Genomic DNA, 288,358 nt, shown 5'->3' with positions numbered 1-288,358 from the left:
TGTGAGGGGGCCAGCGCTGTCACTGTGTGAGGGGAAAGCGCTGTCACTGTGTGAGGGGAAAGCGCTGTCACTGTGTGAGGGGAAAGCGCTGTGACTGTGTGAGGGGGGCCAGCGCTGATACTGTGTGAGGGGAGAGTGCTGTCACTGTGTGAGGGGAAAGCGCTGTCACTGTGTGAGGGGAAAGCGCTGTCACTGTGTGAGGGGAAAGCGCTGTCACTGTGTGAGGGGAAAGCGCTGTCACTGTGTGAGGGGCCAGCGCTGTCACTGTGTGAGGGGAAAGCGCTGTCACTGTGTGAGGGGGCCAGCGCTGTCACTGTGTGAGGGGAAAGCGCTGTCACTGTGTGAGGGGAAAGCGCTGTCACTGTGTGAGGGGAAAGCGCTGTCACTGTGTGACGGGAAAGCGCTGTCACTGTGTGAGGGGAGAGCGCTGTCACTCTGTGAGGGGGCCAGCGCTGTCACTGTGTGAGGGGAGAGCGCTGTCACTCTGTGAGGGGGTCCAGCGCTGTCACTGTGTGAGGGGAAAGCGCTGTCACTGTGTGAGGGGAGAGCGCTGTCACTGTGTGAGGTGAAATCGCTGTCACTCTGTGAGCGGGCCAGCGCTGTCACTGTGTGAGGGGAGAGCGCTGTCACTGTGTGAGGGGGGCCAGCGCTGTCACTGTGTGAGGGGAAAGCGCTGTCACTGTGTGAGGGGGGCCAGCGCTGTCACTGTGTGAGGGGAGAGCGCTGTCACTGTGTGAGGGGGGCCAGCGCTGTCACTGTGTGAGGGGAAAGCGCTGTCACTTTGTGAAGGGAGAGCGCTGTCACTGTGTGAGGGGAAAGCGCTGTCACTGTGTGATGGGAAAGCGCTGTCACTGTGTGAGGGGAAAGCGTTGTCACTGTGTGAGGCGAGAGCGCTGTCACTCTGTGAGGGGAAAGCGCTGTCACTGTGTGAGGGGGCCAGCGCTGTCACTGTGTGAGGGGAAAGCGCTGTCACTGTGTGAGGGGAAAGCGCTGTCACTGTGTGAGGGGAAAGCGCTGCCACTGTGTGAGGGGAGAGCGCTGTCACTCTGTGAGGGGGCCAGCGCTGTCACTGTGTGAGGGGAGAGCGCTGTCACTCTGTGAGGGGGCCCAGCGCTGTCACTGTGTGAGGGGGCCAGCGCTGTCACTGTGTGAGGGGCCCAGCGCTGTCACTGTGTGAGGGGGGCCAGCGCTGTCACTGTGTGAGGGGAGAGCGCTGTCACTGTGTGAGGGGAGAGCGCTGTCACTGTGTGAGTGGAAAGCGCTGTCACTGTGTGAGGGGAGAGCGCTGTCACTGTGTGAGGGGAGAGCGCTGTCACTGTGTGAGGGGTGAGCGCTGTCACTCTGTGAGGGCAGAGCGCTGTCACTGTGTGAGGGGAGAGCGCTGTCACTCTGTGAGGGGGGCCAGTGCTGTCACTCTGTGAGGGGGGCCAGCGCTGTCACTGTGTGAGGGGGGCCAGCGCTGTCACTGTGTGAGGGGGCCAGCGCTGTCACTGTGTGAGGGGGCCAGCGCTGTCACTGTGTGAGGGGGCCAGCGCTGTCACTGTGTGAGGGGGCCAGCGCTGTCACTGTGTGAGTGGAGAGCGCTGTCACTGTGTGAGGGGAAAGCGCTGTCACTGTGTGAGCTGAAAGCGCTGTCACTGTGTGAGGGGAAAGCGCTGTCACTATGTGAGGAGAGAGTGCTGTCACTGTGTGAGGGGAGAGTGCTGTCACTCTCTGAGGGGGGCCAGCGCTGTCACTGTGTGAGGGGGCCAGCGCTGTCACTGTGTGAGGGGGGCCAGCGCTGTCACTGTGTAAGGGGAGAGCGCTGTCACTGTGTGAGGGGAGAGCGCTGTCACTGTGTGAGGGGAGAGCGCTGTCACTCTGTTAGGGGGGCCAGCGCTGTCACTGTGTGAGGGGGCCAGCGCTGTCACTGTGTGAGGGGGCCAGCGCTGTCACTGTGTGAGGGGGCCAGCGCTGTCACTGTGTGTGGGGGGCCAGCGCTGTGACTGTGTGAGGGGGCCAGCGCTGTGACTGTGTGAGGGGGGCCAGCGCTGTCACTGTGTGAGGGGGCCAGCGCTGTCACTGTGTGAGGGGTCCAGCGCTGGTCTCTGTGCGAGGGGAGAGCGCTGTCACTGTGTGAGGGGAAAGCGCTGTCACTGTGTGAGGGGAGAGCGCTGTCACTGTGTGAGGGGAGAGTGCTGTCACTGTGTGATGGGAGAGTGCTGTCACTCTGTGAGGGGGGGCGAGCGCTGTCACTGTGTGAGGGGGGCCAGCACTGTCACTGTGTGAGGGGAGAGCGCTGTCACTGTGTGAGGGGGCCAGCGCTGTCACTGTGTGAGGGGAGAGCGCTGTCACTGTGTGAGGGGCCAAGCGCTGTCACTGTGTGAGGGGGCCAGTGCTGTCACTGTGTGAGGGGGCCAGTGCTGTCATTGTGTGAGGGGACAGCGCTGTCACTGTGTGAGGGGCCCAGCGCTGTCACTGTGTGAGGGGCCAGCGCTGTCACTGTGTGAGGGGGCCAGCGCTGTCACTGTGTGAGGGGAGAGCGCTGTCACTGTCTGAGGGGCCCAGCGCTGTCACTGTCTGAGGGGCCCAACGCTGTCACTGTGTGACGGGAGAGCGCTGTCACTGTGTGAGGGGGACCAGCGCTGTCACTGTGTGAGTTGGCCAGCGCTGTCACTGTGTGAGTTGCCCAGCGCTGTCACTGTGTGAGGGGGCCAGCGCTGTCACTGTGTGAGGGGGCCAGCGTTGTCACTGTGTGAGGGGGCCAGCGTTGTCACTGTGTGAGTGGAGAGCGCTGTCACTGTGTGAGGGGAGAGCGCTGTCACTGTGTGAGGGGAGAGCGCTGTCACTGTGTGAGGGGAGAGCGCTGTCACTGTGTGAGGGGAGAGCGCTGTCACTGTGTGAGGGGAGAGCGCTGTCACTGTGTGAGGGGAGAGCGCTGTCACTGTGTGAGGGGAGAGCGCTGTCACTCTGTGAGGGGGGCCAGTGCTGTCACTGTGTGAGGGGAGAGCGCTGTCACTCTGTGAGGGGGGCCAGCGCTGTCACTGTGTGAGGGGGCCAGCGCTGTCACTGTGTGAGGGGGCCAGCGCTGTCACTGTGTGAGGGGGTCCAGCGTTGTCACTGTGTGTGGCGTCCAGCGCTGTCACTGTGTGAGGGGGCCATCACTGTCACTGTTAGAGGGGGCCAGCACTGTCACTGTGTGAGGGGTCCAGCGCTGTCACTGTGTGAGGGGAAAGCGCTGTCACTGTGTGAGGGTGCCAGTGCTGTCACTGTGTGAGGGGGTCCAGCGCTGTCACTGTGTGAGGGGAAAGCGCTGTCACTGTGTGAGGGTGCCAGTGCTGTCACTGTGTGAGGGGAAACGCTGTCACTGTGTGAGGGGAAAGCGCTGTCACTGTGTGAGGGGAGAGCGCTGTCACTGTGTGAGGGGGCCAGGGCTGTCACTGTGTGAGGGGAAAGCGCTGTCACTGTGTGAGGGGCCCAGCGCTGTCACATGTGTGAGGGGAAAGCGCTGTCACTGTGTGAGGAGAGAGTGCTGTCACTGTGTGAAGGGAGAGCGCTGTCACTCTGTGAGGGGGGCCAGCGCTGTCACTGTGTGAGGGGGCCAGCGCTGTCACTGTGTGAGGGGGGCCAGCGCTGTCACTGTGTGAGGGGGCCAGCGCTGTCACTCTGTGAGGGGAAAGCGCTGTCACTGTGTGAGGGGAAAGCGCTGTCACTGTGTGAGGGGAGAGCGCTGTCACTGTGTGAGGGGAGAGCGCTGTCACTGTGTGGGGGGGCCCAGCACTGTCACTGTGTGAGGGGGCCAGCACTGTCACTGTGTGAGGGGCCCAGCACTGTCACTGTGTGAGGGGGCCAGCACTGTCACTGTGTGAGGGGGCCAGCACTGTCACTGTGTGAGGGGGTCCAGCGCTGTCACTGTGTGAGGCGGCCAGTGCTGTCACTGTCTTTGGGGAGAGCGCTGTCACTGTGTGAGGGGGACCAGCGCTGTCACTGTGTGAGGGGGCCAGCGCTGTCACTGTGTGAGGGGGCCAGCGCTGTCACTGTGTGAGGGGGGCCAGCGCTGTCACTGTGTGAGGGGGCCCAGCGCTGTCACTGTGTGAGGGGGCCAGCGCTGTCACTGTGTGAGGGGGCCAGCGCTGTCACTGTGTGAGGGGGCCAGCGCTGTCACTGTGTGAGGGGGCCAGCGCTGTCACTGTGTGAGGGGAGAGCGCTGTCACTGTGTGAGGGGGGCCAGCGCTGTCACTGTGTGAGGGGGCCAGCGCTGTCACTGTGTGAGGGGAAAGCGCTGTCCCTGTGTGAGGGGAGAGCGCTGTCACTGTGTGAGGTGCCCAGCGCTGTCACTGTGTGAGGGGGCCAGTGATGTCACTGTGTGAGGGGAGAGCGCTGTCACTGTGTGAGGGGAAAGCGCTGTCACTGTGTGAGGGGAGAGCGCTGTCACTGTGTGAGGGGAGAGCGCTGTCACTGTGTGAGGGGAGAGCGCTGTCACTGTGTGAGGGGAGAGCGCTGTCACTGTGTGAGGGGAGAGCGCTATCACTGTGTGAGGGGAGAGCGCTTTCACTGTGTGAGGGGAGAGCGCTGTCACTGTGTGAGGGGAGAGCGCTGTCACTGTGTGAGGGGAGAGCGCTGTCACTGTGTGAGGGGAGAGCGCTGTCACTGTGTGAGGCGGCCAGCGCTTTCACTGTGTGAGGGGAGAGCGCTGTCACTGTGTGAGGGGGCCAGCGCTGTCACTGTGTGAGGGGAGAGTGTTGTCACTGTGTGAGGGGGCCAGAGATGTCATTGTGTGAGGGGAGCGCGCTGTCACTGTGTGAGGGGAGAGCGCTGTCACTCTGTGAGGGGGGCCAGCGCTGTCAATGTGAGAGGGGGCCAGCGCTGTCACTGTGTGAGGGGGGCCAGCGCTGTCACTGTGTGAGGGGAGAGCACTGTCACTGTGTGAGGGGAGAGCGCTGTCACTGTGTGAGCGGGGCCAGCGCTGTCACTGTGTGAGGGGGCCAGCGCTGTCACTGTGTGAGGGGGCCAGCGCTGTCACTGTGTGAGGGGAAAGCGCTGTCACTGTGTGAGGGGAGAGCGCTGTCACTGTGTGAGGGGAGAGCGCTGTCACTGTGTGAGGGGAGAGCGCTGTCACTGTGTGAGGGGAGAGCGCTGTCACTGTGTGAGGGGAGAGCGCTGTCACTGTGTGAGGGGAAAGCGCTGTCACTGTGTGAGGGGAGAGCGCTGTCACTGTGTGAGGGGAGAGCGCTGTCACTGTGTGAGGGGAGAGCGCTGTCACTGTGTGAGGGGAAAGCGCTGTCACTGTGTGAGGGGAGAGCGCTGTCACTCTGTGAGGGGAAAGCGCTGTCACTGTGTCAGGGGGCCAGCGCTGTCACTGTGTGAGGGGAAAGCGCTGTCGCTGTGTGAGGGGAAAGCGCTGTCGCTGTGTGAGGGGAAAGCGCTGTCGCTGTGTGAGGGGAAAGCGCTGTCACTGTGAGGGGGGCCAGCGCTGTCACTGTGTGAGGGGAGAGCGCTGTCACTGTGTGAGGGGAAAGCGCTGTCACTGTGTGAGGGGAAAGCGCTGTCACTGTGTGAGGGGAAAGCGCTGTCACTGTGTGAGGGGAGAGCGCTGTCACTCTGTGAGGGGAAAGCGCTGTCACTGTGTGAGGGGAGAGCGCTGTCACTGTGTGAGGGGAATGCGCTGTCACTGTGTGAGGGGAAAGCGCTGTCACTGTGTGAGGGGAGAGCGCTGTCACTCTGTGAGGGGGCCAGCGCTGTCACTGTGTGAGGGTAGAGTGCTGTCACTGTGTGAGGGGGGCCAGCGCTGTCACTGTGTGAGGGGAAAGCGCTGTCACTGTGTGAGGGGAAAGCGCTGTCACTGTGTGAGGGGAGAGCGCTGTCACTGTGTGAGGGGAATTCGCTGTCACTGTGTGAGGGGAAAGCGCTGTCACTGTGTGAGGGGAGAGCGCTGTCACTGTGTGAGGGGAATGCGCTGTCACTGTGTGAGGGGCCAGCGCTGTCACTGTGTGAGGGGCCCAGCGCTTTCACTGTGTGAGGGGAGAGCGCTGTCACTGTGTGAGGGGGGCCAGCGCTGTCACTGTGTGAGGGGGCCAGCGCTGTCACTGTGTGAGGGGCCCAGCGCTTTCACTGTGTGAGGGGAGAGCGCTGTCACTGTGTGAGGGGCCCAGCACTGTCACTGTGTGAGCGGTGAGGCTGTCACTGTGTGAGGGGGCCAGTGCTGTCACTGTGTGATGGGAGAGCGCTGTCACTGTGTGAGGGGCCCAGCGCTGTCACTGTGTGAGGGGGCCAGCGCTGTCACTGTGTGAGGGGAGAGAGCTGTCACTGTGTGAGGGGAAAGCGCTGTCACTGTGTGAGGGCAAAGCGCTGTCACTGTGTGAGGGGAAAGCGCGGTCACTGTGTGAGGGGAGAGCCCTGTCACTGTGTGAGGGGAAAGCGCTGTCACTGTGTGAGGGGAGAGCGCTGTCACTCTGTGAGGGGAAAGCGCTGTCACTGTGTGAGGGGGCCAGCGCTGTCACTGTGTGAGGGGAAAGCGCTGTCACTGTGTGAGGGGAAAGCGCTGTCACTGTGTGAGGGGAAAGCGCTGTCACTGTGTGAGGGGAAAGTGCTGTCACTGTGTGAGGGGAAAGCGCTGTCACTGTGAGGGGGGCCAGCGCTGTCACGGTGTGAGGGGAGAGCGCTGTCACTGTGTGAGGGGAAAGCGCTGTCACTGTGTGAGGGGAAAGCGCTGTCACTGTGTGAAGGGAAAGCGCTGTCACTATGTGAGGGGAGAGAGCTGTCACTGTGTGAGGGGAAAGCGCTGTTACTGTGTGAAGGGGCCAGCGCTGTTACTGTGTGAGGGGAAAGCGCTGTCACTGTGTGAGGGGAAAGCGCTGTCACTGTGTGAGGGGAAAGCGCTGTCACTGTGTGAGGGGAGAGCGCTGTCACTCTGTGAGGGGGCCAGCGCTGTCACTGTGTGAGGGGAGAGCGCTGTCACACTGTGAGGGGGGCCAGCGCTGTCACTGTGTGAGGGGAAAGCGCTGTCACTGTGTGAGGGGAAAGCGCTGTCACTGTGTGAGGGGAGAGCGCTGTCACTGTGTGAGGGGAAAGCGATGTCACTGTGTGAGGGGGGCCAGCGCTGTCACTGTGTGAGGGGAAAGCGCTGTAAACGTGTGAGGGGAGAGCGCTGTACCTGTGTGAGGGGAAAGCGCTGTGACTGTGTGAGGGGAAAGCGCTGTCACTGTGTGAGGGGAAAGCGCTGTCACTGTGTGAGGGGAGAGCGCTGTCACTCTGTGAGGGGAAAGCGCTGTCACTGTGTGAGGGGGCCAGCGCTGTTACTGTGTGAGGGGAAAGCGCTGTCACTGTGTGAGGGGAAAGCGCTGTCACTGTGTGAGGGGAAAGCGCTGTCACTGTGTGAGGGGAGAGCGCTGTCACTGTGTGAGGGGAGAGCGCTGTCACTGTGTGAGGGGAGAGCGCTGTCACTGTGTGAGGGGAGAGCGCTGTCACTCCGTGAGGGTGGCCAATGCTGTCACTGTGTGAGGGGAGAGCGCTGTCACTCTGTGAGGGGGGCCAGCGCTGTCACTGTGTGAGGGGGCCAGCGCTGTCACTGTGTGAGGGGGCCAGCGCTGTCACTGTGTGAGGGGGCCAGCGCTGTCACTGTGTGAGGGGGCCAGCGCTGTCACTGTGTGAGGGGGCCAGCGCTGTCACTGTGTGAGGGGGGCCAGCGCTGTCACTGTGTGAGGGGAGAGCGCTGTCACTGTGTGAGGGGAAAGCGCTGTCAGTGTGTGAGGGGAAAGCGCTGTCAGTGTGTGAGGGGAAAGCGCTGTCACTGTGTGAGGGGAAAGCGCTGTCACTGTGTGAGGGGAAAGCGCTGTCGCTGTGTGAGGGGAAAGCGCTGTCACTGTGTGAGGGGAAAGCGCTGTCACTGTGTGAGGAGAGAGTGCTGTCACTGTGTGAGGGGAGAGCGCTGTCACTCTGTGAGGGGGGCCAGCGCTGTCACTGTGAGAGGGGGCCAGCGCTCTCACTGTGTGAGGGGGGCCAGCGCTGTCACTGTGTGAGGGGGCCAGCGCTGTCACTGTGTGAGGGGGCCAGCGCTGTCACTGTGTGAGGGGGGCCTGCGCTGTCACTGTGTGAGGGGGCCAGCGCTGTCACTGTGTGAGGGGGGCCAGCGCTGTCACTGTGTGAGGGGAAAGCGCTGTCACTGTGTGAGGGGAAAGCGCTGTCACTGTGTGAGGGGGCCAGCCTTTTCACTGTGTGAGGCGGCCAGTGATGTCACTGTGTGAGGGTCCCAGCGCTGTCACTGTGTGAGGGGAGAGCGCTGTCACTGTGTGAGGGGGCCACTTCTGTCACTGTGTGAGGGGAGAGCGTTTTCACTGTGTGAGGGGCGAGCGCTTCACTGTGTGAGGGGAAAGCGCTGTTACTGTGTGAGGCGGCCAGTGCTGACACAGTGTGAGGGGAAAGCATTTTCACTGTGTGAAGGGGAAAGCGCTGTCATTGTGTGAGGCGGCCAGTGCTGTCACAGTGTGAGGGGTGAGCGCTGTCACAGTGTGAGGGGGCCAGTGCTGTCACTGTGTGAGGGGAAAGCGCTGTCACTGTGTGGGGGGGAAAGCGCTGTCATTGTGTGAGGCGGCCAGTGCTGTCACTGTGTGAGGGGAGAGCGCTGTCACTGTGTGAGGTGTCCAGTGCTGTCACTGTGTGAGGGGAGAGCGCTGTCACTGTGTGAGGCGGCCAGTGCTGTCACTTTGTGAGGGGAAAGCGCTGTCACTGTGTGAGGCGGCCTGTGCTGTCACAGTGTGAGGGGAGAGCGCTTTCACTGTGTGAGGGGAGAGCGCTGTCACTGTGTGATGGGGGAGCGCTGTCACTGTGTGAGTGGAGAGCGCTGTCACTGTGTGAGGGGAAAGCGCTGTCACTATGTGAGGGGGCCAGCGCTATCACTGTGTGAGGGGATAGCGTTGTCACTGTATGAGGGGAGAGCGCTGTCACTGAATAAGGGGGCTAGTGCTGCCACTGTGTGAGGGGCGCCAGCACTGTCACTGTGTGAGGGGATAGCGCTGTCACTGTATGAGGGGGCCAGTGCTGTCAATGTGTTTGGGGAGAGCACTGTCACTGTGTGAGGGGGGCCAGTGCTGTCACTGTGTTTGGGGAGAGCACTGTCACTGTCTGAGGGGGCCAGCGCTGTCACTGTGTGAGGGGGCCAGCGCTGTCACTGTGTGAGGGGGCCAGCGCTGTCACTGTGTGAGGGGTCCAGCGCTGTCACTGTGTGAGTGGACAGCGCTGTCACTCTGTGAGTGGCCCAGCGCTGTCACTGTGTGAGGGGGTCCAGCGCTGTCACTGTGTGAGGGGGTCCAGCGCTGTCACTGTGTGAGGGGAGAGCGCTGTCACTGTGTGAGGGGAGAGCACTGTCACTGTATGAGGGGGTCCAGCGCTGTGTGCGGTGGCCAGTGCTGTCATTTTGTGAAGGGAGAACGCTGTCACTGTGTGAGGGGGTCCAGCGTTGTCACTGTGTGAGGCGTCCAGCGCTGTCACTGTGTGAGGGGAGAGCGCTGTCACTGTGTGAGGAGAGAGTGCTGTCACTGTGTGAAGGGAGAGCGCTGTCACTCTGTGAGGGGGGCCAGCGCTGTCACTGTGTGAGGGGGCCAGCGCTGTCACTGTGTGAGGGGGGCCAGCGCTGTCACTGTGTGAGGGGGCCAGCGCTGTCACTCTGTGAGGGGAAAGCGCTGTCACTGTGTGAGGGGGCCAGCACTGTCACTGTGTGAGGGGCCCAGCACTGTCACTGTGTGAGGGGGCCAGCACTGTCACTGTGTGAGGGGGCCAGCACTGTCACTGTGTGAGGAGGTCCAGCGCTGTCACTGTGTGAGGCGGCCAGTGCTGTCACTGTCTTTGGGGAGAGCGCTGTCACTGTGTGCGGGGGACCAGCGCTGTCACTGTGTGAGGGGGCCAGCACTGTCACTGTGTGAGGGGGCCAGCGCTGTCACTGTGTGAGGGGGCCAGCGCTGTCACTGTGTGAGGGGGGCCAGCGCTGTCACTGTGTGAGGGGGCCAGCGCTGTCACTGTGTGAGGGGGCCAGCGCTGTCACTGTGTGAGGGGGCCAGCGCTGTCACTGTGTGAGGGGAGAGCGCTGTCACTGTGTGAGGCGGCCAGCGCTGTCACTGTGTGAGGGGAGAGCGCTGTCACTGTGTGAGGCGGCCAGCGCTTTCACTGTGTGAGGGGAGAGCGCTGTCACTGTGTGAGGGGGCCAGCGCTGTCACTGTGTGAGGGGAGAGTGTTGTCACTGTGTGAGGGGGCCAGAGATGTCATTGTGTGAGGGGAGCGCGCTGTCACTGTGTGAGGGGAGAGCGCTGTCACTGTGTGAGGGGAGAGCGCTGTCACTGTGTGGGGGGGCCAGCGCTGTCACTGTGTGAGGGGAAAGCGCTGTCACTGTGTGAGGGGAGAGCGCTGTCACTCTGTGAGGGGAAAGCGCTGTCACTGTGTCAGGGGGCCAGCGCTGTCACTGTGTGAGGGGAAAGCGCTGTCACTGTGTGAGGGGAAAGCGCTGTCGCTGTGTGAGGGGAAAGCGCTGTCGCTGTATGAGGGGAAAGCGCTGTCACTGTGTGAGGGGAGAGCGCTGTCACTGTGTGAGGGGAGAGCGCTGTCACTGTGTGAGGGGAAAGCGCTGTCACTGTGTGAGGGGAAAGCGCTGTCACTGTGTGAGGGGAAAGCGCTGTCACTGTGTGAGGGGAGAGCGCTGTCACTCTGTGAGGGGAAAGCGCTGTCACTGTGTGAGGGGAGAGCGCTGTCACTGTGTGAGGGGAATGCGCTGTCACTGTGTGAGGGGAAAGCGCTGTCACTGTGTGAGGGGAGAGCACTGTCACTCTGTGAGGGGGCCAGCGCTGTCACTGTGTGAGGGGAGAGTGCTGTCACTCTGTGAGGGGGGCCAGCGCTGTCACTGTGTGAGGGGAAAGCGCTGTCACTGTGTGAGGGGAAAGCGCTGTCACTGTGTGAGGGGAGAGCGCTGTCACTGTGTGAGGGGAAAGCGCTGTCACTGTGTGAGGGGAAAGCGCTGTCACTGTGTGAGGGGAAAGCGCTGTCACTGTGTGAGGGGAGAGTGCTGTCACTCTGTGAGGGGGGCCAGCGCTGTCACTGTGTGAGGGGAAAGCGCTGTCACTGTGTGAGGGGAAAGCGCTGTCACTGTGTGAGGGGAGAGCGATGTCACTGTGTGAGGGGAAAGCGCTGTCACTGTGTGAGGGGAAAGCGCTGTCACTGTGTGAGGGGAAAGCGCTGTAACTGTATGAGGGGAGAGCGCTGTCACTCTGTGAGGGGAGAGCACCGTCACTGTGTGAGGGGAGAGCACCGTCACTGTGTGAGGGGAGAGCGCTGTCACTCTGTGAGGGGAGAGCACTGTCACTGTGTGAGGGGGCCAGCGCTGTCACTGTGTGAGGGGGCCAGCGCTGTCACTGTGTGAGGGGGCCAGCGCTGTCACTGTGTGAGGGGAGCCAGCGCTGTCACTGTGTGAGGGGAGAGCGCTATCACTGTGTGAGGGGAAAGCGCTGTCACTGTGTGAGGGGAAAGCGCTGTCACTGTGTGAGGGGAAAGCGCTGTCACTGTGTGAGGGGAAAGCGCTGTCACTGTCTGAGGAGAGAGTGCTGTCACTGTGTGAGGGGAGAGCGCTGTCACTCTGTGAGGGGGGCCAGTGCTGTCACTGTGTGAGGGGGGAGCGCTGTCACTCTGTGAGGGGGGTCAGCGCTGTCACTGTGTGAGGGGGCCAGCGCTGTCACTGTGTGAGGGGGCCAGCGCTGTCACTGTGTGAGGGGGCCAGCGCTGTCACTGTGTGAGGGGGGCCAGCGCTGTCACTGTGTGAGGGGAGAGCGCTGTCACTGTGTGAGGGGAAAGCGCTGTCAGTGTGTGAGGGGAAAGCGCTGTCACTGTGTGAGGGGAAAGCGCTGTCACTGTGTGAGGGGAAAGCGCTGTCACTGTGTGAGGGGAAAGCGCTGTCACTGTGTGAGGAGAGAGTGCTGTCACTGTGTGAGGGGAGAGCGCTGTCACTCTGTGAGGGGGGCCAGCGCTGTCAATGTGAGAGGGGGCCAGCGCTGTCACTGTGTGAGGGGGGCCAGCGCTGTCACTGTGTGAGGGGAGAGCACTGTCACTGTGTGAGGGGAGAGCGCTGTCACTGTGTGAGGGGAGAGCACTGTCACTCTGTGAGGGGGGCCAGCGCTGTCACTGTGTGAGGGGGCCAGCGTTGTCACTGTGTGAGGGGGCCAGCGCTGTCACTGTGTGAGGGGGCCAGCGCTGTCACTGTGTGAGGGGGCCAGCGCTGTCACTGTGTGAGGGGGGCCAGCGCTGTCACTGTGTGAGGGGGCCAGCGCTGTCACTGTGTGAGGGGGGCCAGCGCTGTCACTGTGTGAGGGGAAAGCGCTGTCACTGTGTGAGGGGAAAGCGCTGTCACTGTGTGAGGGGGCCAGCCTTTTCACTGTGTGAGGCGGCCAGTGATGTCGCTGTGTGAGGGTCCCAGCGATGTCACTGTGTGAGGCGGCCAGTGATGTCACTGTGTGATGGGAGAGCGCTGTCACTGTGTGAGGGGAAAGCGCTGTCACTGTGTGAGGGGAAAGCACTGTCACTGTGTGACGGGAAAGCGCTGTCTCTGTGTGAGGGGAGAGTGCTGTCACTATGTGAGGGGAGAGCGCTGTCACTCTGTGAGGGGGGCCAGCGCTGTCACTGTGTGAGGGGTCCAGCGCTGTCACTGTGTGGGGGAGCCAGCGCTGTCACTGTGTGAGGGGAGAGCGCTGTCACTGTGTGAGGGGAGAGCGCTGTCACTGTGTGAGGGGAGAGCGCTGTCACTGTGTGAGGGGAGAGCGCTGTCACTGTGTGAGGGGAGATCGCTGTCACTGTGTGAGGGGAGATCGTTGTCACTCTGTGAGGGGGGCCAGCGCTGTCACTCTGTGAGGGGGGCCAGCGCTGTCACTGTGTGAGGGGGCCAGCGCTGTCACTGTGTGAGGGGGCCAGCGATGTCACTGTGTGAAGGGGCCAGCGATGTCACTGTGTGAGGGGGCCAGCGCTGTCACTGTGTGAGGGGGGCCAGCGCTGTCACTGTGTGAGGGGAGAGCGCTGTCACTGTGTGAGGGGAGAGCGCTGTCACTGTGTGAGGGGAGAGCGCTGTCACTGTGTGAGGGGAGAGCGCTGTCACTGTGTGAGGGGAGAGCGCTGTCACTGTGTGAGGGGCCCAGCGCTGTCACTGTGTGAGGGGCCCAGCGCTGTCACTGTGTGAGGGGAGAGCGCTTTCACTGTGTGAGGGGAGAGCGGTGTCACTGTGTGAGGGGAGAGCGCTGTCACTGTGTGAGGGGAGAGCGCTGTCACTGCATCAGGGGCCCAGCGCTGTCACTGTGTGAGGGGAGAGCGCTGTCACTGTGTAAGGGGAGAGCGCTGTCACTGTGTGAGGGGGCCAGCGCTGTCACTGTGTGAGGGGGCCAGCGCTGTCACTGTGTGAGGGGGCCAGCGCTGTCACTGTGTGAGTGGGCCAGCGCTGTCACTGTGTGAGGGGGCCAGCGCTGTCACTGTGTGAGGGGGCCAGCACTGTCACTGTGTGAGGGGAGAGCGCTGTCACTGTGTGAGGGGGGGCCAGCGCTGTCACTGTGTGAGGGGGACAGCGCTGTCACTGTATGAGGGGAGAGCGCTGTCACTGTGTGAGGGGGCCAGCGCTGTCACTGTGTGAGGGGGCCAGCGCTGTCACTGTGTGAGGGGTCCAGCGCTGCCACTGTGTGAGGGGGCCAGCACTGTCACTGTGTGAGGGGGCCAGCACTGTCACTGTGTGAGGGGCCCAGCACTGTCACTGTGCGAGGGGGCCAGCGATGTCACTGTGTGAGGGGAAAGCGCTGTCCCTGTGTGAGGGGAGAGCGCTGTCACTGTGTGAGGTGCCCAGCGCTGTCACTGTGTGAGGGGGCCAGTGATGTCACTGTGTGAGGGGAGAGCGCTGTCACTGTGTGAGGGGAGAGCGCTTTCACTGTGTGAGGGGAGAGCGCTTTCACTGTGTGAGGGGAGAGCGCTGTCACTGTGTGAGGGGAGAGAGCTGTCACTGTGTGAGGCGGCCAGCGCTTTCACTGTGTGAGGGGAGAGCGCTGTCACTGTGTGAGGGGGCCAGCGCTGTCACTGTGTGAGGGGAGAGCGTTGTCACTGTGTGAGGGGGCCAGTGATCTCATTGTGTGAGGGGAGAGCGCTGTCACTGTGTGAGGGGAGAGCGCTGTCACTGTGTGAGGGGAGAGCGCTGTCACTGTGTGAGGGGGCCAGCGCTGTCACTGTGTGAGGGGGCCAGCACTGTCACTGTGTGAGTGGCCCAGCACTGTCACTGTGTCAGGGGGCCAGCACTGTCACTGTGTGAGGGGGCCAGCACTGTCACTGTGTGAGAGGGTCCAGCGCTGTCACTGTGTGAGGCGGCCAGTGCTGTCACTGTCATTGGGGAGAGCGCTGTCACTGTGTGAGGGGGTCCAGCGCTGTCACTGTGTGAGGCGGCCAGTGCTGTCACTGCATGAAGGGAAAGCCCTGTCACTGTGTGAGGGTGCCAGGGCTGTCACTGTGTGAGGGGAAAGCGCTGTCACTGTGTGAGGGTGCCAGTGCTGTCACTGTGTGAGGGGAAAGCGCTGTCACTGTGTGAGGGGGAAAGCGCTGTCACTGTGTGAGGGGGCCAGCGCTGTCACTGTGTGAGGGGGCCAGTGCTGTCACTGTGTGAGGGGAGACCGCTGTCACTGTGTGAGGGGCCCAGCGCTGTCACTGTGTGAGCGGTGAGGCTGTCACTGTGTGAGGGGGCCAGTGCTGTCACTGTGTGATGGGAGAGCGCTGTCACTGTGTGAGGGGCCCAGCGCTGTCACTGTGTGAGGGGGCCAGCGCTGTCACTGTGTGAGGGGAGAGCGCTGTCACCGTGTGAGGGTCCCAGCGCGGTCACTGTGTGAGGGGCCCAGCACTGTCACTGTATGAGGGGAGAGCGCTGTCACTGTGTGAGGGGGGCCAGCGCTGTCACTGTGTGAGGGGGGCCAGCGCTGTCACTGTGTGAGGGGGCCAGCGCTGTCACTGTGTGAGGGGCCCAGCGCTTTCACTGTGTGAGGGGAGAGCGCTGTCACTGTGTGAGGGGCCCAGCGCTGTCACTGTGTGAGCGGTGAGGCTGTCACTGTGTGAGGGGGCCAGTGCTGTCACTGTGTGATGGAAGAGCGCTGTCACTGTGTGAGGGGCCCAGCGCTGTCACTGTGTGAGGGGCCCAGCGCTGTCACTGTGTGAGGGGGCCAGCGCTGTCACTGTGTGAGGGGAGAGAGCTGTCACTGTGTGAGGGGAAAGCGCTGTCACTGTGTGAGGGGAAAGTGCTGTCACTGTGTGAGGGGAAAGCGCTGTCACTGTGTGAGGGGAGAGCGCTGTCACTGTGTGAGGGGAAAGCGCTGTCACTGTGTGAGGGGAGAGCGCTGTCACTGTGTGAGGGGAAAGCGCTGTCACTGTGTGAGGGGAGAGCGCTGTCACTGTGTGAGGGGAAAGCGCTGTCACTGTGTGAGGGGAAAGCGCTGTCACTGTGTGAGGGGAAAGCGCTGTCACTGTGTGAGGGGAAAGCGCTGTCACTGTGTGAGGGGAAAGCGCTGTCACTGTGTGAGGGGAAAGCGCTGTCACTGTGTGAGGGGAAAGCGCTGTCACTGTGAGGGGGGCCAGCGCTGTCACGGTGTGAGGGGAGAGCGCTGTCACTGTGTGAGGGGAAAGCGCTGTCACTGTGTGAGGGGAAAGCGCTGTCACTGTGTGAGGGGAAAGCGCTGTCACTGTGAGGGGGGCCAGCGCTGTCACGGTGTGAGGGGAGAGCGCTGTCACTGTGTGAGGGGAAAGCGCTGTCACTGTGTGAGGGGAAAGCGCTGTCACTGTGTGAGGGGAAAGCGCTGTCACTATGTGAGGGGAGAGAGCTGTCACTGTGTGAGGGGAAAGCGCTGTCACAGTGTGAGGGGGCCAGCGCTGTTACTGTGTGAGGGGAAAGCGCTGTCACTGTGTGAGGGGAAAGCGCTGTCACTGTGTGAGGGGAGAGCGCTGTCACTGTGTGAGGGGAAAGCGCTGTCACTGTGTGAGGGGAGAGCGCTGTCACTGTGTGAGGGGAAAGCGCTGTCACTGTGTGAGGGGGGCCAGCGCTGTCACTGTGTGAGGGGAAAGCGCTGTCAACGTGTGAGGGGAGAGCGCTGTACCTGTGTGAGGGGAAAGCTCTGTGACTGTGTGAGGGGAAAGCGCTGTCACTGTGTGAGGTGAAAGCGCAGTCACTGTGTGAGGGGAGAGCGCTGTCACTCTGTGAGGGGAAAGCGCTGTCACTGTGTGAGGGGAAATCGCTGTCACTGTGTGAGGGGAAAGCGCTGTCACTGTGTGAGGGGAGAGCGCTGTCACTGTGTGAGGGGAGAGCGCTGTCACTGTGTGAGGGGAGAGCGCTGTCACTGTGTGAGGGGGCCAGCGCTGTCACTGTGTGAGGGGAAAGCGCTGTCACTGTGTGAGGGGAAAGCGCTGTCACTGTGTGATGGGAAAGCGCTGTCACTGTGTGAGGGGAGAGCGCTGTCACTGTGTGAGGGGAGAGCGCTGTCACTGTGTGAGGGGAGAGCGCTGTCACTGTGTGAGGGGAGAGCGCTGTCACTCCGTGAGGGTGGCCAGTGCTGTCACTGTGTGAGGGGAGAGCGCTGTCACTCTGTGAGGGGGGCCAGCACTGTCACTGTGTGAGGGGGTCAGCGCTGTCACTGTGTGAGGGGGCCAGCGCTGTCACTGTGTGAGGGGCCAGCACTGTCACTGTGTGAGGGGGGCCAGCGCTGTCACTGTGTGAGGGGAGAGCGCTGTCACTGTGTGAGGGGAAAGCGCTGTCACTGTGTGAGGGGAAAGCGCTGTCAGTGTGTGAGGGGAAAGCGCTGTCACTGTGTGAGGGGAAAGCGCTGTCACTGTGTGAGGGGAAAGCGCTGTCACTGTGTGAGGTGAAAGCGCTGTCACTGTGTGAGGTGAAAGCGCTGTCACTGTGTGAGGAGAGAGTGCTGTCACTGTGTGAGGGGAGAGCGCTGTCACTCTGTGAGGGGGGCCAGCGCTGTCACTGTTTGAGGTGCCCAGCGCTGTCACTGTGTGAGGGAGCCAGCGCTGTCACTGTGTGAGGGGGCCAGTGCTGTCACTGTGTGAGGGGAAAGCGCTGTCACTGTGTGAGGGGAAAGCGCTGTCACTATGTGAGGGGAGAGAGCTGTCACTGTGTGAGGGGAAAGCGCTGTTACTGTGTGAGGGGGCCAGCGCTGTTACTGTGTGAGGGGAAAGCGCTGTCACTGTGTGAGGGGAAAGCGCTGTCACTGTGTGAGGGGAAAGCGCTGTCACTGTGTGAGGGGAGAGCGCTGTCACTCTGTGAGGGGGCCAGCGCTGTCACTGTGTGAGGGGAGAGCGCTGTCACTCTGTGAGGGGGGCCAGCGCTGTCACTGTGTGAGGGGAAAGCGCTGTCACTGTGTGAGGGGAAAGCGCTGTCACTGTGTGAGGGGAGAGCGCTGTCACTGTGTGAGGGGAAAGCGATGTCACTGTGTGAGGGGGGCCAGCGCTGTCACTGTGTGAGGGGAAAGCGCTGTAAACGTGTGAGGGGAGAGCGCTGTCACTGTGTGAGGGGAAAGCGCTGTCACTGTGTGAGGGGAAAGCGCTGTCACTGTGTGAGGGGAAAGCGCTGTCACTATGTGAGGGGAGAGAGCTGTCACTGTGTGAGGAGAAAGCGCTGTCACAGTGTGAGGGGGCCAGCGCTGTTACTTTGTGAGGGGAAAGCGCTGTCACTGTGTGAGGGGAAAGCGCTGTCACTGTGTGAGGGGAGAGCGCTGTCACTGTGTGAGGGGAAAGCGCTGTCACTGTGTGAGGGGAGAGCGCTGTCACTGTGTGAGGGGAAAGCGCTGTCACTGTGTGAGGGGGGCCAGCGCTGTCACTGTGTGAGGGGAAAGCGCTGTCAACGTGTGAGGGGAGAGCGCTGTACCTGTGTGAGGGGAAAGCGCTGTGACTGTGTGAGGGGAAAGCGCTGTCACTGTGTGAGGTGAAAGCGCAGTCACTGTGTGAGGGGAGAGCGCTGTCACTCTGTGAGGGGAAAGCGCTGTCACTGTGTGAGGGGAAATCGCTGTCACTGTGTGAGGGGAAAGCGCTGTCACTGTGTGAGGGGAGAGCGCTGTCACTGTGTGAGGGGAGAGCGCTGTCACTGTGTGAGGGGAGAGCGCTGTCACTGTGTGAGGGGGCCAGCGCTGTCACTGTGTGAGGGGAAAGCGCTGTCACTGTGTGAGGGGAAAGCGCTGTCACTGTGTGATGGGAAAGCGCTGTCACTGTGTGAGGGGAGAGCGCTGTCACTGTGTGAGGGGAGAGCGCTGTCACTGTGTGAGGGGAGAGCGCTGTCACTGTGTGAGGGGAGAGCGCTGTCACTCCGTGAGGGTGGCCAGTGCTGTCACTGTGTGAGGGGAGAGCGCTGTCACTCTGTGAGGGGGGCCAGCACTGTCACTGTGTGAGGGGGCCAGCGCTGTCACTGTGTGAGGGGGCCAGCGCTGTCACTGTGTGAGGGGCCAGCACTGTCACTGTGTGAGGGGGGCCAGCGCTGTCACTGTGTGAGGGGAGAGCGCTGTCACTGTGTGAGGGGAAAGCGCTGTCACTGTGTGAGGGGAAAGCGCTGTCAGTGTGTGAGGGGAAAGCGCTGTCACTGTGTGAGGGGAAAGCGCTGTCACTGTGTGAGGGGAAAGCGCTGTCACTGTGTGAGGTGAAAGCGCTGTCACTGTGTGAGGTGAAAGCGCTGTCACTGTGTGAGGAGAGAGTGCTGTCACTGTGTGAGGGGAGAGCGCTGTCACTCTGTGAGGGGGGCCAGCGCTGTCACTGTTTGAGGTGCCCAGCGCTGTCACTGTGTGAGGGAGCCAGCGCTGTCACTGTGTGAGGGGGCCAGTGCTGTCACTGTGTGAGGGGAAAGCGCTGTCACTGTGTGAGGGGAAAGCGCTGTCACTATGTGAGGGGAGAGAGCTGTCACTGTGTGAGGGGAAAGCGCTGTTACTGTGTGAGGGGGCCAGCGCTGTTACTGTGTGAGGGGAAAGCGCTGTCACTGTGTGAGGGGAAAGCGCTGTCACTGTGTGAGGGGAAAGCGCTGTCACTGTGTGAGGGGAGAGCGCTGTCACTCTGTGAGGGGGCCAGCGCTGTCACTGTGTGAGGGGAGAGCGCTGTCACTCTGTGAGGGGGGCCAGCGCTGTCACTGTGTGAGGGGAAAGCGCTGTCACTGTGTGAGGGGAAAGCGCTGTCACTGTGTGAGGGGAGAGCGCTGTCACTGTGTGAGGGGAAAGCGATGTCACTGTGTGAGGGGGGCCAGCGCTGTCACTGTGTGAGGGGAAAGCGCTGTAAACGTGTGAGGGGAGAGCGCTGTACCTGTGTGAGGGGAAAGCGCTGTGACTGTGTGAGGGGAAAGCACTGTCACTGTGTGAGGGGAAAGCGCTGTCACTGTGTGAGGGGAGAGCGCTGTCACTCTGTGAGGGGAAAGCGCTGTCACTGTGTGAGGGGGCCAGCGCTGTTACTGTGTGAGGGGAAAGCGCTGTCACTTTGTGAGGGGAAAGCGCTGTCACTGTGTGAGGGGAAAGCGCTGTCACTGTGTGAGGGGAGAGCGCTGTCACTGTGTGAGGGGAGAGCGCTGTCACTGTGTGAGGGGAGAGCGCTGTCACTGTGTGAGGGGAGAGCGCTGTCACTCCGTGAGGGTGGCCAGTGCTGTCACTGTGTGAGGGGAGAGCGCTGTCACTCTGTGAGGGGGGCCAGCGCTGTCACTGTGTGAGGTGGCCAGCGCTGTCACTGTGTGAGGGGGCCAGCGCTGTCACTGTATGAGGGGGCCAGCGCTGTCACTGTGTGAGGGGGCCAGCGCTGTCACTGTGTGAGGGAGGCCAGCGCTGTCACTGTGTGAGGGGAGAGCGCTGTCACTGTGTGAGGGGAAAACGCTGTCAGTGTGTGAGGGGAAAGCGCTGTCAGTGTGTGAGGGGAAAGCGCTGTCACTGTGTGAGGGGAAAGCGCTGTCACTGTGTGAGGGGAAAGCGCTGTCACTGTGTGAGGGGAAAGCGCTGTCACTGTGTGAGGAGAGAGTGCTGTCACTGTGTGAGGGGAGAGCGCTGTCACTCTGTGAGGGGGGCCAGCGCTGTCACTGTGAGAGGGGGCCAGCGCTGTCACTGTGTGAGGGGGGCCAGCGCTGTCACTGTGTGAGGGGGCCAGCGCTGTCACTGTGTGAGGGGGCCAGCGCTGTCACTGTGTGAGGGGGGCCTGCGCTGTCACTGTGTGAGGGGATCAGCGCTGTCACTGTGTGAGGGGGGCCAGCGCTGTCACTGTGTGAGGGGAAAGCGCTGTCACTGTGTGAGGGGAAAGCGCTGTCACTGTGTGAGGGGGCCAGCCTTTTCACTGTGTGAGGCGGCCAGTGATGTCACTGTGTGAGGGTCCCAGCGCTGTCACTGTGTGAGGGGGACAGTGCTGTCACTGTGTGAGGGGGCCAGCGCTGTCACTGTGCGAGGGGTCCAGCGCAGTCACTGTGTGAGGGGAGAGCGCTGTCACTGTGTGAGGGGAAAGCGCTGTCACTGTGTGAGGCGGCCAGTGATGTCACTGTGTGATGGGAGAGCGCTGTCACTGTGTGAGGGGAAAGCGCTGTCACTGTGTGAGGGGCCCAGCACTGTCACTGTGCGAGGGGGCCAGTGATGTCACTGTGTGAGGGGAAAGCGCTGTCCCTGTGTGAGGGGAGAGCGCTGTCACTGTGTGAGGTGCCCAGCGCTGTCACTGTGTGAGGGGGCCAGTGATGTCACTGTGTGAGGGGAGAGCGCTGTCACTGTGTGAGGGGAGAGTGCTTTCACTGTGTGAGGGGAGAGTGCTTTCACTGTGTGAGGGGAGAGCGCTTTCACTGTGTGAGGGGAGAGCGCTGTCACTGTGTGAGGGGAGAGCGCTGTCACTGTGTGAGGGGAGAGCGCTGTCACTGTGTGAGGGGAAAGTGCTGTCACTGTGTGAGGGGAAAGCGCTGTCACTGTGTGAGGGGAAAGCGCTGTCACTGTGTGAGGGGAAAGCGCTGTCACTGTGTGAGGAGAGTGTGCTGTCACTGTGTGAGGGGAGAGCGCTGTCACTCTGTGAGGGGGGCCAGCGCTGTCACTGTGTGAGGGGGCCAGCGCTGTAACTGTGTGAGGGGGCCAGTGATGTCACTGTGTGAGGGGAGAGCGCTGTCACTGTGTGAGGGGAGAGTGCTTTCACTGTGTGAGGGGAGAGTGCTTTCACTGTGTGAGGGGAGAGCGCTTTCACTGTGTGAGGGGAGAGCGCTGTCACTGTGTGAGGGGAGAGCGCTGTCACTGTGTGAGGGGAGAGCGCTGTCACTGTGTGAGGGGAAAGTGCTGTCACTGTGTGAGGGGAAAGCGCTGTCACTGTGTGAGGGGAAAGCGCTGTCACTGTGTGAGGGGCCAGCGCTGTGACTGTGTGAGGGGAAAGCGCTGTCACTGTGTGAGGGGGCCAGCGCTGTCACTGTGTGAGGGGAAAGCGCTGTCACTGTGTGAGGGGAAAGCGCTGTCACTGTGTGAGGGGAAAGCGCTGTCACTGTGTGAGGGGAAAGCGCTGTCACTGTGTGACGGGAAAGCGCTGTCACTGTGTGAGGGGAGAGCGCTGTCACTCTGTGAGGGGGCCAGCGCTGTCACTGTGTGAGGGGAGAGCGCTGTCACTCTGTGAGGGGGTCCAGCGCTGTCACTGTGTGAGGGGAAAGCGCTGTCACTGTGTGAGGGGAGAGCGCTGTCACTGTGTGAGGTGAAATCGCTGTCACTCTGTGAGCGGGCCAGCGCTGTCACTGTGTGAGGGGAGAGCGCTGTCACTGTGTGAGGGGGGCCAGCGCTGTCACTGTGTGAGGGGAAAGCGCTGTCACTGTGTGAGGGGGGCCAGCGCTGTCACTGTGTGAGGGGAGAGCGCTGTCACTGTGTGAGGGGGGCCAGCGCTGTCACTGTGTGAGGGGAAAGCGCTGTCACTTTGTGAAGGGAGAGCGCTGTCACTGTGTGAGGGGAAAGCGCTGTCACTGTGTGATGGGAAAGCGCTGTCACTGTGTGAGGGGAAAGCGTTGTCACTGTGTGAGGCGAGAGCGCTGTCACTCTGTGAGGGGAAAGCGCTGTCACTGTGTGAGGGGGCCAGCGCTGTCACTGTGTGAGGGGAAAGCGCTGTCACTGTGTGAGGGGAAAGCGCTGTCACTGTGTGAGGGGAAAGCGCTGCCACTGTGTGAGGGGAGAGCGCTGTCACTCTGTGAGGGGGCCAGCGCTGTCACTGTGTGAGGGGAGAGCGCTGTCACTCTGTGAGGGGGCCCAGCGCTGTCACTGTGTGAGGGGGCCAGCGCTGTCACTGTGTGAGGGGCCCAGCGCTGTCACTGTGTGAGGGGGGCCAGCGCTGTCACTGTGTGAGGGGAGAGCGCTGTCACTGTGTGAGGGGAGAGCGCTGTCACTGTGTGAGTGGAAAGCGCTGTCACTGTGTGAGTGGAAAGCGCTGTCACTGTGTGAGGGGAGAGCGCTGTCACTGTGTGAGGGGAGAGCGCTGTCACTGTGTGAGGGGAGAGCGCTGTCACTGTCTGAGGGCAGAGCGCTGTCACTGTGTGAGGGGAGAGCGCTGTCACTCTGTGAGGGGGTCCAGTGCTGTCACTCTGTGAGGGGGGCCAGCGCTGTCACTGTGTGAGGGGGGCCAGCGCTGTCACTGTGTGAGGGGGCCAGCGCTGTCACTGTGTGAGGGGGCCAGCGCTGTCACTGTGTGAGGGGGCCAGCGCTGTCACTGTGTGAGGGGGCCAGCGCTGTCACTGTGTGAGTGGAGAGCGCTGTCACTGTGTGAGGGGAAAGCGCTGTCACTGTGTGAGGGGACAGCGCTGTCACTGTGTGAGCTGAAAGCGCTGTCACTGTGTGAGGGGAAAGCGCTGTCACTATGTGAGGAGAGAGTGCTGTCACTGTGTGAGGGGAGAGTGCTGTCACTCTCTGAGGGGGGCCAGCGCTGTCACTGTGTGAGGGGGCCAGCGCTGTCACTGTGTGAGGGGGGCCAGCGCTGTCACTGTGTAAGGGGAGAGCGCTGTCACTGTGTGAGGGGAGAGCGCTGTCACTGTGTGAGGGGAGAGCGCTGTCACTCTGTTAGGGGGGCCAGCGCTGTCACTGTGTGAGGGGGGCCAGCGCTGTCACTGTGTGAGGGGAGAGCGCTGTCACTGTGTGAGGGGAAAGCGCTGTCAGTGTGTGAGGGGAAAGCGCTGTCAGTGTGTGAGGGGAAAGCGCTGTCACTGTGTGAGGGGAAAGCGCTGTCACTGTGTGAGGGGAAAGCGCTGTCGCTGTGTGAGGGGAATGCGCTGTCACTGTGTGAGGAGAGAGTGCTGTCACTGTGTGAGGGGAGAGCGCTGTCACTCTGTGAGGGGGGCCAGCGCTGTCACTGTGAGAGGGGGCCAGCGCTGTCACTGTGTGAGGGGGGCCAGCGCTGTCACTGTGTGAGGGGGCCAGCGCTGTCACTGTGTGAGGGGGCCAGCGCTGTCACTGTGTGAGGGGGGCCTGCGCTGTCACTGTGTGAGGGGATCAGCGCTGTCACTGTGTGAGGGGGGCCAGCGCTGTCACTGTGTGAGGGGAAAGCGCTGTCACTGTGTGAGGGGAAAGCGCTGTCACTGTGTGAGGGGGCCAGCCTTTTCACTGTGTGAGGCGGCCAGTGATGTCACTGTGTGAGGGTCCCAGCGCTGTCACTGTGTGAGGGGGACAGTGCTGTCACTGTGTGAGGGGGCCAGCGCTGTCACTGTGCGAGGGGTCCAGCGCAGTCACTGTGTGAGGGGAGAGCGCTGTCACTGTGTGAGGGGAAAGCGCTGTCACTGTGTGAGGCGGCCAGTGATGTCACTGTGTGATGGGAGAGCGCTGTCACTGTGTGAGGGGAAAGCGCTGTCACTGTGTGAGGGGCCCAGCACTGTCACTGTGCGAGGGGGCCAGTGATGTCACTGTGTGAGGGGAAAGCGCTGTCCCTGTGTGAGGGGAGAGCGCTGTCACTGTGTGAGGTGCCCAGCGCTGTCACTGTGTGAGGGGGCCAGTGATGTCACTGTGTGAGGGGAGAGCGCTGTCACTGTGTGAGGGGAGAGTGCTTTCACTGTGTGAGGGGAGAGTGCTTTCACTGTGTGAGGGGAGAGCGCTTTCACTGTGTGAGGGGAGAGCGCTGTCACTGTGTGAGGGGAGAGCGCTGTCACTGTGTGAGGGGAGAGCGCTGTCACTGTGTGAGGGGAAAGTGCTGTCACTGTGTGAGGGGAAAGCGCTGTCACTGTGTGAGGGGAAAGCGCTGTCACTGTGTGAGGGGAAAGCGCTGTCACTGTGTGAGGAGAGTGTGCTGTCACTGTGTGAGGGGAGAGCGCTGTCACTCTGTGAGGGGGGCCAGCGCTCTCACTGTGTGAGGGGGCCAGCGCTGTAACTGTGTGAGGGGAAAGCGCTGTCACTGTGTGAGGGGAAAGCGCTGTCACTGTGTGAGGGGAGAGCGCTGTCACTCTGTGAGGGGAAAGCGCTGTCACTGTGTGAGGGGAGAGAGCTGTCACTCTGTGAGGGGAATGCGCTGTCACTGTGTGAGGGGGCCAGCGCTGTCACTGTGTGAGGGGAAAGCGCTGTCACTGTGTGAGGGGAAAGCGCTGTCACTGTGTGAGGGGAAAGCGCTGTGACTGTGTGAGGGGGGCCAGCGCTGATACTGTGTGAGGGGAGAGTGCTGTCACTGTGTGAGGGGAAAGCGCTGTCACTGTGTGAGGGGAAAGCGCTGTCACTGTGTGAGGGGAAAGCGCTGTCACTGTGTGAGGGGAAAGCGCTGTCACTGTGTGAGGGGCCAGCGCTGTCACTGTGTGAGGGGAAAGCGCTGTCACTGTGTGAGGGGGCCAGCGCTGTCACTGTGTGAGGGGAAAGCGCTGTCACTGTGTGAGGGGAAAGCGCTGTCACTGTGTGAGGGGAAAGCGCTGTCACTGTGTGACGGGAAAGCGCTGTCACTGTGTGAGGGGAGAGCGCTGTCACTCTGTGAGGGGGCCAGCGCTGTCACTGTGTGAGGGGAGAGCGCTGTCACTCTGTGAGGGGGTCCAGCGCTGTCACTGTGTGAGGGGAAAGCGCTGTCACTGTGTGAGGGGAGAGCGCTGTCACTGTGTGAGGTGAAATCGCTGTCACACTGTGAGCGGGCCAGCGCTGTCACTGTGTGAGGGGAGAGCGCTGTCACTGTGTGAGGGGGGCCAGCGCTGTCACTGTGTGAGGGGAAAGCGCTGTCACTGTGTGAGGGGGGCCAGCGCTGTCACTGTGTGAGGGGAGAGCGCTGTCACTGTGTGAGGGGGGCCAGCGCTGTCACTGTGTGAGGGGAAAGCGCTGTCACTTTGTGAAGGGAGAGCGCTGTCACTGTGTGAGGGGAAAGCGCTGTCACTGTGTGATGGGAAAGCGCTGTCACTGTGTGAGGGGAAAGCGTTGTCACTGTGTGAGGCGAGAGCGCTGTCACTCTGTGAGGGGAAAGCGCTGTCACTGTGTGAGGGGGCCAGCGCTGTCACTGTGTGAGGGGAAAGCGCTGTCACTGTGTGAGGGGAAAGCGCTGTCACTGTGTGAGGGGAAAGCGCTGCCACTGTGTGAGGGGAGAGCGCTGTCACTCTGTGAGGGGGCCAGCGCTGTCACTGTGTGAGGGGAGAGCGCTGTCACTCTGTGAGGGGGCCCAGCGCTGTCACTGTGTGAGGGGGCCAGCGCTGTCACTGTGTGAGGGGCCCAGCGCTGTCACTGTGTGAGGGGGGCCAGCGCTGTCACTGTGTGAGGGGAGAGCGCTGTCACTGTGTGAGGGGAGAGCGCTGTCACTGTGTGAGTGGAAAGCGCTGTCACTGTGTGAGGGGAGAGCGCTGTCACTGTGTGAGGGGAGAGCGCTGTCACTGTGTGAGGGGAGAGCGCTGTCACTGTCTGAGGGCAGAGCGCTGTCACTGTGTGAGGGGAGAGCGCTGTCACTCTGTGAGGGGGGCCAGTGCTGTCACTCTGTGAGGGGGGCCAGCGCTGTCACTGTGTGAGGGGGGCCAGCGCTGTCACTGTGTGAGGGGGCCAGCGCTGTCACTGTGTGAGGGGGCCAGCGCTGTCACTGTGTGAGGGGGCCAGCGCTGTCACTGTGTGAGGGGGCCAGCGCTGTCACTGTGTGAGTGGAGAGCGCTGTCACTGTGTGAGGGGAAAGCGCTGTCACTGTGTGAGGGGACAGCGCTGTCACTGTGTGAGCTGAAAGCGCTGTCACTGTGTGAGGGGAAAGCGCTGTCACTATGTGAGGAGAGAGTGCTGTCACTGTGTGAGGGGAGAGTGCTGTCACTCTCTGAGGGGGGCCAGCGCTGTCACTGTGTGAGGGGGCCAGCGCTGTCACTGTGTGAGGGGGGCCAGCGCTGTCACTGTGTAAGGGGAGAGCGCTGTCACTGTGTGAGGGGAGAGCGCTGTCACTGTGTGAGGGGAGAGCGCTGTCACTCTGTTAGGGGGGCCAGCGCTGTCACTGTGTGAGGGGGCCAGCGCTGTCACTGTGTGAGGGGGCCAGCGCTGTCACTGTGTGAGGGGGCCAGCGCTGTCACTGTGTGAGGGGGCCAGCGCTGTCACTGTGTGAGGGGAGCCAGCGCTGTCACTGTGTGAGGGGAGAGCGCTATCACTGTGTGAGGGGAAAGCGCTGTCACTGTGTGAGGGGGCCAGCGCTGTTACTGTGTGAGGGGAAAGCGCTGTCACTTTGTGAGGGGAAAGCGCTGTCACTGTGTGAGGGGAAAGCGCTGTCACTGTGTGAGGGGAGAGCGCTGTCACTGTGTGAGGGGAGAGCGCTGTCACTGTGTGAGGGGAGAGCGCTGTCACTGTGTGAGGGGAGAGCGCTGTCACTCCGTGAGGGTGGCCAGTGCTGTCACTGTGTGAGGGGAGAGCGCTGTCACTCTGTGAGGGGGGCCAGCACTGTCACTGTGTGAGGTGGCCAGCGCTGTCACTGTGTGAGGGGGCCAGCGCTGTCACTGTGTGAGGGGGCCAGCGCTGTCACTGTGTGAGGGGGCCAGCGCTGTCACTGTGTGAGGGGGGCCAGCGCTGTCACTGTGTGAGGGGAGAGCGCTGTCACTGTGTGAGGGGAAAGCGCTGTCAGTGTGTGAGGGGAAAGCGCTGTCAGTGTGTGAGGGGAAAGCGCTGTCAGTGTGTGAGGGGAAAGCGCTGTCACTGTGTGAGGGGAAAGCGCTGTCACTGTGTGAGGGGAAAGCGCTGTCGCTGTGTGAGGGGAAAGCGCTGTCACTGTGTGAGGAGAGAGTGCTGTCACTGTGTGAGGGGAGAGCGCTGTCACTCTGTGAGGGGGGCCAGCGCTGTCACTGTGAGAGGGGGCCAGCGCTGTCACTGTGTGAGGGGGGCCAGCGCTGTCACTGTGTGAGGGGGCCAGCGCTGTCACTGTGTGAGGGGGCCAGCGCTGTCACTGTGTGAGGGGGGCCTGCGCTGTCACTGTGTGAGGGGATCAGCGCTGTCACTGTGTGAGGGGGGCCAGCGCTGTCACTGTGTGAGGGGAAAGCGCTGTCACTGTGTGAGGGGAAAGCGCTGTCACTGTGTGAGGGGGCCAGCCTTTTCACTGTGTGAGGCGGCCAGTGATGTCACTGTGTGAGGGTCCCAGCGCTGTCACTGTGTGAGGGGGACAGTGCTGTCACTGTGTGAGGGGGCCAGCGCTGTCACTGTGCGAGGGGTCCAGCGCAGTCACTGTGTGAGGGGAGAGCGCTGTCACTGTGTGAGGGGAAAGCGCTGTCACTGTGTGAGGCGGCCAGTGATGTCACTGTGTGATGGGAGAGCGCTGTCACTGTGTGAGGGGAAAGCGCTGTCACTGTGTGAGGGGCCCAGCACTGTCACTGTGCGAGGGGGCCAGTGATGTCACTGTGTGAGGGGAAAGCGCTGTCCCTGTGTGAGGGGAGAGCGCTGTCACTGTGTGAGGTGCCCAGCGCTGTCACTGTGTGAGGGGGCCAGTGATGTCACTGTGTGAGGGGAGAGCGCTGTCACTGTGTGAGGGGAGAGTGCTTTCACTGTGTGAGGGGAGAGTGCTTTCACTGTGTGAGGGGAGAGCGCTTTCACTGTGTGAGGGGAGAGCGCTGTCACTGTGTGAGGGGAGAGCGCTGTCACTGTGTGAGGGGAGAGCGCTGTCACTGTGTGAGGGGAAAGTGCTGTCACTGTGTGAGGGGAAAGCGCTGTCACTGTGTGAGGGGAAAGCGCTGTCACTGTGTGAGGGGAAAGCGCTGTCACTGTGTGAGGAGAGTGTGCTGTCACTGTGTGAGGGGAGAGCGCTGTCACTCTGTGAGGGGGGCCAGCGCTCTCACTGTGTGAGGGGGCCAGCGCTGTAACTGTGTGAGGGGAAAGCGCTGTCACTGTGTGAGGGGAAAGCGCTGTCACTGTGTGAGGGGAGAGCGCTGTCACTCTGTGAGGGGAAAGCGCTGTCACTGTGTGAGGGGAGAGAGCTGTCACTCTGTGAGGGGAAAGCGCTGTCACTGTGTGAGGGGGCCAGCGCTGTCACTGTGTGAGGGGAAAGCGCTGTCACTGTGTGAGGGGAAAGCGCTGTCACTGTGTGAGGGGAAAGCGCTGTCACTGTGTGAGGGGGGCCAGCGCTGATACTGTGTGAGGGGAGAGTGCTGTCACTGTGTGAGGGGAAAGCGCTGTCACTGTGTGAGGGGAAAGCGCTGTCACTGTGTGAGGGGAAAGCGCTGTCACTGTGTGAGGGGAAAGCGCTGTCACTGTGTGAGGGGCCAGCGCTGTCACTGTGTGAGGGGAAAGCGCTGTCACTGTGTGAGGGGGCCAGCGCTGTCACTGTGTGAGGGGAAAGCGCTGTCACTGTGTGAGGGGAAAGCGCTGTCACTGTGTGAGGGGAAAGCGCTGTCACTGTGTGACGGGAAAGCGCTGTCACTGTGTGAGGGGAGAGCGCTGTCACTCTGTGAGGGGGCCAGCGCTGTCACTGTGTGAGGGGAGAGCGCTGTCACTCTGTGAGGGGGGCCAGCGCTGTCACTGTGTGAGGGGAAAGCGCTGTCACTGTGTGAGGGGAGAGCGCTGTCACTGTGTGAGGTGAAATCGCTGTCACTCTGTGAGCGGGCCAGCGCTGTCACTGTGTGAGGGGAGAGCGCTGTCACTGTGTGAGGGGGGCCAGCACTGTCACTGTGTGAGGGGAAAGCGCTGTCACTGTGTGAGGGGGGCCAGCGCTGTCACTGTGTGAGGGGAGAGCGCTGTCACTGTGTGAGGGGGGCCAGCGCTGTCACTGTGTGAGGGGAAAGCGCTGTCACTTTGTGAAGGGAGAGCGCTGTCACTGTGTGAGGGGAAAGCGCTGTCACTGTGTGATGGGAAAGCGCTGTCACTGTGTGAGGGGAAAGCGTTGTCACTGTGTGAGGCGAGAGCGCTGTCACTCTGTGAGGGGAAAGTGCTGTCACTGTGTGAGGGGGCCAGCGCTGTCACTGTGTGAGGGGAAAGCGCTGTCACTGTGTGAGGGGAAAGCGCTGTCACTGTGTGAGGGGAAAGCGCTGCCACTGTGTGAGGCGAGAGCGCTGTCACTCTGTGAGGGGGCCAGCGCTGTCACTGTGTGAGGGGAGAGCGCTGTCACTCTGTGAGGGGGCCCAGCGCTGTCACTGTGTGAGGGGGCCAGCGCTGTCACTGTGTGAGGGGCCCAGCGCTGTCACTGTGTGAGGGGGGCCAGCGCTGTCACTGTGTGAGGGGATAGCGCTGTCACTGTGTGAGGGGAGAGCGCTGTCACTGTGTGAGTGGAAAGCGCTGTCACTGTGTGAGGGGAGAGCGCTGTCACTGTGTGAGGGGAGAGCGCTGTCACTGTGTGAGGGGAGAGCGCTGTCACTGTCTGAGGGCAGAGCGCTGTCACTGTGTGAGGGGAGAGCGCTGTCACTCTGTGAGGGGGGCCAGTGCTGTCACTCTGTGAGGGGGGCCAGCGCTGTCACTGTGTGAGGGGGGCCAGCGCTGTCACTGTGTGAGGGGGCCAGCGCTGTCACTGTGTGAGGGGGCCAGCGCTGTCACTGTGTGAGGGGGCCAGCGCTGTCACTGTGTGAGGGGGCCAGCGCTGTCACTGTGTGAGTGGAGAGCGCTGTCACTGTGTGAGGGGAAAGCGCTGTCACTGTGTGAGGGGACAGCGCTGTCACTGTGTGAGCTGAAAGCGCTGTCACTGTGTGAGGAGAAAGCGCTGTCACTATGTGAGGAGAGAGTGCTGTCACTGTGTGAGGGGAGAGTGCTGTCACTCTCTGAGGGGGGCCAGCGCTGTCACTGTGTGAGGGGGCCAGCGCTGTCACTGTGTGAGGGGGGCCAGCGCTGTCACTGTGTAAGGGGAGAGCGCTGTCACTGTGTGAGGGGAGAGCGCTGTCACTGTGTGAGGGGAGAGCGCTGTCACTCTGTTAGGGGGGCCAGCGCTGTCACTGTGTGAGGGGGCCAGCGCTGTCACTGTGTGAGGGGGCCAGCGCTGTCACTGTGTGAGGGGGCCAGCGCTGTCACTGTGTGTGGGGGGCCAGCGCTGTGACTGTGTGAGGGGGCCAGCGCTATCACTGTGTGAGGGGGGCCAGCGCTGTCACTGTGTGAGGGGGCCAGCGCTGTCACTGTGTGAGGGGTCCAGCGCTGGTCTCTGTGCGAGGGGAGAGCGCTGTCACTGTGTGAGGGGAAAGCGCTGTCACTGTGTGAGGGGAGAGCGCTGTCACTGTGTGAGGGGAGAGTGCTGTCACTGTGTGATGGGAGAGTGCTGTCACTCTGTGAGGGGGGCGAGCGCTGTCACTGTGTGAGGGGGGCCAGCACTGTCACTGTGTGAGGGGAGAGCGCTGTCACTGTGTGAGGGGGCCAGCGCTGTCACTGTGTGAGGGGAGAGCGCTGTCACTGTGTGAGGGGCCAAGCGCTGTCACTGTGTGAGGGGGCCAGTGCTGTCACTGTGTGAGGGGGCCAGTGCTGTCATTGTGTGAGGGGACAGCGCTGTCACTGTGTGAGGGGCCCAGCGCTGTCACTGTGTGAGGGGCCAGCGCTGTCACTGTGTGAGGGGGCCAGCGCTGTCACTGTGTGAGGGGAGAGCGCTGTCACTGTCTGAGGGGCCCAGCGCTGTCACTGTCTGAGGGGCCCAACGCTGTCACTGTGTGACGGGAGAGCGCTGTCACTGTGTGAGGGGGACCAGCGCTGTCACTGTGTGAGTTGGCCAGCGCTGTCACTGTGTGAGGTGCCCAGCGCTGTCACTGTGTGAGGGGGCCAGCGCTGTCACTGTGTGAGGGGGCCAGCGTTGTCACTGTGTGAGTGGAGAGCGCTGTCACTGTGTGAGGGGAGAGCGCTGTCACTGTGTGAGGGGAGAGCGCTGTCACTGTGTGAGGGGAGAGCGCTGTCACTGTGTGAGGGGAGAGCGCTGTCACTGTGTGAGGGGAGAGCGCTGTCACTCTGTGAGGGGGGCCAGTGCTGTCACTGTGTGAGGGGAGAGCGCTGTCACTCTGTGAGGGGGGCCAGCGCTGTCACTGTGTGAGGGGGCCAGCGCTGTCACTGTGTGAGGGGGCCAGCGCTGTCACTGTGTGAGGGGGTCCAGCGTTGTCACTGTGTGTGGCGTCCAGCGCTGTCACTGTGTGAGGGGGTCCAGCGCTGTCACTGTGTGAGGGGAAAGCGCTGTCACTGTGTGAGGGTGCCAGTGCTGTCACTGTGTGAGGGGAAACGCTGTCACTGTGTGAGGGGAAAGCGCTGTCACTGTGTGAGGGGAGAGCGCTGTCACTGTGTGAGGGGGCCAGGGCTGTCACTGTGTGAGGGGAAAGCGCTGTCACTGTGTGAGGGGCCCAGCGCTGTCACATGTGTGAGGGGAAAGCGCTGTCACTGTGTGAGGAGAGAGTGCTGTCACTGTGTGAAGGGAGAGCGCTGTCACTCTGTGAGGGGGGCCAGCGCTGTCACTGTGTGAGGGGGCCAGCGCTGTCACTGTGTGAGGGGGGCCAGCGCTGTCACTGTGTGAGGGGGCCAGCGCTGTCACTCTGTGAGGGGAAAGCGCTGTCACTGTGTGAGGGGAAAGCGCTGTCACTGTGTGAGGGGAGAGCGCTGTCACTGTGTGAGGGGAGAGGCTGTCACTGTGTGGGGGGGCCAGCGCTGTCACTGTGTGAGGGGGCCAGCACTGTCACTGTGTGAGGGGCCCAGCACTGTCACTGTGTGAGGGGGCCAGCACTGTCACTGTGTGAGGGGGCCAGCACTGTCACTGTGTGAGGGGGTCCAGCGCTGTCACTGTGTGAGGCGGCCAGTGCTGTCACTGTCTTTGGGGAGAGCGCTGTCACTCTGTGAGGGGGACCAGCGCTGTCACTGTGTGAGGGGGCCAGCGCTGTCACTGTGTGAGGGGGCCAGCGCTGTCACTGTGTGAGGGGGCCAGCGCTGTCACTGTGTGATGGGAGAGCGCTGTCACTGTGTGAGGGGGCCAGTGCTGTCACTGAGTGAGGGGAGACCGCTGTCACTGTGTGAGCGGCCCAGCGCTGTCACTGTGTGAGCGGTGAGCGCTGTCACTGTGTGAGGGGGCCAGTGCTGTCACTGTGTGAGGGGAGAGCGCTATCACTGTGTGAGGGGCCCAGCGCTGTCACTGTTTGAGGGGGCCAGCGCTGTCACTATGTGAGGGGGCCAGCGCTGTCACTGTGTGAGGGGAGAGCGCTGTCACCGTGTGAGGGTCCCAGCGCGGTCACTGTGTGAGGTGCCCAGCACTGTCACTGTGTGAGGGGAGAGCGCTGTCACTGTGTGAGGGGGGCCAGGGCTGTCACTGTGTGAGGGGGCCAGCGCTGTCACTGTGTGAGGGGCCCAGCGCTTTCACTGTGTGAGGGGAGAGCGCTGTCACTGTGTGAGGGGCCCAGCGCTGTCACTGTCTGAGGGGCCCAGCGCTGTCACTGTGTGAGGGGAGAGCGCTGTCAATGTGTGAGGGGAGCCAGCGCTGTCACGGTGTGAGGGGGGACAGCGCTGTCACTGTGTGAGGGGGCCAGCGTTGTCACTGTGTGAGGGGAGAGCGCTGTCACTGTGTGAGGGGGGACAGCGCTGTCACTGTGTGAGGGGCGACAGCGCTGTCACTGTGTGAGGGGGCCAGCGCTGTCACTGTGTGACGGGAGAGCGCTGTCACTGTGTGAGGGGGACCAGCGCTGTCACTGTGTGAGTTGGCCAGCGCTGTCACTGTGTGAGGTGCCCAGCGCTGTCACTGTGTGAGGGGGCCAGCGCTGTCACTGTGTGAGGGGGCCAGCGCTGTCACTGTGTGAGGGGCCCAGCGCTGTCGCTGTTTGAGGGGCCCAGCGCTGTCACTGTGTGAAGGGAGAGCGCTGTCACTGTGTGAGGGGAGAGCGCTGTCACTGTGTGAGGGGAGAGCGCTGTCAATGTGTGAGGGGAGAGCGCTGTCACTGTGTGAGGGGAGAGCGCTGTCACTGTGTGAGGGGGCCAGCGCCGTCTCTGTGTGAGGTGGGCCAGCGCCGTCACTGTGTGAGGGGGCCAGCGCCGTCACTGTGTGAGGGGGCCAGCGCTGTCACTGTGTGAGGGGAGAGCGCTGTCACTGTGTGAGGGGGCCACTTCTGTCATTGTGTGAGGGGAGAGCGCTGTCACTGTGTGAGGGGGGCCAGCGCTGTCACTGTGAGGGGAAAGCGTTTTCACTGTGTGAGGGGCGAACTCTGTCACTGTGTGAGGGGAAAGCGCTGTTACTGTGTGAGGCGGCCAGTGCTGACACAGTGTGAGGGGAAAGCATTTTCACTGTGTGAGGGGGAAAGCGCTGTCATTGTGTGAGGCAGCCAGTGCTGTCACAGTGTGAGGGGAGAGCGCTGTCACAGTGTGAGGGGGCCAGTGCTGTCACTGTGTGAGGGGAAAGCGCTGTCACTGTGTGAGGGGGAAAGCGCAGTCATTGTATGAGGCGACCAGTGCTGTCACTGTGTGAGGGGAGAGCGCCTTCACTGTGTGAGGTGTCCAGTGCTGTCACTGTGTGAGGGGAGAGCGCTTTCACTGTGTGATGCGGCCAGTGCTGTCACTGTGTGAGGGGAGAGCGTTGTCACTGTGTGAGGGGGGCCAGCGCTGTCACTGTGTGAGGGGAGAGCGCTGTCACAGTGTGAGGGGGCCAGTGCTGTCACTGTGTGAGGGGAAAGTGCTGTCACTGTATGAGGGGGGCCAGCGCTGTCACTGTGTGAGGTGGCCAGCGCTGTCACTGTGTGAGGGGGCCAGCGCTGTCACTGTGTGAGGGGGCCAGCGCTGTCACTGTGTGAGGGGCCCAGCGCTGTCACTGTGTGAGGGGAGAGCGCTGTCACTGTGTGAGGGGCCAAGCGCTGTCACTGTGTGAGGGGGCCAGTGCTGTCACTGTGTGAGGGGGCCAGTGCTGTCATTGTGTGAGGGGAGAGCGTTGTCAGTGTGTGAGAGGCCCAGCGCTGTCACTGTGTGAGGGGGCCAGCGCTGTCACTGTGTGAGGGGAGAGCGCTGTCACTGTCTGAGGGGCCCAGCGCTGTCACTGTGTGACGGGAGAGCGCTGTCACTGTGTGAGGGGGACCAGCGCTGTCACTGTGTGAGTTGGCCAGCGCTGTCACTGTGTGAGGGGAGAGCGCTGTCACTGTGTGAGGGGCCAAGCGCTGTCACTGTGTGAGGGGGCCAGTGCTGTCACTGTGTGAGGGGGCTAACGCTGTCACTGTGTGAGGGGGCCAGCGCTGTCACTGTGTGAGGGGCCCAGCGCTGTCGCTGTGTGAGGGGCCCAGCGCTGTCACTGTGTGAAGGGAGAGCGCTGTCACTGTGTGAGGGGAGAGCGCTGTCACTGTGTGAGGGGAGAGCGCTGTCACTGTGTGAGGGGAGAGCGCTGTCACTGTGTGAGGGGAGAGCGCTGTCACTGTGTGAGGGGAGAGCGCTGTCACTGTGTGAGGGGAGAGCGCTGTCACTGTGTGAGGGGATAGCGCTGTCACTGTGAGAGGGGGCCAGCGCCGTCTCTGTGTGAGGTGGGCCAGCGCCGTCACTGTGTGAGGGGAGAGCGCTGTCACTCTGTGAGGGGGCCAGCGCTGTCACTGTGTGAGGGGAGAGCGCTGTCACTCTGTGAGGGGGGCCAGCGCTGTCACTGTGTGAGGGGGCCAGCGCTGTCACTGTGTGAGGGGGCCAGCGCTGTCACTGTGTGAGGGGCCCAGCGCTGTCACTGTGTGAGGGGCCCAGCGCTGTCACTGTGTGAGGGGGGCCAGCGCTGTCACTGTGTGAGGGGAGAGCGCTGTCACTGTGTGAGGGGAGAGCGCTGTCACTGTGTGAGGGGAGAGCGCTGTCACTGTGTGAGGGGAGAGCGCTGTCACTGTGGGAGGGGAGAGCGCTGTCACTGTGTGAGGGGAGAGCGCTGTCACTCTGTGAGGGGGGCCAGTGCTGTCACTGTGTGAGGGGAGAGCGCTGTCACTGTGTAAGGGGAGAGCACTGTCACTGTGTGAGGGGGCCAGCGCTGTCACTGTGTGAGGGGGCCAGCGCTGTCACTGTGTGAGGGGGCCAGCGCTGTCACTGTGTGAGGGGGCCAGCGCTGTCACTGTGTGAGGGGGCCAGCGCTGTCACTGTGTGAGGGGAGAGCGCTGTCACTGTGTGAGGGGGGCCAGCGCTGTCACTGTGTGAGGGGAGAGCGCTGTCACTGTGTGAGGGGAGAGCGCTGTCACTGTGTGAGGGGAAAGCGCTGTCACTGTGTGAGGGGAGAGCGCTGTCACTGTGTGAGGGGAGAGCGCTGTCACTGTGTGAGGGGAGAGCGCTGTCACTGTGTGAGGGGAGAGCGCTGTCACTGTGTGAGGGGAGAGCGCTGTCACTCTGTGAGGGGGGCCAGTGCTGTCACTGTGTGAGGGGAGAGCGCTGTCACTGTGTAAGGGGAGAGCGCTGTCACTGTGTGAGGGGGCCAGCGCTGTCACTGTGTGAGGGGGCCAGCGCTGTCACTGTGTGAGGGGGCCAGCGCTGTCACTGTGTGAGGGGGCCAGCGCTGTCACTGTGTGAGGGGGCCAGCGCTGTCACTGTGTGAGGGGGCCAGCGCTGTCACTGTGTGAGGGGGCCAGCGCTGTCACTGTGTGAGGGGAGAGCGCTGTCACTGTGTGAGGGGGGCCAGCGCTGTCACTGTGTGAGGGGAGAGCGCTGTCACTGTGTGAGGGGAGAGCGCTGTCACTGTGTGAGGGGAAAGCGCTGTCACTGTGTGAGGGGAGAGCGCTGTCACTGTGTGAGGGGAGAGCGCTTTCACTGTGTGAGGGGAGAGCGCTGTCACTGTGTGAGGGGAGAGCGCTGTCACTGTGTGAGGGGAGAGCGCTGTCACTCTGTGAGGGGGGCCAGTGCTGTCACTGTGTGAGGGGAGAGCGCTGTCACTGTGTAAGGGGAGAGCGCTGTCACTGTGTGAGGGGGCCAGCGCTGTCACTGTGTGAGGGGGCCAGCGCTGTCACTGTGTGAGGGGGCCAGCGCTGTCACTGTGTGAGGGGGCCAGCGCTGTCACTGTGTGAGGGGGCCAGCGCTGTCACTGTGTGAGGGGAGAGCGCTGTCACTGTGTGAGGGGGCCAGCGCTGTCACTGTGTGAGTGGAAAGCGCTGTCCCTGTGTGAGGGGAGAGCGCTGTCACTGTGTGAGGTGCCCAGCGCTGTCACTGTGTGAGGGGGCCAGTGATGTCACTGTGTGAGGGGAGAGCGCTGTCACTGTGTGAGGGGAGAGCGCTTTCACTGTGTGAGGGGAGAGCGCTGTCACTGTGTGAGGGGAGAGCGCTGTCACTGTGTGAGGGGAGAGCACTGTCACTGTGTGAGGCGGCCAGCGCTTTCACTGTGTGAGGGGAGAGCGCTGTCACTGTGTGAGGGGGCCAGCGCTGTCACTGTGTGAGGGGAGAGTGTTGTCACTGTGTGAGGTGGCCAGAGATGTCACTGTGTGAGGGGAGCGCGCTGTCACTGTGTGAGGGGAGAGCGCTGTCACTGTGTGAGGGGAGAGCGCTGTCACTGTGTGGGGGGGCCAGCGCTGTCACTGTGTGAGGGGGCCAGCACTGTCACTGTGTGAGGGGCCCAGCACTGTCACTGTGTGAGGGGGCCAGCACTGTCACTGTGTGAGGGGGCCAGCACTGTCACTGTGTGAGGGGGCCAGCACTGTCACTGTGTGAGGGGGCCAGCACTGTCACTGTGTGAGGGGGCCAGCACTGTCACTGTGTGAGGGGGTCCAGCGCTGTCACTGTGTGAGGCGGCCAGTGCTGTCACTGTCTTTGGGGAGAGCGCTGTCACTGTGTGAGGCGGCCAGTGCTGTCACTGCATGAGGGGAAAGCGCTGTCACTGCGTGAGGGTGCCAGTGCTGTCACTGTGTGAGGGGAAAGCGCTGTCACTGTGTGAGGGTGCCAGTGCTGTCACTGTGTGAGGGGAAAGCGCTGTCACTGTGTGAGGGGGCCAGCGCTGTCACTGTGTGAGGGGAGAGCGCTGTCACTGTGTGAGGTGGCCAGTGCTGTCACTGTGTGAGGGGAGACCGCTGTCACTGTGTGAGCGGCCCAGCGCTGTCACTGTGTGAGCGGTGAGCGCTGTCACTGTGTGAGGGGGCCAGTGCTGTCACTGTGTGAGGGGAGAGCACTGTCACTGTGTGAGGGGCCCAGCGCTGTCACTGTTTGAGGGGGCCAGCGCTGTCACTGTGTGAGGGGGCCAGCGCTGTCACTGTGTGAGGGGGCCAGCGCTGTCACTGTGTGAGGGGAAAGCGCTGTCACTGTGTGAGGGGGCCAGCGCTGTCACTGTGTGAGGGGAGAGCGCTGTCACTGTGTGAGGTGGCCAGTGCTGTCACTGTGTGAGGGGAGACCGCTGTCACTGTGTGAGCGGCCCAGCGCTGTCACTGTGTGAGCGGTGAGCGCTGTCACTGTGTGAGGGGGCCAGTGCTGTCACTGTGTGAGGGGAGAGCACTGTCACTGTGTGAGGGGCCCAGCGCTGTCACTGTTTGAGGGGGCCAGCGCTGTCACTGTGTGAGGGGGCCAGCGCTGTCACTGTGTGAGGGGAGAGCGCTGTCACCGTGTGAGGGTCCCAGCGCGGTCACTGTGTGAGGGGCCCAGCACTGTCACTGTGTGAGGGGAGAGCGCTGTCACTGTGTGAGGGGGGCCAGCGCTGTCACTGTGTGAGGGGGCCAGCACTGTCACTGTGTGAGGGGCCCAGCGCTTTCACTGTGTGAGGGGAGAGCGCTGTCACTGTGTGAGGGGCCCAGCGCTGTCACTGTCTGAGGGGCCCAGCGCTGTCACTGTGTGAGGGGAGAGCGCTGTCACGGTGTGAGGGCGGACAGCGCTGTCACTGTGTGAGGGGGCCAGCGCTGTCACTGTGTGAGGGGAGAGCGCTGTCACTGTGTGAGGGGGGACAGCGCTGTCACAGTGTGAGGGGCGACAGCGCTGTCACTGTGTGAGGGGGGCCAACGCTGTCACTGTGTGAGGTGAGAGCGCTGTCACTGTGTGAGTGGGCAAGCGCTGTCAATGTGTGAGGGGCGACAGTGCTGTCACTGTGTGAGGGGGGCCAGCGCTGTCACTGTGTGAGGGGCCAGCGCTGTCACTGTGTGAGGGGGGCCAGTGCTGTCACTGTGTGAGGAGGCCAGCGCTGTCACTGTGTGAGGGGGGCCAGCGCTGTCACTGTGTGAGGGGGCCAGCGCTGTCACTGTGTGAGGGGAGAGCGCTGTCACTGTGTGAGGCAGCCAGCGCTGTCACTGTGTGAGGGGAGAGCGCTGTCACTGTGTGAGGCGGCCAGTGCTGTCACTGTATGAGGGGAAAGCGCTGTCACTGTGTGAGGGGCCCAGTGCTGTCACTATGTGAAGGGAAAGCGCTGTCACTGTGTGAGGGGGCCAGTGCTGTCACTGTGTGAGAGGAAAGCGCTGTCACTGTGTGAGGGAGCCAGTGCTGTCACTGTGTGAGGGGAGAGCGCTGTCACTGTGTGAGGCAGCCAGTGCTGTCACTGTGTGAGGGGAGAGCACTGTCACTGTGTGAGGCGGCCAGCGCTGTCACTGTGTGAGGGGAGAGCGCTGTCACTGTGTGAGGGGAGAGCGCTGTCACTGTGTGAGGGGGTCCAGCACTGTCACTGTGTGAGGGGAGAGCACTGTCACTGTGTGAGGCGGCCAGCGCTGTCACTGTGTGAGGGGAGAGCGCTGTCACTGTGTGAGGGGAGAGCGCTGTCACTGTGTGAGGGGGTCCAGCGCTGTCACTGTGTGAGGGGAGAGCGCTGTCACTGTGTGAGGGGGTCCAGCGCTGTCACTGGGTGAGGGGAGAGTGCTGTCACTGTGTGAGGGGTGCCAGCTCTGTCACTGTGTGAGGGGAGAGCGCTGTCACTGTGTGAGGGGGTGCAGCGCTGTCACTGTGTGAGGGAAGAGCGCTGTCACTGTGTGAGGCGGCCAGTGCTGTCACAGTCTTTGGGGAGAGCACTGTCACTGTGTGAGGGGGGCCAGCGCTGTCACTGTGTGAGGGGAGAACGCTGTCACTGTGTGAGGGGAAACGCTGTCACTGTGTGAGGCGGCCAGTGCTGTCACTGTGTGAGGGGAGAGCGCTATCACTGTGTAAGGGGCCAGCGCTGTCACTGTGTGAGGGGCCCAGCGCTGTCACTGTGTGAGGGGAAAGCGCTTTCACTGTGTGATGGGCGAGCGCTTTCACTGTGTGAGGGGCCCAGCACTGTCACTGTGTGAGGGGAAAGCGCTTTCACTGTGTGAGGGGAGAGCGCTGTCACTGTGTGAGGTGGCCAACACTGTCACTGTGTGAGGGGGGCCAGCTCCTTCACTGTGTGAGGGGAGAGCGCTGTTACTGTCTTTGGGGAGAGTGCTGTCACTGTGTGAGGCGGCCAGTGCTGTCACTGTGTGAGGGGAGACCGCTGTCACTGTGTGAGCGGCCCAGCGCTGTCACTGTGTGAGCGGTGAGCGCTGTCACTGTGTGAGGGGGCCAGTGCTGTCACTGTGTGAGGGGAGAGCACTGTCACTGTGTGAGGGGCCCAGCGCTGTCACTGTTTGAGGGGGCCAGCGCTGTCACTGTGTGAGGGGGCCAGCGCTGTCACTGTGTGAGGGGAGAGCGCTGTCACCGTGTGAGGGTCCCAGCGCGGTCACTGTGTGAGGGGCCCAGCACTGTCACTGTGTGAGGGGAGAGCGCTGTCACTGTGTGAGGGGGGCCAGCGCTGTCACTGTGTGAGGGGGCCAGCACTGTCACTGTGTGAGGGGCCCAGCGCTTTCACTGTGTGAGGGGAGAGCGCTGTCACTGTGTGAGGGGAGAGCGCTGTCACTGTGTGAGGGGCCCAGCGCTGTCACTGTCTGAGGGGCCCAGCGCTGTCACTGTGTGAGGGGAGAGCGCTGTCACGGTGTGAGGGCGGACAGCGCTGTCACTGTGTGAGGGGGCCAGCGCTGTCACTGTGTGAGGGGAGAGCGCTGTCACTGTGTGAGGGGGGACAGCGCTGTCACAGTGTGAGGGGCGACAGCGCTGTCACTGTGTGAGGGGGGCCAACGCTGTCACTGTGTGAGGTGAGAGCGCTGTCACTGTGTGAGTGGGCAAGCGCTGTCAATGTGTGAGGGGCGACAGTGCTGTCACTGTGTGAGGGGGGCCAGCGCTGTCACTGTGTGAGGGGCCAGCGCTGTCACTGTGTGAGGGGGGCCAGTGCTGTCACTGTGTGAGGAGGCCAGCGCTGTCACTGTGTGAGGGGGGCCAGCGCTGTCACTGTGTGAGGGGGCCAGCGCTGTCACTGTGTGAGGGGAGAGCGCTGTCACTGTGTGAGGCAGCCAGCGCTGTCACTGTGTGAGGGGAGAGCGCTGTCACTGTGTGAGGCGGCCAGTGCTGTCACTGTATGAGGGGAAAGCGCTGTCACTGTGTGAGGGGCCCAGTGCTGTCACTATGTGAAGGGAAAGCGCTGTCACTGTGTGAGGGGGCCAGTGCTGTCACTGTGTGAGAGGAAAGCGCTGTCACTGTGTGAGGGAGCCAGTGCTGTCACTGTGTGAGGGGAGAGCGCTGTCACTGTGTGAGGCAGCCAGTGCTGTCACTGTGTGAGGGGAGAGCACTGTCACTGTGTGAGGCGGCCAGCGCTGTCACTGTGTGAGGGGAGAGCGCTGTCACTGTGTGAGGGGAGAGCGCTGTCACTGTGTGAGGGGGTCCAGCACTGTCACTGTGTGAGGGGAGAGCACTGTCACTGTGTGAGGCGGCCAGCGCTGTCACTGTGTGAGGGGAGAGCGCTGTCACTGTGTGAGGGGAGAGCGCTGTCACTGTGTGAGGGGGTCCAGCGCTGTCACTGTGTGAGGGGAGAGCGCTGTCACTGTGTGAGGGGGTCCAGCGCTGTCACTGGGTGAGGGGAGAGTGCTGTCACTGTGTGAGGGGTGCCAGCTCTGTCACTGTGTGAGGGGAGAGCGCTGTCACTGTGTGAGGGGGTGCAGCGCTGTCACTGTGTGAGGGAAGAGCGCTGTCACTGTGTGAGGCGGCCAGTGCTGTCACAGTCTTTGGGGAGAGCACTGTCACTGTGTGAGGGGGGCCAGCGCTGTCACTGTGTGAGGGGAGAACGCTGTCACTGTGTGAGGGGAAACGCTGTCACTGTGTGAGGCGGCCAGTGCTGTCACTGTGTGAGGGGAGAGCGCTATCACTGTGTAAGGGGCCAGCGCTGTCACTGTGTGAGGGGCCCAGCGCTGTCACTGTGTGAGGGGAAAGCGCTTTCACTGTGTGATGGGCGAGCGCTTTCACTGTGTGAGGGGCCCAGCACTGTCACTGTGTGAGGGGAAAGCGCTTTCACTGTGTGAGGGGAGAGCGCTGTCACTGTGTGAGGTGGCCAACACTGTCACTGTGTGAGGGGGGCCAGCTCCTTCACTGTGTGAGGGGAGAGCGCTGTTACTGTCTTTGGGGAGAGTGCTGTCACTGTGTGAGGCGGCCAGCGCTGTCACTGTGTGAGGGGAGAGCGCTGTCATTGTGTGAGGCGGCCAGCGCTGTCACTGTATGAGGGGAAAGCGATGTCACTGTGTGAGGGGAGAGCACTGTCACTGTGTGAGGGGAGAGCGCTGTCACTGTGTGAGGCAGCCAGCACTGTCACTGTGTGAGGTGGCCAGCGCTGTCACTGTGTGAGGGGGCCAGTGCTGTCACTGTGTAAGGGGAAAGCGATGTCGCTGTGTGAGGGGAGAGCACTGTCACTGTGTGAGGGGAGAGCGCTGTCACTGTGTGAGGGGAGAGCGCTGTCACTGTGTGAGGGGAAAGCGCTGTCACTGTGTGAGCGTGCCAGTGCTGTCACTGTGTGAGGGGAAAGCGCTTTCACTGTGTGAGGGGAGAACGCTGTCACTGTGTGAGGGGAAACGCTGTCACTGTGTGAGGCGGCCAGTGCTGTCACTGTGTGAGGGGAGAGCGCTGTCACTGTGTAAGGGGCCAGCGCTGTCACTGTGTGAGGGGCCCAGCGCTGTCACTGTGTGAGGGGAAAGCGCTTTCACTGTGTGATGGGCGAGCGCTTTCACTGTGTGAGGGGCCCAGCGCTGTCACTGTGTGAGGGGAAAGCGCTTTCACTGTGTGAGGGGAAAGCGCTTTCACTGTGTGAGGGGAGAACGCTGTCACTGTGTGAGGGGAAAGCGCTTTCACTGTGTGAGGGGCGAGCGCTTTCACTGTGTGAGGCGGCCAGCACTGTCACTGTGTGAGGCGGCCAGCACTGTCACTGTGTGAGGGGGCCAGTGCTGTCACTATGTAAGGGGAAAGCGATGTCACTGTGTGAGGGGAGAGCACTGTCACTGTGTGAGGGGAGAGCGCTGTCACTGTGTGAGGGGAGCCAGCTCTGTCACTGTGTGAGGGGCCCAGCGCTGTCACTGTGTGAGGGGAAAGCGCTTTCACTGTGTGATGGGCGAGCGCTGTCACTGTGTGAGGGGCCCAGCGCTGTCACTGTGTGAGGGGAATGCGCTTTCACTGTGTGAGGGGAGAACGCTGTCACTGTGTGAGGGGAGAACGCTGTCACTGTGTAAGGGGAGAGCGCTGTCACTGTGTGAGGGGGCCAGCGCTGTCACTGTGTGAGGGGGCCAGCGCTGTCACTGTGTGAGGGGGCCAGCGCTGTCACTGTGTGAGGGGGCCAGCGCTGTCACTGTGTGAGGGGGCCAGCGCTGTCACTGTGTGAGGGGAGAGCGCTGTCACTGTGTGAGGGGGCCAGCGCTGTCACTGTGTGAGTGGAAAGCGCTGTCCCTGTGTGAGGGGAGAGCGCTGTCACTGTGTGAGGTGCCCAGCGCTGTCACTGTGTGAGGGGGCCAGTGATGTCACTGTGTGAGGGGAGAGCGCTGTCACTGTGTGAGGGGAGAGCGCTTTCACTGTGTGAGGGGAGAGCGCTGTCACTGTGTGAGGGGAGAGCGCTGTCACTGTGTGAGGGGAGAGCACTGTCACTGTGTGAGGCGGCCAGCGCTTTCACTGTGTGAGGGGAGAGCGCTGTCACTGTGTGAGGGGGCCAGCGCTGTCACTGTGTGAGGGGAGAGTGTTGTCACTGTGTGAGGTGGCCAGAGATGTCACTGTGTGAGGGGAGCGCGCTGTCACTGTGTGAGGGGAGAGCGCTGTCACTGTGTGAGGGGAGAGCGCTGTCACTGTGTGGGGGGGCCAGCGCTGTCACTGTGTGAGGGGGCCAGCACTGTCACTGTGTGAGGGGCCCAGCACTGTCACTGTGTGAGGGGGCCAGCACTGTCACTGTGTGAGGGGGCCAGCACTGTCACTGTGTGAGGGGGCCAGCACTGTCACTGTGTGAGGGGGCCAGCACTGTCACTGTGTGAGGGGGTCCAGCGCTGTCACTGTGTGAGGCGGCCAGTGCTGTCACTGTCTTTGGGGAGAGCGCTGTCACTGTGTGAGGCGGCCAGTGCTGTCACTGCATGAGGGGAAAGCGCTGTCACTGCGTGAGGGTGCCAGTGCTGTCACTGTGTGAGGGGAAAGCGCTGTCACTGTGTGAGGGTGCCAGTGCTGTCACTGTGTGAGGGGAAAGCGCTGTCACTGTGTGAGGGGGCCAGCGCTGTCACTGTGTGAGGGGAGAGCGCTGTCACTGTGTGAGGTGGCCAGTGCTGTCACTGTGTGAGGGGAGACCGCTGTCACTGTGTGAGCGGCCCAGCGCTGTCACTGTGTGAGCGGTGAGCGCTGTCACTGTGTGAGGGGGCCAGTGCTGTCACTGTGTGAGGGGAGAGCACTGTCACTGTGTGAGGGGCCCAGCGCTGTCACTGTTTGAGGGGGCCAGCGCTGTCACTGTGTGAGGGGGCCAGCGCTGTCACTGTGTGAGGGGGCCAGCGCTGTCACTGTGTGAGGGGAAAGCGCTGTCACTGTGTGAGGGGGCCAGCGCTGTCACTGTGTGAGGGGAGAGCGCTGTCACTGTGTGAGGTGGCCAGTGCTGTCACTGTGTGAGGGGAGACCGCTGTCACTGTGTGAGCGGCCCAGCGCTGTCACTGTGTGAGCGGTGAGCGCTGTCACTGTGTGAGGGGGCCAGTGCTGTCACTGTGTGAGGGGAGAGCACTGTCACTGTGTGAGGGGCCCAGCGCTGTCACTGTTTGAGGGGGCCAGCGCTGTCACTGTGTGAGGGGGCCAGCGCTGTCACTGTGTGAGGGGAGAGCGCTGTCACCGTGTGAGGGTCCCAGCGCGGTCACTGTGTGAGGGGCCCAGCACTGTCACTGTGTGAGGGGAGAGCGCTGTCACTGTGTGAGGGGGGCCAGCGCTGTCACTGTGTGAGGGGGCCAGCACTGTCACTGTGTGAGGGGCCCAGCGCTTTCACTGTGTGAGGGGAGAGCGCTGTCACTGTGTGAGGGGCCCAGCGCTGTCACTGTCTGAGGGGCCCAGCGCTGTCACTGTGTGAGGGGAGAGCGCTGTCACGGTGTGAGGGCGGACAGCGCTGTCACTGTGTGAGGGGGCCAGCGCTGTCACTGTGTGAGGGGAGAGCGCTGTCACTGTGTGAGGGGGGACAGCGCTGTCACAGTGTGAGGGGCGACAGCGCTGTCACTGTGTGAGGGGGGCCAACGCTGTCACTGTGTGAGGTGAGAGCGCTGTCACTGTGTGAGTGGGCAAGCGCTGTCAATGTGTGAGGGGCGACAGTGCTGTCACTGTGTGAGGGGGGCCAGCGCTGTCACTGTGTGAGGGGCCAGCGCTGTCACTGTGTGAGGGGGGCCAGTGCTGTCACTGTGTGAGGAGGCCAGCGCTGTCACTGTGTGAGGGGGGCCAGCGCTGTCACTGTGTGAGGGGGCCAGCGCTGTCACTGTGTGAGGGGAGAGCGCTGTCACTGTGTGAGGCAGCCAGCGCTGTCACTGTGTGAGGGGAGAGCGCTGTCACTGTGTGAGGCGGCCAGTGCTGTCACTGTATGAGGGGAAAGCGCTGTCACTGTGTGAGGGGCCCAGTGCTGTCACTATGTGAAGGGAAAGCGCTGTCACTGTGTGAGGGGGCCAGTGCTGTCACTGTGTGAGAGGAAAGCGCTGTCACTGTGTGAGGGAGCCAGTGCTGTCACTGTGTGAGGGGAGAGCGCTGTCACTGTGTGAGGCAGCCAGTGCTGTCACTGTGTGAGGGGAGAGCACTGTCACTGTGTGAGGCGGCCAGCGCTGTCACTGTGTGAGGGGAGAGCGCTGTCACTGTGTGAGGGGAGAGCGCTGTCACTGTGTGAGGGGGTCCAGCACTGTCACTGTGTGAGGGGAGAGCACTGTCACTGTGTGAGGCGGCCAGCGCTGTCACTGTGTGAGGGGAGAGCGCTGTCACTGTGTGAGGGGAGAGCGCTGTCACTGTGTGAGGGGGTCCAGCGCTGTCACTGTGTGAGGGGAGAGCGCTGTCACTGTGTGAGGGGGTCCAGCGCTGTCACTGGGTGAGGGGAGAGTGCTGTCACTGTGTGAGGGGTGCCAGCTCTGTCACTGTGTGAGGGGAGAGCGCTGTCACTGTGTGAGGGGGTGCAGCGCTGTCACTGTGTGAGGGAAGAGCGCTGTCACTGTGTGAGGCGGCCAGTGCTGTCACAGTCTTTGGGGAGAGCACTGTCACTGTGTGAGGGGGGCCAGCGCTGTCACTGTGTGAGGGGAGAACGCTGTCACTGTGTGAGGGGAAACGCTGTCACTGTGTGAGGCGGCCAGTGCTGTCACTGTGTGAGGGGAGAGCGCTATCACTGTGTAAGGGGCCAGCGCTGTCACTGTGTGAGGGGCCCAGCGCTGTCACTGTGTGAGGGGAAAGCGCTTTCACTGTGTGATGGGCGAGCGCTTTCACTGTGTGAGGGGCCCAGCACTGTCACTGTGTGAGGGGAAAGCGCTTTCACTGTGTGAGGGGAGAGCGCTGTCACTGTGTGAGGTGGCCAACACTGTCACTGTGTGAGGGGGGCCAGCTCCTTCACTGTGTGAGGGGAGAGCGCTGTTACTGTCTTTGGGGAGAGTGCTGTCACTGTGTGAGGCGGCCAGCGCTGTCACTGTGTGAGGGGAGAGCGCTGTCATTGTGTGAGGCGGCCAGCGCTGTCACTGTATGAGGGGAAAGCGATGTCACTGTGTGAGGGGAGAGCACTGTCACTGTGTGAGGGGAGAGCGCTGTCACTGTGTGAGGCAGCCAGCACTGTCACTGTGTGAGGTGGCCAGCGCTGTCACTGTGTGAGGGGGCCAGTGCTGTCACTGTGTAAGGGGAAAGAGATGTCGCTGTGTGAGGGGAGAGCACTGTCACTGTGTGAGGGGAGAGCGCTGTCACTGTGTGAGGGGAGAGCGCTGTCACTGTGTGAGGGGAAAGCGCTGTCACTGTGTGAGCGTGCCAGTGCTGTCACTGTGTGAGGGGAAAGCGCTTTCACTGTGTGAGGGGAGAACGCTGTCACTGTGTGAGGGGAAACGCTGTCACTGTGTGAGGCGGCCAGTGCTGTCACTGTGTGAGGGGAGAGCGCTGTCACTGTGTAAGGGGCCAGCGCTGTCACTGTGTGAGGGGCCCAGCGCTGTCACTGTGTGAGGGGAAAGCGCTTTCACTGTGTGATGGGCGAGCGCTTTCACTGTGTGAGGGGCCCAGCGCTGTCACTGTGTGAGGGGAAAGCGCTTTCACTGTGTGAGGGGAAAGCGCTTTCACTGTGTGAGGGGAGAACGCTGTCACTGTGTGAGGGGAAAGCGCTTTCACTGTGTGAGGGGCGAGCGCTTTCACTGTGTGAGGCGGCCAGCACTGTCACTGTGTGAGGCGGCCAGCACTGTCACTGTGTGAGGGGGCCAGTGCTGTCACTATGTAAGGGGAAAGCGATGTCACTGTGTGAGGGGAGAGCACTGTCACTGTGTGAGGGGAGAGCGCTGTCACTGTGTGAGGGGAGCCAGCTCTGTCACTGTGTGAGGGGCCCAGCGCTGTCACTGTGTGAGGGGAAAGCGCTTTCACTGTGTGATGGGCGAGCGCTGTCACTGTGTGAGGGGCCCAGCGCTGTCACTGTGTGAGGGGAATGCGCTTTCACTGTGTGAGGGGAGAACGCTGTCACTGTGTGAGGGGAGAACGCTGTCACTGTGTGAGGGGAAACGCTGTCATTGTGTGAGGTGGCCAGTGCTGTCACAGTGTGAGGGGAGAGCGCTGTCACTGTGTGAGGGGCTCCAGCGCTGTCACTGTGTGAGGGGAGTGTGCTGTCACTGTGTGAGGGGGGCCAGCTCTGAAACTGTGTGATGGCTTAGCGCTGTCACTTGAGAGTTGGTCCAGTGCTGTCACTGTATGAGGGGCCCGCGCTGTCACTGTGTGAGGGGAGAGCGCTGTCACTGTGTGAGGGGGCCAGCGCTGTCACTGTGTGAGGGGAGAGTGCTGTCAATGTATGAGGGCAGAGCGCTGTCACTGTATAAGGGTGCTAGTGCTGCCACTGTGTGAGGGGCGCCAGTGCTGTCACTGTGTGGGGGGATACCGCTGTCACTGTATGAGGAGTGCCAGCGCAGTGACTGTGTTTGGGGAGAGCACTGTCGCTGCGTGAGGGGCCCAGCGCTGTCACTGTGTGAGGGGGCCAGCGCTCTCACTGTGTGAGGAGGCCAGCGCTCTCACTGTGTGAGGGGGCCAGCGCTCTCACTGTGTGAGGGGGCCAGCGGTCTCACTGTGTGAGGGGGCCAGCGCTCTCACTGTATGAGAGTTCCAGCACTGTCATTGTGTGAGGAGGCCCGCGCTGTCACTGTGCAAGGGGAGAGTGCTGTCACTGTGTGAGTCGGCCAGTGCTGTCACTGTATGAGGGGGCCCAGTGCTGTCACTGTGTGAGGGGGCCAGCGCTGTCACTGTGTGAGGGGAGAGCGCTGTCACTGTCTGAGGTGGCCAGTGCTGTCACTGTGTGAGGGGAGACCGCTGTCACTGTGTGAGGGGAGACCGCTGTCACTGTGTAAGGGTGCCCAGCGCTGTCACTGTGTGAGGCGCCAGTGCTGTCACTGTGTGAGGGGGCCAGGGCTCATAGAGTGACAGCGCTCTCCCCTCACACAGTGACAGCGCTGGACCCCTCACACAGTGACAGCACTCTCCACTCACACAGTGACAGCGCTGGCCCCCTCACACAGTGACAGCACTGGACCCCTCACGCAGTGACAGCCCTGGCCCCCTCACACAGTGACAGCACTGGCGCCTCACACAGTGACAGCGTTGGACACCCTTACACCGTGACAGCGGTCTCCCCTCACACAGTGACAGCACTCTCCCCTCACACAGTGACAGCACTGGCCACCTCACACAGTGACAGCGCTCTCCCCTCACACAGTGCCAGTGCTGGCCCCCTCACATAGTGACAGCGCTGGCCCCCTCACACAGTGACAGCGCTGGCCCCCTCACACAGTGACAGCGCTGGCCCCCTCACACAGTGACAGCGCTGGCCCCCTCACACAGTGACAGCACTGGCCCCCTCACACAGTGACAGTTCTCTCCCCAAAGACAATGACAGCGCTGGCCCCCTCACACAGTGACAGCACTGGCCCCCCATACAGTGACAGCGCTATCCCCTCACACAGTGACAGCACTGGCCCCCTCACACAGTGACAGCGCTGGCCCCCTCACACAGTGACAGCGCTGGCCCCCTCACACAGTGACAGCGCTGGCCCCCTCACACAGTGACAGCGCTGGCCCCCTCACACAGTGACAGCGCTGGCCCCCTCACACAGTGACAGCGCTGGCCCCCTCACACAGTGACAGCGCTGGCCCCCTCACACAGTGACAGTGCTCTCCCCAAAGACAATGACAGCGCTGGCCCCCTCATACAGTGACAGCGCTATCCCCTCACACAGTGACAGCACTGGCCCCCTCACACAGTGACAGCGCTGGCCCCCTCACACTGTGACAGCGCTGGCCCCCTCACACAGTGACAGCGCTTTCCCCTCACACAGTGACACTGTCACTGTGTGAGGGGGCCAGCGCTGTCACTGCATGAGGGGGCCAGCGCTGTCACTGCGTGAGGGGGCCAGTGCTGTCACTGTGTGAGGGGGCCAGCGCTGTCACTGTGTGAGGGGGCCAGCGCTGTCACTGTGTGAGGGGAAAGCGCTGTCACTGTGTGAGGGGAAAGCGCTGTCACTGTGTGAGGGGCCCAGTGCTGTCACTGTGTGAGGGGAAAGCTTTGTCACTGTGTGAGGGGGCCAGTGCTGTCACTGTGTGAGGGAAAAGCGCTGTCACTGTGTGAGGGGAGTGCGCTGTCACTATGTGAGAGTGCCAGCGCTGTCAATGTGTGAGGGGAGGGTGCTGTCACTATGTGGGGGGTCAGTTCTGGCACTGCGGTGAAGGGGCCGGCTCTGTCTCTGTGTGAGTGGAGAGCGCTGTCACTGTGTGAGGGGGCCAGCGCTGTCACTGTGTGAGGGGAGAGCGCTGTCACTGTGTGAGGGGAGAGTGCTGTCACTGTGTGAGGGGGCCAGCGCTGTCACTGTGTGAAGGGAGAGCGCTGTCACTGTGTGAAGGGAGAGCGCTGTCACTGTGTGAGGGGAGAGCGCTGTCACTGTGTGAGGGGAGAGCGCTGTCACTGTGTGAAGGGAGAACGCTGTCACTGTGTGAGGAGAGAGCGCTGTGACTGTCTGAGGTGGCCAGAGAGCGCTGTCACTGTGTGAAGGGAGAGCGCTGTCACTGTGTGAAGGGAGAGCGCTGTCACTGTGTGAGTGGACAGCGTTGCCACTGTGTGAGGGGGCCAACGCTGTCACTGTGTGAGGGGCCAGTGCTGTCACTGCGGGAGGGCAGAATGCCATCACTGTCTGACTGAGCCAGTGCTGTCACTGTGTGAGGGGGCCAGAGCTCTCACTGTGTGAGAGGACCAGCACTGTCACTGTGTTAGGGGAGAGCGCTGTCACAGTGTGAGGGGTGGTGCTGTCACTGTGTGGGGGCAGAGCGTGGTCACTGTGTCAGAGGCCAGTGCTGTCACTGTGTGAATGGCCAGCGCTGTCACTGTATGAGGGGGCCAGTGCCAGGACAGTGTTGGGGCCAGGGTTGTCACTGTGTGAGTGGGGCAGCGCAGTCACTGTGTGAGGGGGCCAGCGCTATCACTGTGTGAGGGGGCCAGTGCTGTTAGCATGAGCAGCGATTGATGTCACTGTGTCGCAGGAGAGTGCTGTCACAGTGTGAGGGGTGGTGCTGTTACTGTGTGGGGGCAGAGCGTGGTCACTGTGTCAGAGGCCAGTGCTGTCACTGTGCGAGGGGGCCGGTGCCGGGACAGTGTTGGGGCCAGGGCTGTCACTGTGTGAGGGGGCGAGCGTTGTCACTGTGTGAGGGGCCAGCGCTGATAGCATGAGGACAGAGTGCTGTCACTGTGTCCAGAAGAGTGCAGTCACTGTGTGAGGGACCAGTGCAGTCACTGTGTGAAGGGTGAGCGCTATCACTGTGTCAGGCGCCACCACTGTCACTGTGTGGGGGTGCCAACGCTGATAGCATGAGGAGGGAGTGCTGCGACTGTGTCCGCGAGAGTGCTGTCATTGTGTGAGTGGCCAGTGCTTTAAATGTGTGAGGGGGCTAGCGCAATTTTAGCCAAATTTAGTTGTTTTTGAGCTTATGGAACTTTTCATTCAGTTCAGCAACTCTGGTGAGTTGAGTTATTTTTGTTTCAGTTATCTGTGGAACTCATGTATAAGTTTAACAACTTTGCCTTTTCAGAAGTTCTTTTACAGAATCTTTCTTCCATGGTCTCGGACTGATCATTAGACTCTTTCAATTCATTCATTAGATCTTCAATCTATTCCGCTGAATTCACCTTTTCTGCTTTTAAAGTCTGGATCTGCTCTTCCATGCTGCACATCTCAGCCTTCATGTTGTTCAGATTGGACTGAAATTCAAGAAGCTCATCAGCCTTGGTTGTTAATTCTACTTGCAAGTAAATGTTCTGATTCACCAACAATTCCTTCTCCTGTTCCCGACATTTTGCACAATGCTTATTAGAGACTTCTGATGCTTGAAGTTCCTCAAGTTTCAATTGAAGATCCATTTTTGTTGAACTTGTTTCTACAAGTTCATCATTTAAGTGTTTCAAGTCCTCCATTCAATTGTTCCACTTCTTGTGAGTGACATTTTAGAGTTCTCATTAGTTCTCAATTTCCTTATCAAATGCATCTTTCGTATGTGAAAATTGATTCTCTATACTGATAACTTTTGCCTTGGCAGAGTACAATCCTTCTGTGCTATCGTTCAAGCTCACATTCTCTAATTGTGCTTCTGCTAATTGTTTTTGAGATTCCTCATGCTGTTTTGTGAGAAATTCTACTTTCTCTTACCATTCTAGGCTCTTGATTTTCAGCTCTTCATTTTTCTCCTTGGAAATGTAATGTTTTTCCGAGTTTTCTTCCAAATGTCCAACCATTTTATTCAGCTCTGTAGTCTCTTTCTTGCACCTCTGTGACACCTGAAAATTTTGTCTGTTCAGGCATGGAACAGTGTGGCTCTTTGACGACTTTAGTGCCTCGTGTGTTTTCAAGGATATATACTCAGCTTGATCTTGAGTTTCAAATCATCCAATTCATTTCTGACACAAACATTTTCCAACGTTATGTTATTTTCCTTTTGCAGGTTTTGTTTATTTTGGGTTTCATCAGATAGCTTTCCTTCATTAACAGACAGCTGCTTGCTCCTCACTGTCACCTACTGTTGCAGTGCAAGTAATGTTTCAGGATTTTGGAGATATATTTTTGAGACTTCCAGCAAGTTCCCTGCTTCTCTGACGCCCTCATGTGGTTTACTTAAGTATTGATTTTTCCTTTTCAGCACTTTACTGGGGGTTTTCTCTGTCTCTTTTTAAGCTCTATGGGCTCCACAACTTGAAGATTAAAATATTCATCAGAGGCTTTTAATGTTTCAAAAGTTATTTGAAGGGTCACTAATGCACTGCATTAGGATTACTTTATCAGCAAGTTCACCAGTATAAAAAGGTATTAATCTGGACTTTTTCTGACCTTGTACTTGGACCTGGGGCAGAATTTCACCCACGTCAAGCGGGCTGGGGGGGGCCAGGTCAGGGTAGTCAGGAAGCCGACTGCTGCCCACGATCGGGGCCGGAAGACAATTTCATGCTGGTGGGCCAATTAAGGCCCACCCAGCATGAAACATGAGCGGGCGGTGGGGGAAGTGTGAGCCAGGCGAGCGTGACCTTCGCGCATGAGCATGTGTGTGCGCTTCATAATCTCTCTGAGGCACAGAGCTGCCTCAAGGATATGAAGTGTTATATATAAAAATAAAAATGTAATGAAACGTCCCCTCATGTGACTCTGTTATTTTATTTTTATTTGCTTTAGGAAACCCCATCCCACCCATGGATGAGGTTTCCTAAAAAGTGCAAAGGCCGCTTGGCCTTTTCGCTTACCCACCAACCATAAGGTTGGACGGGCAGCAAAAACTTCAAGTTAATTAATCATTTAATGACCTTATCAAGCCTTTTAATTATCGGCAGGGCTGCTGCCAACTTTGGCGCATACCTGCCGACCAAAATATCACACAAGTCCGCGATGACATTGGGACACTCACCCAAGGTCATCGCACGTCATTTTATGCTTGGTTGGGTTGGGCGCAAGCCCACCTGCTGAGCTAAAAATTTTACCCCTGATGTACTTCAGTAGTTTAAAAATTCTCTTTTCCAGGATGCACAATTTTCCATTAGGTCTGGCCCTTGGATGGGACCAAACTAATCTGGTAAATTGGATTATTGATCCATGATTTAAAAATATAAAAGTACAGATTCAGCTTTAAGAAGTCACTGAAATTCAAGATGGCACTGCCGTTCACTTGAAGACAAAGGGTTAACCCACGCTCACCGTTTTTTGAGAGCTCCCCTTGTAATGGTGCTCGTGCTCAATCTTGAAAAAATTTTAAACAATAGCTGCTTGGATCAACTAGCTGCAGACTTCTCTATTTCAGCGCTGTGCTTTAGGGTTGCAAGAGCACTGAGTCTTGGTTTTTGCTAGTCTTTAAAGCTGATTCGTTAGTCGTGATTCTTCCAAATTAATTAATTATGTTTTTCTTCTCTTTGTTCTTCTCGTGCCTATCGAACCTTGGTGGGCTTCTCCAGCGATCACGGGTCTGACTACGTAAACTAAATGACTGCAGGAAATCTTCAAGCAAGCTGTTTGGGCCAGGTACTTGGTTTTTTAAGCTTAAAGAATGTAATTTAAGGTGATTTTTTTTCACTCTGGCTGCTGTTTTAAGACTATCATTTTCTCAGTGGAGTTTGGGAAGTGGCAGTGGACCCAAGAACAGCTTTCTTCCAGCTGCCCTCTAGTATACTAGAGCTGATCTTGATTGCTGCCAATTTTTAAAGGTCATTTCAGCCTTTTTACTGTATATCACTCACCTTTTTTGTGATAAGGCTAGGTCCTTTGACTCTACATTAACTCAAGTCTGACAATGGAGTTTTTTTAGGTGATCTCCAGCTGTGCCTTCAAGGTAGGTGCACTTCTCACAGATCAGCCTGCAGCTTCTTAACTTTTTAATGCTTTTGGGATTTCAGGATCCATCCTTCACTGCCACCATGTTGGAGGGTGTTGGATACCATTCGCTGGGTCTTACTGAAGTATTTCAACTGTATGTATTTATTATGTATGTATTTATTTATTAACTACAAGAACTATTTACACATATGCAGTAAAGGGCTCAAGCTACGAGCTGTCTCCGTGCTTGTCTGTGCACACAGCTCTGTCCAACACTAGACTGACCCCTAGGTATGGGTCATGTGTTCTCTTACATCACCCTATGGGCAGTACTGTACACAGTCCCATGTTAACCCTGTATGTGCCCACCCCATTTCCCAGTAACACTCCCTTCCCAGCCGCACATCCCCTCAGCCCCATTTTCCGGTCTCTCAAGAGCCCCCAACTCTGGCCACAACCCACAACTCTTGTCTAACTCTTGAAAGTCCCCGACTTTCGACTGTGGTCAAGCCTCCACCAACTCTGGAGCGCCTCCACCAACTCTGGAGCACCTCCACCATCGCAGGGGGAAGGGACACACTGTTGCATTGGGAAATTTAAAACATGAAGATCTCCCAGACTGCAGGGAACAGTGGCCAGAACATCAATATCTCATTCTGAGAGGCTCCTGGGGCAATCCAGGAGGCTTGGTAACCCAATTTACACCCAGGCATAAAACTGACTTTGTGGATCAGCTGTCCTTAATGGAAATTTCCAGATTTTCATTTTCATTGAAATCAATTGAACTGAAAGTTGGGCAATTTCTGTAATGGGCGGACGATCCACATTTTACAGCCAGGTGGGCAAGTTGAAAATCCACCCTACAGCACTTTTCAAGAAGTTGTTTTATACTTTTTACCTAGTTGTGCATTTTGAAGGTTTTGGTGAGACAGCGCTCATAAACTCCCACATGCGTAATGTTTACTTTGCAGTACTGCTCATCTGATCAGCACTGATTTAAGATGACATGGGACGGCAGTATAGCAGAAGGCCACCAGGTGTCAGCCCTGCTCCAAGTGTTATTGACACCGGCAGTGCCCAATTCAACGGTGTGCTTCAATCAATTTAATTGCCCTGAGGCACTGGCACAGTCAGTCCCAGGTGTCAACTCTTATTCAGTGTGTATGGGGCAAAAGCTACACATATGTCAGCTGTCATAATAGAAGTTATGCTACGTATGTTCTATTCAATGCTTGTACATTGTTACTGTTAGGAAATAGAGATAGTTTAAGTAAGTTATATTTGTATTTGTGTAGTTAGGAATAAGGTATATCTTTAAGTTTAAGTTCAGTTTATATTTTTTTCTATTTGTGGGTTAAAAGGTGAAACCTGGGATCTAGTTTCATTTTTGTGTGGAGACTACAGGTCTAAAGCTCTGTTTGTATAGCTACATTTCTAATGAGTTTTATGACTTTTGAAGGGGAGTAAAACAAACTGTTCTAGTTTTATTTCTCATTTCTATATGTTTTATTTCTTATTTCTATATGTCTTAGTTCTGATGAAGGGTCATACGGACTCGAAACGTTAACTGTATTCCTCTCCGCAGATGCTGTCAGACCTGCTGAGTTTTTCCAGGTATTTTTGTTTTTGTTCTGGATTTCCAGCATCCGCAGTTTTTTGCTTTTGTTCTAGTTGTTCTGTTGCCGAGTAACAGTGGTCCAGAGAGGGAACCCCCCCCCCCCAACCCCGCCACCCCCACCCCCAACCACACACACACACAGACAGAAAAAACTAAAAATAAAGCAGTTTGAGTTCATTTGGAAGCAGCTGCCAGAGAGACTGGACAGTAGAGGGACACTTAGCAAGTCCCTAACTAAAGTTGAAACCAGGATTCCGGAGAGACTGGATACTGGGAGAGGGAACTGGAGAGAGAGTAGATTTCCCAAAAGAACCAAAAGGTCCCAAGGCCAAAGAGTGAGACAGAAAGGAGGATCCCAAGACATTCTGGTCAAAAGAAGAGCGGGAGTCTGGAAAAAGGCTCTGTTCTATGGAAGTGACGGTAAGGAGCAGAGAGGAATGCTCCAAGCTTCAAGCTTAAAGGGAGAAAGCTGCAGGAAGCAGATTTAAAGCAATATAGGCATGCAAGAAGCTGGAAGGTCCAAGGAGACAGCTGAAGGTCTGTAACTCTTTACTATGAGCATATGAAGCAGGGGTGTACTATTGACTGCTGAGAGAGTGCATGGAAGAAAGCTTGAATGCACGTGGCAATCCAGGGGAGAGGAACTTGGGAAGGGGAGTTCAAAACCCTGGAGGTGGACCCTTGAGGAAAGCGTCTGAGAGAAAGTTTCATTTGGGAGAAGATTCCAAAGCGAATTCTTGGGGAATGGAAATTGGAAACCCTTGTGTGAAAGATAAAGTTCAGTGAGACTGGTTTGCCCACAGTGCGACAAGCGCCTGGGGGGAGTTGAAGAGAGATTCATAGCATCTGTCTTGGGTAGCACCTGTCACTTGGTTTCAGGGTGTGGTGTGTCTGACCACGGGTCGCCTATTGGTTTACATGGACTCTGTACTTACCGTGGACATTAGAGTACAAGATAGCTTTTGTAACTTGTGTATTCCTTACAAATCTGTATATATCTGTGAAGGTCGTTGTGGGTGAAGAAGTATAGTTCATCTTTCCTTGTTTAATAAATGTTTTATTCTTTTGTTAAAAGTTTATCAGCTTATTCCTAGACTCTGCTCAGTAGCTACTGTCCATGTATCTAAACAAAAAATAAAAGTTAGGATCTATCAAGCCAGGTTCTACCCTGAGATCTGGTTTGTCCAGTCGTAACATCAGCTGGGATCACAACACTACGTTTTGGGCTTATCGGCCATCGTCTTTGTAAGTGGAATTTTATGTAATAAGTTATCCCTGGTTCTTCAACGATTGCTTGATGTACAGTAAGAAGTTAGGAGAATTGAAGCTCTGAAGATTGAAATTGATTCATTTTTCTTTAGGTAAGGGAATCAAGGAATACGAAGTAAAAGCAGGTAAATTGAGCTGAGACACAGTCTTGCAGGATCTAATTGAATGGCAGAGAAGGCATGAGGGGCTGAACACCCTACTCCTGTTCCTACGGGACTGAGAATGCAGACTGCTCCCATACATCGCCAATGGTCTATGTATCACCTGGGCATGAGTCTAGGTGATACATAGGAAAAGGAAAGGAGTAAGTAAAGTGAGTGTTGGTCTTCTATAAGAGTGACAGTGGGGAGTTAATAGTAGATAATAATGAAATGGCGGAAGAAAACAACAAATATTTTGCTTCTGTGTTCACTATTGAGGATATAGTGTTGGTGCAGACTCAATGGGCAGAGGAGCCTCTTCTGCACTATGTGATTCTGTGATACAAAAAACATTCCAGTAGTAGCTGTAAATCAGGAGGTGAACGGGAGAAAGGAACTTGGTGAAATTGAAATCACTAGGGAAACGGTACTGAGCAAATTGATGGAGCTGCAGGCTGGCAAGTCTCCGGGTCCCGATGGACAACATCCTAGGGTCTTAAAAGAGGTGGCTAATGAGGTAGTCGGTGCGCTGGTGTTAATTTTCCAAAATTCGCTAGATTCTGGAAAGGTTCACATCAGATTGGAAAGTAGCAAATATAACCCCTCTGTTCAAGAAGGGAGGGAGGCAGAAAACAGGAATCTATAGGCCAGTTAGTTTAACGTCTGTCATGGGGAAATTATTAGAATTGATCATTAAGGAGGTTACAGCTGGGCACTTAGAAGAGCTCAAGGAAATTGGGAAGAGTCAGCATCATTTTGTGAAAGGAAACTCATGTTTAACTAATTTATTGGAGTTTTTTGAAGGAGTAACATGCACAGTGGATGAAGTTGAGCCTGTAAACGTACTATATTTGTATTTCCAGAAGGCATTTGATATGGAAAATAAAACCGCATGGCGTAGTGGGTACCATATTAGCATGGATAGAAAATTGGCTGGCTGACAGAAAGCAGAGAGTATGCATAAATGAGTCTTTTTCTGATTGGCAGGATGTGACGAGTGGCATCCCACAGGGGTCTGTACTGGGGCCTCAACTTTTTACGATTTACATCAATGACTTAGATGAGGGGAGTGAAGACATGGTAGCTAAATTTGCAGATGACACAAAGATAGGTAGGAAAGTATGTTGTGAAGAGGACATGAGGAGATTGCAGATGAATATAAATAGGTTCAGTGAGTGGGCAAAGGTCTGGCAAATGGAGTTTAATGTGGGAAAATGTGAAGTTGTTCACTTTGGCAGAAAGAACAAAAAAGCAGAGTATTACTTAAATGGAAAACAGCTGCATAATTCTGAGGTGTTCTAGTACATGAGTCACAAAAAGTTAGTATGCAGGTACAGCAAGTAATTAAGAAGGCTAATGGAATGCTATCCTTTATTATGAAAGGGATTGAACATAAGAGCAAGGATGGTAAACTTCAATTATACAGAGCATTGGTGAGACCACACCTTGAATACTGTGTGCAGTTTTGGTCTCCTTATTTAAGGAAGAATGTAAGTGCATTGGAGGCGGTTCAAAGGAGGTTTACTGGATTGACACCTGGAATGAGTGGGTTGTCTTAAGAGGAAAGGTTGGACAGACTGGGCTTCTTTCCACTGGAGTTTAGAAGAGTGAGGGGTGAATTGATTAAAGTATACAAGATCCTGAACGGCCTTGACAAGCTGGACGTTGAAAGGATGTTTCCTCTTGTGGGTGAATCCAGAACTAGGGGGCACTGTTTTAAAATTAGGGGTTGCCCTTTTAGGACAGTGATGAGGAGAATTTTCTTGTCTTAGAGGGTTATGTGACTTTGAAATTGCCTCAGAATGCAGTAGAGGTAGGGTCATTGAATATTTTTAAGGCAGAGGCAGATAGATTCTTGTTAGGCAAGGGAATCAAAGGTTATCAGGGTTAGATGGAAATTTGGAAATCGAAACACAAGAAGATCAGCCATGATCTTATTGAATGGCAGAGCAGGCTCAGGGGGGCCGAAGGGTCTACTCCTGCTTCTAGTTCTTATGTTCTTATCTACCACCTACCCCACCCTTCCCATTTAGATGCCACAGCCTCCAATTGGCATGAGTCAGATCAGAAATTGAAATTGGTAGTGTCAGATCTTCACACTAGACTGCAGTTCTGTTAGGATGTCAAATGCAACTGAACAGATGCAGGACGTCAATTCCTCAGCAGTCGCTGTGGGTCATTGGCAGGACCTTTAATGAGTAGAGAACACATCAGTGCTCAGCATTTACTTGTCAGAGGTCAAGAATAATCTTTTATTCTTTTCCCTGAGTTCAGGGCCATGACACTAACTTAAATAACCTATTGCTCCTGGCTGAGATCTGCTTCAGCACAATGCAAGGATAGAATCTGAATCCTTACTGGTCTCAAAGACACGAAACAAACACTCAAGCCCTGGGTATATCTTGAAGAATAGCCACACTACTGAGCTCTATTATCTGAAACAAAAGCAAAAATACCTGGAAAAACTCAGCAGGTCTGACAGCATCTGCGGAGAGGAACACAGTTAACATTTTGAGTCTGTATGACTCTTCAACAGAACTAAGTAAAAATAGAAGAGAGGTAAAATATAAGCTGGTTTAAGGGGGGGTGGGACAAGTAGAGCTGGATAAAGGGCCAGTGATAGGTGGAGATAACCAAAAGATGTCACAGACAAAAGGACAAAGAGGTGTTGAAGGTGATGATATTATCTAAGGAATGTGCTAATTAAGGGTAGAAAGCAGGACAAGCAAGGTACAGATAGCCCTAGTGGGGGTGGGGTGGGGTGAAGGAATCGAAACAGGCTAAAAGGTAGAGATAAAACAAAGGATGGAAATACATTTAAAAATAATGGAAATAGGTGGGAAAAGAAAAATCTATATAAATTATTGGGGAAAAAAAGGGGGGGATCGGAAAGGGAGTGGGGATGGAGGAGAGAGTTCATGATCTAAAATTGTTGAACTCAATATTCAGTCTGGAAGGCTGTAAAGTGCCTAGTCAGAAGATGAGGTGCTGTTCCTCCAGTTTGTGTTGAGCTTCACTGGAACAATGCAGCAGGCCAAGGACAGACATGTGGGCTCTATTATCTGAAGACTGACTGAAGGAAGCAATGGGCTTCACAGCACTGAAATAAGACAACCTGACACGTGAACTTAGAGGTGTATAAGGTAATACAAAGATAGTGGAACTTCAAACTAAACAGTGAGTGTAGAACAAGAGAACACAGTTTCAAAAAAAGCAAAAGATAGACTGATGTCAGGAAGTTGCTTCTCACTAAATTCTTGTAATGGGCTTCCAGTTAGAGTGGTGGAGACAAAAACCTGGGAATCATTGGATGGCTCCCTTGTGTTTTTGTGGATCCAGAATCAATCCCTGACCTCTGCTGAATTAGCAGGGTGACTGTGTGTCGATGCTGTGTTCCTGATCAATACCAAACATAAGAGATCCCAGCAGCGAACCCCTGAGACACTTCATAGTGACTGGACCTCATTGAGAAGTTACCTCATTTAAATCCACCCTTTTCTGACACTTCTTAGTCCATTAGTGATCCATCTCACAATCTCAGCATTAACAACAGAGGACTTCATTTTAACACACAGTCCCCTTATGGGGCACTAAAAATGTTTTGGAAATTGAAGTTATCAATTGGATCTCCATGATCTTCCAATTACTTGTACCCACAGCATTGGCTATACAGACTTTGCTGATTGCTGCTCTGTTAGGTATCAAATTGAACAAATTTTTTATTCATTCATGGGTTGTGGGTGTCACTGGCTAGGCCAGCATTCAGTGTCCATCCCTATTTGCTCTCGTTCAGGGGGCATTTAAGAGTCAACCACATTGCTGTAGGCCTGGAGTCACATGTAGGCCAGATCAGGTAAGGATGGCAGATTTCCTTCCCTAAAGGACATTAGTGAACTAGCAAATGCATATAATGCTGTGAAGATTAGTCATAGGCCAAAAGACTGGGAGAAATTAGAATATGAGAATAAACTAGAAATACAAAACCAAACAATAAGAGTTTCTACAAGTATTCTACAATAGGAATTGAGTAGCTCAAGTGAGAGTTGGTCCCTTAGAAGATGAAACAGGGGAATTAATGATGGGAAACTAGGAAATATAGAGGCTTTGAACAAGTATTTTGTATCTGGCTTCACAATAGAAGAACCAAAAAGCATCCCAAGAATAGGAGTAGAAAATCAAGGGAAGAATTTTGTGCTCGTCAGGTGGGTGTGTGCCTGACCCGACCGAGCGTAAAATGACGTGCAATGACGTCGGGCGAGCATCCCAACATCATCGCGCACTCACACGATATTTCAGTCGGCGGGCGTGCGCGCGCTGACAATTAAAAGGCCTATTAAGGCCATTAAAAGGATAATCGAATGAAATTTTTTTGCTGTCCATCCAATCTTGCGGTTGGCGGGCAGGCAAAAAGGCCAAGTGGCCTTTGCATTTTTTAGGAAGCCTTATCCATGGGCAGGATGAGGTTTCTAACAGCAAATAAAAATAAAATAAAAATGTTAAAATTTAATTAATAATATGTCCCTGCTTATGTGACAGATTCCCATGAGAGGACATGTTTTATAACATTTTAGAAATCTTTATTTTTAATGTTTTAAACTGTTCATCTCCCCGAGGCAGCTCTGTGCCTCAGGGAGATTTTCAAACGCGCGCCCGTGCGGACGTGCGAAGTTCCCACTTGCCCTCCTCCCCCACCACACAAGCAGCTCTGAGCACTGCCACTCGCATTTCACGTTGGGCATGCCTTAATTGACCCATCAGCGTGAAATCACAGTCCAGCCCCGATCGTGGGCAGCGGTCCACTTTCCGACCGCCCCCGCCGAGCCCACCCGACAAAGGAAACCCCTCCCAAGGGAAAAAGGTAGGGAGGAACTTAAAACTATCACTACCATAGAGGAAAATGTACCAGAAAAACTAATGGGACTAAAAGCTGACAAGCCCCCTGAACTTGATGGCCTGCATCCTAGGGTCTTAAAAGAAGTGACTGCAGTGATAGTGGATGCATTGGTTATGATCTTCCAAAATTTTCTAGATTGTGCAAAAGTCCCAACAGACTGGAGAACTGCAAATGTAACACTCCTATTCAAGAAAGTAGGGAGACAGAAAGCAGGAAATATAGACTAGTTAGCCTGACATCTGTCATTGGGAAAATGCTAGAATCCATTATTAAAGAAGTAGTAGCAGGACATTTAGAAAATCTTAATACAATCAGGCAGAGTCAACATGGTTTTATGAAAGGCAAATCGTGTTTGACAAATTGATTAGAGTTCTTTGAGGATGTAACAAACAGGGTGAATAAAGTGGTACCAGTACATGTAGTGTATTTAGATTTCTAAAAGGATTCAATTAGATGCCACATGAAAGGTTACTGCACAAGATGTGGGTGCTCATGGTGTTGGGGGTAATGTATTATAATGGATAGAGGGTTGGCTAACTAACAGGAAACAGAGTCAGGATAAATGGGTCATTTTCAGATTGTCAAACTGTAACTAGTAGAGTGCCACAGGGATCAGGGCTGGGTCCTCAACTAAAGACGATCCATATTAATGTCTTGGACGAAGGGAGTGAGTGTATTGTAGCCAAATTTGCTGATGATACAAAGATAGGTAGGAAAGCAAGTTGTGAGGAGTGCACAAAGAATCTGCAAAGGGATATAGATGGGTTAAATGAGTGGGCAAAAATTAGGCAGATGAAGTATAATGTTGGAAAATGTGAGGTTGTCCACTTAGGCAGGGAGAATAGAAAAGCAGAATATTATTTAAATGGAGAGAAATTGCAGAATGCTGCGGTGCAGAGATCAGAGTGTCTCCGTACATGAAGAATATATTAGCATGCAGGTACACCAATTAATTAGGAAGACAAATGGATTGAAAGGGGGTTGAGTATAAAAGTAGGGAAGTCATGCTATAACTACAGGGCACTGATGAGACCACACCTAGAATACTGCGTGTGGTTTTGATCTCTTTACTTTAGGAGGTATGTACTTGCATTGGAGGCAGCTAGGTTTAAAAGGTTTACTCAATTGATTCCTGGGCTGAAGAGGTTGTCTTATGGGGAAAGACGAGCAGGTTGGGCCTATACTCATTGGAATGTAGAAGCATGAGAGGTGATCTTTTTGAAATATATAAAATACTAGGGGGGCTTGACAGGGTAGATGCTGAGAAAATGCTTTCCTTTGTGGGGGAATCTAGAACCAAGAGGGGCACAGTTTGAAAATAAGGGGTCTCCCATTTAAAACAGAGATGAGGGGGAATTTCTACTCTCAGAGAGTTGCTAATATTTGGAATTCACTTTCCCAGAGCACAGTGGAGGCTGGGTCAATGAATATATTCAAGGCTGAGTTAGACAGATTTTTGATCTACAAGGGGTCGAGGGTTTTGGGAGCATGCAAGAGAATGGGGATCTTTGATGGCATGTGGGCATCACTGGCAAGGCCAACATTTGTTGCCCATCCATAATTGTCCTTGGCTTACAAGGCCATTTCAGAGGGCAGTCAAGAGTCAACCACATTGCTGTGGGTCTGGACTCACATGTAAGCCAGACAGGTAAGGATGGCAGATTTCCTTCCCTAAAGGAATCAGTGAATCAGATGGGTTTTTACAACAACTGATGATTGTTTCATGACTAGCTTTAAATTCCAGATTTTCTTTTTTTAATTGAATTTAAATTCCGCCAGCCATGGTGGGGTTTGAACCAATGTCCCCAGAGCATTAGCCTGGGCCTCAAGATTACTAGCCCAGTGACATTACCACTACACCACTGTATCCTCCTAAACAGCCTGCTCCTGCTTCTATTTCTTATGTTTATGAATCTACTGAGACCCCTGGATCTTTCCCAGTGTCACCCTTCATTATTTCAACATCATTCATAGAATATGTGTTGCCCACTTTATGTCGCTATATTTTCACACTGCAGTATTAAGTTTCATGTACCATTGAACTCTCCCTTGCATATTTTGATCAGCTCATTCTGTAATTTCCTCCTTTTTCCATTGCTTTTCCCAGTTTCTTATCACCTACCAATTCTTCCAGTTTTCACTGGGCATCTAAGTTTCTTCTTGGGTAGAAGGGGTAACCATTGATATTAGTCACAGTGTCCTGAGAACATTCCAAACTGATTTTAACACGTTATGATTTACAATTAGAGGACAGGCTATGGATCCATTTTCCTGTCTTGAACATTCAATATACACATACTAAATATTATGTCTGGCACAAGTTCTTTCTGAGGCCTGTTTTTGCAAAACGTTATTAATCTCTCACTGTCTTTCTCTTTGCTTCTTTATATCCAATTTTGTTGGTCTCCTTTTAATTTTGCATATCTTAAACTTTCTGTCTGCTGGCCTTTTGACAAATCTTTCTGTGTAAATCTTTCTCTGTGTATGTATCTTAGTCTCATGTTTTTTTTCTCTCTCAATTCATTCTGTTCCTTCTCTCAGTCTCAATCCCTCCCTCATTCCAGGCATACACACACAAAAAGCTGGCCCTGTGCCAGAGAACCACCCAAATCAATGCTAACATTGTACTGTGTATTTGTTATGCTGAGCCAATTTGGATGCTAGTTATTTCATTGTTAGCTACTGTTCCTTAAGGCACACAGACAGACACAATAGACTCATAGACGTTTACAACATGGAAGGTGGTCATTCGACCCATCGTGTCCACGCCAGTCAACGAAGATCTGACTACGCTAATCCCATTTCCCAACATTTGGCCCATAGCCTTGGAGGCTATGGCAACACAAGTGAATATCTAAATACTTCTTAAATGTTACGAGAGTTTTTGACTCAACCACCCTTTCACGCAGTGAGTTCCAGAGTTCCAACACCTTCTGGGTGAAAAAATTTCTCCTTAACTCCCCTCTTAGCCTTCTACCTCTTAACTTAAATCTATGTCCCCTGGTTATTGACCTCTCTACTAATGGAAAAAGTGCCTTCTTATCCACCCTATCTATGCCCCTCATAATCTTCTACACATCTATCAGGTCCTCTCTCAGCTTTGACTGCTCCAAGGAAAATAACCCCAGCCTATCCAATCTTTCCTCATAGCTCAGGCCCTCCTGCCCAGGCAACATCCTGGTAAGTTTCCTCTGCACCCTCTCCAGTACAATCACATCCTTCTTTTAATGTGGTGACCAGAACTGCATGCAGTACTCCAGTTGTGGCCTATCCATGTTTTCTACAGTTCCAGCATAACCTCCCTGCTCTTGTATTTTATGCCTCGGCTAAAAAAGGCAAGCATTCCATATGCCTTCTAAACCACCTTATCTACCTATCCTGCTACCTTTGGGGATCTGTGGATATGCACACGAAAGTCCCTCTGATCTTCAGTACTTTCCAGGGTCCTACCATTCATCGTGTATTCCCGTGCCTTGTTTGTCCTGCTCATGTGCATCACCTCACACTTATCCGGATTAAATTCCATTTGCCACTACTCTGCCCACCTGACCAGTCCATTGATATCCTCCTGCAATTTACGGCTATCCTCCTCACTATTTACCACCCTACCAATTTTTGTGTCATCCGCAACTTGTTGGTCATACCCCCTACATTTAAATCCAAATCATTTATGTACATCGCAAACAGCAAGGGCCCCAGCACCAAGCCCTGTGGAGCCCCACTGGAAACAGACTTCTAGTCACAGAAACATTCCTCTACCATCACCCTCTGCTTCCTGCCTCTCAGTCAGTTTTGGATCTAACATGCCACTCTGCCTTGGATCCCATGGGCTCTTACTTTCTTGACCAGCCTGCCATAAGGGACCTTATCAAAAGCCTTGCTAAAGTCCATGTAGACCACATCAAATGCATTACCCTCATCAACACTCTTGGTTACCTCCTCAAAAAATTCGATCAAATTTGTCAAACACAACCTTCCCTTAACAAATCCATGCTGACTATCCCTGATTAATCCGTGTTTCTCCAAGCGCAGATATATTCTGTCCCTCAGAATTCTTTCTGGTAACTTCCCCACCACCGAGGTTAGACTGCCTGGCCTGTAATTTCCTGGTCTATCCCTTCCTCCCTTTTTAAGTAATGGGACAATATTTAGCAGTCCTCCAGCCCTCTGGCACCTCACCTTTGGCCAGAAAGGATTTGAAAATTACTGCCAGGGCCCTTGATATCTCTTCCCTTGCCTCCCTCAACAGCCTGGGATACATCTCATCCAAGCCTGCAGATTTATCCACTTTTAAGGCCGCTAAACCCGCTGGTGCCTCCTCTCTCTCTATCTTAATTTCCTCTAATATTTCACAGTCCTCCTCTCTGACAACTATACCTGCATTGTCCTTTTCCATTGTGAAGACTGACGCAAAGTATTCATTGAGGACTGTACCCAGGTCTTCTGGGTCCACACACAGATTACCCCTATGATCCCTAATTTTTTATAAATTCAGTCACGGGATGTGGGTGTTGCTGGCTGGGCCAGTACTTATAGCCCATCCCTAGTTGCCCTTGAGAAGGTGGTGCTGAGCTGCTTTCTTGAACAACTGCAGTCCATGTGATGTATGTACGTCCACAGTGCTGTTAGGAAAGGAGTTCCAGGATTTTGACCCAGCGACAGTGAAGGAACGGCGATATATTTCCAAGTCAGGATGGTGAGTTACTTGGAGGGGAACCTCCAGGTTGTGGTGTTCCCATCTATCTGCTGCCCTTCTAGGTGGTAGTGGTCATGGGTTTGGAAGGTGCTGTCTAAGGAGCCTTGGTGAATTCCTGCAGTGCATCTTGTAGATGGTACACACTACTGCTGCGCGTCGGCGGTGGAATGAGTGAAAGGTTGTGGATGTGGTGCCAATCAAGCGGACTGCTTTGTCCTGGATGGTGTCCAGCTTCTTCAGTGTTGTGGGAGCTGCACTCATCCAGGCAAGTGGGGAGTATTCGATCACAGTCCTGATTTATGCCTTGGAGATGGTGGACAGGCTTTGGGGAGTCAGAAGGTGAGTTACTCATTGCACGCTTCCTAGCCTCTGACTTGTTCTTGCAGCCACAGTATTTATACGGCTGGTCCAGTTCAGTTCCTGATCAATGGTAACCCCCAGGATGTTGATAGTGGGGGATTCAGTGATGGTAATGCCATTGAACATCAAGGGGCGATGGTTGGATTCTCCCTTTTTGGAGATGGTCATTGCCTGACACTTGTGTGGTGCGAATGTTACTTGTCACTTGTCAGCCCAAGCCTGGATATTGTATAGGTCTTACTGCATTTGGACATGGACTGCTTCAGTATCTGAGGAGTCGCGAATGGTGCTGAACATTGTGCAATCATCAGTGAGCATCCTCATTTCTGATCTTGTGATGGAAGGAAGGTCATTGATGAAGCAGCTGAAGATGGCTGGGCTGAGGACAATACCCTGAGGAACTCCTGCAGTGATGTCCTGGAACAGACTATATTGAACCTCTTTTAAAAGGGTGAGCATGCAAGTAATTCTAGAAATTATATAGGTTGGTCAGAAAACATGTCAGTGTTGTGTGATGGAAGCCAGTGAGCAAGTTGATGGGAACAAATTTCACATATACAGGAGGTTTGAAAGCTGAAAGATGGGGTCATTGGTTTACAGACTACATTACAGATGTGGTGTTACAGTGTATGTTGAGTGCTCACTAAATGCAAAACACGGGCATCTCCTTGCTTTTAGTGGGCATTTAATAATGTTCCCTACCTTGGCACTTGTCCATAGTCCAGAGAATATTTTTCCCTCATTTGTTCCCATGAATAACACAGAGGAGACAGCAGGCTTACTGTATTGCAGCTCCACTCAAGGATTTCTCTCTACCTCAAAGGCTAACACTTTCTTCTACCTCCTCCTCCAATCCAGGTTCTCTTCATTGACAAGGGCAGATCTAGGACCTCCTCCTGCCATGTTATTTTCAACAAAGCCGTGCAAGAGAATATGCTGCTTTCCTTTAAGAGTTTTGAGAGCTGCTGCTGACTTGATTATGTGCAATCTCTGTCTCCAAGTGCAACAACTCTCTTGACAAAGGAAGGACATGCAGGAGGATGATTTAGATGAGCCAATTCCATGGAATACAGTTTAAGTCATGTGGGTGCTGACATATGGAGCCATTTTCATTTAACAATGGAATCTGCCCTGAATCGTATGAGTGCAAATTGTTGTTGCTGTTGGAAAGAGAAGAATGTGTGGAGGAGCGAGAAGCTAAGCAGAAATTACTGATACTTAAATCATTTTAAAGTTTACACTGGACTCTATTACACCTATCCAGACATTAATTGCTCAAAATAAAATGTTTTGCCTTTTACAGCCTCAAACTTTTGTGAAAAGTTGTGTAATTCATGTTAAGACCATCAAGTTGTTATAAAGCAGAAAATTGCTTTTGCATTGGGATCACAGTCAATCTCTTCCAGTTCTCATGAAGATTCTGTTTATTTATCCTAACATTATCCTGGATGTTCTCCGAGGGGAAATATCTGTTTTGTTTTATGATTAAAATAATGGGTTGATGTCCAGCTCAGGTTATACCAGCAGCATATATGCATAGCAGAAATTACGAGCACGCATGACCACCAAACTAGGATGAGATATATACATTACAGTGTGAAACAGTTTACATGGAGACATGTGTACACTTAGGCTTGGCAGGGAGCATCCTAGGAAGTGGTAGTATTAGTGCTTATTTCCGCATGTCCCGCGACAGAAGGGAATCAGTAGAACTGATTAAGGAGGCCAAGGCCACTGATGCTACTCCCTTTCCCTTACCCCCGCCTATCCTCTACATTGAATCAGCTGCTGGAGCTATTTTGCACTGCTTTCCATTGTGTGCAGTTATAGCAGTGCTTCTTACTTAATGACTGAATCGATATGGAGAGTTTCAGTGCAGGCCTGCTTGTCTGTCTGGGTATTGATCATGAGCTATATTCATCATCATCTCATCCTCAGCACTCCTTTCTGTTGTCAGCTCATTAATCATCCTCTCAAACAGTACCACGTGTCCCACCCACATTATAATTGCAGCCAGGCTAAGCTTTTTAGAATAAATGCAAGTGCAGTAAACATATCTGCATTGCATTTATAATGGTGATAGGAGACTTTGATGCTTTTCATGCTAAGCAACAGATTACCATTAATATTATAACATTTATCGAATAGAAAACTTTGAGATTTTAGGTGTCTCTATGGACCACAGTTCTGTGTGGAATATGCAACAGGACAATATATAATGGAAGCCATAATGACCTATTGGCCTATCTACAATACTGCAATCTCAACATGTGGGAATCGAGACTGGTGCATTAGAGGCTAACATCACTGTGATGGAACCTGAGATTGAAGTCAAGTGGTCCGCTCTCATTAATTCCAAGAGAGATCTGAGAGTGTCTACTTACATACCAGAATTGATGGACATCTGTTCAGCCTTGGTCGCCTAAGATCCAAGGCAAAGACATCAAGCCCTCATCAGAGAGTTACTCTATGCTGACAATGTTGCACTAACATTCCACACTGAGGAGCACCTGCAACGGCATATGAACAAACTCTTTCACACCTATAAAGAGTTTGGTTTGACCGTCAGCATCAGGAAGACAAATGTAATGGTCCAGAATGCTGTTATTCCGCCATCTATCAGCATTGACAACATAATGTTGGGGGTTGTTGATATTTTCACATGTCTAGGCTCTACAGTCACCAGTAATCTGTCCCTTGATGCTGAAATCAACACATACATTGCGAAGGCTGTAGCTGTTATGTCCAAACTGAGTAAGGGAGTTGGAACAAAAACAATCTGACAGACAACACCAAATGCGAGTCTACCACGCTTGCATCCTCAGTGCACTCCTCTACAGTGGTGAGACCTGGACAACATATGCTAGGTAGGAGGAAAGGCTGAGCAGTTTCCACCTTCGCTGTCTCAGACATATCCTCGGCATCTCTTGGCAGAACAAGGTCACCAAATCAGAGGTCCTGGAGCATGCTAATTCCATCAGCATCCACTCATTGCCAAGCCAATGACATCTGTACTGGCTCGGCCACCTTCGTCAGATGGATGACAGCCCTATACCCAAAGACCTTCTGCTCAGTGAATTGACAACTGGGTCACGACCTCCTGGGCGTCCATACCTCCATTGCAAGGACACCTGCAAGTGACGTATGAAGATGACAGATATTGACACTACCAACTGGGAGACAGTCGCTGATGGCCATGGCCTCTGGAGGTTGACTGTTTGGAAGGGCATTGGAAGAGACGAACAGAAACAAAAAGTTCAGCTGGCGAAGAAGAAAGCCCACAGAAAACAGACTATCAAATCGTTCACCTATCAGCCCATTGTCTTCCTCTGCAGCAAATGCAACAGACACTGTCATGCCAGAGAGAAGCTCGTAAGCCACACCACGCAATGCTTAACACACAGTTAACCATCTCAGCACAAACCATCATTCTACAAGATGGGAGGCAGCCATATGTAATGGCCTATACATTCCATTGCATATGATGTACTGTAAAATGAACAATATATTAACCATACATAGATTATAGTATGTTATTTGGACAGTATATGTTGCATACATTAATATACTGTGTATTTAATCTACAATATACTACATGACAGCATGGAGATACATCAGATTGGATACATTAAGCTACAAACGGCCAGCGTTAACAATTGTGTTCAGGTGGTATTTATTACTAATCTCTTGAAAAGCAAGCTAACGTTCATTCCAATAATGGATAAATGCTTTCAGGAACTGTTTCTTAGTACTTGGATCCTTGGATGAATACAAAATTATACCTATCAAACATTTGTACGCGTTTGACATGAACATCGTGAACATCGAGTCAATAACTCAGAGTGGTTGTAATTTTACTCAGTCATCTTTCCTCTGTGTGGGGTTGTGAAGAGGAGATGTTACACTCTCCGATCCAGCAATGACCACAGAGACTCAGGCTTCCTTTTAACCGGTTTTATTCAAGCATATGCAAGGGATCCGCAATCATTCCCAAGAATGAAGATCCAGCTCCCTGATTGATTACATTTCACTACTTTTGTAACTCTTCTTATCATTACACATTTGAGTACATTTGCATACATCCAATCTGTAACCAACAAACAGGTTTCATGCTATCTCTATCCTATTGAGTACATAAACATGTGATTTTGCTAACCAATTATTCTAAAGGATGTAAACATAATTATATTATCCAATCAGAATTAAAACGCGTACACAAAGACCTTGGTTCTTACAACTCAAGACTGTTTGTGTTTCATCAAAGCCCCCTCTTTGTCCATTGTTCATCTCCCCATATCTAAGCTAAAACCATCTGCCCCTTCCCTACGTGAGAGGGGAGTACACTTAATATAATTTATGTCATACTTTTGTCTCCAGTCTGACTCTCAAGGCTGTGCAATGTTCATCTGGTAATCTTCAACTCTTAATATGTTTAGCAGCCATGTATGCCTGGAGAGTTTAGGGGTTTTTCAGTAAATTCTTACTGTATTCTCTTTTAGCGTTTTTAATTTCCCCATAACAGATTGCAAGGTTTCTTCAATTACTAAGGTTTCAACTTCTTGTATTTTTAATCATATCTGATCAACAAGTGGTGGAGAAAAAGGGACTTCGGAGTCCTAGTCCAGGATTCTCTTAAGATTAACTTGCAGGTTGAGTCGGTAGTTAGGAAGGCAAATGCAATGTTGGCATTTATTTCAAGAGGACTAGAATATAAAAGCAGGGATGTGCTGCTGAGGCTTTATAAGGCTCTGGTCAGACCACATTTAGAATATTGTGAGCAATTTTGGGCCCCGTATCTCAGGAAGGATGTGCTGGCCCTGGAGAGGGTCCAGAGGAGGTTCACGAGAATGATCCCAGGAATGAAAGGCTTAACATATGAGAAACGTTTGAGGACTCTGGGTCTATACTCGATGGAGTTTAGAAGGATGAGGGGGAATCTGATTGAAACTTACAGAATACTGAAAGGCCTGGATAGAGTGGACGGGGGGGGAAGATGTTTCCATTAGTAGGAGAGACTAGGACCCGAGGGCACAGCCTCAGAGTAAAGGGAAGACCTTTTAGAACAGAGATGAGGAGAAACTTCTTTAGCCAGAGTGTGGTGAATCTATGGAATTCATTGCCACAGAAGGCTGTGGAGGCCAGGTCATTGAATGTATTTAAGACCGAGATAGATAGGTTCTTGATTGGTAAGGGGATCATACGGGAAGAATGGGGTTGAGAAACTTATCGGCCATGAATGGCAGAGCAGACTCGATGGGCCGAATGGCCTAATTTCTGCTCCTATGTCTTATGTCTTATGTTTATTCTCAATACTGTTGAAATCATGGTATTTTGCAGCAAAGAAAGGGGTCATTTGGCCATCGTGCCTGTGCCAACTCTTGGAAAGAGCTATCCAATTAGTCCCATTCTGCTGCCCCTTCCTCATGGCCCTGCATTTTTTCTTTCTCTTCAAGTATTTATTCAATTCCCTTTTGAAAGTTGTTACTGAATCTACATCCACCACCCTTTCAGGTAGTGCATTGCAGATCATAAAACTCACTGCACAAAATAAATTCTCATGTCAGCCCTGGTTCTTTTCCCAATTATCTTAAATCTGTGTCCTCTGGTTACTAACACTTCTGTTACTGGAAACAGTTTGTCCTTAATTATCCTATCAAATCCCTTTATGATTTTGAACACCTCTGTCAAAACTCCCCTTAACCTCAATAAGACAACCCCAGTTCCTCTAGTCTATTCCTGTAACTGAACTCTTTTGTCTCTGCTGCCATTTTAATAAACTTCCTCTGCTTCGTCTCTAAGACCTTGACATACTTCCTAAATTGTGCTGCACAGAATTGAATACAATACTTCAGTTGGGGCCTAATCTATGATTTATTATGACTTAGCTTAAGAAGCATTGAAATCTTCAGGAAAGCTCAACTTTATGTGCCAAAATTTATTGGGGTGGAAATTGTTATGTATTTCACCCTTTCCTCAACTGTAATTTGCACATCCATTGATTTCGCTGACAAATTTGTGGGAACCATTAAATTCAAGGAGCCTCTGAATATTGACAAGTGATGGGCCTGAATGGTAGGAATGCTTAGGAATTCAGTGACCTACTTGTATTCCTAATAGAGTTAAATCTTGGTTAGCTTGATTGTCCCTTAGTTTAGGGTATTGAATCTTAATTGTGTAGATGCGATCCATAGTAATTTATGTGGATTTGGTGGAATAAATGGTGGTGGTACTGGCTAAAGGAGGTGCTCATGGTGACATTAAGGATAGAAAGCAGAATGTGATAATTGCCGGAGAAGGGTAAGCACTCTGGAAAGAACAACATGAGTAAGTGACAGATGGCCCTAGAGGGGGTGGAGTGGGGGGAGGGGATGGTGGTGGGAAAAAAGATCAAAAATAGACTAAAAGGTGGGGATAAAATGATGAATAAAAATGAAAATAATTTTTTTTTTAAATAATAAAAATAAGTGGAAAAAATAAAAATGAATATAGAAAAAAGGGGATAAAAAAGGGGTGAGGATGGAGGAGAGAGTTCATGGTCTGAAGTTGTTGAACTCAATGTTAAGTCCAGAAGGCTGTAAAGTGCCTAATCAGAAGACGAGGGGCTGTTCCCCCAGTTTGCGTTGTTTGCCCACATGTCCGTCCTTGGCCTGCTGCAATGTTCCAGTGAAGCTCAGCGGAAACTGGTACCACCAGTACCACTACCATCAACACCCCTTTGACCTTTTGTTTATGACATCTTTGGCAATCTCTCCTTTGCCTCCACTTATCGCTGGCCTTCTATCCAGTCTGACCTGCTCCACCCCCCTTAAACAGTATAAATTTCACCACATTTTTAGCTCTGAAGAAGAGTCATACGGACTCGAAACGTTAACTCTGTATTTCTCTCCACGGATGCTGTCAAATCTGCTGAGTTTTTCCAGCATTTTTGGTTTTTGTTTCAGATTCCCAGTATCCGCAGTATTTTGTCTTTATTTACTGAGAACAGTTCTGATTTCCATATTATAAAAAGAATAAAGAGACATTGTAGAAGGTGCAAAAAAGATTTACTAGAAGTATCATAGAATGTTTACAGCACAAAAGGAGGCCACTTGGCCCACTCTTTGTCTGCTCTTTGCAAAGAGCAACTCAGCTAGTCCCACTGCCCTGCCTTTTCTCTGTAGACCTGGATTTTTTCCCCTTCAGCTAATTATCCAATTCCCTTTTGAAAGCAATGACTATATCTGCCTCCATCATACTCTCAGGCAATACATTCCAGATCCTTACCACTTGCAGTGTAAAAACATTTTTCCTCATGTCGCCTTTAGTTCTTTTGTCATTCACCTTAAATTGGTGTCCTCTGGTTCTCGATCCTTCCACCAATGGGAAGTTTTTCTTTATCTACTCTGTATAGACCTCTCATGATTTTGAAAATTTCTGTTAAAGCTCCACTCAACCTTCTCTTCTTCAAGAACAGCAGCCCCAGCTTCTCCAATCTATCCATGTAACTAAAGTTCCTCATTCCTGAAACCATTTCCCACTGCACCATCTCTAATGCTTTCACATCCTTCCTAAAGTGTGGTGCCCAGAACTGGACACATTATTCCAGTGCAGGATGACCCTGTGTTATATAAAGGTGCACCATAACTTCCTTACTTTTAAATTCAATGTCTCTATTAATAAAGCTGAAACTGAGGAACTATACACATAAGAAAAGATTGAATAGAATAGAACTCTTTTCTCTAGAAACGAGAAGCCAGGGGTGGAGTGACCCGACGGCGCCTTCAGAATTATGAAAGCTTTGATGGGGTAGATGTAGAAATGTTTCCACTTGTGCTCGAGGCCAGAACTAGAGGCCATAAGTGTAAGACGCTAATAAATCCAAAAGGGAATTCAGGAGTAACACCTTTTCAGAGCATGGTTAGAATGTGGAACATGTAACCACAGGAAGTAACTGAGACAAAAGCATAGATGCATTCCAAAGGGAAGCTAGATATGTACATGAAGGAGAGAGGAATAGAAGGATATTTTGAAGAGGTTAGATGAAGAGGTTGAGAGAAGATATGGAGCATAAACACAGGTATTGGCATGTTCCTGTGATGTAAATACGTTTGCAATCTTGGTTGGGGTAGGGTGGCACTTGAGTCTGTAGGTCACAGTGATAGGGTGGGCAAGACCATAAAAATGGAGGATGGAGAATTTTAAAATCGAGGTGTTGCCAGACCAGGAACCAGTGTAGGTCAGTGAGCACGTGAGTGATAGGGTAATGGGACTTGGTGCAATTTCAGATAAGGGCAGCAGACTGTGGATGAGCTCAGGTTTATGGAGGGTGGAACTGGGAGTCCGGGCAGGGCCAGTGGAATAATCAAGTTTAGAGGAAACCAAAACGTGGATGAGTTTCAGCAGCAGGTAAGCTGAGGTAGGAAGCTAGAAAATAAAGTGTTGTATTAACCCCTCAGGAACACCCAAAGCACTTATTGAAGTGTAGTCATAGTTGTAGGAAAAAAAGCATGCAGCATGTAGCAACAGATAACTATCAGTTGGTGGGAATCAGGGGATGTAGTTTTTTTTATTCAATACAATCTGAACAACATCTAGAGATTTCAGCTCCTTACTTCAGCTCTTTCACAGCTAGACCTGGAGGCAGTGACTGTTTGAGTTTCTCAGCCTTCTCTTTGTCAGTGATGACTAGTCTATATAGGTACCTGCTGCACCGCACTTTGAATTTTACATTGTCTTTGTTCTTAATTTTCACAGATTTTGCATCCTTTCTTCTTGCTGTTAACAAAAAGTCTTTGATTTCTGCTATCATACGGCTGTTTGCCTCTGGTAGGTGTAATTGGAGTTAGCTTTGGAGACTGCAGTCCCATTAGCATGCATTCTTTTACTAGTTTATGCAGGATACATGTTGATGCTCTTTGCAAGTTGTCTTGTTAGTGCATGAATGCATTGTACTGTGGCGGAGTATGCCAAGAATGAACGGAACATGTCAGTACGGAGTTCCCGCTGGCCACTTCCGAGTCTGTTTGGCACCACGCTCCCGGAGCTTTCGGCAAACATCGCCAAATTCCGGCCGCCTCCGACTAACCCCCCCCCCCCGCCGCCAGTCCCGCGCCATCTCGGCTAATGAGTTGCGCTGAGCGGTCCAATGAGAAGCTGCGCACTGCAGGGTGCATGTAAATGAAGAGAGCGCGGGGCGAGTATGCGCCTGCGCGCTGCTGCCGCCCGCTGGCTGTGAATGGTGCAGTGAGTGAAGTTCCTGGGGAGGAAGTGAGAGCGCGAGAGGCGCCGCCCGCGAGCCTAGAGGAAGTGAGTGCGCGCGAGTGAGTGAGCGAGCCAGCCCGAGCCGGCAGCACCGAGTCCGACACTCACTCAGAGAGAGACAGAACCGGGAAAGATGCCGCGAGTCGTTTCCGATCAGAGGAGCAAGTTCGAGAACGAGGAGTTCTTCCGCAAACTTAGCCGGGAATGCGAGGTGAAAAGCCGGGCATAGCTGGAGCCGGGGGGGGGGCGCGGTTCGCGGGGAAAGTTTGCCCGAGTTGCCGCTCGGCTGGCGGCGGGGGGGGTGCGGGTTGGTGTGCGGGAGGAGAGGCCGGGACCGGGGCTGGGGGACACATGGCCACCCACTGGCCCTGCTTCACTAAGTGCTGAGGTTGGAAGTCCGGGGAGGGGAGGTTTTCCCCAGTGCTGCCGGGGGCCCCCACGTTTATTTACCTATTATTCGCGCTGGCGATGGTTTTAACTTTTTTCTTTCTCTCATTTCTTTTCCCTCCACAGATTAAATACACAGGTTTCCGTGACCGGCCGCACGATGAGAGGCAGATGCGATTTCAGAACGCATGTAGGGACGGCAGGTCTGAGATTGTGAGTAGTAAAACCCTTGGTTATTGGCACCAACAAAACACAGAGCACAGGCAGTACCTGACATTAAATAACTTGGCAAAGAGCGGCACCCTCAAGCTGCAAGCCGACTGGCAGGGCTCTACTCTGTCCCTTGATATAGAAACGGGGAACGCAGTGAATACTAGTGCGGGTAGCCAGTGTGCAGAAGAGAAAGGCAGGCTTACTAATAGTCTTATTGATGCATCTTACTATTAGTTAGGGTGCAATTCTCTATCAGGATGTCAGTGCAGTTGGTAACCTGTCTCCCCCTTTTTTTTGGGGTGCTGTGTGTTTGCAGCATTTAACGTTTATATTTCAGATTTTTTTCGGTAACATTCTCTGACTGATGAAAATTAAAAAAAAACTTCATTCTGTAGGTAAATCTGACCATTCCTCCTGAGGTAATCTAGATTTTATATCCACCTGGTATCAGGTGGTCACAGTACAGTCCAGGATGGGATAAAGTTCAGTGGCCTATTTTGCAATGAATTAGTCTAAATGAGCTATCTCCTAAGGATGAAACTGGATAATGAAGATACTGAGCAAATGCTTTTTCTCCTGACTGATCTGTCAATATGAATTACATTTGGAGCTGCCAAACATTTTTTTTGGTCCTCTTGGGAATGGCAGCTTCCCTCAAGCAGAAAAATAATTGGACACACTAATATTTGTTTGAATTCAGTGGCATTGTGCAGCGTTTAGACCTTTATGCTCCACTTCATCTTTATTTAATGTTTGCAAATATATAAGGCTCGTCAAATCTTAATCTGGTTCACAAAGCTTCCAGTATATTTCTTGAGCACTGGTATAGGCAAGCAGGATTTCACTCCGGACATGTTTCATTGGCTCAGAAATGCACTTTTTGGCAGGGGGCTGGGTGGGTGCTGGGATTCAGATATATAGACTCAATTATCTGGCTAATTGTATTTACGTCAGGAGAGAACTTGTGAATTAAGTGCCATTTTGGTTGGAGCACCTCTAACATAGGGAAATTTGAGGAATGGTAAATTTTGGTAGGGAGCTTGGTATCAATTGGGTCTCATGGCACAATGCTAAGGTCATTACCATCACTAAGATTTGCACAGGTTTCATTTTTATGATAAATTAGTGCATGAGAGATTTGAGAAAGCAAATGAAAATAACCTATTTTGCAGTATATGGTTATTTTAAACATGCTCAATTTACTGCTTGCACACATAGGTAATCGTGTCATTTGTTCAGCCTCTATGAAATTCTTCATGGGTAAAATAAAGTTTCTCAAACAAATGTAAAATACTTTTTACGTGTGTGCTTCATAACTTGAGTGCTAATTCCTTCATTGGGGTGAATCCAATCATCCATATTCCAGTCACATTTGAGCCGCTACAGCCAGTGCTGATAGGCTGTCTGATTGTGAAGGACATCTTGGCCAAGCACAATCCTATTGTCTTGTAGCTTTTGTACATGAGCCCTTCCAGTTGAGGTTGCTGCAATAGTAATCATGTTGTCACAGCACAGATTGTACAGCGCATCAAGTCTATGCTTGTGCTTTCTACAAGTGTGCCACATAGACTCATCCCAAGCTTCTGCGTGCTTTCTCATTCTGTAATTTTTTTCTTTTGCAATTAACTAATTTCCTTTTGATACTATTTGGACTCTGCTTGAATGACGATTCATGATAAAAGTTTCCCTTTTCATTGCTGGGTGTTTTGGGAAATTAACATTCATGCCACATGCCAAGCAATGACTGTCACTCACTCTTGTTGGAGGCATTGAGTGGCATTACCATTGTCACCCTGGGATCATTGACCAGAAACTTAACTGGGCCAGCCACATAAACACGGTGGTTACAAGAGGAGGTGAGAGGGTGGGCATTCTGTGACAAATGACTCTCCTAATTCCCCAGAGCCTTTCCAATATCTACAAGGCACAAACCAGGTGTGTGCTGCAATACTCCAAGCTTGCCGGGATGAGTGCAGCTCCAACACCCATCAAAGCTGGACATAATCCAGAGCATAGCACTGTACCATGGTTGCAGCATGTGCCACCTACAAGATGCACAGCAGCAGCTTGCCAAGGTTTCTTTAATAGCTGCTCTCAAACTGATGATTTCTACCACCAAAAAAGACAAGGGTAGCAAGCATGTGGGAATACTACCCCCCCCCCCCCCTCCAAGTTGCACACCATACTGACTTTGAAATATATCACTGTTCCTTTATTGCTGCACCAAATTCCTGGGACTCCTTCCCTAATTACAGTGGGAAAACCTTAACTAGAGTGCAGCAATTCAAGAAGGTAGCTCACCACCATCTTTAAGGGCAATTGGGAATGGCCAATAAATGCTGGCCTCTGCCCATATTCCATGAATGAATTAAAATAAAATGGTAACATTCTTACCACTGCTTCATCTGAGATCAGATAACCCAGAACAGCAGGGTCAAACATGAACTCTCCTAGTATGTCAATCTGAGAGACTGAGGCATGCCTCAGAAACTTTGACTATGAGCTGTCAGGATGATTTCAGACTTTTTTTTAAAACGAGCCTGATTTCATCCGTAAAGAATAACTTTGCAATTCCTGGGGTAGAATGCAGTGGACAAAATTATCTGACAATTTTTAACTTTTTATAATTTCCCCCTTCTAGGCAATATACCATTTCCCATCTATGGGAACCAATAGCTGTCAGACTGTGTGAAGGGAGTCCATTGTGGCTTTCTAACATGGTTGCAATCAAAAACTCATCCACCCTGCATCCTTCTGATCTGTGACATTGAATGATGAAGCTCCATCAGCTGCACTGCTATTCTGAGCCATTCATCATTGAAATTCAAAAGCTTTTAATTGGAAAATTTGCCATTTTTAATCAAACATTTTCTAGCAATACTAGAAGTTTCTTTTTTTTTAAAGCAGTTAAGGAAGGCCATTTCATCTCTAGACCACAAGGATGCTGACTTTGAGGGGATAGTAAATATTTCACCAAGAGCAAAATACTGCAGATGCTGGAAATCAGAAATTTAAAAAAAAAGAAAACGCTGGAAATACTCAACAGGGTCTATAGAGAGAGAGAAAAACAGGGTGAATGTTTCAGGTTGATGACTTTTCATCAGAAACAAAAGAATGAACGGTCATTGACCTAGAAGGTCAACTGTTTCCCTGTCCACAGATTCTGCTAGACCTGAGTATTTCAAGCATTTTCTGTAAGTATTTTTCCTTGTTTGGCGCCTCCTCTATTTTTGCACAATGGCAAGTCTGTTCTTGACCTGTTTTAAGATTTTTTTTATCCATTCATGGGCTGTGGGAGTTGCTGGCTAGGCCAGCATTTATTGCCCATCCCTAATTGCCCTTGAGAAGGTCGCAGTGAGCCACCGCCTTGAACCACTGCAGTCCATGTGGTGTAGATACGCTCAGTGCAGTTAGGGAGCAAGTTCCAGGAATTTGACCCCAGCAATAGTGAAGGAATGTCAATATATTTCCAAGTGAGGATGGATTTGATTTTTTTTTAAATGGCATCTATTTGCGTAGCAAACTTGTGCAAGCTCCTATATCAATGCATTAAATGGATTGAGTTGATATTACATGAATATATATGTTGTAGTTTGGCAAAATAAATCCCAGGTAAACAACAATCTCAAATTGAGCATGGGACACAGCACTTATATTCCTGTATCCAAGAATTGATGCACAAGTGGTTGTTTATTTTTGTACATTTGCTCTTCTGTCCACATTTTCTTTCACTTTCATTTCCCTTCCCAACTTGGCAGAATGCTCAGTAACTTTCCACCACTTCCCCTTGGACAACATGACATTTGCACTGCAGACCATGCTATAATACCACATTCAGTCCCACAATGTTGAACATTTTATTGAGGGGTGCATAACTGATCGTTATTAGCATTGTAAAAGTCTCCCTTCCTGATTGTATTTGATCATGTCTCACTAGAAATAATCATTATATGTTCAGCTTTTCAAAGTGCATAATTATTCTGAGCAGTGACCAAGTTAACTAATGCCTGTGTTATTGATTAGTGCAATATCCTGTGCTATCGACATCTTCTGGGCTATGTGTCAAAGCAGAATCAGATGCCTGTAACTGTACACTTAAAACATGAACACATCATTTTTTTTATCATGTAATTCCAGAGTTTGGAGTATGCAGTGCCGCCTGGCAGACTATAATCTCAGGACGTAGCACTGATGTAAAAAATAAATGACTGCATAATTTATTTAAAGTCCTGTTCTCTAATACAGTTTGTATTGATTTTTTTGAAAGGCTTTTGTGGCCTCTGGAACCAATCTATCTCTGCAGTTTTTTCCGGCAAATTGGCATGGAGAACAGCGACAAACACCCACACGGGAGTATGTGGACTTTGAGCGTGATGTAGGCAAGGTAAGAAACTAGTCCTGACATTCTTCTGAGTGGGAGAAATCCAGAAATTCTAGATTTCACATGGCTATATAGGTGCTTTTTAAAAATGTATTTACTATATGAATTTGAACTGGGAAATGTTTTATACTACCTGAATATTTGCTCAAATGTGCTAAATGTTTACAGTATGGGAAGCAATTAAGAAAGCTAAAATAGTTAGATATATAGCCAGAGTAATAGATACAAATCCTTCTGGAATTGTGCTGAGACTAGTGTGCTTGTTCGACAATGAGTAATGCATGCACTTCTGGTAATTATGATATGAACATGATTTGCAAGCATTGGTGAGGGTACAGAGAAGACCAAGTGAATGTTAATGAGCTACAAGGAGAGACTTAATCAAATTTTACAAATGGAATAATACAAGTATATTGACTTGATTACAATGAATTGAGTACATTATTCTAGAATTATGACTATGGTATCAAAGGTCATAAATATGAAATAGCAAAAGATGAACTTAAATTGGATAATAAAAAATCCTAAAATGGCTACAGAGCAGGAGGCAGTTTCAGCCTGTCTTGTGCATACCAATTCTCTAAAGGAGCAACTCAACTAGTCCCACACCCCTGCCTTTTCCCCATGGCCCTGCAAATTTCTCAAGATAATGATCCAAGTTCCTTTTGAAAACCATGGTTGAATCTGCCTGCAGTACGTTCCTGATCCTAACCACTTTTTTTTAAACGAAAAACACTCTTTTCCCCCATGTTGCCTTTGGTCCTTTTGTCATTCACTGTAAATTGGTGTATTCTGGTTCTTGACCCTCCTTGCTACTGTCCTGACTGCTCATGATTTTGAGCACCACCATCAAATCTCATCCCAACCTTCTTCCTTAATAAGGATGACCCTTTTCCAATCTATCCATGTAACTGAAATTCCTTATCCCTGGAAGAATTATCAATTTTTTTGTGTCCAGCCTAATGTCTTCACATCCTTCCTAAATTGTGGTGCCCAGAGTTGGTGAAAAGGACAGAATACTCCAGTTGAGCTGAACCAGTGTTTTATAAAAGTTCACCATGAATTCCTTGCTTTTGTACTCTCTGCCTCTATTTATAAAGCCCATAGTCCCATATAGCTTGACCTGTTTCTCACCCACCACCTTCAATGACCTGTGCACATATACCCCCAAGTCTTTCTGCTCCTGTACCCCTTTTTAGAATTGTTTCCTTTAATTCATATTGACTTTCCTCATTATTCCTACTAAAATGCATCACTTCCATTAAATTTAATCTGCCATGTGTCCACCCATTCCACTAGCCTATGCCCTCTTGAAGTTTCTCATTATCCTTTTCACAGTTCACAATACTTGCAAGTATTGTGTCATCGGTACAGCTTGAAATTGTTTGCTGTACACAAGTCTAGGTGATTGATATAGATCAAGGAAGCAGTGGTGTTAACCCGACCCCTGGGGAGCCCCACTATATACTTTCCTCCAGTCTGCAAAACAACCGTTCACCACTACACTTCCATTTCCTATCATTCAATCAACTTCTTATCTATGCTTCCATTGTCCCTTTTATTCCATGCACTTTGACTTTGCTGACTAGCTTATTATGTGGCACTTTATCAAATGCCTTTTGGAAGTGCACATACACCACATCGACAGCACGATCCTCATCAGAAAAACGCAAGCTGGTTAAACATGATTTTCCCTTAACCATTCCAAACGTTTGGGACTACAGAAACTCCTGCCTGTTCCCCTAATGAATAGAATCCACGACTACTATTGCTTTCCCAAACTACTTCCTGCACCCCTGTATAGCCGAGTCATCTGTGGTACTTTGGACTTGGCTTGAGCTGCACTCCAAGGAGCTATCACTTTCAGAACTGAATATCGGTTGGAGAGCAAGCTGCACTCAGGAGATTCCTGCACTACCTGCCTGGTCCTCCTTGACTGCCTGTGGTCACCCACGCCCTCGCAGCCTGCATACCTTTAAGCTCTGGGGTGAAATATACCCAGAAACATGCTACCCATGAAACACTCAACCTTGTGGATGCAAGGCAGGGACTCCAGATGCAGCTCAGGCTCAAACCTGTGCTTCAGCTGACAATGCTTCCTGCACATGTGGTTGTTCAGGATGTGAAAAGCATCCTGGAATTCCCATGTAGAGCATGCACTCCATGGGACTGCGATGCCCTCCCCTACCATGCCTCTATTGGACTATTAACTAATTTAACAGGAATAAGCTGAAGATTTGAATGGGCCGGCCAATCAGCTGCTTCCCATGTGCTGACATCACTATTTTATAGGGAATTAATTTAAATGCTTTACTTGGCTCTTATTATCTTTATCCCTCAGACTTTAACTGAGAAATTCAGACCCCTTTAGTGTTAATATCCCTTGCTATTTAATTTAACTTCCCCTAGATCTGATTACTTGAATACTAATTATGATAAATATCAAATTGGCTTTAGTTTTTATACTATTAATTGATCCAGTCTTTATAGTTGATTAATTTAAATTAAAAGCTTAACAGTATACTTAATTGAAGTGAATCCTTGTCTTATGATATTGTCCAATTTATTTTTCCTCCATTCAGTTCAAACTCATGGCTTGATCAGAACTGTTTTGATCCCCAGCCTCTCCTTTTATGCTCTTCTTGCATAAAATGTGACTAATTGGAATAATCTCTGTCATGGGTGATCAGAACAAAGTTGCATGCAAAACTAGGAGAATTGTAACAAGAAGTGGGGGGGGTGGAAATGAGATTTGATGTATTGAATGCTATTCCTCATCCTACACTTTTTTCTGATGTTTTTAATGTAACTTTAAATCCATGGTAATTCGGAGAACTAAAGTAGCATCGCTGCTGATACAAGTTTGTTTTAGTGACATCCTTTGTATTTCTTAACATTTTTATAAAGGCACTTAATTAAAGTCAATTAAGATATTCTAAAGTAGCTTGTACAGTTTCTGGATGATAATAAAAATTGAATCTTGAACTCCAGAAATGACTAATTTTAGTTGTTAAAAATCAGTCTGTCTCAACAGCCAGTGATCCAGTTTTGGTCAGTTCTAGGTGATTCCTAGAAATAAAAGTTTTTTTATATATCTATCTCCTGACCTAGAAAAGGAGAATGACTCCTTTGCAGGTCAATGAGAACTGAGTTTGATTGTAGAATACATTAATGTCAAATATGTTAAGTATCTAATGTATTTATATAAATACTAAAGAGATGGGTGTAGTTGCAGTGGAATATCCGTGTTCTCATTCTTAACAACTCTGCTTCAATGGCAAACAATTACAGCTTTGAAATTTGCACATATTTGCTTTCAAGGATTTGGGCTACCAAATCTTGCCTTGATTGTGGGTCGATCTCTAGAATCCATTATACTGGCTGAAATTAGAAAATACATAAAAAGTATGGGTTAGTCTGAGACGGTCAGCATGAAATTGTAATGGATATATTGTATTTGACAAAGTTAGTTGTGTTCTGAGGAAAGCAATAGTGATGAGGAAAAACTTTTTCACGCAGCGAGTGGTTACAATTTGGAGTGCTCTGAGTGTGTGGTAAAGGCAGGTTCAATTAAAGCATTCAAAAGGGAATTGGACTGTTATTTGAAAGGGTTATGGGGAGAAAGTGGGAGAATGGAACTAGGTGAGTTGCTCATGCAGACACGATGGACCAGGTGGTAGCCTCCTGTGCCTTACCGATTCTCTGATGCTGTCCCTGGTAAATTTGACGCCATTTAAGGTGGCACGCAAGTGTTTGATTATGCTGGTGCACGTTATTAAAGGAACTGCATTCATGCAAATAGAGATGGCTATGCAAAAAATTGGTAATAGAGGGTAACTGGTTGTTTCTTTAGGATGTGGGTAGTGGTGTTTCCAAAGAATTTCTGTTGAAATTTCTTACTTTCTGTAAGTGATTTGGTCAAAGGCACATGAGGAATTGCACTGAATTTCATTTATGATGTCATATTGAGCATCAGCAAATGGAGGAAGATTACAGGAGGACAATAAGGGCTACTTAAGAGTTGTGATGAGTAGTAGATGTAATTCAGTGTTGAATGTGAAATAACAATTGGGGTGTGGGGACAGAACAGTGGGAAAGGAAATTTACCTAAACAGCAAGACTCTTAAGCATGGAGAATCCTTATAGGAAGAATTTTAGAGCCACGTAAAAGGTATAGTAAAGATTCAGTAGAATTATGCCAGGAATCAAGGTTTTTGCTATGAAGAGACACTGAAAAAAATGCATCTTTTCTCTGAGGACAGGGATTGAGGGAATTCAGTTTTACAAGATTATGGAAGATTTCGATATGATTGATCTAGCTGTGGATTATCACTTGGAGAATGAAAGGAAAAAGGTTTGACCTCACTGAAATGGAATGAATAGCTATTGAGACAGATTCTAACATTCAAGATAATTATTTGAAAAGGAAAAAAATCAAAATTATATCTGGTCCAAGTAATTTGATTGAACTGGCTAGCTTCAGTTAGGATTTAAATGTTCAATGGACTATTTTGTTGTATTTTCTACAAAATCAAACCAAATAATGTCTTCAATTTGGTATCATCTGCAGGGGGTGCAAATTGGATGACAGATGTTATACAACGTGTAAAAATAGTTTGTCAGTGAGATGGTTAAATCTTTGTGCATACCACGGATATTGAAAGAGCACACTGAGCTTGTGGGGACATTGCTGCCTACTTTGGATTACGGGTATTGTCTGAGACCAGTGGTTCACCTTTTAGCTTTTAAACAAGTGTCTTTGCGCCATTTATTTTAAATCTGGAAACAATTTCATGCTATACGTTTTGATTTGTGACCTAAGGGCACTTTGTAGTTGAGGTCTTGAGTGCAACAGCTAAATGTTTCATTTCAAATTGAGTTATCTAAAGTGGTGCTCCTATAACTGATTTCATCTCTGTCTGATCAAAAATACAATTACTTCAGAAAAACTAATGTTGCATAATTTGTTCATTTATGTTTTACTTTTAACACTCATTTATACCCCATTTAAACTAGCTGTACTGAATTGATTCTGTTCTCAGTAGAAGTAGGGCAACTGAAATTAAGAACCAGCAATACTGTGTTCACAACTCAACCTAGCTTTCTTTGCTGCTTGTGAACTTATTTTGCACAATTCATTATGGGTTCTGTTTCAGTTGAAGTCTCTATAAAATTACACTGAAGGTGGGAAGGATTTAAGCTTAGTTATCTCTAAAGTACGAAAATACTGTACCACAATGTACACTCATTTGGGTACAGCCGTTAACCTCCTGTGGTATCAGTAAGCCAGTACACCACCAAGAACTGAGTCTTGTGTTGTAAAATGCTGGAGGGTACTAACATGCTAATGTTCGTCAATTGTGTAAAAGCTAGAGTGGCCTTGACTGGCAAACTGGGCACTGCAACAGTATAAAGTATTTTTCACCAGTCTGTTGGTCACAATGTTTCGCTACTTGGATCTTTTTCTCCTCCCTCTTCATTTGTCATCTTTCCCTCCCCAAAAAAGACCTTTGGAAGGCAAAGAGGATAGGAACTCATTATGCCAGTTATTATGGATAATGCAAGGAGAACTTTAAGTTTAGTGGAACAACATTTAGTTGGGTTCTATAACAGGTGAGCAATTGCTCAGCTGGACTACCTCCTGTATGGTGAAGATGAAAACATGCCTTATGGTGCCATGTTAGTTTTTTTGTGTAACAAGGGTGTTCACTGTTCTGTACATAAATGAATATATTCATTGATGTGAGTCTCCTTTTAAAACTTTTTTTCCTGTCTGTTGGCAGATTTGAACAAAATTTTGTAGTGCCAGCTGATACAGCTATTTCAAGCAATTAAATGAACAGTTGTAAATACTCATAAGTAATATCTGGCTTTGACCATGTATCCTAAGATGTATATCCATTTGCTGTTAGTTTACTTTTTGTTTGAATTACATCTCCAAACTGACTGATCTTGCCAGCTGTAATTTTTGCTCTGGAATCTTAGTATTATGGAGTGAGAGGTGCTTGATAATTGGCTAATAAACTGTTGACCTTGTGGGTTGAATAATCTGCAGGGGAAAACAATGAAAGTAGATTGAAAAGAAAATGTTGTATTTTGTGAAGTTGAGCGAATGCAAATGCCCTTAGGAGCTGAATTCTTGGTTTCATGGTGTGGCTGTCTTGATAAGTCAACATTTTGGTATGTAAAGTGTGGTTAATTACTGAAGTAATCAAGCAAAATGAGACTTGTTTTAATATGTTTGGAATCTGAATGGGTCATGATGTATTCAGATGGTTCATTTGTTCACGAGAAGTTGAAGGGAACCACTACATGCTCATTGGCAGCACAATAAGAAATATTATAGAAATCCAAGTGCAGTGCCTGCTTACTAATGTTGAGTAACATAGGGCGGCCTATTTGACTAAAACTGTAAACTTGCACATACAGCATTATGATTAGAAGTTTTAGATTCTAGATATACTGCAGGATGACTTTCTCATTATTGCAATTCTCTTTTTTTTCTTCAAAAACATGCAATTTGTATTTGGCATTCTATTTTGCTACCTCTTGATTGGGCTGGGCTGAGGCATTTCAGGTCCGTAATACCTGTTTCTTAGAAAGTACACCATCTTTTGGGCAGAGTTATTTTCAGAAAAGCACATCTGATTTAGTTTAGTTACACAAATTGCAACTTTTTTTTATTGCTGAGTGAGGAAGCTTTCCTTTGTTGCAGGGATTTTTTTTTTGCTGTGCTTGATCTTGTATTTGTGCTGCTGCCCCTTCTAAGCTAACTGTGGAAAGATGAGTTTGGAGTTCACCTGGCAGCTTCTGTTCTCCACCCCTCTCCCCCACCAAGAAAAAGAAATCTCCAATTAATGAAACATGAAGCCTTTGGAAAACGATTTGTCATTAGCTTATCAACAATTTTGTTTTGTTTCAATTACTGTAACTAATGCCTTATCTTTTGACTTCCCATTAATTCAGGGTGTTCACTCTGGTCCACCCTATTAATTCATCATCCAATCCTGCCAACTGTCGCCTTTGATGCCACTCTGTATTTGGAGTTTGGATCCTTTTGGATTGCTCACATTCCGTATACAGAATTTCAGTTTCTGATGTAGTTTCCAGGGCTATTGCATCTGGATTTGTGCTATGCCACTTGAGGCAATGACAACATTGCTCCTTTTTCGGGTGTTTTAGAGGCCTAAGAAGATGCTCCCTCTTGCCTTTGGCTCTTCCATTTATCAGCATTCATGAGCTCACCACATCACCTGATGTCAATGGAATCTGCGTTGTTAAAGCTTGTGGAATCAGAAAAAAAAATTGACACAACCATATGAAATATTGGGACAGATAACTAAATGCTGGATCAAAGTGGTAGGTTTTAAGAGGCTACTTAATGGAGACAAGAGAAGTGGGGAAAATTAGAGCTTGAGGCCTAGATGGCGGAAGACATGGTTGTCAGTCATGTAATGAAGGAAATAAGGGTGCATGAGAGACCAGAATGGGAGGAATACAGTGTTCTCCTGAGAATTGTAGGGCAGGAGGAGATTAAGAACGGAGTGGGTGATTAGGAAAAAGAGGATGAGGGAAAAGATGGAGTAGCGCCAATCACAGAATATTACAGTGCAGAAGAGGCCCTTCGGCCCATCGAGTCTGCACTGACACGTGAAGCACTGGTCCGACGCACTACGAACAGTAAGGAACTCAGGTCAAGTATTGCCAAGCCACAGACTACTGAGTGGGAAAGCTCAAAAACTGAACGGAGCCCCTCGCAATCACCTAGTGGGTGACTCAATGCAACATCAGGACAAACCCTTCTTTCAGTGGCCCAGCAAATAATGGGAAGGAAACTGAAGATAGCTCCCACTAAAACGATATAAGGGCAGAACAATGACAGAAAAAGCCACAAACAACTTGCATTTATATATATATTCAAAAAATTCTTCACAGCACTGAAATACATGGCTGATGAAGGTACAATTTATAAAAAAAAAAGTTAGTTGAAGTAATTTACCTTGTGAATATGTTTATAAAGCATTGGAGGTTAGGGGAAATATTTTTTGATATGGAATGCTGTTATGCCATGAAGCTCCCCACCAGAAGCAGTGGTAATAGTTGAATCAAAACATGATCAATATTTGAAAAATATATTGGACTGAGTATGGGTTGGGACTAACTAGATTGCTCTTTCAGAAAACTGAGGGCACAGATGGCCTCCAGAGCTATAAAATTCTGCAATTCTACTTGCCTGAATTGTTGAGGAGTGGTACCAAGTTTATCATACAGTATAAAGAAATCTCAGGCACAAGAGTACACATTACATTAATGATCTATGTGAGCAAGTCATAGGGGGACAGAGCCAGTAAGACAATTAAACTGTGTTAAAAGCAAAATACTGTGTATGCTGGAAATCTGAAATAAAAACATAAAATGCTGGAAAAACCCAGCAGGTCTGGCAGCATCTGTGGAGAGAGAAACAGTGTTAACATTTTGAGTCCGTATGATTTCATTAAACTGTTATTTATTGTCATTAAAACACTGATGTTGCATTTAGTGGGATCCAAATAGGGCGGAGAAGCAAAAAGAATGGGATGGAAAGGGTGACCCCTCAGTTCTAATGAAAGGTTGTCAATTTGAAATGTTGACTCTTCCTCCGCAGATGCTGCCAGACCTGAGTGTTTCCAGCATTTTCCTTTTTTGTTAAAACGAGCAAGGCTGGTTAACAAAACAAGTGCAAACAAAGCACTGGTGTGAATTTCTACACAATTAGAATTAAAAAGCAGATGTGTTGAAACTTGTTTGAAACCTTGGTTGGGTCACACCTGGAGTACTGTACACTGTTCTGGTCTCCATATGTGAAAAGGATAGAGCGACACTGGAAATGGTCTTTTTTTTTAAAAAAAGATTTACTTGGATGGTATCAGAACAGAGGGCTTGTAGCTATTAGGAAAGTCTGGGCTCTTTAGAAAAGAGATGGCTAAGGGATGACCTAATGAAAGTTGTTAGGTTTTGGCAAGGTAAATGTAGTGAAGATGTTTTCTCTTGTGGAGGAACACCAAAACTAGTGGCCATAATTATAAGGAACGTCACTAAAATTCAATGAGGAATTCAGGAAAAACTTGTTTATCCAGAGTGATTAAAATGTGGAACCTGCTACCACAAGGAGCAGTTGAGAAGTGTCCTCAGTCCAACCATTTCAGCTGCTTCATCAGTGACTTTCCTTCCATCATAAGGCCAGAAGTGGGGATGTTCACAGTGATGCATAATGTTCAACACTGTTCTCGACTTCTTGGATACTGAAACAGCCCATATCCAAATGCAGCAAGGTCTGGACAATATCCAGGCTTGGGATGACAATTGACAAATAACATTTGTGCCACTTAAGTGTCAGGCAAAGACCATCTCCAACAAGAGAATGTTACCATCACCCCTTGACAATCAATGGAATTACCATCACTAAATCCCCACTATCAACATCCTGGGAGTTACGGTTAACCACAAACTGAACTGGACTAGCCATATACTTTGGGTACAAGAGCAGGTCAGAGGCTAGGAATCCTGCAGTGAGTCACTCACCTCCTGACTCCCCAAAGCCTGTCCACCATCTACAAGACAAGTCAGGAGTGTGATGGAATACCCTCCACTTGCCTGGATGAGTACACCTCCAACAACACTGAAGAAACTCAACACCATCCAGGACACAGCCTGCTTGATTGGCACCCCATTCACAAACATTTACTCCCTCCACCACGACGCACAATGGCAGCAGCGTGTACCATCTACAAGATGCAAGAACTCATCAAGGCTCTTTGGGAGCACCATCCAAACCCATGACGGCTACCATCTGGAAGGGCAAGGGCAGCGGGTAGATGGGAACACTACCACCTGGAAGTTCCCCTCCAAACCACACACCTGACTTGGAAATATATTGCCACTCCTTCTTGTCACTGGGCCAAATTCCTGGAACTCCCTGACAGCACTGTGGGTGTACCTACACCACATGAACTGCAGTGGTTCAAGAAGGCAGCTCACCACAGCCTTCTCAAGAGCAATAAGGGATGAACAGTAAATGCTGGCCTAGCCAGCGATGCCCACATCCCATGAATAGAGGAGTTACATAGATACATTTCAGAAAAAGCTAAATAAGCACATGGCGAAAGGAATAGATGGATGCACTGATGGTGTGAAAAAGGTGGGAGGGGATTTGTTAAGCATAAATGCTGGCATAGACCAGTTGGCCAAATGACGACCTGTTTGATATACAAAATACCAAAAAATTCCACACTCCCATGCAACAGAATTGATGTAAGGTTCAATCTGTTGAATCCCAGTGGATCTGCCTCCAGTTTTGTATTAAGTGAAAGCTGAGGAGCTCCCATTCCCACATGAATGCATCTTCGTAACCTGATATGCCTACAGACATGGTCCATGTCAAAATGCCAAATGAAAACACACTAAAGCAGTAAGTGTGGAAAAGTCTTTATTCAATTTGTTCACTCCTTACAATGGGCTCTCCTTGTAAAAGACTGAAAGATTGAAAAATGTTAGGAGTTAGCTCTGGAAAAACTCCAAATCCTTTTTCTGTTTAGTGTGCTGTCTTCGGACCTGTGTGATACAGTCCAAACGTCAGTGCAGTCAAACGTGTTTTCAGTGTTTTCGTGGTGCAGTGTGAAATCCTGGAGCATCTCTACAGCCTTGGCAGCATCGGTTAGGGAAACAGGAGGACGAGCAGATGGGCATTCATTGGACTCTTCAGGGTCAGTGGCCTCCTCAGGCTCCATGATTTCATGCTTTTCTGTGGTCTAATTCCGCTCTAGTCGGCACAACCATATGACAAGCTTAGACAAGTTTGGCTAATCCAGAATTACCAGTGCAGAATTTCGGTTTATCACGGACATCGTTCTATGGGATTTGCTGGTGGGAATGGTTGACTTTGACATGTTTGGAATTTCATGTCATCCGAGTTTGACTGATTGCAATTTCACTAACTATTTCGTCACTACAAACAAATGTTCCTTAGAATCAGTTGCTAGTATTAGACCCACAACGGAATTGTGGAGGACAACCTTGAAAACCTTTGTCCTTGTGTAGATCGGTTGTGCCAAATGGTCTGTTTGCAATATGCAATATAAACTTATCTGCCTGCATTCTCTAATGTAAAATTGTTTGGGAATGCTGATGTGACAGCGCTCTTCAATGTTTCCATTTGCATTCCTAAACATTTACATTGTACTCTTGTTATGACCGATGCAGTTGGTAAAATGGAGTTTTTTTTAAACAAATCCCAAGAGGGAAACTTTAAACACCTGTCAACACTTAAAATTATTGGTTATATGTTTGATGTGCGACTCTAAACTCAGGAATCAGACCACTAGTTCTCGACGTTTTACATTAAACTAAATGAAACATTTTATTAATTTACACAGGTTAAAATATATGCATGCATGGCTACAAATTACTACTATCATAACTTTTAACTAATTCCCAAACTAATCTCCATTAAGGCAACAGCAACCCATAGACTTAACTAAACACCAGGTAAAGCATTTTCACCGTACAAATTCAAAATGAGTTTCTTTTCACTGTGGAGCCAGTTGGAGGCTTGCAGCTGCTTTTATCTTACTTTGCCTCTGCCTGCACACCTGAAAACTACTGAAGTTATACCTCCCAGCCCCATTGAATGTTAATTCTCATTGTATCAACAACCTCTTTGAACTTCACCTTTTTAATAATGAAACCCCTTTCATAATACCAATTTTATTAGTAATATAAACATATTACTTGGTAGCTGCAAGAAAGGTGTCAATTTTCACCCCACTTCTTGAATGTTCTATTTTTAAAAAATGTAAATGCATTATATATCAAAACTAGTACATACCAAAGCACCTAGACTAACTGCTTTAATCCAGTTAAGACATACCCCCAGACAGACCAAACCTCTATTCTAAAAGAAAAATATTTTCCAAAATATTATATACATTAATAACTTCATGACAACTCTTCAGTATTTTTACAAAGGCTACGTGAATTTGTGTTGCAGCACTAGGGGGAGTACTTCAGTACTCCACATGCGCAGATGCAGTGTCAGGCTGTTCAAAGTGAGAGAAATGTTTTTAAGTGTAGCTCTGCTTTCTGTTGCTGAATTATGCATTTTTTTTTTTGCAAGCTTCTATCTTATGACTGTCCTTTACAACAAATCAGTTAATAGGAAAAAATGCCACTCAGAATGACCATTTTAACAGCAAGGTACTTGTAATGGTAAAAGTAGATTTTTCCCCAGCAGCCAGTTCGTTTGGGTGAGAGCCAGTCTTGGAAACCAAAATCAAATGTGGAGTTTCACCATGGTAGAAATCAATAAAATAGTTTAGAATAAAATAAGAAAAAAAGTCATCACCCAATTTGGGGCTCCAAGCTATGATTCTGGGATTGAGTCCTGTTCTCTACCAACAGCTTGCCAGGGTGTGTAGGAATTCCCCACGCACAACTTTTCCAATTTGTTCCAATAAATCAAAAGAAAAATATTGTCTTGTGGTTGAGGTTGCAGTATTAACCTGGCCTTTTTGTAGTGTTAAACTGGCCTGGGAGCAAAACGGCCTACACCCACCATCTTGGTGGGAGAATCTGCACGTGCACTTAGGCTGCAACAGTTCCTGATGCTCTACCAGTTGGTGGCAGGCGTTAACAGTATTTTGTAAATGATCTGGAAGAGAGTACAGGTAACTTCAGATGACATCAAATAATAATTTATAATATGAGTAACCGCTTCAGGAGAACTCGGACTCTTTGAAGAGATGAACAAACAATTGCAAAATAGCTTAAAGAAGTTAAGTGCAAAATGGTGTACTTATGGACAAAAAACAGAGATTACTTAATTAATGGCAATTTATTGTTAACCGAAAAGCAGGAAGAGAATCTTGAGGTATAATAGATGCTTCAAGACCTTAAGCTATTGCCTAGAAGAAGTCAACAAAAGCTAATGGAATGTTGAATTGCTGAAAAATAGACTAAATTAAATGGAAGTAAACATACTGTCATCTGGAGTATTAGTCAGGCTACAGAAAGCATTTAGTGTATTTTTTATCCATGCTTCTGAGGATATAACTGAGCTGGAAAACATCACCAAGGACTACTACACTGAAATATCACTGGCCAGTATGCACAGGACCCCCTCTCACACGCCCTTCTTTGCCAACAACTATTTCTTAACTCATGGCCTAACATCAGGCAGGTAATGAAAGATTGAAAACAAAAACAGAATTACCTGGAAAAACTCAGCAGGTCTGGCAGCATCGGTGGAGAAGAAAAGAGTTGACGTTTCGAGTCCTCATGACCCTTCAACAGAACTGAGTAATATTAGGAGAGGGGTGAAATATAAGCTGGTTTAAGGTGGGGGGGCGGTGGGGGGAGAGAAGTTGATGAATGAAAGATTGAGATGTATCTGAGTTTCTGGAATCATTTTAAACAGTTTCTCACACCTAAGTCACAATCCATATGATGGCAAGCAGAGTTTCTTCACATTCTCTATTTTAAAGAAAATGATGTGCCACCTCAGTGACCTGAGAATTCTACTAGGAAAATGTGCCAGCTACTGCAGAACTTCTTGTCGTTGAGAAAGTGCTGAGTAGTAGGAGGAGTTTGGTAAGAAAGTACATTACTGTAGTCCCCAAGGGGAATTGAGGTGTCTATACCAAAAACAGTAACAAGGCACACACATTTGTTCTTGAAGAATGTTTTTTGTCATTGGCAGGATATATGTGGCTGGATTTGGAAATGTCTGTAAAAGAAAGTGTAGTAATGTTTTTCCTCCATGGGAGTCTTGATAGGTAATCCTGGAGGAGAGGTGTATTGCAAATTAATGAAATTATACAATAGCTCAAGGGGGTCTATGATGGCTGGATCCTAGCACAGTGCTTCCCCAGTGGCTTCAGAATCATTAGATTCTATTTAGTCACAATGTGGGTGGCAGAATCAGCCTGATCTCCATCACCCTACAGTTCATTCTCTTCAAAGCACAAGTACAGAGCAATCTCTCCTTTTATAGATGAGGATACAAAAACTTAAAATGCACATTGGCAGCAGTAATTTTGCAGCTTTGGACAAATTGGAAGATAAGTCTCAAATTTAAATGGTTCTTCTACAGCAAGTTTCAGTAAATTCAAAATCCCTAGAAAGTGGACTAGTTTCTGCCCAGCTTAGCATTTTAGAAGCATTGGGAATTGTTCTCTGATCCAACTGGTTTCCCTATGAGTTTAATTCACCCATCAACTTCTAAATATAATGCATACAGCTTATATTGGATTCAGTTATCAGTGGCAATTGGAGAAGACATCCCTTTAGCCAGTGTGTCAAGTTTTGGGGAGGCCAGTAGGCATGAGTTTAGAGACTACTGGCTACATGTACTTTCACCAGAGCTGCACAAACAAGGATCTGAGTGCTAGCTTCAAGTTTGTTAATATAGAACCACCAGGACAAATCGCTGCCTCTTGGCAGTAACTGATGAGACTAAAAATGAAGTTTCACTGAGCAGCGATTGCAGCTATTCTGTAGTTGGCACAAAGTTGAAATGTAATGAGACTACCACCTTGAGAGAGTATGACTGCCTAAATTCTTCATGCCTGAGTAGTAATAACACTGAGATAAAAGCAAAAAACTGCGGATGCTGGAAATCCAAAACAAAAATAAAAATACCTGGAAAAACTCAGCAGGTGGTTGTGTTCACGGGAAAAAACTATTTTGCATTGATATAAGCTATAACTCACCCACATGATTTCAAAACATTGTTTCTCATTTTAAAAACTGGTTTCACTTCACTTGTAATTTATTTTACCAGTTTGCACTTGGACCTTGATGGAAATTTGTTCAGTGATTCATCACTGCAGAATTCTTGTATGTTACACAAATATAGAAGAAAAGTACTTAGTGTAATCTCCAGCACCATTAAAATAAATTATCTGGTCATTGTCATTGCTGTTTATGGGACTTTGCTGTATGCAAATTGCCTGCTTTGTTTTCTAAATTGCAACAGTGACTATACTTCAAAAGTATTTCAAAGCTTGTAAAGTACTTTGTGAAGTTCTGTGGTTATGAAGGGTACTATATAAATCTAAGTCTTTTTTTATAACTCTACCAGTGGAATTATGCTGTATTCATTGCTTGGTATGATACTCTTGTTGTACAGTAGACTGTCATCGATTCAGTGCGAGTGCTGACAAGGTTTGACCATCTTCGAGTGCAAGGAATAGCAAAGTCTGCCAAAGAACCTGTTTTTGATTGCATTTCCTATAAAGAGCTGAGGGTGAATTTCAGATTGTAGTGTATTATGACTTTTAATTCGGATGATTAGCAATTTACAATTGTACTTATTCAAATAAAGAAATAAAAATAGCTGCTGGAAAAACTCAGCAGGTCTGGCAACATCTGTGGAGAGAAAAACAGTCAATGTTTTGAGTCCATATGACTCTTCTTGCTTTCATCAAGGAAATAAAAATTATTGCCATAAATTTTTTTTGTTTTGTGCTAAATATTCTCTTGAGTTTAGTTACTGATTGCTGTGCATCGAACCCTTGCTGTATATACCTAATGGTGGAATATCCCACCTGCTGCCAAATGTCTTTATAACAGCATCTTGTATTTATATAGTGCTTTTAACATAAAATGCTCCAAGACAATTCACAGGGGTGTTATAATCAAAGTTTGACTACACAGCGTATGGTGGGGCAGATGACCAAAAACTTACTCAAATGTATGTTTTAAGGAACATTGTAAAGGAAGAAAGGGAGGGAGAGAGCAGAGAGGTTTAGGGAGGAAATTCCAGAGTTTAGGACCCAGGCAACTGAAGGCATAACTGCCAATGGTGGAACAATTAAAATTGGGTTGCCTGAAAGGCTGGAATTGGATGAAAGATACCTTGAGTGTGGGACTAGAGGAGATTGGAGATAAGGATTTGAAAATGAATGTCATGGACACAAATGTTTCCCCAAAGTTGCCTGTGAACCATGCTTTTGTTTGCGTGTATATTTTACCCTTGGAGTGAGTAATTCCAGTTTAAAAAAAACCCAGCAGCAATGCCTTTTACTTAGAAAGGAAAAGGTTAGTTCATTTCAGGCTACTGCTGTGGATGTTACTAACACCCCCCCACAAAGACTAGCTACAGAGGAAGCTAAAGTGATGCTTAAGTGTGAATCAAGTTCAGTCTATATTGTTCTGTGTAGGCCTGGTACTTTTCGAAGTCGAGATGTTGCCTTGTCTGAAGCGAAGGTTTTGAGGTTGGAGGATTGTCTCTGCAGGCTTTCACTGTCGCATTGCCAAAGGTTGCTTTAGCTGAGTCAGTGGAATCGGGTTTACAGGGAGGAGAGAAGGTTCTTTCTATTCTGAAGGCGTGGCACTTTTAGCTGCTTTATTGTTTTACAGCAGACCAGTAGCTGTTCTTAAATACCTTTCTATCTCTCCCTGGATTGAAGCTTCTTCAACGTGGTTCTTGATGGATCTCTGTGTATGCAGCTTCCAATGCTTTTTGCAGGTAAGCCAAGATGGCCACTTATCATGTGACCTGTATAAGTATGCCAAGTCACTTTCCATATAAGGCATTGACACTTCAAAAAGCTTTCTCCCACCTGTGGTTTTCAGCTTTTGTTCTGGCAAAGGCAACATTTACATTCATTATAATGAGGTGTCAATAAAAACTTCGTTATCTCATGGACGAGACCACAGTGAACCATAATTTAAGTTAAGGATTGTCTTTTGTCCTCTTGGAAGAGGAGACCCAGTCTGAAATCTACAATTCTGTCTGGTAGCTTTGAGCCATTTTAAAACAGCCTTTAAACTCAGTCCAAGGATTTTTTTTAAATGTAACCTTTAAAACAGTTTTTCTAAATTTGCAATATAGCTGCACACTAACAGGAAGATGGGACATAACTACAAACCAAAATTCTTTATATTGTATAAATTACATGAATAGGATACAGATTTCACAGTATGGTTCTTTGAATAAAATAAAGTGACTTGATGCACTAAACAAAAGCTCACTTTTGTTAACTATTTCAAACAAACTAGTGTATGCACAGTGGGGGAGCATTTCATTTTAGGAATGTAGGGATCTTACTGTGAAAATCTGTATCCTGTTGATTTTTTTTTATTCAACATAAATTTGTTTTCAATCCTGGCAATCTACAGAGTGCATTTCAGTTAAGGCAAGGTCCTGCTTAAAATACATTTTAAGCAACCCCTGTCATGAAAATAAATGACCACAATGCCAAACTAACATTAGTAAAGATCAAAAAGTTAGATATCTGTTATGACCCTATTTGCAGAAAAATAGGTACGCAATTTAATATGATTCTAGAATTTGCAGAGCTACATTTAAAACATCTTGAATAATGCATTTAATCAGATTGCACATGCACTTATTTCTCTTTCTGTGCTTACATACTTGAGTGGGGTCAAAATCTTCAGAATATGAGACTAAACATAATTTTTGATGGAGATGGATGTGGCAAAGAGCAAGATGTGTTGGTTGCTATTGGTATGGTAGACTTGTTGCAGGTGTTCTGATTCTTTTGTCACTGATCAAATAATTTAAACAAAAGTAGAGTATTAAGCAATGAAACCCACCCTTGTGTCAAGCATGGTGTTTACTCAGGTTTCCTTCTAAATGGTTTTCTTAGCCAATGTGTTTAGAGCAGGTGCTGGAATTGGGAGAGAAACACATTACTGTCTTACTGGACTTTCATTTGTCAAAGCATAAGGCATTGTTGTAAAATGATATGCTTAGTAAGGCAGTGCAGTTAATACTGTAATTGTAGTGTGCTAATAGGCAAGATTGTGGAACAGTTATGTATAGTTTAAAGGATTCTGGTATTTTCTGTTTTCCCCACCCAAAAATAATTTGGGTGTCTACATCGACTCAGGAATTTAAAATTAGTTTACTTGCTAGCATCCAGAAAGATTTCTGTTCTGGGCTTCCAAACTCTGTAGGCCGTATCAACAAGCAGTCACTAGGGATAATGCAGATCATTATCTTAGATGATCAAATAGAAAACCACATACCAAATTTGACCCAAATATACCTGGTATTGTAGGCAATGTAAATGGAAGCGCAAAATTATAAAGAGATATTGATTGAATGAATAGGCAGAACTGGTAAATGGATTTCCGTCTTGGTAAATGCAAGGTAAAAGGGAGTTCAAGCACCCTCTGACCCTGCAGCGGCCACATGAGACTGCAGCTTCTTTCACCGGCTTTATTCAAGCATGCAGGGGAGACTGTATCCACACAAACATAGAAAATAGGAGCCAAAGTAGGCCCTTCGAGTCTGCTCCACCATTCATTATGATCATGGCTGTTCATCCAACTCAATAGACTGCTCCCGCTTTCTCCCCATATCCTTTGATCCCTTTCGCCCCAAGAGCTATATCTAACTCCTTGAAAACATACAATGTTTTGGCCTCAACTACTTTCTGTGGTAGCGAATTCCACAGGCTCACCACTCTCTGGGTGAAGAAATTTCTCCTCATCTCAGTCCTAAATGGTCTACCCCGTATCCTCAGACTGTGACCCCTGGTTCTGGACTTCCCCCACCATTGGGAACATCCTTCCTTCATCTACCCTGTCTAGTCTTGTTAGAATTTTATACGTTTCTGAGATTCCCCCCTCATTCTTCTGAACTCCAGCGAATATAATCCTAACCGACTCAATCTCTCCTTGTATGTCAGTCCCGCCATCCCAGGAATCAGTCTGGTAAACCTTTGCCGCACTCCCTCTATAGCAAGAACATCCTCCCTCCGATAAGGGGACCAAAACTGCACAATATTCCAGGTGTGGTCTCACCAAGGCCCTGTATAATTACAGCAAGACATCCCGTCTCCTGTACTCGAATCCTCTCGCTATGAAGGCCAACATACCATTTGCTGCCTTTACCACTTGCACTCTTACCTTCAGTGACTGGTGTACGAGGATACCCAAGTCTCGTTGCACATTCCCCTCTCTCAATTTATAGCCATTCAGATAATCTGCCTTCCTGCCTCACATTTATCCACATTAAACTGCATTGGCCATGCATTTGCCCACCCACTCAGCTTGTCCAAATCACACTAAAACACATCTGCATCCTCCTCACAGTTCCATCCAGCTTTGTGTCATCTGCAAATTTGGAGATATTACATTTAGTTCCTCATCTAAATCATAATTACGAATAGCTGGGGTCCCAGCACCGATCCCTGCGGTACCCCACTAGTCACTGCCTGCCATTTGGAAAAAGACCCATTTATTCCTACTTTGTTTCCTGTCTGCCAACCAGTTTTCTATCCATCTCAATACACTACCCCCATACTTAATATCAATTACTCTAGGGCCCTTCTTCCCTGCTCCTCATTGTTACAGAATGTAGCCCTTACAAACGATGAACCACAAAATAAGACCTTAAAAACTAAAGCGGTAAAAGTAGTAAATACTTACCCAACCGTACTCTCTACTCAAAGGATCACCTCATTCCCACCTCACCGAACTCCCTCAGTCACACAAGTCCAACTTAAGCACTCTGCTGCAGCCCAAAGCAGCACTCCAGTGTACTTGCTCCCCCGAATGGTTACATTTTCTTGCAGTAATACTTTTTCTTTATCTTACTCTATTTGCATCAATAGAGTAAGATATGCTCCTCCTGCTCTATTTGGAATATTTTGCGGTAGTCCTTTAAGGTTCTCTGTTGATAGTAACACAGGCAAATGGTCCAAACCAATACCGCTAGGCTGAAGATCGTCATTGCCATACACCAATGATCAATGTGTACATGTTTTAACCTCGTTACAGGACCCAACCATTTACACAGACAATTAGTTCGTTAGTTCTATCCTATTATCTTCGACACTTATACATGATTATACTATCCACTCCCATTCAATGTATGCACACAGACCTTGACTTTTATCTGGTCCAGACTATGACTTGTGGTTTATCAAAAGCTACCTCTTTGTCCATTGTATTTGATTTTTAACCCTTTCACCTCCCCCTTCAGTCCCCCCCTTTTTTGGCCCTTGGCAAAGCCCAAGATGGGCAAGTACCAGCGTTGAGAGTTCCTTCTTTGTCCTTCGGATGGCCAGTCGCCCAGACTTTTATAGGAATCCTAAACTGACCTCTCCTCTAGTCCCTTTAACCCCTTTCCCCATGTGTGTGGTGGACACTGGAACATGTCTTTGGAATATTTTGCGGTAGTCCTTTAAGGTTCTCTGTTGATAGTAACACAGGCAAATGGTCCAAACCAATACCGCTAGGCTGAAGATCGTCATTGCCATTTGGAGGATCTCCCACCAATCGATCAAGCGCAGGGGTAGCATAAGCCGAGGCAGACCCAGCTAACTTAGTTGCAGATTTAATGGCCTGGACGCGTCCCCTCCCAACTTGGTCCTTTGTGCAAGTGTATTGATTTGTGGCCTGTAACATGGCCAATCATGCTATCTTGACCAGGGTCTCGTCAGTAAATTCTGTATCATCCCACCAGAGACTAAGTACATATCCTGTTGTTTGTCCTGGTAGGTGGAAATCTCCTAATGTAAGGGAGTCAATGATTTGTATACAAAAACTAGAGTTCACCGAACACGTTAGTCCTCCAAAAACCATCTCGTCTTCACTGGTCATAAAACACCATTGTGTTGGGGACATTTGGTCTGCCTTGAAGGCTTCCTGGATGGGGGATATCTCGAGGATAATTCTGCTGTTTTTGGTCAGGGGCTCTAGAGTACGGCAAGTTCACACAACGTAACTTTGATTCCATACAACAGTCCTTGGTACTCATCCAAATTGAGGAGTTAATGTAGGCGAGGTACCCATGGCAAACCCATCCATCTCTCTCTACTCCCAGGGATTCGAATCGATAACTATTGTGGAAGGTTGTTTTCGGGTAGCACTCTTGGAGTATTGTCATTAGGAATTTAATCACCCATCCTCTCCTCCACTCCGGGGTCGGGTGACTACAAGCTCTCATCATTCCGGGTGCAGGTTTATTAGATTCAATTGGGATATTGACTCAAACACATGTCTGGGAATAGTCCCAAACCTGATGTCTTCTATATCTGATTTTATCCCTTCAATTAAATCTCGGGCCAACATGTCACACGCCCTTCCCTGACTAAGAGCAGGCAACGTCAATGAGCCCTTGTGCAGAGATGCCCAGGGTTTCTAACAGCTCCTTCCCTTGTATACTAATAGCTGTTAAAGCATATTCTGTTCCATATGCATTATACCGCAGTCCATTGGCTACTTCAGTAGCTATTTGTGATGTATAATTATTTAGTTCATAGAACTGAGCAGAGTTTAACACTGAATTCGCACTTCCAAAGAGACCTCCAATATCCCCCAACGGGCTCCTTATCCACCTTCCCTGCCGCCTTGCTCCCGGGGTAGTTCGAGCCTTGTAGATCTGTTCTAACTAATATTTAGCCCACTTAATTGAGTTACGGTGATTTCTACATGGTCGCTGTAAGACCATTGCTAAACCTGTGAGGTTGTACGTCACCTCCAGGGATACCTTGGTGAAGTCATGTAACAGGGGTATGGCCTTTCCGATCCTAACTATTCCGTCTGGAGGGGGGTTTGTCATCTTAGGGCAGTGGGTTGGCTTTTGATATCCACAAGTACTCAGTTTAAAACATTGAGTATTCGTAACAATCATGCCTATTACATATCTACGTGTTTCTTGACTGTATTGTCCCTCAGGACCAGGTTCCCAAACGAAGGGAGGTAGGTCTGTCCATCTGGCAATCATATCGCTTGATGCACCCAAATGCTTATTGGCAAAAAACTGGTAGAGGGTACATGCATTCTACACCCCCCATACCACCAACGCAGTCCAGTCATATTGTCATAAATCCCAGTTATTGTTACTGCGCCGCTCGTGTTTGTGCTTGTGCTTATGCTTAGCGAGATATTACTGGGTGAGTGTATCCTGCTGGGGTGTATCCTCAAGAGTGCATTTGCCATTTTATCATTGTCCTTGCCCTTGGGTAGGTACCATCTCTTGAAGTTCTCTTTGGTACATTTGAGTGGTGTTAGCTGGACCGGCTGCCCTGGTGCTGATAAACGTAAATTGCTCTTACAACCTTTTTGTGTTGTCACACATGGGGTCCAGTTTCCAATTGTTCGTTTGAGGTGTTTGTGTAGTGACTTGATCCGTCATCCAGGTGTTGGGCTTCCTTATCCATTCCCCAATTCCTTCTTGGGGGAGTAGTATGTATTGAGTGGGGTGGAGGCAGATGTTGGTGCCTCCCATGCCAGTACTGAGACGCCCACGACCAGGATCGTAGACCTGTGGAGACATTAACATCGGCTCCTGTTATCTGGGTTAGCGCTTGGTGATTCATCATATATCTTTAACTGTGTGTAATGCCTCCATTTACTTCCCATTTTCATATCTACAAATGCACACGTATCACCTGCCATAATTACCTCATGATCCATGCCACCTGGGGGCAAACCCTGTTCACTCCAGGCTCACCTTGACCATCACCTCATTCCCCACTTGGTGGGGGCGGTCTGATGTTGCTCTGGATTTGCCTGTTTCCATGTCCATAATCATCTGTCGGTCTCTGACTTCCTTCCTTAACTCATGCAGTTGCTTGCTCATTTCCCTCTCGTAGTCTTGCACCCTTCCTTTTAGTGGTCCAACGTCTCCCCCTGCTACTAGATTCCCTCGGGTAACTGCATTGTTCTCCTCGTCATTAGTTCAAATGGGGTGAACCCGGCGGCCCTGCTCGGGGTAGCCCTAAGTCGCATCAGAATATGGGGCAACAATGTGCCCAGCTGTTCCCTGTTTCCTGAATTGCTATTGATGTTTTTAAAGTTCGGTTCATCCTTTCCACCATCCCCGAACTCTGTGGGTGATAGGGAATATGGAATTTCTGTTTAATCCCCATATGTTTACACATATCTTTAATGAGACTCCCTGTGAAATGAGTTCCCTGATCTGAATCCATCTGGGTCGGTCCCCCCACCGCCCCCTCCAGTCCACTATCTCCTGCTGCTGTCCCACGTTGGACCTCAATTCCCTAGGCTGTCTGCACAATTCTACAATGCTGCAATTTATCCTATATTTCGATGGCTCAGTATCTTCACTTCCAGTGGCGGTTCTCTCTGGGAGCTGATTAACTCTGTCTGTCATCATAGTGTTAATCCTGTGGTCTTACTTTTTGTAGCTCACAGGCACATTAATATAATCAGTAATACATCTATTTAGCCTTTTCCCAGCTTTCACTTTATCTGTATCCATCTTGTGGTAAATTGTTAAGTATTATTTCTCCTTATCCTTCAATTGCCTCAGCTACAGATTCCACATAGTTTTACCTCAAGGTTTTTTTTCTGACCATGATCATTCTAAAATTCTCGTGAGGTTAGTTTCTCTATTGTCTTGATCATTTAAAATGTTTCCTTACTCTTTAGGCCATATTAACTATTCCACATCAACGAGGATCTGCCTCTAGGTCTTTGCTTATCTCCCCCTGAGCGGTTCCAATGTCTTAGTTGATGGCCAGATTATCAAATTCAGTTCCCTTAAAACAGTTTGTATATTGTCCTCTTTCCCTAACTCTTCTCCTACCCTTAATCCTTTCCTCATACCATTTTACACAGCTACCATCTTGTTCAGGTTGCCTGGAGAGACTTTACAGTCCAATAAAGTATTTTCATAACAGTTTTAAAACAGAAATCAGGCACGTTTTGCTTCCTTATCTTCTCAAACAAACAACATTTTATTGTCTCAAAAGTAACCCACTAAATTTTGTCTGACTTTTTTTTAAGAATGATCATTAAGTCGGCCAAAAATTGGATTTCTGCCAAACTTTGTCAAGGTCTTGAGCTTAACTTTATATTTTGGGAACAGACGTACACATAACAGTGCTGTTGGGATGCAGATTTCCTTTCATATTTAATTCATCTCTTCAAAAGAAACCCCTTTTTATCCATTGGAACCACTTGGACCATGTGTTTGCCTTTTAGTTTTCCTAGAATCCTTTTGAATTTCAGGTAATTTTTTTTTTCCCTTCAATTTTAGAATACCAACTTGTATGAGCTAATGTAACTTGTATGTATCAACCCCAATTAGCTTGGAAGCTGGTGACGAGGGTTACCCTCTACTAGTCTGCAAGGGGGTGGTACAAAAGTTGGTTCATCTCAAACAAAAGACAAACACTTTTATCTTTACCTTCAAGCGATTTTTGCCAGAAATCTCAACTCAAACTTTATACTCAACTTTGGAATGTTTGAGTATACTTTTCCTTTAATCTAATATGGGGCTTTCGACTCAAGTGCTGAACTACGCACAAATGACAATTTAGGGAAGAAAACACATTAAAGCTCACAAAAATGCTTCCTTGCACACAAACAAACGAACACAAATGTATGTATTTATATGCCTACAACATTGAACTTGATGACTTAAAACACTCATACTCTAAATGAAACTTCAAGTAGCAGTGGGGGGAATAAAGGGATCTTGGAGGCTCCACCTATAGGGACAATCAAACTGACTGAAGCTCACGTTTCCTCTGCTCCTGCCTGTCACCGCTCATTAATCCCCCTAGGGATTTCTCCCCCGCCCCCCCAGCACAAACAGCTCTTGTAACTTCGATCATCCAGTCCCAATCACCCTTCCACATTCCCATTCTCTGTTGTTGGCACTTGGGAGAAATTGATCTGCCGGTGCAACTCGACTGAGATATTTCTGTATTAATTTAGTTTGTTGCAGATACAGACTCAAAATAAGTACTTTGTCTGCTCTATCGCATGTCTGAGCTTTCCACCACTCCTTAGAGCGTTGTGAATTGCTCAGTTGCCAACCTTGTTTTTTTTTCATTTTTGTTAATCAACTTTTTATGCTTCCAGGCGAGGTGAAGGGACGTGGTTCCCTCACCTCCCCAACCTGCAACGAACTAGAGTTCGGTTTTCTCTGCCATAATTGTGCACCTAACAGAGACTCAGTCGTCCCCCAGGACTCAATTGTCCCACTTTACTCGTGCACCTGGGCCCAATCATCCCCATCCACTTGAGTCTCTGGTCTAAAGCTCTGATCTGCCCTATTAGACCTCCATTCTAGTCTGATGTAAACAACCGGAGAATATCTTCAAATGACGTATACTCGCCAGATCATCGTTCTGCCTTCAGAGGTCCGGGCGAATTCTGCCGACTACACCACTGAAAGGAAGTTCAAACACCCTCCAATCCCGCAGCAACCACATGAGACTCGAGCTTTTTTCACTGGTTTTATTCAAGCATGCAGGGGAGACGGTACCTGTATAAGCTCCTCGAATGGCTACATTTTCTTGCAGTTATACTTTTCCTTTGTCTTACTCTGTTTGCATGCACCAATGATCATTGTGTACATGTTTTAACCTCATTACATGACCCAATCATTTACACACACAATTAGTTTGTTAGTTCTATCCTATTATCTTCGAGACACTCGTACACGATTATATTATCCACTCCAATTCAATGTATACACACAGACCTTGACTCTTATCTGGTCCAGACTATGATTTGTGGTTTATCAAAAGCTACCTCCTTGTCCATTGTATTTGGTTTTTAACCCTTTCACCTCCCATCACAAGGTCATCCACTTTGGGCCTGAACAGGGTAGTTTGTAAATGGGGGAAAAGCTAGAAACAGTGGAGGTCAAAGGGGACTAGTGCCCAGGTACATAGATCATTAAATGTCATGACCAGGTACACAAAATGAGGCTATGGAATGTTGGCCTTTATCTAGAGGATAAGTAGAATTTGCGCTTCAGCTGTCTAAAACTCTGGTTAGGCTACACCAGGAGTACTGAGAGCATCTGGGCACCCCACCTCAGGGAGGATATACTGGGGAAGTACAGGGTAGGTGTATCAGAATAATACCTCGGCTCCAAGGACTAAATTAGGAAGAGAGATTACACAATCTAGGTTTGTATTCCCTGAAGTCCTAAAGATAAACGGGTGATTTGATCAAAACCTTCAAGATATTAAGGGGAAGCATACACATCTGATAGAATCGAAGTAAAATTTCCGTTGTCTGCCACTCTATGAACTGGAATACTCTAGCCAGGATTCTGGTGTCTGGTCTCTTTTTTGACTGGAGATGTCAAACTCAGCAGTAGTTGCTATAGCAGCCTATCCTTCGCTCTCATCCTCCTGTTGTTCTGCAGCACCATCTCCCTTCGGAGCTGCCTACTCAATTTGCGGGTTCCCGCGTCTCTTATGAGACCTCGACATCCAAGTGATCACGCTGGAGCTTTCTGATTGAATGAAAGCACAGAACTCACCATATATCTTAGTTAACCGGCACCTCCCAAACCTGGAGCATGCTGGATAACATATTTTCCTGTATTTCAGCTAGCTGGGGGAAGTCCAGGACCAGGGGAAATAGTGAAAATTAGAGCTAGACATTCAGAAGTAAAATTAAAAGTTTCTATTGCAAAGTGTAGTAGTGGTTTGTGCCCAATCAGTTGATTTTAAATCTGAAATTGATGGGGTTTTGTTATCCAGAGGCATAAACTTCCCAACAACTCAACTCCCCAACCCTCCAAGCACCACCTGCCTCTCGTGGCAGAGTCTGCATGTAGATCAAGCATTGTACTTACAGAATCCATTGTACCAGAGTGGAAGTAAGCCATAAAAACAAAAAGCTAAAAGCTACTGCGGAGGGGCGGTGGGGGGGAGAGAGAGAGACATTGAGGGTGTGGTGATTGTGGAGATGAGCAGATAATCAAAAGATGTCACAGACAAAAGGGTCAAAGAGGTGTTGAAGGTGGTGATATTTGTCTAAGAAAAGTGCTAATTAAGAATGGAAGACAGGATATTCAAAGTACAGCTCTAGTGGGGGTGGGGTGGAAAGACTAACGAGGTTTTAGTTTTAGATTTAAAAATAATGGAAATAGGTGGGGAAAGAAGAATCTATATAAATTATTGAAAAAAAAGGCGGGGGGGTGGGGGGGAGAAACGGGGTGGGGATGGGGGGAGGGGGAGTTTAAGATCTAAAGTTGTTGAATTCAATATTCAGCCCGGAAGGCTGTAAAGTGCCGAGTCGGAAGATGAGGTGCTGTTCCTCCAGTTTGCGTTGGGCTTCACTGGAACAATGCAGCAAGCCAAGGACAGACATGTGGGCAAGAGAACAGGGTGGAGTGTTAAAATGGCAAGCGACAGGGAGGTTTGGTTCTTTCTTGCGGACAGACCACAGGTGTTCAGCAAAACGGTCGCCCAGTTTGCGTTTGGTCTCTCCAATGTAGAGGAGACCGCATTGGGAGCAACGAATGCAGTAGACTAAGTTAGGGGAAATGCAAGTGAAATGCTGCTTCACTTGAAAGGAGTGTTTGGGCCCTTGGACGGTGAGGAGAGAGGAAGTGAAGGGGCAGGTGTTGCATCTTCTGCGTGGGCATGGGGAGGTGCCATAAGTGGGGGTTGATGAGTAGGGGGTGATGGAGGAGTGGACCAGGGTGTCCCGGAGGGAACGATCCCTACGGAATGCCGTCGGGGGGGTGAAGGGAAGATGTGTTTGGTGGTGGCATCATGCTGGAGTTGGCGGAAATGGCGGAGGATGATCCTTTGAATGCGGAGGCTGGTGGGGTGATAAGTGAGGACAAGGGGGACCCTATCATGTTTCTGGGAAGGAGGAGAAGGCGTGAGGGAGGATGCGCGGGATATGGGCCGGACACGGTTGAGGGCCCTGTCAACGACAGTGGATGGAAAACCTCGGTTAAGGAAGAAGGAGGACATGTCAGAGGAGCTGTTTTTGAAGGTAGCGTCATCAGAACAGATGCGACGGAGGCGAAGGAACTGAGAGAATGGGATGGAGTCTTTACAAGAAGCGGGGTGTGAGGAGCTGTAGTCGAGGTAGCTGTGGGAGTCGGTAGGCTTGTAATGGATATTGGTGGACAGTCTATCATCAGAAATTGAGACAGAGAGGTCAAGGTAGGGAAGAGAAGTTTCAGAGATGGACCATGTGAAAATGATGGAGGGGTGGAGATTGGAAGCAAAATTAATAAATTTTTTCCTTCCCAGAAACATGATAGGGTCCCCCTTGTCCTCACTTATCACCCCACCATAAAGAGACAGGCATAGCTGGGGCCCATGGGGTATGGGGTATGTGGAACATTCCTTGTTCCAGTCCTACTCCGGCCCCCTCCCACAACTCTTTCTCCGGTACATCGATGATTACTTCGGTGCTGCTTCATGCTCTCGTCGGGACCTGGAAAAATTTATTAATTTTGCTTCCAATCTCCACCCCTCCATCATCTTCACATGGTCCATCTCTGACACTTCTCTTCCCTTCCTTGACCTCTCTGTCTCAATTTCTGATGATAGACTGTCCACCAATATCCATTACAAGCCTACCGACTCCCACAGCTACCTCGACTACAGCTCCTCACACCCCGCTTCTTGTAAAGACTCCATCCCATTCTCTCAGTTCCTTCGCCTCCGTCGCATCTGTTCTGATGACGCTACCTTCAAAAACAGCTCCTCTGACATGTCCTCCTTCTTCCTTAACCGAGGTTTTCCATCCACTGTCGTTGACAAGGCCCTCAACCGTGTCCGGCCCATATCCCGCGCATCCTCCCTCACGCCTTCTCCTCCTTCCCAGAAACATGATAGGGTCCCCCTTGTCCTCACTTATCGCCCCACCAGCCTCCGCATTCAAAGGATCATCCTCCGCCATTTCCGCCAGCTTCAGCATGATGCCACCACCAAACACATCTTCCCTTCACCCCCCCTGACGGCATTCCGTAGGGATCGTTCCCTCCGGGACACCCTGGTCCACTCCTCCATCACCCCCTACTCCTCAACCCCCACTTATGGCACCTCCCCATGCCCACGCAGAAGATGCAACACCTGCCCCTTCACTTCCTCTCTCCTCACCGTCCAAGGGCCCAAACACTCCTTTCAAGTGAAGCAGCATTTCACTTGCATTTCCCCTAACTTAGTCTACTGCATTCGTTGCTCCCAATGCGGTCTCCTCTACATTGGAGAGACCAAACGCAAACTGGGCGACCGTTTTGCTGAACACCTGCGGTCTGTCCGCAAGAAAGACCCAAACCTCCCTGTCGCTTGCCATTTTAACACTCCACCCTGTTCTCTTGCCCACATGTCTGTCCTTGGCTTGCTGCATTGTTCCAGTGAAGCCCAACGCAAACTGGAGGAACAGCACCTCATCTTCCGACTCGGCACTTTACAGCCTTCCGGGCTGAATATTGAATTCAACAACTTTAGATCTTAAACTCTTCCCCCCCCCCCCCCCCCCCCCCATCCCCACCCCGTTTCTCCCCCCCACCCCCCGCCTTTTTTTTCAATAATTTATATAGATTCTTCTTTCCCCACCTATTTCCATTATTTTTAAATCTAAAACTAAAACCTCGTTAATCTTTCCACCCCACCCCCACTAGAGCTGTACTTTGAATATCCTGTCTTCCATTCTTAATTAGCACTTTTCTTAGACAAATATCACCACCTTCAACACCTCTTTGACCCTTTTGTCTGTGACATCTTTTGATTATCTGCTCATCTCCACAATCACCACACCCTCAATGTCTCTCTCTCTTCCCCCCCCCCACCCACCTTAAACCAGTTTATATATCTCCCTTCTTCTAACTATGCTTCAGTTCTGCCAAAGGGCCATGAAGGCTCGAAACGTTAACTGATTTCTTCTCCGCCGATGCTGCCAGACCTGCTGAGTTTTTCCAGGTAATTCTGTTTTTGTTTTGGAAGTAAGCCATCCTCAGTCCTGACAGACTGTTGAAGAGCCTACTTCTGGACTACCTTTTATTAGTGTCTTTGACCCACTCTTCTCTAAGCCATCCACCCTTTTCTCTATCTGTAATCAGTTAGACAAACCATCACCCACCTTTTATCTTTGTGGCACAATTAATTGCCTGTAAACTGCACCATTGAATAACTTTTTTCTGTTGTAGCCACTTCGATCCTTAATACAGCTTTCTCACTTGTTTCAATAAGTTGTTCATACATTTCAACTTGCCTTTCAGTTTCTGAAGTAATGTTTTTCATGTTCCATTCTTTATTACTACTCAAGATTTCCTGAATTTACAGCTTACTCTTACTGCAACACTGTCCTTGTCATTGTTTAGTACCTTCCACCATTGCCATTTCAGATCCTTAGGGGAGCTCCTTACTGTGTACCTCTTGGTCATATGCTGTCATCTTGACCCTTTCTCTCGCAGTCTCCTCCCTTCCACTGTTTAAGTCCTCTTGTCTCTAATAGTCATGCATTTTAGCCTGAAAAAGTGAATTGTTAATTTACACTGCCATTAACTGCTAGTTTAAGCTCCCGTCCCTTGACTCTGCCTGTTATTTGGGATCACTGGATCTTTTTCTCAAATTTGATGTCCAGAGAAGTCCAGGAATTTTGAAACCAAGATTATGCATCTGCACTGGTCCACACTAAGACTCAGTTGTCTCTCTCTTTAGGCCAGTTGCTTAAATTTTGAATTAACTTTGATCAACAGCCCTTCCCCTACTGCTACTGATATTTAAAATTTGCATCCTTTTCAAATCTCCCCATTGTGTTTCTACCCCCACCCCCACTCTAATCTCCAGCTCTGCAACCCTCAGATATCTCTGCTTCTCTAATTCCGGCCTCTTAAGCATCTCGAATTTTAATCACATTTCTACTTGTGGCATTGCCTTTGGCTGTGTAGGTCCTAAGCCCTGGAATTCCCTCTAAATATGTCTATACCTCTACCTCACTTTCCTCCTTTAACATACCTCTTAGAACCTAACTCTTAGAACAAGCATTTTTGTCATCTGCCTAATAACCTACATAGCTTGGTGTCATATTTTGTTTTATGATGCCTTTGAGAAAACCCCTTTTATGTTAAATGTGTGATATAAAAACAAGTTGTTGCTGTTAACTGCTGAGCCTTTGAGAGGTCTATTGGTTACACCTATTTTTCAGCTACAGTCTGATTTTTGGTTAGAGCTTCACGCTGCTGGGCTTATGTCCATTTCTCATCTGCTTCTGCATCTAATGGTATCTCCAATTTTGCCACAGTTTTTAGCCCTGCAACTGATTCTGCATATCTTGTGGATCTTCATTAAAAGCCAAAATACTGCAGATGCTGGAAATCTGAAATAAAAACAATGCTGGAAGTACTCAGGTCAGGCAGCATCCGTGGAGAGAGAAACAGTTTCTTCAGGTCAAGGACCTTTTTAGTTCTTAAGGAAATTATTAAATGATTTAGCATTGCACTTAGGCAGTTGCCTCATTCTCCATCATACCCTAAAGTTAAGTTAGGTAGTAGATGGCTCTATCTCCCTTTTTGTTTAATGTTTGTAGTAAACTTTGGCCTCATCAGTCAACTACACTAAATGGTATGGTCATTGCTAGAAGCATTTTATAGCCTCTGGTTGTGCCCTCCTTAGCATTTGAACCATATTTATTTGCATGTTTAGATCCTAACTATTGTGTTAGCAATTCCTACAATTGAATATATCATCTCGGTTAATGGACAAATCAATATATTTTCCAAGCTGGGAAACAGGAAGCGTTCCACTCACACATACACACACTACTCTAAGCATCACTGTTGCTCCACATTTACCTTTATATTGTAAAATTTGGTCTTTCCTGTAACAAAAACACATTTTTCAGAATGTTTACATGATTCAAATGGCAGTTGGAATTGTTTTCCTGCATATGTGACTAAGTGATGGCATGAACTAATTTGGTTCAATTATCATTTCTCATTCTTTGTCTTGTCTTCAGAAGTCAACTTAGCTTTTCTTTGCTTTTGCTCAACTTAATTGTAGTTTGACTTCTGTTGATTGCTCTGTGATAATTATGGTGCATTATTCTTTCTACAATCCAATGTATTTATGTTCAGTAAAAAGTAATCTTGTAAAATTGTTCTGTGTGCAGTGGCATTAAAGACAGCATGCATTCAAACTCAAATGTTACAGTCTGCTAATGCTGTGCTTTGAAGTTATGATGCTCAATGAAGAAACTGTAGGGAGTATATAGTGAGGGGATGAATTGGAAGGTGATCTACTGAACACAAATATTTGACACTGATAATAGATTTGGTGCTGTACCTGTGTTAAGCGAGCTCGAATTCTCTCAAAGTAACAGAATGTTTATTAAACTTAAGGGGTGTATTATTGTACCCCTTAAAACCTAACTCTTTGAACAAGCGTTTTGTCATCTGCCTAATAACCTACATGGCTTGGAGTCAAAGTAACTACTGCAATCAATCATGATGCCCTAATCCTCCAATAAAGTGTTTGTAGCTTACACCATCTGATCCTGAAATTGTTTGGCTTCTTCCTCTTTGTATATTGGACAATGATTTGGAATGCTGCTGCTTGTATGTGGTTGTGCGCATTGATGCTGACCACATGTCATGGTTGGACCTTGCATTTTGCTGCCTTCCATTATATCTTGTTCAAGGCCAGAAAACCTTTCACTTTGCTATCAATTTTGAGAAAGGGCTGCCTGTAAATGGAATTACCTGGAAAATAAATCTGTTTCATTCAAAGTGTACATTGAAAAAGCTCTAGCTCTCACACAGCACTACATGCTGCAGAAAACATTAACCCAAATATACCTGGACAGATTAGACTGGTGAGAGCAGTGCTTGTCTCTTGTGCCTATAATCCATTCTCTGTTCAGATCTGTCAGTTATGTGGCTGCGTTTTTTGTCAACAGCTTTACTTAAAGGCAAAATGTAATGCATTTAAGACACTGCTGAAGCATCATTGTCAGTCATGTTGTCTTCAGGCCATATTAACTTCATCTTCAGATGAGAAGGAGCTAGCCTGTCTTATTTATGCACAAACTGTAGAACATTGTGAGTGAGTTGGCATGACGTGGGTGAGTGTGTGTGTATTTTGAAGTGAACTGTTGAAGCTGCACACTAAGTGAAATGTGTTTTGCCAGGAATTAGTGTATAGAGACCAGTGATGGATATGACTGGCGTCAGGTAACAATTAGTGATGCCAAGATATACTGAAGGAGAGACCATTTTAAACATCTGCAGCAGAAACATGTATAATTTCGAAGTAATTTCCATTTCTTATACTGATATTTGAGATACATTGAGGAAACTTCTGTTCATTGTCAAAATGCCATGCCGTTTTCAATAGTTTTAAATCATTTTGATCCCTGCAACTAGTTCAGTGTTGGATTTATAATGGGAGCTGCCATGGACTGGCTTTCTAAGTTGCCTTCCCTTGAGGTAGCCCATTTACAACCTCTGCCAGTTATCATCTGACTCCCACCTGCCCATCAATTCTCCTCCAGAACAGTGGTTTTACCATGTTTCTGTGGCAGCTAGCTTTATTACTGTTGTACTGAGGGGAACTCCCTGCCCTAATTTTCAATAATTAGCTGATTGTTGCTTTGTGAATAAAACATTTTCACAGATCATGCCTCCTAACAGATTGGGGAACTGAAGTTGTATGATGTAGTTCAGCCTGATTTGCTCTTTTCACTCTTGTATATGTTGATTTATGAGAAACGTGGAAAGAAAACTAGAGAGATATATAGTTCTCAAATATCATTAATTACTTGAGCGAGAGCTCCAACAACTGCATTGTGGTACTGTTTGTAATGTCTGTGGCTAATCTCCATAAATGTGATGGCAACATGATGTGAAAGCACAGCCTGGTAGCATATGTGCAATAGCATTTTCACCAGCACAAAAGGTTAGGAGTTCAACTCCCAAGTTGCCCATCACTGACTGTCATACAGTAACAGTGAAGGCAAACCAAATATTTATGGGATGGACATGAGCATCAATTGTACAGTGCACACCTAGTACATGATGTGCTGCATTTATTACATGGATTTACAACTTATTTAATATCTACATATTCATACACAAGACTCCCCTTTGCAACTTAAAAAAAAGGGCTTGGCCTCCCTGGTTCATTTCCCATGGCAATGCCTTCACCAATCAGTCGACAAGCCTGGTTTGAATTTGAACTGTTCCTAGTGCATTCTCTATGGCAACACCTCTACCAATCAGTCCATTTGCCAACCAGTGAGCATTCTCTTATCATGCAATGTAAACTGTTGTTCCCTTTACTTTTGATAGTCTTGTGAATTGTCCTGATGAGTGCAAGACAAAAAGCTTCAGCATGTCCCTCTTTTCAGCAATACTCAAATTATTTACATAAAGAGAATGGTGCTGCAATATTATTAGTTACATTGTTGAAAGCTTTCATTATTATAACCAATATAAACTTATTCCATGTGACCTAGGAATTCACACCCTATAAGTAGGATGGACTTCAAGAGGACATAGCCTGGTGCAATGGGCAGACCTGTGGCAGATGCAATTTAGTGCAGTGTGAAATAATTCATTTTTGTAGGAAAAACCAGGAGAAGCAATATAAACTGAAGGGTACAATTCTAAAGGGGGTCCAGGAGCAGAAAGGTCTGAGGGTATAAGTGCACAAATTGTTGGAAGATGGCTGGCCAAGTTGCAAAAGTGGTTAAAAGGGCTTATGAGATCCCGAGCTTTATAAAATAAGAGACAAAGCATGCAAAAGTCATGGTCAACCTTCATAAAAACACTGGTTTGGCCTCAACTGGAGTACTGTATTGTCCAATTCTGGGTACTGTACTTTGTTTAGGGTAGATGTGAAGGCAATAGGTAGGGTACAGAGAAGATTTATAAAAATAGTTCCAAGGATGAGGTACTTTAGTTATACGGGTAACGAGAAGTTAAGGTCCTCCTTCAGAGAAGGAGGTCGAGCAAAGTTTTGATTGTTCAAAATCATGAGGGGTCTAGAAACTACCCATTGGTTGAGAGCCAGAGGGCACAGATTTAAAGTGATTGGCAACATGAAGTAAAATTTTTTATGCAGTGGTTAAGATCAAGAATTCATTGCCTTAAGGGGGTGGTGGAAGCAGATTCCAATGTGGCTGTCTAATTGAATTAGATAAGCACCTGAAGGGAAAAATATGCAGAGGGGAAAAGGGCCTTGGAAGTAGACTAGCTAAATTGCAGTTGCGGAGGGCTGGCATGAACTTGATGGATCAAATGGTGGCCTCCTGTGCTGTGTAACCATTCTAAGATTCTATTCAATATCCATGCTTACTGATCCTCTTTGAGAAAAGTGTTATCTATTTTTGCCCCACAATTTATTAGCTAAATTGGGACAAGTTTTGCCCAATTTACACCAGGCCTGTAAGGCATGTTGATGCCACACTAAGCACAGTGTTGGAATCTTGATGGTTTTTCTTGACATTCTTCTATAGTCTAAGCTTACAATGCTTGGGAGAAAACGTACAATTAATCACACAATGGAATTTTAAAGAATGTACTATAAGGGAAAGTGCAAGTCATAGGGCCTGTAACTAGTTAGTTTGGAACAGACAAAGTAGCATAGCAAAGATTTTCTAAAACCTCAGACTCTCTGGAACATAATGTTGTGGGTTTTGGCATTCAGCTCTGTCCCATGGATTCATCTTGTGTTCTTCCTTTTAGTTACGTGAGTGATTTGGCTGGGGAAGGAAGGAGATTTTATTTCGATCCTTTTAATGCCATGAGCTTTCAATGGTGGTCAGTGTTCTCAGGAAGTTGAAGATAGTATATTTTGTATGCATAGAGATTTGGATGCCAATTGGTGAACAGCATAGATTCAAGGATAATTACAGGATGGTCATAAAATAATGGATAAGGTTTGGAGCTGAGAATCAAAACTATAGTTGCTTACAAAATTGCAAGATTGCTCAATTTAGGGGAGAAAGGGAGAGCTAGAATATTTGCTGTTACTAAGTTTATATGCAGTTTAAGGTGTATTTTAATAATTTTTCACATAAAAGTAAATGTTAGGAGAAAGGTATAGGAAAAAATCAGATGAAACAATTAAAATTATGCCAGTTATTGCCATTAATTATGGAGATTTCCCCTAATCTGAGCAAATACTCTGTCCCCTCCTCTATTCCCACAAAGAAAAACTTATTAGTTGTATTAAAATGCATGGGAGTTTTCTCCAGTTGGTTTTTAAATTATAAAATGTTAATGGAGCACTGTTAAAATAATGATTTAAAGAAACTGTAGCAAAAACGTGTGCTAATTATATCATAGCCAGATTGTATATAATTGAGTATTTGCCAGTGGAAATTCATGGGATGTGGGTATTGCTGGCTAGGCTAGCATTTATTGCCCATCCCTAATTGCCCTTGAGAAGGTGGTGGTGAGCTCCCTTCTTGACTGCTGCAGTCCATGTAGTGTAGGTAAATTCAGTGCTGTTAGGGAAGGAGCTCAAAGAGTTAGACCCAGTGACAGTGAAGGAACGGCAATATAGTTCCAAGTCAGGATGGTGTGTGGCTTGGAGGGGAACTTCCAGGTGGTGTTCTCATGCACCTGCTCCCCTTGTCTTCCTAGATGGTAGTGGTCATGAGTTTGGAAGGTGCTGTCTAAGGAACCTTGTTGAGTTCCTGCAGTGTATCTTGTAGCTGGTACACACTGCTGCCACTGTGTGTTGGTGGTGGAGGGAGTGAATGTTTATGGATGGGGTGCCAATCAAGTGGGCTGTTTTGTCCTAGATGATGTCACTCTTGTGTTGTGGGAGCTGCACTTATCCAGGCAAGTGGAGAGTATGCCATCACACTCCTGACTTGTCTTGTAGATGGTGGGCAGGTTTTGGGGAGTCAGGATGTGAGTTCCTTGGCACAAGATTCTTAGCCCCTGACCTCTTGTAGCCACAGTATCTATATAGCTAGTCCAGTTCAGTCAGTTTCTGGTCAATGTGGTAACCCCCAAGATGATGATGGTGGCAGATTCAGCGATGGGATGCCATTGAATGTCAAGGGGCGATGGTTAGATTCTCTCTTGTTGGAGATGGTCATTGCCCACCACTTGTGTGGCGCGAATGTTACACTCGAATCCTTCAAGCTTTTCAAATTGTATTGTGATATTGAGTCACATGTTAAAATGTAGCCACTTTCTAAAATGTGAAAGCCAATTAATCCATTTGGATTTTGTTCCCATTTTGATCATGTTCAAAGAAAAATGCTTCTACTGAATTCTACAGGGTAATGTGTTCTGTTTGCAGGGAAGAGAATATTTCATTGCAGCTTTGTGATAGTTTTGTTAAAGTTCCTAGGGTTTAATGTTGTAAGGCTTATGCCAAAAGTGTACAGTAACGCCTGATGGTGTCAGCTGCACTGATGTGTGAAGTACTTTTAAACTGTTGTAATGTAGGAAACCTGACAGCCAATTTGCGTTCAGCAAACACCTGCAAGGTGCATCGTGATAATGACCATATAATCTGTTATGTTTTGAGGAATAAAATTGGCCAGGACACCGGGGCTAACTCCCCTGCCCTTCATTATCGTGCCATGGGATGTTTAACATCTAACCGAACGTTGTCATGGAGTATGCCCCAGGGAATACTTATCTCTCAAATGAGTAATGTGGTATATGAATTTGTGTGAGATGCCAGCTATGTAGGCCATGCATTCCAACGACTGGCAGATCATATCAAACAGCACGTCCCTGCGACAGTTTCCAACAGGCAAAAGCGCTGACTGTAACCATCCAGCCAGTGCTTGCCAAGCTTGAAACGTTGTGTCCAACATTTAGATGTGATTCCACAATCAGAAGGCACTTGCTAATCAACCCGGATTGTGCTAAGAATTACACTGAAAACCAGTTTAAGATTATCATTCGGGCTCAGCGTGGCTCACTTGCACATGATGGAAGCTACATATATTCACACACTGGGCCCTGTCCTTTGCAGACTGAAGGAACATGTCCAAGCATTGTGTCTTTTTCAACTAAACAAAAGCTTGGGTGACAGCCATTCCCCAGGGCAATGCCTTGAACAATCGAGTCGACCTGCCTGGTTCAAATTTGAACAAAAGCTTGGCAGTTAACTGTTACCTGGCACGTTCTCCATGGCAACACCTCTACCAACCACAGTCCACTTGCCAACCAATTGGTCCCTCCTTCTCATGCAGTATAAATTGATGTCTCCTTTACCATTGGCATTCTTGCAAACTGTCCTGATGGGTGCACGATTAAAAGCTTTGACAGCATGTCTCTTTTTTCAGCAATATTCAAGTTCTGTACTACCAAACGATTAGGGAAGCAGTATAGATGGACTAAAAGAATTGCATGCCCTTCCTGAAAAAAAAAGGGACTAGGGAATATAGTCTGAAAGTAGAGAGGTGGGTTGATATCTGATCAATCTGGCCGTTCCCTGAATTAATTTTGATTTGCCTGCAACTTACTTTGTGAATACTTTGTGCTCGGCACTTCCCCAGACTCCATAAGAATAACTCTGGATAATTCTACATGTTCTGTTTCCCCCTTTCGTATACTTCCACCTTAACCACTCTGTCACCAGGTATGTGTTTTTTGGGAATGGATGGTGGGGGGAGGTGGCTATGATAGCCTGTTTGTACTTCAGCCTGCCTTTTTGAATGAACAGAACTTGTGCCCTGCATTTGGAATGTTGGGTTCCTAAGCTGTTGTGAGAATAATTGGCAATGAGTTGAACAGTGACATATTTCGGTTCATGCTGTTTAAGCAATGTAATAGTATAACCCTTAATACTTTTGCATTTCTGTCCTTTGCCTTGCCAAACTTACACTTAACACAATATTTGAGCCATAAGCTTTTAAGAATAGAAGTGAGGATTTCAGTGCTTATCGCAATTATGAAGTAAATTGGACACAATTTCTGGAGTCCACTTGTAGTTAAACATGGAAATCTTAAAATTGCAGTCCTGCATTTTCAGAAGCTGCACTCCACTCATACCTTGCCAATAGACTCAGCATTGAAATCTGTTTAAAGGTGGGAATTTGCAGAATGTACCTACTAGTTACCCACTAAACATGTCAAAGGTTAGGCTGGTACATTCACATATGTGTGAATTTTTAAGTGTGCCCAGTCTTAATTGCTGCCAGATAGCCGCCCTGCCCATGAAAGCTTCATTTTACAAGTGTGGATTCTAATTCCTTCAGAATTTAGTCATCGTTCGAGATATTTTAAAAATTATTTTCTCTCTCTTTATTTATCTCTCAATCTCATTTTCTCTCTTGAATTACAATTACTTTTTCTAACTTATGCTTCCTGGTTTAGACTCTGCATGTCTGTGAAGAGCCATGCTGTATCTTGGCCTACGTTCTCTCCATGGTTACCTGCAGAGGACACTGAGCTGTAAAAGATCTCGGGTAACATTAAGTTGCCATTTAAAAGGCCCACAAAAAGTCCGTGGTCATATGTAGGCATCCTTCGCCACTGATCTGGGCCAGTATGTCTTTTGAGTCTTCCTAAAATTTTAGATGTGCCTTTCTAAACTTTTAAAATAGATTCATATCCAAAGTTGTTTTCAGCATCCATTCTATTGAACAAAAACAAACTTTTCAACATGTCAGATAAAACAATCCAGAATGTTATTACTGTTTTATTTTAAAATCAGCCATTACATGCATAAAAATGCATGAACTCTTCTTGCAAGTATGCTAACTTTTTAGTTCAGTCATTTCGAGCAACAAGACTTGGGTGCAAATTTGTAGGCTTTTGATTTTTAGCAATCCTTATCAAAAATCTGTACTTAGCAGTTAATCTCCATTCTTCCCTTGCCTAAAGGCAGTTACTTGTTTTTTGTGAAGCTGGTAATTACTAAATGTGCACTCTCACAAATGTAAAAAATGGAATTGTAAGACTTTGTTTTAAAGCAGTACTCATCGCTCAGGACTCAAAGGACACATGTCCTTTCCCTTCAACTGCTGATGGAGTCTTTTGGTGAGGCAAGAAACAAATCTTTATCAACTGGCTGCAACTCTTTCCTGTATTTCTTAGCTTGCTATTTATCGGGAGATTGAGGAAGAGGCTTGTAGAGTAATTAATTTTGGAAAATTAATTTTAAATGAATAATTTGGTGTTAACATTTTTTAATGTATATTCTAATTCCGTTTTTCTTAACTGATTTTACTTTTTAAAAAGTCTTCCTGATCTTGCTAAGCTAACTTCTTGGGGATCTGCTGATTTAGAGGGAAGATGGATGAAGATGTACCAACTTTTGCACACACGTCTCGGCAAACATTTTGATTGGCTTAGTGCTCAAAACACATCAAGCCAAAATGTACTATAGCCAGCAAACGAATGGGACCCATCGTTTCCTGGTTTTGTCCTTGCCTGTTTAATGACCCTTTGCACTGGACACTTTGCACTGGAAGCTGATGTAAATTGATTGGTGGACTCTGTAGGGCACCTGAGATCTTTGTGAACAGGGCAAACAACTGTATATCCCCTTTCGCAATCTGAAGTATGTGAGATGAACAGTGCAGTCTAAACCAGGAAGTGGAAGCATCAAATCAGGTACAGAAAGTGAAATAGAGAGAAAGAGATTGGATTGAGGGGGGAAAAAAGAGAAACAGTTAACGATATATCCTTTGTTTTTGAACTTAGAACAATTTAAAGCTGAATGAGACTCTACCCTTGTTTTTTTTTAAAAAAAATCACTTTTCAGTGCCAAAGGTTGGTTAGCAGTCATGAAGACTTTTTCCACCTTTTTTAAAAAGAGTACTTGCACAGAAATGACAAGCCCTAACCCTCTGTGGTGAGTTGAGCCTGCATCTACCATGCAAGTATAGGAATATTGCCATTCAATGTATTTGAATGGTGAGTCAGCAAGCATGATGCTGTTTGCACAGAAATAGTGGCAGGGATGGTAGTGTAGCAGTAAAGTTACTGAACCAGAGAGCTGGACTAATGCTGTGAAGATATGAGTTCAAATTCAATTAGCAAATATGGAATAAAAGCCTAGTCTCCGTAATGAACATCAAACTACTGGACTGTTGTAAAAACCCATCTGGTTCACTAATGTCCTTCAGGGAAGTAAAACTGCTGTTCTGACCTGGTCTGGCTTATGTGACCCCAGATCCACAGTAAAATGGTTCACCCTTTGCTGCCCTCTGAAATTACCCAGCAAGCCATTCAGTTATATCAAACTGCTACAGAAAAGTTAAATAAGTTTAAAAGCAGATAGACCACCTGGAATCAACCCAAGTACTAGAAATGAAATCGGTACATTCTGCCCATACAATCCTGCGTCGTCCTCCTCACCTAACATATGGGGGCTTGGGCCAAAATTTGGAGAACTATCCCATGGACTAGTCATACTCCATCAAACCATAACTTACACCCAATGTTCCAGGCACCTCCTTCACCAACTCTGGGTATGTCCTCCCTCCACCAACTGGAGAGACCCACCAGAGGTGGCAGCACAGTGATATAGTCAGGAGGGAGTGGTCATGGGAGTTCTCAACATTGACTCAAGTCCCCATGAAGCCTCATTGCATGAGGTCAAGCATGAAAATCTTATTGATTTAACACCTACCATCTTTCCTTAGCTGATGAATCCATGCTCCTTCATGATGAATGCCACTTGTATGAAGCGCTTGAGGGTTGGAAGGACACGGTGTATTCTGGGAGGGGGACTTCAATGTTCATCAGAGTGGCACAGTAGCAACACTGAGTTGGCTGAGTCCTGAAGGATTTATGCCAGACTGGGTCTGCAACAGGTGAGAAGACCAAAAGGGAAACCTATTTGACCTTGCCCTGACCAGTTGACCTCTCTCAGATGCATTTGTCTATGACAGTATTGGTCAGAGTGACCAGCTCACAGTCCTTCTGGAAATAAAGTCCCATATTCACATTCGAGGCACATTCTATGTGTGGCATTACCACTGTGCTGAATGGGATAAGTTCGAAACAGATCTAGCAACTCAAACTAGACATCCATGAGGTGCTGTGGGTCTTCAGTGGAATTGCATTCAATCACAATCTAATCTCATGAGCCAGCACATCCCCCACTCTGCCATTACCATCAAGGCAGAAAACTGACCTTGCTTCAATTAGGTGTGTAGGATAGTATGCCAGGAGCAGCACAAGGCATTCCCAAAATGAGGTGCCAACCTGGTGAAGCTACAACACAGGGCTACATGCATGCTAAACAGTGGAAGCAAAGTAATCCCACAATCAATGGATCATTTCAAAGCTCTGCAATCCTGACACATCCAACCATAAATGATGGTGGACAATTAAACAGCTAACTGGAGGAGGAGGTAGCATGAACATACCTCCCCTCGGGGGAGCCCAGCACATCAGTGCAAAAGAGATGGCTGAAGCATTTGGAATCATCGTTGGCTAGAAGCGCTGAGTGGATGATTTACCTTGACCTCCTGAGGTTCCCAGCATTACAAATGTCAGATTTCAGCTAATTTGACTCCATGTGATAACAAGAAACAGCTGAAGGTAGTCAATGCAGCAAAGGTTATTGGCCCTGACAGCAACTCTGCTCTAGTACTCAAGACCTGTGCTCTAGAACTAGCTGAACCCTTAGTCTAGCTGTTCCAGTGCAGTTACCATACTGGAGACCAAGTATGGGGCAATAGGGACCTATAGTATGAAGTATATGAATGGATAGAACCGTGGTAGCTTTTATTTAATACACACGTGTAAGGTATTGCACATTGGTAGAAAAATGTATGGTGTATATACAAACTGCAGTTACGGTGCTGAAGCAGGCTGCTCAGCCCAAGTGGTCTAAGCCTGTGTTTATGTTCCACATGAGCAGCTTCTACCCTATTTCATTTAATATTAAAGTTGCTTCCTATTTTCATGGAAAGAATGTATTTGCTCTCATACTGCCTGCAATCACATCTTTTGAATGGAAAGAGGTGTGTCTTTTAACCTTGGAGTGTGTATTCCAATTAAATAATTCAGCATCAAGCTTTCATGAGTTTAAAATGTTACTTATTCTATCACACTTACCCCAAACTAACACACTGTCACACACTCACTCACCGTGCACACACACAGATTGGATACAGATAATGTGTATTATTACGGTCTCTGATTTATGATTTCTGGTCTCCCACTTGATAGGCCTGTAATTTCTTGAATGGATTTGATTATTGAAGTTGAAATGGTCTTGTAAAGCGAAGGGTTCACAGCAGGTTGCAAGGTTTCGAGTAATCTAATGTCTAGGCGGTTGATTCTCGGTGAACCATGAAGCTGGAACAGGTTAAGTACTTTGGCTATAAATCATCAAGCAGCCTTTGAGTCTGTTTCTCAGACTGGCTGATGACTGGCTCATAAAGCAAAGATGGCGCAGCCTTTCTCTGCAGCCATTGTCAGTGTTTTCTGCAGTCTGCCGAGGGCCCTTCTGGGATTTGGGATAATAAGGGATCTCAGTATCAGCAATCAGTTTCCATCACATGGTCAATGGCCATTGTCCACCCAGAATGGCTTAAAGCTAAAATACCACTGATATACAATAGGAGATGGATGGTGGTTTTTCACACTTAACTGGTGGTGTTAGCTTTCCTTGTTGAACTCCAAACCTGGGGATTGAGCCTAGGAGTTCATTGACTCTGGGTTTTGAGTAAGTTTGGAACAATGTCATGTGTGAATTAATTGCACAGATAATATTCATCTTGGTAAGTCCATTCCAGGGGGTGGCCCCCACCCATGGCTATTCAATTTCAGGCTTTCTGGAAGCCTGATGGTCTTTGTTGAATAAGCAAAGGTCACCTGACCCCTTGGCAGCCATCCTAACAAGTCATCAGTGTCCATTTTAAATAAATAAAAGACTTCTAGAAGCTTCTATACTTGTTCAGTCCATGTGTCAAGTTATGAATATGATATGCTTTTATTATTGGGCATGACACTATTTTTCCTTTCCTCCTCCACGCAGATACTAATTCTTCCTGTGGTACAGTTCCACAGGTATCAATGCCCTTCTAGTTCTTCATGAACAGGCATTCTTCATTTGAGCCCAAATAGTGTGTAATTGATTTGAGTCTATACCTGCCATCCACAAATGCAGGCAATTTTTTACCAAATGTTGAACAAGTGGCAGCAGCAAGATTTAGGGCAGTTTCTTTCCTCCTAGCCTGACACTTGTAATAAATAGCAAGACAGAGGTGATGCTAAAACTACTGGGCTTTGATAAGACCTCATCTTGGATCATTGTGACGAAAAGCATAAATTGAAGCCTTGAAGTTGTGGGGATGGGGTGGAATTCAGAGCTGCAGGATTAATCAGTAAGCTTAGAGGATGAAGCTGTGAGGGTAGATTCGAGAAAGATGTTTTTCAATAGTAAAAGCAAGTGATGTGAAGGATGAAAAGCAAAATTAGGACTCATTTTAGGATGAACTCTTTTCACACAAGGGTGATGACTTGAAATTGATTAGCAGGAAGTATTATTGGATCATAGAACTTGTTATTTAAGAATCTATTGGATGGCATAACGAGCAGTTAAGATTTTTTATTTTAAATGGACAAGGTAAAATGGTCATCCGTTCATCTTGTGACCTTCTTGGAGCTGCCTCTGATTAGGCCAGATCTGATTCCACTCCCTCTTGATCGACCGTCAACAACTGGTGAATCATCTACTTATCTTCCTCAGGATCTTTTCCTGATTGTCAATCCTACACTGAAATCGTGTCATTCCTGCCGTTGGGCTATTCTGACTAATATTTCACATCCACCGCTCGGAGAACACCTTACAACAAATTTATACTGTAAACAAGTTCAGACTTGTCTGGCACTCTAGTTGATTTTTGAAAGTTCGAGCTTCTAGTGTGCACCTGTATCTGCCTTTATGCATAGCAGGAATTCAGGCATCAAGGTCACTGGACCCTGCAGGTTAGATAATTCATTTAAATTATGGGCGTGGAATCATGGGACCTGTTGACCTCAGCACCTGAAATTTTGACATGTACTTCCAGCATGTAAAGCTGTGTTCTAGAAGTACAAATTCTGAAAGCTTGTCCTGAAAAGTCAGACAACTACGCTAACCTTCTGAGAATTTCCAAATTACATTTTTAGAGCTGATGAATTCATGTTTACCTTTTGATCTATAGCATTGAAGTATTTGGTGATATGGCTGATGTGGAAGGTTTCATAACGCACTACTTCCCCTTCTGTCAAATCTGTTCTGTGTCTTGGTTCAGTGATATCTAAATTTTGCTGATGCACTAAACTTTAGCTGCTTATGCTGCATCTTGCACTATAATCAGGCTGAATGTCCGAAGCCAGCTTTATCTCAGATAGTAACTTATGTAACACTACAAAAATTGCTTATTGAAAGTATCAATTATCTATAGGGAAACAAAATGCTGGAAAAACTCAGCAGGTCTAACAGCATCTGTGGAGAGAAGAAAAGAGTTAACGTTTCAAGTCCGTATGACTCTTCAGAGCTAAAGGGAAGTGTCAATTATCTACACCTGCCCTTCATCATCTAGTACTTCTGATTTTGTGTTTTGTAAGTTCTAAGAATATTCTTCACCCGTCTATCCTAATATTGCAATTGCTAGCAGAATTGAATATTATTCCAGGTGAGGGTGTAAAAAGTAACACTGCAGGAGATACAATCATTTTGGCTTACTGTGCAGTGACCATTTTGAAAATAGGGTGCCTGCAAATAAAGGACACCAGATGCAAGTCCCCTGGGCTCCCTAATTTACAGGTTTCACCTGTGATGGTTGATTTTGTTAACTAACATTGTTTTTTCCTACAGTCTAGAGTTGGAAGAATTCTACATTAGCCATAGCGTATTCTCAGTGCCACCTTTAGACGGTTTAAAGAAATCTGTGTACATGATAAAGCATACTTTCTTCCTACTTCCTCATAACGGTTATTGTATAAGGTGCTAACAAGTACTTCCTGGCAACCAGATGATTCAGGAGCAGGTGGGAACAGTGTAGGATGCAGTGAAGATAGCTGTGGTCTGTTAGTGATGAATGGTCAGATTCATGTGACTGAGCAAGAGCGATGAGTCAGAGCTCTGACTCTGAAGGAATGCAGCTCTCTGAAAGGCTCTTTTGGGGATATATGACTTGGGGGAGGGCAGACTGGTTGTCTGTGGTCTCGGGCATTTCCTGTTGGTGTGGATTTGCTGGACGTTGCTGTGACTGCTCTGATTCATGATCTCCAGTTACAGAAGCTGTGGGAGGGCATGGTTACAACTGCTCCCTTCCTACCACAACCGGAAACACACTTCGCATGGGACAAAGCAAGCTTCTGAGTCGTAGGAAGAGGGGGAAAGGTTAGAATGTGGTCACACAAGAATCCAAGGCTGACCAGTTGCTGTGGATCATGAAACAGTATGTAGCCAGATCTTGTGAAATAAAGCTGAGGGGGCAGGATCCTATGCTTTGAAACTGAATGTTTCATGAGATCTCGATGCTAAGAAATGGGCAAACAACATACGTCTGCTTAATATTTCCTAAATTACAACCCAGACTACGCTTCAAAAAGAAATGCGTTGTCTGAAAAGTGCTTTGGGACATCCTAGCGTCTTAAAAGCAGTGAGAGAAGTGACTAGAGTTCTGAGAGCAGAAGGGCCAGACAAGCTAGAGTTCAGAAACAGAATAGAGATGTGACATCACAGGAAATTCCAGTTGATTGGCTGGTGAGTGTTGCTTACAGACTGAGTTTCAGCAACTGGAAGATTAAAAACTTTAAAAATATTAAATAATAAGGAACAAGTGAGTAGCTGGTGAGCGTTATCTTTTATCTCTCATTTTTGAGTAAGGTTTATTACAACTAGTAACGTGTTAAGTATAGGTAAGATTTATCAGTACTTGTAAGGTGTGTTAGTGTTGGAACATAGGAGCAGGGATAAGCCATTCAGCCCATCAAGCCTGCTTTGCCATTCAGTACGATCATGGTTGATCATCCACTTAAGTGCCTTTTCCCCCAAACTCTCTATATCCCTTCGCTGGTATTTAGCAATCTGTTAAATCTCTGCTTTAAACATTGTCAAAGCTTGAGCTTCCACAGCCCTCTGAGATAGAGAATTTCAAAGATTCACAACCCTGAGTAAAAAATATTGCTCCTCATCTCGGTCCGAAATGGCTTTCCCCTTATTTTGAAACTGTGTCCCCTAACTCTAGACTCTCCAACCAGGGGAAACATCCTACCTGCATCTACCCTATCTATCCCTTTTAAGTATTTTGTAGGTTTCAATGAGATTACCTCTCATTCTTTGGGCCTGTATTCTCGAGTTGCAGTTTCCCCAGTCTCTTTGTAGGACAGTCCTGGGAACAAGTCTGATGAACCTTTATTGCATTCCTTCTATGGCAATAATATCCTACCTAAGGTAAGGGACAAAAACTGCACACACTACTCCGTGTGGTCTAACCAAGGTTCCATACAATTGAAGCAAGACTTTGCTACCCCTGTACTCAAATCCTCTTGTATTAAAATTTTATTCACAGGATACTCTTTCGAGTTATCAACAGTCACAGATTGCAACTCTTTTGAGTACAATCACAGTTCTTGGTTTCCGGGAGTGGGACATGAACCCACAACCCTCTGATTCAAAGGTGAGGGTGCTATGAACTGAGCCACAGCTGACACCTCCTTATCAACAGTCACAGATTGCAACTCTTTCGAGTACAATCACAGTTCTTGGTTTCCGGGAGTGGGATATGAACCCACAACCCTCTGATTCAAAGGCGAGGGTGCTATGAACTGAGCCACAGCTGACACCTCTAAAATTGGACATGAAACTCTTTCGAGTTATCAACAGTCACAGATTGCAACTCTTTCGAGTACAATCACAGTTCTCGGTTTCCGGGAGTGGGACATGAACCCACAACCCTCTGATTCAAAGGCGAAGGTGCTATGAACTGAGCCACAGCTGACACCTCGTGTGTGACTTGGAAACTCTTTCGAGTTATCAACAGTCACAGATTGCAACTCTTTCGAGTACAATCACAGTTCTTGGTTTCCGGGAGTGGGACATGTACCCACAACCCTCTGATTCAAAGGCGAGGGTGCTATGAACTGAGCCACAGCTGACACCTCCAAATTCTTTCGAGTTATCAACAGATTGCAACTCTTTCGAGTACAATCACAGTTCTTGGTTTCCGGGAGTGGGACATGAACCCACAACCCTCTGATTCAAAGGCGAGGGTGCTATGAACTGAGCCACAGCTGACACCTCTAAACTAGTATTTATACTCTTTCGAGTTATCAACAGTCACAGATTGCAACTCTTTCGAGTACAATCACAGTTCTTGGTTTCCGGGAGTGGGACATGAACCCACAACCCTCTGATTCAAAGGCGAGGGTGCTATGAACTGGCTAACACACCATTAGCCTTCCTAATTGCTTGCTGCACCTGCATGTTAGCATTCATTGACTTGTTGATGAGGACACCCAAGTCCCTTTGTACATTTTACACTTTCTAATCTCTCTACATTTAAGAAATGCTCTAAACGCCTGTTCTCTTACGAAAGTGGATAACTTCACATTTTGTTCCCACATTGTAGTCCATCTGCCATGTCCTTGCTCACTAAGTCTGTCCAAAACCCTTTGAAGCCACTTTGCATCTTCCTCTCAACATACATTCCCACCTAGCTTTCAGTCATCTGCAAACTTGGAAATATTACCTTTGGTCCCCACATCCAAATCATTGATATATATTCTGAATAGCTGGGCCCAAGTATTCATGTTTGCGGTACCCCACTAGTCACAGCCTGCCAAAGCAAGAATGACCATTTATTCCTACTGTTTTCTGCCTGTTACCCAATCCCTAATTCATGCCAGTTTGTTATCCCTATCCCATGTGCTTATCGAAAGCCTTCTGAAAATCCAAATACAGTACGTCCACAGACTCCAAAACTGGTCACCCTGTAGCTATGTTTCCGTAGTGGCAATTAGATCATACCCATTTGTGACTTTAAATTATCTATCTTGTTGGGAATGCTGTGTGCATTCAGCTAGAGTGCCTTTAACTTTGTCTTTTTAATATTATTCTACATTCTAAGCCTAGTTGATGGTTGCCTTTGTTTTGCCTACCTTCTCATTTTGTTTGCTACTTTCCTACTTCGTTACCAGCTTTACTTTCTTCCATAATATAAAAGCAAAATACTGCGGATGCTAGAAATCTGAAACAAAAACAGAAAATGCTGGAAAATCTCAGCAAGTCTAACGACATCTGTGGGGAGAAAGACAGAGCTAATGTTTCGAGTCCATGTACCTCTTCAGAGCAGTCATGCGGACTCAACATTAACTCTGCCTTTCTCTCCACAGATGCTGTTAGATCTGCTGAGTTTGTCCAGCATTTTCTGTTTTTGTTTTACTTCCTTCCAATTTGAGCTTCCCTTCAAGTTCCCACGCCACTGACAAGCTAGTTTAAACCCTCCCCGACAGCGCTAGCAAATTGCTCTGAGGGTATTAGTCTCAGTCCTGTTGAGATGTAACCCGTCCATCTTGTACAGGCCCCACCTGCCCCAGAACCAGTCCTAATGCCTCATAAATCTAATGCCCTCGCTCCTACACCAATTCCCCAGCCACGCGTTCAATTGCTCAATCCTCCTATTCCAATGCTCATAAGCACATGACAGTGGGAGTAATCCTGAGATTACTGCTTTTGAAGTTCTGCTTTTTAATTTCCTTCCTAACTCCCTAAAATCTGCTTTCAGGACCTCATCCCCTCCCTACCTATCTCCATTGGTACCAATATGGACCATGACATCTGGCTATTCACCCTCCCCAGAAGGATGTCCTGCAACTGCTCTGACATCCTTGATCCTGGCACCAGGGAGGCAGCACACCATCCTGGAGTCATATTTACAGCTACAGAAATGCCTGTCTGGTCCCCTGAATATCGAATCCCCTATCACTACTGCTCTTCTACTCCTCTTCCTCATTTCCTATGCAGCTGAGCCACCTGTGGTGCCACGGACTTGGCTTTGGCTGCATTCCCCTGAGGAACCACTACTCTCACCAGTATCCAAAATGGAAAACCGATTAGCAAGCAAGATAGACTCGGGACTCCTGCACTACCCGCCTGGTCCCCTTTAGGCTGCCTGGCAGTCACCCATTTTCCTCTTTGCCTGCACGCTCCTAACCTGCCATGTGACCACCTCCCTAAACATGATTTCCGCGAAGTTCTCTGCCTTGCAGATGCAGCACAGTGACTCCAGCGGCCGTTTGAATTCCGAAACCCAGAGCTCAAGCTTTTGTAGCTGGTGTCACTTCCTGCAGATGTGTTTGTCTAGGACACGCGCATCCATGACTTCCCACATAGCAGGATGTATGTTCCACTTGGCCAGGCTGACCTGCCATACTGAACTTTAAAAACTATTTATTACATTTGAAATAAGTAGAAAGCTTACTAGTTACTCACCAACAACTTCTTCCCCTGTACTGAAGCAAGAGCCAACAACTGGAGGCTGAAAAGGGTAGAAAAAGAAAGGAACACTGCCCTCACTGAACTCCCTCACTCTCTGAATTCCCAGCTTGACACATGGTGCACTCGGTAAGGTTTTTTTAAAACTGTATCAAGGTTATCTAGGATTGGCAGGACTGTGCCAACCTCCAGTGCATATCCTGCGCAATGTGGAAACTTCAGAATGCTTCCTGTGTCCTGAACAACCATTTGTGCAGGAAGGGTCATCAGTTTCAGCAGCTTGAGCTCTGGGTTTTGGAACTTGAGCAGCAGCTGGTGTCACTGTGTTGCATCAGTGAGGCTGAGAACTACATGGGTAGCTTAGAGGTGTGGTCACCCCACAGCTTAAGACTATGCAGAGAGAAAAGGAATGGGTGACCACCAAGCGGCCAGTTCTGAATACTGGTGAGAGTGATGGTTCATCTGGGGAGTGCAACCAAAGCCAAGTCCATGGCACTATGGGCAGCCCAGCTGCACAGGGGAGGTACAAGGGTGTTGAGAAGAGCAATAGTGATGTCATTCAATAGTTAGGAGAACAGATGGTCATTTCTGCAGCTGCAGACGGGGAATCCAGGATGGCTTGGTGCCTCCCTGGTGCCAGAGTCAAAGATGCCACTGCGCGACTGTAGAGCACCCTGAGGTGGGGGGAGGAAGAGTGAACAGCAGTTGTGGTCCACATCGGTGCCAACAACATAGGTTGAAAGTGGTTCTGCAGTCAGAATTTGAGCTAGGTATAAAATTAGCAAGCAGGACCTCAAATGTAGTATTCCTAGATTACTCCTAGTCCAGTGAGAGAGACACTGCCAGACCTGGTTCTTGGGGATGAGGTAGGCCAAAGTAGATCAAAAATCAGTGGGAGAACATTTAGGAGACAGCGATCATTGTATCATAAGATTGAGGATGACTTTGGAAAAGGACAATGAACAGTCTAGTATAAGAATAATTAACTAGGAGAAAGCCAACTTCAATGGGTAAGAATGGATCTGGACCGAATAAATTGGAGCCAGAGATTGGCAGGAAAAATGGTAGCTGAACAATGGGCTACCTTCAAAGAAGAGTGTTTGGGCACAGTCAAGGTATATTCCCTCAAAAGGGAAAGGCAGGGCAAACAAGTTCCAGAGCTGCCTGGATGACAAAGGATATGAAACTAAGGTAAAGAAGAAAAAGTATGTTTATGATGGGTGCCAAGTAGAAAATGTAATTGAGAACCAGGCTGAATACAGAAGGTTCAGAGGGGAGGTGAAAAAACAATTAAGAGCAGCAAAGTGGGAATGAAAACATGCTGGCAGCTAACATGAAAGGGAATCCCAAATTCTTCTATCGGTGTATAAATACTTAGTGATAAAAGGAGGAGTAGGGCCAATTAGGGACCAAGAAGGGGATTTACACATGGAGCAGGGGACACGGCTGAGATATTAAATGAATGCCTTGCATCTGTCTTTATCAAGGAAGATGTTACCCAGGCCATGGTGAAAGGAGGAAACTCAGTCACTTGAAAGGTTTAAAATTTGAGCTATTGGATAGGTTGTCAGTATTTAAAGTTGACCAGGAATCCAAGGATACCGCGTGAAGTATGTGGAAATTGTAGACGCGCTGTCTGTAACTTTTCAGTTTTCCTTAGACTTAGGGGTGGTGCCAGAGGACTCGAGAATTGCAAGCCCTTGTTTAAAAAGAGTGTAAGGATAAGGCCAGCAGCTACAGACCAGTCAGTTTAACTTCGGTGGTGGGGAAACTTCTAGAAACTATAATCGGGACAGAGTTAATAATCACATGGTCAAATATGTATTAATTAAGGAGAGCCAGCATGGATTTCTTAAAGAAAAATCATGTTTAACTAACTTGCTGGAGTTTTTTGAAGAGGTAACAGAGGGTTGATGAGGATAATGATGATGATGTGGTGAACATGGACTTCCAAAAGGCATTTGATACAGTTCTGCACAATCAAACTTGAGAAATGCTATAGCTCATGGAATAAAAGGGACAGTGGCAACATGGATACAGAATTGGCTGAGTGACAGAAAATAGAGTAATAGTTAATTGATGTTTCTCGGGCTGGAGGAAGATTTGTCGTGGAGTTCCACAGGGTTCGGTATTGGGACCCTTTCTTTTCCTGATATATATATTAATGACCTAGACCGTGGTGTACAGGGAATAATTTCAAAAATTGCAGACTATACAAAACTGAAGAGGACAGTGTAGAACTTCAAGTACATAGACAAGTTGTTGGAATGGGCAGATAAGTGGCAGATGATGTTCAAGGCAGAGGAATTAAGTGATACATTTTGGTCAGAAGAACATGAAGAGATGGTATAAACTAAAGGGTATTACTCTAAAGGGGGTGCAGGAGCAGAGGGACCTGGGTATGTATGTGCATAAATCATTAAAGGTGGCAGGACTGGTTAAGAGCGAGGTTGTTAAAGCATACAGTATTAGGCCTTATTAATAGGGGCATAGAGTATAAGAGCAAGGAGGTTATGTTGAACTTGAATAAGACACTTGTTAGACCTCAGCTGGAGTATTGCGCACAGTTCTGGGCAGGGCATTTTAGGAAGAATTTGAAGGCATTGGAGAAAGTGCAGAAGAGGTTTACAAGAATGGTTCCAGGGATGAGAAACTTGAGTTATGAGGATAGATTGGAGAAATTGGGACTCTTTTTTTTCCCTTGGAGAAAAGATGGCTGAGCAAGGATTTGATAGAAGTATTCAAAATCATGAGGGGCCTGGACACAATTGACAAGGAAACTCTTTTCAATCGTGAAAGGACCAAGAACCAGTGGGCACCAATTTAAAATAATTGGCACAAGAAACAAAAGCGATATGAAAATAATCTTTTTCACAGAGTAATTAGGGTATATAATGCACTGCTTGTGTGGTGGAGGCAGGTTTAATTGAGGCATTCAAGAGGGAATTAGATGATTATTTAAAAAGAAACAATCTACAGGGTTATGGGGAGAAGGTAGGAGAATGGCACTAGATAAAATGCTCATTTGAAAAGCTGGTGCAGACCTGATGGGCTGAATGGCTGCCTCCTGTGCTGTAACAATTCTGTGAAAGGTGCTACACAAATGCTGGTCTTTTCTAATATAAAAATTAGTTTAAAATTTCCTTGCGCGTTTAAGCTCCTTCGGATTTATGTCACGGCATGCTGGTTGGGTGTTCGTCAAAAGAGATTTATTACTTTATTGCCTGGGTGCCTTTTTGGTTACTTTACATATGAATTAGGAGCAGGAGTAGACCATTTGGCCCCTTGAGCTAACTCCGCCATTCAATAAGATCATGGCTGACCTGAATGTAACCTCAATCCCGCATTCCTGCCGATCCCTGATAACCTTTACCCCCCCCTCGTTAATCAAGAATCTATCTAGTTCTGCCTTAAAAATATTCAAAGGCTCTGCTTCTGCTGCCTTTTGAGGAAGAGTTCCAAAGACACACAACCCTCAGAAAATTTCTCCTCATCTCTGTTTTAAATGAGTGACCCCTTAATTTTAAACAGTGACCCCCCCCCAGTTCTAGATTCTCCCACAAGAAGAAACACGTCTTCCACATCCACCCTATCAAGACCCCTTGGGATCCTATGTTTCAATCAAGTCTCCTCTTTCTTATTTGAATTCCACTGGATACAAGCCTAACCTGTCTAGCCTTTCCTCATAGGACAACCTGCCCGTTCCTGGTATTAGGCTAGTAAACCTCCTCTGAACTAACACATTTACATTTTTCTTTAAATAAGAAGATCAGTACTGTACATTACTCCAGATGTGGTCTCACCAATGCCCCATACAATTGAAGCATAGCCTCCCTACGTTTGTAATCAATTCCCCTCATAATAAATGATAACATTCCGTTAGCTGGTTTTCTATAAACAAAAAACTTCCATGCTGTCAAGAATATACAATTTGACCTGCTAAAATTATCATGAGTTTAGTTTGGTGTTTTTTTGGAGAGGGGAGAAATTTTAATGTGCAGGTCGAGGAAAGGCAAAATTTTAAATGAAAACCTAATCTCTATGCCCACTTTCAGTTTTAACTAGTAGTCAACTAACCTGTCCAGAGACGGATCCTTGAAGCCTGTATGCCTAAAATTTTGCCAGAGTTATATTTTAAGTACTGTTGTCTGGGTTTTCCAGGGCTCTGGAAACCAGAAGGCTGAAAGGAGGAAACGACGGCTGTTCCAGAAATCAAGTGCCTTTCCACCACTGCTTGCAGGCCAGGAAATGCAGGACTGCTAACCCCCCACCATGCTATACTGCTTCCCTCCCTGCAATCTCCCTCATCTTGCCACGCAAGACAGGCAGCCAGTTGCTAAATCTGGCTGGCTGGCAAACGGAGAAAAAATAGTTAAGAGGTGCTGCTATTTAAGTTTAGCAATACCTCTGGGTTTCCTGACCACCAAGACCACCTCCATCCTGTAATAATCAGGACCGTCCTTTGTGTAATAATGTATTCTATAAATTCAGGCATATTGGGGATAATGGGAAATTTAAAGGGGCAGTCAGAACTGTGGTAGATTCTCTTTAGAGGGTGGTGGAATGAGACTCTACTTCTGGAGGAAGTGTGTGGTTAATGGTTTTTGTTACATAGACTGATGTTTCCTCTCTTTCCAGTTAGACAGGATTATTTTAAGATGAAGAAAGTTGGACTGATGTGGTGATCTTAAAATGGATTGAGATAAGTGAACTGGATAATCTAAACAGTATTTTGTGCATAGACATTAAGGCATTGTACAGAAAATTGACTAACAACTGACTGCTCTGCAGGCAGTTAGAAGGTAACTTTGGTGCACAGGAAATCATGAGGGCAAAAGTACAGGTCAGCTGACATGCTTAACTTGAATCCAGTAAAGTAGTGTCTTGCACATCTTGAAAGGGTTTTTTTTTGTATAAAAGCCTTTTACACACATTTCTGTTCAGGAACAAAACGCTTGCCAAAAGGTTTTCCTGGCAGTCTGAGAAATTTTGAGAAAAGAGAGGAAAAATTGATGGGAAGCTTGGAGTGACTAGCTACAAATGAGTTTGTAGTTTACTTGGACATCTGCATGCAGTATTCAGCTAGTTGTGATTTTGTTATTCCCCTTGTTCTGCAGAAAAAGCAATTCCATGTACTGATTGCTTTCTGATTTACAGATTTTCCTTTTGAGGTCAAAGTGTTCACGCATACAATTATAAGTATCTAGAATAACCAATATTCCAGAGACCCAGGGTAATGCTCTGGGGACCTGGGTTCGAAACCCACCACAGCAGATGGTGAAATTTGAATTCCATAAAAATCTGGAATTAAAAGTCTGACCGTGAAATGCCGATTGTTGTAAAAACCCATCTGGTTCACTAATGTTCCTTAGGGAATGAAATCTGCCATCCCTATCTGGTTTGGCCTACATGTGACTCCAGACCCACGGCAATGCGGTTGACTCTTAAAAATGCCCTCTGAATGAGGGCAATTAGGGATGGGCAATAAATGCTGGCATAGCCAGCGACGCCCACATCCCATGAATGAACTATAAAAAATTAAAAACAACATTGGTGTTCAGTGAAAGATTTTTACTCATTGTAGAAAACTGGTTTTGTTTTGAGAAGTGTTGTCTAGTCTGCTGTGTTGCACATGGAAGTCGCTTTTGATAGAGCTTTATATCACTATTGTCGGCACTTGGTTATCATCAAGCTGGCAAGGAATTGGTGTAAGCTGAAAGTTGCTCTGAAGAATGACAGACAAGAAGTCAGAAGAAGGGAAGCAGGTAGGTAGTCAGGAAAACCCCAGAGTGCATCTAACTCAAGAACTGTTTTTCCGTTTTGGAAAACGGTGAGGGTGAAGGTTCCTCTGGAGAATAGTCAAGAAGGTGAGCCCATGGGATCCAGGGCAATTGGATCCAAATTTGCCTGAGTGGCAGGAGGCAGAGGGCGATGGTCGCAAGTTGTTTTTGTAATGGAAGCCTGTGACGAGTGGTGTACCGCAGGGATCGGTGCCGGGACCCTTGTTGTTTGTAGTGTACATTAATGATTAGACGCGAATATAGGTGGGATGATCAGTAAGTTCGCAGAAGACATGAAAATTGGTGGTGTTGTAAATAGTGAGAAGGAAGGCCTTAGATTATAGAATGATACCATCCCGTCTATAAGATGGGCAGAGCAGTGGCAAATGGAATTTAATCCTGAGGTGTGAGGTGATGCATTTTGGGAGGACTAACATGGCACGGTAATATGCAATGAATGGTAGGACCCTAGAAGGACAGAAGATCAGAGGGACCTTGGTGTACATGCCCATTGATCCTTGAAGGCAGCAGCACAGGTAAGATAAGGTGGTTAAGGCATATGGGATACTTGCCTTTATTAGCTGAGGCATAGAACATAAGAGCAGGGGAGTTATGTTGGAGCTGTATAAAACGCTGGTTAGGTCACAGCTGGAGTACTATGTACAGTTCTGGTCGCCACACAATCGAAGGATGTGATTGCACTGGAGAGGGTGCAGAAGAGATTCACCAGGATGTTGCCTGGGCTGGAGTGTTTCAGCTATGAAGAGAGACTGGATAGGCTAGGATTGTTTTCCTTAGAGCAGAGAAGGCTGAGGCGATCCTGATAGAGGTATACTAAATTGAGTGGCATAGGGTAGATGGGAAGAAACTTTCCCCTTAGTGGAGGTGTCAATAACCAGGGGGCATAGATTTAAGGTAAGGCGCAGAGGATTTGAGGAAAATTTTTTCACCCAGAGGATGGCTGGAATCTGGAACATACTGCCTGAGGGGGTGTTAGAGGCAGGAACCCTCACAACATGGTAGAGGCAGGAACCCTCACAACATTTAAGTATTTAGATGAGCACTTGAAACGCCATAGCATACAGGGCTATGGGCTGATTGCTGGAAAATGGGATTAGAATAGATAGGTGCTTGATGGCTGGCACGGACACAATGGGCCGAAGGGCCTTTTTCTGTTCTATGTAACTCTGACTAAGCCCTGGGACCCTAGCTGTTTTCCAAGAACAAATTAGGGATGGGCAATAAATGCTGGTCCACATTCCCAAGAACGAATAAAAAGAAAAAAATTCCGCCTGTATTTTGTATTCACTAGTTAAAATCAGAGCCTGCAATGGTTGGCACAAAGTATGTGCAGCATTGGTAGGTGTAGGGGTTCCCCTTTTCCCTCAGAGACCTTTCCAACACAAGTTTGTGACACCAGATTCACAAGTGTATGGCTTGAACAGAATGACCAGCGAGACAAGTTTTCTTATAATTCACCAATTGCTTTATTGAATCACCCACAACCCCACAGTACAAAACCCAACATTTAAAACAACCTATTCCCAGTACCTGACACAGTCACCACGACTCGGTTAAAACTTACAAAAACACAGGCAAATTACCACATCCTGTCCTGAAACCTTTATATAAAAAAAAACTCAGACCAATATCACCAAGATATGGCTGAAACAAGTTACAAGGTACTGGCAAAAAGCACCAAGTTTTCGCCCCAAACCTTCACAAAACCCTCAGACCAATATCACTACAATTTGGCTGAAACTTACAATCCCCAACACGGCTGGTCTGTCTGGTGTTGTCTGTAGGCCTGAGTCAAGGTGACCAAACTTGACCCTTCTTCCGACTGCTGCCCAAAACCATAGATCTCCTCTTTTATAATAATTTAACTCAGATATGTCAGACATATTTCCTGTTGTTCCAATGTCCATTTAGTTGATTCCACGCAAAGTCCAGACAAATGTCATCAGCTCCTGCTGGTTGAAACAATATAGGGTTTTCCATGGAAGGAGTATCCAGATGAATATTATCAGTTCTCCTGTTTGAGGTGGCACAGTAACAGCGCCTGGCTCCAAAGTTAAGGGTTTGAATGACCCTACTCCCGTACTATTGTCTGTGGTGGTTGAATAATTCCGAGTGTATTGTATTGATGATAGTACTTTGTGCCATTGTATTGGGTAATCAGTCTTCTTGATCGCGTTAGTCAATGTCCAAACCCTTTTTGAGTCAGTGTTGTCACTAAATGTCTGAATTAACCCCTTGCTGTCCAGCCTTGTACTGCTGACTAAACTTTTTGAAGTTTATAGTTCCGGTCATGAGGTCAAAACATGCCCGTGGGTTTGAAATTGTGTCATAAATTTCCCAGTTGGAGGGGACTTCGATCCTACTGGAAATGTGACAGTCACATCAAAGATTTCATGATTGTTTTTCTTTTTCATTGTTTAATATTGCATTCTTTGCAGCCAAACAATTTTAATGCTAATTGCAACCTGTGCTGCTAGCAGTACAGTGTATAACTTAGAGAAAAGTATTTCCAGTATTTTGTTTCTATTTCAGAAATGGCATGTGTTGGGGAAGTGAAACCCTGATGTGTGGTCTTTTCTATTGGCACTGTTTAGATTTGGATAAATTGCATTCCAGAAGGTATTCACTGTGAACTTGCTTTTAATAGCAACATTTCCTGACCTGTATTAGTAAATTAAAACAATTACTGTAAATCATGGTATATAAGACAACCCAATTTTTCCAGCCCCAAAATCATGTTTTGACATATAATTGATGTCAAAATCAACCCCTTCTCCTCCCCTCCCCCCCCCCCCCCCCCCAACCACACTTTTGAGCCATGATATGCTATACTTGCATTAGTAGTCAGCCTCAATTTTTCACCTCAAATGCATGTTTTACTTGTACCTTTCTAAGTGGGCAAATTTCAAATGATCACAAAATTTATACTACAGGAGAAAAGGGTGTGGATTGGTTGACAAGTCGACTCTGGCCAAGGCATTACCATGGTGAAAGCAACGGGGGACTATAGGCTTCCCCAGCTCCTGGGTAATTTAAAAGGCACGAGGCTTGTACATATTCCTTTTTGTTTGCAGAGAACAGGTCCCTGTGTAACAGTAAACATATTTTGTTTTGGGTTTTGCAAGTGTGGGCTGGTTGAGTACGGTCTGTACTGGCTAATATGAACAACCAAAAGAACATGCTATTTGATTTGATTGGCTGATCACTGGGACATGTAGCCTACAATTGCAAAAACAATTAAGGCTGTTTACCACCTCTTGCCTTACAATGCCATACTGTCATAGGAGTAGGAACAGTCTTGTGTTCCTTTGATTCTGGCCTCTTGTGCTTCCCCAACTTCCATTGTTCCATCACTAGCAGCTGTCTAGGCTCTAAGCTTAGAAATTTCTTCCCTAGGCACCTCTGCCTGTGCTACTAGAAGTGGGAGTGTAGATGAAAAATTAGGGGTGAATGGCAGAGGACCTAGGCAGAAAGGATGATGAAGGGGTTGAAAGGGAAAGATAAGGGTAGTGAAAAGAAATAGGGGTAGCAGGAAGGTGTTAGTGGCATGATGGAGAGATGCCATGGGAGTGAGGAAGTGGGGCAAAATGAGTAATAGAGGAGAGATGAAAAAGGAGTTATTTCCTTAAAATATCCATCCCAATAGCCAGCATCCTGAAATGAAAGAAAATAAATAGTGAAATAGATTTAAGGGGAGAGAGGCAACAAAGAAGAAGTGCCAGATGAAAGGTTACTGCAGAAGATAAAAGCTTGTGATGTTGGAGGAAATACTTTAGCATGAATAGAGGATTGGCTAATAAACAGAAAACAGTTGGGATAATTGAGTCATTATAGCTAATGGGGTGCTACAGGGATCAGTGTGGGACTTCAAATATTTACAAACTACTAGGTTTTAAAGAGCCTCAAAAGAGGAAAGAGGTGGAGAGAGATAGGGAGGGAATTCCGGAGGTTGGGGCCTAGGCAGATGAAGGAACAACTCAAAATCGGGAATGCTCGAGGCCAGAATTTGCAGATTGCTGGGAATTGTAGCTCTAGGGAGGGGGAAGCCAATGACTCAATTCGTAAACAAAGATGAGAATTTTAAATTGGATACATGCTTGACAGTGAGTGCAGATCTTGGGGATATGGGTAAATTGGACTTGGTGTGAGTTAGCACATGGACAAGAGTTTTGAATGACTCCAAGTTTGCTGAGGTTAGATGTTTGGAGACTGATCAGAAATGCATTGATTAATCAAGTCAAGAGGAAATGCAGGCATGGATTGCATAGAATATGTGTAAAGTTCCTCTCCAAGCCACACACCATCCTGACTTGGAAATATATTGCCATTCCTTCAATGTTGCTGGGTCAAAATCCTGGAACTCCCTCCTCAACAGCACTGTGGGTGTACCTACATCACATGAACTGCAGGAATTCAAGAAGGCAGCTCACCGCCACCACCTTGAGGGTAATTAGGGATGGGCAACAAATGCTGGCCTAGCCAGTGACACCCACATCCCCTGAATAAATTTTTTTTGAAAAATGGTACAAACAGGCTATTTGGTCCAAACAGTCCATGCTGGTTTTAAGCTCCACTTGAGCCACCTCCCATCTTTTTTCATCTAAGGCTACCATCAGAACATCTGTTGCTTTCTCCCTCAAATGCTGGAGTTCCACATTCTTACCAGTCTTTGGGTAAAGAAGTTTCTTCTGAATTTCTTATTGGATTTCTTGGTGACTGTCTAACATTGGTCTCTAGTTAAGCTCTTCCCAGAGGAAGAGGAAACATTGTCTCTGTATCCACTCCATCAAAAGTTTTCATAATTTTAAAGATGTATATTAAGTCACCCCCTCAGCTGCCTTTATTCGAGAGAAGAAACCCAGTCCGTTAATCCTTTCCTGATATGTATGTATGTATAATCATGTATGGTATCATCCTTGTAAATCTTCTCTACAACTTCTTCAATGCCTCTATATCCTTTTCATAATATGACGATCAGAACTGTACACAGTACCCTGTGTGGTCTAACCAAGGCTCAATACAGGTTACTATAACTTGCCTACTTCAATTCTGTCCCTCCAGAAATAAATTATAGTGCTTGGGTTACTTTTTTTATTGTATTGCTAAGGATGGGGATGATATGGCTTTTGTTTTTTAAATAAGCCTTTGGTTCTTTTGTCAGTCACCTAAAATCCTGGTTTCTGACCCTTATGTCTGTGGAAACATTTTTTCCTTATGTACTCTTAAAACCATTCATGATTTTGAACAACTCTTATCAAATCTTTTCTTAACCTTCCCTGCTCTAAGAAAATCTCAGCTTCTCCAGTCTTGTTTGCATATTGAAGTCCCTCACCTCTAGTACCATTTTTCTAAGTCTTGACATCCTTCCTAAACTCTGATGCCTGGAATTGGGCAGAGTACTCCACATGAAACCTAACCAGTGTTTCACAAAGACTAGCATAACAATTTCTTGAGTACTTGAGGACTCGAAACGTCAACTCTTTTCTTCTCTGCCGATGCTGCCAGACCTGCTGAGTTTTTCCAGGTAATTTTGTTTTTGTTTTGGATTTCCAGCATCCGCAGTAGTTTTTTGTTTTTATAACAATTTCTTGCTTGCTTTAGTACTCTCTCCCTCCATTAATAATGTGGAGGATCCCATTTTTTAAAACATCCTTCTGAACTTGTCCTGCCATCTTCAAAGCTTTGTGTACGCATATCCCCTGGTGTGTCCCTCCCTGTACTCCTAAAGTTGTACTATTTTAGTTCATTCTTCATCTGAGGAACACCATATCTCTCTTCTGTGTTAAGTTTCGTGAATTTGGAGTGCATGTATGTAAATACATGTTATGGGGTAAGTAATCTTAGTGAGCTGCAGGCACAAGTCACCACATGGGATGATGAAACACTGACAATAAGAGACCTGGCTCAAAGAACAGGGGGATTGTAACTCTATTGCTATCTACAAGGTATTCGGGAAAGATTGGGAAGGGCAAAAGAGGAGGTGGTGGCAAAGAAACTTATAGCACAGGAGAGCAATGTTGTAGTTGAGGATTTAAAGACCAAATCTATTTGGTTAGAATGAAGGAACAATGCTGGAGCTATTATGCTACTGTGTGTATGTTATAGCCCCCAAATAGTGGAAAGGTGATAGAGGAGCAAGTTTGCAGGCAAATTACAGAAAGGGACAAGAACTACATAGTTGTGATGGACTTCAGTTGTCTTAACATAGACTGGGATAATAGGGTGAAGGCTGCTGTAGGAGAAGAATTCCTGAAACATGTGAAAGAAAACTTTCTTGATCATTGTGTCTCCAGCCCAAGAAGGATGGAAGCAGTGCTGGATCTAGTTACGAGGAATGAAGTGAGGCAGATGGGGGCATGCTTCAGTGGATCAGCATTCTGGAACAGTGATCGTAATATCAAGTTTAGAATAGTTCTGGAAAAAGATGAGGTATAATTAAGCAAAAAATATTAACGGGAAAGGCTAACATGAGTTGTAAAGGGAGGTACTCCAGGTAGGTTGGAATCAAAGATTGATAGGCAAAACAGTAATTGAACCATAGAAAACCTTCAGAGGAGATGGTTTGGGTACAGAATAGACCAATTCCCTTGATGGGAAAAGGCAAGCCACCTAAAGCTGGAGCTCCCTGGATGACTAAAGATAGAGGACTATAAGACAGAAAAAGAAAGCTTATGATAATTCTAAAGTTCATATTACCATAGAGAACTAAGTTGAATATAGACATAAGAGATCGAGAAAAAGGAATAAGGGGTTAAAGTATGAGAATAGATTAGCAGCTGACATAAGTGAACCCAGTATTCTCTTATAAACAAGTGCAAGGGTGGAGTCAATCAGGGACCAAAAAGGCAGAGGTAATGAATGAATACTTTGCATCTGACTTAACCAGAGAACAGGATGCTGCCAATTTAATAAAGGAGCCGGCTGTAGCAATATTGGATAGGATACAAATATATAAACCTAGAAGGTTGGTAGTCTTCAAAGTAGAAAAATAACCCAGTCCAGCTGGGGTGCCTCCTAAGCTAACTGAGTTGTCCTTTCAGGGAGCTGGCATGGTCACGGTGGGCCGAATGGCCTGTTTGTGTTCTGGAACCGTTTTACAATTCCCAGATACTGAGAAAAGTAAGGGCAGAAATAAGAGGCTCTGTCTGACTGTAATCTTCCAACCCTGCTTGGCTATGAGGGTGGCACCAGAGTGCTGTAGAATTGCAAATATTACACTCCTGTAAAGAGAGGGATAAATCCAGCAACTGCAAGCCAACCAGCCTGATGTCAGTGGTAGAGAAATTTTGAGATGATCTGGGAGATCACAAGTTCTGGGCCTATGGATTTTTTAGCCAAGGGACAGTGGGCAAAACAGATACAAAATTGGCCAAGTGCCAGAAAACAAAGTAATGGGGAGCAGTTGTTTTTCAGACTGTAGGAAAGTATATAGTGGTATTCCCCAAGGGTCAGTTTTAGGGCTACTGCTGTTTTTGATGTATATTAATAACCTGGACTTGGGTATATAGGACATAATTTAAAAGTTTTCAGGTGACACAAAACATTGGAAATGTAGTTAACAATGAGGAGGATAGTCACAGACTAGTGAACTCAAGGACAAACTAGTTAAAGGCAAGCTCAGGACTTGTATGCCAAAAGCACTTCTTGATTCTGTTAATACCTAGAATGACCTTTTGGATTATCTAGGGAAGACAAAAGCTTGAAATCATGAGTAATATTTAGCAGCTGTGATATTGGGACTCATAGGTTTATGTGCAAGGACAAACCAAATGAGCAACCAAAATCCTTTCCCATCTAGTACTTAGCTTTGTAAAATGGAGTGATAACACACAATCCAAAAAAGTCCTGAGATTGTTTTCCTTTTAAAATGTGGTTTCTAATTTACTTCAGGTGGTAAACAACCAGAAATATAAAAATATAAAAAAACAACGGTTACACTATCTTTTTTAATTCATTCATGGGATGTGGGCTTCGCTGGCTGGGCCAGCATTTATTGTCCATCCCTAGTTGCCCCAGAGAAGATGGTGATAAGCTGCTGCTTTGAACTGCTGCAGTCTGTGGTGTGCAGGTACACCCACAGTGCTGTTAGGGAGGGAGTTCCAGGATTTTGACCCGGTGACAGTGAAGGAACAGTGATATATTTCCAAGCCAGGATGGTGAGTGATTTGGGGAAGTTCCAGGTGGTGGTGTTCCCATCTGTCTGCTGCCTTCGCCCTTCTAGATGGTAATGGTCGTGGGTTTGGAAGGTGCTGTCTAAGGAGCCTTGGTGAATTCCTGCAGTGCATCTTGTAGATGTTACACACTGCTGCAACTGTCCGTCAGTGGTGGAGGGAATGAATGGCACCACATCCACAAACAATCAAGTGGGCTGCTTTGACCTGGATGGTGTCAAGCTTGAGTGTTGTGGGAGCTGCACTCATCCAGGCAAGTGGGGAGTATTCCATCACACACCTGACTTGTGCCTTGTAGATGGTGGTCAAGTTTTGGGGAGTCAGGATGTGAGTTACTTGGCACAGGATTCCTAGCCCCTGACCTCTTGTAGCCACAGTAACCAACTTTTTATGGTATGGGAGAATGGATCAGATTTCAGCCTCCTTAAAATGTGATGCTGCCTTATCTTCCAAGAATTCTACTAAAATCAGGAGAATTTATAGGCGGTAATGAAATGTTCTTATAACAATCAGTAATTCTTGGGCATGTAATGTGATTGTCTCAAAGAAATTTATTGTAGCTTTTAATTCCCCATTATATAAAATTGCTTGCTGCAGCTGCAACTTCTTTCATGGTCTGTGAATTACTACTTAGAACCAGCAACTATCATCAGTCCTTAACTTTTAATTCAGTATCTTGTTCTTAACATGTAGGTGTGCCTGAAGGCTCCCATGATTCTTAATGGAGTTTGTGTGATCTGGAAGGGTTGGATCGACCTCCAGCGACTTGATGGCATGGGATGTCTGGAGTTTGATGAAGATCGTGCACAGGTAAGCAAGAAAATGGGCAATGCATTCTTTTACTTTAAAATTGTATCATGTTCACTAGTAGCTCCTATCTGAAAGATGTATGCGTATATTTTTGTTCATTGTTGACTGCATGTAGAAGTCTCTTGTTATAGCACTCTGCTGTTCTGGCCCATGAGCACCAAGTTGGTATTCTACTAAGTTAACACCACAAATGAATTGAGTTTAAAAACAAGTGTTGGTATAACCATTCTGTCTTTTTAAATTCATTTATAAATTGGTTTGAGTTGTAAATAATTTTGCATAATGAAAGTTACTTGTTGGTCTGTTAACCTGCTAGTATACTGTGCTACAGATAGTAGGAATAGAATTTGGCCTTTGATTCCTTGTTTCGTGAATTCCTCTTCAGTTTAGCCACAATAGCTTCATGAGTCTTTCACTGACACTTTTAGGCACTGTTTGTGATGCCAAAATGGCAGAAATATAGTCTGCAACCTGCCATTGGCTGTGCCAACATGTCAGAACTTATTTCCAAGTGCTTATAACAGTCTTGAAAAAGACTTTCAATTGACTTTCACCCATTCAGTACTAGATTTGTTTTTAGAAATATTCAAGTTTATCTAGCGAGTCAGCCACTCAGACTGATCAAGGTTCCATGTTCAATTTCCAGTCTTTGCTGAATTAACTGGCTCAACTGGGCAAAGGTGCTGCAGTTTTACAGACATTGGGTGAGAACATGATCAGGTCACCTTCCTGCACTTGGAAGAGTTTGCTGTCATGGCTCACATGAATAATTGGCACCTGGGTAGTGTATGAAAAGGTGTCTGCTATACATGGAACTGTATCCTAGAAAAGATTTTGATGTCTTCACGAATAGAAGGAAAAAATTGAATAGTGATGAGAAATAAGGCATTCTATTCTGGTAATAGCTTTAGCATTGCATTACAAAGAAGTATGCATGATGAGAGTGCACTTGAATCCACATTTATAGCATATTAAACACTTGGTACAACATATTGAAATGTAGTATGCATTATGAACACAAAGGGCTTGCCTGTTGTCTGGTTTATGGGAGACTTATTTAAGTTGCACCGAATCATAGGCAATTGAGCTCTTAAACAATATTTGTATAAGTTTTGGGCATATCCCTTCAACCTTTTGTTTTTAGTTCTTGCCAGATGTATGGTTTCTCCCTCCTTTCTTCCCCCCCACCCCCGAACTTCTGTGGGACCCTTCGATTTTGTGAAGTGCTGCGGCACATCTTTCTACTTTAAATGTACTGTATAAAGGGCTCAAATCTTTTAACTGCCTTTGGATCTAACAGAGCTGCGTCTTTGCAGTTGGAATCTGTTCTCCATATTGGATTTGAAGGAATGGCCCTGTGGGTGACTTCCTAAAGTAGTTGCATCAAGATATGAGGTTAACATCTGTAACTTAACATTTCTATTTTGGCACCAGCATGTCCTGCACTGTACCGATGACTCAGCAAATCAAAGATTCCAGAAGATAATTTGTTGTCTTGTTTGGTATCTGTGATGCTGACTCACTACATGAAATTGGGTGAATAGCTGTTCAAATGAAGGAGAAGCTAAGATGAAGTCCCCTTCCTATGTGGATTCATAAGTAACTGTGTACGGGGAACCTGATGCTTTGGGCAGAAAGACAATTTCCTCGTACCTGTGACTCTAGTCAAGCAATGAGTTACTGATGTGCTGTTATCATGGTGAAAATGTTAAGGAATTTTGGCTCACTGATTTGAATAATGTTATACCTGGTGCTATGGCATGTTCATAAACTATCCAGTTGGCCATCTATGGCTTATTTGTTCTGTTCTTCAGTTCTTGGCTGGAATGGATTACAGTGCTTTAAGATTTCAGGTGATGATGAAAGATGCCATACAAATGCGAGTATTTTTCATTTGTGTACTTTTAATGGGTATCTTATCATGCCTTTTATAGTTTCAGGATGATTTAAATCTGAAATACTTATCTTCCAAGCAGCTTGGCCCACCCTGTATGGCCTTTCTTTCAATTCATGCTGTATTCCAAGAGCCATAGTACAGTCAGATCTGGGTGCAACTGCTTTATGCAGAAACCTTGAAGTCAGCAAATAGTCCATCAGCTACTGCCACACAACTCCCTGTAGAATTTTGCATCTTGAAAACACCTAATGCTTGTAAAATCATAGTAACATCCAGAAGAAATCAGCCAGTAAGTAACTTGTAAGTAGTGGATGATCCCTTTAAATAGTGCTGATGCAAGGTCCCTCCTGCTGCTGAATGTGTTCTATTATGTGAGGTTAAAAGAGGGTGTTTTCTGGAGTGTTGAGCTCCAAAGTAACAATGTTGGCATCCAATAAGCATTGCATGCTAACTGCACACCCACTATTACCTGCACCAGCATAGCTTGTATGATTGAGCCACTCTGCCATTTTGGAGCTCTGAGGGCACTTGTACCCAAAAGCCGAGTGCTAAGAGTCCAATTTCAAGCTCTGTACATTTGCTTTTAGGAAACTTTTATAGAATTGTCATTTATAGAATTATCACTGGTAAATATTTTGGACCAATAAAATTTGTCAGATACAGTGAAACTGTGGGCAGAGTAAGAACTGAATGCTGGGGACTTATTTTTATAGCAGAATATTGGAGTGTAACTCAGCAACTTTGGAAATTCGTTGTTTTCGCTAGTCGGCTACCATTACACTAGATTTGTGCTATGGAAATTGGAAGAGACAGAGGCAGAAGTCCTTAATATGTTGATTCTAATGACTTTCATTGATATTTTTCACTCAACAGGCTTTGTCAAATAGGAGATTTCATACACACTGATAACTGTGTTACAGAAGTGACAACTGAGTTGTCACTCCTGTAACAGTTATCATTCAGTGTGTATGAAATCTCCTATTTGACCAAACATGTTGAGTGAACCTTAGAATATAATCTCCTGAGATTCAGCTGAAAATTCTTGAAGTCCTTACTAATTCTAATGACTCTGGCTATTTTATTCCAGCTTGCATTCAGTTACTTATTCTTTCCTTGTAGCAGGAGGATGCCTTGGCACGGCAGGCATTTGAGGATGCCCAACGGAGAGCCAGGGACTTTGAGGAGAGGGAAAGATCCCATCGAGACGACATGGAGGTGAGAGGTTAGGACACTTTTTGTGTTAGTTAGGGAGGGAAGGGATATTACTCTGCTATAGCATGTGATACTATTTATTTGTGTTCCAGAAAATCTTAAGTAAAAGTTTATTAGAAAGTAGTAGTGCTACAGAGGTTTCTAGGGAATTACTATACATTTGGGAAGCATGATTTCCTTCCAAGTTTAACATATCCTTTGTGGAGATGCAGTTATTCCTCATAGTCAGCAGTGATTTTATCTGGTCTTATCCTCCTAAAGAACTTGGGGTAAGGAGCTTTAGTTACAGAGATGGATTGGAGAAGGGGAGGTTGAGAGGAGATTGGATCGAGTTATACATAATCATAAGGTGCCCAAACAGAGTAAATAGGGAAAAACTGTTCCCGTTGAAGGATCAAGAAGGCAGGGCAGTGGCCTAGGTGAATTGCTCCTTTTTAAGGGCCAGCATTAACATGGAGAACCAAATGGCTGCCTCCTGTGCTGTAACTTGTGATTCTGTGCAGTGAAAAATGTCAGTCCTTAGAAATTGTAAACAAAAACCATGTCGGAAATAATCAGGTCTGACAGCATCTGTGGAGAGATCTGCTTGGAGTTCTGATAAGTCATTATCCTGAAGCACTAACTCTGTTCTCCAGATATTGTCATACCTGCTGATCATTTCTAGTATTTTCTGTTTTCATTTTATTTCCAGTACCTTAATTATTTTGCTTTTGTACTACTGAGAAATTGTAACACTGGCTGTGTCCATTATAGTAATTCCCAGGTTATGGCTGGGTAAGGTCCCTTTTACTCCTAAAGCAAATTTTAAACCCAGCCTCCTCCAGAATGACCCACTATTACACTAGTGCATCACTTTCATTTTCTGCTGGTGTAAAAAAAGCATCTCTAAATAAGTGCTAAGGAATCATCAGTTTTCTGTTTTGGATTTACACCCATTATAAACTGGATTAAAACTCATATCTTCGTAAGTGACTTAAATCCAGCCCAGATAAGAAGGGATTCGATCCACGTGGTCTTAGTTCTTTACTGTTTTATTCAAATTAAAATGAGATGTAAAACATTTCTGTCCTATGTAAGCTGCAGCCTGACGGCTTGATTTTAAATGCATAGTCATGAAAATGATACGTAATTCACAACATTGGTTCTTCTAATGGGAATTGTAAAGCAAAATACCTCTCCAGCCAATTCTAGTACTCCAGTTGTGGTAGCAGCTCACCTGCACTTGTTCTTTTTGGTGCTTTGTATGTCTGGTTTGGAGCTCAAATTCCTGTTGAACCGGAGTCTTTTTTGCACTCCTACGAACACCCAGCTGGGTGGGACAGTTGGGCTGTTCAGTGCATAAATGATAAACTTAGCAACTGATCTATTTTTTAAATAAAGATGAATGTCAATATTTAAGGCATATTAAAATAAACTTTAAACTAACCCAGCTGTGCTTGATCTGTTGGTGCTCTGTAAGCAATCCAGCATTATACAGTGGCTGTGCTTTTCCTGGCAGAACACACATTCCTCTGTTTTTTAAAGCTGTTTAAAGCAAAAAAAGTGTTTCCTTATTTGAAATGACTTTAATAGAGAACAGATTACAGTCCCTTCCTTTAGTAAAACAGAAATAACTATCATTACTCCACCCACCTGACCCACTACCCCCTACAGAGATTGCAGTTCCAGATTTCACAGCAAAATGCAGCTTGTATGTATTACTCCCTCTGTAAATAAAGTTATAGTCAAGGTACAGGAGGGGCTATTGATGTATAATATTATACATCTTTGTTCTCCCTCCTTTCCCTCACCCCTTTCCTTCTCGTGCATCCTTTGCCTTCTGCTCTTCCTCGCAACCGCTATATCTGTATTTATGTATGTCTGTCTCTTGTGTGCATACTGATCCTGCTCGTTGTGTTGCATTTCATTGCTGAGCATGCTTCCTCCCGCTCCTGTCTTATTTGCATGCTGCCTCAGCTTGAAAGATCAATTCAGTAAGTTATGCACAAGAACTCGCTAACAGACATGCATATTTTTTCAACGGTCGTAACTATCACAATGTGGGTCTGTATATGTCTTGAACTGCATTTGAATTTTGTGCTACTGCCTTGGTGTAAAGTGCATCCAATCTAATGGAACAGTGCAAACTGGATATTTGAGTAGGAGGAGAACTTGACAGTTTTATGTCATGGGTGGAAGCAGCCCTAATCAAAAATAACCCCACTCACTTGCTGATTATGACCTCCAGTCTAATATTGTTAGTTGCATATTTCACTCATGTTGTGATTTATCAGTTTTAGTCCATTTTTAAAAAAAGTCTTCCATTTATGGCACCTTACCATATTGCTCATATCAAAATGCTCTTATGTATTGCATTACTTTGAAAAGCGCTTTGCTATGTAGGAAGTTGTGGAAAATTATTTTGAACACGGCAAGATCTCACAAGTTGACTGAGGTAAATGACCACTTGAATCTGATTTGTAATAGCTTTGAGGAAGTGTTGGACAGGATACCAGGAAAACTCTCACCTCTCCTCTCTTTGTTTTGTTTCTTTTTAAACCAACTGATCCCTGACAATGTAGCCCTTGCAGAAGCGTATTTCATTTTCAGTGTAGATTGTGCTGAAGCCTCAGACATCTTTTTGCCTAGTTTTATCTGCCTGGATATAAATGGATAGTATGTGGACAGAAGGGGAGAGAAACTGGCTTTTAAACAGTATATTGAGTTAATAGATTTAGCTCATGAACATGGGTGTTGGCGGTGCTTGAACTCTACAGTTTGTGTTGAAGGCACTTCCACAATGCTGTTGGATAGAGTGTTCCAGAATTTTGACCTAGTGACAATGAAGGAATGACAATCGAATGATGTGTTGTGTGACTTGGAGGAGAACTTGGAAGTTATGATGTTCTTGTGCACTTGTGCTGCTTGTTTGTTGGTTTGGGAGCTGCTGACTTTAAGCTTTGTCTTGCTGCATTGGAAACATAGGAACAGAAGTAACCGAGCCTTCTCCGGCAATCTGTACCTTGACTCCATCCACCTGGCTTGGCTCCATATCCTTTTCTATATTGGCTAACAAAAACTATTGATTTTTAGATTTAAAATTAACTGAGCAAGCATCCACTGCTTTTTATGGGAGAGAACTGCACACTTCTCCAACCTTTAAGAATTGTTTCCTAACTTTCCTGGCTGGCTGTTTTTAAGGTTGTTTCCTTGTCCTAAACTTCCCACCATTGGAAAAGGTTTCTCTTTATCTACCCTATCAATTCCTTTCAAAATTCTAAAAACCTCAATCAAATCACCTCTTAATCTTCTATATTCCAACAATTACAAGCTTAGTGTATATAATCTCTCATAATCTAACCCTTGGAGAGCTTGTAACATTCTGGTGAAGCTGTGCTACACTACTGCCACTGTCATTATCCTTTCTATAGTGTGATGGTACTCAGAACTATACACAGTACTCCAAATGTGATCTAACCAGGGCTTTGTATAGCTTTAACAAAGCTATACAAACCCTTGAGATAAAAGCAAAAAACTGCGGATGCTGGAAAACCGAAACAAAACCAAAAATACCTGGAAAAACTCAGCAGGTCTGACGGCATCTGCAGAGAGGAACACAGTTAACGTTTCGAGTCCGCATGACTCTTCAACAGAACTAAGGAAAAATAGAAAAGAGGTGAAATATAAGCTGGTTTGGGAGGTGGGGGGGAGACAGGTAGAGCTGGATAGAGGGCCAGTGATAGGTGGCGATTGCCAAAAGATGTCATAGACAAAAGGACAGAGGTGTTGACGTTGGTGATATTAGCTAAGAAATGTGCTAATGGTGACATTAAGGGTAGAAAGCAGGACAAGCAAGGGACAGATAGCCCGGGTGGGGTGGGGGGAAGGGATCAAAATAGGCTAAAAGGTAGAGATAAAACAATGGCTGGAAATACATTTGAAAATAATGGAAATAGGTGGGAAAAGAAAAATATATATAAATTATTGGGAAAAGGGGGTGGGGATGGAGGAGAGAGTTCATGATCGAAAATTGTTGAACTCAATATTCAGTCCGGAAGGCTGTAAAGTGCCTAGTCGGAAGATGAGGTGCTGTTCCTCCAGTTTGTGTTGAGCTTCACTGGAACATTGCAGCAGGCCAAGGATGGACATGTGGGCATGAGAGCAGGATGGTGTGTTGAAGTGGCAAGTGACAGGGAGGTCTGGGTCATGCTTGCAGACAGACCGAAGGTGTTCCGACAAACCCCTTTTGTATTTGCCCTGTAATAATAAAGGCAGACATTCCATTAGCCTTTTGGTTTTTGTACCTGATGACTACATTTTAGTGATTTGTGTCAATGCACCCTTAAATCTGGTATTTCTACTGCTTCTAGCTTTCCACCATTTAATAATACAAGAATAGCTTATTTTAATTAGTAGATACATTCCTGGAAACCACTAGTTATACTACTTGTATCAAAGCAAATTTTCACGTTTAAATATGTATATTATCAGAAGATGAGTTCCTAACCAAGATTTTTTGGCACCAATATGTAAAATATTCATGTTAGTTTGTTTTCATCCTTTGACCAGGTTGCTTGTGTGAATTTTTGTTACCGCTTTCAGATATTGTAAATCAGTGTTCATATTTTGTTCAAGGGTTATTCCTGGGAATGCTATAACACACACCATTGGGATATTAGGACAGTGATCTGCGTCTATGATTTTTCTGAAGCAAGGTTCACCAGTTCTGCACGAGCCAGACAGCTTTTCGGGCTGGTCCCTCTTCCTCCCACAGAGGCAGCGACTGCTGTCGGGATGGTGGAGGCACTAGTCAGTGCATTTTTGTCATGATGCTCTGCTTTGCCATGGTGCTGGTGGCTGTCAGGCACTTGGGTAAGCCCTGGGGTTCAGGGGTGAGCTGATGGTGTTTGGGGTCGGAGCTGCCAGGCTCCTGGTCAACCTCCTGTGGCAAGTGAGAGTACGGATGGCTGTGGGCTTCTGCTCCACTGCAACTACCACTGATTGTAGAACATGCAGAGCCTTCAGTGCAAGTCCAGCCAAATAAAAATGGCTGTTGACAGGAGGAACGGAGGCTGGTGGTCTAGTAGAGAATGGAGAAACATTTATCGTTTCACCCTGCTGGTGATTGTGCTGATGGTTACATAGTAAGTTTTTCAGCTGATTTCCAACAATTTATAATGGGGTAGGTAGTATTTACGGTGAATAAATGGGTAGCAATCTTTAAACTACTTGATAACCAAGTACACTATTTAAGACTACTTAAAACAGGGTATGGGTGTACTCATGTTGGTACAAGATAGATGACCTGACACAATTGAAATCATCTGCCATTGCTTGGTTCATTCACTTATTCTGTCTGTATCTGTTAATTTTATACTTCCATCTACACTACTTACTATACCACCAGTCTTTGTGTCATTATCAAACTTGGATTTATGGATTGCTTATGTTATCTTAAGTCACTAAATATAGTGAATAGTTGAGTCCAGCACAGATTCTTTAGGAAGTATCTTCAGTCGTATATTTCTTTCAATGCATATATGTAGCCTGTCTTCCAATGCCACATCACCAGGTCAATAATTTTGTTTTCAATTCCAGGACCTTGAATTTCAGCTAAGAGTCTATATATGGAACCTTAAAGTGCCTTCTGGAACTTTATATACCCTACATCCATTGACATCCCCTGTCTACAACTTTAGTCATTTCCTTAAAGAATTCAGTTAGTTTCATGAAATATGACAGCTGTCTCTAATCAACTCAAATTTCTCAAAGTGCTCAAGTCATCCAGAGTGCATTTTTAATCTGGTGTTTAGGAGGCCAATCAATTGACTGGCCAGCCCTGGTTGGTGTTCAACTTCTTGAACTTCTAGCTACACTCCTCCAGATGAGTAGAGAGTATTCCATCACTCTCTAATGTGCCTTGTAGGTGGTTGAGGTTTTGGTGAATCAAGAGGTGAACCACTCAGCATAGCATATCCAGCTTCAGGCTTGCTTTAGACCTGGGCATTTATGTGGCTGATCCAGTAGGGTTTCTGGCCATCAATAATCCTAAAGATGCTGAGGGGGTTGGGAGGGATGGTGAGGATTTAATTATAAGAATTACTATTGTATCATGGGGAAGTGGTTAAGCCTCTTATTGATTGTCATTGCCTGACATCTGTGTGGCTTGAACATGTGCCACTTACCAGCTGAAGCCTGGTTGCTGATCAATTCTTGGTGCATGTGAGCATGGATTGCTTCATTATCTAAGGAGTTGCAACTGGATTGAGCATTGTACAATCATCAGTGAAACAGCCCTATTTCTGACATTATGATAAACAGAGGGCCATTGCAGCAGGTAAAGATATTTGTACCTAGATTGCTGAGAAGAGGACCCCTGCAGCAAATATCCTGGGGGCTGAGATGTTTAGTGTCCGAGGAAAATTGTGCCAGGTTGACTCTGACCACTGGAGTCTTTCCCTCCCCTGATCCCATTAACTTCAGTTTTACTAGGGCTCCTTGGTGCTAATGGAATGACAACCTTTATAACTAGAGAGCAAATACAAAGGGGATGAAGTATTGCTACTGCTTTGATGCGAAGAGCAGTCACGCTCACCTCAACTCTGGAATTCAGCTCTTGTGTCTATGAATGGATCAAGGCTGCAATAATGTCTTGGTGCTAAGTGGTGCTGATTGAACCCAAATAGAGCATTGATGAGCAGGGGAGGCGATGGAGTAGTGGTATTGTCATTGGACTAGTAATCCAGAGACCCAGGTCAATGCTCTGGGGACCCAGGTTCGAATCCCGTCACAGCAGATGGTGGAATTTGAATTCATTGTTGATTGTTGTAAAAACCCATCACTGGTTCACTAATGTCCTTTAGGGAAGGGAATCTGTTGTCCTTACCTTGTCTGGCCTACACGCAATGTGGTTGACAATGTGGGTCTGTGGCAGGTGGTGAGGGAAAAACATACTTGACCTCATCCTTACCAACCTGCTTGCCGCAGGTGCATCTGTCCATGACCGTATCAGTAGGAGTGACCACTGCAGTCATTGTGGAGACGAAGTCCTGCCTTCGCATTGAGGATACCCTCCATTGTGTTGTGTGGCACTACTACTATGCTAAATGGGATAGATTTCAAACAGATCTAGCAACTCAAGACTGGGCATCCATGAGGCATTGTGGGCCATAAGCAGCAGCAGAATTGTACTTGACCTTATGGCCTGGCATATTCCCCCACTTTACCATTACCATCAAGCCAGGGGATCAACCCTGGTTCAATGAAGAATGCAGGAGGGCACGCCAGGAGCAGCACCAGGCATACCTAAAAATGAGGTGTTAACCTGGTGAAGCTATAAACACACTACTTGTGTGCCAAATAGCATAAGCAGCAAGTGATGGACAGGGCCAAGCGATCCCACAACCAACGGATCAGATCTAAGCTCTGCAGTCCTGCCACATTCAGTCATGAATGGTAGTAGACAACTTAAACAACTCACTGGAGGAGGAGGCTCCACAAATATCCCCATCCTCAATGATGGAGGAGCCCAGCACATCAATTCAAAAGATAAGGCTGAAGCATTTGCAACAATCTTAAGCCAGAAGTGCCAAGTGGATGATCATCTCGGCCTCCTCCAGAGGTCCCCAGCATCAGATGCCAGTTTTCAGCCAATTCGAATCACTTCATATATCAAGAAATGGCTGAAGGCACTGGATACTGCAAAAGTTATGGGCCCTGGCAATAGTACTGAAGACTTGTGCTCCAGAACTTGCTGTGCTCCTAGCCAAGCTGTTCCAGTACAGCTACAACACTGGCATCTACCTGGCTGTGGAAAATTGCCCAAGTATGTCCTGTACACACAAAGCAGGACAAATCCAACCCGGCCAATTACCACCCCATCGGTCTACTCTCGATCATCAGTAAAGTAATGGAAGGTGCCATCAAGTGGCACTTGTTTAGTAATAACCTGCTCACTGCTCAGTTTGGGCTCCGCCAGGCCCACTCAGCTCCTGACCTCAATACAGCCTTGGTTCAAATAGACAGAAGAGCTGAACTCCGAGGTGAGGTGAGAGTGACTGCCCTTGACATCAAGGCAGCATTTGACAGTGTGGCATCAAGGAGCCCCAGCAAAACTGGAATTTATGGGAATCGGGGACATCTCTCCGCTGGTTGGAGTCATACCTAGCACAAAGGAAGGTGTTTGTGGTTGTTGGAGGTTGGCCATCTCTGCTCCAGGACATTGCTGCAGGAGTTCTTCAGGGTAATGTCCTTGGTCCAACCATCTTCAGCTGCTTCATCAATGACCTTCCTTCCACCATAAGGTCAGAAGTGGGGATGTTTGCTGATTGCACTGTTCACCATTTGCGACAACTCAGATACTGAAGCAGTCCATGTCCAAATGCAGCAAGACCTGGACAATATCCAGGCTTGGGCTGACAAGTGGCAAGTAACATTCATGCCACACAAGTGTTAGGCAATGACCATCTCCAACAAGAGAGAATCCAACCATCGCCCCTTGATGGCATTACCATCACTGAATCCCCCACTATCAACATCCTTGAAGGGGTTACCATTGACCAGAAACAGAACTGGACTAGCCATATAAATACTGTGGCTACAAGACCAGGTCAGAGGCTAGGAATCATGTGGAAAATAACTCACCTGACTCCCCAAAGCCTGTCCACCATCTACAAGGCACAAGTCAGTGTCATGGAATACTCCCCACTTGCCTGGATGAGTGCAACTCCCACAGCACTGAAGAAGCTGGACACTGTCCAGGACAAAGCAGTCTGCTTGATTGGCACCACATCCACAAACATTTATTCCCTCCACCACTGACGGACAGTAGCAGCAGTGTGTAACATCTACAAGATGCACTGCAAGAATTCACCAAGGCTCCTTAGACAGCACCTTCCAAACCCACGACCACTGCCATCTAGAAGGATAAGGGCAGCAGATAGATGAGAACACCACCACCTGGAAGTTCCCCTCCAAGTCACTCACCATTCTGACTTGGAAATATATCGCCGTTCCTTCACTGTCATTGGGTTAAAATCCTGGAACTCCCTTCCTAACAGCACTGTGGGTGTACCGACGCCCCACACACTGCAGCTGTTCAAGATGGCAGCTCATCACTTTCTGAAGGGTAACTAGGGATGGGCAATAAATGCTGGCCCAGCCAGCGAAGCCCACATCTCGTGAATGAATTTTTAAAAAGGTTTCACTTTAAAGCACTGCTGATGTTTGAGAATAGGCTGATAGCATGCTAATTTACTGGTACAAAAGCAAAATACTGCAGATGCTGGAAATCTGAAATAGAACAAAATGCTGGAAATATTTAGATCAGGCAGCATCTGAAGTGTCATTGACCTGAAACATTAATTCTGTTTCTCTCCATAAAGACTGCCTGACTTGAGTATTTCTAGCATCCTTTTTTATTATTATTGGTAATTTGCTAGCTGGATGTCTTTTGTTTATTGTGGACAGAACATATTTGGGCGATCTTCCAAATTAACTAGATGGCTGTGTTGGAATAGTATGGCTAATTGTTGCACAAAGCTCTTCACTACAGCCAAGAAGTTGTTGGGGCCATAGTTTACCTGCACCCAGTACACTCAGTTCTTGATGTCGCAAGGAGTGAATCTGGTGGTGGGGACATTGGAGGCTGAGAAGGATCACCCACTCTCTACTTCTAGCTAAATATGGTTGCAAACACTTGGCCTTTTTTTGCACCTGTGCTGGATTCCATTTAGGATGTCCGGGGGAGGGGTGGGGGGCAGGGAGATATTCATCGAGCCGCCACTTCCTCCCATTAGTTGCTTAATTCCCTTGCAACTGCATGTGCAAAGCCTTCAGAGATTTGACTTGATAGTTGAGATTACTCTGCATTATTATTAGCCTGTTCTTTTACTGTGTAGCATGCATGTTGTCCTGTGTTGTAACTTCACCAGATTGACGCTGCATTTTCAGGTGTGCTGAGGTTCCTAGAGCAAGTCAGAGGATGTGTTCTGCAAGCTCTTCTATGCTAATGATTGAACCAGGATTGTTCACTGATTTGATGGTAATGAGATTACAGATTGTGGTGGAATGTAATTCTGCAATTGATGACCCACAGATTCTGAATCGCTGTTTTTGGGCTGATTGATCTATGTTTAATCTGTCAATTAGCGTAAGCCAATGGTGTTGGTTTTAGCACCATCCAGTGTTTCCACCAAGAATTGCACCTATGCATGCAGAATCTCTCTTCATAGGTTAATGTAGAAATTGTGGAACTGTGAAATAAGATGGACAGATATTCTTCCATTATCTTGGTAAACATTCTACATGCCACAGTTGTTGTCTTTGTTCTGTTTCAAATTTCCAGACTCAAGAAAAGATTTGGGATCTGCATAAATGCCTTGCAATCTTTGTATTCTAACTGAATGGGTTCTTGATGATTATTTTAGACTTTCTGCTTTAAGTAGACCAGGCTGGTTGACTTGCCTTCAGTGAAGCCTTTCAGTGGTAGCAAGTTGATGATTTAGCCAGACCATATTCCCCTTCTTTAACCCTTGCTTTCATTAAGCATTGTAGTTGGTAGATTCTATGCATTTGGACCTTCTGGGGTATATTACCTTACGAAAAAATACAAGTAAACACCAGCTGGTTTATTAGTCCTGTCCCATCTTGACATGATATAACTTTCATACACCATGCCAGGTTCCACCCTTCCCACAGTCATGCAATCAACAGACTGGTATTAGTGCACAGCAATTTAGTATTTCGAGAGATCTGCTTTCCTTTCCAGAAAAGAATTAACTCTAAAATGTAACTTATTCATGACGAGAGGTTTTTTCCCTTTTTAATTTGTGTGCAATATTGTTTCAAGTATAGATAGATGCACAGAATTGAAAGTTCTGCAGAATTTGGAAAAATGCATCCTTAGGGTCATTGTAAATTCAAGATCAAAATTGATTTAATTGCAAATTGATAGAACATGCAGTGCTCCAGCTGCCTTTAGCGAATGAGTGAGAGTAAAGAATTGCTGTTTGGAATGTTTGAAGGTCCAAAAGAATACAGGCTGATTGCTGTTAAATAAAACAAAGAAAATTCTGTTGAACCCAGCTGTAGATATTTAAAAAGTATTTGTGGCCTGTGCATAAAAATAAATTCATTGTAGTTGGGTGCTGTCAGTTTCTGGGAAAGGTAGAAGCAAATACTAAACATCAGTTAGTAGAGTGAACTAATTCAAGGAAATGATCGCCAACTCCAAGATGCAAAAGCAATCGATAATGTTAATATCAGAAGAAACCATTATTGTGTAATTTTGATACCACATCAGTTTTGAAACGAGGGGGAATCACTGACATCATCCTAAAGTAGTTCACACTCTTAGTGCAAGGATGGTTTTCATTTCAGTGCATCAATTAGGAGCTAGCTAAACATATTTGGTATGTAAATGAGAAGCCTTGTTACAATCTGCAGCTTGCAGTGCAGTTTAGTTAGACATTTGGCAGCAAAGGAGTCTTCGATTTATAGAGGATGTGAGGCCAGCTTATTGGAGTGACTAGTGAAACTGCACTTAAAGAAATGTGCACTTTAGACCTACACATTTGTCTGTATCAGATACATAAATAACATATATGGTGTGTCTCAGCAGTATTTACAGGAGTCAAAACAAGTATGTCCTTCAGTTCAAAAACAGAATTACCTGGAAAAACTCAGCAGGTCTGGCAGCATCGGCGGAGAAGAATACTTAACTTTATTCTTCTCCGCCGATGCTGCCAGACTTGCTGAGTTTTTCCAGGTAATTCTGTTTTTGTTTTGGATTTCCAGCATCCGCAGTTTTTTGTTTTTATGTCCTTCAGTTGGTAGGCCATGGGTTTGAATGGTGGGATGTTATGGCCAATGTGGTTGTACAGCAAGCCTTGGTGGCTACATGGAGTCAGGCAAAATTTGTGAAGGCAGGCTAAAATTGCAGCAACATGCCTGCAATGGTAAGCTTGGCCTGCTGCCAGGTTGTCTCCAGTGATCTCTTGCAAAAGGCTGGATCACTATGGGTAAGCTGAAGTGCAGCAGATTCTACCCATATTAAAGGGTAGAGAAATTCTGGCATCTGGATCATTTTTCCCAACTTGGATTTCTGTGCTGCTAGAATAAAAGGTACCTCTTGCAGTTCCTGGTGAGTAGAAACTCAGATCAGATACTTGCCCAGGAATGCACTTTGTTTTGGCTTATCACAATGATGGATTAATTAGTTCATCATCCCAAATATCTTTGAGGTGTCAGCTGTGGCTCAGTTCATAGCACCCTCGCCTTTGAATCAGAGGGTTGTGGGTTCATGTCCCACTCCCGGAAACCAAGAACTGTGATTGTACTCAAAAGAGTTGCAATCTGTGACTGTTGATAACTCGAAAGAGTATCCCAAATATCTTGTTCCATTGCAGCATTTTGCTGTTTAAAATCGTGTTCTATTCAATTTGCAGTGACAAAGTCTGGAAATCCCATTTATACATCAAATAAGGTGCTGAATCTGGAGTTAGTGAGTTTGACAGCTATTTCAGTCCTTTTCAAAAGAGAGCTAGACACTAATTAGCTGGAGTCCCTTGCAATTGACATTTCTAGAGACTTGATCTTGCATATGATAGGTTTAAGAAAAATCACTGAGCTTCATAGTCAAAATTGCCAAAAGGCTGCATTATGTTATAGCTTGAGAGGAAAGGTTAAGTTTGTTCTTAAAACTAGACCACTTTCTGTAAATTTACACAATCCTTAGCAGGAAAGCTTTATGTAAAAGTTAGCTGAAAGCCTTGTCTCATTGATTGGATAAACACTATCTCCCATAGAAGCTAAAGAAAAATTCATTAAGTTGCACTATTAGCAATACAGGTACTCAATGTCTAAGTAAGGGTTTTCTTGTAATCTTGAGGTTGTGATATAACTTGTCTAGTTATTGGTCACTAGGGAAAGGTGCACTGCAGATTTTTGGTTGTGCAAGGTTCATTGATGGGAGTGGCTAATGCTGCTGAACCTGAAAAATACCGATACAAAATCCCAAAAACATGACAGTGGATGAGTGTCAGCGCACAGCCTGAACCAGCATGGTAGCCTCCTTTTTGTTCATGCATTCACATCAAAACCTGTTGAGACCCAAGAACCAGAAAAGTCTCAATGTGAGCATAAATAAAATGAATAAAGGTAGCCCATGACATCCCTCCTAATATGGGATTAGATATGCAAAGGATACAATGCAGCACTCTTGTGGACTGGATCTTCATTCCCAAAAGTTAGGTGAGAGGGTGGTTTAAGGTGGTGTCAGAGGTTAAATTGTAAAAAATCTGAATCCAAAGTCCTTTAAACTCAACCACTTCTAGCTTTAATGGAGACTGACTGAGGGGCAGATGACCAGTTTGCTCATGGGAAGCAGGTTGGTTTTTTAAATACTTAAAATTAGGTTGCCTGCCTTCACGAAACATTCTATTTACAAATTACTTTTGCCTGGTTTCCCAGGCCTTGGAGAAATCTGGCAACTGAAGGCTGAATCTTGAAGATAAGTGGTAAGTGCCTTTACAGCACTGCTTGTGGACCAGGTGGTACAGTAATGTTTCTTCCAAGGCACAGCAATCTGCCCAGTTAACCACCTCTTGGAAATGTCTGCTCCTGATCATAATTGGGTCTACGTGATAGCAAGAAACAGCTGAAGGCACTAGATATTGCAAATGCTGTGGGCCTTGAACTTTCTGGCAAGTATTGAGGACTTGTGCTCCGGAACTAGCTGTGCCCCTAGCTAAGCAGTTTCAGTACAGCTACAACATTAGCATCTACCTGACCAATGTGGAAAATTGCCTAGGTATGTTCACAAAAAGCAGAACAAATCCATCCCAGCCAATTACCGCCCCATCAGTCTACTCTCGGTCATCAGGAAAGTAATGGAAGGGGTAATTGACAGTGCCATTAGGCAGCTCTTGCTCACCAATAACCTCACTGACACTTAGTTTGGTTCTGCCGGGGCCTTGATCCAAACATGGACATAAGAGCTGAACTTCAAAGGTGAGGTGAAAGTGACTGCGCTTGACATCAAGGCAGCATTTGACCAAGTGTGGCATAAAGGAGCCCTAGCAAAACTGATAATTGGGGAAAACTCCCCACTGGTTGGAGTCATGCCTGACACAAAGGAAGATTATTGTGGTTGCTAGAGGTCAATCACCTCAGTCCCAGGGCATTGCTGTAGGAGTTCCTTAGGGTAGTATCCTAGGCTCAACCATCTTCAGCTGCTTCATCAATGACCTTCCCTCCACCATAACGTCGGAAGTGGGGATGTTTGCTGATTGCACAATGTTCACCATTTGTGACTTTTCAGATACTGAAGCCGTCTCTGTCCATTTGCAACAACACTTGGATAACATTCAGGCTTGGGCTGCTAAGTGGCAAGTAACATGTGCACCACTTGTGCCAGGCAATGACCATCTCTAACAAGAGAATGTAACCGTCCTCTCTTTTCTACATCCCACCCATGATATTCAATGTTATTACCATCGCTGAATCCTCCACTATCAATATCCTGGGTGTTAGCGTTGACCAGAAAACTAACTGGACCAACCATACAAATACAGTGGCTACAAGAGCAGGTCAGAGGCTAGGAATTCTGCAGTGGGTAACTCCCCTCCTGACTCCCAAAAGCCTGTTCACCATCTACAAGGCACAAGTCCGGAGTGACAGAATACTCTCCACTTGCCTGGATGAGTGCAGCTCTAACAACACTCATCATCCAGGGCAATGCAGCCTGCTTGATTGGCACCCCATCTCCACCACCAGTGCACAATGATAGCAGACCGTGCCATAAAAAAGATGCACTGCAGCAACTCACCAAGGCTCCTTTGACAGCATCTTGAAACCCATGACCTCCAACATCTAGAAGAACAAGGGCAGCAGATGCATGGGAATACCACCACCTGGAAGTTCCCTTGCAAGCCACACACCATTTTGACTTGGAACTATAATGCCATTCCTTCACTGCTGGGTCAAAATCCTGGAACTCCCTTCCTAAAAGCACTGTGGGTATACCCACACCACATGGACTGCAGTGGTTCAGGAAGGTGGCTCACCACCACCGAGGGCAACTAAGGACGGGCAATAAATGTTGGCCTAGCTTGTGACATCTACAACCCATGACAGTGAATTTTTTTTTAAACCATGATCTCTCTCTTTCCCTTCACAGTTCCAGCTTTCATAGGCTTCAACCTTATGCAGCTGGCTTCCTGCCCAAAAGACCTCCAGCCTGTCAATCGTACTGCCTATGGGCAGGAACCCAACAGAAAAAAATTAAAGGAGTCCTGTAATAAAACTCTCATACAAGAAACAGGCTAAAACCCAGTCCAGTATCACTAAAGGTAGGGTTAAATTTTCAGGACCCATATCAATATAGGTAAACTAGAATGTTAAATTTAAGCTGCATTGCAATTCTGTCCATTATTAATGAACCTTTTGAATTAAGGCCTGACTCCTCTCAGAAATTGGTTGAAGTAATGGTGCATATTATTCATGGTAATCCAGGCATCTGTGAACATAGTGATTGCACGGCAGTCATATTCACTTTAGTCAGGTTCCCAGAAGGGAATTTGTCTGGCATAAAGGCTATTTTAACTCAGCCAGTCACTTATGCTAACTGTGCCAAATAAAACTACTTTGATTCACCATACTTCGCTCAGATGAGTGGGGTGATAGAAAGATTTAATGGCCCACTGGCTCACATGCTGTGACCATACAGTGAGTGGATTTGGAGAACTGGAATAAAATGTTATTTCCTTCAAGCAAATAAATATGGTAATTCAAGAAGCTGCAGGATTCTCACTATTTGATGTGAAAAGTGTGTGGTCCATTAATAATCAAGGTAGACCAGTGATGTGGTGACAAGATTTTGAGCACCTAATCAGAAAGGGAGTGATTGGGTCAGAAACATTTTTTTTCAAAATGGAATGTTGTTGACTTACTCCTTATGATACATGAGTGGCTTAAAAATCAGCCAGACCAAGTATCCAGGAGAGGGCTGAATCATTCAATTCAAATGGAAACCTCTTATGGTATTGGTTCAAATATATATTTAGCAGTCTTTTCTTTGAGTTTAATGTGGGATTTGACATTTATTTTGTCCATCTTTTGGAAAGCATTTCTTGCTCCCTGTTCAAATTGGAAGGTCCAGCTGAAGTCTTTGGAGAAAGGTGATCAGGCCAGTGAGATTCCAGAGACTCTGGGAGACGAAAGCAGCATTTAAGAATATTAATTATATTACACATGTGGCAGTTGCAACTTTTTTCCCTACTTGAGGAAAATCATTTGATCTTACTGCAAAACCTTTAGTGTCATTGCTATTGCTTTGCTTTTTTGTTTCTGCTGGTTGGGGAATCTATCTCTCAGCATCCACCCTATCAAGCCCCTTCAGTACTTTGTAGGTTTCAATGGGATCACCTCTCATTCTCTGGAATTTAGAAGAATAAGCCCAATTTACTTAGCGCCTTATTGTAAGAACCAATTTAGTGAATCTTCATTGTACCATCTCCAGTGAAAATATATCTTTGCTTTAATGTGGAGACTAAAACTGTGCACAATATTCCAGATGTGGTCTCACCAAAACCAGTACAATCATAGCAACACTTTTGTTCTTGTTTGCCAATCCCCTTGTAATAAAGGCCCACATGCAATTTGCCTTCATAATTGTTTTTAACTTTCTGCATTCCTTGTACAAGCATACCCAAGTCTCTGGGCATCAGCACTTACAAGTTTCACACCTCTTAAAAATATTCTATTCTATTATAATATTCTTTTCTATTATGACCAAAATGAGTAACTTCAGACTTCCCAACATTATACTCCATCAGAGGTCTTGTCCACTCATTTAACCTGTCTATACATCTTTGCAGTCTCTGTCCACCACCCCCCTCCCCCCCCACAGCTTAGCATCCCACCTAGCTTGGTATCATCAGCAAAGTTTTATATATTACTCTGTTTCTTCATCTAAGTCATTAATATAGATTGTAAATAGCTGAGGCCCTAGCACTGATCCTTGCGGCACTCCACTATTCACTGCCTGCCAACTTGAAACGGCCTCATTCATGCCCACTCTCTGCTTTCTATCTGTTAACCAATCCTCTATCCTTGCTAAAATATTACCCCCAACTCCTTATCTTGCCTATTAACCTTTTGTGTGGAACTTTATTGAATGCCTTTTGGAAATCCAACTATACTACATCTTCTGGTTCCCCTTTATCTACCCTACTAGTTACATCCTCAAAAAGCTCTAACTTGTCGGACAGGATTTTCCTTTAGTAAAACATGTAGAGTTGTTTTAACCATACTGTGCTTTTCTAAGTACTTAAGACATAGGAGCAGAAATTAGGCCATTCGGCCCATCGAGTCTGCTCCGCCATTCAATCATAGCTAATAAGTTTCTCAACCCCATTCTCCCCGTAACCTTTGATCCCCTTACCAATCAAGAATCTATCTATCTCGGTCTTAAATACACTCAATGACCTGGCTTCCACAGCCTTCTGTGGCAATGAATTCCATAGATTCACCACACTCTGGCTAAAGAAGTTTCTCCTCATCTCTGTTCTAAAAGGTCTTCCCTTTACTCTGAGGCTGTGCCCTCAGGTCCTAGTCTCTCCTACTAATGAAAACATCTTCCCCACGTCCACTCTATCCAGGCCTTTCAGTATTCTGTAAGTTTCAATCAGATCCCCCCTCATCCTTCTAAACTCCATCGAGTATAGACCCAGAGTCCTCAAACGTTCCTCATATGTTAAGCCTTTCATTCCTGGGATCGTTCTCGTGAACCTACTCTGGACCCTCTCCAGGGCCAGCACATCCTTCCTGAGATACGGGGCCCAAAATTACTCTCAATATTCTAAATGTGGTCTGACCAGAGCCTTATAAAACCTCAGCAGCACATCCCTGCTTTTATATTCTAGTCCTCTCGAAATAAATGCCAGCATTGCATTTGCCTTCCTAACTACCGGCTCAACCTGCATGTTAACCTTAAGAGAATCCTGGACTAGGACTCCCACGTCCCTTTGCACTCCAGATTTCTGAATTCTCTCCCCATTTAGAAAATAGTCTATGCCTCTATTCTTCCTACCAAAGTGCATGACCCACACTTCCCCACGTTGTATTCCATCTGCCACTTCTTTGCCCATTCTCCTAACCTGTCTAAATCCTTCTGCAGCCTCCCCACCTCCTCAATACTACCTGTCCCTCCACCTTTCTTTGTATCATCTGCAAACTTAGCCAGAATGCCCTCAGTTCCTTCACCTAGATCATTAATGTATAAGGTGAAAAGTTGTGGTCCCAACACTGACCCCTGCGGAACTCCACTAGTCACTGGCCGCCATCCTGAGAAGGACCCCCTTATCCCCACTCTCTGCCTCCTGCCAGACAGCCAATCTTCTATCCATGCTAGTACCTTGCCTCTAACACCATGGACTCTTATCTTACTGAGCAGCCTCCTGTGCGGCACCTTGTCAAAGGCCTTCTGGAAGTCCAAGTAGATAACATCCATTGGCTCTCCTTTGTCTTAACTGCTCGTTACCTCCTCAAAGAATTCTAACAGATTTGTCAGGCATGACCTCCCCTTGATGAAACCATGCTGACTTTGCCCTATTTTACCATGCACTTCCAAGTATTCTGAAATCTCATCCTTAATAATGGACATTCACAATCCACATTCCTCTTCGCTCCACACACTAGAATGGCATTCTTCACTGGTGCCATGGTCTGTCCACTCATCCACCTTGCAGTTCTTTTCCTCATCCACACAGGTAGCAAGCACCTTGAACCTGTTGGACAAAGTTAGGGCTGAGGCCCCTCCATCATTAGATGTTGGTTCCCCATATCTGCCTGACTCTCAGTCACACGCTCCTGTCCCTGACCATTATCCAACTCTTAAGGTTCTGCCTAACATGATGGGTGTAACTGCCTCCTGGAACAAAGTGTCCAGGTAATTCCCTCTCCCTGATGCCCTGTAATGTCTACAACTGAGACTTCAGCTCAGTAACTCTGAACCAGAGTTCCCTAAACTGCACATGCTTAACTGCAGATATGGTTGTCTGGGATTGCAGTGCATTCCACAGATTTATGCATGCTGCAGTCATGGCATACCACCAGCCCTACCATTTTTGTTCAGCCTTATTTATTTTGTCAGTAAATTAAAATTTACACAAAGTAATAGAAAGTTGCAATCACCAAGCTTGGAGATAAAGGAAGAAAACTTAGCAAATACTGGAGGCTGAAAAATAAAGTAGAAAAAGGAGCACCTCTTCCCCCTTTGCACTGAATTCTCACCTGAACCAAATTTGCCGACTATACACTAAGTCTCACTCTGGCATTGTCTCTGTGCATGCCATACTCTGTCCACCCCTTGCAATAAAGGTCACTCTCCATTTGCCTTCCTAATTATTTGCAGTACCTACATGCTAACTTTGAGATTCATATAGAAAGACACCCAGGTCCCCTCTTTACTGCAGCATTCTGCATTTTCTTTCTGTTTCATTTACTTGCCTATTCTTCCTTCAAAAGCGTTTTCCCACGTTATATGCCATCGGCCAAATTTTTGCCCACTCATTCTACCTATTTTTATCCCTTTTGCAGACTCTTTGTATCCTCCTCAAAACTTGCTTTTCTACCTATTTTTTATATGGTCAGCAAATTTGACTATGATACAGATCCAAATCATTAATGTAGATCGTAAATAGTTGAGGCCCCCTGTAAATAATCTGATCTCTGTGGCACTCCACTCATTACAGTTTGCCAAGTTGAAAATGATCCATTTATCTCTACTGTTTCCTGTTGGTTAGACAATCCCCTATCCATGCTAATAACCCATAACAACAAAAGCTTTTATCTTGTGTAGTAACCTTTTATGTGGCACCTTATCAAATGCCTTTTGGAAATATAATACATTTGCGGGTTCCCCTTTATCAACCTTCTTACCTACTCAAATTTAGATTTGTCAAATATATCTTTTTAACAAAACTATGTTGACTCTGCATGATTATATTGTGATTTTCTAAATGTCATGCCACTACTTCGTTAATATTGGATTCGGCATTTTCCCAATGTCAAGTGTTAGCCTAACTTACCTATGGTTTCCTTCTTTCTGCCTCCTTTCTTGACTGAACTTGGGGGGAGAAAACAAAATCAAGACATGGAGAAGTGGGGCATATGGGACAAAAAGGGACCTGAAATGGCATTTGGATAACAGCAGCAAACAGGTCAGCCTGAGAAAAAGAAACCTGGCCAGTGGAGGGAAAAAAGACTTGTGTTATAGTATATGAAATTTATAGCATAGAAACGAGATAAATTTTATTCTCCTCCATTGAGCCCCATCAACATATTCTTTTCTCCCTCACATTTTTTTAAACTTCTCTTAAAAGTATGTTATTCACCTTGGCTACTGTTGCTGAGTTCCACGTCTTAGCCGCGCTCCACGTGAAGAAGCTTCTCCTGAATTTCCCATTGGAATTTATTATTGACATATTTATGCCGCCACATTCTTCTTTCGCCCACCAGTAGAAACAACACCAACAATTTGAATTTATATTGCACCTTTAACATAGTGAAACATCCCAAGGTGCTCTGCAAGAACATTACCAATCAAAATTGGACCTAACACCTCATGTGGCTCCTTGACCCAAAATTTGATCAAAGCACTAGGTTATGAACAATGTCTTAAAGGAGGAGAGGGAGGTAGAGAGGTTTAGGGAGGGAATTCAAAGCTTGGGGCCTAGGCAGTTGAAAGCATGGCCACCAATAGTGATTTAAATAGGTCATGCCCAAGAGGGCAGAGTTGGCAATTTCCAAGAGCCCATCTTCTCAATGTCTACCCTATCCAAACCCTTACCAGGTCACCTTAGTTCTTAAAGTCTCAGCCTGTTCAATCTTTGCCTGAAAAGTCATCATTGGTCCCCTCGGAATAGAGGATGACGTCTGTCAGGCTTGACGAGACTTCAGATGACTGAGGAGCCCAATTCTGGATCCACATATTCTTCTGCAATGGGGGCACGTTTTGCGCAGGGGAGTGGAAGTCGCAGCCCCGGGTTGGCTTCCTCCTTCCTCTACCACCGCTGTTCTGCCTCACTGTTGAGTTGCTGAGCCTCGAAGTGGCTTGCGCCATGATGAACCAGGTGGTGCCATGCTGAGTGATCGGCAACATTCTCCTCCCAGTCAATGGTGTTAGTGCCTCCATGCTTTATGGTGACCTTGAACGTACCCTTATTTTCCTTTGGTTGTCCTTTGAACGTTGCCAATGGAGAGCTAAGAGAAGGGAACCTGCCAAGGGAGGATGTTTTCGGGCATCCAGATGCAACGGTCTGTCCGTCGGAGTTGGTTCCACAGGAGCCGGGCTTCAAGTATAACCTCTTCAGTTTAGGTATCATTCTAGTAAATTATTTTTCCATCTTTTCCAGTTCCTCTATATCCTTTTTATAATATGGAGACCAAAACTGTCCACAGCAAGATTCTATACACGTTTAATGTAACTTCTCCACTTTTTACCTCTACTCTCTAAAAATGAACCTGATTGCTTTATTTGATATAACTTAAACCTGTGTTACTACTTTTGGGTGATTTTTGTACCTGTTACCCTATATCTTGTTCCCATTAGACACTTATTTTCTAAGGAGCATGTGGGCTCCTTATTCTACCAAAATGTACCATCTCACACTTATTTATATTGTGGTTCATTTGCCATTTACATGCTCATTTTGAAAGCTTATTAATATCGCCCTGTATTTAGCTGCAGTGTTCTTCTGTATTAATTTATCGTCATGCCTAAACTTTGAAATTGTACTTATTCCTGAAGTTTATGCAGTGCCTTTCATACCTCAAGAGATTGTAAAGTTCTTTACAGCCAATTCAGTACTTTTGAAGTACAGTCACTGTTGTAACGTAAGATACGCGGCAGCCAAATTTCTGTCTCCCAAAATGAAATAATGACTAGATCATTGCTTTTGGATGTTGGTTGGGGGACGAATGTTGGCCAGGGTAACTGGAGAACTCTCCTGTCGTCAGATTAGTGTCCTGGGATATTTTACATCCATACTACTTTTGTTTTCATGTCCTATTTGAAAAATGAATGCAACGCTACTTCAATATGGTGCAGCTAATGCTGAAAATATTTACCATAGAACCATTGAACCTTAAAGCACAAAGAGGTCTTACAGCTCATTGTCTCTGTGATGGTTCTGAAGTTGAAGCGTTCCCAAACTATACCTGCCATCTTCCCCTTATCATCTTTGACTTCCAATATTTATCTAATTACCTCTTTTTTAAAAATGCAGTGGCGCTTGCTTTTTAATCCCTGTAGCAAAGCAATCCATGTTCCAAAAACACTCAAGTTGACCAAAAATGTAATGCGATTTATGCTCCCAAACACCAATATAAAATTATCCGTACGTTCTGTTTACCTTTGCTTTGTATTTATGCATGAAAATGAAGTATTATAAATCATCCTTTTTCCACCCCTCTCTACTTCGATTCCTTGCAGGGCCTATTCCTTTATGCACAGCAATCCCTTATTTGTAGAAGCTTGATGCTGAGCTCCAGGCCCCATGAAGATCTTATTCATCACTTCAATCTTAAGTTGCTAAATTTGTACTGATCAGCTGTTTAGAAGTCAGAGTATTTGTCATGTAGTTGTAATTGTACTGCTGGAGCAAAGGGCAAAATCTGGAAATCATGGGAGTAGCAATGAAAGCATCAGGAGTAAGAAAAGTAGAGGCAGACGCAAGAAGGGGTTCTAAAGTTTCCTGTCCTTGCTGGAGGAAACATCATATGATGGGAAAAGCAAAAGAGAGGTACTTTTATTGGCCTCATAAATGATTTAGATCAAGGTTCACATACTGTGGCATGCCTGTCCTCTCCACGCAAACTCTTTCTCACATACTCCCTTGTTTGTTTTCTCTTATTTCATTCTAGCTCATTGCGATTTGCATTAAATTAGGGGCTCCAGACACTGGCATTGATGGCACTGATGGGCAGTTAAGTAAAATGGTGTTTAAGGTTTGCTGGCAGCATTTGATCAGGTTTAAAATTTTTGGTAAGTTGAGCTGCTGCTTGCTTTATTAAAGTAGTTTAAAATTAAAATAAAAGATGATGATGAATGTTACTAAGGTCATTGCTGACCAGACATTGCAGGAGGTGGTGGAAGTAAGGAGCAAGAGTGATGGAATATTCCTTGGGTAAATATTCTTTTTCAAAAAAAATTCTGCTTTTTGTTGCCTAAGATTTTCCCCTCCTCCGAATTGCAATATACAACTGTACGTATGGTTACAACTGTAGCAAAACTCCTATCCTTTCATGTTCCAGTCCTCTTGTGATGAAGATTAGCTTCTTTGCTGTAAGATTCTGTGTACACCCCATAGACTTCTGAATGAATGTGCAGAATGTAGCCAAGTTGTTTTGAACAGAATGGCCTTCGTGTGCCACTCAAATATTCCCTGTCTTCTGACCAACATTCTTCCTTCAAGCGACTTGACCAAGAACAATTTAACAAGACATTTGTTTGCCCTTGGGAATGGAGATAGGTTATAAAATTCAGTTTTACTTTCAAAGGTGCTGCTTAAAAAGTCTCCCAAAGTTATGGGTTTCAGGTGCTTGCAGCTCTCAAATATCTGAAGGAGAAAAAATTGCAGTGATGTGAGAGGGTGAAAGGTGGGAGACTGGTTGGTTTGTTCTTCGAAAGAGCCAATGCAGATTCAATAGACTGGTTACCCCTGTACTGTTTTATTCTGACTTTATTTTTCATGGTGCTAGTTTTGAGTTGTATACAAGTTTTTCTTTTGTAAGAGGAATTTGAATTACTTTGTTTTGAAAACTCAAGAGAAAATATTGACTTATTTTCATCAGTTCCACAGGCTGACTGATTTGTTCTCTAAAATTGATTTTTATTAAGTATGCAGCTGTCCCGTTTGAAATCCAAAATGCATAACTTGACTAAAAACACATTTAAAATGTGAAATATTTTAATCTAAAATGTTAATACTTTGAGGAAACAAAATATTCAAAGCAACTGCATAAACAATCCTATTTTTAGATGTGGTTGATGTTGAGTACAATGGGATACCTTTAAAAATAATGCATTTGGAGAAAGAGAGAAGTTCACGTAAATGAACATGTTGCAGTTTGGAGGTACAGTAGCTTCAAGACCAAATGACATGCAGTGTTGAGAACTGAATTCACTAGAACAGGCTTGGGGTAAGTTTCCTTCTGAGGGGGAAATCTGTGGGGAAAGACGAGTTTTATTAAGCTGAGATGTGATTTGGCAAAAGTGGACTACAAACAGCTACTTGAAGGTAAATCAGCATCTGATCAATGGATGGCATAAGGAGGAGATAGAGGGCCCAGAATATGCTCCCACAAAGAGCGGGACTCTCAAATCTAGACACCCTGAAAGAGCATACAAGATGGAATAAGGCAAAAAGGGAAACTGATGACAGATACCAAGAGCTCAAATACTGCAGAAAATCTAGCGGCATATAGAAAGCACAAGGGTGAGATTAATAAGGAAATTAGAAAAGGAAAGAGTGCTTTGAAAAAATATTGGTAAAATCCAGAAAAACCCAAGGATGTTTTAAATACATAAAGAGCAAAAGGATAACTAAGGAAAAAGTAGAGCCCATTAGACACCAAAAAGGTAACCTGTGTGTGATGGAAGATGTGGGCATGGTTCTTAATGAATACCTTGCATCAGCCTTCACAAGAGAGGGGAATGAAGCCGATTTTGCAGTTAAGGAGGCGGTGTGTGAAATATTAGATGGGATAAACAGAGTACTGTGTTAAGGGGTTTAACATCTTTAAAAGTAGACAGATCACCAGGTCCAGGTGAAATATAACCCAGGCTGCTAAGAAAAGCTAGAGAGGAAATAGAGGCTCTGACCATTTTCCAATCCTACTGGTGTGCCAACTAACTTGCACTGTTGTTTAAAAAGGGAAGAAGGAATAGACTGATTACAGGCCAGTCAATTATTGGGAAAAATTCTGATGGACAGTATAGCTCTTTTAGGCTGGCACGGACATGATGTTCTGAATGGCTCCTTCATGCGCCATAAATTTTCTGTTTTGATTCTTGGACTTTGCAGAATCTGAAAATGTTTCTGGGAAATGCCAAATGGGAAGGAATGATTTCGATCTAGAATGATCCAGATTTAGGTTAAATCCATGGGCCACTAATTCTAGAATTAGGTGAAGCTGGCAGCAGAGGTCTATTCTGGACCCAGTGAAATACAGCTAGGTCTGCAACCCATTTCACAAATGTTTCTGCAGTATCAATGCTGCAACTTGATGAAAGCATGAGTGAAATTTCACTGAAATAAAATCCAAGTATTGTCAGTGGCTTTGAGTGGAGAAACAATTTGCAACTTGACATTTGGAGTGACAGGTGATAGTTATATGCTTATGCTTGAACAAGTTGTCATATCTATCCAGTTAATGGTGAGTAGTACTGTTGAGCCATTGTTTTGGTTGTAGAAGTATGTTGCAACTTGGGCATTAACAGAGTTAAAATATTAAACATGTAAGCTGGTAACGGTATGTGGACAACTGTCAGATCTGGAAGAGCATTCTTCATTGTCAGCCTTCTGTCTCATGAGATGACATTTTGCATCTTGGTCAGTTCTGTTAAACATTGCCTTGCTTGACTAAGGTGCCCAGCTCTGGCACAACAGTCTCTGTTGCATTTGCTGCAGATGAAGACAATGGGCTGAGGTTTCGTGCTTTATTGGCCTCTGTTCTCTGGGCCCTCTTCTCAGCCAGCTGAGTGTTCCGTTTCTGCTTGCCTTCTTCCAATGCCCCTCTGAATAGTCGGTCTCCAGAGGTCACCGCCATCTTCAGGCACAGATCTTGTGGCCAGTGGTTAGGATTATTGTATGCTTAATTCATTGCTCATCTCCCATGTGGGATATTGTCATTAAGACATTATGCTTTTTTAATTTAAACCATTTTCCATAGTGATGCTGCAAATATTGCCCTTTGGGGCCTGAAGATAGTCCACAAGCCTTAATTGCACAAAAGATTATTCATCTTTACTTTGCTCTGCAGTGCTATAGTGCTCCAATTTGATTTTGTACCTTTCTACCTATACAATTACCTGAGGTGATCGATTTTAAGGAACCCAAGCAAAGTATGCTGTAGCGTAAAACAATTAAGAGTGCCACTTGTAATGGAAATCAACTACTACGGTTGTAATAAATATTGTAACAATTACAGTTGTAATCAGCATTCAGTTTCACCTGCCTAATCTTCCATTCTGTGTTTGTCACAATATTCTACAACAGCTTTCAGTCTGCTCAACCATCCACTCACACTTTGATGCTTTAACACCAGAAAAACTCATGTTCTGTTCAGTTTGCTCATTCCCTGTAATATGGACACTATCTTTGTTCCATCAAGTCTAGGGGCTTAAACGTGAGCGTAACTGACACACACAACTACTATCAGATATGACCAGGTGATATCAAGGGCCATCAGTCTTTGCTTGTTGACCCACCCATTACTCCAAGATCACTAACAGACAGGAGATAGCTGCTCAGTTTCTTTTCTTGGCTCCCAATGATCCATGATTTAAAATTCTCTCCCCTGCCCCTCCATCCTCACGTTCAATAAATGCAAGAAGCTCATGGACTTGTCACTTAGATTGAGATTATCTGTTGAGTTGTCTGCTGCTTAACCCCAGCCCTACCCCCACCCCCCCACACTTCCTTTACCCACCAAGCCAAAACCTCGGCTCACCCCTGCTTTAGCCTTGCACCCATCACTTTCTCTCCTGTCTCCCTCCCATTCCCTTTCTTCAGCTGCTGTCCCTCATCAAACTCTGCCTTCTATCTTATCAAGTTACCACTCCATCTCCAACCTCCTGTTTCTCATGTTCTTGAATATGTTGCCTCCCCAAATTCCTGCCCATTTTTCCCTCTTCCTCATGCTTGAATCTATCTGATCAACTTTCTTCCCCTACTACAGTACCAAATGGGCCTAAGCAAACTCACTAATAACATCCTCCCTGATTTTGACTGAGGTGCATTATCCTTTCTCAACCTCATTGCAGCTTTTAATATGGTCAACCACACCATGCTCCTCCAGTGCTAAGTGGGATTGTGTTTTCTAGGTTCCACTCTCGCCCATATGATTGTAGCCAAAATGTCTTCAGCAATTGTTTGTCTCCCTGGCTCATACCATTACTTCCTGACTCCCCCAAGGATCCATCTTTAATCTCCACTACTTCCTCATTCACATACTGCACTTTGGCAATAACGTCTGAAGACAATGGGGTCATTTTGCATATGTATGCTGATGGCATCCAATTACTTAAAACAGATTAAATTTACAGATTAATTAAAAGTATAAAATTTTTACCAATTGAATGATCAACTTTGAAATTGGGTAAATTCCTTCCATTGGTAATTGATTCCATAGTTGATCTTTTGTAAAGAGAATGGGTAGTGGAGAGGTTGTGGGGGGCATTAACCAGCACCGAGAAGAGATTTTGAACTTTATTTCAACTTAATTGAAAATTTTCTCCATGTTGTAATCTGGTTATTTGTTTCCCTTTTGACTGTTCATCTAATTGTTTTTTTCTCACTGTGTAGCAACGCAGGCAGGACCCCAGTCCCGGCTCCAACCTGGGGAGCGGAGATGAGCTCAAGCTACGTTAAATGTGCTCGGAGCAGCCTTGCCATGGGTCAGTGTGTGGGAATCGAGCAGCTTTTCAGTGAGACCCAAGTCTTTAAGGAAGTGGAGATGCTTTAGCACGGAACAAGAAATATTTGTCCTGTCCCCACAGCCCAAGGCCTTTGGATGCTCCATTCAGCACAGACTGCCAGGGATTGCACTATGTCCATGTTACAGTATCTGCATTTCTTGTTGTATGCATGTAGCCAGTAGCAATCTGTGTGACTGTTTTCTATGCAAGCTGTATTTTTTATTCTGTCTTTGGTGAATTTTTACATAGCCCTTTTATGTTTTGTTTGTTTCCACTTTTCACCATTGGTGGTTTAACCAAAAAATGCAGGAAAAAATATCACAATTAGGTCAAAATATGTTGCAGTTAAATTAATTTTTTTTTAAAGTGGCAGGAAACCCAGAGATTCTATTTTCTGCTTTTTGTAATAAATTCTGGGCTGGTAGAGGTTAAGGGCCTTAATTCTACATCTGTTTGCTTTTGCTTTTCTTGAGCACAGAGGAAATGCATTGTTTGCTTACTAGCAATTTTTAGCTTTGATTTTTGTATCCTGTTAAGAGATAGCCACATGAGGAAGCAATTCATATTACTGGAGCCACATGAGGAAGCAATTCATATTACTGGAGCAAAATTTCAAGAATCTAAAATAAAAGCAAGTGAAGATTAAGTGGTCAGCAGAAGGTTGGGGAGGAGATGTCCAACATGAAAAACATTCAGTTTGGCTTGCCCCTTCCATTTTCCAAATTAAGCTTCAGACATAAAACAGTAAAACTTAACTAAAATTGATTTTAACCTTTTTTAAAATAAACCAGCTGATGTGCAGTATATTTTAAAATCCAACATCAATAACTTAATTGTTTTTATTTTCAACAACTCCTAGCACACTTTTTGTGTTCTAAGTAAATTATTTAACCCTAAATGTAGGGTGCAGTTTGGGCTGACAGAATGTGCACTGCTTGCAGTTTAAATACATCATGTGCTGGACACGTGAAGAGTGACCAAATGAATTCTGACAGTGCCCTGGACCCTGACAGGTGTACAATGTGTTCGGAATGGATGTTAGTGGCCTTGGTGGCTATTTCTTGCTCTGCATTGCATAAAATATCTTCATGCTGGCATTAAGATTGGAATGTCTGCTTTCTGCTATTTAGTGCAAAGAATTCAAAACTTTTAAGTTACTGGTTTTAAGTTATTGATGCGATTTAATACGTTTTTTCCAATCTCTATTTAAGTAGAAGGAATTGCATCTTTTTTTACATAGTACATCTCCCTCAGGAGTTGCTTTGATTTATCAGAATAGCTTTTGCTACCTTTTGTTGAATCTAAAGCATTTTCTTTTAAATTACTTTCATAATAAACTTCTGTAAAGTCAAACCTCTATGTTCTGTCTTAATTTTTAAAATCACATTTCTAAGTTCAGCTGAAAATGCCTCCTGTCATCTGCTGTAGAAACTGCTACACACTTTGAAAAGCATTAGATACACAGGTGTCAAATTGATTTTGGGATTACATTAATGTTACAAATTTCTTCAGAACTTTTTTAATAAATGAGGTACATGGGGCAACTGCAACCCTGTAACCAGGAAAATTTAAAAATGGGAGGTAGAACTTCAGAGATCGCTTATTGAAATAAAACTGTAACCAAGGTCTAAGAGGAGTGAAGGAGGAAAAATAAACTGAAGAGCTTAGATAGTGATTGGACATTAAAAAGGGACACTTTCTAAAGTGTAGAAGTGAATGAAGATCTCACATGGAGCACTGGGACATTATCCTTTTAAGGAGGAAATTGGCAGAAAATGAAGAGACAAAGACCACCTTTAAAAATGGGCCAATGAGCAAAGTTGACAAGTGCAGTAAGATGAAGGCCAAGAAATGTTAGCTGTAGGATGGTTTATCAAGCAAAAATCTTAAGTTTAACAGGGCAGAAAGATATGATCGTCCACTGACACAAATTTTAGTTAAAATTAAAAGAAATGGGTGTGGCTTTAGATAAAGTTATGGGAATTTACAAGGACAACAAAAGCTACCTTTTTAGATAAATGGATCATATTGACAATAAGAGTCATCACACATCTATGAAGCCATAATCAATGATGGGGTTAACATGCTGAATTGCTAAAACCAAAGAAATGGGGACAGTGGATGAATTAAAGTTGGTAACAACAGTAAGATAATAAAGCTTGTGATACTGCCCAAAGGATTATTTTCACAATCTTTACAATGCAGAAGGAGGCCATTCGGTCAATAGAGTCTTAACACATGACAGGCTCACTCTACCAATGCAGAAGGAAACCGGGCCTCAGGAGCAAGCAGCTGGAAAAACAAAGGATAGCTTGCACTGAGGCATACTTTGCAAGACAGAGATTGTAATATGGAAAGTCGTGAGTCTTAAAACAATACCTTGTAGGATGATAAATTGCCTTTTTCAAGTTAGTAGTATCAAAGTACATTTTGCAGAGGCATAGTTATCGTAGTCCGCACATGAGGAAATAACTTGTAAGTTGCAAAAGGGTTGCTTCTCAAGTCAAAGATGAGATGAAAAGCAATGTTCTCAAATATACTTTCAATGTTTGAGGGGAAAAAAAGGATGTAAATGAATAGCTTTAACTTGGTGCAAAACAATGCTATATTCAGAAATAACAGTGAAGAGGGCATTCAGTAGTGTGTGTACTGCTGCTACACTTAACTCAACATTATGACAATCAACACAGCTCTTGAGGCTTTTTCCTGCCTGGTTGATCTGTTAAACTGAAAAGAAGAAACCTCTTAAGAGCTTCATCTCATTGAGGAAGCTTCTGGCCATATCCTGTCTGAGTATTAAGTTTCATTGAAATCCATCCATTAGTTTTTGAGATATTGTTTGCAGACTAACAAATGGGTGAAAACACAATTTGTCCAACATTCAATGGTCGAGGTAACTAGGGACATTGAGAATAATCATGATGCAGAAGAGGCAGACTTTAAACAGTGTAGGAGCAGATTGTGGTTGTAACTGGAAATAATTTAAATGATGTGGAGAAAGGAGTCCAGGTGGAATAGATCACAGTGGAAGATAGTCAGTAGTTGGGTATGAACAATCATGGTGGTTGTCAGGAAGATATAATAATTCTCAATGTTATTGGAATTTATTGTAAAATAGAGTAATAGTGGGATGTCTGTGTGTGAGACTCTTAATTGGATTAAAGGCAGCTGGTCTGAAGGCTTTGATGTAAATATGGGAGGAGTTTAGAATGCAAGGTGAAAAGACATTTGCATTTTTAAATAAACCAGATAACTGTTTTCAAAGGAGGAGTGAAATGTGTCACCTAGCCAGGTGAAGTTTAGAAAATGTTTATTTTTCCCAAAAAGATTACTGGTAAAACCTAGTGCTATGAGAGGTTTTATTATCAGGAAGATAAAGTCTAAAGACATAGTGAAACAGTGGGAATTTGTATTCAAAGAGGAAAAAATGTATAAAGGAGCAAAGGCTGTGTGTAAGGGTAGGTATTTTAAGATCTTACAAGTGTGAAAAACCTGCAGCATCTATGCCTCAAGCTGCTGTCTTCAAAGGACTGAAGTTAAGAAAACTCGTTTTGAATTTGACTTGTTCAGGGTATCATGTTTCTTTATTACTACTGAATTCAAGGCACACACCTTGAAATTTATACAAACTGCAAAACAAGTTGAAGCAGTTGTTTCAAGTTTCCCTTTGGGATTTGAGCAACTCAGCATTTACCATCGGCTGTGCCATAACAGTGATGTAAGTAAACTGGAGACTGGGAATACGTAGGCAATAGGGATTTTGAAAGGAAGTAAATGAGGTTATCTGCCTGAATGCTAAAATGATTAGGAAAAAAAGAGCAATTTTAATCTAACTTGACGAATCAAAACCAGGCAGGTAAGTAGTCAAAATGCCCTGAGTTACTTACCTGCCCTGAAGCTACCAGGACCCTGCCAACCACAATTTGAGTCGTTCATGAGGATAGCCACGCTAAAACTGACAGGAACAAAAATTGCTGGAAAATCTCAGCAGGTCTGACAGCATCTGTGGAGAGGAAGACAGAGTTAATGTTTCGAGTCCGTATGACTCTTCATCAGGACTCGAAACGTTAACTCTGTCTTCCTCTCCACAGATGCTGTCAGACCTGCTGAGTTTTTCCAGCAGTTTTTGTTTCAGATTTCCAGCATCCACAGTATTTTGCTTTTATCTAAAACTGACAGGGTCTGTCTTATGGATGTTTGGATCCCAGTAGCTTCATTGAAACAACTGCAATTTTAGCTCTGACCTGAGCAACAAAACCACTGTGGCTTTCCTATCTGGCTGAATCTGATTAAAGAGGATTGGGAGTGAAGAGGCCAAAAGAGGTAAGCTTTTCTTGAAGGGCAGGAATAGGGAATAGTTTTGTGAGGGAGGCTCTGGATACTGATGAGGTATGAGAAAATTCGCAACTGGAGAATGTTTTTAACAGTCAGAAAGGGGGAACAAAATAAGATAAAGGAAATTGCAGATGCAGACACAATAGTTTTTACTTAATCAATTCTGCCATTCTACATGTTATCAGGGGTTAATGATAAATACTTGAAATAGCAGCCGAATAAACATGAATTTATCAGGGCAAAATCCTGCCTGACCAATTTCTTCGATTTTTAAGTGATAATCAATGGACTGAGAGGCTCTATGATATCTGAGACATTGAAAAGGCATTTGACACTAAAGGCTTAGTTTCATGTTTTTAAAAAAAACACCAAGGATAAACCCAGGAAATGGATAAGAAATGAGCTAAGAATAGAAAAATGTGAGTACTTTTTGAAGAGTTATGGAGGCCAGATGGAACACCAATTGTTTTCATGGGTTAGATTAGTTAAATCAATATAGATCAGGAATTAAACAAGGTCCTTGTACAACACTCTAGGGGAGCACAGTTACTGACATCTCAATCCATCTCTGTCCCTTGGCCACCTATATGCATAAAGATGCATTCTCTAATGACTTGTGCCTTGATTTTCAAAACAAAAAAAAATCCCTGTTAACTCATTGGTAAAATTCTTGGACTGTTGGCTGGATTCTGTAGGGGAACACAGCCTTGCATCTTGAGGCTCTCACTTTAAAGATTACATTGTTCAATATTATTATTGATTTTGTGTATATTTGAAGTGAGTGCCATTATTGCCTGGGTGGTAACTTGGTGTTGTGGCTATGCCTAATGGTGCACTGAGTTAAATTAACCTCTGCAGTTCACCATTGAAACACTATCCCTCTTCAGTCACCTGCAAGAGTCCATTTTTACTTCCCCACATTTTCTCCCTTGCCTGCAGGTGCCAAAGTGTAATTGTATGGGCTGTAGCAGCCCCCTTGCATCTTGCTGATCTGACTGCTCTGAGGGGCTGTGTTCTTTGAGATAGCTGGGAGATGTCTAAGCCAATCTCACCTTCTGGCATTCATGTGCTCTTTACAGCAGACTCACTGGAGATTTACTTGCAAATAGGGACCAGTCTGATCAATCCAGATCTTAGTGTATTGTGCAACTATTCCAAATCAAAAAGATTGAGGCAAATAGTGTTGATGTGATTAAGGGGAAGCTAGATAAATAAGCGGCAGAAAGGAATAAAAGGATATATTGATGGTGAGTTGAAGTAGGATGGGACGTTCATGTGTAACATAAAAATAGCATAAGACTTGTTAGGCCGAGTAATCCATTTCTGTGCAGTAAAGTTCTATGTAGGGTTTTTAATGTGCCACCTCATTCAAGCTTTCTAAAAATCAATATATAGATGATCACTCCACTTTTGTCCTCAACCTTCTCTGGTTTCTTGAGGAAATTCAGTTAAATTGCTCAAGTGGAACTTGACCGTAACAAATCTATATCTGTAGTTAGCTTGTGCATTACACAAGTTTGCATCAGTACTCTAGTCTCAAAGTTTACCTGCAAATAAGGCTGAACTAATTGAGCTATTTTACTGGCTTATACTTTTTTTTCCTGCAGGGGCATACTTTTGACTATCCTCCAGTTTTTAGACTTGCATCCTAATGAATTTTGGAAAATTACCGAACCAATTTAACAAATATATTTCCATACTTGTCTGTACCTACCCATGTACTGAACCCTGAATCTGTGGGGTTCAGACAAAGCCTTGGTATTATCTCACAGGGAAGAAGGAATATTGAAGGATAGATCAGTCAGGTTACTCCCATATAACCCTAACAGCAGGCCACCTGCCAGAAATTATGCCCCTCATAAAATACACAGCACAAAGAAAATAGCTTTTCCTCATAGAAAAACAGAGTCTTTTGAACTCTTCCTCAAAAGGCGGTGGAAGCAAAGTCTGAATATTTTTAAGGCAGTGCTACATAGATTCTTGATTAACAAGGGGGTGAAAGATTATCGGGGGTAGTCAAGAATGTGAGGTTGAGGTTACAATCAGATCAGCCATGATCTTATTAAATGGCAGAGTAGGTTTGAGGGATCGAGTGGCCTATTCCTAATTTGTATGTTCATATGTAATAGAGACTAACAGGCTTATGATTAATGATTAATGCAAATGATATATTAAACCCTGCTGTAGCTTTCAACCTTCAATGTGTAGGCAGCAACTGAGTGTTACTGGCCCCTGAAACCTTGCGGTTTTGTGCCAAACACAGTAGTGCAAATCTCTTGGTGGAGATGGGAGTAGGACAATGTATACTGGCTGACAGTTTAAAGTTATATCGTGAGGTGAGAGTTTTTTATTCATTTTACGGGATGTGGGTGTCGCCAGCTAGACCAGCATTTATCGTCCATCCCTAATTGCCCTTGAGATGGTGGTAGTGAGCTGCTGCCTTGAACTGCTGTTGTCACTGCTGTGTAGGTACACCCACAGTGCTGTTTGGAAGGGAATTCCAGGATTTTGATCTAGTGACAGTGAAGCAACAGCAATATAGTTCCAAGTCAGGATGGTGAGTGGCTTGGAGGGGAACTTCCAGGTAGTGGTGTTTCCATGTATCTGCTGCCCTTGTTCTTCTAGATGGTAGTGGTCGTGGGTTTGGAAGGTGCTACAAAGGAACCTAAATGAGTTTCTGCAGTGCATCTTGTAGATGGTACACACTGCTGCCACTTCTTTGGTGGTGGAGGGAATGAATGTTTGCAGAAGTGGTGCCAATCAAGTGGACTGCTTTGTCCTGGATGGTGTCGAGCTTCTTGAGTGTTGTTGGAGTTGCACTCATCCAAGCAAGTGAAGAGTATTCCATCACACTCCTGACTTGTGCCTTGTAGACGGTGGACAGCTCTGGGGAGTCAGGAGATGAGTTGTTCGTCACAGGATTCCTAGCCTCTGACCACCTCTTGTAGTCACATTATTCATATGGCCAATCCAGTTCAGTTTCTGATCAATGGTAACCCCCCAGGATGTTGATAGTGGGGGGATTCAGCGATGGTAATGCCACTGAATGACAAGGGGCGATGGTTCGATTCTCTCTTGTTGGAGATGGTCATTGCCTGGCACTTGTGTGGTGCAAATGTTACTTGCCACTTGCACGGATAGAAGATTGCTGGCTGACTGGCAGAAAGTAGAGTATGCATAAATGGGTCTTTTTTGGATTGGCAGGATTGACGAGTGGAGTCCCACAGGGCTCTGTGTTAGGGTATCAACTTTTTACGATTTACAACAGTGACTTAGATGAGGGGAATGAAGACATGGTAGCTAAGTTTGCAGATGACAAAAGAAAGGTAGGAAAGTATGCTGTGAAGAGGACATAAGGTTGCAGATGGATATAGATAGGTTGAGTGAGTGGACAAAGATCTGACAAATGGAGTTTAATGTGTGAAAATGTGAAGTTATTCACTTTGGCAAGAAGAACAAAAAAGCAAAGTATTACTTAAATGGAGAACGGCTGCATAATTCTGAAGTGCAGAGGGATTTAGATGTTCTAGTACATGAGTCACAAAAAGTTAGTATGTAGGTACAGCAAGTAATTAAGAAGTCTAATGGAATGCTCTCCTTTATTACGAGAGTGATTGAACATAAAAGTAAGGATGTTATGCTTCAGTTATACTGAGCATTGGTGAAACCACACCTCGAACACCGTGTGCAGTTTTGGTCTCCTTATTTAAGGAAGGATGTAAATGCATTGGAGGCGATTCAAAAGAGGTTTACTAGATTGATACCTGGAATGAGTGGGTTGTCTTATGAGGAAAGGTTGGACAGACTGGGCTTGTTTCCACTGGAGGTTAGAAGAGTGAGGGGTGAACTGATTAAAGTATACAAGATCCTGAACAGCCTTGACAAGCTGGACGTCGAAAGGATGTTTCCTCTTGTGGGTGAGTCCAGGAATAGGGGGCACTGTTTTAAAATTAGGGTACGTCCTTTTAAGACAGAGATGAGGAGAAATCTTTTGAGGATTGTGCAACTTTGGAACTCTGCCTCAGAAGGCAGTGGAAGCGGGCAGAAGTAGATTATTTTTTTATTCATTCACGGGATGTGGGCATTGTTGGCTAGGTCAGCATTTATTGCCCATCCCTAATTGCCCTTGAAGGTGGTGGCGAGCTGCCTTCTTGAACCGCTGAAGTCCCTGTGGTGTAGGTACACCCAGAATGCTATTAGGGAGGGACAGCCTTCAAACATGGACAAAAGAGCTGAACTTAGAAGTTGAGGTGAGAGTGAATGCCCTTGACATCAAGGCTGCACTTGACCAAGTGTGGCATCATGGAGCCCTAGCAAAACTGGAGTCAATGGGAAACGAGGGGAATACTCTCTGCTGGTTGGAATCATACCTAGCACAAAGGAAGGTGTTTGTGGTTGTTAGAGGTCAATCATCTCAGTTCCAGGACCTCACTGCATGATTTCCTGTTATACTGTGGTAAACTCACCATGGTAACTGACCATCTCTGGTGAGTTGTAACTAACATTTTATTTCCTCTGATTCAACAGTCCTTTACTTTCTGAAGTCATTAGTGCTGTCTTTCTTTGGATGCCCAAGGTGCAAATCAAACTGTGATAGGTGGGAAAACTTTCCCATAAAAACTGTTGTCATCCTCTCGGCCTCCTTCTTCAGAATTGTTGCCTCTCCCACTGGCGGACTTCACTCTTTATATTGCTGGGCTGCTCAGGCGTGACATCAGGAAACACTTCATTATACAAAAGGTGGTGGAAATCTGGAAAACACTCTCCAAAGAACTGTTAAGGTTATTTAAAATTTCAAAACTGAAGTTGATAGATTTTTGTTAGGCAAGGATATTCAGGAGTATGGAACCAGGGTGGAGTTAAGATAGTGATCAATTATGAAGAAATGGCAGAATAGGCTTGTAGAGCTGAATAGTCACCTGTTCCCATGTTCCTAATGGTCTGTGCAAATGCTTCAGTCAAACAGAACTTTGCTGAGGCAGCATGTGCCATTAGCTTAGGTTCTATTTTAGCCATACATTGGCTTATTTTTGAAGGTTTCCTATTTCAATGTATTAAAGAAGTAGACCTTGCACTTAAGGGCATAAAAAAATTAGAAGCCACAAATGAATATTAAATATATTCTCAGTGTAGGCAGTCCTTTTTCTATATTAAATAATTACCATTGAACCCTGAACCATGCTCATCATGGGACTCCAGATCTAACGTAACTCCCAAGGAAGGAGTCCCAAATAGCCAGCAGGAGACAGAGCTACAGATTTAACATGCGAAAATAGGAACCAGTTCAGGACAGTGTTTTGGTATCAAACTCCAGGACCCAAACTGCGCTGAGACACTGTAAAAGTACCTCTAAATACAGGAGGGTAATTGTACATCTGAATCCTGTGGTGAGAAAGAATGCATGAAGTAAGCTTGGCTCTGCCAATGATGTCAACCAGCTACACACATAGCAATTTTCCATAAATAGAACATTGTAAAAACCACTTACAACAGGGTGGGGGGTTGGGGGGGGGGGGGGGGGGTAGAGAGAGAGAGAGACTGTGGTACTTCATACAATAATAGAACAGCATTACAAGACCACTGAACAACCAAAGTGTTCAGCTGGAAAGGTTTCTAAATACGACGAATTTGGAATTGCACTTCTTGTAACTCAGATACACATAATCAACCAATACCTTTTGATACCAGGGAGATTACAGTTAAATTTGGAGAAATGTTGGAAATGTCAGTGACTAAATTATACATATTATGCAACTTCGGTCACATCCACTTTCAAACAATATGCATTTATACAGAGCCTTTAATATTGTGAAATGTCTCAAAGCCCTTTGGCAAAATCAAATAAATAGTCCCTGATTCAAAATCCAAGATATTTGCAGCAATGAGCAAAAGCTTGGTGAAAAATGTGGGTTATAGTAGTGCCTGAAAGGAGGAGCAAGAGAGGTGGTGAGATTTGGGGGGAAAATTCCAGCCTGGTAGGCCTTGAAAGCTGGAGCTACAGGCACTAATAGTGGGGTGATGGGAAATGGGCATGTATAAGAGGTCAGATTCAGAGGGATAGAGAGTTTATTGGTTGATGGTGGGGGGAGGCACAGTGGAGGCAGTTGCAGAGCTTGAGAAAGTTGCAGACATTGGAAGGGGCAAACCATGAAAATTGAATACAAGGATGAAAGTTTAAAATTTGAATTGTTGAGGGTGCTCGTAGTTCAATGACGACAGGGCGATGGGCGAGTGGAATATGGTTGTGGAATAGGATAAGGCAGCTGAATTTTGAATAAGCTTAAGTCCATGGGGGTTGGAGAACAGGAGGCCATCAGGAAAGTATTGAAATAGTTGACTCTGAAGGTGCCATAAGCATGGATAAGGGTTTCAGCAGTAATAAGTGAGGCAGAGGAGGAGATGGGTAGTGGAATGGGATTGTGATCAACAGGATATGGGGTCAGAAACTTAGAATCAAAATGGCTAGCCTCAGTTACTCATTATCATCAAGATTATTAGTGGCAGTTTTTCCCATTTTTAACTTGTCCATAAGTTCTTGACATGAGTAACACTTGCCTATGGCTTGTAATGTTTCACTCTGTAAATAAATGCAAGTCTGAGTAAATATTGGGTCCAGTATCATCCTTCACCAATTGGTTTTCCAGAATAGAACATGCCGCACCTTTTTGTTATCATATGTCTCACATGACTGTGATGGGTCTCCAGGGAAGGAGAGCTAAGAAGGAAATAATGATTAAGCATTCTCTCCTTAGGATTAAGAAGACAGAGAAAAGGATGGAAAGACTATAAAAATAAAAATACCTGGAAAATCTCAGCAGGTCTGACAGCATCTGCGGAGAGGAATACAGTTAACGTTTCGAGTCCGTATGACTCTTCAACACTGCTGAATGTGAGTGGTGGGACAGGGTTTGGAAGGAGGGGCTGCTAAGCAAGTGAGTGGAGGAGGTTGGAAAGAGGGGCTGCTGAGTGGTAAGTAAAAATTATTATAGACATATGTTTACCTGTAATGTGCAATTATAATGATTTACAAAACATGTTGTCATTAGTGGGGTAATTAAAAAGAAACTGCCTGAAGGGGTATGTGAAAAGTTAGTAAATCTGAATAGGGGTACACTACCAAGAAGGTTTGGGAACCACCACGACAGAGCATAAAACTCTGAACTTAAAGTGCTGACGGGGAAACAAAATCTCTGCTCACTGCAACATATACAACACATAGATCCCAAGTCAATCTATGATTGATGACATTTTCAATAACAGCATTGAATACACTTCTTCTCATAGCACTGCTGACAGATGCAGCCATATTTAAGAGTTTCTTATAGGGTAAGTACCTCATGCCTACTACATTCTGTAGATGTATACCACCTTGTTGCAAAAACCAACTGTGCGGATATTTGGACTGTCGCACTATTCATAATATGACTTGTCTGTCCTCCTGAAAGCAGATGTCCTGGCAATATTGGAATCAGAAAACATTTCCTTAAAAAGACTAGAGACATTATTCTACATGCAAGCAGATTTGACCATTGAAAATCCCTGTAGAAAAAAAACAATCTATTTCATAGGGTTCATTTCAAAAGTTTAATTGGTTGTCACCCAGTGCTGATTTTGCTGGAAAAGTGTGTTTCAGTTTCTAAATAATACGTCACATTCAGATAGCCTTGTTTTTGCATCTGAGATCAGCATTGTGCAACTCACAAAAATAGTGCTATCCTTCTACATAATTTTACATCTCATAATAAATTGCAATTTAGCCAGAAATAAATGATCTGTTAGTTTTTTTCTAGGTCTGTTGAACAGATTAGGAATGTACAATGGGTAAATTATTGTCAATGATTCCAGACTGTTAATCCCGAGATGTGAAATTTTCAGTTATTTCGCACATAAGGGCACGTATCGCTGCATTTGTCTATCGTAACCAAGTATATAGAAAGACTTGGAAAACTGGGGCTTTATTCATTAGATCAAGATACCTTACAGGGTAACATGATGTAAATGTTTAAAATACAAGGTTGGAGTGGGGGGTAGATAGAAGATTGAAATGAGTGACCACAGAATAAAGATTAAACGTAAGAGTAAGCACAGAGTAGGAGAAACTCTTGTAGAGAGTTGAGAGATTGTGGAAGTGACTTTTAGAGTTAGTAGTTGAGACAAAAACTATGTCAACATTCAAGATTAGATTGGGTATGTAGATGAGAAAAGGGGATAAAGGGATTGGGAGCAGAGCAGATGAATGTAATCAGGATGTTTTGCTTGCAGAGAGGGTAAATAGCGACATGGACTGGTTGGTCTAAAGGGCCTGCTTCTATATGTTGTAGCTTCTGTGTGAGTACTGGTATCCAGTGAACCTGCTGCTGCTGCTAGCGCTGGTCAGGTAACTTCCCGCTCGGACATCGCGGGTACATAAAACACTTGGTCAATTTACCAATCATGCCGACCTGGATGTGGGACAGTCAAATGTTGAACATATCCCAGCTCTGAATGATGCCAAAAAATATGTTGGATGGTGGCGAAGATGGTCTTAACCCAAAGTAACGCCAGCTGAGGGTTGATAACTTTTTGAAGGGGGAGGGTATTGGTTGTCTGGTGTACAGGCTGTGCATTACATTGCACCGCCTTTAAACTTGTTCCGCAGGTTTGTTCTCCTGCCTGGAGAATCCTGTTTGAAATAACCCGGAGATCCTCTTGGAAACTGGCTCATGAGTTTGACTGGTCAGGGCCTGACCAATGAGCTTGGCATGAACCGTAACCAGGACAACACAGCCCCTTTCACGGTCAGCCCCCAAACCGGGGCGGTCTTTGGTCATGTGACTGTTCGAGCCGCTGTCACCACACCAGGCCACGTGATCACGGCGCCCGCCAGCGTCCAACCCGGCTTCAGCCAGTCATGTGACGGGGCTGTGCGGCCTCCGCCGATTGGGCCGACCGATCGTCCGTTTGAGGTGGAGGGGGACAATGTTCACTGCTGCACAGGCCCCCGATACTCGCTATCTCCTTCATGAATAACAAATAATATATATTTTTTTAAAAAGCCGAATCATTAACAATAACCGGAGCCACATTGCCGCAAACGTGTGTTTGTTTGTGTGTAACCCGGAAGCGGTTCGGGCGGAAGTGGTTATTGTATAATCAGCTGATGGTGATGGAAGAGGTGGCTGTTATTGTTCGGGGTTGAAAACAAGCCAACGGCCCTTTAAACATCGCCCAATCCCTCCTGTCACCGAGACATACCACCCGCACCCCTCCCCCTTATATAACATTAACATCCGGTGGTATCTTCCCCCACCCTCTCAAACCCAGGACACAGAAAGAGGTAGCCCGGCTCCTTCCACCCGGGACGGATCGGCACCCGACCATTTATACCCGGGACACAGCAGCTCCCGGGCTCCTGTACCCGGGACAGAGCGGCCCCCGGGTCCCTTTACCCGGGGCACAGCGGCAGCCGGCTCCTCCAGCAGGACAGCCGGGCCTGGATCCACCCGCCTCCTCGCCTGCAGCCGGGCCAATGCTCGATCTGGAAGTGGTACCCGAGCGGTCTCTGGGGAACGAACGATGGGAATTCGCTTTAGGTCAGTACAAAGGAACCTTTCTTGTTAACGCGGACTTCTGTACGGAGCAAGACTAAAAATGTCATCCCTTTGAGGTACCCTCGAGCGAGAGAGGGTAGGCAGTAAACAAGGGGATATCATTCCTTTTGAAGTATATGGAGTGGAGGAGCCGTATTGTTCCCGTCAGGTACATGGAAAGAGATTGTTTTTGTAAAGTGCATGGGGAGAGGGGAATAAGGGTGTGATATTGAGCGAAGGGGAATGGGGGGGCTATCAATCCCAATCAGGAAAGGGGTGTTATCTTGGGGACAGGGTGGCTGCTTTCATCCCACTGAGGAATCGGCGAGGGCTATTGTTCCTGAGGTATAAGGAGGAGTTCCGAATCGATCCCCGTTATATGGATATGGTATCATTTTCAATATGGTTAGATTTAAGGTGTGAATGTATTTCTCTATGTTTTATCGCATAAGACTGGCTGCATCAACTTGGGCAACACCTCACCTGCAGCTGTATGAGGCTATTCCAGGCATTTAGCAGACCACCCTAGAAAGTGAGCAAGTGCAGTTTTGTGCAGATTGTTCTTTTAAACAATTGCTGTGTCATGTCCTCTTCCTGAGGAGGACATGTATAACTTCTTGTGGACTGGGCATAAAATTCCCCCTCCCCCCATCCCCACCCCGTTTCTCCCCCCTCCCTTTTTTTTTCAATAATTTATATAGATTCTTCTTTTCCCACCTATTTCCATTATTTTTAAACCTAAAACTAAAACTTTGTTAGTCTTTCCACCCCACCCCCACTAGAGCTGTACCTTGAGTATCCTGTCTTCCATTCTTAATTAGCACTTTTCTTAGACAATATCACCACCTTCAACACCTCTTTGATCCTTTTGTCTGTGACATCTTTTGATTATCTGCTCCTATCACTGCTTGCTTATCTCCACAATCACCCCACCCTCAACTTCTCTCTCCCCCCGCCCCCCCACCTTAGACCAGCTTATATTTCATCTTTCTCCTAACTATACTCAGTTTTGCCGAAGGGTCATGAAGACTCGAAACGTTAACTGATTTCTTCTCCACCGATGCTGCCAGACCTGCTGAGTTTTTCCAGGTAATTCTGTTTTTGTATAAAATTCCCTTCCTTGTTTTCAAATCCCTCAATGGCCCTTTGTACCTGTAACCTCCTGAAGTCCTATAACCCTCTGAAGTATCTGCACTTTACAATCCTGATTCCTTGCGCTTCCCTAATTTTGTTTTAATAGCTCCACCATTGGCAGCTGTACTTTCAACTGCCCAGGCCCAAAGCTCTGGACTCTAAACTTCTCCACCTCTCTCTCCTTTTAAGATGCTGCTTAACACCTACGTCTTTGACCCATCCTTTTGATCACATCCTTGTATGGCTCAGTGTCAAATTTTGTTAACGTTCATATGAATTATCTTGGGATGTAGTACTGCATTAAAAATACTTTTTAAATGCAAGTTATTGTTGATGGTATTTGGTTTTTTCAGTACTGATCTTTGTGCTGTTCTTGAAGCTGATTGGATGAACGTTCTTCCCCTATTTACAAGTGTCCATCCTTTATAATTATATATGGTACTGGGAAGGAAATGAAAGTGCCACATACACACAGTTTCTCCTAATGCAACCGTTAAATTATCTGGTTAGAACTGTGCATACTGGCCTTTACTGTTAAACATCTATTCACCATCTCATTTTGGTAAACTATTTCAGTTCATATTTTTTCAGTTTGTTGAGTTGAGAAAATTTACGTTAAAATATTAAATCAAAGAACAAAGAAAAGTACAGCAAAGGAACAGGCCCTTCGGCCCTCCAAGCCTGCGCCGATCATATTGCCCGTCAACTAAAACATTTTGCACTTCCGGGGTCCGTATCCCTCTATTCCCATCCTATTCATGTATTTGTCAAGCTGGCTCTTAAACACAACTATCGTACCTGTTTCCACCACCTCCTCTGGCAGCGAATTCCAGACACTCACTACCCTCTGCGTAAAAAATTTGCCCCGCACATCTCCTTTATAGTTTTCTCTTCTCACCTTAAATCTATGTCCCTTAGTAATTGACTCTTCTACCCAGGGAAAAAGCTTCTGACTATCTACTCTGTCCATGCCACTCATAATTTTGTAAACTTCTATCAAGTCGCCCCTCAATCTCCGTCACTCTAGTGAGAACAATCCGAGTTTCTCCAACCTCTCCTCATAGTTAATAACCTCCAGACCAGGCAGCATCCTGGTAAACCTCCTCTGCACCCTCTCCAACGCCTCCATATCCTTCTGGTAATGTGGCGACCAGAATTGCACACAATATTCCAATTGTGACCTAAACAAGGTTCTATACAGCTGCAGCATGACTTCCCAGCTTTTATACTCAATACCCCTGCCAATGAAGGCAAGCATGCCATATGCCTTCCTGACTACCTTATCCACCTGCGTTGCCACTTTCAGTGACCTGTGGACCTGTACACCCAGATCCCTCTGCCCGTCGATGCACTTAAGGGTTCTGCCATTTACTGTATAATTCCTGCCTGTATTAGACCTTCCAAAATGCATTACCTCGCATTTGTCCAGATTAAACTTCATCTGCCATTTCTCCGCCCAAGTCTCCAAACGATCTATATCCCGTTGTATCCTTTGACGACCCTCTTCACTATCTGCAACTCCTCCAACCTTAGTGTCGTCTGCAAACTTACTAATTAGCCCAGTTACATTTTCCTCCAAATCATTTATGTATACTACAAACAGCAAAGGTCCCAGCACTGATCCCTGCGGAACTCCACCAGTCACAGCTCTCCATTCAGAAGAGCACCCTTCCACTGCTACCCTCTGTCTTCTATGACCAAGCCAATTCTGTATCCATCCTGCCAGCTCACCTCTGATCCCGTGCGACTTTACCTTCTGTACCAGTCTGCCATGAGGGACCTTGTCAAAGGCCTTACTGAAATCCACGTATATAACGTCCACTGCCCTTCCCTCGTCGATCATCTTTGTCACTTCCTTGAAAAACTCGATCAAGTTAGTGAGACACGACCTCCCCTTCACAAAACCATGCTGCCTCTCACTAATACATCCATTTGCTTCCAAATGGTAGTAAATCCTGTCACGAAGAATCTTCTCCAATAATATCCCTACCACTGACGTAAGGCTCGCCGGCCTGTAATTTCATGGATTATCCCTGCTACCCTTCTTAAACAATAGAACAACATTGGCCATTCTCCAGTCCTCTGGGACCTCACCCGTAGCCAGTGAGGATACAAAGATTTCTGTCAAGGCCCCAGCAATCTCCTCCCTGACATTTATAGCAAGCAGTCTGTGCTTCAACCAATTTCTTGTCTAAAAGTGTTTTCTTGATGCATCTGGCATCTACAAGAATACTGAACATTGATTCTTATCTTTCGTGCCAGACTTTACCTTTGCAGTGTTGTACTCCTGTTTGCTCAAAACTCATGATGTTTAGTATAACATGAAGGATGGCGGACAAATATTGTTGATAAACATCTGGCTTTGGGGTTGGGTGGAGGGACTATGATGAAATCCTTCAGGTGAAATGTGCAGTCTCAGGATGTGCTCGTTAGAAATCACATCTGTAACGAAAGTAGAACCTTTTAGGTAACTGATTTGTGAAATGCCGTGTATTGTCAGATTTATAGACATTGGTCTTGTTGCTCAGTGTTGTACATAGTGCTCCTCCTCTATGTTGTTAACTTTTTGTAAAGTTTGGAAGGGAAATCCTTCCAATACATTTATCAGCAGTTTTACTGATGATAGGTTTATATAACCATACAGCTCTGATAAATTAAATGTAGTGTAATAAACTAAGTTGATTTTTTTGTTAACCTTTTTTATTGAAACTTTTTCAAAGGTAAATTAAGTCTGTCTGGATTAGAACCTTGGCTATTGAGATTAACAGGCTGCCTGCTCTGTCTTCTAGCCTGCTTCTCCTGCACCGTACCCTACTGCTACAACTGCACTATTCCAATATAATTGACAGCTTGGTTATTTCTGAGCATGATTGGGTGCTGCTGGCAATAGACAATAGCATGGTAGCGCTATAAGAATGTTGTCATTGTTCATCAGAACCCACATCTCCCTGGACCTGACCAAGGATTCACAGCTCCACAGTGCCAACCGCATCCTGGCCACAGGCAGCATTAAACTGAAGGAGCAAAGAGCAGGACAACCATCTAAAAAGCCTAAACACTTCAGATGATTGTGTATGAAGTGTTAATTGTAAATATATGTTAAAAATGCTTGCATTAATTTTTCGTATGTACTTCAAACATATGGTACCGCAGATCAGTGAACACAGTTGTTTCTGTCCAAGATAAGTAGAGTACTTAGATGCTATAATCGCCAACTTTGAAATTATCTTGGACATTTTTAAAATGGACATTGAGTTGGGAATTGTGCCACTTTTAGCCAGCTGCTACAATTAAGTTACCACCCTGGTTAGACTCCTGTATGTTTCTCCCCAGCCCTCACCAGGGAGGAACTGTCATAGCCTTCTCCCAGCTTTTTTTCTCAGCCATTTGAACCAGGCTTTATAAAACTTTGATTGAAATCTGAACAGAGTGAGAATGGACGCTGCATCTTTACATGCCACTGCCCTGAGCAGCAATGCTTTTTTTGCTCCTGCTATGGGCTGTTTTTCTCTTCAGCTGTCACTCTGTTCATGTGTTCATGTACCAGGTGTTGGATTCATGGGGATATCTGTGAACAAATCCTGTTAGTGGTAAATGAAGTTCTGTTTTCAATTACATTTGCTTTTTATGATTAATGGTAAAAAAAAATTGATTCTTAAAATTATAACCCAAAATAGAACAATGCACATATGATTGTTCACCATATTTAACACAGCAAGTGCACAGTAAATCAGTGCATTATAACACATGCATAAGTGCTAAGCCTTGTATATTTGTTGGGTTTAAATTTCAGGAAAAACTCCCAATCTGTAGCTGTATTGTTTTCATTTTTAAAATCTCAGGTGGCTGCCACAATGATTGATTTCCCCATATTGAGCTAGCTGATCTCAGATGGGGCAGCAATGGGGAATGCTACATTTAGCCTAGCACTCTGAGCTAGGAAGGGGAGCAAGAGTCAGCCACAATCGTAGCTCTTGGTTGCAATTCAGCAAAGTCAATTGAAATTGCATGTGTGGAAGATGTGTCACAGCAGGGTGAGGCTTGACTTTAAGAACAATAGGCTCACGGATATATAATGAGCGCAGTGCGAGGTATTGGAAGGTGACCATTGTCTTTGGAACTATTGCACAGAAATGAGTGAATGGAAATGGGAGGGAGGTGATGGGGGACAAAATGTAAAAACTCAGTTGGGAGGTTGGGGAATGTAGTTTATTTGCACTCTTGCTTTCACCTGAGACGTGGGTTAGTCTTCAGACTAATGGAATGATAGTTGTCTCTCTATGCCAGGGGTGAGCTGTTACATGCTGTTTTGACCCACTTTCTTGAGTCCACAACACAGCCCATTAGACATTAGCATTACATTATAAGCCTTGTTCACCAAGGTGAGCTGGTGTAGGAAATGAAAATGTTTAACTGGTGCAGCATTGGGTACTAGTCTGAATCTGGGATTAAAGAGTATTGTTAGGCAGAATATAGGGAGCTTTGATCTGCATCTAACTTCTGTATGAAACCTGGTAGTGCTCAATATTGAAACTAGATCTTCAGCATTACTCATCAGTCATTGTTCAACACTGATAACTCTCAAAAGTTAAAATAACATTTGATTGATTGCCCTCATTCAGTATCTGATGAACACTTTTTGTATTGTTAAATATGTTATCAACAAATAACAAGCTAGTTATTTTTAAAAATGAGTGAGTGAAAAAACAGATTTCAGAAATGGTGTGATTGTGGTAGTTTTCCCAACATGGTGTTCTGAGCTTTGTGACCACATCTATAATTAACTCGGGAACATAGTAAATAGGCGCAGGAGTAGGTAATTTGGCCCCTCGAGCCTGCTCTGCTTTTAAATGAGATCATGGCTAATCTTCTACCTCAGTGCCATTTTCCAGCCCATATCCCTTAATGTCATTAGTATCTAGAAACCTATTGATCTCTGTTTTGAACATATTCAATTACTGAACCTCCACAGCACTCTGGGGTTGGGAATTCCAAAGATTCATCACCCTCTGAATGAAAAAACTCCTTCTCATCTCAGTTCCAAATAGCCTACCTCCTATTCTGAGACTGTGTTCCTTGGTTCTAAGCCCCCCAGCCAGGGGAAGCATCCTTCCTGCATCTACACTGTCGAGCCATTTAAGAATTTTGTATGCATCAATGAGATCACCTTTCATTCTTCCAAACTCTAGAGAATACCGACCCAGTCTCTTCAATCTCTCCTTTTGTCGTCCATGGATCATTTTACTCTTTCCTGTTCATCCCATCCATGTATTTATTTTTGCGCCTGGTGATTGTGTGTGTGTGTGTGTGATTGTGTGTGTGTGTGTATGCGCCTGGTGATTGTGTGTGTGTGTGTATGCGCCTAGTGATTGTGTGTGTGTGTGTGTGTGTGTGTGTGTGTGTGTGTGTGTGTGTGTGTGTGTGCGCGTACCTGGTGCGTGTGTGTGTGTGCGCGTACCTGGTGCGTGTGTGCGCGTACCTGGTGCGTGTGTGTGTGTGCGCGTACCTGGTGCGTGTGTGTGTGTGCGCGTGCCTGGTGCGTGTGTGTGTGTGCGCGTGCCTGGTGCGTGTGTGTGTGTGCGCGTGCCTGGTGCGTGTGTGTGTGTGCGCGTGCCTGGTGCGTGTGTGTGCGCGTGCCTGGTACGTGTGTGTGTGTGCGCGTGCCTGGTACGTGTGTGTGTGTGCGCGTGCCTGGTACGTGTGTGTGTGTGCGCGTGCCTGGTACGTGTGTGTGTGTGCGCGTGCCTGGTACGTGTGTGTGTGTGTGTGTGCGTGCCTGGTGCGTGTGTGTGTGCGCGTGCCTGGTGCGTGTGTGTGTGCGCGCGCCTGGTGCGTGTGTGTGTGCGCGCGCCTGGTGCGTGTGTGTGTGCGCGCGCCTGGTGCGTGCGCGTGTGCGCGCGCCTGGTGCGTGCGCGTGTGCGCGCGCCTGGTGCGTGTGCGCGTGCGCGCGCCTGGTGATTGTGCGCGCGCGCGCGCCTGGTGATTGTGCGCGCGCGCGCGCCTGGTGATTGTGCGCGCGCGCGCGCCTGGTGATTGTGCGCGCGCGCGCGCCTGGTGATTGTGCGCGCGCGCGCGCCTGGTGATTGTGCGCGCGCCTGGTGATTGTGTGTGCCTTAAATTTCACCTTGCATAGCCCTTGTGCAAACTGTTCACTGGAATTGTGTGAGCAGCTTGCAAAGACTTGCCAGATATTATTGATATTATTTGTCCCCTGCCCCCCTAATCTTTCTCTTTCTGGCCGAATATTATTTTAACATACCATTGTACTTGATAATTTTGAAAGTTTTTTTTTAAGCAGCTCTCTAGTAGTTAAAAATGTGCCCAGATGGAAAGACCTGGTTCCAAACTCATTCTTTTGCATTGTTTATATTTTTCAGGAATGCCATTGGCTCAGGGTGTTGCTATTCTCCAAAAGCACTGTCGCGTCATAAAAAATGTGCAGGTTCTCTACAGCGAACAGGTGAGTGAGATCAGCCCTCTATGCTTGCTTTGGGAGCAACATTTGTTTCAAATCTTACCAGTCAAGTTTTATCAATATATTAAAAGCGAGAAAATAACTAAGGAAAAAGTAAGGCCTGTCAGAGGTATACATGATAACTTGTGGGTTGATGCTGAATGTGTGGCCAGGGTTCTCAATGAGTACTTTCTCTGTCTTCACTAAGGAGAGGGGTGATGCAGACTTTCTAGTTAAAGAGGAGGACTGTGAAATATTAGATACAATAAGCATAGTAAGAGGGAAAGTACAGGCGGGACTGGCATCCTTGAAGGTGGAAAAATCAACAGGGCCAGATGGATTGTATCCCAGGCTGTTGAAGGAAGCCGGGGAAGAAATAGCAGATGCTCTGAGGATCATTTTCCAATCCTCATTCAATACAGCTGAGGTCCCAGAGGATTGGAGGTCTGTGAATATTGTACCATTTTTTAAAAAGGGTGCGAGGGATAGGCCAGTCAGTCTGACTTCAGTGGTGGGCAAATTATTGGAAAAAATTCTGAGACACAGCATAAATTGTCACTTAGAAAGGCACGGACTAATCAAGGATAGTCAACGTGGTTTTGTTAGGGGAAGATCATGTTTTACTAACTTAATAGAATTTTTTGAGGAAGTAACAAGGAGGATTGATCAGGGTAGTGCCGTGGATGTTGTCTACATGGATTTCAGTAAGGCATTTGACAAGGTCCCACACGGCAGACTGGTCAGGAAAGTGAAATCTCATGGGATACAGGGGAAGATGGCAGATTGGATCCAATGTTGGCTCAGTGGCAGGAAACAAAGGGTAATGGTCAATAGATGTTTCTGCCAATGGAAAACAGTTTCCAGTGGCGCTTCACAGGGCTCAGTGTTGGGCCCTTGCTGTTTGTTGTATATATTAATGATTTAGACCTAAATGTAGGAGGCATGATTGGGAAATTTGCAGATGACACAAAAATTGGCCGTTTAGTTGGTAGTGAAGAGGATAGTTGTTGACTCCAGAATGATATCAATGGTTTGGTTGAGTGGGTGGAGAAGTGACAAGTGGAATTTAACCCGGAAAAGTATGAGGTAATGCATTTGTGGAGGGCAAACAAAGCAAGGGAATACTCAGTAAACAGAAAGTTATTGAGAGGGGTTGAGGAAGTGAGACACCTTGGAATTTATGTCCACAGATCCTTGAAGGTGGCAAGGCAGGTGGACAAGGTGGTCAAGAAAACATATGGAATGCATTCCTTAATTGGGCAAGATATTGAATACAAAAGCAGGGATGTGATGCTGGAGCTCTATAAAATGCTGATTAGGCCACAGCTGAAATTTTGTGTACAGTTCTGGTCACCACATTACAGGAAGGACATCATTTCTCTGGCGAAACTGCAGAGGAGATTTACAAGAATGTTGCCAGGGCTTGAAAATTGCAGCTGTGAGGGGAGATTGGATAGGCTAAGGTTGTTCTCCATAGAACAGAGGAGGCTAGAGGATGACCTAATTGAGGTGTACAAAATTGAGGGGCCTAGATAGGATAGACAGGAAAGATTTATTTCCCCTAGCTGAGGGGTCAATTACCAGGGGCAATTGATTTAAGATGATTGATAGAAGGATGAGAGGGGACATGACGAAAAACTTTTTCACCCAGAGGGTGGTGGGCATCTGGAATTTGCTGCCTAAGTTGGTGGTTGAGGCTGAAACGCTCAACTCATTTAAAAGGTACCTGGAACTGCAACTGAAGTGCTGTAACCTGCAAGGCGACGGACCAGGTGCTGGAAAGTGCGATTAAAATGAGCAGCTAGTTTCTTTTGTGTTTTTGGCTGGCACAGGCGCAATGGCCTGAATGGCCTCTTTCTGCCACGTAACCTTTCTATGGCTCTAAGTCAGTTTTAGCGTTAATTTAATATTCAGTAAAAGGTATGTCACAGTTAAAGGCAAAAGAAGTAACGCTATTGCAACATTTGCTCTAGTCACTGATTATTAACCCACATTCACTGGCCAGGGTCTCTGACTGCTTGTACATATCTGGATGAACCTAGAATATTGATATGCACTGTCTACCAGATTAATGACTGTTAGACACTATGTGGTAATTGGTTCTTTATTGCGCTTTATTTCACAATTATAGTTTATTACTGTTCATGCTGTTATCCTTTTTCAAAGGTAGCTGTGGTGTCCTAATGAGGTATACTTGCTGATTGTTCTGGTGGGAGCGGGGCCTGCCAATACAATTAGATCAGTCCTCTGTCTTCTACATCTGGTTAAGTTATTCTGACATGAACAATGAATGCTTTTGCGGTACAGTTATTATTTAGCTGGAAGAAATGCAGTTCTGAACGAAATGGGAGGCAAAAGGAAACTTTCGTGTGACTGCCTGGTGGCAAAAATATTCTTCATTGAACTGCCTCCATGATGCCTTAAAAATTAAATTGCTTCACAGAACAGGAAAAAGAGCTTGATTTTCTATTTAAAAGTTTGATATTTCCAATTACATTCAGAATGTCCAAGGTTAACAGCTAAGCATAAGCTAGATTGTAGGTTGTTTTCCTGGCATGACTCCATAAGGATTAGGCTGGAAAGTGGTTAATTTGCTGGCTGACTGCCCAGTAGGTCTTCAGTTGAACTTGTCTAAACTTTTCACTCATTCGAAGAGCTGCTTGAATCGAGATTTTTGCCATATAAAATGCCCCCACAAAAGTTGAAACAAAGCCATAAAATGTTGAAGATGTGTTGCATCAACACCTGAGAAGATATTTTGTGGTGAGTGAAACATTAACTTTTCTCTCTTTTCAGTTATGTTAGTTGTGCCTATGTATTTCTAGCAACATTTTTGTGTTGAACTTTTGACATCTATTTCATAATGAGAAGTATTCGAGCTGCCCTTCAACATATTGTCCAAGTGACCATTTTTCTTGAGAGAGGCTGTTTTGACTGGCTTGGGGAGGAATGTGACAGCTGAGACCAATCCTCCCCTTGCTTGGTGCCCAGACACATGCTGGGATGAAAACAGCCCTTCGTCAGTGAATTAGGGGGCAAAAGAAAATCTGTATTTATAATAGTCTTGACATAACTTGGCTTAAATTCAAAACTGACAGCCATTGCCCAACTTCAAAATAGATAGCTGGAGCTGAATTGTCAGGATTTGATCTGTAAGCCAATTTGTGGAAGCTTTGTTCCGTGCACTAATAAATCCGTGCCAAAGGCATTAATAGATATGGATATGCTTGCATGTGCAAAAAATACTATTGTCACTTTATTGATGGCTCTTTATTCCAAGAGGTGGGTGTGGCTAACACTAAGCATGTGTGCACCATGTAGGGCTATGCATGTAAGGCTGGTGAACTGGAGAAATGATGTTATAATACATGAACCAATTGCTATTTCAAAAGCAAATAGAGGAACTGAGGGGTGAACGACCAGGACCATTAAATACAGAACAAATGCTATACAGTCCTGGTATTAGACCTTGGTTAGGCCTCATTTAGAATACTGTCTAGTTGGTCTCATTGCTTGTAGGTCATTGTAAAGGCCCTGGGAAAGGTTCAGTGGAACTCCTGTAGATCAATACTACAACAAATAATTGCAGTTATATAGCACAATGACTGTAGGAAAACAACCCAAGGCACTTAACTGATGCATGATCATAGAAAAATCAGTACCAAGCCAAAAATTATATTAGGAGAAGTGACTTAAAAAGCTTGATGCAAGAGGTACATTTCGAGAAAGCCTTTTAATTCAGACAATATAAGAAATGCTTTGTAAATGTGTTCCATCATCAAGAATGTATACCTGCACCTCCGCTCATTTCCTACCCTGCCTGAGCTCACCCATGCCCTTGTTACCTCTAGTTTTAATTCCACTGTTCTCCTGGCCGACCTCCCTTTTTCCACCCCCATAAACTTGAACTTACCCAAAACTCTGCATCCATGCCCGAACTTGGACTTGGTCTCGTTCACCCATCACCCCTGTGCTCATTGACCAACATTAGTTCCCAGTCTAGCAGCGCTTCAAATTTATAACTTGTATCCTTGTTTCAAAACCCCACCATTGCCTTACCCCTCCCATTCCCTGTAACTTATTATAGCCCTACAACCCTCCTACTTTAATTCTGGCCTTTTCTGCGTCCTTGATCTTATTCGCTTTGCTATTGATCGCCGTTCCTTAAGCTGCCTTAAACTTTGGAATTCTCTCCCTGCACCTCTACTTCTGTTTCCTCCTTTAAGACACATCAGGAAAGCCCCTTTTCCCCTTCATGTGGCTATCCAACTGTCCCTTAAATGCATCACCTCAACTGCACCTTGTGGTAACAAATTCCACATTCTAATCACTTTCTGAGGAAAGAAGCTTCTCCTGAATTCCTTATTGGGTTTATTAGTGACTATTTTGTATTTATGGCCCCTAAAGTTGTTACTGTATTTAGGGTGTTCCAATTAGTTTCAGGGCTGTAAGGAATAGGAAAGGCAGTCCTGAATCTCTCTGCTGCCACTTAGGCAATTTCTACCAGGAGTTGACAGTGTGCATGAATGGCAGGATTAGACTCAGAAATCAATTACTCACTATATTGACTCACATTTAAAGAATGCCTACTTGGTGAAGTGCTGAAGGAGTATGGCTACCTGTGGAACTGTACCACTGCAAGAGTTGGTAGTTCCTTGAGGGGAGGGAAGGAAAAATAAAAAATAACTTTCCTAATTGTATCTGCTCTGGATGTTTTCATAAGTTCAGTAATAAATTCATAAATTGTAAGTCCTTTAGCAACAGTTGAATGAAGGATTGGCCCAATGGAGCCAGGGTTGTAATCTTCCATTTGTAATCCCACTGAATTCCTTTGTCTTTAGTTCATCCACTCCGAATGTTAAGTGTCCAGTCAATCCAGTTCACAGCACGTGACATCAAGAAATTGCATACTGTACTGGGCACAGCAAAGGCTTTGGGGCTCTGACAATGTCCTGATTCTGGTGTACAAGTCTTCAGTACTATCGCCATTTGTTCCCCTAACCAAGCTATTCTAATACAACTACAATCTGGCATCTACCTGACAATATGAAAGGTTACCCAGTATGCCCTTTCCACAAAATAACAATAAAATCAAATAAATCACATGGCTGCTCTACAGCCTCCTCCCTGTTCCATTTGCTATTTTTTGTCCATTTCACCAATTTACCTCTCTTGTGCTTTCTTTTCATCTTCTCAATTATTTATTCTGCTTCCAATTTTAATATCTGAAAATATGAGTACTTAAACCGCTACATACAAATCATAGATGCACAGAGTGAACAATAAACGGTCGCAGAACAGAACTGTGACGGATGCACACTTCAAATCACTTGGAAAAATTGCCTATGGCTGCTATACTTTCATCCCTACTGCTCAATTTTCAATTCAATTTGTTGCTCTTCTCTGAATTCAATTACTTATTAATCTCTAATAACCCCCTGTGTGGCACAGTCAAAGACTTTTGACATTCCATATACACTACATCCCTTGCATTTATCCTGTCACCTAACTCTGTTACATCAAAGAATCCCATCAGATTTATCTGGCATGATTTGCACAACACAAATACCAGGGAATGACCATTTTGAACAAGAGAAAGCCCAGCCATCTCCTTTTAACCTTAGCAACACTGCCATTGCTAAATCTGCCATCAACATCTTGGGGGTCACCTTGACCAGAAACCTAACTGTATCATCACTGATGAGCAGGGTAAATACTGTGCACTGTTATGAGTGCCTCTTCCTAACACCTCAACACTTTTCCAATTCTAAAAGGCTCACCACTTGCCTGATGGGTGTATCCAACCCTCAAGCTGGACATCCAAGCTGCCTGATGTCTGCTTGATTGATTTCCCTGCTGTGGTGGACTTGATGTCCCCCTTCTCCATAGCCAGAAATGCAGGCTGTACAATCTTTAGGTTGCACTGCAGCAACTCACCTAGGTTAATTCAGCAACACCTCCCCCCACAATGACCTTGACCACCAAAAAAGGGCAAGAGCAACTGTGTCATGGAAACATCATCTCCAACCTCCCCTCCAAGGTGTGGACCATTCTGATAGGCTGGTATCCTGGAAGTCTCTAATACCTTCTCCACATCTAGGGACAGGCATAATCTGCTGCTTTGCCAGCATTTCCAAAACCCAAAAATGAATATTCAAGGAAACACTAATTTAGTATAGCAGTGCAACTAGATCCAGTAATTTGTGATTGATGTCCTTTCTCTGTCCTGTTTGAGGCCCTTGAGTTTTAGAAAGTAAGTTATTCATTGGTAATCCATTCCACACGGCTGTGTAAAAGAACTTTAATGCAACTATTTGTGTCTAATACTATAAATGCTACATTGGGTGTTGTCACTCTTAGTTTTTTAATGGAGTTTTCTTTCTTTGCAGTCACCACTCAGCCATGACCTCATCCTTAATCTGACTCAGGACGGAATCAAACTACTTTTCGATGCTTATAATCAGAGATTAAAGGTCAGAGACATGCTTATGTTTTGCTTTCATGTACAACAGTTACTATGTGTAAAAATTAATTCTAAGATGAAACATTGCGATGGCTTAATGTGATAAGACATTATCTTTGTTACAATATACAGTTGATTTCCAATGGCACTGCATTGAGAGGTAAAGCTAAGATATAATCAGTATAGGAAGAAGGGAATAATTGAATAAAAGTTCACAGGTACAACTCAGTCCTTGTTTTAATGTCTTCATCTTTATATGATACTTTTTATTTGGAGCTAAACTAGCAGAGACCTACAATAAGAATATGAAAGTCTAATTGAGAACTGCTGTCTCCTGAGTTGAAAAGATTTGCATCTGATAGGCTCAATATTCTTCGAGGAATAAGCACTCTTATTTCCTTGAAATCTGCCTGTTATAATTTCAGCATTTGTTGTCAAGAAAACAGCTTCTTAACTACCAATCTTGTTCCATGCCAAGTAATTGTTTAGGATTCAAGTTTTGTGGCAACATTATAAATGCTCATTGCTTTAGTCTTAAGTTTGTACAATGGCATGCCCATTTAGAGTTGGCCTGTGTAAAAGCTCTGGAGGTTATACACTGTTAGCATCCTTTTCGCCTAGAGAATCTGCTGATGTAATTCACCTCACAGCTTTTCTAAGATGTTTTCATCAAATCTAGTGGACCTTTATTTTTAGCACATAGAATAGCTTTCAAATAAGTTGTATCAAATAATTGTCCCTGCCATTTTGTCACACTTAACCAATTCCATCACCACATCTGCCACTCCCATGCTCCCCAGCCCGTCCCCCTCCCAGTCTTGCCACTCCCATCCCTCCCATCAATTTCATCCCATCCATCATGGAAACAATCTCTCCAGCCAGCGTAGCTATGTTGGATTATCCATATCTTCTATTTTTGTTATTGAGTACTGCTTAAAAAAAATACATTTTGTCAAAGCTTTTCGTCTTGCACTCATCAGGCCAATCACAAGAATACTAATGTCAGGGGAAGCAACAACTTTATACTGTATGAGAAGAGAGTGTTGATTGGTTGGCAAGTGGACTCTGGTAGAGACATTGCTATGGAAAATGCACCATTTAATGGTGACTGACAGCTAACTGCCAAGCATTGTTTGAAATTTAAACCAGCAGCTTGAATCTGGTCAAGGCATTGACCTGAGGAATGAGCCAGCAAATGGCTGCCTCTTATTTTGTTTAGCTGAAACAGAAACAATGTGTGTACTTGTTCTTTCTGTCTGCAAAGAGCAGGGCCCTGTGTATTAATATATGGAGCTTCCAGTACATGCAGATGCACCACATTGTGAGCCCGACTGACAATCTTAAATTGGTTGTCAGCGTAATTTTTAGCACACTGAGGATTATTTAGCAAATGATGTCCAATCGTGGAATCACGTCTAATGTTGAACACTGTTTTGAGTTTTGCAAGCGTGGTCTGGTTGGGTACAGTCTGTACCTTGCCCGTTGCAAACAGCAGAAGGGGCATGCTGTTTGATACGATCCAGCAGCCTTTGGGACATATGGCCTACACACTTAGCATCATACTGGCACTAAGGCTGTCACTTTAGGCCCTGAAAAGCGCCCAATCTACCTCAGATTACCCTGGAAGAGCAAGTTATCTCAAAAATTAAAGCAACAGGTGAAGTTAGCTGTTTCACACTTCTACTGTGCAGCAGCAACATGAATGATATTCACCACTAACAGGAAGCCAAAAAGATGTTCTGCCTATCTCACACATGAGTAATGTGATATATGAATTTCAGTGCCAGTGTGATGCTAGGTATGTAGGCCATATGTCCCAAAGATTGGTGTATCATATTAAACAGTCTATCCTTTCTGCTGTTTGCAACAGGCAAGGTACAGACCATACTCAACCAGCCCATGCTTACTAAGCTCAAAACAGTGTCCAACGTTAGATGTGATTTCGCAATTGGACAACATTTGCTAAATAATCCTTGGGTATGCTAAAAATTACGCTGACAACCAATTTAAGATTCAGTCGGGCTCGCAATGTGGCGCATTTGCGTGTACTGGAAGCTACATATATTAATACACAGGGCCCTGTTCTTTGCAGACAAAGCACATTGTGCCTGTTTCAGCTGAACAAAATAAGTAACAGCCATTTGCTGGTTCATTCCTCAGGGCAATGCCTTGACCAATCAGGGTCAAGCCGCCTGGTTTAAATTTCAAACAATGCTTGGCAGTTGATTGTCAGTCACCATTAACAGGTGTACTGGTGCATTCTCCATGGCAACACCTCTACCAATTATTCCACTTGCCAACGCATCAGCACTCTCCATACAGTACAAAGTTGTTGCTTCCCCTGATATTGGTATTCTTGCAATTGTCCTGATGTGTGCAAGATGAAAAGCTTAGCAAAATATCTTTTTTTTCAGCAATATTCATGTTCTGTACCACCAAATGACTATTTATTTTTGTTTTTGTATTTATTTTTGTTGTTCAACTACCCCCCGCATCCCCCCTCCCGGCCCTGCACTCTTTCCACCTCCCTCACCCCCCCCAAAACCAGCGTTGCTGCCACCAGCTGCTCATAGCCACACTTCCATTATGCACTGCACTCCTCTCTGCACGCCTTAAATGTCTCTGCTTGTGCCAGGCACCACCCACCACACATTCCCACCAACAGACACGCCCCTTAAACTGATCAATCTAAGCAGTTCAGACAGCCAAAAGCTGAGTGTTATTATAGATAGCAAAATTTATGGAAAGTCGGAAAGGAGTTTCCTTGCACAATGAGCTGAGGGGTTACGAAATGCATAGCTGATATGTTACAGCTTCACCATTGGCAGAAGAATATAATTGCATTGTGACAAGTTTACATGGGCAGTTTCCATTATAACCATGCATATCAGAATTTATAATCAGGAACTTTTATTTTATTTCTTGGGATGCAGGTGTCAGCATCTATTGCCCATCCCTAATTGCTTGTGGGAGCACTTATGGAGCAGTTGATAGCCCACCTGCTTTTGGGTCAGAAGCTCTGGGTTCGAATCTCCTCCCAGGACTTGATCACCAAGCAAGGTCCGTTCATAACGCAGCCAAACAGGTTGATTATCAAACTGCAAATCCTTCTAATGCACACCAATGGCAGACAGTAAGGGCGGGAGAGATTTCTCATCAGTCATATGATGGAAAGAAAGTTGGAGCCTCTACCATCACTATCCACATCTCCATACTACAATGTGCATGTAAAAATCCACGTTGCCACAGCAGCTCAGACTGAGTGATCTGCAGTGCACTACCAATTGCACTTGAAAGTTGGTGGTGTGCTGCCTCCTTGAACTGCTGCAGCCCATGTGTTGTAGATACACGTCACCATGCTGTTAAGGGTGGTGTTCCAGGATTTTGATCCAGTGACAGTAAAGGAATGATATAGTTCCAAGCCAGGATGCTGTGTGACTTGATGAGCTTGCAGGTGGTGGTGGTCCCATGTGTCTGCTGCCCTTGTCTTTCTAGATGAGTTTGCAGGTTTGGAAGGCACTAATGAAGGAGCCTTAGCAAGTTGCTGCAGTGCATCTTATAGATGGTACACACTGCTGTAACTGTGCACTGGTGGTGAAGGGTGTGGATGAAGCGGACCCATGGATGGTGTCAAGCTTCTTAAGTGTTGTTGAAGCTTCACTAATCTGGACAAGTGGAAAGTATTCCGTCACACTCCTGACTTGTACGATGGACAAGCTTTCGGGAGTTATGGGGAGAGTTACTTGCCACAGAATTCCCAGCCTCCGACCTGCTCTTGTACTCACAGTATTTTTAAGGCTGGCCCAGTTAAGTTTGGCCAATGGTAAACCTCAGAATATTGATAGTGGGGGATACAGTGATGGTAATTGAGTGTCAAGGGGAGATGGTTAAATTCTGTCTTGTTGGAGATGGTCAGTGCCTGGTATTTGTGTAGTGTGATATCACTTGCCACTTGTCAACTCAAGCCTGAATGTTGTCCAGGTCTTACTGCATTTGGGTATGAACTGCTTCAGTATCTGAGGAGTTAAGAATGGTACAGAACACTGTTAGCAAACATCCCCACTTTTGTCCTTATGCTCGCGTGAAGGTCATTGTTGAAGCAGCATAAGATGGTTGGGCCTAGGACTCCTGTCTGAAGAACTCCTGCAGTGTTGCCCTGGGGCTGAGATGATTCACCTCTAACACCCACAACCATCTTCCTTCCTCCAATCAGTGGAGAGTTTTTCCTGATTCCCATCGACTTCAATTTGGCTAGGGTTCCTTGATGTCACACTTGGTTAAATGCTGCCTTAATGTCAAGTGTATTCACTCTCACCTCACTTCTGGAATTCAGCTCATTGTGCCCAGATGTAAGATTTTGAATGTTGTTTTATAGATGTGGTGCAGTAATTCAATTAGGAGAAAATTCAAATTTTACTGCAGCGCTCAAGATTCTTGGCAAAATGATATATACCCTTGGTAAAGCAGCACTCACACTGCCAAATGTTCTATCATAGTCTACCAGATGTGCAGTGTTTTTATATGAGCCATGTTGTCCTTGCTGTATTCCTAAAGCTGAAAGCCATGAGTTTTTACAGTGATTATATGGGATCATTTCTAATCTTCAAGTTCTTGAGGTCTTCTATCAGACTTTTGAGTGCAGGGATCTATTGTTCCTAAGAGGGACTTCTGATTAATATTTTGGTAATCTAAGCATCCAGGAAAGCTCACAATGCAGAAAGGAAATTGTGGAAAAATTTAAGCTTTTTATGTTGGACCAACACTTGCAAAAATATGATTAACTGTATGAATTAAGTTTTCTCACCAGTTAGACTGAAGTTTTTAAACTTTTCTTAGGCCTGTTGTTTCGGATGCTAAAGACCCCACTGAATCTTTTGCCTAAATACTTTCTAAATGTTATTTATCTCAACAAAACCCAGAACCATTGTTTCATAGAATAATAAAATGATGGGGACCACTAGGCCCATCTCAGTTGTTGCCAACCCTTTGAAAGATTATCCAATTAATCCCACTTCCTGGTTATGTCCCCATAGCCCTGTGAATTTTTCCAATCAAATAATTATCCAATTCAATAACATAGGAAAGAAAAGGGTTGAGGTCCTGCAGTCAGTTTTAGGAGCTACAGAGGATGTTTAAAAAGCAGAATCTCAAAGGTAGTAATCTCTTGATTACACTCCGTGCCATGCACTAGTAAATATATGAATAGGATAAAACAGGTTAAATGCATGGCTGGAGCAATGGTGCTGGAGGGAGGGCTTTGCATTCTTGAGACATCGAGACCAGTTCTGATACAGAAGGAATCTGTTGAAGGTGGATAGGATCTGGGCCCATTGTTTTCCCAGGAATGTTAACTACAGCTGCTAGAGAGAAATTAAACTAATTTGGCAAGGCTATTCGCACCAGGTGAAACATTAGAGAGTAGTGCCAGGATCCACAGAGGACTAGGAGAGACGAATAGCACTACAATGTAATTCAAAATTAGGAGGGATCACACAGTGATCAAATGCAAAGCAGTCTAAGATGGGTTTGGCATCCATGTATATAAATGCACAGTGCACGGTAAGTAAAGTTTGTAAGCTGCAGGAGCAAGTTGCCACATGGTGCTATGATAAGGTAGCAATAACAGACCTGGCACAAAGAGTTAGGATTGGAAACTTATTCATGCTACGAGGTATTCAGGAAAGGTAATCGAGGGGGTTTTAGAAGGAGCCAATTTAACCAGGCTTTCTTGAGTCAAAGAAAGAGTAAGCTTATTAATTACATAAAAATCTGAGATAAAATAATAAAAATGCAACACACATACACACAGATCAGAGATGAGAAGTTGAGTCCAAAAATAAAAGTTTAAAGGGATATACAAATCAGACTTTGGCTTGTCTGTGAGGAGTAGAATACAAAACATTGTAGCTGTTAAGTTGGGTGATTCTGACTTTGGCAGCTGGTTGGCTTAGCAGTTGGTTTGGAGACACTTGGTTCTGCAGGTTAGTTGAAAGAGTTGTCCAGTTTCCTTTTTGACTGCGGCTTTGCTGACTTTCCTCCAGCCAGATTGAGAGAGAGAGAGAGAGAGAGCGGTTTTTACCTGCAAGCTGCAGGGATGTCTAGTTGATGTTCTTCTGCTGTGACCTTCACAGCACTCCAGAACTTGAACACATGGATCAGGTTTGCGGCTGGCTTTTTAACCCATTTCCTTGTGTATTCCTGGAAGGGAAAAAACAAACATGTATTTCACCCAGAATCTGCTTTCTTTCAACTCAGACCATTCCACGTTCTGGGATATAACTCAACAGGAGATAGTTTCTGCTGAGATGTGGTAATCAGTCTCCATTGTCTCTGCAACCACAGGAGATCAGACTTCAGTCTTTTGCATTGCATTTCTTCCTTTCAAATGTCTCTATCTGAAGTAGGCCTTGACACCTTTTTTAGGTGCGACATTCCATGTTCTCTCTGGACTAGTTGGTCAAGTATAATCCACATAGGAATTTTCCAGAAAGTGTTACTTTACATTCTCAGCCAGCTTTTGCTTGCATGTCCTTTTTTAAAAACACATCTTCCTTAAAAAGTTCAATATGTTCATAAGTAATTCAGGGCTATAATCCGCTGTCATGACAGAACCAAGGAACGATAGAGGAGCTATTACATTACGTGATGTAGACTATACCCTACCAAATAAAGGGATGGTTTTGCAGGATCATTATAGAAAGATACAAGCAGTAATGAGTTGTAATGATCAGAACGCTTTAATATAGTCAGGGATAGTACCATTGGAGGGATTCATAAATGTGTGTAAGTGAATGTTCTTGATCAGTGTGTTTTTATCCCAACAAAAAAAGAACAGTGCTGGATCTAGATCTGGGGGAAAAGTTTTTATTCATGGGATGTGGGCATCGCTGGCTAGGCCAGCATTTATTGCCCATCCCTAATTGCCCTTGAGAAGGTGGTGGTGAGCTGCCTTCTTGAACCACTGCAGTCCATGTGGTGTAGGTACACTCGCAGCGTTGTTAAGAATGGAGTTCCAGAATTGTGACCCCAGCGACAGTGAAGGAATGGTGATATATTTCCAAGTCAGGATGGTGAGTGGCATGGAGGGGAACTTCCAGGTGGAGCATGTTTCATTGGGTGAGCATTTACAGAGATCATATCAGATTTAGGATAATTATGGAAAAGGGCAATGTATAATCGAGTTTAAAAATACCTAACCATTCAATGAGTTGAAAAAGGATCTGGCCTAGGTTGATTGGAATCAAACATTGATAGGCAGAACAGTAATTGAACAAAGGGTGACCTTCAATGAGATAGGTCAGGTACGCAGCAGACAGATTCCTATGACATGGAAAGGAAAGGCATAAACTAGAGCTACTTGGATGACAAAAGATATAGAGGTTAACATGAGGCAGAAGAAAGAGAATTGGGGCAACTGTAAGGTTCATAATACAGAGGAGAACCAAACTGAATATTGAAAGTATAGAAGAAATCTAAAGAGAATAAGGGGCCAAGCGAGAACATGAGAATAGATTAACTACTAAAATGAAGTATTTTCTAAACACAAACATTGAAGAGTTGGGCCAGTAATGGCCCATAAAGGAGGGGTTGAATTTTCCAGGTCCACTAGTGTTGGGCTGGGATGCAGGAGGGCTGGCAATGTGGTGGGGGAAGTTGCTACGAGGGGAGCCCAGTGTCTTCCTGCCACCATGGCAAATTGCCATTGGGCACCTCAGCGGCTCAGCTGTCTTAGTTAGCCTTAATTAAGGGCCACCTCCACCACCACAGGCATTTTTCCTGTATTGGGAGGACCCTCAGTCACATGGAGACCGCCAGGTAAATCTTGATGACCTCCCAGCAGGTTCCTGGCTGCAGGGATGGCCTCGTTTATGGGCACTCCCTGGCTCGTGGAGGAGCCACTCCAGCTGAACCTGAACCAATACCTGAACCAATGGCAATAATGTCGCTGGAGCACCAGGACCCCCTCTTCCCCCCCGACTACTGGGGCCTTCCAGGACCTAGCTTCCCCACTGCAAGCAGTGGCGTAGCTGAGCTGCCGGCCCAATCAGAGGAGTGGGCTATTGGCCTCAATTGATGGCAGCTTGTTAATTGTCCCTAGCAAAGTGCCACCCATTGAATCGTGGTTGGCTCCTGTTTTGGCCCTGGTGGTGGCATGTCAGCATCCCCCAAACAATTCAGCCCAAGATCATCTTGTGGTGGCAGTGGACATGGCTGAGACACTAAATGATTGCTTTTCATCTGTCTTCACCAGAGAAGTGGATACTGCCAACATAGTAGTAAGGAAGAAGGCAATAGCAATTATTGGCTAAGATGAAAATAGATAGAGATGATAAAAGCTTGACAGTCCTCAAAGTAGAAAAGTCACTCCATCCAGATAGATTGTATTCTAACTTAGAGAGAAGGGTAAAATTGCTCTTTCAATTCTCCTGGGATGTGGTGATGTTGTTGAAGCACTGGAGGTTTGCAAATGTTACGGCCCTGTTTTTTTTAAAAAAACATAAACGAGGTATAAACCTGGCGACAATTGGCTACCAGCCTAACCTGGCATTTAGAACAATTCATTCATTCATGTGTGCTCTGCCCAAAGGCAGGCCCTTGGTTCATTGCATGCTGATGCTTCATTCTGAGCCATGTTCTTGGACTAATAGATGAAAGTCAGCACAGGTTTATGAATGACAAGTAGAGTTTGACTAAATTGGTCAAATACTTTGAAGTAATAGTGTGTCAATGAGTGTAGTGCAATTCATCTGTGTATAGATTTTCAAAAGGCATTTGACAAAGTGCCACATAATAAATTTGTTTGCAAGATTAAAGCCCATGGGGTTAAGGCAACAGTAGTAACAAGAATACAAAATTGGCCATGGAACAGCAAACAACGAATCATGGTGAACAGTTGTTTTTCAAACTGGGGACAAGTCTACAGTGGTGTTCTCTAGGGGTATAACTAGTATTTCATGTGAGGTTTAATATAATTCCATGCTTTTCTACACTATGCCACTTGGAATAAAACCAAGGATATCATGCTTTTATAGTGACCTTCTCTACACTTCCGCCTTCAAAGATTTGTGTACATACACTCCTGGGTTTCTCAGTTGCTGCAATCCTTTAAATTGTCCTAGTTAGTTTATGTTGCCTTTCCTGATTCTAACTACCAAAATCTATCATTTCACATTTGCTGTGTGAAATTTCATCAGCCTTTGTCCTCCTGAAGTCTGTTACCATCTTCCCTTTGTTCACTACACTTCTGAGTTTTGTCATCTGCAAATCTGAAGTTATACCCTGTATACCTAAGTTCAGGTCATTAGTGTATATCAAAAAAAACAGTGGCCCTAATACTGACCTCTGGGGAACACCACTGTATACTTCTCTCCAGCCTGAAAAACAACTGATCATCATTAAGCTCTCTGCATTCTGTTACCTAGCTAATGTCATACCCATGCTGCCACTGTCCTTTAACCCCATGGGCTTTAATTTTACGAACAAGCCCATTATGTGGTCCATTTGAGACCTCGTTTTTTCCGGAAAGAAAACAGCACTTCTTTCCTTAATCAGGGAGAATTTATTTTCAACAGATCGTACCAAGATTATTATTTAGTCTGGGCAACTGTTCGTTTTGTAACACCATTTTAATTAAACCTATGCTATCTCCCCATTGACTGCTTAGTGTTGGTGTCTATTTGTTGAGTTATTCTTTAGCTAATCATTAAGCCATGAGTTGGAATTTACTCCTGAGCTAATAGCTGAAAAACAACTAGTCAAGATAACAAATATTTTAACTGAGCAGTAGATCCAAGATCTGTATCCTGTAGAATGAATGATCTAAATTATTGCTCCAAGTTAGATTTAACATTAAAGTTGATTTTCTTTATACAATTAATTTGTATGTCAAGGCTGAATTAATTTTAGATTACTTTCTTTCTGTATGATCCTTCCTCCTCCTTCCTCAATGTAGTTCTTCCCCCATATGTAAATTTTCCTCTACATGACCTGGAGTGCTTGGACATTTTTCACTAGAAAATCCAATTTATTTCAATTTATTGACTTCTATTCTGAAGGAGATCAGCTGGATCATACTGCCAGAAAGAGGTTTCTATTCTAAGTTTTCACATTTTCTTCAACTGCTCTTGAAAGAGTCTAGCTCTAGTGAGCTGTGCTGGTGGGTATCAGCAGGAGATTTGACAGTGGAGGACATCACAGCCAAATCCAATCCTATTCATGCACAACATCCATAGTGAGGACATCCAGCAGGAATCTCAATATGGTGATTAAGAGCAGGGGCCAGAGCTGCTATCCTTCTTTCTAGCTTGGGCATTGAGATTAATTGTAGTGCCCTTCCTGAGATTAGTTAATGTGGCATAACCTGAAAACCAACCCTCTGGTCCATAAATCTTAGCTACAGTTACTTTTCCCAATTTAGCTATGGAAGAAACCCTATGAACAAAGCTTTGAAAATGATGTGCATTGTGATTCCTCCATTTTTCATTGGTATGTGGAGGATCAACAACATTAAAATAGTGAGTACGAGCACATCTGTGAAATGTAAAGTAACAGTCTCATCTTTCTCTTGGTAGACTATGAATAATGCAGCATTGTATTTGGATGTGTAAGAATGGAGAAACCAAGTCAACCCCTTGCTTTCCTCTAGGGACAAGAAAGTTAACATCCAGGTACAGCAAGTAATTATTGAGGCAGTTGGCATGTTGGCTTCTATTTCAAGGGGATTGGAGCGCAAGAATAAGGAAGCCTTGCTACATTGGTGCAGGGCTTTGATGAGACCACACCTAGAATACTGTATTCAGCTTTCCTTTCCATATTTAAGGAATGATATACTTGGATTGGAGACGATTGCAGCAGAGGTTCACTAGATTGGTTCTTATGATGAAGGACTTATGTTCTCTGGATTTAGAAGAATGAGGGATAACCTCATTAAACATACAAGATTCTAAAAGCCTTGACAGGGTAAACACTAAAAGGTTGTTTTTCCCTGGCTGGGGAATCTGGAACATAGGTAGGCTCAGGATAAGGGGCTGATCATTTGGAACTGAGATGGGAAATTTCTTCACTTGAATGGTTGTGAATCTTTGGAATTCTCTACCCCAGAGGGTTGTGGATGCTCCATCGTTGAATCTATTTAAGGCAAGGATACAGATTTTTAGTGTCTAGGGGAATTAAGGGATCTGGGGAGCGGAAGGGAAAATGGAATTGCTTCATTGTATTGAATGGCTGAGCAGGCTCGAGGGGCTGTACGGCCTATTCTCCTATTTCTCATGTTCTCTACCATTCGTTGTTCTGTATATTACTTTTATTTCTCCCATGATTGATCGAAAATGCCACATTACTCCAGTAAATACACAGTAATAAAAAGGGCAGTTTAAAATTTACCAAATAATGTGTGTTAATTTTTCTCGAATGTTTTAGGTAGGGTTTGACTGCGCTTAAAGCATTGGGTACTACTCACTCAAAAAAAATTGTCGATCCTAGTATTCTCAATGTTTTCACAATGCTTCCTGCTGTCGAATTTTTATTTTCCCTTCCCAGCAGACATCTGGTCTGGAGCCCCAGTTGTAGTCCCTCAGGATACAAGACTGTTTGCAATACTGTAGGCAGCGGCTTAAAGGATAACTTCAATAAAAGGGCAAGCAGCTGAATATGTTCCACTTTCCCAATGAGGAGTACAGTGTACTGCTCGCACTTTCAACTCATTCAGGCAAGAACATTTTTGTGGTTAATTACCTGAGAGGCTGTTGCTGAGATGTGCCAGCCATTGCCCCACAAGCAGCATTTAGATGTTGGCTGGAAAGCTGCCATGAAAATTTGAACTTCTTACCACCTCATGGTAACCTGCCACAGCTGTCTGGCAGCTGAGCATAGGATTCCCATCAATTCTAACTGCTAGATTTATTTGCAATTGGAACTTGGCTCCCTTCAGTGGGTATATTTGTTGGGTTCTTGGAGGATTATGGCAATAATTGCTTCCTTAAAGAAGAAGGTGTTATCCTACCCTGAAAAGTGCATTTTCCTTTGACCAACTCGGGGTCCAGACTCTCTTGTGGCTGATGGAGGAATATGGACAGTTAAGCAGAACAGGGGATGCTGAGGTGAGAAACAATTCATGGAATCCATCTTTGATTTTGTTTGCTAAGATTAACCTTTTGAGTAAGCTAACACTATTACACCACTTTTCGTCACCATCTGTGCAAGTGTGCAGAGGCACTGATAGTTTCATGATGTTTGCTGAATAGCTTACAAGTAGTGGAAAATTGCAGTTAACTTTCACAGGTCCAAGTGATTTCTCCCTGCCTCTATCATGCTGGGTCCTTCATCTGCACTGTTTCTCAATCTAAAAACAATACTTAGTGTCTGTGAGGTCTGAAACCATGTCTCAAATATTTAAAGCCCTCCCTGAAAGGGAGCTGTTCCAACCAGACTTCTAGCTGATCGCTGAAGACTAGTGCAATTACATAGAAATGACAGGCTATCTAGGGAATGCCGTAAAATACACAATGCTTCTACACTTCTGCAGGTGAGTTGATGGAAAATATATACAATAATGAATACTGCACAATGTGTTCAGTGTTAATGGAAGCAGGATTTAACAGGCTTTTTTTTCTCCACTAAAATAGGAGTATTTTAAAAGGAAGCTTTTCTTTCTACTGGCTGTCTCTTTTTCTCCTGCTTGTAGTCTTAGCCTCAGCAAGTCTCTGCCCACTTTACACTAGCCTTCCCCTCTTTCCCCCTCCCTGGACTGGCAGGTATTTAAATATGGAGGTTCTTCTCTGCCAGGGATGTACCCAATCAAAGGGTTGCAGGGGAAAAGCCTAGGCCAGTCTGTTGATACTCTTTCGAGTTATCAACAGTCACAGATTGCAACTCTTTTGAGTACAATCACAGTTCATGGTTTCCAGGAGTGGGACATGAACCCACAACCCTCTGATTCAAAGGCGAGGGTGCTATGAACTGAGCCACAGCTGACACCTCAAGCCAGTCTGTTGATGGTAGACCAAGTAGTGGGCTGTGTGCATGCTTCTGGTACTAATTGATATATTATGAAGAAGCTGCATTCCAGATTCAGTCACCACTCACCTCTGTCAGGTGAGGGAGGGACACTGATGCAAGTAATTAGGAAAGCTAATAGAATGTTATCATTTATTGTGAGGGGAATTGAATACAAAAATAGGGAGGTTATGCTTCAGTCGTGCAGGGCACATCTGGAGTACTGTGTACAGTATTGGTCTCCTTATTTGAGGAAGAATGTAAATGCATTAGAAGCAATTCAGAGAAGGTTTACCAGACTAATACCTGGAATGGGTGCGTTACCTTATGAGGAAAGATTGGACAAACTAGGCTTGTATCTGCTGGAGTTTAGAAGAGTAAGAGATGACTTGATTGAAATGTATAAGATACTGAGGGGCCTTGACAGGGTGGATGTGGAGAGGATGTTTCCTCTTGTGAGAGAATCTAGAACGAGGGGTCACTGTTTAAAAATGAGGGGTCACCCATTTAAAATGGAGATGAGAAATTTTTTCACTCGGGGTGGGGTCATGAAACTTTGGAACACTCTTTCTGAAAAGGCGGTGGAAGCAGAGTCTTTGAATATTTTTAAGGCAGAGGTGGATAGATTCTTGGTAAGCCAAGGGGGTGTTGGTTATCAGCAGTAGGTGGGATGCAGATTTCCGGTTACTATCAGATCAGCCATGATCTTCGTAAATGGCAGAGCAGTCTCGAGGGGTTGAATAACCTACTCCTGCTCCTTGTTTGTACGTTCATAAGTTTTTAAATTTGCAAAGCTGAGGAATTGTAAATTTGCCTTCCTTGAGTTTGTGCTTTGCTTTGTACAAACTCAGGATTGGAAATTTTCCTACATTTCATTGAAGTTGCTTAGTCTGGGCTGGAGGGATTGCACTTATAAAATGCACTCCCTAGGGATCCTGCTGAATGAATAGGCAACTTTGCCTTGCTGTGTTTGAAAGACAAGTCTTCAGATTTTTTTCAGGCACCCTCACGGGGCACTGCCACCCAATCTGGGCAGAAGAGTTGTGACCGGGTTGTGTTGGATTCTGGTTTTCTGTTCTGACACTGAAACAGATTTTCTAATTAGTCTGAAGTTGGCATCAAGCTTCATTCTGTTGCTTGTTTTTTGGGTTGGAGCCAAGGCATTGAGAAAGGTAGCTGAAAACTTTGGAATACAGAATGTTTTCATAGAATGGCGCAATGTTCTTTTGCTCCTGGCTTGTGGGGAATGGCCATAGGGTCCTTGTTTGTTTCAACTTATGCATCTGCCTTTTGTTTCCTCTTTTGGTTTTGAATTAACACTTGCAAGATGAAGAACAAATGTTTCATGTTTTGTTTTACAGGGAATAAAAAACAAGTGTCAGCTTAGTTTAGTAGTAGCACTCGAGCCTCTGAGTCAGGCATCATGAGTTCAAGCTAGAGACTTGAGCATGCAATCTCAGCCAAATTCCAGTGCAGTGCTGAGGGAATGCTGCATTGTTGGAGGTGTTGTTTTTCTTTTAAATGAGATTCTGGCTGCCCCTCAAGTAGCTGAAAAGGTGCTATTCAGAGAAGAGCAGGAGAGTTCCCTAGGTGTCCTAGGTAACAATTGCCCTCGTTCAAAATCGCTAAGCAGATTAAATGTTCAGTTAGCATATTGTGTGACTTTGAACTCTTAGTTGCAAATAGAAGTGATTTGTACTCCCTGGAAGGGCTGAGGGGTGATTTGATTGAGGTTTTTGGGATTTTGATAAGATTTGATATGGTAGATAGAGACATATATTTTTCTGCGGTCGAGGAGCCTATCATGAGATGTAACCTTCCTGTCCTCCTCTCTTGTTCCCCAGTCATGTTCTCTCCTTCCTCCTCTTCCCCACACACCTCCACTTCCACCCCCCCCCCCCCCCTCCCCCCCCCCCCTCCTCAAACTGCATGCTGTGCTTGCAACCAAACAGTTGCACTGCAAAAGTAATCCATGGGTTGTATGACCCTTGGGCCATCCTGAGAATGTGATGAGCTATGTTAATGCAACTTTGTTCTTTGTTCCTACTGTTGCTAGACCTCGTTAGTTAATTTGATAGCTATTTAGTAGCAGTGTTGTCAATAAGAGCTTAGTAAAGTGTAATAGAGGATGTGTAGAATATTATGCAGTTGAGCAGTGAAAAACACTACAGAGTACCATGCATATCTTTCCAAGCCTGTGTTGCCCAGATAGTGTGTGTACAAATTGGCCAATACTTTGCTAGGAGTAATATGAGGTGATGAGTGAGTCTATGATAAACACATTGCACAACACTGTACCATGTTGGCTTTAATGTAATTTGAGTCCTCCCAGTGCACTGGTATTCATACACCAATTATGCTGACACCTACAGAGATTTAAATAAAAGTACATCATCCTGATACCTTTTATAAAAATCAACGTTTTTTGCTCCGATATGCTTAATTCCTCCATTTTCCGCATTTAAAGGTTCATTTTCTGCCAACTCCAGCATGATGCTGTGCAGCCCCCCACCACAGCCGTCAGTATTCCGTAGGGACCATTACCTCCGTGCACTCCCATGCAATTGCAGAAGGTGCAACACCTGCCCCTTTATCTCCTCACTCCTCATCGTCCAAGGCCCCAAACACTCCTTTCAGGTGAAGCAGCGCTTCACTTGTACCTCCTTCAATATGGCCTACTGTATTCGCTGCTCCCAATGCAGTCTTTTCTACATTGGAGAAACTAAACGCAGACTGGGTGACCACTTTGCGGAACACCTTTGCTCAGTCCGCAAGCATGACCCAGACCTTCCTGTTGCTTGCCATTTCAACACACCAACTTGCTCTCATACCCATATGTCCGCCCTTGGCCTGTTACAATGTTCCAGTGAAACCCAACGCAAACTGGAGGAACAGCACCTCATCTTCCGATTAGGCACCTTACGACCTCTGGACTTAACATTGAGTTCAACAACGTCAGACCATGAAAGCACTCCTCCCTCTTCATCCCTCTTTTTAATGCAATTTTTAGAATTTAGGTATTGATTTTAAATTTTATTTTACACTTTTTTATTTTTTTTTTAATCATTTTTCCCCAACCACATATCCCCCACCCCCGCAAACAGGGCCATCTGTCACTTGCCTTCATGTTTTGCTTTCACAGAGTGCTGACCCTTGTTTTGCTTTTAACACCTTCTGCTATCTTACCTTTATGCCACTATCAGCACCTTCTTTACTCGTTACCACTACCATTAACACTCCCTTTGTCCTGTGTCCATGGCATCTTTGTCAATCTCTCCTTAGCTGTCACCTACCCCTCACTTTCTATTGTGTCCCACCTGCTCCACTCCCTCTTAAACAGTATAAAACCCATTACATTTCTACTTCTCTTTAACTCTGAAGAAGTCATATGGACTGAAAATATTTCCCTCTCCACAGATGCTGCCAGTCCTGCTGAGTTTTTCCAGCATTTTCTGTTTTCATTTTGCTTTTATCCTTTTCAGATCCTTAGTATTTCTTCCTCTACTTAACCCTAAACACATTTATTCCTTGAGCGAAAACAGATCAAAGAACTATGTTTCACAACTTATTATGACTTTGCCTTGTGCAATATTCAGGATTTATCCTGCCTACACCATTTAATAATTTTTCCTCCATGTGATCTTTCTACCACCTTAACCACCAGCTTTTCTGGAAGTTAATTTTATTCTCCTCTTTCCTCATAACACAGTCCATTACCATGTCTTATATGTTTTTGAGCTGCTTTGATTGTAGCCTGACCAACACATTGCAAAGCTCCATCATAGCCTCCAGTAACTCTTATTCTTTTTCCAAAAATCATTGTGTGGGCAGAAATTCCAAACTGCTTTCATTTTCACTCCTAATATAACTAAATTATTAAAACCTCAATTTTACAATTTTCTGTCGCTCGAGCCTTTGGATTTCTACTCCACCACCAAAACCACAAGGCTATCATATTCATTCTGGCTGTATATCTCTGCATTCTGTTACGTTTAATAGCTTTACCACATTGTCCAGATATTAAATGATGAGTTAACAATCACTTCCAGGCCCTTTTGAGTAACATACTGCTCATCTGATTTGAAATCCTATGCTTGATATGGCATTTGTTACCAGAAGGTCTGAAGAGACAGTCTTTACAGTGCTGGTGACTCCATGAATTACAGACACATCTAGTCCAGTTCACAGGAAGTTACTTTAGGCCATTCACTAAAGCACACCCTTTAATCTACAGGCCCAACCCTTATCTTAAGACTCCTTTTCTCGAACCGTATAGTTACCCAATTTTGCTCCCTTGTAACTTGAATGACCAAAATTGTAAATCAGAAACTGAGATGGGAATCATAAATTCCTCCACAAAAATCAGTGTGGGTTGTTTTGCATCCTATGGCTAGCAGTTTTTATAAGTGTTGTTACACCAGTTTTATACTTTGTGAGGGGTGTTGCTAACTCTAGGCAAGTACCAAACAGGTGTCAATCCTCAGCCAACACCTTGCATTCTTGGCTTTGTGATATAGGAATGCGTACAATACCCAAGGGATCTTTGTGTGGCTAACTAAGGAAGTTAAGGATAGCATCAAGGTGAAAGAAAAGGTCTAGAATGCTGCGAAGATTAATGGTAGGCCAGAAGTTTGGGAAAACTGTAGAAAGCATCAAAGATTGACTTAAAAACAGGGAGAAATTAGACTATGAGAGTAAACTAGTAAGAAATATTAAGATAATAAAAGCTTCTACAAGTGTACAAAAAGGAAAAGAGTGGCTGAAGTAAGCGTTGGTCCCTTAGAGGATGAGACTGGGAACTTGACAGGAAACCAGGAAATAGAGACTTTGAGCAGGTATTTTGTAACTGTCTTCACAGGAGAAGACGCAAAAAGCACCCCAAGAATAGTCGAAAATCAAGAGGCAAAAGGGAGGGAGGAACTAGATCTCTATCACTAGAAAAAAGTACTGAGGAAACTAACAAGGCTAATGGCTGACAAGCCCCCTAGACCAGATTGCCTGGGTTTACCTAGGGCTTTAAAAGAAGTGGCTGCAGAAATGGTGTGTCCACAAACATCCACCCCCTCCACCACCAACACAATGACAGCAGTATGTACCAGAAGATGCACTGCAGGAACTCACCAAGGCTCTTTAGGCAGCACCTTCCAAACCCACAACTGCCATCTAGAAGGACAAGAGAAACAGACACATGGGAACACCACCACCTGGAAGTTCCCCTCCAAGCCACACACCATCCTGACTTGGAAATATATCGACATCCCTTCACTGTCACTGGGTCAAAACCTTGGAAACCCCTCCCTAATGGCATTGTGGGTGTAACTACACCTCATGAGTTGCAGCAGTTTAAGAAGATAGCTCACCGCCACCTTCTCGAGGATAATTAGGGATGGGCAATAAATGCTGGCCTAGCCAGTGACGCTCAGGTCCCATGAATTAACAAAAAAAAATTAGTTGTAATCTTCCAAAATTTCCTAGATTGGGGAAAGGTCCCAGTGAATTCGAAAACCACAAATGTAACACCTCTATTCAAGAAAGGAGGGAGATAGAAAGCAGGAAACTAGGCGATTTTGCCTAACGTATGTCATTAGGGAAATGCTGGAGTCCATTATTAAGGAAGTAGTAGCAGGACGTTTAGAAAGTCATAATACAATCAGGCAGAGTCAACATGGTTTTATGAAAGGGAAACTGAGGATGTAGCAAGCAGGGTGGATAAAGGGGGACAAGTGAATGCAGTATACTTGGATTTCCAAAAGGCATTCAGTAAGGTGCCACATAAAAGGTCACTACACAAGATAAGAGCTAATGGTGTTGGGTATGATATATTAGCATGGATAGGGGATTGGTTAAATAACAGAAAACAGAGTTGGGATAAATGCGTCATTTTCAGATTGGCAAACTGTAACTAGTGAGGTGCTGCAGGGAGCAGTGCTGGGGCATTCGCTTTTTAACATCTGTATTAATGACTTGGATGACGGGACACAGTGTATTGTAGCCAAATTTGCTGATTATACTAAAGTAGGAAAGCAAGTTGTGAAGGGGGCACAGAATTTGCAGAGGGGTATAGACAGGTTAAGTGAGTGGGAAAAAATTTTGAAGATGGAATATAATGTGGGAAAATGTGAGGTTGCCCACTTTGCAGGAAGAATAGAAAAACACAATATTATTTAAACGGAGAGAGACCGCAGAATGCTGCAATGCAGAGGGATCGAGGTGCCCTTAGAAACGTTGGCCTACTCGTCCTATCGGCCTGTCGAGCCTGCTTCATCATTCAATGCGATCATTGCTGATCATCCACCTCAATGCCTTTTCCCCACACTGTCCCCATATCCCTTTACATCATTGGTATTTAGAAATTTGTCAATCTCTACTTTAAACATACTCAATGACTGAGCTTCCTCGGCCCTCTTGGGTAGAGAATTCCGAAGATTCACAACCCTCGGAGTAAAAAAATTCTTCTTACCTCGATCCTAAGTGGCTTCTCCCTGATTTTGAAATTGTGCCTCCCCAATGAAGGGAAATATCTTACCTGCATCTACCCTGTCTATCCCTTCAAGCATTTTGTAGGTTGCAATGAGATCACTTCATTCTTCGAAACTCTAGGCCCAGTATCTCCAGTTTCTCTTCATAGGACAGTCCCGCCATCCTGGGAACAAGTCTGGTGAGCCTTTGTTGCACTCCTTCTGTGGCAATAATACCCTTCATAAGGTAAGGGAACTAAACCTGCACACACTACTCCAGGTGCGGTCTAACCAACATTCTATTCATCAATTGAAGCAAGACTTCGCTACTCCAGTGCCAAAATCCTCTTATGATTTAAAAAAAATTCTTTCTTCCTCCAGCTCTCCACAAGAGAGAAGGAACACACGTCAATGACAGAGAGCAGCTGCTAAAAGCAACACTTAAAGTCTGTTTCCTGCTCAGAAGAGCAGGAAGATAATAAGGAAGGCAAATGGAATTTTGGCATTTATTGCTAAAGGAGTGGAGTATAAAAATGGGGAAGCGTTGTTGCAACTGTGCAAGGCATTGGTGAGACCACACCTGGAGTACTGCGCATAGTTTTGGTCCCCTTACTTGAGGAAGGATGCAGTTGCATTGGAGGCGGTTCAGAGGAGGTTCACTAGATTGATTCCAGAGATGCAGGGATTGTCTTATGAGGAGAGATTGAGCAGCTTAGGCCTATACTCGCTAGAGTTTAGAAGGATGAGAGGAGATCTAATTGAGGTATATAAGATGCTAATAGGGATAGACAAAGTAGATGTGGAGCGGAATGGGGCATTCTAGAACGAGAGGCCATAGTTTTAGGCTAAGGGGTGGTAGATTTAAATCAGAGATGAGGAGGAATTACTTTTTGTCAAAGGGTCATGAATCTGTGGAATTCTCAGATTACAGTGAATGCCGGGACGCTGAATAAATTTAAGGAGGAGATAGACAGATTTTGAATTAATAACGGGTTGAAAGGTTATGGGGAGAGGGCGGGAAATTTGAGTTGAGGCCAAAATGAGATCAGCTTTGATCGTATTGAATGGCGGGGCAGGCTCAAGGGGCTGAATTGCCTACTCCTGCTCCTAAGCCTTACGTTCTTATTATGTAAGAGAATGCTATAAATCCTCTTCGTGGTTTGTGAGACCAAACACTCTAGAAACACATTTCTCAAGAGAAAAACTATAGAAATGATCCTTAAGAGTATAGTCCTTTAGCATTCCTAATTGCTTGCTGCATGTTAGCCTTCAGTGACTTATTGACAAAGACATCCAGGTCCCTTTGTACATCTAAACTTTCTAACTCTTACCATTTAAGGAATACTGTGCACATCTGTTCCTCCTACCAAAGTGGGTAACCTCACATTTTTCTACATTATATTCTTTGTACATGAATCACAAAATGCATGCAGGTACAGTAAGAAATTAGGAAGGCAAATGGAATGTTGGCTTTTATTGCAAGGGAGATGGAGTACAAAAATAGCTGTGTCTTGGTACAATTCACTCCCTCCACTACTGATGCACAGTGGCAGTAGTGTGTACCATCCACAAGATACACTGCAGGAACTCACCAAACTGCCTTAAACAGCAGCTTACAAGCCCACAACCATGACCATCTAGAAGGACAAGGGCAGCAGACACATGGGAACACCACCACCTGGAAGTTCTCACCATCTCAACTTGGAACTATATCGCCATTCGTTCACTGTTGCTGGGTCTAAATCCTTGAGCTGCCTCCATAACAGCACTGTGGATATACCTACACCAGATGGACTGCAGTTGTTCAAGAAGGCAGCTCACCACCACCACCTCAAGGGCAATTAGGGGATGGCCTAGCCAGCGACACTGGATCCCATGGATGAATATAAAAGAAGCTGTACAGGGTATTGGTGAGACCACACTTGGAGTACTGTGTACAGTTTTGATCTCATGAGATATACTGTACTTGCATTTATATACTGTACCTGCGCTGGTGGCAGTTCAAAGAAGGTTCATTAGGTTGACCCCTTGCAATGAAGGGGTTTTTTGAGGAAAGGTTGTGCACGTTGGGCATCGGAATTGGAAGAATGAGCTCATTGGAGTTTAGAAGAATGAGGGTGTGATCTTTATAGAAACATATAGGACTCTGTAGATGTTGAGAGAATATTTCCCCTCGGCGGGATGGAAATCTGAAATTGGGGGGGCACAGTTTCAAAATAATGGATCTCCCATTTAAGACTGAGGTGAGAAAGAATTTCTTCTGAGGGTCATTAATCTTCAGAATTCTCTTCCCCAGAGAGCACAGGAGACTGGGTCATTGAATATATTCAAGGCTAAGTTAGACAAATTTTTGATCCACAAGGAAGTCAAAAGCTATGGGTGGGGGGCAACATGAAAATGGAGTTAAGGCCACAATCAGATCAGTCATGATCTTATTGAATGGCAGAGCAGGCTTGAGGACCAAATGGCCCACTGCTTCCATATCTTATGGCTTAAGATTCTGCAGCTCATAACTCAGGGTAAAGAAAGAATATTCAATAGTGAGTAATTATGAAACAAATTTTCTAGGATTCCAGATCTTTCAATGTTTTGGCTCTCTCAGTCCCACCATCTCCTATTATCTCCTCCTTTATCATTCTCAGCATCTCCACTCCACTCCATTTCCCCTCTCTTCAGTGCTGAGCACCCTCAACCCCACATTCTCCCAAGAACAAAATTGGGTGGTGAATGGTAGGTTTAGATGTTTAACTTTGCCTACACAGTAAAATTCTCATTTTGGATGGCTTTGTTGAAGGGAGGTGAGTGATGACTGAATATAAAATATTTTAGCACTTGGAGAAGGGAGAAATTTGAGCAAATGTTAACCTTAACCACTCGTGCATTTATAGCAGTTAGTTAAAAGAGCAAATTATTTAAAACAAAAACAGAATTACCTGGAAAAACTCAGCAGGTCTGGCAACATCGGTAGAGAAGAAAAGAGTTGACGTTTCGAGTCCTCATGACCCTTCGGCAGAACTGAGTAAAGTTAGGAGAGGGGTAAAATATAAGCTGGTTTAAGGTTTGGGGGGGGTGGGGGGAGAGAAGTTGGTGGTGGGGGTGGTTGTAGGGACAAGCAAGCAGTGATGGGAGCAGATAATCAAAAGATGTCACAGACAAAAGGAACAAAGGGGTGTTAAAGGTGGTGATATTATCTAAGAAAATATGCTAATTAAGAATGGATGGCAGGACACTCAAGGTACAGCTCTAGTGGGGGTGGGGTGGAAAGACTGACAACAGGGTATTACAGTTATAGATTTAAAAATAATGGAAATAGGTTTTTTCCAATAATTTATATAGATTTTTCTTTTCCCACCTTTATAGGTTTTTTCCAATAATTTATATAGATTTTTCTTTTCCCACCTATTTCCATTATTTTTAAATCTATAACTGTAATACCCTGTCGTCAGTCTTTCCACCCCACCCCCACTAGAGCTGTACCTTGAGTGTCCTGCCATCCATTCTTAATTAGCATATTTTCTTAGATAATATCACCACCTTTAACACCCCTTTGTTCCTTTTGTCTGTGACATCTTTTGATTATCTGCTCCCATCACTGCTTGCTTATCCCTACAACCACCCACCTCTCCCAACTTCTCTCCCACACCCACCCCCCCCCCCACCCCCAACCTTAAACCAGCTTATATTTCACCCCTCTCCTAACTTTACTCAGTTCTGCCGAAGGGTCATGAGGACTCGAAACGTCAACTCTTTTCTTCTCCACCGATGCTGCCAGACCTGCTGAGTTTTTCCAGGTAATTCTGTTTTTGTTTTGGATTTCCAGCATCCGCAGTAGTTTTTTGTTTTTATCTCTGAGCAAATTATTTACCTGTTTCCCACCTCAGTTGTAGGTACAGCAGCAAGGTAGAGAGGAGACAAAGCATTATGAACTGCTGTGCGCATGTAGCACCAGCAGTGAGGTGTCTCACTATTTCCAAATCTGATGTAATTGTGAGAGACAGTGGCAAAACTAATCTTTTATTTTTTTCCACCCTTTAGGTCATTGAAGTTTATGACTTGAGTAAAGTTAAATTGAAATACTGGTGAGTATTTTTACTCTGTTTCCTTTGTGTTAATCAATCTTGCTAGAACTTAAGTATAGGCCATTGGCTGCAGTGGTGTTACCAGGGCTTTGGAAAAACATACTGGGCATTGCTCAAGTATTTTCTGGCAGACTGAGCATGCAGGGTTCCCATTTATCTTTTTGTTTAAAGGGTTAGAATGCAAGAAGTTAATGTATTGCCTGTTTTCTCTGGTAAATAAAGAACACTCCCTGGATTGTTTTGCTTTTATGTTAACTTTTAGGATGGGACAGTATTGTAACATAATAAGTTTAATATTTGGGTTAAGGTGAAAGCTGTTAAGACCAAGCACAGACTCAAAGCTCAAAACCAATAAAAAAATGAAAATGCCATTATTAATCAATTTAAAAAATTAACAACATTTTTCACCAATTATATCCTTCCCACTGGTATTGATGCCTCTGCGGAGTATAATTCTGCAGGAGTAGGACACTCAGTTAGTTTAACTAAGTGTTTATTATTCATGTCAACTTTGTCTTCAGGCTATTCAGCCTTTGCTCTCCCCCAGCTCTTCTCCACTAAGATACTGAGACCAGTAGTGGACACCCATGCTGCCACTCAAGTTGAGAACTGTTAATTTGGAACATTTTATTCATTAGTAATGCATTTTTCACCAGTAAATCGTGTGCCAGTTTATTGGAAAAACTCCACTTTTTCTTTTGGCTGTTAGCTAGTGAGTAAAATGGGGTGTCCATTTTAAGATTGAGTAGGTTTGTGTGTTTTGAAGTTCATTTGACAGCAGCTAAATCCATTAATTTTCACAAGGTTTTGCAATCAATTTTAAACCCATTAACAGAAAATGACTGACTCAAAGGGACCACTGCAACCAAACATTAGAATTAATCTGAGATGTTATTTATTTTTCTTCTTCTGTTTCTTAGTTGAAGATTTTTGGTGATCTTGTTTGTCAGATTGAATGTTTCTGATATTTTGTGTTCCTGTAGCAGATTTTTGTCATGTGCCAACTGAGGACAATAGGGTAGGTCAATGCTACTCTGAAGTTGCCACAAAGTGATTTGTGAAGGGAGCTTAGGGATGGCTTTTACTCCAATCTCTTGTCACCCATTGCAATGCAGCTGAGAGCAAGAACTCAATTGAATAGCTTGCATTTCTGGCTATATAGCTACGTTGGCAAAGTAGTTTTATTGGCCATTTGTAACACTCTTCACTACAATTGATTATCAGCGTACCACAAATGATATTTGTTTTGACAAATTTACCACCATTATTGAACAATGTATAATTCAACAAAGCCTCCCTTCTTACTCTGGTAACTGGAGTATTTGTATGTCACTACTATAGGATAGCTATTTCTGTGCATTTTCAATGAAAATTGAGGAACGGGTTTATGGAATTTTAAGCTGGAAGATGGCAGTTTTAAGCAGAAATTGATAAAGTATAACCACTGGAAAAGGTGGGGTAAGAGTCTAGTTTTGGTGACAAGGTAAAACATCAAGAAAGAGCAGGTGAGGCCAGGTTAGAGAAGGACTGGATGGGTGGACAGCATCAGAAACTTGTCAGAGGGAGGAATGACAATGGCCTGCAGAATTGCAGTGAACCCCGAGAGGTGCCTCTTGGCCCATGTGGACTAGACTAATTATGGATGGAAACTGGAACATGACAGTTCAGGGAACTGCTCTGGATTGTTTGGTTACTCTAGGAATTATTGCAGGACCTATAATTACTCTATAGATTCAAGATATTCAACAAGTTATGCTTAACCTCTATAAAGCTCTGGTTAGGCCAGGTCTGTTTGCCACACTTCAGAAAGGACGTAAGGACCTTGACAATATTCAGAGGCGATTTACCAGAATGGTGCCAGGGTTGGGGGATTATAACTACAAGGTTAGGTTGGAGAAACTGGGGTTTAAATAAAATAGATTTTAAAAAAAGCTGTTTCCATTAGCTGTTATAGAAAGACTGTGGAACACAGATTTAAGGTTTTGGGGAAGAGGTATGTGTTGGTGGAGTGGCGGGGGGAGGGGGGTGGTTGTCGAATTTTGGGAAGAACATTTTTATCTAGCAAATGGCAATGATCTGGAACTCGCCACCCATGAGGGTGTTGGAATGGAAACAGTCAATGACTTCAAAAGAAAATTGGCTCAGCACTTGAGAGAAATAAACTTGCAGGGCAACTGGGATAGAACCTGACTGAATTCCTCTGCAGAGAGCTGGCATGGTGGGCTGATTGGCTGCCTTATGTGCCATAACGGCTCTGACTCTACGATCAGTGGAGCTCATTCTCTGCCATTTCAAGTATCATAAGCACCAACATATCACAGAATGTATGTTATAAAAAATATAAGGAATAGGAACTAGAGTAGGCTATTTTCCCCTTTGACCCTGTTCCCCCATTGAAAAGATCATAGCTGATCTTCAACCTCAATTCCGCCTTGCCTTACTGCCCATCTATCCCTTCATTCCCTCAGTACCCAAAAATCTATTGATCTCTGTCTTGAATATACTCAACAACTGAGCATTCACAGCTCTCTCAGATAGAGAATTCCAACCCTTTGAGTGAAAAGATTTCTCCTCATATGTGTCCTAAGTAGCCAACCCCTTACTCTGAGACTGTGTCCCCATGTTCTAGATCCCCCAGGCAAGAGAAACATTTCTCAGCATCTGCCCTGTCAAAGCTCCTTAAGAATATTTATATGTTTTAATGAGATCACCTCTTGTTCTCCTAAATGCCAGGAAATATGGGCCTGGTCTGTTCAATCTCTCCTCATGGGGCAAACTCCTTATCCCAGGAACCAGTCTAATGAACATTCATTGCACTCTGTTGAGGACAAATATATCCTTTTTTGAATAAGGAGACCAAAGCTATACACAGTACTCCAGATGTGGCTGCTCCAATGTCCTGTCTAATTGTCGGAAGACATCTTTACTCATATGTTGCAATCCCTTTGTACCATTTGCTTTCCTAATTACTTGCTGTACCTGCATGTTAACTCTGATTCATCAAGGGCGACCTTGTCCCTCTGAATACAAACATTTCACAGTGTCTCATCATTGAGGAAATATTCTGCTTTTCTATTTTTCACACGTGGTCACATTGCTTTCCATCTGCCATGTTTCTTCCTCCTCAACCAATCTGTCGATATCCCTCTGTAGCCACTTTGTGTCCTGCTTACCACTTACTTCGTCCACCTAACTTTATATCATCAGCAAACTTGAACATGTTATACTGAGTCCTCTCATCGACGTCATTAATATAGATTGTAAATAGCTGAGGCTCACGTACTGATCCTTGCAGTACCCCACTAGTTACAGCCTATTTCTGTCCATAAATCTGTGCTGACTCTGCTTAACCATATTATAATTTTTAAGTGCCCTGTTATCGCATTCCTAATAATTGATTCTAGCATTTTGTCTACGATTGATGTTGAGCTAATTGGCCCATAGCTCTCAATTTTCTCTCTTCCTCCTTTCTTAAATAGCGGGGTTTCTGTTTGCTACCTTCCAAATATTGGGAACTGTTCCAGAATCTAAGGAATTCTGGAAGATCAAAACCAATGCGTCCATTTTCTTTGCAGCTACCATATGGGTTGTCAGGTCCAGGGATTTGTCACCACTTAATCCCATTAATTTTTCCAGTATTATTTCTTTCTTCTTACTGATTTCTTGAAGTTCTTCATTCTTGCTAGATCCTTGGCTCGCTGTTATTTCCAGAATGTTTTTGTTTTCTACAGTGAAGACAGATACAACGTATTTGTTTAGTTTCTCTACCATTTCCTTATTATCCATTATAATTTCACCTATCTTTGCCACTAATAGGCCTACATTTACTTTCACTAATCTCTTCCTATCTGTGTACCTACAGAAACATTAACAATATGTATTTTTTTGGCTCTTGCTAGTCTAGTCTCATGTTCTCTTTTCACTTTCCCTATCTATTTCTTGGTCCTCCTTTGAATTTTAAAATGCTCCCAATCATCTGGCTTACTACTCTCTTTGGCAGCATTATATGCCTCTTTAAACTCCCCTTGTTAACCAGTTGGACCACTTTTTCTGTCGGGTTTTTGTGCCTTAAAAGAATGTATATTTGTTTTAAATTATGTATTCTTTAAATGTTAGCCATTGCTTGTCTACTGTCAAATCTCGCGATGTAGTTTCCCAATCCACCTTAACCTCTCATACCTGCGTAATTTGCTTTGTTTAGATTTAAGACCCGAGTTTTAGATTTGACTAAATTGTTTTCAAATTCAATATCAAAGTCTATAATTTCTTCCCTAGGGGCCCCTTTACTGCAAGGTTATTAATTAACCCTTTCTCATTGCACAATATTAGATTCAAAATAGCCTGTTCCTTAGTTGGTTCCTCGATTATACAAATCTAGAAAATTATCTTATGAACTCATTCCTCATACTATTATTTCAAATTTGGTTTGCTCAGTATATATGGAGATTAAAGTCTATGATTACTGTATTACCCTTATGCACCTCTGATTTATACTCTGCCCTACACCGCAACTGCTATTAGGGGGCCTATAAATATTCCTTCCAATGTTTTCTTGCCCCTTGATGTTTCTTAGCTCCCTCCCAAACTAATTCTACATCTTGCTTTTCTGAGCTAAGATCCTTTCTCTCTACTGTCTTTATCTCATCCTTTATTATCAGAGCTACTCCTCTTTCCATTTTGATATCTGTTCTAAAAGTTAAGTATCCTGGAATTATGTATTTAGTTCCGGACCTTGGTCACTTTGCAATTAAGTTTTTGTAATGGCTATTAGATCAACCCAGTTTGATTCTTTCTAATTTTCCCTTGCATAACCTTGGTCACTGTTACCCTATCACCTTTGTTACTCTCACTGTTCCCTTCCTGACCTACTTTATTTTACCTAAAATGTTATTCTGCTCTAGACCCTTGACATTTTCCTTGCTGCTTTTGAACTTACCATTTCCTGAATCCTCCCACGCCAACATTATTAGTTTAAAGACCTGTCTGCTGCCCTAATTATTCAATTTGCCAGGACAGTGATCCCAGTCTGGTTTAAGTGGAGCCTGACCCAACAGAATAGCTCCCTCTTTCCCCAATGTCAGTGGCTAATGAAGCAAGACCCCTGCCTCCCACACCGTTCTTTCAACCACATGTTTAACCTTCTAATTGGTTTATCCCTATACCAGTTGAGGTATGGCTCAAATAACAGTCCAGAGGTTTGAAGTAGAACCTTTGCGGTTCTACATTTTAATTTTGACCCTAACTCCTTGAACCACTCTCAGAACATCATTCCTAGTTCTACCCATGTCATTGGTTCCTACATGGACCATGACGCCTGGATCCTCCCTCCTGCCAGTCCAGCTTTTCCTCCAGCCAGGAGAAGATGTCTTTAACTCTGGCACTGGGCAGGCAACACAACTTTAGAACTTGCAGGTATCTATTTCCTGGACTATATTGCCTCCTATCACCAATACGTTCCTTTTAAATGGCGTGCACCATGGTGCCATGGTCAGTTTGTCCATCGTACCTGCAGTCACCTACATAGGTAGCAAGTACCTCATACCTGTTGGTCAAAGTAATGGGCTGAGGCCCCTCCACTGTATTCTAGATCTCCATACTGCCTGACTCACAGTCTCACCCTCCTGTCCATGACCTTTGACCAGCTCTAAAGTTTTACTTAACTTAAGGCCTTTGACAGCTTCCTGGAACAAAGTGTCCAAATAACTCCCCCTCTCTCTGCTGCCCCATAACATCTGCAGCTCAAGTTCGGCTCAGCAATACTGAGCCCAAGTTTCTAGAGCTGCAGACACTTACCACAGATATGATTGTCAGGGATTGCAATGCTCGCTGCAAACTCCCATGTGCTGCAATATTGTGAAGTTGAAAGGGTATATGGCTTCTGAAAGAAGCTATAGCCATGAATGAATCATTTCCAATGTATTTAATTGTAAGCAAGTAACCTTAAGATGGAATCCAAGTCACAGTTTTTTCAAACTCTCAAGCTTTAAGTGTTGAATAAACAGTCCAATCAGCCCCCAGATGCAGTTGTTAACTTGATTTTTATTCCCCCTGATTGCACAGTGCTAAATGAAAATTGTGGAAAGGGTTTGAGTGCAAACTTGGTTTTCACCAATCCAGATCACAGAGATTAAGTGTATTCTTTAGGATTTCTTTGGTAGAGCTTCTACGCTGTACTTATCTATTGCATATCTAAATTATTCATACCAGGAAGATCCTTGGTTCATGTTAGCTAATATCCACCAAAGCTTTGCTTTGATGTTTTCAGTAAATGATCTGACTATTTCTCAATTGGGAAAGGAAAAATTGTCCAAATTCCTGCTCCAAATCATCAACCAGTAGCTGTTGGAAGCACTCATGCAGGACAGATGTAGGCCATTTGTCTGTGAGGACATCACAACACTCCTTGTTTAGGCTTTCACAAATACTGGGTGCTTTGGTGAAGTACTGAAGCTCAACCAGTGCCTTTGATGGGGAGGGACTAGTAAACTCCTTTAGGCTGCTGCACACTACATGTAGAGCACAGGCACTGGGGGTGATACAAGGGTTCGAGTGCCTATGTTGTATTATGTATTCTGACTGCATGCTGTGAATATGTTCACTGCAGGGAGTTTCCCACGAACTGAGGAGTGGTGGTGACCAATGGTATTGTGACTAGTGGAGAGGGTGTGGAAAGAATGCCTCTGTCACAGGGAGGAGCACTAAAGAGTGCTGTCTACTTAAACCCACTCATCTATTTGGTAACAAGCTTCAAAGACATCAAGCATTACAGCTGGTAATCGAATAGGTCTGCTGCTGCATGTGATTGCCAGCTGGTAATTTATCGCTGGCCTGAGGTTGACTTTTGGTTCAGAAGTGGGGAGACAAAAAAAATAGCTTGTAGTCTGCTTTTCCCACTACTAGATAAGTCTCCAATCTCAGTTGTAAACTTTTTTTTTAATGGATCTTTCTGATTTGTTCCTTATTCTGTTGCAGTGGTGTACACTTCAACTCTCAGGCTATAGCTCCAACTATAGAGCAGATTGACCAGTCATTTGGAGCAACTCACCCCGGAGGTAACTGCTGTATGTGCATATGCGTTGGCACAGCAAATATAATTAGAGGTGTAAAAATTAAAAGCTTCTGATGAAATAAATAGAGAAAAGTTAAGACGTAAGTTTAAGATCATTGCATAAAGAATGACAGATATGTTTTGGTGAGTTAATGGCACCTGGGATGTCCTACCAAGAATGGTGGTGATAAACAGAATCCACAATAGCTTTTAAAAGAACTGGATAATAAGGCAAAAAGGAGCTTTAAATGGAATGGATAGGAGAATGTGATTAAGTGGGGATAGCCCTTTGAGAGCTGTAGGCAGAGTGGGCTGAATGGCCACTTTCACTGCTGTAAAATTCTTTTTGATTGTAGAATTGCTGCCTCCAATTTTTCAACCATTTTCACCACATTAGCACTTGGGTGGGAGGTATGAGAAGGAAATGCATTTCCTGCCACATTCTAGGCAGAGGCATGAGCTTTGTGTCCAAGATTGGTGGGACCATCTAAATTTTGGTATAATGACAAGTGATTTATTTTTTTCATGCCTTCCACATCACTTCTTAAGATTGCACTGGACCCAGATTAGCTGAAATGCTTACTCATATTAAGAGCTTAAAGCTAAAGTTTATAATGCAAATTAACTGGGGGACAGGAAACATACATGCTTTTTTTTTACTGCCACTTGCAGGTGTTGATTGTAAAGTTTATCCTTTATTGTGTAGGGGCAGGGCTTTTTGCTAAGTGATTCAGGGGAAACTATTCATTGTTGATCTTGGGTTCCCCTTGCGCAGTGGGTATTCCTTTCTGGGATCTATTAGAGAGAGAAAAAAGAGATTAAGCAGGAATGATTGGATGTCAGCAAGTGAGGCAACATTACACCCAATATTTCCAGAGTGCAGTAACATATTGTGTGGATTGCCAGAACAATGGGCCGATTCATCTCACAAGCAATGCAAATCTGCTGAGCTCGACACAGTAATAAATGCAACAAACACAAGTGCTTTGTAACAGCAACAGGTTCTGGGTAGTCAGGTTTCCTGATTACTGGTGCCTGTAGGCCAGTGGGGCAGGATGTTTCTGGTGAGAGGAGCAGAAGTGAGCAAGTATGGTACGAGTTGATTGTTTTACACACCGAAGCATATTTATCCAATGTTGGGAAGGATGTAAGAGAATCCTTTACGGTCTGCTTACTCACAAGATGAAGCACATTAGTTTTAACCTTTATTGCTCTTCCTTTCCCTCACATTCTAGTGTACAATGCCGCTGAACAACTTTTTCATCTCAATTTCCGAGGGCTTTCCTTTTCCTTCCAACTGGACTCCTGGAAAGAAGCACCAAAATTTGAGGTGAGGAGGCCACCTGTAAAGCCTTGAGCAGAGTAAATGGCTTTGCTGAGAATTGAGCTGGCGTTGTCCATTGTTCTTGGATATGTATCATTTTTTTTTTCCTACCTAAGCCTACAACTGCCCACAACCACCACCCTTGATGGCTTAGCTGGGAAATGCACTGCCCAGTGTGGAACTGAGCCATACCAATCAGAAAGCTCTGAATTTGATCTGCGTTAAACCTCTGCCAAGATTGTGAAAATTCTCTGTCAAATAGAGAGAAATTTGGCCAAGTTTTCCACTCCCAATTACTATCCAGTGATTCTTGCTACGTGCATCTGTTAGGGATTGGATAAGGTTAGCTGTGATGCTCTCAATCTACCAGTTTTCCATCACTCTATCCAGAAAGATGGTTGTTTGGAATGTTCCAGACCAGCCCAGTGTGAGAAACAAAGGGAAATAATGGGAGAGAATTCTTGTAGCTCAACACATCTGGCAGAACTCAGAGATGCAACCCTTTATAAGGGCAGTTTTCCTCTGTCCCCCTATCATTCATCTGGTCTGAAGTGTGTAGGCCCCCGGTCTGTGTTTTGAAGTTGTCATTTCAGTAGGCCTAAAATTCTCCCAGTGAGCGCTAACCTCATGGCGGGGCCTGGAAGCATGGAGAAAGTCAATACAGTTGCCGGGCTGGCGGGGAGGGGGCAGGTGGGAGGAGGGGCCGGGAGGCTAGGGTGCAGGTGGCTGTGTGGCGGGGGCAGGGGGGCAATGGGGCGAGGATGGGGGGGAAGCAGCATGGGCAAGGGGGAGGGGCGGGTGGGGTGTGTGGAGGCGAGGGCAGGCGGGAGAGGCGATGGTGCAGGTTGGGGTGGTGGAGATGAGGGTGCGGGCATGGGGGGTGCGGTGAGTGGTTGCGGGTGGGCAGGGGAGGCAAGGGCGTGCGTGCGGGTGGGGGAGATGAGGGTGGGTGAGGAGGAGGTGAGGACGTGCAGGCGGATAGGGAGACGGCACGGGCGGGAGGCGAGGCAGCAAGGGCGGGGTGCGCGGGGAGTGGGGAGGCAGCGAGGGTGTGGGCAGGGGTGAGGCAGAGTGTGACGGGGAGGCAAGGTTTCGGGTGGGGGGGCTGACGGGGGAGGCGAGGTTTCGGGTGGGGGGTGACGGAGGCGGGGGGGTTGACGGGGGAGGCGAGGTTTCGGGCGGGGGGAGGCGAGGTTTCGGGCGGGGGGTGACAGGGGAGGCGAGGTTTCGGACGGGGGGTGACGGGGAGGCGAGGTTTCGGGCGGGGGGTGACGGGGAGGCAGGGGGGTGACGGGGAGGCGAGGTTTCGGGCGGGGGGGTGATGGGGAGGCGAGGTTTCGGGCGGGGGGTGACAGGGGAGGCGAGGTTTCGGGCGGGGGGTGACGGGGAGGCGAGGTTTCGGGCGGGGGGTGACGGGGAGGCGGGGGGGTGACGGGGAGGCGAGGTTTCGGGCGGGGGGGTGACGGGGAGGCGAGGTTTCGGTGGGGTGACAGGGGAGGTGAGACCTGCTATGGATGTAATGACGTTAGAGGGGCAATCCTGGATTAGAAGCTGAAGATCAAGTTAAGGATCTGGATTGTGGCTAATGGAAGCTATGAGGGTATTGGGTTTGATGAATGATGTGGATCAGGAGCAAAGAGCTTGTTATTCGAGTTGGTTGTGTTGAGGGACGTGTGGATTCATTGCTTGGCTGATGAGATCCAGACCTCTTTTTCCTTTTTATGTACTATTCATTCTTGCTGATAAAATAAGAAATGTTTGACTGATTTGTGTTTACACAGCCCAAATTTGCACATGGCCTGGCTTCCCTACAGATTCCCCATGGTGCTACCGTGAAACGCATGTACATATACACTGCAAATAGTCTACAGGATACAAAGTAAGTAGACCGCCAAAGATATGAGTATCCATGTGATTTCCCTGATTGGTTAGGTTGGCTTATGCATCTTGTGCTCGTTGGCAAGAGATGTACAAAAAATAAGTTTAATAACTGTCAAAAATCTGTGTTGTCTAATAACTTTAATGAAGTGGAACATTCAAGTGAACTGAATACTGGTGAATGTCAGCTTGTCAATTTGCCACTGTATAACAAATCTAAAGCTGCACATATTTGGTAATTGCTAGATCTCTCTTGCTGTTGAAACCTAGATTGTATTTGCTAGCAGGTGCCCCTTTAATGGGCAATGCCTTTGTGGTGTTATAATGGCAGCCCCACAGTCTCAAGATAGTAATTAGTCTTGGCTTGGTTAGTCGATGCCACTTGCTTGCTGTGTGTATGCATGATACTGTAAAATATTAAAGGCTAATTAAAGACATGCACAATAAAGTATGCTCACTTTCGAGTTCACAATTCACTACAACCTGTTATCCAGACAACCTGTTATCCAGTCTGTAAAAGCAGAATGCTGGAATGATACAGAAAGTCTGAGCATGTGAAAATAAATTTATTTATCAGTGGAGTTTCTTGAATTGCTTGTGAACTAAGTGCAACAAATCTGGCTTTTATAGAGCTCCCATGATGCCACTGAGTTGTTTCTATGGTAACGTGTATGCAGAGACTGTTGAAGTATTGAGAGATGCCATGGGACCTCTGGGTCTCCGGCTGCGACTACTGACAGCAGGTAAAATAAAAATCATTTTGCACTTTTTATTGGCGTGACTAGCGAAAGGGGAAATCTGATGAACCGCTTACATGAAGGATCCAAAGTAATGCTATGTTCACTCCTTTTAGTGAATTCCTGGGTACACGTCATATGTAGAAATGATACAGCTCTTCAGTTGAGGTGTGAAAGAAAGCCAGGAAATTTGTCCCATTGCCGTACAAAGTGGGAGTCACACAGGCTGATCGAGTGGGAACAGTGCTCACTATCAACTTTGGCTGAGGCAAATCTCACATGGAGTCAGCCTGATAAACATGTATGGCCTTTTCTTCTGAAAAATACTACCAGCAATTCGTAATCTTGCATGACTTTGATGTCAGCTTGGCTCAATTGGTAGGACCATTGCTCCTGAGTCAGAAGTTTGAGAGTTCCAGCCTCACTCCTGACCTTGTATACTTAATCTAGATTGCTGCCTCAGTGGAGCCAAGGAAATGCTGTATCATCAGAGGGCTTAAGCTGAGGCTTGCATCTGTTCTGTTCACTGAAAGGTCTTGTGAGATCCAGTGGCACACTTCAGAGCAGGGAATTCTCTTTGGCTAACCTTCTTACCTGAATGCTACCAATTTTTTTTTAACAAGTAAACTGCAAACTGATCCCTCATCTTATGCTGTTCATGGCACCTTGGTGTGTAAAATTGCTGCTTACATAGCATTGCTGTACTTCAAAATCATTCAATATCTGACTCTTGGTATGTCTTATGATGTATAAATGCATCTTCCTGATCTTCATGGGTCAGGTATATTTGTACTGTGTGTCACTAGGCTTGATGCTTTATTACCTCGAAATGGCCAACCCCTATCTGTGTACAGGTCTTTTTCCCATCATTGTGTTAGAGAGTAAAATGTTTGCACCCAGAAAACTATTTGTGAAATTGCAAGGTGAGAGCTTACTAAAAAATGTTCTAGTCTACATCAATTTACACTATTTATAGATTGACCCCATTGGATTTGTGAATCTTGCATTTAAATCCCCTTGCAGAGGGCAGACTTTGCTAATTACCTGTTGATATAAATGTAAGGCGTAGCTGTGAAGCTTTTCAGATTGAGCTCCCAGGTATTGACAGCAGTGAGGCAGTTGGCCTTTCCAGGATATTGCTTTGTGCTATTTGTCATATTGCTTTATTCCCCATGAAGCCAGGAGGCACCCTTGGAGTGTTGGTATGACTAAATAACTTCAGCAGAACCTAAGCCAGGTAGGTGTCTTCTGTGGCTCTGTAGTAACTCCCAACCCCACAGGGAGTCCTCAAATTAACTGTATTTTTGAATCTCTATTGGCATGATACTTTGGCTCCCTCTACTGGTTCAGATGAATAAATGCACTGCCTGGCTGAGCCCTGTACTGCAGCATGTAAAGCAGGAATGTTTATTGTGTTGAGTCCACTAAACTTTCTGTCAAGGAGATAACAGATTTACCTGTGCTCCTGGTTTAAGAGTGTAAAAGATTCAACCATATCTCTTGTAATATTCAGCAATTCCAGTGAGTGCAAACTGAAAGTCCATGTATGTAAGCACCAGACGTGGATAGGGTTTGACTTGGCTGTGATGACTCCTGTAGTTAAGTAGCCCTGTCAGACAGAAGGTACAGGAACTTTGGAACAACAAGGCTCACAACTGGAACAGTGTGAATCACTATATTCAGAAGAAAAAAATCAAAGTATTTGTACAACTAGGAATACCAAATTCAATTATCTGTGTAGCATTTTTTTTTATTTGTTCATTCAGAGGGCATTTAAGAGTCAACCACATTGCTGTGGGTCTGGAGTCACATGTAGGCCAGGTAAGGACAGCAGATTTCCTTCCCTAAAGGACATTAGTGAACCAGCTGGGTTTTTACAACAATCAACAATGGTTTCATGGTCATCATTAGATATATATCAGACTTTTCATTCCAGATCTTTTTTTTATTCAAATTTCACCATCTGCCATGGTGAGATTTGAACTCGGGTCCCAGAGCATTACCCTGGGTCTCTGGAATTCCAGTCCAGTGACAATACCACTATGCCACTGCCTCCTCTCTGAAGAGCAATGAGGATGTATTTATTGAATCTTCATTTTCAAGAATGTTCTTTCATAATGGTTCAGTGGTTAAACTAGCCAAGTTCTGATGCTAAACTCCATGATCAAAGAAGTTCCCAAGTTTAAATATAGGGTCAGCTGCCGGAGCAGCAATGTTGTGCTATATAGTTGGCTGTAATGCTCTTAGACGAGTGAGGTTGGGATTGTGCAGTGTATAATCAGTGCCTGACTCACATGTGAAGCACCCATGATATGGGAGTATGCAAGAAAAGTTGAGGCAGAGGAAAAAGAAACAATCAGCATTCATCTGTTTAGTAACCCTGACTCCCAACCTGATGCATTTGGGGCATCTCTAATGGCTTTTTGCTCTAATACCCTGATTGGCAGATTATTCCAAACATTTATCATTCTTCCTGATCTGTTTTAAATGCTTTATGGTTTCTGCTCTTACTGCAAAACAAATCTTGAAAGAAATGATGTGGACTCACTCATCTATGCACTACCTTAATATTTCATGTGCCTCATTGAAGTCCTTCCCTTTAACCAGCCTCTCCATAGTTTTAGAGCTTGAACTCCTCTTGAGGGAAAGGAATTCATTGAGATATATTAAATATTAAATAGTATATAGCTGGGTAAATTCTCATTATTATTGAAAGGTGGAACAGAGCCCATAAATGAGAACTCTGCAGCCACTGAGCCTTGACAATCTTGCTGACCTTGTTGTGTTCATATTTTTATTTCTTTTTTGCGATTTGGTCCTGTTTATAGTTTGTAGTGGCAGAAGTTTGGAAAGGGTAGCTTCACTGGTGGGTAAATTCTAAATCGGAACACCTGGATCTCTTTGTCAGTAATTTGAGATATAAACAGTTGCCTGAGAACCTGGATTGGGTGTGTTGTCAAGAGCATACTTTGCTGCTTTCAGTAGTGTCATTATATGAAATCGACCCCAGTTGCACCTCTGATCTGATATTGTTGTGCCACTCTATTCTTGTTACTATCTGGAACTAGGCTGCACCCCTGCCCCAGCACCAAAAGTAGGGTTTCATTCTCTGCAAGCTGGAAAACGGCTTGAGTGAGGAATTGGAAGAAATTATTCTTGAAAAAGCACCTCTTGTCCATGGGGTGACTGTGTCTGAGCCCTTGGAGCCCCCGCCTGCCTGCTCTGCAGTTCAGCACTCTAACTGGGATGGAATACTATTCTTATCCAGAAAGAGGTTCCTGACAGTACTCCCCAGAGTTCTAGATGACATGATTTCATGGCGAACATGGTGCTTTAACGCAGCAGATGATGTGTGCCAGGCAGATCAAATCCACGAGGGAAACTTGATCACGCGGTCACAATGATTTTGCGATTTGTATTTTATTTTGAGATGCTTGCCCTGAATTCAGAAGTAGAAGTCCATCTCAAAAGTATAATAATCCTCATAATATTATTGATTTATTGTATAGTGTGTGTATGCGTGAGTGTGTGTGCACACGCACATGTGGGATTTAATTGAATTAGAGACAACTGGTCTGGAGGCTTTGACTCATCAAAAGAAGCTAGGTTTGAAATGCTAACTACGTAAACGTAGCCGAAGTTTTAGGATGTGAGGTAAGGAGAATTTGCATTTTTAGATAAATCAGGGTAGTTTGAATTTCAAAGAGATGGTAGGATGTTACACCAAACCAGAGAAGCCAGGCTAAGATTTTTTAGGAAACTAAATTAAACCTTTATTAACAAAAGAAAAGATTTCAAGCACATGTATAGGCCTACAAATTACTGCTATAATAACTCTTAAAACCCCTAATTAATCTGGCTTCCAGTTACACCCCCATTAAGGCAACGTTAAAACAAATAGATTTAAACAGATCCAGGCAAGTCACCACAATACCCTGGACAAAAGTGGCTTTTCGCAGCTTCGGTTTCTGTGGACAGCTTAATGCACAAATACTTGAGGCTTTCACACTTCAGGTAGATCTTGAAATGCCTTTCCTGACATGTAGCTTAATTTCCCTTTATACATGTTCCTCCCTTTTAATGCAAATTTCATTGTTCCCATATGTCTTTGGAACTTTATTTCTCTCATAATGTAAATCTACTCATGGTGCTCATATTTTAGCAGTAACCTTTAGGAAAAATAAGCGCACTGCTTGGCCTAGCTTCTCTGGCTAGGTGTAACATCCTACCATCTCTTTGAAATTCAAACTGCCCTGATTTATCTAAAAATGCAAATTCTCCTTACCTCACATTCAAAGACTTCAGCCATGTTTACATATTTAGTATTTCAAACTTAGCTACTTCTGATGAGACACAGCCTCCAGACCAGCTGTCTCTAATTCACGCGTGCGCATGCATGCATGCATGCATGCACGCACACACACACACATACACACACACACACACACACACACACACACACTCTATTAACCCACTTTTGCAATAAATCACAATACTATTATGAGAATTATTATACTTTTATGACACATGGGCATGCATGGCCATGGTTACCAACTAATGGGAGTCAGTGGAACACCACAGAGTGCTGAAGGCAAGGGCTGATGTATGTCAGTTTCCAAGCATGTGTCCCACATAAATGGTTTTCACTGCTAGATTTGCTTCTGGCCAGAGCTGTGTAGATTGAAAATGTAGTGTGCTGTCTCTTGGGATTTTTCCCCTCCTGCAATAAATAAGCAATGAACTTGTGCACCAGTCGATCCAAACTGAGATCTTCACTCAAGTATAAATGCAGCAGAATCACTGCGCACTTCGTGTTTTCATGCAATTTTTTATTCATTCACTGGTTATGGGTGTCACTGACAAAACCAAAATTTATTGCCCTCAAAGATGGTGGTGAACTGCTGCATCCCATTTAGTGTAGATACAATGCTGTTAGGGATGGAGTTCCAGAATTTTGGCACAATGACAGTGAGGGAATGACGATGTAGTTCCAAGTCAGGACGGTGTGAGACTTGGATAGGAATTGCAGGTGGCAGTGTTCCTTTGCACGACTGCTTTTGTTCTTCTAGGTGTTAGTAGTCGTGGGTTTGGAAGACGCTGTCAGAGGAGCCTTGGTGAATTGCTTCAATGGATTTTATAGATGGTAAATACGACTACCACTGTGCGAGGGAGTGAGTACATGAGGTGGTGGATGGTGTGCCAATTAAGTGGGCTGCATTTTCCTGAGTGTTGTCGACTTCTTGTGTTGTTGGAGCTTCACCCAATGCGGCAAGCGGAAAGTATTCCATTGTACTTGTGACTTGAGCTTTGTAGATGATGGACAGGCTTTGGGGAGTCAGGAATTGAGTTATGCATCACAGAATACCCATATCTGACCCGATCATGTAACCACAGTATTTATATGTTTGACCTGGTTAAGTTCCTGGTCAATAGTGACCAATCTAAATCCCCATATGAAACTAAAGAGCACATCAATTGGAACATCTTTGTCACATGCTTGCAGTAATTCACTGATAGGGCCCTATTATGCAGGCTGTTAATTCTCATAAGCTAGTTTAGCTCATCTCCATTGGGGTCTGGCTCTAATGCTGAAGAATGATGTATTTCAATATTCAATAATGAAGAGACTTACATGGTTAATGGTGGCTAGTTACTAACTTTATTTTATTCATTTGTAGGATGTGGGCATTGCTGGCTAGGCCAGCATTTATTGCCCATCCCTAATTGCCCTTGTTCAGAGGGCATTTTTAAGAGTCAACCACATTGCTGTGGGTCTGGAGTCACGCGTACGCCAGACCAGCTGATGGCAGCAGATTTCCTTCCCTAAAGGACATTAGTGAACCAGATGGGTTCACTAATGACAATCGACAATGGTTTCATGGTCATCATTAGACATTTAATTCCAGATAGATATGTATTGAATTCAATTACTTATAAAAAATACATAGACAAGTTTTTAACAACACTATTTCTATCTGACTCTGTGTCTCTCTCTCTCTATCCATAGCTCCTCCCTCTCTCTCTTTCCCCATTCTACCCCCCACTTCTCGCTCGCTCACACGCTCACTCTCATGTTTACTCTAGCTCTATTTTTAGGCACTAGGGGGAGAATTTTAAATTCCAGAAGCTTGGGACCAGGATTCGGTGTAGCTGAATGAGCACAGGGCTACTGGTCAATGGGGATAGATGTAGATTGGACTCCAAACAGTAGAGTCTTGATTGAGCTGGAGGATAAGAGGCTGGCCAGGGAGCAGCATTGGAATTGTCGAATGTGCAGGTCACAAAAGCATAGCTACGGGTTTTACCCACTTAATCCTGAGTGGTGATGCTATTTATCCAGACCCTAATGCCAACCTATAGAATAGAATCATAGAATGGTTACAGCAGAGGAGGCAGCCATTCAGCCTGTTGTGTCTGTGTTTTCTCTCTGAAGCAGCAATTCACCCAGTGCCACTCCTGACTAAGATCAGCTAACTTTGTACTGAACTAGACCTCTTGGTCTTTTTGGCTGTCGGAATTGCAAAGCTCCAATAGTACATTTTAATTGCAAACTAGAGCATTGCTAATGGAAACAGTGATATTTCCATTTTCTGCATCAGACCACATCTATACTTAAAGCCACTGATCTGCAGTTTGCATTGAAAAGGTGGCTGAACTTGCCAAGTGTGATGCCCAAAACATTAACAATCTTTCATAATTTTAATGATAAAAATAGAACGTGATTTACTCGTTCAGTAAGTATTTGTGGGCCTGATTCTAAATGGGCAGAGTTGCAGAAATTGATCCCTAAAATGCTGGTTAAAAATCTGGAATACTATGTAATAAATATGGAATTTAACTTAAATTTTTTGTGTTCTTGTTATAGTTTAACTGATAGATTGTTGACTGTTAAATAACTTATTACTGATTAGCATTGCAACTCCCCTGGGAACATGGATTTATTTATATTTCTGTTCCTCCCAACCTTAGCACTCAGTGTCGGACATAGCCCCCTGTTTATAGAAGGGTAGCCTGGTACAGTAGCCTTGCACTGCACCTGGTTTCTTGCCGAACACAGCTGAGATGCGGTGTTTGGTGAAGGGTGGGGAGCGGGGTGGTGGTGGTGGTGGTGGTGGTGGTGGTGGTGGTGGTGGGTGGTGGATGGGGCCAGTGAATGTTTGAAACCCATATGTAAACATTTCATGGTGCAGAACATTGGTGAGCCAGACTGCTTTGTCACCAGGTGCTGGTATTTTATTAACTTGCTTGAATAAATTTTACTGTCTTGATGAAACTACAGCCTTTTCCTTTATTCCAGTGTTCTGAGCTGGTTCTAAGCTGCTGCTTCCTCTCTGGTTGCAGGTTGTGGCCCTGGGGTATTGGCTGATACAAAGATGCATACATTTGAGCGCTGTGTGTATTTTGGGGATTCTTGCCAGGATGTGCTGAGTGCTCTGGGATCTCCACACAAAGTCTTTTACAAGTCAGAGGACAAGGTAAGTCTGACTTGGGGGTCAGATAATGAGGCTGTCCTGGTGCAGCCTTTGCTCTTCACTGTGGACAGCACTGCAAATATGAACCCTGAGGGTTATACTGTTAAGTCTGGGGCCGAATGTATTTGTTGCAGGCCTTTCTGAGGAATAATTATTGCATCCAGTGCAAATTGCTTTTTAAACAATTTGCGCATTTCACAATGAGCTGTTCCCATCTCCTGTTTAATACCAGTGACCTTTAAACAGTAACAGCACCTTTCTATACTACACAGTTTCACTTCATGTCCTGAAGACCTAATTATGCACCCACATCCAGCATTGGGTGGTAACAGAGAGAAATGTCCTTATTAGCTGTGAAGATTCTGATTATGAAACCACATGTATTTGCCCAAATTGATGTAGGCCTTGTCTGCATTTGCAGAGACAAGTTTGGGTCATTTGCCCCTTTGCAACAGTGAGCTGTGCACATTGTGACTACTGATTGTTTGCTCTCTGTTTCTACAGATGAAGATCCACTCTCCCTCCCCTCACAAGCAGGTTCCCTCCAAGTGCAATGACTACTTTTTCAACTACTTTACTCTGGGAGTGGTGCGTATCTGCAGTCTCACTTGTTGTTGATTTGGCTTTACACTGTTCACTTCCTGCAACTTCTATTGATCTCTTTCTCTCTTGGCAGGATGTTCTGTTTGACGCCACCACACATCAGGTGAAGAAATTTGTCCTTCACACCAACTACCCAGGTCATTACAACTTCAATATGTGAGTGTCAACTGCAGCAGTGTGCACTGCATTCCAGAGAGACTTGTAGGCTTAGAATCCTAGAATGATGCAGCATAGACAGACTATTCCCACTGAGCTTTTAAGCAATAGTGGTTTTGGGCAAAAACGCTCTAGAATGTGTGTTAAATATTTACAATCTAAACGAGGAAAAGTTGACCAAGGTGTGTGTGGGTGTGGATATGGTTTTTGGATAAGGGTAAGATCAAGGTTGATACTGATGTGTCTCAGCTAGATAGCTAGCCAGTGTTCACTGTCTAGGTTCCTGACTGAAACGTAGCAATTTGGAAGAGGTACAAAAACCACTGATTATTGTGGAACTGTATCTCTTCTATGGGTCTCTATGCAGAAGGCTTGCTGCTGCTGCATGAGTACAATCTGAATGTGCTACTTACTGCTGTATATTTCAGTGCTGTAGAGCAAACGCTGAGAGCAACTTTGAACCATGTTGTGGAGCTGCTTCCATTTGCAGTGGTGTGCAACACCACGGAGTCCTCTTGGCTTGGATCATTCATCATTTAGGAAGAAGTGAAACTCCCTTCAGCACTGTGTAGGTAGAAAGTATACCTCATTGAGTACTAATGGGCATCATAGGAAACCATAGACTGGGAGATTCTAGTCCCGATGGCCCAGTGTACAAATGGGGCCATACACTTCAGGACGGTCAGCAGTTCAACTTCTGCTACTTACAGCCATAGGAAAAGAAGATGGGAAGGATAGTTGGAATTGACTAGGGTTCTCACTCAAGGTGGCTTCCAGTGGATCGCTGCTCGAAAGTGTGCACTTGTGAACATTAGGCAAGCTTAGTGTTGGATCAGCTATGATGCCTCTGACAGGTGAGCAGCTTGCCATCATTAAGGTAATTTGAGCAAGGTGGTGGAGGACTGTTGGCTACCTTGGATAATGATTCCAGTGCTGACTGAGAGAGAGTACCGTACAAGTCGACCTTTTGAAGCTTCAAAAACATCCTTCCAAAAACTGGGTCGACTTGTGTGCCAACTATAAAATGTGAACCGCTGGGGCAGGAGGACCTATTTCTGTTCATCACTCGTTCTGTGCAGGCTCCTCTGTGTGGGTGTGTCTTAAACTCCCCCGCATCTTCTTGGCAGCACGGCCCATATCGCCAGCTTGATCCCATGTGCTGACTTCTTTAAGGCAGGTATAATCCTAAACGTGTATTTCTGAGCTGAAAATTTGAGGCCCACTCCTAATGTGAGTATAGTCCTAAACATGTCTTTATTAGCTGAAAAATGGGGGTTGACTTATCCACCAAGTTTAGGCCGAAGCATGCATTTTGGTGCTGAAAGAAATGGGGTTGTCTTATATGCTGAGTCGACCTACCTGCTGCATTCTACGTAATTTGTCTTGCACTTGAGCAGCGTGGTAAAATTGAACATGATGTGGCCACCGGTTATTCAGACTAATCAGTGCAGAAAATCACTAAGGTGCTTAGATCAAAAAATGCCTCCTAATAGCCTTCAGTTGCTACACGAAATGACACATTAACTGTATAGTGTTACAATGGAATGGCTGAGGTTTGTGGCTGTTACTGTGTTTTGTTCAGATAGACACTGTAATACATTTATTATAACTGGTGTATGATTTATAGAAATTAACCCAGTCTGGGAGTCGAGCACTGGACAGCAAATGGTGATTTTATTATTCGTCCCCTGTGTTGCTGTAAATGCATCTAGCAGAAAATTAATTCATTGGGAGAGGTGGTGGTCTAGTGGTAATGTTACTGGACTATTAATCCAGGTGCTCAGGCTGATGCTATAGGGGCATGGATTCAAACTCCACCACAGAAGCTGGTGGAATTTAAATTCAATCAATAAAAAACGTATTGAATTGAAACTAGCCTCAGTAATGGTGACCTTGAAACTATCATCGATTGTCGTAAAAACCCATCTGATTCACTAATCCACTTTAGGGAAAGGAATCTGCCATCTTTACTTGATCTGGCCAACGTGTGTCTCCAGATCCACAGCAATGTGGTTGACTCTTAACTGCCCTCTGAAATGGCCTAGCAAGCCACTCTGTTCTAGGGTGATTAGGGATGGGCACCAAATGCTGGCCTTGTCAGTGACACCCACATCCCGTTAAAGAATAAGTAAGTAATTCAAAGAAAGCCTAAGCTTTAATCATTTTTAGAACTGATATTGCATGGGATATCCAGTATTGTATACAGCTGTTTTACTGATGCTGTGTTTAGGTTAATGGGTTTACTATTGAGGCTTGATTTGAAGGTGTGTATTTTTAATCCATAGTCCTAGATGAGTCCTATCTTTCTCGTGATGCTGTTTCTCCAATCCTTTGGTTGTCAAAGCTCCTGGAAAAATAGAAATTTAAGAATAGATTAGCCTCCGAAAAGAATGCCTCATCTTGGTAAGTGGGTTGTTAAAGTGGCACCTTGTGCTTCTGAAAGCTGCATAGTGATCAGGAGGGAAATGGTCCCCTCCAGTGGCAGGGTGAGGTTTGTTAGATTCAAGCAAATCCTTTATAGATTTACAATTTGATTGAGAGTTAACTTTCCAGGTAGGATAGAAGTCTTGTCTCTCCTAAATATTAGTTGTGTAGAATGGGAGATCTCAACAGCCCTGTGGGCATTTGGTGTGTGTGCGAGTCTGATTTCTTTGGCTATTGAGTTCAGTTTTGAGGTTTTAACTCTCCTGGGTATCGGGAAGGTAGAAATCTCAGCTGTTCTGTGGAGTGGATGACTACAGACATTTGATAAGCTTTGTCATTTTATTTTTCACAGATACCATCGCTGTGATTTCAAGATCCCACTTGCAGTTAAACGAGGTGAGACCTCTTTGGAACAGATGGGATTGAGGAGGGGGGCTGCGTTTGTGATGCTGCTTTTGGGGTAGAATTCAGCTTCCTTGTTGCCTTGGCAAGTAGATAGTTCCAGAGAATTCAAATCAGATGCTCTTGGAAGAGGAGGTTGCAGCTCCATGATTAAATGAATTGCCAGGCATGACACTGTGCCCAGTTGAAGGGAAAAATGAGATAGTTGCTGGGAGAAGAGAGCAGTTGCCAACAAATGAGCAGTTAGTGCTCTGTTTACCTTTTAAATACTTAAGCAAATTTGCATTCAGCATTTCATTATAGTACAACGTGGTTTCATTTTTTACTTTTTTTTGAAAGCTCTGATTTTTTTCTATAGAAAAATGGGTGTTTACTTGTTAAACTAACTGCTGGAGCCTCAAGTTCAGCCAGCAGAGTTCTTTATGGATCCTGTGTACATCTTGCTCCCTCCGTCTATCTCTGTCAACCAAGTTCTGGATCACGGTGTATTTAACAGCAACCCTCTTAATTCTTGAAGTAAATGTGGGGGTTATTTTATTGTGGCAATGTGGCACATCCACAATAACAACAAATTGGTTTTGATATAGTACCTTAACCTGGGAAAGTGTCCAATAGCACTTCACAGAAATTAAATCAAACAATTGACACCGAGCCCAAGGAGGGGTGACCACAGGCTTGGCTTGTGCTAGGTCTTAAGGAGGTTAGAGAGAGATAGGGAGGTTTGGGTAAGGAATATCAGAGCTTGGGGCTGAGAAAGCTGAAAGCATGGTCATCAGTGATGGTCCGAAGGGAGTGGAGAACGGATGAAGCCAGAGTTGGAGGCATGCAGAACACTCAGGAGGTTGTAGGGCTTAACAGATGAGAAGAGGTGAGGGCAATGACAGATTTAAACACCAGGATGGGAATTTCAAATTCAAAGTGGACTAGGGGTAGGGTTAGGTGACCAGAATCAAGGAATCTAGAGGCGTCAAAAGCATGGAAGAGGGTTTCATTAGCAGATGGGACATGGATTACTAATTGAAAAAATACAACAGTCCATCTAGTTCACCACCTACCATCCCTGGTAGTTGTGTAATAAACAATAATGGAGCTGTTGACTAATCATGGCATCAATTTCCATTGATTTGTCTACAAAAAGCATACCCAAATGGTCTGATGTAAGGCTGGTGACAGATGTAATGGTGGTGGAGGTAGACTGTCTTTATAACAGGGTAGATAAGGGGTTGGAAGCTCAGTTTGAGATCAGATAGGAAGCTGAGGTTATGAACTGCTTGATTCAGTTGGGATAGTGTCCAGGCAATAGGGCTGAAATCAGTGACAAGGAAGAGATCATGGGCCAGGGTGGTGCGGGCGAATGTAAACCATTGCATGCTACACTGTTGCTGCATTTTAAAGCTTTGTGATTCTTGGGGTAATGTAATCTTCTAAATGGCTTTAGTTTTGATCCACAAAATATCCAGGTTTCAGATCTACAACTGGTGCGACACTCCAGTCGCACCACACCTACATGCACTGAGTCACTTTGTGTGTCTAGTGTGGTGAATTTCATTTTATCACCATTTGTGGTGGTTCCTTCTCCTGGAATTTATTTCTCCCAAGTTGTTTAAATTTAATTTTTTTTTAAGGGATTGTGTCATTTGCTACATTTTAACTGACCCCCTTGCTAAATAGGATGAGAATGGACTGCAGGACCTTCTCTTGCAGTGGGCAGTTCTTTCTCATATGGTTAAAGCAAACATTGGAGGCCTACCTGTCCCTGAAATTGTATTGAACCAAGACATTTCAGAGACAGGTTTGTTGGAAGTTGGCATGGGTGGCAGGGAGTTGGCATCTATTGAGAATTTTTCACAAATTCTGTTGAAATTTAGAGTTTTTAGCATTATAATAATTTAAGATGTATAATTGAAGCTCAGTCTGATTTCAACTCTGTCCCTATGTTGCAATGCCCAATGTAAATGGCCACCTAGCAATATTGACTAATAGTTTCTTGGGCAAGTAATGGTTTTCTGTATGTGACTGTTGGGCAGATTCTAATTACCATCATAACTGTGGCAGTCTGGTAGTGCTATGAGCAGGAAATCCTGTTCATGTTTGAATTTAGCTTTGACAATTCTTCCCAGCATACAATCATCAGTTTAACCCACAGCTGACATGCAAACGTGAAAATCGATTCTTGAAGTAGTGCATAATTACAGGCCAGTAATTGAAAAGACATCAGTGCGGCATAACCCCAACTGTTAACTTAGATGAGGGTATTGGAGCAAATTGCTGAATCAAAATGCCCAGTTTTGTTTTGTAACTATGATCCTACAGTCAAAATGCCTGCAGTCATTAGTCTGATTTTTTTTTTTGATGTCTGAACTCATGAACTGCACAGATTTTATAGAAGTTTTTGTAGCCTGTGTTTCACTGCCAAAGGAGGCAGATATAGGGCAAAGCAAGACATCTATATTTCTTAGGAGAAACTTGACTCTTAACCTCTGCATCTTCACAAGATCTGCCTTGTGTCTAATATTCAAGAAATAGATCATCAATATGATGTTGATTAAGTCTTTACATAGTCAGTAGTGATACCTTGCGCTGTCTGTAAGTTAATTTGGAGGGATTCAATGACTTTAATATTTTTATTGTCTCCTTGTCGCTATTGCACTGAAAATGGATCCTGATTAAACACCAAACTGCTTTAAAGTTAATGGTAAACGTTTTTATGTTTTTTTATAGTTAATTGTAGATGGCACTTTTACTCTGCAGCTGAGAACATATGGATGTCAGAAATTGCCTCTCACATCTCTGCAGACTTGCACGTCTTAAGACTTACTGCAGCTGAACAAGGCTAGGTGGCAATAAGCCATTTTTTTGTTTTGCTATTCTCCTCCTTACTGATGATTTTTTTTACCACCAGACAGCAGTGCTGATGCACACGCGAGAACGTGTACTGTAACCACATACAGCAAGGTGAGGCATCGGAAGTATAACTACTGAACAGTTCATTGTCCTGTTTTTTCTCCCCCCTCCATATATCCCTTACATATACTCTCTATTGTGTTCACCGGCATCTGGGCAGCACTCATTCATCTGTAGTCTTGAGTCACATAAATATTATTGCTTTTAACTTTGATATTTATAGATTAATTCTTGTCTTCAGTGCACTATGCTGATTGGATAAATGGGAGATACAAATGATAGTTCTGTGTACAACTGGAAAAATAACACGGAGTCAAACCGGTGCAGAGCTGTTTAAGAGCAGATCCTACAGGGCACCAGCTGGCAAGTGCTTTTCAAGGTTTTGTGTTTGGGTACCATCTCACAAATATTTAACAAATTCCAGTACTGTCTTCCAAAAGACCTTCAAATTCCAGTACTGTCATCCAAAAGAAAACAGTGCTGTCATTGCAGAAAATGTTTGAGTTTAGCAGCACGAATCATGTTAGTAGTCACCAGATGTAGAAAAACATAATATATATGGTGGTCAGAAAACCAATAACTGTGTTGAGGGGAATCCTCTTGACAGCATCCAGGTCAAAACAGTCATCTTGATTGGCACCCCATCCGCTGGCCCACCATCACTGTGCTGTTGTTGCAGTGTGTACAATCTACAAGATGCACTGTAGCAGTTCACTAAGCTGTCTTCAGCAGCACTTAGAAGGGCAAGAGCTGCAGGCACAAGGGAATGCCATCACCACCGAGATTCCCTTCAAGTCGTGCATAATCCTGAATTGGAAATATATTGTCATTCCTTCATCGTCTGGCTTAAAAATGCTTCCATTCCCTACCTAACAACATTCTGGGAGCATCTTCAAATCATGGACTGCAATAACACAAGGCTGCTCACCACCATTCTCTCAGGCAGCTAAGGATGATGAATAAATGCCAGCTTTCCAAGTGATGTCCAAACCCAAAGAATCATATAGAAATTTATGCCACAGAAGAAAGCATTTTAAAAATGAGGATTAGCTCTCAGTGAAAAGTAACCCTGTCTCTTTGAAGACTTCTGTTCACCTTAGACTTGTGAGAGCCACATTTTCCATTATTCCCTCATTGTAAGAATTGCAGTTCGTCAGTTTCTTGATTGTTTCTTTCCCAAGACCCATTTTGAGCTTTTTGAAGGAAGTCCTCAACTTATACTTTATGTTTTCCTTGTTATATTGTATACGGGTTGGATGTGAAACAAATGTTAGGATAATTGTTGTGAAGTAGGGCAAGATGTATTTGGAGGTGGTGGCAGATTTTTTTTTTGCCAAGTTGTGCAGCTCAGCAGACTAGGCTCATTTGTTTTCTTTTGTTTGTTACTGTGTTTCTCTCCCTAGCCCCTCTAGCCTCCCATCCAACTCCAATTACCTAATCTGAGTGAAGTATGAATTTAACAGGAGGTTGTTTGAGCCAGCCCACTCAGCCTTTGACCACTAACATCAATGCTGCCTACAAATTGATGGCAAAGGGAGAAGCTATTCCAGCATGCAAGTTTAACCTTTCTTATGCCATGTCCATCCCTGGCTGAAGCTGTGATGCTGCATTATAAGTAACATGCAGATTTAATTAAACCTCACAATAAATCAGTGAGAAATTGATGGCACTAATACTGGTCTTACAATTTTTCAGTGGGATGCGATTCAGGAGTTGCTTGGGCACCCCATGGAGAAGCCAGTGGTTCTTCACAGGTAGAGTATGAGCATCTGAACATGAAGTGTAGCAATAAGAGGGTAGCGGTGGAGTCTGAGAGACATAACAGGCAACTTGAGAACTGAGGAAACGAGATTAAAATGCATGCAGAGGCTCCTGCTAAGCCCAACTTCTTGCTTATTTTGCAAAGACCTGTTTAGAATTATAGGTTTGGCTTAAAATCAGGTATTGCACATGAACGCTGTGAACTGGACAACATCCCGTGGAATTTTACTTGTTTAACAATAGTTTAGAGTAGCCACTTTTTAAAAAATCTAAGTTGTTTTCAAATGGCGTTCAGCATACTCTGGATAATGCACTTTCATAAAGCAAAGATGCATGATTTTTAAAAACTGTATGGGGAAATGAGCAAAAAGGAGATTGAGCCCCTTAACCGGGAGGAGGTGCCGTGCTGGATGGTGTAGAATCTTTCTCCATCATTGAATTGCATTAATTAACTTTCCTTTTATTTCTTTGCCCATGTAGATCCTCTTCAGCAAACAACACAAACCCTTTTGGATCAACTTTCTGCTTCGGACTGCAGCGCATGATCTTTGAGGTATGATACATTGGTCTCTGCATTGTTGGGTTGGGGAGGGGAACCTAGACATGTTTCTCTTTCCTGTGACCTTTACAGGAGTGTGGATATTGGCAGACAGGATGTAGCTCAGCGGTGATATTCTTTGCTGTCAGATAGCCCAAAACTCATCTTCAAGAGCACAATAATGGTCACTTAAAGTCAAATACCAGAGGGAGCTAGCAATCGTGAAACCTTATACCAGCCCGTAGAGGAAAAACTAAATAACAAGAGGAACCTAGTGTGTATGTGCATATGCTTATGTGGCTCTGACACACACGTGCACAAACAGACTTGTTTCCCATATGTGTGTGCATGCATGTATTTGTTTGTATATAAATTTATTTTTAAAGTGTTTGAGATCATTTGTTGTGCCTGTGTTTTCTTTGCAGGTCATGCAGAACAATCACATAGCATCAGTAACACTTTATGGCCCTCCCAGGCTCAGCAGCCAATCTCGAACCACAGAGCTGACCCAGTGAGCCTCGTTCTCGTTTGAACCAACCAGGACTCTACCGGTTTAGTACAGTGTGCCTTGATTTGCTGCCACAATTGTACAGAACAGCACGATCCAATCTATGCTGCGCCCTGGCCTCGTTTGGATAGAGGAGGGGTTCTGGTTTGTCACTGACCTCATCGCTGGTGATGGCCCTGGTGATGGGGTATGCAGCTCTATGCTTGCATTATGCCAGTTTTTCTCCTCAGTTGTACAGTGCAGACCAGCTGGGCTCTGCCCTGTCTTGAGCCTGTAGAAGTAGAGGAGGCAGGCAATGGAGCTGCAGACACAAGAAGCACAAGTTGTATGAGCCTCGTATGGGCAGTGTTTCAGGTTTCTGTTATTAGGTGTTCCTGTAGTGTTGTGGTACTCCATACACTCATATTTCTGTGTCCCAGCACAGTATGCAGAGACAGTTTGTCCGTGTGTTTAGGCACAGCCTATCTCTGTAGCTTAGACAGTAGTACGTTTTTATAGAAATGGTTATATCATTTGCACTACATACACTTTAATTACTTGATTAATGTGTTTTATCCACTGAGGAGTGTCAGGGTATAGTGCCAGCTAATTGGGTGAGACTGGGGTGTGGAGAGAAGTCCAGTCCATGCACACAGCCGGTCCCGCTGCTCGGTGGGGGAAGGGGGAGTGAAGATTTATTCGCTTCACCGCACTCTTTTGGGTTGAAATGCAATCCTCTCTGCCATGTCTTGAATTGCATGTTATTAATTTGATGCCAAAGACATATCTTCAACATGCTTAGTTTCCTCATTTCTCTCAGCGCTATTTCAAATGACAGGACTGTGCGTCCTCAACAGCATCGCTGGCCATTGGCAGATTTTTGTCAGTCAACAGGGGAGATTGCACACGGCACATATGCAGTGCTGCTCTTTGCAGTATTCTCAAGAGGTCTGTTCATTCATAGGAAGATGTGAAGGTACTTGGGCTGTTCCCTCATCAAAATAGTGAGAGCTTAGCGCTTTTCTTTTTTTTAATCAACTAAAACTCTTTTAGCCATGCCTCATTTTTACATCAAACATTGTAGCAACTTGTAATTCATAGAAAAATTTTGTGTGTTTACACTGTGTGTACAAATCTGTAAATAATGCATTTTGTAATTTTAACAAAATGTACAGGGAGTGCCTGTATAGTTTAATGCTGAACAATGAGAAGGATGTATTTTGAATTGTAATCAATGTTTTGACTCTGGACCAGTAGCAGGGATGTGTGATGTGTGTTATGGTGACACTTGCATTCTGTCTTCCTGTAAACTGTGAGATTCCAGACTGTTGTACCCAACACACGTGGCTGTTGTTTAAAAACTATGTTACAGTTTACTTTTGAAGCTGAAAGCTGTTCTCTTGTAGCTGTTGATCCTTAACTAAACTTGCTTAGTTTAGTGCTTTTTCCTGTGCCCTTTGCTTACCATGGGAACTATTTGTGCCTCTTCATTCATTCTTTTTCTTTCTGCACAGTCCTCTGACCTTTATTTAAAAAAAATACAAAAAGGAAAAAAAAAATGCACATTAAGAGCATGTATTCTGCAACACAAATAAAACTGACTCCAGTTCACTGTTTGAGATGATTAGAGTTGACTGGTTCTTTTTGAAGTGTGTAGGACTGTGACGAAGGACTTGTCAGTGGGAAATTGTCACCCTCTCGTCTAGCAGAGCCTGCACACCCAGATATCACTTCTTGAGATGTTCACTTTCTGTAGAGAGGCTGTTTTAGTTGGGGACCCATCTCGTTGCACCCTCTGCCCCCAGCCCTGATCGCAGATCCATTCCTAGATAGTAGGGAAGCTCGCCAAAACAATCACTTCCCCCTTCAGTGCTACAACAGAGGAACTGAATACTCATCATTACAGCATTCTGGACTTTCTGAATGGCTAAGAGGCTTTCTGGTCAATTAGAACTCTTTACATTGCAATACCTGTTAATTCAGATTGATTTTTAAACAAGTTCACCCCCATAGATGGAGTCTCTTTTCATGTTGCCTGGAAACTTCAGAATATTCGACCTCTTTAAATATCTGAAGGCTTTGGGCAGCGACTCACTCGAAACATGTCAACCAGAATAGGGGTGATGGTTGAGTAGAAATATTAGTGTGAGACAGGATATGGTGGCTGAGTTTTTGTGTTTGTGGAGGAAAGCAGATGGGAAGCCAGCATGGATGCAATTGGGAAAATATATGGCAGAAGTGAGAAAAGGCTAGCTGTGGATTCTGGCAATTGTAGGGTGATGTAGAGTTGAAGATAACCTTGGTGGCTGATAGGATATGGGGTTTGAAACTCCGTCCTGGGTTAAATGGCTTGCCAGGATTTTGTATAATTTGATTCAACCTGAGTGAATAGCTGGAAATTGAGTTGACATTTGACAGGTGGTGGAAAACAATGGCTGAGGTCTAAGTGGAGGAAATTGCAGCCTATTCATAGCTTGCAGCCAAACAGGCAACCTGACAGCAGAGGTTATCAAAAATGATGGATTAGAGCTGAGTGTCCTTTGTATACAAAAAGAAGCTAATACCTCATTTGTCAGCAAGAAGCAGGAGGAGACCACAAACTTGTTCAAAACTGACTTGAGCCCAGGTTGATGGCAGGAGGAAAAGTAGGCTACAAAGGCTTGTGGAGATGGATTGAGGGAGTCAATGGTGCTGAAGAAGGGAGTGTGGCTGGTGGATGTAAAGCAGAGCAGGGCCAGCAAATCACTGAAAATAAAGGGTGAGGATTAGGCTTGATTTGGAATGGCGGGTAATGTGCAGAGCAGTGTCATACACAGACTTTATATGCATGAGTGGCAGAGTGCTGGCCATCACAATGAAGATTCTCGGGGTAGGGCATTAAAATGAGGTAACTCGCCCGATATCTTGAGGGTTTACCTTAAAGCAGAAGTTAAACTTTACAGAAAATTTACCTAAAGTCACCAGATGATAGGTAATGCTGGTCTCTGATTTTTTGCTGACAGCCACTACTTGCAATAGCCCTTGAAACTCCCAACCCCTTATCCTAAGACTGATTTTAGCCTTTCACCCTTCTGAAGTGGATGGGTGAACCATGCTAGGATTTGCTCTCCACAGCTCAAACCCTCCGCTGAGCATTTCGCAACAGATCTTTTTGAAGTTTAGTGCAAGATCCGTTAGCCAGTAATTCATATGACTGAGGGCTTGAAGGTGATGGATTCAAAACCCATTGCTACTTTACTGAAATACACTTGGACTAGTTTGTGTGTTTGGGTAAATCTCCATTGCAAAACTGTTTAGGATGGCTATCAATGCAGCTTTTGCTGGCTCTCTGGAAACAACAAACCCAACTGCTCCCTATTGCCAACCTGCCCAGTGTGTTCACTGGGCACTAACAACTCTAAACTACCACCTTCCCTCTATATTGGGAAGAGAATGGATACTGTCTCATAAACCCTGCAACTCAACCATGGGGCAAGATTAATAGTGGGTGTTATTTTTTTTTTAAAGCTGAAGCTCTGACAATGCCAGGGTACAAAGCTGAGATGAGGGTGTTTGTGCTGGTCAGAGTAGTTTAAGAAAGTGATACAAACTCATCAGTAAGAACATCTTCAATCAGTCATTCTTCAAAAATAAAATACTGCAGAAGCTGGAAACCTGAAATAAAAATAAAATATGCTGGAAATACTCAGCAGGTCAGGCATTATCTTTGTAGAGATATGGAGAGTCTCTGAACTTGCATAAAGCCTGTAACATCTCTGACTTTTGCCAATTCTGACAAAAGACCATCAACCTAAAACAAACTCTCTCCACTGATGCTACCTGACCTGACTATTTCCAGAATTTTCTGCTCAATCATTTATTGTTTGGTTTGTGTCCGATGTCTCAAATGGGCACTGCAATATGCAGTGACCATTCATTCATTGGGATCTTGTGTGAAAATGGACTAGCTACATTACAGTGATTGCACTTCATAAGTGATCCATTGGGTATGAAGTATTTAGGAAGATCCTAAACATTTGATATAATAAATACAAATTCTTTCTAAAAGGGAAGGGATATGCATTGATCTTTTTGACTGTCCTAAATGTTAGCAAACAAGAGAGTTCAAGTCACTTGTTACCCCCTCATATTTTAGAAATAGTGAAATCCAGGATTCCTATCCAACCCGTATGGTATTATTGTAAACTATTGTGAATCACAAACAATGTTCCCTCTGAGCTGTGCACAAGTTGGCTCATTATGTTACTGTAGGTAGGCAACTGTGTAAGATAATTTAAACTGCTCACAAGCTTAAATGAATTTTCTGCGCTTTGCAAAAAAAAAGAGGGTATGGTGATCATAAATCTGCCTCTGTTCTCCATCTTGCAGGGCAGCAAGGTTTGCACCACTTCTTTTCTTCCAGATTTCTTCAGATATGCTGAAATAGAGGTCACTATCACAGCAATCAAGTTGCAGGCAATTTGCCTTATACAGTGGACAGTTATAGGGCATTTCATTGAGATGCACCATTCTTTTCATACTGCTTAATACAACTGAAACTAAAGAATTGGTACAGTCAAATATGTAAGGGCAGGTAGTCCTTAGTTTGTGCAAAAGGTGATGAAATGGTTTAAAAACCTGTGTTTTTTGAGACTATCCCTAGCTGAAAAGGTCCAGGTTTTTGGGGGGAGGAGTTTAATTGGATTTCCTGGCTGTGACATCTGATTTCTAAGAAATGAACCTGTGCCTTCAGTTGCTAAGGAAATGGAAGTTAATTAGGAAGAATAAACAAGTTGGGATTTCAGCCTGTGGTCAGAACAAAGGGGTTGTGAAAGTTCGGTTTCTTTTCAGCAGAAAGGGAACACACACGGGCTCTTGATGAAACAGTATGTGAGCCAGCTGCAAGGACTGAAACCTAAAAAAATGTATGAACTATCCAGGCACACTGATTTTTACCAGAGCTAACCATACCGTGTACAGGGATGTTATTGAGTGGTTGGATGAAGGCGGGGGGTGGTCTGGGAAGGCTATGCCATCAGGACTGTTGTGACCTGAGTGAAAGCGGTTCTGCAGAAGTGCACCTTGTTGGTGATAATCATATCCATGGACGTCGGACAGAGTAAAGTGGTTGTTGGAGGCTACTTGATCAGACCCTGCGTGATGAAGATTGGTTGAACTCTACACAAGAACTGGGAAGAATATTGGGACTACACACGGTGCCACATGAGAGTGAAGAATGCTGCCTGAGAAAAGTGAGGTTTACCTTTATTGTACCAACTATTTAAAGTGTAATTTATAGTTTCTGCTGAACACAAATTGCCTGTTAATTCATGTTCACTTTTGGTTGATTTGGATTTGATTGTTATAGTAAAAGTTTTTAAAAATCGAATCTAGTCCATCGCTTTCTTCCATCAGGGTCATTTAGAAAGTCTGGTTCTTTCACATTATTAGTCTCCACCGGGATTGTAACAAAAGATGTACTAGATTGCTTGGATGCATGGAATGTCCAAAGAGCAGGTGGATCAGAATGCCTGTCTGCAAAGGGTCCCAGCTAATGCTCCTTCTGTATATTTTATATGGGAACCAATGTGCTTAGCCACCTCAACTAATCTCACTAACCCCCCCCACTCCCCCAACATCTTTTAATATTTCCATCTTTTCTGAGTAACTGTCCAATTTCTTTTTAAAAGAATTATGGAATCTATGTCAACAGTTTGTAGCAGATAATTGCACATTCCAGTCAGCCTCTGTGCAAAGACATTGTTTTCTAACCTCCCACTTTTTTGTAATTATCTTAAAATTGTGGGGTTTTGTTATTCTGACCTCCAGTGGGTAACTTCTCCCATCTATTGTATTGAATTCCCTCATTTTAGTGGAAAAAATGTGACTTTTCTAATTAAATTCCTTTGTGTTAACTAAGGCCATTGCAATTAAAGCTTTTCATATGAAAAAAAACGTTTAAGTCTCCAGATGCTCTCCGTATTGCATGGTAGGCATCTTCAGGCAGGCTACTAGTTGCTTTCAGTGGCTTTCTAGACACATCTTTTGTTTCTTTTCCCATTACCACTCTCGTTATTTCACCATCCTCCCTTTTGGCATAAAATCATTCCTGCCTTTCAACCCATCACGGGCCTTCCCCTTTTTCCTTTTGTTCTCCCCACCCTAGCTTTTCCCTGCCTCTATACTTAAAACCTGTTACATCTCTAAGTTTGATGAAAGCTGATCAACCTGAAGCATTAACTCTGTTTCCCTCTCCACAGATGCTGCTAGACCTGCTGAGTATTTCAAATATTTTCAGCTTTTATTTGATTTCCAGCATCCCACAGTATTTTGCTTCTGTGGCACCGATTTGTGAATGCTGGGAGCTTTAACACAGCAATGCCCACTGTCTGTAGAGTTATCCTGTGGCTTAAAAAGCTACTTATTTTCCTTTGTGTCTGCCTCTAAAACCTCTTAGAATTTTAAGATTTGGCTGCTCTTTCTGAGCTGCCCATTGTTGACGGGCAGTTTGGGTGCTGCATCACTCCACCGGCCAACTTGTGGAGGTTTTTATTTATCTTACAATGACTTGACTGCAGAGAGCTTTGGTAAGTTTGTAATAAATATTTCTGACCTCTGATGAACTGAGTGGGGGAAGGTGGGGATGGGCGGCAGAGGAGGGAGGAGCCAAGCTTCCAAGGCAAACATCTGTAATGTTTCATAAAGTACTGAAAATGATTCCAAAATAAATACTGAATGTTAAGTGACTCCCTGCCATTCAGGGCAGCAGTGGCCACAGCAGAGAATATCTGTCATTAAAGAAAGAGCAACATTACAACGTGTGTCTACAGTATTTTTAATTTCCAGTTGACCTGTGTTAGTCCAGAAACTCTGACATCCTCGTACCATTATCTTGAAATTTTTAGGTGTGCCCTGTGACAGTTCCAGAAGAAAATGGGTTTATATCAATGATATACTGAGAATGGGCCATTGTATCATCACTTGTGCTGACCTGTACCACCACCTGTTCCAGCTCAATTTCCATTCATGCATGCTACCAGTATGCAAAACTTTTGGGGCTTGAGTACATTTTGTGACTCTTGAAGTCTATAGATTAAGTGCAAGCGTTCCAATTGTCTTAGGCCTTTGAGTCTTGTTTACATTACCATTCCCCTCCCTGTCCCATGCCCCACATAACTGTTGTTGATGGTCATCCAGTGGTATGATTCGGCACTATTTCCTTTCTCCATGAAGAAATAGGAAAGGAATACTGGAAGGGGCTAGTACCCCTATAGAGTTCCTATTGTACCTGTAAGCTCAGTACCCCACGCTCCATTCAGTTCATTTTCTGCTGTGGAATCCTGGAATGACCCAACTTTCCCTTGCCTTCCATCAATGAAGGGGAATAATTAGATTTGTGTTTGCATTGATGGGATGATGGGAAGAAGAGACTCCCATAAAGTACAGGGTCATTATTAGGATACAAAATTAACAGTACAATATTGTGCTCTAATTGAGTAAGCTCCTTGCCCCACTCTTAGAATCTACAAGAGCTGGCATTACACGGCATGAGCACCCCCAGCCAGGCCTGTGGCGTGCTCCTCAAAATGAAAGGACGTTTGTAATTTGATTGGTTCTTTGGCAAGAAGCTGATTAATTTGCCTTTCTCTGGGATCGCATAGTGAATGTGAAACTTCCATAAATGCAGATAGAGATGAGCAAATATACCTGCCTTAACCAATTACACTGCAGACTGAACAAAGAGACTTCCTGTTTGCACTGATTGTGAGCGATTGAACTGATTCAAGGTCATAGAACTGCCCCACCGCACCTCCCCCTCCCAAATATTTAGGACCTTCTCCACCACCCCCCCCCCCCCACCCCCGGCCCATATTTAGGACATTGCTGTTATCATCATAAGTTCCAGACAAGTTGACACACGTTTGGGCAAAAGAGTTGCCTTCCCTATCAGTCAACTTGTTCACAAGAGATAATGCTGAGTCTGGTTACTGACCATAACAAATGTAGTATACTTTGCAAATCCTTTTGATGCCATAACTTGATATAATATGGAGAAAATAATTAAACTTGCTATCTGACTATTAAAGATGAGAGATTAGAATCACAGTTAATCCAGATTCTAGAATTTTGGTTGTGTTTATTGAGGGGTCTCCCCTCTTTGTCTGTCTCAGACAAAGTATAAAAATACATTTATTTTGAAAAATGTATATTTACAAAAATGGGACTGACTAGGACAGCTTAAAGTGCCTTAATATTTATATTGGTTAGGCCCTAGCAGAGGTCGACATTAATCAGCCTGTCACATTAGTGAGGGTAGGAAATGAGAAAGAAAAATCAAGAAAGAAAAACTTACATTTATGTAGTTTTGTTTTTCACGATCGCCGATATTTCAAAGTGCTTTGCAACCAGTTAAATACTTTTGAAGTGTAGCCCCGGTTGTAATGTAAGAAATGTGACATCCAATTTGAGCACAGCAAATTCCAACAAACAGCGTTGTGATAATGACCAGATCATCTATCTTGATGTTGATTGAAGGATAAATAATGGCCAGGATGGTTGGGTTTTCTGCCAATGTGGCGCATGCGCAGTTGTAATGTTTCACTCCATGACGTCATTGTGAGTGACAGAGATCAGCATTCATAAAACACAGAATTTTAGACACTTGAATGCAATTCTAGTTTTTGGGCTCAAATTGTTTAGTTTGAAAACCTACACACAAGTTTTTTTAAAGACGGGTTTTGCTAGCACTGTGTCTCCGGCCAATTACAGCATTGGTTTTCTGCACATGTGCAGACGTGTGCATGTGCAGATGGGTATCAGTGCAAATCTTGCATTGGCAGGAGACACAATGGGCCAGGGCACTGGGAGTAACTCCCCTACTCTTCAGAATAGTACCATGGGATCCTTTATGTCCACCCAAGCAGGTAGATGGGGCTTCAGTTTTATATCTCATCTGAAAGCACCTCCAATAGTGTAGCAATCTGTTAGTACTCTACAGGAGTGTCAGCCTTGATTTATGTGCTGAAGCCCTGGATTAGAATTTGAACATTAATCTTGTAATTCAGAGGTGAGAGTGCTACCAAGTGAGCCACAGCTGACATCTATTAGATAACAATATAGTGTCAACTCTTTAAAAAAAAAGCATGTGCATAAAAGTTGCATGTTACTCTACAGAGATTTGTTACTCATTGTGATCAAACATGTGGGACTAGTCAACTGACATCTCATGATATTTTCCATCAGACTTATTAAAAGATTGATGCCGGTTGAGGATGGAGATAAAAATGACCTAAACAATAGACTGAAAGGAAGTGAATACGATGGGTTGAATTGATGATCTTTCTACGTTCCGACCAACCTATGCTCTTCGCTTATTTCATAAAAGGAGAATGTTGACATCTGACTAAAAATTCTCTGATATCTTCAATCAAATATGCACAATAAACGTGAAAGACAAATTTAAGTGTTAAATTGGAAAGAATGTCAGAATATTTAACCAAAACTAACTCTGTTTGGAAGTTTAAGAATGTAATTTACATGATTGGTCTTGAAGGGTATTGTCATTGCATGACAAAGACACCAAGGGCTCTATGTCATTGGTGCTTTAATTCTTCTTTATTTTTGACTTCTTAAATCTAATACTGGTTCCCTAATCCAACAGTTGATCCTTCTGTAAATGACCCGCACCATTTACTTTCTGTTTTGGAATAGATGACTTAAGATTTTGAGACTCCACCTGAGTTTTCAAAATAAGAGTTATCATATATGATTAAGATTGTAAGCTAGTTTATGTTAAATATTTGAGCTCAGTTTTTCCAAGAAATTTTTAAGGGCAGTGCTATTAACAATTATATTGTCATTAAACTGGTAGTTTCATTCAGACTAAGTTTGGAACATGAAATGAATTAAATGGCAACAGGCGAAATCAGTGGTCATTACAAAGAAAGAGGAGCTTGCAAAGAATGTAAGAAAAAGGAGCGGGGGTAGGCCATTTGGTCCTTTTGAGTTTACTCCATCATTGATGATCTTCTAAACTCCACCTTCCCACACTATCCCCATATCCCTTAATTCCCTTTGTACCCCAAAATTTATCAACCTGTCTTAAATATACTCATCAATAGAGCATCCATAGCCCTCTGGGCTGGAGAATTCCAAAGATTCACAACCCTTTGAATCAAGAAATTTCACCGCATCTCAGTACTAAATGGCCGACCCTATATTCTGAGACTGTGACCCCTGTATTCTAGATTCCATAGCCAGGGGAAACATTTTCTCAGCATCTACCCTTAAAGCCTCGGTAAGAATGTTCTATATTTCAATTACATCACCCCTCATTTCTCTAAACTCCAGGAGTATGGGCTGAGACTAATCATTTCTCCCCATAGGACAATCCCCTCATCCCAGGAACCAGTCTAGTGAACCTCTGCAGTCCCCCCAGGGCAGTATATCCATCCTTAGGTAAGAAGAGCAAAAACTGCACAGTAATCCAGGTGTGACCTCACCAAAAATTTACCTTAAAGTGAATAATATGGAAATAGAGCGAGCTGATTAAATTTTGTATGCTTGGATAATTAAGGAATGGAGAAGTTAAATGAAGGGTAACAATTACCTGTGAGGTGTTTAATTGGAACATGGGATTAAATTAGATTATTGGATACATCAACCTGCTTTGGCATTGTCAACAATGGATTAAAATCATTTAATAATCATTACTGGAAAAGATTGGATTTAAAAATATACCAAATTTTGAAAAATTTCTCTATACTTTTAAGAATGTGACTGTGTTTCTGTGAAACTGTAAAATGAAACTGGTGATGAGTTGTCATGAATACTTTAATCACAGAAAATGGTTCATCTTCAAGGACGAAGAACATTCTGGAAGAATTTGTGCTTTGAAAGACACTGTCTCTTAAATGGGTTAATGCAAGACTGATTGCTATTCCTGGAAAAAACATCCTTTGCAAGAAAAGGTAATTAAGCAGTTTTAAAGAAGCTGGAAACCTCTTGACCCTGGTGGACTGTGTACAAAGGTGTCACATGGTGGTTTATGGCCCTGAAAAAAACTATGCCTGGAAAAACTGTGTTTAAAAGCTGGTTTTGGTTTTGCTTTGAGAAGAGGAAGGACTAATTGCTCATGAAAGGAAGACAGCAGTCTTTCTGAAATCCAGAGCCAGTCCACAGCCGGAAGTGAACATAAGCTGCTCCTAAATTGCTACGTGCTGGAATAGAGCACCTGCAAGTGTTCCTTGAGTCCATCTAAAAAAACAGTGCAAGAGTCATCGACTGTTTCGTAGATCAGCACTGAGAGACCAGCCATATAACCCAGATGCCATTTCAAGGACTTCACCTTCTTTCCTTTTCCCTTGAACCATTGATTTTTTAACCTTTGGCAGAATTCCTCTCTTTTTATTATTGTTTTTGGGGTGTGTGTGTGTGACTTAGGGCACCTCAAAAGAGTAATTGTATACATACTGTATGCAATTTGAATGTTTGCAACTAGGGATGGGCAACAAATGCTGGCCTTGCAAGCAGCACTCTCATCCCATGATAAGAATAATTTAAAAAGAATACAGGAGTACATAAGTGCTTCATCACATATAAGTTCTGAGGAACACTGGTAAACACTGTAGAAGTCAGGATCCAAGTTGGAATAGAGTTGTACTGATGATGCTGGTTGACTCCAGTACACGAAAAGCAGCCACACATTGTGAGTGAGCCAAGACAGTGAATATCATCAGGCTATTCAGCAGTGCAGGCACCATAGTGAAGCTTGATTCTATCTATACACATCCAACCTCCAAACGCTGTCAGTCCAATAGAGAACAATCAAGAATGAGAACTTCAGTTGATTATTTTTCCACTACAGACAGCATCCCATGGCCAGGGCATAGTGGTTAATTTTTGCACATCTGCTGTCACCCTAGCTGAGATCAGTGAGCTTCCTACACACCAAGAATCAAATTGGGATCTTCCTGGTCTGTACGGCTCTGTTCTGCAGTGAATTGTACACTGTGAAAGTGGGAGTGGTAGTTGGGGGAGACAGGGCTTGAGTATTTAATCATTTAAGTGTATCATGTAGTTTCCTCGACTGGTTCCGCATTTCATGGAATTAATTTTGGATCGCTCCAGTAAGGATCTTGCCCAGATACCAGGAACCCACGAATGCTGTAAATTTCTCTGGCTTGCTAAAATTGAGACTTGTCATGGGCTTGTGAAAACTAGCATGTTTTTATTTTTACGATTTGTACCTCTAATCAACGCTAATTAACAAAGTTTCAAGAAGTTCTCCCAGAAACCTAATACAAATAAAGTGATGTAAGCTTAAAAGTGCAGGGCAAGGCTAGAATGCTTAATGAGTACTTTGTATTGGTGTTGGCTAGGGAAAGGGATGCTGACAAAATATCGGCGGATACGGAGATGGTAGAGGTAATGGATGGGGTGAGGTTGATAGGCAAGATCTATGGGAAACGTTGGTTATGTTCAGAGTGGATAAGTTGCCTGATATGAGATGGCTTGCATTCCAGGTTACTGAAGGAGTGGGGTTGCTAAATTTTCTGATGACACAGAGATAGATAGGAAAGTATGTTGTGAAGAGGACATAAGGAACCTACAAAGGGATATAGATAGGCTAAGTGAGTAGGCAAAGATCTGGTAAACAGAGTATAGTGTGGGAAAATGTAAAATTGTCCAAGTTGGCAGGGAGAATAAAAAGAAGCATATTATCTAAATGGTGAGGGATTACAGAGCCTGAGATGCAGAAGGATCTGAGTGTCCTAGTGCACGAATTGCAAAAGGTTAGCAAGCAATTAGGAAAGCTAATAGAATATTATGGTTTCTTGTGAGGGGAATTGAATACAAAAGTAGGGAGGTTATGCTTCAGTTATACAGGGCATTGGTGAGACCACAACTGAAGTACAGTGTACAGTATTGGTCTCCTTATTTAAGGAAGTAAGTAAGTGTGTTGGAGGCAGTCCAGAGAAGGTCTACTATACTAATAGCTGGATTGGGTTCCATTGGAGTTTAGAAGAGTAAGAGATGACTTGATTGAAACATATAAGATCCTGAGGGGTCTTGACAGTATGGAAGTGGAAAGGATGTTTCCTCTTGTGGGAGTATCTAGAACTAGGGGTCACTATCTAAAAAATAAGGCGTCACCCATTTAAAAGCGAGATGAGGAGAATTCTTTTCTCTGAGGATCGTGAGTCTTTGAAACTCTTTTCCTCAAAAGGTGGTGGAAGCAGAGTCCATGAATATTTTTAAGGCAGAGGTAGATTCTTGATAAGCAAGGGTGTGAAAGGTTACTGGAGGTAGGCAGGAATGTGGAATTGAGGTTACAATCAGATCAGCCATGATCTTAGTGAATGGTGGAGCAGACTCAAGGCGGTCGAGTGGCCTATTCCCTGCTCCTAATTCATCTGCTCATTTGAAGCTTTTTGGCTTGCACTCATCAGGACAACTGCAAGAATGGCAAATTTCAATTGATCACAACAATTAATACTTCAAGAGAAAAGATTGCTGATTGGTTTGCAAGTTGTCTCTGGCCAAGGTGTTACCATGGAGGAAGAAATGGGGAACTATAGGCTGTCCAAGCTCCTGGGTAATTCAAAAAGGCACAAGGCTTGAACATATTCCTTTCATTTGCAGAGAACAGGTCCTTGCATCTGAATGTATGTCGCTTCTAGCAAGTGTAAAAGAGGTTCGTTCCGAGCTCGACTATCTTAAATCGGTTGTTAGTGTAGTTATTAATACACTCAGGATTGTTTGTTAGCTATGTTAATAGCTACACTAACAACCAATTTAAGATAGTCAGTCAAGCTCATAATGTGGCTCATTTATGCTTGCTGGAAACTACATACATTCATGTGCAGGGATCTTTTCTCTGCAAACAAAAGGAATATGTTCAAGCCTTGCACCCTTTTTGAATTGCACGGGAGCTTGGGGAGCTTATAGTTCCCCATTGATTTCCCCATGGCAATGCCTCGGCCAATCTGAGTTGACTTAACCAATCAGCACCCTTTTCTCTTGTATTATAAATTGTTGAGATTGTTTGAAATTTGGCATTCTTGCATTTATCCTGATGAGTGCAATACGAACAGCTTCAGCAACATGTCCATCTTTCAACAATATTCAAGTTCTGAACTACTATGTGACTTTTTAAACAATAATTAGAGAAAAAAATCATGAGGTTCTTCGAGATGTTTGCCTTAAGGGGAGTCAGCATGGATTTGTAAAAGGCAGGCCATGTTTTTTTGATGAAGTAGCAAAGAAGGGAATGCAGTGCATGTTGTCTCTATGGATTTTAAGAAAGCACTTGACAAAGTACTACATAAAAGGCTGATTAACAAAGCTGAGGTTCATGAAATCAAAGGGTCAGTGTCAGCTTGGATAAAAAATTGGCTTAAAGACAGAAAACAGCGAGTTGTAGTAAATTGTTGTTTTTCAGACTGAAGGATGGTGGAAAATGGTATTTCCCAGGTCATTGCTTTAATCACTGCTTTCTTTGATAAAAAATAAATGACTTAGATATTGGAATGCAGAGTAAAAGTTCAAAATTTGCTGATGTTATCAAACTTGGAAGCATGGCAAATGGTGAGGATAATACCAATCAACTGTAACAGGATATTGATAGGCTAGCAGACAAATTGCAGATGGAATTAATGCAGAGAAGTGTGAGGTGATGCATTTTGGCAGAAGAAATAGCGAAAGGCAATGTAGACAAGATGGCACAGTGCTAAACATTGTGTAGGTACAGGGATTCCTAGAGTTTATGTGCATAGATCTTTGAAGATGGTAGGACATATTGAGAGACTAGCTAGCAAAGCACATGGGATCTTGAGTTTCATAAATAGAGGTCTTGAGTACAAAAGCAGGGAAGTTATGCTGAAACTTTATAAAGCTCCAGTTAGGCCACAGCTAGAGTATTGCATCCGGTTCTGATCATCATTTTAGGAAGGATGTGAAAATGCTAGAGAGGGTGGAAAGGACATTTACCAGAATGGTTCCAGGTTAGGTTGGAGAAGCTGGGGTTGTTCTCCTTGGAGCAAAGGAGATTGAGGGGAGATCTTATAGAGGTGTACAAGACTATGACAGGTTTAGATAAGGTAGACAAAGAAAACTGTTCCAATGAGCTGATGGTAAAAGGACTCGGTGGGCACAGATTTAAAGATTTTGGGCAAGAGATACAAGAAGGATGTGAGGAAGGACTTCTATTACACAGCCAGTGGTAATGACCTGGAACTTGCTGCCTACAAGGGTGGGGGGGGTGGAAGCAGCAACAATGCATGATTTCAAAAGGAAATTGGATGGGCAGTTGTGGGAAAAAGGGATAGCATGGAGACTGACTGGATTGTTCTACAGAGAGCTGGCATGGACTCAATGGGCCAAATGGCCTCCTTCTGTGCCGTTATGGCTCTAAGGGCTGAATTTTCACCATGGAGGCAAGAAACAGGAGCTGTGTTCTTTTTTCAGATTAGGAACCCACTCTTGGGGAGGAAAACGATTAAAATTAAGATTTTCATGTGAATGAATCCTTAATTGGCATAAAGACAGGTTCCATGTCCAATTAAGGGCAGTAGGCAGGCTCTTAAAGTTGGAAGGCCAATCAGAGGCCTTCCACCTTTAGAGGAGTACTCGGCTGCAGTACAAGGTAGGTAACTGAGAGGGTGCTTCAACGAGAAAGTGCCCTCTCAGTCAACTTTTAAAATGTTAACTAGAAAACAGGAAAGTAGCCAGGCCACCACTGGAGGAGGAGGGAATCTGTCTAAAGATTGGTCTTTGGCTTTACCCCCACCCAGGCGCTGGCACCCTGACCTGACCTGACCTGACCTGACCTGACCTGACCTGACCTGACCTGACCTGCCACACGTGAGTGCCCACCTCCAGGTAGTTGATTTGCTCACGCTGCGTAGGGAATCTTCCAATCAGACCTTTAACAGGGCTTTTCATGAATATAATTGTCTCCATGCCTCATGGGGAAGGGCAGCTTTCCTGGGCCCTGAACCCACCTCCCCACAAATGGCCAGCGCCAGGAACAGCGTCCCAAGGCTGACCAAGAGGTCAGCGCCAGTGTTTTCAGTACCCACGACACCGCGCCCCAGCTCTGTTCCCAACTTCGAGATGGCCGGAAAATTCAGCCCTGTGACTCTAAACTATATATCTGAGTGAAACCACTGATGATGATAAGGAACCGGCAGCTCCGTTTCCCAGTGGATTCACACAAGTTCGCCTTATTGGGCTTGATCTCACAGTTTAACTTTTAAGCTTAACGTGTTTAATGCAGGTGCAGGCACATCGGTGGACTGTTGCCATGAGTGACTTTAAATAATAAAAAAAAAGAATTGAGACATTTATAAAACATTTGAAGTATAAATTTGCAGGGATAGTTACTGAGGGAACCTTCTCCCTTGTGTCTACTCTCAGTGCTTGAGTTTCTTTATAGAGGCAGATGTGGACTTTCGCTTGATCCGCCACCGGAATGGACGCTTCATCGACCCTTTGCGAGCACACTTCAGATTAGGGTCATGGAGAAGGGTCCACATCAGCCAAATTTCAGGCACCTTAAGGCTGTGGACCACCATCAGCTCCTTGTAGAAGCATGGGTCAAACGTTTGCATGTGAGGAGCTGCAGAGGGTCGGACGATGCCGAACGTTCTGAATCCTTCATGAGTTACAGGTTCGAGGCCGATCCGCAGCAAGCACATCCCCAAAAAGACATCGTCGATGGGGAAGAGGTCCACCTCTTTGCTGGCATGGTACAGCCTCTTTGCTGTGTGTCCAGACATGAGAAATCCTCCACCTCCGGCATAGACAGGGTAAACCCCTGGGCCATACATCATCTCAGGGATGAAATATTTACTCTTATTGGACCTGATGGGGAGGGCTTGGTAAATAATATGTCCAACAAATAGATCGTCCTTGGGATCCGCGTCTGCTAAGAAATCAGCAATATTCTCCACGTTTACAAAGACATCGTCATCCCCTTTGAACACAAACTCTGCGGCAGGGCAGAATTGGTCAACCCATTTCAGAAAGTGGATCTCCTTGAGTGTCAGGTTGAAGAAGGTGTCTTGGAAATCCCACAGCAGGATGTCCTGGTAGATTTGGCTCTCGTGTTCCAACAGGCGGCTCCACGAAGCCAAAGCACTTTGGTTGGCCGGGATTCCCAGGAGGAAGAGTCTGCGGACCTGCAGGTTGTGGACACGACCTTCTCGGGCCCAAGTCTTTCGAGCCACTTCACGCCTTTCAAACTCCTCCACCCTGGACTTGATGGAGATCAACAGCAGTTGTTCCCCGTTGAGCTTCTGGCACTTGTTCTTCTGGTTAATGATCTGATTGAATTCCCGACAATCTTTCTGCCAGAGGTACTGCCGGTAGTTCCAGGGTAAAAGGTTTGAAGTTGGAGTCGTTTTCACCTGGCCCTGGGCATTCTCCAGCTGTTGCCCAAGCTGACAGTCCTGCTCTGACTGTGTTGCGCTGCTGGTGAGGTCCAGCTGAGTTTCTGCCTCTGTGCTTTCCAGCATAATGTTTCTCTCAGTTCCTGATTCCTTTTGGTTCTTGTGTTTGTTCAGCCGTGGGCTTTCAGAGTGCATTTGGACATAAAGCAAAATACACAATGCTGTTAGCAAGAGGAACGTGCAGATGAGATCTCCCTTCCGCCGCAGTCTCATGGTCCCAGGGGAGCAGAGACAGTCTTGAATGGTTTTGCAAGATGGAGATCAGTGGACGCTCTGAGTAATTTTATGCAATTTTTAAAGCCCACAGCTGGACTGGTTTGTACTGACTTGTGAGTTCACAGATTGGGTGATTTCATACACAGTTGAAATTCACTGGAAAGCTCTGGGTGATTTATACAGGACTGGATGTGATAGTCTGGTTCTGGGTGATTTTATGCACAGTTGGAGTTCAGAGTCTGGCCTGGATAAATTTATAAAGGGCTGAAGTTCACAGTCTGGTTCTGGGTGATTTCAAAAACGTTTGAAATTCACTGGAAGGTTCTGGCTGATTTAATACACAGTTGGAGTTCACAGTCTGTCTGGCCTGGGTAATTTAATAAAGGGCTGAAATTCATAGGCTGGCTTTGGGTGGATTTCTTTCATATTGTCGCATCTGTAGAACAGAGAAACACATAGTTAAAGGAAACAGCTGTCCAGCCTGCCACGTGGAACCTTCACTGCCGGATATAGAGGCAGCCCTGGAAACTAGGTCTGACAAGAAAGAACTGTCTTAGAGAACAACACTAGACTTTAATAAATCCCCCCCTCCCCCCCACCCCCCCCCCCCCCCCCCCACACACACACACACACCTTAGTATTTTGCTTTATCAGTTCTCTCTCTGTTACTCAACTGTATTTTAGAAATGGTGCAACACCTAAATCTAGATTAATAGGTACTTAGATATAACTGGTAATACAGACACTTACAGCAGACACACATGTATGTGTAGATATAGCTAATACTGTACTTAGAAACATTCAGGTGATACTATTCTGTAAAATGCAACATTAAAAAGTTACTGTTCCAATCATGTGATCTGATTACAGGCACATACCAACCATTGCTGTGTACTCCCATCACATCAAAAATCACACAATCAAATTAGCTCCACTGGTGCATTTAATTTGAAATAATGCAGTCTGGAGCATGTTGCAAGGCAGTAAAAAATCTCAATCTTGGTTTTGACACAGACAGAACTGCTTGAGCTTTGTCCTTGCTCTTTCTAGAATCACCTGTACCATTCCATGCCTCAGAACCAGGGGTTAGGGTGGCTGCTGTTCCACTCCTTATCTCACTAGATATTCTTTATTTTGACACCAGATTTGCCATTTTTCAGTGGCAGTTTAATCTAATGAGTTAGAAAAAGACTAATGTGTGCTCACTTCCTTTCTAGCTCTTCGGATTTAGCACCACACACTCCTAGTCCAGTGATTTTGCATTGAAGATACATGTAGAGACACATTTTTAACCATTTATCAGGTGGTCTGACCTTCTCCCGCTATTGCCATACCTGCCCGGCCTTGTAATATATGTCGAACTTGAAAAATATCAGAGTCAACTGAGGTGGCACTTCTTTGGCCTCACCATGAATTTCTGCTGCCTGGGATCATGGTTTCATGGAGAGAGAGAGAGAGAACGACCATATTTGTGTAACCAATAAGCCACTTGTTTTTAAATATATCTATTTGTATCATAATTGTCAAAGGTCTAATGGGAATTGTATTCCTATAACTTTCCATCCCACACTTAATAATCAATACACACATACCTCTCTTTATCTCATATGTCATTCCCCAATACACACATCCTGCATCCCATACTCATATCCAATACACACACACCCTCCATCCCATACCTCATACCCAATACACACACACCCTCCATCCCATACCTCATACCCAATACACACACACCATCCATCCCATACCTCATACCCAATACACACACACCCTCCATCCCATACCTCATACCCAATACACACACACCATCCATCCCATACCTCATACCCAATATACACACACCCTCCATCCCATACCTCATACCCAATACATACACACCCCCTGTCCCATACCTAATCCCCAATATACAACACACACACACACCTGTATCCCACTCTTAATAACGAGACTCATGCCATCCTATTCATTCCGGCATCAATAGTTGATATCAGTAACATCATATGGACCTTCTTAATAAGTGGCGGTGCTGCCACATCCTGTTGTGCAGTCTGCAAGAATTAACAACAACGAGCAAGGCACCGGGAAGGGATATACCTTGATTCGTACATGTCCCCGTTATAAAATTGTATCTGTTATAAAGTCGACAGTGCGCGGGAAGAGGCTGCATTTTCCCCGTTAGAAGGAGGCCAGTTTAAACTCTGAACTTTGCCTTTTACCCGTTTCGTGATCTCCTTCACTCCTATAACAGGCAGTGGGGGGAGAGCTGCCAACTCAAACTACTACCGCCGCCCGCAATCTGAACAGAACATCTGGAAGGAGAAACAAGCAGCCACTCGGCCCGGGTTGAGGGGGATCCCTGGTTCCCGCAGAAAAGCTTGTTAAGCAAGTTTAGGGAGGCTGCTCGGATACCACAGAGACATCGGGGCCCCTCCCCCAGCCTGCAATCCAACTTGTTTCTCCTTTTTTCAGGGAATTTGGAAGTAGCTGAAGGCAGTCCGCAGACTGTCAGCACCTCTCTGAAGCACACAGCTCACTTTACCTGAGAACCGTCAGTGCTGGGCATTAAACAGCGAGTCGCCCGAGTGACTGAACAACGAGGTTATGAAGCTGGCTGCAAAGGGCACTTTCCATAGGGGAGAAACTCGCCAGGAATCCGTGGGAGCCAAGGAAAGCACATCTGGATTGCATTAATGAGACTAGGAGCTGCCTGCATTCGGAGCCCGGCCATCAGAAACAAGGGGAGGGTTGGGGAATCTGCAGTTCAAAACAGCGCTGCAGGTCACAGAGAGACAGGCAGCACCGAATCGGTTCACGTTTTAATTCTGATGCTCAATGAATGGAGCCGAACATCCTCTCCCTTCAGTCCAGGCGTTGATTTCCTCCCTGTGCTAACTCAAGCTGCATTCCTCACCTCGTTAAAGAGCGCTCAGTGGTGGAGACTGTCAAGAATGCAGCGTGTGACTAGAATACTATCAGAGTCCAGAGCTTGTCAGTACCAAACTACAATCATCAACTGCTTTAAAAGTGTTATTTTAGGTTTAGTGGTAACACTCTCGCCTTTGAGTTGGAAGGTTAGAGGTTCAAATCCTGCTCCAGAGACATCATAGAATTGTTAGCCTCAACACATAATCTAGGCAGGAGTGTTACTCTTACTCTTAGGTAAGATGTTAAATTGAGGTGCCACCTGCCCACTGAGGTAGGTGTACAAGGTATTTTGGTGTATTTTGCAGGGTAGGAAGGTCTCTTAGTTCCCTGGCTAATATCTACCCTTCCACCAACATCTGTAACACAGATTATCTGGTCATTACCACGTTTGTGTTTGTGAGAGCTTGCTATGCACAAATTGCATGCCATATTTCCTACATTACAGCAGTGGCTTCAAGAGTACTGTAATTGGCAGTGTCCTGAGGCTGTGAAGTCGCTATATAAATGCAACCTTTCTTTCTCTTAAAGGGTCACTGTGGGGAGCAAAAGCAACATCACATTTTCTGTGATGACATTTGTTATGATCCCCATAGAGACCATTAATGTCAAAAGAGAAGTCTGAACATCCAGTAACTAACTGAAAGAACCATGCCACAAGATTTCATGTTTTTAAACAAAAATAAACTTTATTGTATTAATAAAAAAGTTAAACAAGACAAACACAACTAGTTTAACACTGTTTTGTAATTACTTAAGTTTTATAACAAAAACAGAATTACCTGGAAAAACTCAGCAGGTCTGGCAGCATCGGCGGAGAAGAAATCAGTTAACGTTTCGAGCCTTCATGGCCCTTCGGCAGAACTGAAGCATAGTTAGGAGAAGGGAGAAATATAAACTGGTTTAAAGTGGGGGGGGGAGGCAGGAGAGAGACGTTGAGGGTGTGGTGATTGTGGAGATCCACAATCACCACACCCTCAACGTCTCTCTCTCTCCCCCGCACCCCCCCCCCCCCCCCCCCCGCCCCACCTTAAACCAGTTTATATTTCTCCTTTCTCCTAACTATGCTTCAGTTCTGCCGAAGGGCCATGAAGGCTCGAAACGTTAACTGATTTCTTCTCCGCCGATGCTGCCAGACCTGCTGAGTTTTTCCAGGTAATTCTGTTTTTGTTTTGGATTTCCAGCATCCGCAGTAGCTTTTAGCTTTTTGTTTTTACTTAAGTTTTATACCCTGTTTTACTCATTAGTTCCACCCAAGTTCCCTTATGTATTATGAGATCTTGAGGGTTCATTCGCTTCTTCTGGGACCAACCCAAAGGTATGTCCTCTGGAATTCACTCTGATTTCTCCTCAGCATTCCAGCTACTCTTCCGAGGTACAAGATTTCATGGGGATCCTTCCATTAGCTTTTGGCTAAGTGACCTCCAACATTTTTCTAAGACATCATGACTGTGGACTCCTCAGCTTAAAGTAGGGCCTCACTGCCTGTGCCAAGCTGACTGCTTGTTTTCACCATGAGGATTACTGTAGAGTTCTTCCTTTAGCTCCAAGCTATGCAAATCTTCCATCCTCTTTTTCCCTCACAAACTCTCTCTCTAAATTGAGCATGAGCTCCTACACCCCTCATTTCACGTGCTGAACAATAAAGTTAGTATTTTCTCTGCATAAGGTGCAGGCCTGGCTAACATTTATCTCTTTTGCTAGTAGGATGGGAGTACAGTATAGTATTGGTGAGGATGGAGTGTTTGGTGACAGTGTTGGTGAATGTTCAATATTAGTTAGCAGTACTGCTAAGTCTGGCATATTTTATGGCAATGTTGGTGATAAAGTAGCACTTGGTGTCACAAGTCTTGATGGTGCACCCCATAGTCATCTATGGGGTAATGACTATGTTGAAGTGAGTATTAGTTATACTGCAATGTTTGGTGGCAGTTTGTAGGAGCACAGTGCTTGACAATATTGGTGAGAGCATGGTGCTTAACTACATTGTTAATGATAGTGTGCTGGTCACTGACAGTATTAGTAAGAGTGCAGTGCTCAACAACCATCAGAATTATGAACTAACAGGAATGGGATGAGATACCACTTGGATGATTTACAAGTTAGTAAACAGCAAATGTTCTGAGGTGTTAGAGATAAACTTACTTCGTGACACGGACTGGGTGCTTGAAATGGCAAAATGTTCTATGGCCACATTCTATTGCATCTGGGTGTTAACCATCTTGTCAAACATTTGTTTCAATCCCTGTAGAGCTCAATAACTTTTTAAAAAAAAGAAATTCCCATGACTCCAACAGAAAAAAAAACGATGGACAAGACCTCATTTTTTAAAAGGTTTACTGTAACAATCAAACAAAAATCAACACAGTTCAAACATTAACAGGCTAATGATGCTTCTAATCAGAAGGTAAATTTCACTTTAAATAGTAGATATAACAAAATATGATTCACGTAGTCACAAGCACTCATGTCACAAATGTGGCACCACATGCAATTTACAACTTGGCCTCTGGTATGTAGGATCTCTCACTTCACACTGAATAGATTTGGCACTTGAGTCATTTTCAAGGCAACCATATTCCATCCAAGGTTCAGTATGTGGTTAACCCCGACCAGGTGCACGTCTATGAATCCTCTCACACTCGGGTCATGGCAGTCCTGAGTTCCTTTTCCACTGACCAACCATCATACCCAGTTCATGGTCTGGTCCTCTGATACAAACACTCAGCTCACTTGCATGTTGCTTCACCAACAGAGCCTAGGGTTGTATTTTCTTCTTACTGCCAAACAGAAAGTTGATCTATTCGTAGGGAGCTTTGCTTGCTTTCCCTCCAATGAATTATGTATTCTGAACTGCAAGTTCTGAGACCAGCTGTAATTCAATCTCCAATTAGCTTTCTATTTACCCTTTGTTTTTAGCTTTCATCTCCATAATAACCTCAGGTCACATGGGCATTTCTTGGAACTAAATATTTGCTAGGAAGTCCAATTACACCCTTTTCAGAATACCCCATAGTTTCACTTTGGAATTAATGGTACATTTCACAAAAATAAAATAAGGCTTTTCCCCAAAGCACAAGGGTCATCACATATAAGACAATTGAGTTTGCATCCAAGATGATGAATTCCCATTGAAGTTTTGGGTAACTGAAAACTTCCCTTAATTCAAAACAAACAAAATTCGACATGTAGTTGGAGTTCTATTGCCAATGGTTTCAAAGAGAAATCAAAGTCATAATGATAATTGATCAATATGCTCCAAGATTTTTCTTACGATCACGTTACAATTATGTAGGAATTTTAAGATGAGTGAAACTTGCATCTTTATCTTTCAGTCAAAATGAACATGAATGTTAATGCTGTAAACACTTCAAGTGGAGAAATGAGTGTTACAAACGGTGAAAAGAGATAAATTGGAGCACCTTTAGCAAAACCCATCTGGGAACACAGATTTAATAAATCCTTTAACAAAATGTTTGTTGATCTTAATTCAGTGACACAAATAATATGCTTTATTTTCTAGAGGTCAACCAGATTGTCTTTGCAAAATTGTGCTTTGTTCAATGTTATTCACTCCTTGTGTGTATTAAAGGGCACTAGCTTGAAAAATAATGCAATTACATCAATTATGCTCCAGTGCAACGTGTAACTTGTGTGTAACACTGTCACGTTAAAAATGAAGCATATCTCCCATATCCTGTTTTTCCCATCCTGACAAAAAGGTTGGCCCCGCACTTTCTCATGAATGTAGCACCACGTTCAATTAGAGTGCTCATTCACTATGATTAGTTAGATGAAAATGAAATGATCAAAATGAACATTGGGCTTAATATTATGTAACTCAAAGCTCTATCTACATTTTCAGCCAGAACTCATTTTTTCGTATATTGATTCATGGGATATGGGCATCGCTGACTAGGCCAGCATTTATTGCCCATCCCTAATTGCCCTTGAGAAGATGGTGGTGAACTGCCTTCTTGAACCACTGCAGTGCATGTGGTGTGGGTACACCCACAGTGCTACAGGGAGGGAGTTCCAGGATTTTGACCCAGCAATAGTGAAGGAATGGGGATATAGTTCCAAGTCAGGATGGTGTGTGGCTTGGAGGGGAACTTGCAGGTGGCGGTGTTCCCATGCTGCTTTTGTACTTCTAGGTAGTAGAAGTTGTGGGTTTGGAAGGTGATGTTGACAGAGTCTTGGTGAGTAGTTGTAGTGCATCTTGTAGATGGCACACACTGCTGCCACTGTGCAAGGTGGTGGAGGGAATGAATGTTTAAGGTGGTGGCTGGGGTGCCAATCAAGTGGGCTGCTTTGTCCTGGATGGTGTTGAGCTTCTTGAATTTTGTTGGAACTGCACTCATCCAGGCAAGTGGAGAGTATTCCATCACACTCCTGACCTGTGCCTTGTAGATGGTGGACAGGCTTTGGGGAGTCAGGAGGTGAGTTACTCGCCGCAGAATTCCCAGCCTTTGACCTGCTCTTGTAGTCACAGTATTTATATGGCTGGTCCAGTTCAGTTTGTAGTCAATGGTAACTCTCGATGTTGATAGTGCGAGATTCAGTGATGTTAATGTCATTGAAAGTCAAGGGGAAATGGTTACATTCTCTTGTTGGAGATGAACATTGCCTTGTGTGGCATTAATGTTACTTGCCACTCGTCAGCCCAAGCCTGGATATTGCCCAGGCCTTGCTGCATTTGGACATGGACTGCCTCAATATCTGAGGAGTCGCGAATGGTGCTGAACACTGTGAAATCATCAGCAAACATGCCCACTTCTGACCTAGTGATGGAGGGAAGGTTATTGATGAAGCAACTGAAGATGGTTGGGCCTAGGACATGGCCCTGAGGAACTCCTGCAGTGATGTTCCAGGATTGAGATGATTGACCTCCAACAATCATAACCATCTTCCTTTGTGCTAGGTATGACTCTGACTAGTGGAGAGCTTCCCCCTGATTCCCATTGACTTCAGTTTTGCTAGGGCTCCTTGATGCCACACTTGGTAAAACACCGCCTTGTTGTCAAGGGCAGTCACTCTCACCTCACCTCTTGAGTTCAGCTCTTTGTCCATGTTTGGATCAATGCTGTAATGAGGTCAATAGCTGTGTGTTCTGGCTAAACCCAAACTAAGCATCAATAAGTAGATTATTGCTGATTAAATGCTGCTTGATAGCACTGTCGATGACACCTTCCATCATTTTTCTGATGGTTGAGAGTAGACTGATAGGGCGGTAATTGGCCGGGTTTGATTTATCCTGCATTTTGTGGACAGGGCATAACTGGGCAATTTTCCACATTGGCGGAAAGATGCCAGTGTTGTAGCAGTACTGGAACAGCTTGGCTATGGGCGCGGCTAATTCTGAAGCACGAGTCTTCAATACTATCACCAGAATGTTGTCAGGGCCTATAGCCTTTGCAGTGTCCACTGCCTTCAACCGTTTCTTGATATCACGCGGGCTGAATCGAATTGGCTGAAGACTGGCATCTGTGATGCTGGCAGCCTCAGTAGGAGGCTGAGATGGATCATCCACTTGGCACTGCTGGCTGAAGATGGCTGCAAATGCTTTAGCCTTGTATTTTATACTGGTGCGCTGGACTCCTCCATCATTGAGGATGGGAATATTTATCCTCCTCCTGTTAGTTGTTTAATTGTCCACCAACATTCACAACTGGATGTGGCAGGACTGCAGCGCTTAGATCTGAATCATTGGCTGTGGGATCGCTTAGTGGCCACGCAGTAGGGACACATGTATAAACTGACAATTCCTCTGCAACTGAGACAGTTCAGGTGTAGCCACAGTGATACGATTGGGGTCGGACTCCTAGACTGCCCACCCATGCAAACAACATGGAGGCATCAAAGTGCCACCGAGCGCTCCAGACCCCACCCTCCCTCTCCGGTACAGACTGTGAGTCTGTGACCACTTTACTGGACAATAGAGCAGTTGGACTGCACAAGTTGTACAATCTCCTCGCCAACGCTGGCCATGTAGCAGGCACTGCTGGAGGTGCTCACAGCCCCTTGCAATCTCAGCATCTCGGTTAGGATCAGTCTTCCCCATGTCACAGGCTGACAGGGCAGCCATGCAGCGCACTCATCTATGGCCATCCGAGGGGTGGTCAGCACTCTCCGGGAAGCGCTAAGGGGCTGTTACACAGGGCCAGGAAAGGTGCTAAGTACACCCGTGCTAACCATGTCTCTCTCTCTCTTTCATGCTGCAGGAAGACCACATCAGGAGCATGGAGCTGGGTGACTGAGTTGTATGCCTGATGGCTTACAAAGAGCAGAGAAGATGGAGGTGAGAGCGACTGAGGCTCCTGGCTGCGCAAAGGCAGAACCAGCAACCTCATGAAGAAGGGGCAGCAGGGGCTCCCGCACACGCTGCCCAGGAGTGACAGTGAACCGTGGCTGGTTGGTGCCTAGTGACACCCAGGGTCTATAGACACCGCCTGCCATTCCTGCAGATGACTGAGAACCAGTGTCAACGACAACCGCGCATGTCTAGGGACCTGGTCATTCAATTTCTATGCTAGTGGCTCCTTTCAGGGCTCCACAGGTAATCTCTGTGGGATATCAAAAGCTGCCACCCACAAATGCATCCATGAGGTCACCGATGCCATCTTCTCGAGGGCATACAACTTTGTGCATTTCGCCCGGGACTGTGACAGCCAGGATGCAAGGGTCATTGAATTCTCCCGGATCTCGGGATTCCCACAGGTGCAGGGTGCGATTGACCATGTGGCGCTCAGGTCTCTGTCGCTATACATAGTGGACTACATCAACCACAAGGGATTCCACTCACTGAATGTGCAGCCGGTGTGCGACCGCCAGAAATGCATCCTGCAGATATGTGCACGGGTTCCAGGGAGTGTGCACAATGCCTACATCCTCAGTTGGTTACAGATTCCTGCTGTGTTCCAGGATCCACAGAGACTCCTCGGGGATAAGGGCTACCTACAGAGGCCGTGGCTGATGACACCCATGCGGCGGCCTCAGACTGCAGCAGAGCCACGGTATAATGAAGCTCATGCTGCAACTCGCAACTTGGCGGAGCAGACCATCAGGATGCTGAAGATGAGGTTCCGGTGCCTGGACCGGTCTGGTGGAGCTCTGCAATGCAGTCCACAGAGGGTGTCAAGCATTATCATCATCTGCTGCACCCTTTACAACCTGGCGCTGCAACGGGGTGAGGAGCTGGCTGAGGAGGAGTTGGAGGAGCTGCACGTCTCCTCCAATGAGGAGGACGCCGATGGGGATGAAGGCTGAGGAGGTCCTCGGAGGTAATGATGACGGGGATGAAGCCCTCGCACTGACTAGATGAGGCAGGCGCGCTCGGGAGGCCCACATAGCTGCTAGATTTGTGGAGGATGATGACGACATGCAGTGAGGTGACCCCATGGATCCTCACATCGCATTTGTGAACATTTGACCCCAGTCTGGCTTATGGCAGTGCGAATACTCTCTGTGAGAATGCTCCTGTCATGGGGATGCAGTGGAGGCCCTAATAGAGCCTCAATTGCAGGGGGAGGATGATAACGACATGCAGTGAGGGCACTCCATAAATCTTCACATAACCTCTGAGATTGTCTGAGTCCTGCTGGGCTGAGGGCAGCTCGCTTGTGCTCTGTGATCAGGGTCATATCATAGAGATGCAGCCATGAAACTTTAGAAATTCTGACGCTTTGTCCGCCTTCAGCACCTGAGCCCTTCAGGAGCTGGAGCACAGCATCAGTGGTCACAGATGCTGAAGAGATGGGAGACAGCCCCTCCTTAAAGGTGCTGAGAGCACATCAACAGAATGACGGAACTCTGTGGCACCTGCCCACTACATTCGGGCAGCAATGACAAGCACCGCTGAGGTGCAGGCATTAGTAATATGTCCAGGGAGTGTGAGGCTGGACCATCACTGTGGTTTGAAGGTTGCACAGAGAACAGGGAAGAGGCCCTGGACTGAGACACCTGCCTTTATCTTGCGCAGAATGGCCTGAGTGACAAGAACACTGCTCATCAGAACAAGGAGCCATAGGCAGGGAGACATTCTTGGGAGTTTATTGACAATGGTGAACATTATGTACAAGTGATTTACACCTGTGCCCAGGCTGTGCAACTAATTCTCTTTAACTTTCCTAACCCTGTCTTGTTGCTCCCCGGACTTCCACAGCGGAGGTGGAGGCAGACTGCTGACTGTGACACCCTGCCTGTGAAGAGATTAGCGAGCGTCTTCTGGAGGGCCGAGACTTGGAGGGCTCCGGCCTGCTTTCAGGGTCCTGCTGTGTGGAATTGACACCCTCCTCGGCCTGTGGAGCTGGAGCTGCTGAGGTCACAGGAAGAGGGGATTTGGATTGGCCGGACATTTTCGGAGTCACCTGGATGGATGGGCCTAGAGTGTGCATCTATTGATCCTCCTCCCTATGGGTGCCCGGGGGCCCCTGGCTGACTCCTTGAGGAGCAGGGGAAGCTGGAGTGAGATCGAGCTGTCCAGCACCCCTCTTGTGTACACACTGTTGGAGGCCAACTATGGCATCAGCTATATGGAGTTGAGCCCGCACAGCAGTGAGAAGTCCTGGACCAAGGTCTCCATTGCAGCTACCATCTTACCAGCGTTGACCTTGGTGCGTTGGTATGCCAGCGCTATCACCTCAGCCTGAAGGCAGACGGCCTCCTCCATTGTGCCTTGCAATCTGAGGAGTGCAGCGGACATCCCTTCCTGATGATCCCGAGCTTGCCTTTGCAGCTCCAGCAACTGTGACATGACCGAGTCCAGAGGCTCGTCATCTGACTCGGACTCAGCAACGTTCTGGCCTCCAGCAGTCCTCTGAGTGCCAGACATCTGCCTGCTGTGGATCAGACAGTACGATGTGCTCACCAGATTGTCCCACCGAGGTGTGTGTCTCTGCGCTGGTGGAGGGTGTGGGTGAGCGCTGTGCCGGAACTTCAGGGAGGGTGCCTCCAGATTCCTCTCCAGAGGTTTCTTCAGGGGTTGATTGGAGGCCCTGGGTCATGGACTATGTCAGCTGTTTGGCAGAAGTGTCTGTGAAAGTATGTAGACATAAGTAATGCATGGTAGTGGCCTGTGAAAGAGGACACATCTCACGGCATGGTTGTCTGATGGATGTTGCACCGCTGGATCTTCACTTGGTAGAGCAGCGCCGACCTCACCACAGCACAGGACCGGTCCAGTTTGTGGCTGGCCAGTTGTTTTCAAAGTCTGTGAGGACTTTGATTTCAGGCATTCCTCCACCGGTCAGCAACCTCTCTCTCTTGTTGTGTGCCAGCTTGTCCTGCATGAATAGAGATGGAGAAAGTGTAAGCAGGACGCCTGCCAGGCCAGATGATAAGTATGCCTGGCCTGTATGGGTGGTGAGTGATAGAAACATAGAAAACAGGAGCAGGAGTAGGCATTCAGCCCTTCGAGCCTGCTCTGCCATTCATTATGATCATGGCTGATCATCCAACTCAATAGACTGCTCCCGCTTTCTCCCCATATCCTTTGATCCCTATTGCCCCAAGAGCTATATCTAACTCTTTCTTGAAAACATACAATGTTTTGGCCTCAACTACTTTCTGTGGTAGCAAATTCCACAGGCTCACCACTCTCTGGGTGAAGAAATTTCTCCTCATCTCAGTCTTAAATAGTCTACCCCGTATCCTCAGACTGTGACCCCTGGTTCTGGACTCCCCCACCATCGGGAACATCCTTCCTGCACCTACCCTGTCTAGTCCTGTTAGAATTTTATAGGTTTCTATGAGATCCCCCCTCATTCTTCTGAGCTCCGGTGAATATAATCCTAACTGACTCAATCTCTCCTCATATGTCAGTCTCGCCATCCCAGGAATCAGTCTGGTAAACCTTTGCTGCACTCCCTCTGTGGCAAGAACATTCTTCCTCAGATAAGGAGACCAAAACTGCACACAATATTCCAAGTGTGGTCTCACCAAGGCCCTGTATAATTGCAACAAGACACCCCTGCTCCTGTACTCGAATCCTCTCGCTATGAAGGCCAACATACCATTTGCCTTCTTTACCGCCTGCTGCACCTGCATGCTTACCTTCAGCGACTGGTGTACAAGGACACCCAGGTCTCGTTGCACATTCCCCTCTCTCAATTTATAGCCATTCAGATAATAATCTGCCTTCCTGTTTTTGCTACCAAAGTGGATAACCTCACATTTATCCACATTATATTGCATCTGCCATGCATTTGCCCACTCACTCAGCTTGTCCAAATCACCATGAAGCATCTCTGCATCCTCCTCACAGCTCACCCTCCCACCCAGCTTTGTGTCATCTGCAAATTTGGAGATATTACATTTAGCTCCCTCATCTAAATCATTAACATATATTGTGAATAGCTGGGGTCCCAGCACCGATCCCTGCGGTACCCCACTAGTCACTGCCTGCCATTCGGAAAAAGACCCGTTTATTCCTACTCTTTGTTTCCTGTCTGCCAACCAGTTTTCTATCCATCTCAATACATTACCCCCAATCCCATGTGCTTTAATTTTACACGCTAATCTCTTATGTGGGACTTTGTCGAAAGGCTTCTGAAAGTCCAAATAAACCACATCCACTGGCTCCCCCTCATCAACTCTACTAGTTACATTCTCGAAAAATTCCAGTAGATTTGTCAAGCATGATTTCCCTTTCGTAAATCCATGCTGACTCTGTCCAATTCTGTCACTGTTTTCCAAGTGCTCAGCTATTAAAGCTTTTATAATGGACTCTAGAATTTCCCCCACTACTGACTGGTCTATCATTCCCTGTTTTCTCTCTACCTCCCTTTTTAAATAGCGGGGGTTACATTAGCTACCCTCCGATCTGTAGGAACTGTTCCAGAGTCTATAGAATCTCGGAAGATGACCACCAATGCATCCACTATTTCTAGGGCCACTTCCTTAAGTACTCTGGGATGTAGGTTATCAGGCCCTGGGGATTTATTGGCCTTCAATCCCATCAATTTCTCCAACACCATTTCCCTACTAATACTGATTTCTTTCAGCTCCTCCCTCTCACTAAACCCTGGGTTCCACAACATTTCTGGCATGTTATTTGTGTCCTCCTTTGTGAAGACAGAACCAAAGTATGCATTTAGTTGGTCAGCCATTTCTTTGTTCCCCATTATAAATTCCCCTGTTTCAGACTGTAAGGGGCCTACATTTGTCTTCACCAATCCCATGGACAGGATGGGGACAATGATGGTAAGTGTGAGAGGGTCGATGGTGAACTGGCGGTGAGTGAGGGCCCTGTGTGATGGGTTTGTGAGTGTGTGAGTTGAGAATGATGAGAAGAGTGACTTACTCTGGCGGAACAGAGGAGATCATTCATCCTCTTGTGGCACTGGGTCGCTGTCCTCTTCTGAAGGGCGTTGGCGCTGACACCGCCTCCCTAGCTGGATTGGTCACATTGCTGCCCATCCTGTGGCCAGAGCGGGAGTACAGGACATCCCAGTGGGCCTCCACAGCAACCAGCAGTCGCTCTAGGGATCCGTTGTTGAAGCAGGGGTCTTCAGTCTTTTTTCCTTTGCTGGCCATGTCTTCTGTGCAGCAGCGGCGAACTCGAAGCAGTGAGCGCTGTGCTCGCGGCTGGATTTTAAACATGGTGCTTGGCATGATGTAGCGGCGGGCTGATGGCCGGAGGGCAAATGAGAGCCCGCCAGCCATGGAAACGGTGTATTCCCTGGGACTGCATAAATAATGAGATGGGTTTGGGACGATACATCGTGAAAACCTGCCATCGCGGCCAGTGAGTAAAATGTCAGTTTACCCGCCCGCTACCGCACTTAGTGCACTGTGGGAAAATTGCACAGCTATTCTCTGTTTTCTATGTCTTGGCCAATTTTCTGTCCATTCAGTTATTCGTCCTCTGACACCACATGCCCTAACCTTTGTCATGAGCCTGCAATGTGGCACCTTATCAAAGGCCTTTAGAATAGATGACATCTATTCTATTATCCTTGTCTATCCTTTCTATTACCTCTATTACAAATAATTCTATCAGGTTAGTTAAGCATGATTCCTTTCGGAATCCAAACTTTAAAAAATTATATTTTCTATCTCTAGATACTCTTATCATTTATTTTAGTATGGATTACAGTATATTCCCTATCACTGACACTAAGCTGGCCAGTCTACTGTACCCAGGTTTTTTCACCACTTGCCTCAT

The 288,358-nt window shown here is 45.6% G+C and overlaps 3 protein-coding genes and 2 pseudogenes across 7 annotated transcripts; 2 read left to right on the top strand and 3 right to left on the bottom strand.

Moving 5' to 3' along the window:
- The first annotated feature begins 75,688 nt into the window (after positions 1 to 75,688).
- On the top strand, positions 75,689 to 177,756 carry cbfb (core-binding factor subunit beta). Of its 4 annotated transcripts, XM_078544070.1 has the most exons (7): positions 75,689 to 75,934; positions 76,237 to 76,323; positions 80,591 to 80,707; positions 145,496 to 145,612; positions 148,629 to 148,731; positions 163,879 to 164,050; positions 176,291 to 177,756. In XM_078544070.1, exons 1-6 carry the CDS (start codon positions 75,857 to 75,859, stop codon positions 164,025 to 164,027), a joined length of 651 nt encoding a protein of 216 aa, XP_078400196.1. In that variant the 5' UTR covers positions 75,689 to 75,856; the 3' UTR covers positions 164,028 to 164,050; positions 176,291 to 177,756. The 4 variants fall into 4 exon arrangements, with proteins under 4 accessions (XP_078400196.1, XP_078400195.1, XP_078400194.1 ...); XM_078544069.1 differs by lacking the exon at positions 163,879 to 164,050 and having other exon boundaries at positions 75,690 to 75,934; positions 80,627 to 80,707; positions 148,629 to 148,724; XM_078544068.1 differs by lacking the exon at positions 163,879 to 164,050 and having other exon boundaries at positions 75,691 to 75,934.
- A 12,145-nt stretch (positions 177,757 to 189,901) lies between these two features.
- phaf1 (phagosome assembly factor 1) lies at positions 189,902 to 257,238 on the top strand. Of its 2 annotated transcripts, XM_078544064.1 has the most exons (16): positions 189,902 to 190,310; positions 197,819 to 197,901; positions 204,285 to 204,368; positions 227,845 to 227,888; positions 234,861 to 234,940; positions 236,172 to 236,266; positions 238,042 to 238,139; positions 238,769 to 238,881; positions 246,217 to 246,350; positions 246,852 to 246,935; positions 247,024 to 247,106; positions 249,883 to 249,926; positions 252,835 to 252,887; positions 254,532 to 254,590; positions 255,078 to 255,150; positions 255,561 to 257,238. In XM_078544064.1, the coding sequence occupies exons 1-16, from the start codon at positions 190,247 to 190,249 to the stop codon at positions 255,648 to 255,650; spliced, it is 1,281 nt and encodes a 426-aa protein (XP_078400190.1). In that variant the 5' UTR covers positions 189,902 to 190,246; the 3' UTR covers positions 255,651 to 257,238. The 2 variants fall into 2 exon arrangements, with proteins under 2 accessions (XP_078400190.1, XP_078400191.1); XM_078544065.1 differs by lacking the exon at positions 254,532 to 254,590.
- Positions 224,180 to 224,276, bottom strand: LOC144682342 (small nucleolar RNA U3; annotated as a pseudogene).
- On the bottom strand, positions 224,904 to 225,044 carry LOC144682341 (small nucleolar RNA U3; annotated as a pseudogene).
- A 14,695-nt stretch (positions 257,239 to 271,933) lies between the features above and the next one.
- Positions 271,934 to 275,940, bottom strand: b3gnt9 (UDP-GlcNAc:betaGal beta-1,3-N-acetylglucosaminyltransferase 9). Its single transcript, XM_078544063.1, has 2 exons — positions 275,813 to 275,940; positions 271,934 to 273,706 (listed from the first exon to the last, which is right to left on the bottom strand). The coding sequence occupies exon 2, from the start codon at positions 273,265 to 273,267 to the stop codon at positions 272,017 to 272,019; it is 1,251 nt and encodes a 416-aa protein (XP_078400189.1). The 5' UTR covers positions 273,268 to 273,706; positions 275,813 to 275,940; the 3' UTR covers positions 271,934 to 272,016.
- Between the last annotated feature and the right edge of the window lie 12,418 nt (positions 275,941 to 288,358).

This window comes from Cetorhinus maximus, chromosome 6, assembly GCF_964194155.1.
Source record: "Cetorhinus maximus chromosome 6, sCetMax3.hap1.1, whole genome shotgun sequence".
Classification (NCBI taxonomy): Eukaryota; Metazoa; Chordata; class Chondrichthyes; order Lamniformes; family Cetorhinidae; genus Cetorhinus; species Cetorhinus maximus.
This window is presented reverse-complemented; position numbering and strand designations above follow the sequence as displayed.

Coding starts and splice junctions, on each gene's coding strand:
- b3gnt9 (XM_078544063.1), bottom strand. CDS start 273,267: ATGAGACTGCGGCGGAAGGGAGATCTCATCTGCACGTTCCTCTTGCTA.
- phaf1 (XM_078544064.1), top strand. CDS start 190,247: ATGCTCGATCTGGAAGTGGTACCCGAGCGGTCTCTGGGGAACGAACGA. Junction 238,882..246,216: donor GCTGCGACTACTGACAGCAG/GTAAAATAAAAA, acceptor CTCTGGTTGCAG/GTTGTGGCCCTGGGGTATTG. Junction 252,888..254,531: donor CTGTAACCACATACAGCAAG/GTGAGGCATCGG, acceptor ACAATTTTTCAG/TGGGATGCGATTCAGGAGTT.
- cbfb (XM_078544070.1), top strand. CDS start 75,857: ATGCCGCGAGTCGTTTCCGATCAGAGGAGCAAGTTCGAGAACGAGGAG. Junction 76,324..80,590: donor GGGACGGCAGGTCTGAGATT/GTGAGTAGTAAA, acceptor TTTTTTTGAAAG/GCTTTTGTGGCCTCTGGAAC. Junction 148,732..163,878: donor AGACGACATGGAGGTGAGAG/GTTAGGACACTT, acceptor TTCCCTTCACAG/TTCCAGCTTTCATAGGCTTC.